This window comes from Panonychus citri, unplaced genomic scaffold (assembly GCF_014898815.1).
Source record: "Panonychus citri isolate SS breed McGregor unplaced genomic scaffold, ASM1489881v1 Contig00001, whole genome shotgun sequence".
NCBI lineage: Eukaryota > Metazoa > Arthropoda > Arachnida > Trombidiformes > Tetranychidae > Panonychus > Panonychus citri.
Window position 1 is genome coordinate 681,036 of NW_026515406.1, and position 278,045 is coordinate 959,080.

A 278,045-nucleotide genomic window follows, 5' to 3' on the forward strand; every position below is an offset into this window, starting at 1 on the left:
TTCTATGATTATCTCCTCTTTTTCTTTGGTTGATAAATTCAAATAATAATCAGGTAATTCGTTGCCTATTTCTCTAGGAGTTCATTCAACCAGCTAGAGATTTCGAGGTCAATCATCATTGTAATAATACTAATCATCTTCTCTTCCTCGTCTTCTCATCTTACCTCTCTCTCTCTCATCATCATCATTTCTTTTCCTGTTTACCTTAAAAAAGAAAATTAACCAAAAAAAGGTAATATCAAAGGAAAGAAACAATTTACATTGTAGTTACTTTGAGAGAAAAAAAATCTTCAGAGACAAAGGAATATCAACTCAGGGTCAATCAAAGATGTTTACAAAGATACGAGAAGAGTGGGAGAGGAAGATGAAGATGAAGATAAGGATGATGAAAACAAAATCTTGAAACTTATCCTCCATTCAACTCGCGCCTTCCTCTGTCTCTATGGTGTAAAAAAGCCTCATGTTTATGTTCAAAGTACTTTGACCTTTGGAAGATGAAGACAGAGAAAAAAACATAAACAAGAATAAGAGAGAGAGAGAGAGAGAGAGAGAGAGAGAGAGAGAGAGAGAGATAAGGATGATAGGGGTGGAGGAAGAGAGAGAGAGAGAGATGAAGAGGGAGGAAGATGTTAACTGAAGGTCTTTAAGAAAGTAACAAAGGCGACCGATCCTATTCCCATGAAGATGTAGCTTTGTCTAGAATTTATATTTCTCCTTCACCTCCATCTTCATCTTCATCTTCATCATCCTCATCCTCATCATCTCTTTGTCTGTCTCTTTCTCTTCCTGGTTATGTCAAACCCTTTACCTGATCTTATTGTTCAATATTTTCAAGGGTCTCTTACCTTTTGATTACCTTTCTATTCAATACGAAAAACGTTAATATGATTTAATATTTTTCGATAAAATCATTTAACATGATTAAAGTTAATTTCTTTTAATCATAATTATCACATTAACCTGTATTAGTGTCAAGCAGATTACAATTAACCCATAGAGTCTTAAAGATAATGATGACCTAGTTAACTCTCAATATAAACATTAGACTTAATCACAATCTAGATTTTTACTCAATTTCTTCATTAATTAATATCTGAATCTTTCATTACCCTTTGTTTTGTAATCTTCAATTTTAACATTATATTGGTTATCAATTTAATCATCTATTAATTAACCAAATCAACTTTTATCCTTATTAATTAGCAATTGATTACTTTGGCTTTGATAAGATAAAAGCTATTAATATAATTCAATTGATAGATTGACATTTCTAGTGAGAGATGACCTGAATTTTTATTCAACGATCAAGCCAATTAATGGATTAATTTTAGGTCCATAATTGTACGGGTTAAATTGTCTCTTGAAAATTAACTAATCATCATCATCCATCATCTTAATAGTTGATATAAAAATTTTCTATTCTCTTTTTGAACTTTATCCTTGATCTTTAGTTGTAAACCGGGAGGGATGAGGATGAGAAGCAATTGCAAAGAGAAAACAAAAAACATAATTACATAGAGATGATGATGATGATGATGGAAAAGAGAAGATAAGAAAATATTTTCTTTTCTAGGAAAATGAAAATAAAAAAGGTCGTCGGCCTCGGTGGTTACCTTGCAATGGATCATGAGAATGTTTAACCTGAGGGAGTTTTGGGTTAACTTGGCCTTTGGAAAATTTTCACCTTGAAGAGATGCGAGTGAGAGAGAGAGAGAGGAGAGGGAGAAGATGGAGAAGTTTAAAGAGGAATAACAATAAATGGTTGCATTGGAATCTTCATCTTCATCATCATTATCATCCTCTGGTTTTTACTCTATGGTTCAATCTCTTCCTTATCCTTGCCGTGAGTCCTTGGTTATAAACCAAAGCCTGTAATTGGCCTTGTGACCTTGACTTGCAAATGTCTATGACCTCAAAGCTCGTTTGCTGACCTATCGATCGTTCAAGGAGAAAGAGAGAGAGAGAGAAGGAGGATAAGTCGATGAATGGATCATGCGTCTTTGGAACAAGATTATTCGTAGCTACGAAATGATAGAGAGATGATTATCATAAGAGATAAGAATATATTGGAAAATTAGAAAGAAAAAAAGAAAGAGAAATTTATCAAGAATCAAGTTCGAAATTTTTATCTTTCTTGTTCTATGAGTCTGTCAGTTTCATGTCTCTCTCTCTCTCTCTCTCTCTCTCTCTCTCTCTCTCTCTCTCTCTCTCTCTCTCTCTCTCTCTCTCTCTCTCTCTCTCTCTCTCTCTCTCTCTCTCTCTCTCTTCTTCCTTGTTCACCAATCGATTTATTCCAGTGAAATCATTGACCTTTGGAATTGATTCTTTATCATCTTCAGCCACAACCTAGAGTTTCCTCTCTTCATCCTTGATCATCATTATCATCTATCCTCTTTCTCCATCATCTGTGTAAATTTTTAAAGTGAAATCTATTGAGAAAAAGAAAAGAAAATGAAAGAAGAAAAGACAAATATGAATGAGAAGATGAAAGATTGTGAAGATGAGGGAGAGAAATGAAAGGATAAAAAGGCGCGGAAAACACAGATAGAAAAAGTTCGAAAAGAAAAGAATGAAAAGAAAGAAGAAAATAAAAAGGGAGAAGCCTAATATTGGGTGATATTGGGCGTAAAAAAGGCCTAAGAATATGAGAGAGAGAGAAAGAAACGTAGGAAGGGTAAGGTTTTCTGGGTTGGGAGTAGGATAAAAGGAGTTAGAGGGATGATGATAAGGATGACGAGAGTGATGATAATAAACATATTGGGTTAAGAGCCGATAAATAAACGGCAAAGAATAAAAAATAAGGTAAAATTTTCGAGGGAGAGACAAACATTGGCTCCTATCTGTGTACAACTATTGTCACTAAATAGCGTCCAAAACGATATGATGAGAGGAGGATGATAACAAAGAGAGAGAAATAGAAAGAGTCAACGAGGGACATATTAACATAGAGAAAAGTGACCTGGGCAAAAGGGTACGGAAAGGAAGGAAGAAAGAAGGTCAAAAAATATCGACCTGTTCATTGGCGAATCAACAAAAAAATGAAATCTTTTCTATTCTATGTGAATATTTGCTCTCGGGGTTACGATCTTTAGACTTAAATGTTAGATTTTTTACAGGAAATGTGAGTCTCTCTCTCTCTCTCTCTCTCTCTCTCTCTCTCTCTCTCTCTCTCTCTCTCTCTCTCTCTCTCTAACATAAGAAGAAAGTAAGTGAGAGAGAAAGAAAAAGAAAGAAAAGGATGAAAAGAAAGAGAAGAAAAAAACATTGAATAATCACGCGTAACAGAAAAAAGATATCACAGTCAATTAGATATTCCTTTGAATGACCTTTCGACCCAAGGTTATGTATTCAAGATGAGAGGGAAGAAGGATAAAGGAAACCTGGTCCACCCTCACCCAAGAAGTGAGTGGGAGAAAGAGAGAGAGAGGCAGATGAAAATATGGAAGAGAGTGGAAAAAGAAAACAATCCTGAAGTATATTTATTTCACTGGGAATTTTTTCCTCTTCGTTGTTGTTGTTTGTGGATGAGAGAGAAAGAGAGGTCAAAGATTTCGTGATCTTAAGATGATAGATTTCGTCTCCTTTACCACCCTCACCTCACCCTCTTGTCTCTTGCTTGTCTCTTTCTCCCTCTGTATGTGCTCATGTCGCGTGATTCCCTATGGTGAACGGTATCGAGCGGAAGTAAACAAAGTCCTTGTTTTTGTCCTCTTGAAACGGAAACTGGACTTGGAAAGGAAAATGACCGCCAATATATTACTCATGTTGACATCTAATGTACATAAGAACAGGAACTAGATTGTGAAAAAGAAAATGAACAAAAAAATTAATTCCATTTAAATTCAGTTACATGATTAACTTTTTTTCTATTAACTGTGTTGGCGTTTCATTCATAATACATTCAGATGAATTTTTCATGATAATCATCATCATGTTTCTCTTTCTCGCTGACTAATTGCAGTTCGAGGAAAAGACATTGAACTTTAGCCTATTTTCTGTTCTGATTAGAGTTTCATTCAAATCGATTTCCGTAATTTCCCAATTTCCATGATTATCTTACAAATAATCAACATAATCATCTAAATAAAAGATGATTAATGTTCAATGTTACAATTAGTCAGATTATCGTTATTACCTTTTAAATTGATTCGTTTAAATCACTTTGTTTCTACTAATTAAATTATTTACAGTTAATCCAATCTAATTGCGGAAATGATTAAATCAATTATCAGTATTGATTGTTGTCATTATTTGTTCATCACTTTCACTTGATCATCATAAGGTTATTAACCTTTTTCAAGGTTTTTTTTTGTGTTCAAAAATAATCTAACAAACAAAAACCACCAAACAATTGATAAATTAACAAGGTTAATTTTAACTTAGTTAATCTGATCAACAATTAACAGAGGGAAGAGGAAAAATCAACAGAAAAACAATCTTGTTAAAATTAATCTCAAGTCAAACTTTACAATAAAGAGTCAATGATAACAAGTAAATTGTAATTGTCTCCAATTGAACAACCGGATAATCATTAAGCTAATTTGAAGATAAATTTAAATATAACTTTAAAAGTTGATTGACTCGAGATAATATTGAATCAGAAAATTATATTTTCGCGGTCTCTTCAACAGCGTAATCATAATCTTCCCTGTAACGTTAAAATTAAACGGGAGAGAAAGTGTTTACCAAATTGACCTGACTTCCAACCGAATATAATAAATGATTGTTGTTGTTGTTGTTTTCGAGTTGAAAGTAAACAACTTCCGAATTGGTTTCACGGTTTCATGATGCATCTCGTCGAGTGAGTATCTAAATATAATCAGAAAGAGAGTAAAAAAAAAGAGACAAGAAATTAAAGAGAAAAGTAAATGTTAACAATATTTTTAAACAGACGGGGGGATAATGATGATGATGATGATGATGGAGGACGAAAAGATAATGTTGAAGGAGGTTTGTTGTTGGATTAAAAAGAAACCAAAAGGATGGATGACCTGGTTCAAGAACAGAAAAGACTTTTAGAAAATGAAAACTACCGTTGAAATCATGATGAGAGTCAATGAGAAAGAGGGGGAGGAACATGAAGAGAGAGAGAGAGAGAGAGAGAGAATGAAGAATAGTGAGAGGGTAGAGATATGAACACGGAAGAGAAACCTGAGAGCTCCTGAGGCTCCCGAAAAGAAAATAGAAATTCATCGCAACGAGAACATGAAATCCGACTACGAATGAGAAAGTCAATATATTTAACTTGAAAATGGGGAATGAAAATGAATGGAAATTCAGAGTAAAAGAAGTGAGTGTGTGTGTGAGAGAGAGAGAGAGGGAGGAAGAGAGATGATCAGGCAAGTTCATTTTTAGAGACGAATGATGATTTTTGGGCTTTTGCAATTTTAATCCAGGGATTAGACTCGTAATCATCCATCATAATACATCGCAAATCATCACGTAGACATTGGTGATGATCATAAAAGTTGAGAAATTTGAATTATGTATGAACCAGGAACTGTAGTCTTTATGTACAAGAGAATTGTTTCCAAAGGTCACAGGTAGAGAATGAGTAATAACCAAAGAGTAAAAAGAGAGAGAAGATGAGGATGATTGAGCCAATGAACTTCACTATAAAGGAAACAGAGAAAGTATAGAAAAAAAGAAAGAAGATGAACTTGGCCTTACATGGGAATGTTTCTCTCTTTCTTTCTTTCTAATGTGTAATAGCTTTTTTCCAAAGGAAAATGACGACTTTTGCTAGAGAAGAGAAAAAGTGAGCAAAGGGTGAGAATGAGAAACATATAAAGTAAAGAGAGAGAAAAGAGGTTGAAGACAAAGGATAAAGTAGAAGGTCAGGTCATTGGGAAGAGAAATAGTCTCTTCTCTAACGTTATCAAACCTCTCAAAGTATTTACGCCATCTTTGGTTCATCGAACTGAATTTAGGTAACAATAAACTGAGAAAATGGTGAGAAAGGTTAAACTTGCTTATGGCTGTGAAGAATACGCAGATTCGTTGGAAAATTGTGTTAATTCATCTAAAAAATTTTCTTCTCCTTTGGCAGTAAGTTTAAGTTATCACCGATTCTCAATGTTGCTCTGGAAAAAAAAACCAAAGGGAACAACATACTGTTAAATTGCAAAAAGATTTACAGTGTAACAAATCACCAGAATCATCAGCATTTTCCAACCATCATCACTTCATGTAATCAAATTACCCAATCACCTTTTGTTGCCAACTGATTTATCAACCAAAATTCCAATGTCCAGAGAGAGGGTAAGACCAATGCAATCAAAAAGAAGAGGGAAAAGTCGTAAGATTAATCAAAATGGAAGAGCAATAGTTATCATCGTCTTCTAAGTTCACCATATTCCTCGAACAAAAAGTGATCTCCAAGTCATCTTATCTTCGGTCATGTAGGAAGAGCTTAGACAGATTATTGATCGTCAAATATTGTTTATCCTGGTAAAGGATCTACATATCGAGATAAACTCTAGTATATATTATAAAAAAACAAAAGAAAAAGATAAAAATAATATGGAGATATTGTCATAAATTGCAAGTGTAATATTGATTTTTCCATATACCGGTTGCAAGGTTAAAGACCTCTAATAAACTCTCATGGTTGCTCTCTCTCTCTCTCTCTCTTTTTCTCTGAGTTAAGAATACACTCACATAGAGAATGGAATAATCTGTAAAATTAGAAAAAAAAGAAACCAGAAATTACCAGAAAATAACCAGAAAAAAAGAATATGTAAACAAAAGGAAAAGCCAACAAACCTTAGGGTCAGAGAAAATGATAAATACCAAAGGTTTTCACAGCTTATTGACTTTTGTGATGGTTGAAAGTGATAATTGTTGTGACGATGATTAGAGAGAGAGACATTGATTGTAATCCAAAATTAACTTGAGACCAATAGGAGACCAATTAACTACTCAATGTAATTAGAAAGGTAAAAACTCTTGCAATTGATTAGCTAAAAAGTAAAGGGAAAAGTAATCAAAGGATTAATTGTTTTGTCTCATTGAAAAAGTAACAAAGAAACGGTTAAGATAATTTGAAAGCGCCAAAGACAAAAATGATGATTAAGTTAATTGTTTTAGAAATGGAAAATGATTTAAGATTATTTATCTTCTTTTTCTATAATAATTAAGTGTTTTAATTAAAAGGTTAGTAAGGGAAGGTAATTTTTCTTCTTCTTTTTTTTTCTATCTTGTTAACAATTATCTAATTAGAAAAAGTGGAAATTGATTATTTATCCTTTTGTGTATTTACATTTGTAATGTTAATTGTTGTTATGTAATTGAATTCTAATCAATTTAATTGGTTATTGGAGGAAGATGATTGTGTAAATTGTTTCGTATGATGGTTAGTAAGGGTAAATGAGAGTGTTAGTTGTAATTGTTATTAGATAAACAATCTTAAATCATCAGGAAATCATCAAAGTGTATCATAGCAATAGATATTATCTAATAAACTTTATGTATTGTTGTTTGTTCATTAAATTATATACCTGATGATTGTTTGTTTATTTGCTTATGATACAAATTGTTTTGCAATAAACACATACTCTTGAGCTTGTATTTATTTTCCTATTTCTCTCACTCTCTCATATGATTTAGAGTTACAACTCTAATTCAGCGAGTGGGTTTTGTCAGTTGGAACAGAGAGAGAGAGAGAGAAAAAAATGAAGTTGACAAGGTTGATTCCATTGATAATAATTGATTCCTTTGACTTCCTTAGTGTTTCGTTGTTGATAATGATCATGAGAGAGAAAGAGGGAATAAGTGTATCCAATTGAATTCTCTTCCTATGGAGATAGAAAAATATATTTAATAGAAAATCATGATAACGTGAATATTAAACGAAAAAAAAAGAAAGGAAAGGAAAGGAAAAGAAGATGAGTCAAGAATAGAAAGTTGGAATAAAGCACATGAATGTTGACCTCATTTTCTCTTACATTTTCTTTCCAAAGTGAGCCTCATCATAGACTCAATAGATGATGAAAAAAAAGAGGAAGAAGAGGGAGAAGATGATAATAAACACTGAAATGATTATGATGATGATAGAAAAGGGAGAAAGGGAAGATATGAAGAGGTCATTTAACTCAAGGTTAAAAGACACCCAACGGGTGAGGTAATTTTTTTAGTAACCTACATTTTCACCAGCAACATTTAGTATATTTGTCTATGTTTACAAGTCACTCTTACCATCTATGTATCCAAATAACTTTGTAATCATCATGATCATCACCCAAAATTCAGGAATTAACTCACAACCTATGGATTAACAAAGAGGAGGGAAAAAAACATTAGGCTTAGCAAAAGTAAAAGAAAACAAAAATGTTAAAAGTGAAAAATTGAAATTAGAAAATTGGAAAGAAAGAAACAAATTAATTCGGGTAAACAACCTTTTCAATTTCTTTCCTTCTTCACAATTAACTCACCAACTAAATTACCTTTCGATAATTGACAAAAAAAAAGAGATGAAAGACAATTAATTAATTAATAATCACAATTAGAAAGTAAAAATTATTCTGTCCTTGAATTGGAAAAGGTTAGAAAATATTTGGCAAGATGGCGACATAATAGTTAACATATTTTTCAATTAGAAAAAAAAATTTTCTCTTTTATTTTGATTTGATTTCTCTTTGTGATTTGTTAATTGTTTTCTTTTGCTAATTGACATTCATCTAATCAAAGGTAATTTTATTTATTCTATCATTTTAACCATCAATTGGTGAGTTAATTGTTTCTCTTTTTTTCCTCTGATTTTAGTGATTAGTTGGTGATATGAAACACGGAAGCGTTTATGTTATTAATATGTGTGTGTATTTAATTTTGGTTCATCATCCATGTTAGTTGTTAAATTGTTGTTAATTTAGCTCATATTATTTTTCTAGAGGTTAACTAAGTTTAATTTACAGAGTCTGCTCGTAAATGATCAAGGATAATCAAGAAAATGATAGAGAGAAAGGAACGTCAATACAATAATCTCTCTTGCATAGAGACGTGATATGACTCCATTGGATAACAATGTCAACAACCTTGGATTGACCTGATTTTTTCTCTTTTTATAGAGAAATGACTTGGCTTTCATTAGAAGATTTTTTTTCTTCTTCCTTCATCATAATCATCATCGTCATCATCTTCACATCTTTTTCTTGTTGTTGTTCACTTTCGTCATCATTCTCGATATCATAATCATCATCATCATCATCTCCTTTTTTGTTCTCTCCCCTCTGTAAGTTTTAATGAAATATTTTCTTCCACGTTACTAATTGAAAGGTAACCTTGTTGTTGTCGGTTGTTGTTCATCTGATTGTTTATCTCATTCATTCCATTAGCAGGGAAAATACAATCACCCTGATGTTTGCTCGCAAAATTCTATTATGTTTGAGCATGAAGAACAAAAGAAGGTCACTAATCCATTTTTCTTCTCCAATTCTTCTTCCTTTGGGAAACAATTTAGTCTCAATTAATTTCTCATCTCAAGCATATGTACTTTTCATGGTTGATGATCTTAAATCTAACGAATGGACTCATTTCTGGACTAATTTACAAAGGTAGTTGACGTTTAATCTGTTGATCAGTAATGAGAAAACTAAACTTCCCGAAGGCACATTTCAATTTGACTCTAATTGTCAACAATCAAAACAAGAATCACACCAACAAGAGACGATTAATTTTTCCTCTGATTACTGTAACCTTTGAATCTTACATCACAATAGAATCAAATTAATATTTTATCATTTGATAGATTTTTATATGAAAACCTTGAGGTAATTATCAATGTAACTGTTTAATAATTAGATCATTTGGATCTTTGATTGTTGATTAACTAATTATTTACGAGTTAATCAATTCTATTAACATTTGAATCCATATTTTAACAATTTTAATTTAATATAGTAATTTAATTTAGATTTGATTATGATTCGTTTTCTTTTTATTCCAGTAATCATCACCTTTTGGTTTCTCATTGGATTTCCATCTAATCAACGTAATGATCAATCATTTGATTCACCAACATTTCGTGCTGCTGTTTATGAATATCAACGATTCAGTCAAAAATCATCAATCAATCAATTTAATGTCAAAAGGGTTAACTTGAAATCTTATGCAAAAGCGATTCAAGTAGCTTCTTATCATGGTGCCGATTTAATCGTTTTCCCTGAATCTGGTCTATTCGGTGCCATTAATCGTACCGTGGCTTCACTTAATTATGAATACATTCCGAACGCTAATGAATCAATCACTCCTTGTATTGATTGGAATGGCCAATCATCAATTGATTCCCTGTGTGTCCATTCATTAAGTTGTCTTGCCAGAGGTTTCAAGATTTACGTTGCCGCCATTTTGGGTGAAAAGGTTAATTGTTCACTTTCAAATGATCCAAATTGTCCAGATCATGGTCATTATTTATTTAACACTCAAATACTTATTGATTCAACGGGAAAATTGATTGCTAAGTATCATAAGTATCATCTATTTTTTGAGCCAATTCATAACATTCCCGTTGAACCTGAAGTGGTCACCGTTTCAACCCCTTTTGGTAAATTAGGATTTCTTATTTGTTTTGATATTAATTACTTACAGCCTGCTTTCAATTTGATTAATAATCAATCGGTTGATACCATTTTATTTGGTGCTCATTGGACTGATGAGCTTCCCTTTCTTAATGCACATCGAGTTCAATCAGGCTTTTCAATTGAACAAAATGTCAACCTTTTGGCCTCTGGAATCAATGATTTACCTTTAGGTGCCGTAGGTTCAGGCATCTATCAGGCTGGGAAAGGTCCAATTGTTTACACTGCTGATATAATGAAAGGAGGATCTAAATTGTTAATTGCTGATTTACCCAAATCAAGACATGAAAATAGATCAATAGATTCAAGAACTGGATTGGTTAAAATAATTGAACACAATAAGATTGATGAATCAGATCATTTACCTTACAAACCATGGACATTGGAACTTGATTTATTTAATTATACCAAATTAACCCAACAATCAGACAATATTGTCTCCTGCAGTGAAAAAATTTGCTGTCAAGTTAATTACTCAATGACAAAATCAAGCTTTCCAATGACTTACTATCTATTAGTTAAGAGATGGATTCGACCAACAACCAAAATTTGTGAACAATTTTGTGGATTAGTAGCTTACAATTTAACCGATTATGCTTATATTACAACTCAATTGTTTAATCACTTACAATTAACTGGTAACTTTACAAGCAATCAAATTATCCCAAGTGTAGTGACCAATAATTTTCAATTAATCTCAAAATCAACTTGGACTTACATTCACAAAGACAATGTTGCAACAATTAATCTAGATAATAACGATCAACCCTTACTTGGAGTAACATTGTACAGTCGCTGTGAAAAAGATGATCAACCGATCAACAATTAGTAATCAAAATTTAAACCTTTGATTTACTAAAAAAATTTCCCATTAAATGGTTTTAAATTGTTACATTTGTAATTTAACATTCTAATAATACATTTATATCAACCATGTAAGCTAATTAATTGCAAACAGACTTAATCATGATCAAAGGTAATTCAATAGATAAATTAAATCTATTGAATTGTTTTGATTGCTCGTTGATGATAATTCTTATTGTAAAATCTTTTGAAGAGAAAAGACTTTACAAAAAGTATGAATTTTTAATTCATCAATTTGTATTTCCAATATTGAGAAGAAGAAAAAACATTTGATTGATTTTCTTTTTCTCTCTCTGTCATTTTGATCGATAAAAGTAATTGTAGGAAGAGAGATTTTCAATTCATCTTGGAGTTCAACTCCCTCTTCATCATTAAACGTGTGGGAAGGTGAAGATTGACCTAGAAGCGACTCTTATATTAACATTGGTGATGATCAATCGAAATCTCCATGGATATATTTTTTTTTCCTCTTCCAAGTTCCATGAACTCTTTACTTCCCTTTCATTGGATCCCCTTTTCTCTTCCTTGTAGGTTATCATTGATGATGAATTTACCTCAACACAGGTAAATGTTAATAATAGATGGAGAGGGAGAATTAATTTCTTTCCATTTGTGTACATTTTGAAAAGGGAACATTGAAATTACGATAAGTTTGGGATTATTGATGATGGAAATGGTTAATTTAATGAGATGGGAAAACAAAATGAAAAGGAGGAAAGATGATTATGTGATAAGACCACAAATTATATTAATAAATTATCATGTTAATTGCTATCAAGTGGAAGTTTGTGTTAGTTGATTATTTAAGAAACGATGAGATTCATGCAAAAAATTCTTTCAAAATATTGCTGCTTTTATGAGAATCGGTACAATTATGATTGTCACAATTAAGTTTGATCGCAGTTTTGTTGATCCACTGGTTCTGGCATCCAAAATGATGGCACTGTCTTTGTCAGTTGAATATGGATTTGAACCATCATCGAAATACATTGGACATTCATCGTCTTTATAAGAAATCAAAATTTGAGAGAAACAAAAGTTTAATTAGTTTGAAATGATAGTTAATTTTGCTAATAATAATAATAATAATACTTACGTTCTCGTTCATATTCAACCATATCAAGAGCAACTTGAGCTCCTTCTGATGAATTCCAAGAGGAAACTCTCTGTTTACTATGGCAAAAGGCTCCGACGGACATTGACATTAGTACTCGATTAAGGTCACTTCTTTGGTAGACCCAACAACGGTATCTACTATATGCATCCATCTCATCGTAAGTAATTAGATAGGATTTGAGATCTTCCTTCCAAAAGCCGATACATTTCATCCGATGATCAGGATCACTTTGATAATCAATTGAAGTTCCCCGATGATCAACTGAAATACAATATTCAGCATCGATTTCCATTATTTTCTGATCAGGATCGCAAATAGAAAGATCAGAAATGATCTGTTTACATTTAACATTATTCCGAGGTGATTGAGTTACTCCACCACGGATTCGAGTGGCAAAAGGTATCTCTCCCTTTTGGTTGAATTTAAATTTACCAGCGACTGGACATTTAATAGCCACTGGTTTAGCTGCCAATAGAATCTCATATTTCCATTCTTCATTGGCATCGAAATTTGTCCAGGCACAAATAGTACCAAATTGATCTGAGCTCATTGCTTGACCCTTACGATAACGAATAATATTATGATGAGGAGCGACAAAATCGAAGCAAACAAAATCCTTCTGACAGCCATTGATTCCCAGTCGAGCCATAACGTACCGAGAACCTTTTCGTTGTTGACAAACATAAATCTCTTCCTTTTCGGTTCCTGTATCGGGTCTCCAACGTTCCTCCATATGAGTTGAGTTAATCTTGACAAGAGCGTCAAGATTAGCGGTGTTAATCCATTCACCTCTCATTGCGTCTGGAAGTTGACAAGCGGGAACAACAGTTTCAGCCTTGGATGGATGAAGAGTTAACCTTTCAGGTCCTTGTTGGGGTGAGGTCAAAGTGTTACACTCGGCAGTAGTTGAAACGGCGATGTGAGTTGGATCGTCTCGATTGGTCAAGAAACAACGATAAGACTCAGATCTACGAGAATCCCTTGAATTGACCACAGCAAAGTAATGGTTTTTACCAACATACCAATCGCCAAGACATTTATATTGAATCTCTTTATTTTCACCATTGGAGCCGCATGATTTGTAAATCATTGTAAATTGTTGATTTACAATTGAAAATTGATTACCGGGTTTTTGACAAGCTTTGATTTGAGATTCGCTATCGTAACATTCACTAGCGGAAACGTGGGACAAACGATAACCAAATGACCAAACTCCTTCGAGACTTGATTTACAATTTCTTCCCTGTGGATTTGTGGCTAATTAACAAAAGAAATTTGATAAAGTTAATTAGATAAACGAGACTCTCATGCCTAATAAATGAATCAACTTACAAAACATCGTAATTAATTCAGCGTTTAAATCAGCACTTCTACAAACTTCACCAAGTGATGCTCTTACTCCTTGACTTAAACTGACACAGCCACCTAATTAATAGGAAATAAAATATCAACAATTAGAAGGAAAATTACATAATTAACTATTCAATTAATAGTATTCGAATTAGGAAAAAGCCACAAGTTCGTATGCCAAGAAAATTTACCATCAATTTTTTCCAAAACATTTAGTGTTCGAATGAGAATCCTGACACAATAATGACAGTTACTGTTTGGGAGAAAAGAGACAATTAATTTGAGCAATTAAGAGAATATATTTATATACAATTTGGTTGTAATTTTGATGAGAAAAGCTAAAAATTAATTGATCATAAATCAAGATCATTTGCCAAATGATAACCACTGAGGTTTGTGGATCTGCCAAACTACACAAACATCAGAATTTAGTTAAATTGTATCTTTTTCATGCTACCTTTTTGTTTGTTGAAAATTAACTACTAATTACAACAAAATTAAACAATCAACATTGTTAATCAGCCTTTGATTAGAACTGAAATTAAAAGCTTACGTTTTAGTGGAGCGCAAATGAAAAGTATAATTATCATTTCCATGTTGAACCATATTGACACAAGAACCATAATCGGAACTGGAACCCTGTTTATAAGAAACAATTAACATTACAACAGTTGATTTAGCTTCTAATCAGTAATAAACAATAGTAATCAATCAACTAATAACATTGATTGATTGTTAATATTTAACACTCAAGTTGAAAAGAGAAACAAAAACATCAAGAAGAGGACAAAATTTCGGATTAAAATAAACTGAAACACTCAACGGAACAGAAGATTATTAACAATTGATTGTCAACAATGTAAATTCATTCGACAATTGAATCAATTAACTGATAATTCACCAATTTACTAACCTTAATTATCTCAGTTTCTGATACAGTAGTTGTGATGTCCAATCCTTTTTCCCGTGAATACCATTCACCTTGTAATTGTGACGGTATATTACAAGTGGGCCTACCGTTTGAACCATAGTAATCATATTGTCCGAAGGTAAATTGAAAGGAAACTAAATTGAATAGAGAAAAAATCAATTAGTAAATCAATCAACTAATCATTTAGAATAAAGAAGAAAACAAAGGAAAACATTTTAAAAAAAGCTCCAGGTGAACATAAAGGTAACCAAGTTGGTGGAAGGAATAAAAAAGAAACAATTTGAAAATAGAAAAGAAAACAAATTGACTTACCTAATAAATTAACGAAAACTAATATTAACCAATTCGACATAATTATCTAGACAATTGTTTCTTCTCCAATTAACAATCAAGTAGAAAAATGGACAATTAATTAGGTAAAAATTAAGAGAAACAATCAGGTAAATAAAATTGTTTTTCTTTTCCAAATAAATGGTCAGGTAACTTGTTACTTGGACCCACCCATAGGATAGCAACAAACAGGTAACTTGATGGTTTACAAAGTAACCAACAACAAAACGAGATTAAATTTAACTAATTTAATACACAATTAAAGAAAACAATCAACTCTTGCTAACGAATTGAAATGTTTTCCATTGGTTGTGAGAACTGTAATGAGTGGAGATTATTGATTGTGATGGAGGATTAATTTTCTTTTGATTGGTGAATTACTAAATAAGATTTGCGTTAATTTCGTCCTAATTGTGGAAATTTACAGAGAAAAAGAAGATTAAATTCAAAATTGAAATTTGATTGTTGATAGAAAGAGGGAAATATACAATAAAAATGTAGTTAATCAGTAAATTCTAATGAATGTGAAATTGAATCTTCTCACTTAATTGTTGGTTAAAGTAAGAGAATAGTTTGTATCCATCAAAGGGGGCGGTTTATTTTTTACTATTTCTTTGATTAGGATTAAATTTAATTCAGTTAATTTAATAGCTTTTGTTTAGTTATTTGGTGTAAATGGATTTGTAGTGTTTCGCTAACTCGGAAGCGTTGAAAACACCATTTTCTGTTATATATCCGGTTATAAATTCACTTGGTGTTATATCAAATGACGGATTCCAACAGGAGACTTCAGGTGGAGCGATAAATTGACCGTTAATCATTTTGACCTCATCTTGGGATCTTTCCTCGACTGGTATTTCTTTGCCATTTATCGTGATAGGGTCAAAGGTTGACAGAGGAAGAGCAATAAAAAAAGGGACCTTATGATGTTTGGAGATTACAGAGATTTGATAAGTTCCAATTTTATTTGCAGTGTCGCCATTTTGAACCACTCGATCAGCACCAACAACAACAGCGTCAATTTTACGGGTTGACATTAGAGCGGCAACCATATTGTCACAAATCAGTTTACATGGAATTTTCTCTTTAACCAATTCAAATGCAGTTAATCGAGCTCCTTGATTGTAGGGCCGAGTCTCGGTGAAATAAACCATTTCCAATTTATCGGCCTCATGAAGAGCTCTAATTACTCCGAGAGCAGTTCCATAACCAGCAGTTGCTAAACTGCCAGTGTTACAATGGGTTAGGACCTTTAGTTTATAATCATCAGTCATCAAATTAGCGATGAAATGATCAGCACCAAATTTACCAATAGATCGATTAACTCTAATATCCTCGTTCAAAAGGTCTGCACTGTAATCGCCAATTTTACCAATCAAATTTTCAATAGTAACATTAGGATTTTTGGACATGTCGCTAACAAATTGTCGCAATTTTTCACATTCATTTCGAAGGTTAATTGCTGTTGGTCGAGCTTCACACAGTAATTGGCATGTTTTATTCAAATATCTTTGTAAACCATCAACAGTTAATCCAGACAATTTACCCTGGTTGATCAATTTCTCTGGATCAGTTAATTCAACAGCTATAGACAAAATCCCAACCATAGCAATACAAGGAGCACCTCGAACCAGCATGTCTTTAATTGCATTGAAACCATCTTCAACACAATTAATATCAACATATATCTCGATTAAGGGTAATTTCCTTTGGTCAAGAATCTTTAATTTATCACGAGTATAAATGATACTGTTCATATTGGTCATCAAATAACAAGTACAATTGTTTGGATGGTGAAGAAAATGTTTGACAATCCAAAAAATGGTTCAATTTCACTAACCAATCGATTAAACTGAAACAAAGAATCTCAATCAAGTACTAATTAGTGATCTATTTGTTTTAGATTAAGTGAATATCTTGATATAATCACAAGAACAGAAAAAACTAATTAATCAACAAGATGAGAAAATGTTATCACAAAAAGTAAATAAGAACAGCAACTGAATATGGAAGAGAAAATATTTAACTTTGATTAGAATAGAAGAAAATTTAAAGTGTCAATTCATCAAATTCTTCCGAACTTATTAAAAATTGATCACATTAATTGAATTAAATGTAAGAAATTAGAAAAAGATTTTAAATCAACTTCATGTTAATTGTTTTCCATTTTGTTTATGTTACACATTAGAAAAGAAAATTTTTTATTCTTCTCTCATTCATAGTTGGCGGGTTTACTTTTTTTCTCTTTGATGAGCCAATCAGAAGGACTCTCGATGGAGACAGATGATTGTGAGAAATTGAATTGTAAACGTTTGTTGATTGTTTTCAATGTTTTATTGTTAATTGTTGACTGATTTTAATTATTATTTTCTTTTTTGTTAATTGATCAATGGGCACCTAAAGAATATGGGTTAATGTTGGCTGCTGCTTCTTCAGATGGAGCTGTTAGTTTAATCTTTAATTCAGGTATGGATTGAGTCAAAAATATCCCTTCCAGAGTCAATGTCTCTAAAATGTTGGGATTTGTTGTTGATTAATCATTTTAATTGTTAATTGTCTCTGTAGCTGTTGGTTAAGATAATTAAAGATAATCGATAGAATCTGAATCAGAAATGTAAATAATTGATATAATTTAAAATGATTTTATTAAAACAAAAAATGAGTTAACGTTTTTTTAATATATCACAGACTTGTATAAATTTCTACTATTTATTGTAATAATTAGCTAATTATTATGATAATTATCATCATAATATCTTAACCTTGTTTTCCATTGACGATGATTTAGTTTTCCATCATTTGTGCCAGACAACAATTGATTGTGGATTTGTGATCAATTATTTTAATTTAAGTGATAAAACAGCAAAATCCATTTGTTCCAATTGTATTGGATAACTGGAAATGTTTAAATTTGATTGTAATACTTGATTTAATGAGAGACTCATTGTGGACATTGTTGGTTGAATTGAATTAAAAATATTCCTTGAAAGATGAGGGAGCAAAGTAAATGGATGAGATGATGGACAGGTAGATTCACAGGTAGAACCAAAACGATGGAGAAAAAGATAAAAGTCATTTTGAGTGTTTAAATCACTTCGGAAATTGAGAAGATGAACATCACAGGGTAAAGGTGATGACATAAATTGTAACGATCCTTGATTACTGGAAGATCCACTTTGCATAAGAAAAGGTTCATTGAGTAATTTGGTCAACTCTTGATGGACATGAGACGTTGGCTTAAGGGGATTGAGACCACGATTTTCAATTGAAACTCTAAAACGTTCACGAGTCCGTCGATGGTCAGTTATACCTTGACCAACACCTCGATTATCATCTTGAACCAACCGACGATCCAGAAAGACATCAATTAAACCTGCATGTTGACTGGTCACCCTAAGGGTTGAGCAGAAAGGACATTCAATCGAGTCCAAGAATCTTCTATGTACATTAGACTAGCCATTGGATAAACATTTCCTTGAACGGGAAGTTTTTCAAACCATTTACGTTTAACCATCTAAATGAACAAGTTAATAAAAGATTAATTAGAATAGTAAAACAATAGTTTTTCGTCAAGTAATTTACCTGGAAACCATTTAAATCAGTGTAAAATGTATTATCACTTTGAATGTCAGAAAAAAATCTTAATAAAAGCTCCTTATTGTCAAAAGAACCTCCTGCCTTGACCATATGAAATTCATTTTCAATCTCAAAATAAGGTTTTCCTCTGGTTAAGGTGATTGTATGTTGTAATTTTAATGAATTGTCAATTATAATCTCCATCCGACTGACCAAAGGACCATCAGTTATACGTATGGAAGGTTTTGAATAAGCCATGTCTTGAGCTTCAGCTGAGTCAGGTAGGAAAAGGTAAGCACCACTTTTTTCAACCTTTTTCCCACCAGGTCGAGTACCGTAGGTCATAAATTTTAATCTAAGGTCAATCGTTTTAAAAAAGTCACCTTGATGTAAGATCACTTTACGTAGCATACCATCAGCTCCGTTAAAGATCAATTTGATCCCTTCCATTTCTAATTCCATGGCGGCTGGAGGTGATTTAGATGTCGATTCACCAGGAAAATTGAATAAATAAGATGAACTCATTTGATAACTAGAGTTGGTGTCTAATGGATTAATTTCAACAGTATATTGGTTCAGAGAAACTGGACCTAATTCGGCAATGAAACAAGCTTCAACTACATCATCTCGAATAGTTTTATAGTCCCAGGCTAAATTGACTTGAACCTCTTCGACCATTTTACCATTGTGATCACGAATTATCCAATTAGTCACATTTTTAGGTACAAAGAGACAAATTAACTCTTGTCTTTCCATACCAAGGGAATTGTAAACAACAACATGTCTATGAGATACGAGAAAAAAAAAATTAGATGAAAACAAAAAGTTAGAGCAAATCAATTGGGAAACGAATTAAAAAAAGTCTTTTGTTTACCTTCGAGTTGATTGTTTGGTTAATTGTATCACATCTTTTATGGGTAATAATAAATTATGATTTGGAAAGAGATCAATCATTGTTAATGGCACAGAATTTTGATCATTTGAAGAAAGATGTAAAAGATAAAAGCTCATGGTGCTAATTATGTCTTGGCAATTTTGAAGAGAGGTTATCATCCTATTTGAAGAAGAAAAATAATTTTGATTAGTTTAAATCCAATTGATGAGAGCTTTCAATTTAAAAGTAAAGTTAATCACCTAAAACCATAATCATTGACAACAGGATCTTTTGCTGTACCTGTTATACCATCATGATGTTGGAAAATAGCTAAATTGGTTCGTGCAACATTTAAGGCATTTGATAATCTTAACTTAACAGTCGAATCAATTTCCGATATAATTGAACCAATTGAAAATATTATCTCAGCTGCTCGAACGTAACTTTCTAGGATACGATCTAAACGTTTAAAATAGGGTCGAGTTGTATAATAACCACTCCAATAGTTGTCATCACGATCAGCGTAGGTAAAAAAGTCACCACTCAAAGCGGGCATATCATTGAGGTCGAAAGATTCAAAATAATCAGAAAGAGTTCCCCACTTAATCTGTTATTAAATTCAAGGAAAAATTGGAACATAATTAGAAATGGAAATTTGATTCGATTGTTTCTATCCATCTTTCTCTCTCTCTATTATTTACTTCAATATTCCAATCCTTTCGTGAGTTCATGTAATCGAATAACTTTTGATAATTGTTCATTTGATTGTCCCATTCAATTAATTTGTCAAAACGAAAATCATCCCCTAAATTAAATAGATATAGAATAGAAAATAATTAGTCGATTGAATTTATGTAAATTTACGAAATCTTACCCAGTGGAACTAGTAAAGAATTTTTTCTGTACAAAGTTGCCTTTTTTCGATATTGTTCAGCTAAAAGTGTCGCTCGAGTGGCAACATTTTGATCGGTTATTCGTTGAGGAGGAACCTTCCATGGACAATTTAATCGACTTGGTGGTAACCTTTTGAAGTCGAATTGACAGCAAACCTTAGGATCAGGTCCACAAGTATGAGGAACATCGTAAGAATAGAAAGGTTCAATATGGCAAAAGATATCATCTTTAGGAGGTTTATTCGCTTCCCAGAATTGTCTCCATTTAAATTCGAGTAAATTTTGCTGAGCAAGATATTTTTTCACCGAATAGTGGACTCGTTGAATGACCATTCCCTTAAGACCCATTTTCTTTAATAAAAAAGCCATAGTAGGAGAAAGTCCAAAAGGATCAATAGCCCAACCATATCGAGGTTTATAATTTAAAACGTTTCTCAACCATTCATGACCATCAACCATTTGCGATATCATTGCAAAATAATGTGTATTGGCTTCATCATTCATAACCCAACCACCGGTGACGATTTCCAATTGACCATTGTCCAGGAGAGTTTTAATTGCTTCCTTACTATCTTCACTTTTAAGGGTGTCCCACCAAGCGGCAAAGAAACTTGTCTCAGCCCAGATGAAGGAAAGATTTGGATTGTCAACCAATTTACGTAATATATTGTTCAATATATGGCGGGTATGATCTCGAAGGTATTGATCAAAGGTTTTTAACCAACCAGGATCACAGTGTGAATGTGGCACCACGAAAATTTTCAATTTATTTTCATCACTCCAACGAGATGAATTTATCTTAATATCCCAACCCTGTTTCCAAACACCACCATTAGTATTTTCAAAGTCATTTGATTGATACAATTTTTCCATGGTTAAATTTAAATTGCTCTTGTAATTACTTTCCTCTTCTGTATAAAAAAATAACAAACAGAGATAATCATTTAGTATGAAAACAATCAGTATAATGAACAACTATTAATATAAATCGTGCTCAAGAAGAAATGATTTATTGATTGTTGAGAGAAAAAATTACCTGATTCTTTTTCACAATATTTAAATGGTAGAAGCATTTTTTGATCTGGATTTCGATAAAATTTCATATGAAGCGATTTGGAAACTTGTTCAATATTAGAACGAATATCGTCCAAAAGAATACGATTCTCTTTGAGGCCACCTTCCAATTCATGTAGTCGAACTTGTATCTCATTGGTAAGGCGATAATTAGATTGTAATCGATCCTTTTCTTGGACATCATGGAATAAAAATAAATAATAAAATGATCCACTTAGAAAAATCAATCCCATTAACCAAGATACATAGAGAAATTTAGATCTCTTCCTGAAAATCCTTAACATCATTGTCGATGATTGGTAAATCCAGTTGGATAATTGCTTGTGATTATTATTGATTAAGAGGCTAGAAGATTGAAATGAGAAAAGAAAAGAAAATCATAAGTTAATACAGAATAGGAACTGAGATTTCAATGAATATTGATCGATACTCATTAGAGGAAAAGGAAATTGAATTGTGTTAATAAACTAGAGGAAACAATAGGAAATGATTGACACAAGAATGAATGTTAATCAATCTTGTTAGAGTTCATCTAATGAAGCTTAATTATGGTTAAGAATGTCACAATTGAGGTGCAACAAAAACGATAATGCAAAATAAAAGGTAAGATTATCTGTTTGATTGTTGATAATAGTAACAGTTAATTGTTAACATTAATGAATAGTGAAGTGTAATATTAATAGTAAAAGTTAAAAATAATTTGATTGAGTTAAATGGAAAAAAACATTAAGCTTAATCGTACAATTAATCCTTAATATGGAAACAATCACCACAATTTTGTAAACACTTTCAATCATTAAGTTATTCCAATGTTGATAAAATACGAAAAAATAGATTGTACAAGAAAATTGATGATGATGGTTTTTGATTTAAACACTAAGGTTATCATTAAATTAACATGTTATTTTGTAAGCTGGTAATTAGTTAACTGATATTCAACATTATGTTGATGATGATCAAAGGTGACCTGATGTTCACATAAATTGTTGCCTGTGAATGTTTTTGGTAAATGAATAGTATTTGTAACAGTAATGATAAGTATAACAGTATCCAAAGGAGGAGTGGATGATGAGGAGATCAAAATTAATCCAATTGATTGAGAACTAAATCTTGATGAGAGAGAGAGAGAGAGAGAGAGAGAGTCAGTGAAAAAAGAGACAAGCTAAGACACGACGAAGATGTTAAAGATAAAATGTCTATGGAAACTGATTGTTGGTTATTAACAGATTAGAATACAATTGTCATCAACCACAAATTATCAGAATAGAATAGAACAAATTAGTAATGAAAAAGAATAGAAAAAAAAACAAGAGAACAGATTGACTATTCTCTCTTACTGTCTATCTTTCTGTCTCATTCCCATTCTCTGTCTATATATTTATCAATATAGATTATTAATCACCATGTTGATCAGAATATTTGTCGATCCATAGATATTCAATTTAAATTCAATTCATTACCTAAGAATAGAGACAACAATAGTTAATAGGGACACAATGAAATCATCAAAGAGTATAAATGATTGAAAGAAAATAGAAAAAAAAACCAACCTTTTGTCTCCTTCTCTTTTTAATCAACTAAAATTGTCGTTGAGTTGATTAACTTAATTGTCCTTTTTCTTACTTTCTTTTTATTCTGTTCTAGTCCCATAGTTACATTAACACCACACAAATAGAAGAGTAAACACAAATGTCCAATTAGTTAATTTAAATGGTAACAATTAGAAAAGATTGAAACAAAAATAAAAGACAAGAAAAAAATACAAAACAAATCACAATTTTGCCGAAAGGGAAAAAAACATATGATCATTTTTGCTTCTTTTTCGTCGACACAGAAAAAAGAAAGAGAACAAAATGTAGACACAGAAAAAGAAAGTGAATTAACTTTTTTTTGGTTACCTGATTTTGGAGCGTAATTGGTAAATTGGTTTGTTAATTTCTTTTGTTAATTGTGATTGTTTTTTATTCTAATTAAGATTTTCTCTATTTTTAAATAGTGAACCTCCGATGGATTGGACTCCAATCAGTTGACACGAAATTAATTAACTGTGATTAGTTAATTGGTTTTTTCATTTTCTCAAATGTTGTTGGTTAATAGGTTCACCTTTTTTTTGTTTACCTTTTTTTCATTAACCTTAAAGGTTTGATTTAATTAATCAACTGGTGTTAATTGTCTGGCGACTTGTATATCATCTTGTTGATTGTGATTAACTCAGCAAATTAGTTGATACTAATTAACCAACGGATTGTTTAGTATCCATGGAAGATATTTCTGGAAAGTGAATATACATTTCAAAAGATTCTCAATTTCATCTTGAATGTCGAAAATTTTGATTACTTGGACTTGATTAATCGACAATTAACAGAATTTGTATATAAATTGTTGCAGATTTTTTCTTCTATTCGAGTTAAAAATTTAATTGGAAATCACAATTGATTTATTGGAGTTTTTTACACCAAAGGAAATAGATTTGGAAAAGTTTAACATCAATAACAATTCAAGAAAATACATCAACTAAATTGTGATTAAATTGGTCAATGAAAGCGGTGGTATAACTATAATTAAGATTGAATAACGGATACAATTAAGATGATCAACTTCCTATTCTAATTGAAATGATTTTCTCTCACTGGAAAATTAAGGATTTCCAATAATAATTTAGAACCCAATTGTTCAATCTAGTGATTAAGTTGATTTTTCCCTTTTCCTTGATTTTAATTGTTGTGCTCCAAAGTGATTTATTCCAGTGATTAACTAACAATTAATCAGATGTTTACACTGGATGGTTTAATTTTTCATCATTACAATAACAAGATCATAATGTTTAATCATTATCATTAATTCAAGGTAAATTGTGACTTTGTAAACAAAAGTATAAAAAATCAAACAATCAGGAGATAAAGTAAATTACATTCTAATTAGATTAATAATTATAATTTATATCAATCAATAGGTTGATTAACTTGGCTTTACCTAGAAGTGACTTTCTTATTGACAATTAACATGAAACAATTAGTTTCAATTAAAAGGTTAATCAAATCAAAAAGTCTGAATTCTAAGTGATTAACCTTAATTTGTGTTCTGATTGTAACGATTGTAGATGTTAATTGTTAGATAGAAAAAGTTAATTAATGAAGATAAATTAGATCAATTACCGATTCAGTCAAAAATCATCAATCAATCAATTTAATGTCAAAAGGGTTAACTTGAAATCTTATGCAAAAGCGATTCAAGTAGCTTCTTATCATGGTGCCGATTTAATCGTTTTCCCTGAATCTGGTCTATTCGGTGCCATTAATCGTACCGTGGCTTCACTTAATTATGAATACATTCCGAACGCTAATGAATCAATCACTCCTTGTATTGATTGGAATGGCCAATCATCAATTGATTCCCTGTGTGTCCATTCATTAAGTTGTCTTGCCAGAGGTTTCAAGATTTACGTTGCCGCCATTTTGGGTGAAAAGGTTAATTGTTCACTTTCAAATGATCCAAATTGTCCAGATCATGGTCACTATTTATTTAACACTCAAATACTTATTGATTCAACGGGAAAATTGATTGCTAAGTATCATAAGTATCATCTATTTTTTGAGCCAATTCATAACATTCCCGTTGAACCTGAAGTGGTCACCGTTTCAACCACTTTTGGTAAATTGGGATTTCTTATTTGTTTTGATATTAATTACTTACAGCCTGCTTTCAATTTGATTAATAATCAATCGGTTGATACCATTTTATTTGGTGCTCATTGGACTGATGAGCTTCCCTTTCTTAATGCACATCGAGTTCAATCAGGCTTTTCAATTGAACAAAATGTCAACCTTTTGGCCTCTGGAATCAATGATTTACCTTTAGGTGCCGTAGGTTCAGGCATCTATCAAGCTGGAAAAGGTCCAATTGTTTACACTGCTGATATAATGAAAGGAGGATCTAAATTGTTAATTGCTGATTTACCCAAATCAAGACATGAAAATAGATCAATAGATTCAAGAACTGGATTGGTTAAAATAATTGAACACAATAAGATTGATGAATCAGATCATTTACCTTACAAACCATGGACATTGGAACTTGATTTATTTAATTATACCAAATTAACCCAACAATCAGACAATATTGTCTCCTGCAGTGAAAAAATTTGCTGTCAAGTTAATTACTCAATGACAAAATCAAGCTTTCCAACGACTTACTATCTATTAGTTAAGAGATGGATTCGACCAACAACCAAAATTTGTGAACAATTTTGTGGATTAGTAGCTTACAATTTAACCGATTATGCTTATATTACAACCCAATTATATATCCGGTTATAAATTCACTTGGTGTTATATCAAATTGACCGTTAATAATTTTGACCTCATCTTGGGATCTTTCCTCGACTGGTATTTCTTTGCCATTTATCGTGATAGGGTCAAAGGTTGACAGAGGAAGAGCAATAAAAAAAGGGACCTTATGATGTTTGGAGATTACAGAGATTTGATAAGTTCCAATTTTATTTGCAGTGTCGCCATTTTGAACCACTCGATCAGCACCAACAACAACAGCGTCAATTTTACGGGTTGACATTAGAGCGGCAACCATATTGTCACAAATCAGTTTACATGGAATTTTCTCTTTAACCAATTCAAATGCAGTTAATCGAGCTCCTTGATTGTAGGGCCGAGTCTCGGTGAAATAAACCATTTCCAATTTATCGGCCTCATGAAGAGCTCTAATTACTCCGAGAGCGGTTCCATAACCAGCAGTTGCTAAACTGCCAGTGTTATTGTTACAATTGTTTGGATGGTGAATCAAATGTTTGACAATTAAGAGTTATTAAGAATTGATCACATTAATTGAATTAAATGTAATTGTTTTCCATTTTGTTTATGTTACACATTAGAAAAGAAAATTTTTTATTCTTCTCTCATTCATAGTTGGCGGGTTTACTTTTTTTCTCTTTGATGAGCCAATCAGAAGGACTCTCGATGGAGACAGATGATTGTGAGAAATTGAATTGTAAACGTTTGTTGATTGTTTTCAATGTTTTATTGTTAATTGTTGACTGATTTTAATTATTATTTTCTTTTTTGTTAATTGATTGTGATCTCTATTTTCGATCTATCACCAGTTGCAGTTGAATATGGTTTCCATTGGGGAAGAAATTGCCACCGGTCATGAGGATATGATCCATGATGCGGTTGTTGACTTTTATGGAACCAAATTGGCCACTTGTTCATCTGACCGAACAATTAAGCTTTTTTCGATTGAGGCCAACAATCAGAATTTAATTGCTGTTCTTCGAGGGCATGAGGGTCCTGTTTGGCAATTGGCATGGGCTCATCCTGCTTATGGTTCTATTCTTGCTTCCTGTTCATATGATAGGAAAGTTTTAATTTGGAAGGAAACTGCTACTAATAAGTATGAAAAAGTTTACGAGTATAGTGGACACGAATCATCGGTTAATTCAGTTCAATGGGCACCTAAAGAATATGGGTTAATGTTGGCTGCTGCTTCTTCAGATGGAGCTGTTAGTTTAATCTTTAATTCAGGTATGGATTGAGTTAACATTTTTTTTCAGATTCTCTTTGGTACATTTTATTTTCTATCGAAATTGCAAATCTATCTGCTCTTTTACCTTTCTAATTGGCATTTTTTTCTGTTAAATTTCATAGGTGGTGGAGGTGATAATTCTTGGTCAACTAGAAAAATTCCAAATGCTCATGGTATGGGAGTAAATGCTGTCAGTTGGTGTCCCTCTCTTATTCCGGGAATGTCTCTCTTTCAAAATGATCCAAGTTCTGGTAAAACTCAGATGATTAAACGCTTTGTAACTGGAAGCTGTGATGGTTTAATTAAAATTTGGAAATACATTGATGACGAGGATAAATGGGAAGAAGAATCTAAATTGGAAGGACACATGGATTGGGTTCGAGATGTTGCTTGGGCTCCATCGATTGGTAAAAGTTACATTGCAAGTTGTGGTCAAGATCGTAGAGTCCTAATCTGGAAAAATGATGGACAATCAAATGAATGGAAATGTGTCCAAGTTATGGATAAATTTGAAGATGTTGTCTGGCATGTTTCCTGGTCAATCGCTGGTAATATATTAGCAGTTTCCGGTGGAGATAATAAAGTAACTCTATGGAAAGAAACCTTTACCGGTGATTGGATTTGTATCAATGAAATAGTAAACAAAGGAGCTCCCATTTAAAACCATAAATCACATACACATACACACACACAACAATCTAACCTTTATCACAAACATAAAAAAAGGTTAAATGTAAAATAATTATAGTATTTTTTTCCAACTCTTTCAAAACGAAATCTTTTTTTTTCTCACCCAAAAATCCAAAATCAGAGAACAAGAAACACATTTACCAAATTCGAAAATCTTTTTCTCTTTACTCTTATTTCGTCCCGGAAACAAAATAAAAATCCAATCGAACCAAAATGTTTACCATCTTTCGAATTTGCAATCAGGTCGAATTCGATAAAAAAAATGTGGAACGCTTCACGATTTTGCGTGTCATCCTTGCGCAGGGGCCATGCTAATCTTCTCTGTATCGTTCCAATTTTAGTATATGTCCCGCCGACACGGGACAACCAAATTCTCTCGTTGTTTTCTTTATATACTTCGAATGATTTTGTTCATTCACTTTTACGGTTTGTTTTTCTTTACGTGAGTTTTTCGATCAATTCAATTTTTTTCTTTTCGAATTTTGTCTCAATTGGTTGGATTGAGTTTTCCACAAGTTAATTTGTGTTTAATTTTAATTTTCTCACTCGATTTTTGGGTCAAATTGTTAAGTCAAGTGGTTCATTTGGTGATTAGATTTGCCGGTTAACTAACTACATCTGTTGGTTTTTTTAGGAACTTCAAGAGGAGGGAAAATTTTGGTTTTTGAATTTGACGCAATTTGTTTATTGTGATTAGTCAATTTTGTTTGTTTGATATTTAAATTTGATGAGGTTTTTGTTTAAAGTGATTGGCGGATTTATTTTGGTAATGATTAGTGGTGTTTGTGTTTTCATGGATTAATTATTTTCTTTTTTGCTCTTTTCTTTAAAAGTGGGTTTAAATTTGTGAGTTGATTAAAGTTGCTGGTGTTGTGGAGGATGATTATGATTGGGAGTTTTGACTGATTTTTTTTGCAATTTGTTAGTAGAATTGGTTGTTTCTTTTGTTTGTTTAAACTATATTTCACCAATAACTTCTGCAGAAGAGAAATCAATCATCTTTGGGAATTTATGTTTCTTTCTCTCTAATTCATTTTGGGTCCAATGGAGTAGTTTAAGAAGTGTAATTATCTTGGGTTGTTGGACATCAGCGGATCCTGATTGTTCTTGAAGAATTATACTATTTACTTCTAGAGCTAATTGTTGTCGATGTTCTATGTGAAGTAGATCAGCGTATGGTGAGCTCAATGGTTTATCGAAAGCAAGCAAAGCTAAGGTTCGCTCTAGTTCATGAAGTTCCAGATATTCAGAGTCAACGTTCAACTGTTCCTGGGCAAAGGTTAAGGCTTCCTCAGTTTTCTGTTCTCTAATCAGTTCGATCAATTGTTGTTGCTAAAAAGAATAATAAAAAACCACAATTAAAAGAAATACAAGTTAGAAGTAAGAAAAAAAGCTACAACAGAACAAGTGACAAATGAAGTTGATGATAAATTTAAAAGGAAAAAGAAAGCAACGTTAATGAATGAGAGAGAACTATGTACCTGTAGTTTGAAATAGAGGCTCCTATTTTGATCAATTAACTCAGGGTAATATTGATTAATTAGACACAGAGCATATTTAATTTTACCATCTTCAATTGCTTCTCTAATTTGAATCCTTTGTTCCAAGAGAATATTGAAATCAGCCAAATCAGCATCGTTTTCTGATCCTTTAGGTCTTTGCATGTTCAGACCTGCTTCTTGTTTAAATTTTTCTGCAGCTTCTTTAAATCCTTGAGCAACTAGATAATCCATAATTAACTGATTGATTTGATATCTTTTCACAGGTAAATTGTCCATGATGAAGAATTAGAAAAGAAAACAAAAAAAAAGAAAGAAAAAGGAAAAACAAATGAAAATGAATAAACAGATAAAATGATAAAGAGAAATAGAAATAGAAAATAATTTCTATCAACAATTAACTTGCAATAAATGTTACAAGCGAGAAGTTAATCAGTTGAAGAATATGATTTAAATATACTATGGGTTCTTTTAAATAAGAATCAGTAACAATTAAAAAGTAACAATTGGTGAGATTAAATAACAGAAACAAAAGAAAACAAAAGAAAAGAAAGACAAATAGAAAGAGAGCAAGTCGGAATTGGAGAAAAGAAAACATTTGGATCTGATCCAAGATCGAAAAAAGAATCGATATGGATCCGGGATCTTCTTCTTTTTCCGCTTAAATTATGAAGATTATTTTAATTGTTCAATTGATTTGTAACAAAATTAGATGAGATTTTCACTATTAAGGATCACCGTTGATTAGAAAAGAACCGGCGCTTATGAGTTTATAGATTAATCTGAAGCCTTGGCTTTTTTTATTCTATTCAAGTGTCTAAATTATTATTCTTGTCAAACAATCAAATCTAATCAAGTTTTATAATGATTGAAATTCGGGTCTGATTGTTTGGAAAGAAGAAATGATCTGATGATGCCAATCGATATACAAACTGTGTAAGTTTTGTTTGGCGATATTAAGAATATGACCACAAGACCTGCGTATGCCCGGAATCATGGACTATTTGTTACTTTCATGGAAGAAGTTGCCGCTTTGCTGAGCGCGTTTAACAACTTTAGATCTGATTTTTGGTCTGACTATCATTTTCAGCGCCGGGAGTTTACTAGGGCAAGATTTCATGACGATCGAAAAAGTCAAAATTTTTTCAATGGCCAATGGATCAAGTTCTCATCTTTGAATGACAATTACTCCGATCAGTCCTACGTCAGATCAAAAAACGAATTAGCTCAATCTACGCAATAAAATATGGACTTTTGAATGGCCGAAAAAAACTTACCAAGAAATCCTTTGCATCCAAATTTACCATTTTCCGACTTTGAAAGGTCATCGTAGAAATTTAAGTTTTGTGGTCATATTCTTGATAACGCCAAACAAAATTTACACATTTCGTCTATCGATTGGAGTCATTAGATCGAAAATTGAACGAATAGTTTTCGCGAAATCTGCTCTCAAAAGTGGAAATGGTTGGTTATTCCTGTATGGAGCGGAAGTAAACTTAATATTTTGCTTTCCAATTTAAACGGCTACCGATTGGGATTATTTCATTTGTACCGAGAATCACATTTTGATAAACTTATTTGGGGTCAATTATTTATTCCGAGTTAGACCTCCTCACTCATAGTGGGAAAGATTTAAAATCTTCTTTTTCTTTTTTCTTAAAGTTTTCTTTTCATTTTCAAAACTACTAACCTGTGAGGATAAATTATGAAACTTTTGGTCAAACCTTCATAAAACCGTACTGAATTTTCCTGTGAAATTTCATTTTCTGATATTTAACACGTGGGAGACCATTGCATACAAATTTCACATCATTAAGGTCAAAAGTGGCGTTAATATATTAGATCAAATTGACCTGAAATTAAAATTTTTCAAAATATTTTTTTTTCGATACTTTTAATATCTTGTCAGTGGATTCTCAGATTTTTATAAAAATAAATTTTTCAGAATTCGCTTAAAAAACTGATCTTAATTCAGTGTTTCAATTGGGAACCAGATTGTATTCAACCAATATCGTCTTGAGAATTCGTTCCCACTTGTCCAATCTCGATTTTTTTCCAGAGTCGGATGAAACATTTCTAATATTAAAATCACCAGCACACACTAACCCATCCACTGGTGCGTATTGGTTTCCATCGGCGTCTTCCTTCCCTTCCACTAGCGACGCAATGACGGACAAAAACTCTTTCAAATTCGAATCATCATTAACGGGTCTTCTATGAAGATTGATGATGGCCATTGAAAAAATTCCATTTCGTGAATTTTCCGAACGCAACCGCACTAAGTTACACTGGATGTCCAATCGGGTACATTGATAAGTTCTTATGCGGGTGACTTTAGCTTGAGCGACAAGTGTGACTAGCTCGGTGCCATGGAGTCTATACATGAATGAGCCCCGAGGATCGTTTGCAGCCCAAGTTCTGGTCAAATCACTTCCAAGGGCTAACATGACGCTAGTTTTGACTTCCTGAAACGACGCGATCACAATTAAATTTCGATCGCGTGACAATAAATGGTCAATTGAATTCCAAAATACATCTTTTTGGTGATAACAGTGAGGAAAAGAAATTTCATTTTAACTAAAAAACAAAGATAAATGATCAACTGTATTTATCAAAATTAAAATTAAAATGAAAATTAAATATTCGAAAGAGAATATCAAAGCGGGAAATTCTATGAACGCGATATTCAAATTACTTACTACTTAGATGACAATCCCAACGTATCTCACCATTTTTCACCATTTAATCGACTTGTTTTATTTAACAAGAGGTGGTGAAAAAATGGTGAGATACGAAATTATATTGGGATTGTCAGGCAAATAATAAGAAGAAAGAAAAAGGATAAAAGTAAAAAAAGAACAAGAACTTTAATTGTAATTTCGTATCTCACCATTTTTTCACCAACTATTGTTAAATAAAACAAGTCGATTGAATGGTGAAAAAGTGTTGAGATGCGAAATTACATTGGGATTGTCAATAAATGAATTTAACTAAATATAAAAGCGCACGAAAGTAACCTGAGACAATCCTTAGCTATTTTCTTCATACATTTTTTTTAATTTGTATACATTCAGTTTTAGTTTCATCTGTGTTTTTATACATTCAGTTTTAATTTTAATTAGTGGTTTACAAAATGTCCTTTACAAGGTGAATGTTTTATTGAAGGCAATGGGCCTATTGCCAAGTGTCACTTTTGAGAATACAATAAGGCATTGAAAAAGCTTCTTTAGGCCATGCACCCCGATAAAGCGAACTCTAGTTTACAGAGAGTTCACAAGATCGGACCATTCGATGTTAAGCAATTCATTGAGCTTAACTCAAAAATAAAAAAAAATTTCAAGGTGAATGGGACTGCGTTTGCTAGAAACAAAGAACGACGCCGATACTACCAACAACAGAAACATCAATATCAACAACAACAACAACAAGAACCTGAACACCCGGAACCACAATATCATCTACCTCCTTCTCCCCGTGAACAAAGAGTCCGAGATTTTCGACAATCCAATTGTTATATGTCAGATCTGAGTTCATGGTATGCGGACATGATGGCTCATTTCAAGAAGAAAGAAGATGAGTGGAAAAGAAAGAGACGAGAGAAGGAAGAGAAAAAAAGAAAAGAGAAGCAAGAGAGGAAAAGACAAGAGACACCAGAAAGTTCCACCGGTGAAAGTTACAAAGATGTGGAGCCCGAAAGTGTCACCGATGAACCAGAATTTATGATCAATTCTGATCATGCTGTTCTGTTCAGTGATACTAAATATTATATTTTTGACCAGCAAAATAGATCAATCTCACTGGAGCAAGCGAAAGGTTTTTTAGCAAAATACATGAGCCCGTCTGTTTCAGAACCATTAGCAAAAAAGCAATACACCTGTATCTTGCATAAAAATAAGATATTCTTTTTGGTTGATTGGGGAGAAACTAAATAAACAAAACAATGGGTCATGTTGGAGAAACAAATCAAAATGACTTGAAAGAGGAAAGAAGAAATACCAAGTTTATATACTGTATGATAAAGATGATGGGGATTTTGACATCAGATATTATTGTACATGTAAGAATGGTGCCCGCACTGTTGGATGTTGCTGTCATATCGCCACAATAATGTGTTATTTGGGATACGCTCGTCATATTCCATCTGAAGAAATAGAGATACACTGTATCGGCTCCTATGAAAATTAAACACTATTGAAGACTGGATCGATGATGATGAATAAGCTATGCAATGTGACCTCATAACATTTCACTTATATTAAAACACGAAAACATTTCTAACAATTACATAATACAGTTCAAGAATTAAAATTTTTCAATGACCTTGAATGAACTCGAACTTTGATATTTATGCGACTAGATTACAGGCATAACACACTAACTTTGATATATCTGTGACATTTGGTTCAGAAGTTACGAGCTCCCGAAGTTATAAGTCCTAAATATGATCACCCGCTGTAGCAGATCAATCAAAGTAGTTATCGAAAAAAGCTCGAGTCCAGCTATGGACCTTTATCTCGTGATCATTTTGAGCTACTTAAGGTGGGTCCTGACGACGAAATGTTCAAATGCGAACCGTTTTAAGAAAAGTGACCTTAAGTCCCTATCTTGTGACCTAATAATGTTTAACCTAAAAACTAGCGTCAGTCAACGGATCATAGTAAACACTAATCTGAGACAAAAAATCACGATGAAATTCTGTTTAGTTTACGCGTTATGGCCAAAAAACTAAAAAACTTCGAACGCCGATTGTGGCCTAACCAGAACTTTTTTAGAACTTTTAAAAAGGGTTAAAGAGTTTATTGAATGGTCTATGCAAAACAATTATTAATTTTGTGTTTGACGGAGGTCGATTTTAGGGTTGACATACCCCTTTAATCAAGTGATTGTTGAGAGAGAAAAGAAAAAAATAAACAAGGATTATTGAAAAAGTTGATTGTTGTCTTTAAACTTTTGACGCGGACTGTATTTACAATTTAGAGTTTGTATCACGAGCTGCTAGTACCCGAGGGAATTTTATTATTTTTCACTGAAACTGTGGATTTAATTAGACTTGATTAACGTTCGCACTTGATAAATAACAATACCATATTATTCCTTCATCATTTATCAGAGTTATTGATTAGTCGAAAAAAAATGTGGATTAATTAAACCAGTTTCGTTTCGTTTTATTTAATGTTTAACAATTCGGTTAATTTCTAATAATCAATGAATTAAACTTACAAATAAAAATGAACTTTTTTTACTCAAAGAAAAACAAAAATCTAATCATTGAGAAAAGACTGATTGTTTTTTCAAATGATAACAATTATAACTAGTTAGTTGATTATAATTAAAATAAAAGGTAAGAAAACAGAGGAAGAAGAAGAAGAAGATTTAACAATTATGATGATGATAGTTAATTAATTGTGAGGAAGATTTTGAACAATGATCAGGCTTTGATTCTTTGAATTCTCAATCCGTTTTCATGGCAAAAATCAGGTTAATTATTCAATTATAATCAGTAACAATTAATAACATTATAATTTGGCAGTAATTTAGTTTGTTTGGTTTTTCCTAGTAAACTTGTTGATCAATATAATCAACTTTAAATTAGCTTAATTTGTTGATAACTTTGCAGTTTAAATTGTAACTTTTTTTCCTTGTTGTAATTTGTTTCATCACAAAATTATTTCATTCATTTGGAATAACAATCATATTAATTAAATAAGAATCCATTTCAAATTGTCGATAATCATTCTGGTCAACAATTTATAATCTTGATTCGTGTATACGAAATTCAAATTTCATTTAACTAATTCGATTTGGAGTTAAATTGTTATTGTTCGGTTTGTTTTCTCACTAAAAATAGCCAGGATGCTCCATGATTCCATAGTAGTGACCATTGTAAATCACTCCAATTTCCCGAAGAACTTCACCTCTAATTGTTGCCTTAATTATCCAATTGTAACAATCAGCTCCTTCTTTTTCTCTCTCCAATTTATCCACATCAATTATTCTAGAGCTAAGGCGTTCCAAGATGATTCCAATATCTTTCAGATTAAGGTGACGATCTTGTTTAACTGTTAATTGATCAACTAGTAGTAAATAACGTTCACTTAATTGTTCATCATCTCTTTCCGTTGTTTCCGTTTCCGAGTCTGAACCATTTCCATTTGTTGTCGGTGTTGATACTTGTGAATTTGTTGATTTTTTCACTGATTGATAAGCGTTTTTATTATTATTTGAGCTCAATGTTGATGAGTTTAAATTATTGGCAGTGTTAGGCTGTGATTTGTTTGATTCTTTGCTTGATTGATTAATTAATCCTCCATTATGGGTATAATCAGTGTCCATGAAACGTACATGACCTTTAATTGTTTGCCGAGGTTTTCCCGAAGTAATCAAATGAGGACCAGTAATTATTGGAACATTAATTGAGACCGGTGATGATGATAACAGGCCATTCGGAATAGGAGATTCTGTTATCGGTGATGTTGCCACCGAACGACTAACCTAATAATGTTAATAGAAAACGGAGAAATTAAATTTAGAATGATTTACAAAATGTTTCCAATCCAAACAATTGAATTAAACTTACTCTTATTTCACCTCCGTCTCGATGTAAAGCGGCACAATGAAAATCACACTGAGAATGATCGTGATTCGGACTAATTTCACCTTGGATAATTGTCACATCACCTTGACCACTTTCCTCGGACATATCTTCCTCATTTTCTTTACCCAAAACCTCACCGACCATGAGATCATCTTCATCTTCATCATCATCATCATCGTCATTTCCCTGATCACCAACATCTTCAACATCATCTTCCAAACCAGGAATCAATTTTTTACTACATTTTTTACTTCGAACTGTAGTAGTAATTGTTTTACTTGTCGATTTTATCTGACCAGTTGACTGACCCCTATCAGTACTCTCGGTAGATAGTGATCGTAGTTTAAGGCCGTCAAGTGTCAAATTGGCACGATGATGAGATGATGATGATAATAATAAAGGTGATGATGAGTTTAAACCATTTGGCTGAATCGATTGAACCATTAGGGTTGAGCGAGGTAAAATTGAGATTCCAGTTCCAGAAATTCCTGATGATAATAAAACATGTGATGATAATGGTCCAGAATTAATTGAATTAGATGTTAATGAAGTTGTAGCCTTTGATTGTTGAGTTTGAGCTTGATTATCAACATTTCCTTTAGAATCAGTGACGGAAACAACTTCCAATTTCCAGGGAGGTTCACCTCTTTTTAGTAATATTCCCGGATCACGATTATCCAATTGTAGAACCACAGTGACATTCCCTGGAAAATCAGAGATTGCTAAGGAATAAGAATGAGGGAAAATAAAAGAAAAGATCAAGTTAGTAAATTAAATAATCTTTAGAATAAAAAATCAGTTCATTTTCGGTTATTGGTGAAAATTTTACCTGATTTAAGAGCTTCAACTCCCGCTGGAATCCATTTCTCATCATTTTGAAGAAGAAGAAAAATCGTCTCATCATCAGCTAATTGAAAATATTGATCATCTTCTACTTCAGTTCCATCAGATTCAAGAACAATTTTCAATTGATTGGGATTATCAGTTGAATAACCTAATTTAGAAGCTCCAATGGATTTTAATTCCTCCAAGGAACTTGCGATCACAGCTTTTCGCAATTCACGATCACAACTCCATATTTTGTATGGCTTTTCTTTTGCATGCTAATTGGAAAAGATAATTAAAAGAAAAGAAAACAATTAAATTAAAAGAAGCGCAAAAAAAATTCATTAAATTGTACCAATAACTTACCATTGTGCGAATTAACAAATTTAATTACTGATATCAACTATTCGTAGAGTTAAAGATAAACAATTTAACAATTGTAACGGTAACTATTAACAATTAATATCAAAATCTTGTGATATATATATATGTATGTGCGTATGTATAATTTGATTAACGGGTTGATGATAACAATTAAATTCACATTAGATGATAAAAAAGTGCATTTTCCTTACGATCAGCAAAATCTATGAGTAAAAAAAAGGTAGAAAACATGATTAAGCAATTGCATTGACCCGAAAAATTATATTCTTACAGTGTTGAAACAATTGGAAAAGTTTCTTAGACTAATTAAATTGTGCAAAGTAATTAATTTATATGTATTTTTCCAGTAAATTCAACATTTAGATTAACATTCAATGTTCATTGGAGATTTGATTAGACAAGATTATTGGATATGATTGTTATTACGATATAGTATTTGTAACGAAATTATTTGGAAAGAGAGAGGAAAGAAAAAAACAAAATTCGTAATCGATTAGGATGAAATGTAAACAGAGGAAAGATATTTGATGAAAGAGAGAGATGGAGGTTGAACTGGGAGTAAGTGAAACGATAGAAAAGAGAGAGAGAGAGAGAGAGAGGAAAAAAACTAGGACAAGACCGGAATAAGGCGAGAATAAGAAAGAGAGAGGAAAATGGAATAGAAAGAGTAACCCTTCGCGGCGACCTAGTTTCATGAAGTTCCATGGATTTTGTGATTCTGGGAGGGAGAATAGAATAATAACTGGGAGTGATGGGGAGCAAAGATGGAGTAGGAAGAGAACGACAGACAAGTAGAGAGAGAGAGAAAGGGAGAATGGGGAGAGGGGATGATATAAACTTACCATGAAAATTATGCTTGTTGATTGATGAATGGAGACAGGATTTGGCCTTATTCTTATATCAATTTGCTTTTCTTTGTACAATCTTTGCAATGTATCAACAGAAGGCTCATGATTAACATGTTAATCATGGTTTTCATTTGAATTCGTTTTTTTCTCCTCTTTTAACTAATACAAATTGAGTTGCATCATAATTAACAACATCAATAACATTATGTAGATTTGGACTTTTGTTTCGTTCAATATGCTATTTCTGGATAATATTTATAACCAATCAGAGGAAGATCTTGATGATTGTAAGAAAAATGTTCTCCATGCATATGAGAGAAATTAATCCAATCAAAAAGAGAACTTAAGAAAAAGCTAATTGATATTAACGAATTAAAGTATAGTCCATGTTGAGAATGAGTTGAATGAGTAAGGAAATAAAAAGAATATAAGAGAAGAGAGAGAGAGAATAGAAATATAAAATATTAGAATTATATGTATCGATGTTAATAGGAAAATCTAATTGATACTTTACCTTTAATTGAGAAAAATGTCTCACCGGTTTGGTCAATTTCTACTCCACTTGATTAACGGAGAATTACTTGTAGCACCAAATAGCAAAAAGATTGGAGAACACTTAGAATAAGATCATTTTCTGTTCGATTATCCACAGAGGAAATAAAAGAATAAAAGAAAAAAGAAGAAAAGAAAACGATAAACAAGAATTGAAAGAATAGAAAACAATATATTAGGTCAAGGGTTTAAAATCAACTTAAGGTCTCAAGTAGAGAGAGAGAGAGAGAGAGAGAGAGAGTTGAGATTCGTTAGGGTGGAGATTGAAATGGAATCACATTTGTGGGTTAAGTGGGTTGAGTGAATATGAATCAGGTGAATAAATGGAATCACAATAATAAGAAATTATAATAACATGGAATTGGAACCAAAAAACAAAACGAATAACAAAAAAGAGAATGAAATTGTTTCTACTCTGAGCTGAGAATGAAAAAAGAGTAAACAAAAACAGGGAGACTCATGAAAAGAAGCAGATAAAACATATGAGCAGAAAGGGAATAACTTTTTCCTCTTCTCGCTTATAAGAAATGATAATATTTTCTATTCGTTTTCTAATCTAATTGAATTTTCTTCTAATAATCTAATTATTGGATCAGAACTTTTTTCACTTTTAATTTTGACGAAAATAATTTTTCTATTAGGTTGATCCAAACACTTTTCTCGGATCAACATTAATAATTAGTTAATTGTTGATATTGAGACTTTTTCATTCTCTACTCTTTAATAAATTTAACGACAAAGGGAATAATCAATTTATGATTTTTTTTTCTGTGGAAGTTTTCTATCATCATAATTAATAATAATCGAAATCAACATCCGAAGAAACAATTAACTGTGATTAAAGTGAATTCTGTACTTGTTAGTTAGAGTTTTGTTTGAGATTGATACTTACATTTGAATAGAAATGGTTAATTGTTGTGTAAATTATTATCAATCAGGACGATGTTTTGATAAGTGTAATTGGACAATTTAATAATCAATTGGAATCAGTTGATTTGGTTGATCGGGAAAAAGACTGATAGAAATTAAGAGATATGTAACAATTAGATGAAAAGCTAGTTTATCTTATATTAATTGTGAGAAGATGGTAAAAGACAATTAAACTTACAACAATTAATGGTTTTCCTTCAATTAAATAACCATTTGTCTCGTTCAGGGCTAAAGATGCTGATTCTTGATTAGGTAAACTAATGAAGGCTTGATTCCTGAATCGACCAGTTTTGAATAATTGAACATGAAACCTGATTAAATGAGAAGAAATTAATAATTAATCTTACCATTCATCACTTTAACTCTTAATTGTTTCAATTAATTACATGTTACATTCACTTTCATTGTCCAGATTAACATAACGTCCATAGATACATTTAAGTTGATAATCTGTCACTTTTTTGGATAAATTTTTCAAATACAATCTACAACTTGGTAATCCAGGTGAGTAATTTGTATAAGCAGGTACAGTATTGATCATCTCATTGGTGGATAAACGATTAGCTCTGATTGTTTCATCAGTAATTAGACAATTAATCCAAGTATTATTATCAACAACAGGCTCATATTCAACTTTTGATGAACCTTTGGAAACTTTTGGTGTCATTAAACCGAAACCTTGACATGGTTGATTAATTGTTTCTCCATCATTTATATTAATCACATGAGAAGATGAAGATGTTATCAATTTCTCTGAGTGAATATTAATTTTAATTGGTACAGGTTTCAGTGGAATTGTTGAGTTGATTAAACTTGATTCAAGTTGTTTACCACCATCAATACACATTGAACTTGATATTCCTTGATAATTATCAGGCTTTTTGGGCTTCTTTTTAATTTCTCCTAAAATTCCGACCTTTAATTTTCTCCTTTGACGTTTGAAGCTTCTTCCATTAACAGCAGACCAACAATTATCTTCATCATTGACAATATAATTACCATCATATTCAATTTCACTTTCCTCATCTTCATCTTCACCATCAAGCTCTTTACAAGTATCACTAATTTTAGTCTCTCTTTGGGTTAAACTTTCAGCTGGTTGACTAATCATCTCATCCGATGGTAAATTAGTAAATTGAGGATAATCAACAATCGGTAAAAATGGTGGCATCATATTCATTTTGTTCATCAAATGACAAACTTGATAATAAAACTTTGGATATTCAAGACAAGCTTTTGCTATATTAGAGACGATATTCTTATCCGCTGGTGGATATTTATACTTTACCTTGACCTTCACCTTTTCCATAACCATAATCTCAAGGGTTAAAGAGAAAAAACAATTCTTTAAATGACACAGCAATTAATCAAATCACTCTTAGAAATAAACAATCACTAATTCCAAGTGGGAATTTATATTTGTTTTTTTCTAAAGTAAACTAATTATTCGCTAGATGGCAGACTAGTCGATTTCGAAATGGGCCAATCACAATTGAGAGAAAAAAAATGTTTCCAATTTGAAAAAATGTTCTGTCAAAATCTCAAATGTTTATTTCTAATTAATTGGATTGATTATAATCTAATTAATCTCAAGAATAATTTAATTTAATTTTTTTATTCTTCTTTTTCCTTATTCTAATTCTATAGTTATGATGGATTCTTGTCAATTATGGTTCTGCTGATCTCTTTGGTTGGAATGAGAAAATTAGTCTTTAATCTTTGGTGATCTTTTTGTTTACTAATTCAACGGATACAATGTTGATCGAATTAAATTATCATATAATCAAAAATGATAATTTTCTACAAGATTTTTATTCTTTTCTTCATATGGTAAGTTATTAGCTATTCCTCTTATTATACTTTCTTTTATTCTCGTTCTCTCTTTCTCTTTGAGAGAATAGGAAATGGGAAAATGGATCGATGAAGATTTTTCTCCTTTTGGTTCATGCGTTCATCAGGCTTACTTTTCCTTTAAATCTCTGATTATGATCATCTTTTTATCTTATTTTTTATCCCTTATTTTGATCAGTGAGGTAATTTGAAGGAACAGTTAAATTCTAAATTAATTGCGGTTAAACGATAATGAACAATTCTGGTGGACGGAAAAGAAAATCCCAAAAAAACATCTAAACAGTTTCGAAAGCCAAATCATCCCAATCACCATCAGTGTTTTTCCCTATCTTTCTGTAGTTTTTATCTGGAATCTTTTCCTTTATCAATTTTCTTCAATCATCAAATGGACAAACAATCTAATTGTTTTCTCGGGCAAAAGGAATGATTAACTGTTTAATTGCAATCCTCATGTATTTATCATTCATCAATGGTAAATAATTTCTATTCGCTTATAAACTGATTGTATAATATTTCAATTGTTATTCGATTAATTTTACAGGAGCCTGGTGCCTTGAGAGCTCTATGGTAATTGCCACAAATCGTCCAACCATGGTTAATCTTTCATGTTATTCATGTTCATCACTGGAAGATCCCTATTGTCTGAATGTTAGCAATACAACACAAGAATATCTTTCTCGAGAATGTCAATCAAAGGAGAAATCGTGCTCAGTGACACGAATTGAATACGAAAAATCTGATCATACTGGTACAATTTTCTGGGCATTGGAACGTAAATGCTCCTCATCGTGTATTCAAGGGTGCATAATATTAGGTAAAACCTGAAATAATCTCTTAATCAGTTGAAATCGTTCTTCAATTTGTTTCCTTAATCTCTTTTTTTTTATATTTTCTTTCTCCCTCTTGATTCTTGTTTTGTCTACCAGGTGAACGAACTAGACTTCATTATTGTAGTTCATGTTGTTCAGATGATCTTTGTAATACAAACTCGTTGAGCATCAAATTGATGGAAACGTTTTCATTGATTGTTACTTTAATCTTGGTTAATACAATGATCACATTGTCTCCCAGTTTACCTTCACTTATATCATCTAGTCACTAAGCATTCAAACAATCAATCATCATCATTACCAAAGAAGACGAAAACATCAAACAACGACTTATACGAATCAAAAATATTGTCAATTATTATTATTACCAATCGACGCAATTAAAATAACACTAAAACAACACATCATTTAAATGATTAATGGTGTTTATTAATAAGGTGAATTAAATTGAAACACATTGTAAATTAAAGATGGGATGTGATTGAAAAAGGAAAACAAGGTTAAAAATCAACAAGTTGAATGATTAAACAACAATTAGCTGATTTCTTGTTCGGTTTATGGTCTAATCAACCAATCAAACATTCAGATTATATATGAAGAAAGAAAAATCAATAAGCAAATAGAAAGTGAAAGAGAGATAAAGAAAGACAAAGACAATTAAACATCTTCGCAATTAAATATTAACCCAATTAATTAATATAGGGGGTTTCCTTTTGTTTCGATAACAACTGAATCAGTGGAAGGCTTAATTAGCCCGATCATTACAATCTCTGCATTGATTGTTTACATTATCGGCTATTTATCAGCAAATTAACACGTTTAAGATTTTGTTTTGATAATTGATTTGATCGCTGATTGTTGTTTCCATAATTTAGATTTGTCACCATTAATTCAAATTGTTACTTTACAACTCTAAGTTCATTCATCTTTTTCCTAGGATTGGTCAATCTTTGCTGAGTCTTTTTTTGGTTAAAGTTGATTTGATTTTGTAGTTTAAATTTTCATCCAATTTGTAGTCCCCAATAATTAAATTGAAAAACCATTTAATGATCAACGATAACTCGTAAACAAATAAACACGCACACGCTGAGGGAGTAACGTTTTCAATTGATTTTCTGTGTTGATTGTTGATTTAATGGTTTGATTTGATTTGGTTAATGAGGTGAATGGATGATAATTCCTCTAAAATTAAAGACATTATATCAGTCAAATTAATCGAGATCCCAAGAACCTACGGAAGAAGTTATTGTTTTTTTTGTTTGTTTCGATTTTTTTACTTTGTTGTATTTGTGGTTGTAATTGTTGCTGTAGTTGTTGTTGTTGTTGTTGTTTTTTAGGTCTTGTTTGACCAAATGAATGGATCACAGCCAATCAGATGGGTCAAGTTATTCAGTTCATAACTGGAACCCGGAATTCAGTCATTCCTTCATGGGTTGGCAGAGTTAATCCCTTTTGTTTCTGGACCTAATCAGTTTTTTTAGTCTTGCAATTTTGGTTTATATTGAATCAGTGTCCATGGTCCAAATTTCAAGTACGAGTTTTTCGTGAGTTTCGCCATTTAGAGTTAAACACGTCAATTTTTTCCATCGTAATACCAGTGCTACGAGCCAGAACATCGGCATTTGCTGGTAGCTTGGCATTGTTACCGTAAAGAGCGATTACCATGGGTACAGAGGTTCGATTCTCATTGGCGAGGGTTGTTGTCGTTGTTGTGGTTGTGGTTGTTGTTGTTGTGGTTGTCGATGAATTAGAATTGCTTTTCTGTTTATGAAGGAAGTTACAATACTCCAAGAAGATGAAGAAATCAAATGCTTCACGATCTCGTCGTCGTGGATATTTAAGTGGAGCTAAAGAACTGCGATCACGATCATTTAGAAATTTTATAAAACGACCTTTTTGAGCCTCATTTTCAATCAATCGAATAGCTTCACGTGCGGCTGGACATATTTTCTTGTGATGGTCAAGATCTTGCAAAACTATTTTGAGGAAAAAATAATAAAAGTAAATTACAATCAGCTGATCAATTTGGACACTAAACAATTTTGATACTACTCACCGATCTTAGGAACCACAACAAAGAATCGTTTAGAGAAGATCAAATCACGGACAGCGGTCAGTTGATAGAGATAAGCACTAACATGGATGATAACATAAGGAGGCAAAGTTGAATCTTTCCCTTTGACCGCTTTTTCCAAGAAACTCACTTCAGACTAGAAAAGAAACAAAATTAGAATTGAATTAGATACAAAATGTAAATAGAATTGAAATATTAAACTTGGAAGATTTTCCATAGAACTTAAAAATCTTTATAAAAACATAAATTCATCTCTTACTTTCAACCAAAGATGAGCCATGTTTCTCATAACTTGTTTCTGTTTAATTAAATCATTTCCTTGTGACGAATTCATATCATTTCCTTCAAAATTATTCCACTTTGATTTACTGTTATTTGTTAATAGAAAATCATCTTCCTGAGAGATAGAATCCATTTTTCGGGAATAACTTTTAACACCATTGGTACCATTTGCGGTTGATGATAAATTTCGAGGTAATTTAATATTTTTCACCTCGTTGAATGTTAATTCATCATATTTGAAGCTTCTAGTGGCAACGTCATAAGATAATTGACTTTTGTTCATATTATTGGTTAGAAAATGACCAAAACTAATGATACATTCAAGTGTTAGGAAACCCATTTCCTCGGCATTTAAAGTGTCACAATATTTGTCAACAAAAATTGATGAAGAATGAAATTTATCCAATAATTTGAACTTTAAAAGATTCATATCTGATGAGAGTGGATATTTTTGAACCCAATTGTGATCAGTATATTTAAGACGCTCCAATTTGGTATTAAAGGCAAGAGCTTTGATTTCAACGTCTTTCAAAATGTTCAACATCTCAGCAAATTGGGAGAAAAGTCCATTTATTGATTCGGCACTGAAAGCTACCAGTTTTTGATCAACTCGAAGCCAATCACAAAGTGTTTTAATTGTTGGTAAACTGGTTTCGCAGAAAAGATAACGAAGAATCTCTTCAACATTGGCATTTGTATTTAAATTTGATTGTTCATTAAGGTTAGAACGAGCTGTTTGACTATCTTCGTCATCACTGCTCTTCAATGTGTACTCTTCTTCATCACAAACACTCCCAGATTCACTTATATCTGAGCTAATTTCAAGGGCATCGATAGTACTTAAAGCGGTTTCTTCCAGTTCACTTAATTCTGAATCATCTTCATCGAAATCTAATAAATAAGAATCAATGTTTTCGTATGTTATGGCTGCTTTACGCCTACGAAGTCGGGATAAGGTTCGACGAGGTGAAAACTCGGGAGAATTTTCTTTCGATGATGATGGAGCTCCTAATCCAGAGCCATTAGTGGTATTATTTAGGGTTGAATTGGTTTTCTGGGGCATATTGAGCTTGTCAATTTTATCCTTGAATCGAAGTAGAAACGCGTTAACATTTAACAGAAGGAAATTCAAAGCTAAGGCGACACTAGCTGAATAGTAAATTCCACTTCCTATTCCATTGGCTCGTAGATAAGTGATAAACATTAATGACATGGTTCCCATTTCAAAGATGAGAGTTGGATCAAGATAAGTTGGTCTGTGAGGAGTTCGGGTTTTTGGTGACAAGTTAAGAGCAATGGTCAGGGTTGTAAGAAACTCTTGGATAGAATTGGCAACATCCATATCTGATTTACTATTTCCATGGTTGAAAATTTCATTTGCCACCACAAGAAGTTGAATGATACATTTTTTAACAATATGAGCTCCATTTTCATCCAATGAATCGATTGTTAGATTTTTATTCATCTCATCGGCGAGAAATCTAGGAGATGACATCAAGATTCTTCTAAGATTACCTTCAGCTCCATCAAAAGGTTTTTCACTCATGAGACTGTGAGAGAGAAAAAGACAAAGAAAGAGACAAAAGAAAGAGGGATTAGAAAGGAAAGAAACAGGAAAATACACAGAAAGACAAAGTAAGAGTCATTTAAACGCTGATTAAAATCTGTGACATCTATGACAACAAACGATAAATTATATAGAAGAAATTGAAAGAGAGAGAGAATATTATCTTTGAAGTTTCTTCTTTGGGTAAAAAGCAAGAGAGAGAGAGAGAGAGAGAGAGAGAGAGAGAGAGAGAGAGAGAGAGAGAGAGAGAAAGGAAAGGTAAAAAAGCAGATGAGATTTAGAAAGACATACCATCGCATGTAGTAATAAGCTGAGTCGAAACCATAATTATAACTCGATGACAATGTGCCCAACTGATTATATGGCATCCCAATGGTTGGTTCAAAGAGAATGGCAAAGTTGTACCATTTAATGGCCATTGATTTACTTTCAGGGTAACCAAGATTATCGAGGTAACGGAAAATATCACCAAGATGGATAAAAATTCCATGGGTAACTGAACGAATGGCTTCTTTTTCTTGTGAGGTTATATTGCGTTTTCTTTCATTTTTGATTGATTCACTGTATTTAAGATTTTGATTTAATTCTCCTAAAACCGAACCAAAGTTAATTGAATACTCGGCGGATATTTTACGCAATAAACCATAATAGAAGCCCACACCAGAGACAAAGTGAACTTGAAGAGATATTATATCTGAACTTGATGCTGATCCTTTTAGACGCTTGTAAACTTGCATGGGTTCATGAAAAACTCGAGTCCATAGGATCTCCTCGGCTTTTTTACCATGACCGACAACATCATTGAATAGACAATTTTCACACTGCTCTTTAAGCTTGGTGGGGAGTCTATTGAATGTGGCTTGCATCAGGTTCCTTGTTTCCATTTAGAGAAAGATAAATCAATGTGAGAACCTAAAAGTAGGAGAGAGAGAGAGAGAGAGAAACAAAACAAAACAAAATTAGAATAAGACAATGAGATGGATGAGAGGATAAGGTCAAGATTTTCATAGACAGAAGGCAGATATTAAAATGGAATTCGAATGAGAGATTAGTGAGAAAGTGAGAGAAAAAAAGCTTTTGATTGTTAAAGGTTAAATCAATCAGCAAGGCAAAAGCTTAAAGCCAACTTGATATGGCAAAAAAAAGAAAGAGGAAAAGAGAGATGAAAGAAAATGAAAACAACAACACAATTCTCTTTCTTTTTTGTCTCGCTTTTTCTCTCTCTCTCTTTCTAGTGATCAATTAAACTGTTGAATTATGTTGATGTGTGATTATTGCTATGAGGCAGGTAACATTACTATTGTTATTACAACAGAATTAGAATAGAAAAGAAAATGTTTCACCATAAATATAGAATATGATGTAAATCAATTGGAGAAGAGGATGAAATTCACTTACCTAAAGGAAGGTGAGACACAACAGAAATTAACGAACGAAATTTTTGTTTAAAGGAAACACAAGATTTGGTTTGTAAAAAGTAAGAGGAAAAGATGATAAAATGTAAGAAAAGATAATTGAAAAAAAGAGAGAGAAAAAAAAGAAAGTAAATAATAGTAAGAGAAAGAGAGAGAGAGAGAAAAAAAATACACCAAAGATAAGGAAGAAAAAAATATAATGATGATAATACAGAAAATTTGGTTTAGATTTTCAATTCAATTTGAGGTCACATTTAATTCGTAATTGTTTTGTTTAAAATTCCAAAGTTAATGTCAAATGAATGAATAAACTGTCTCCATATTTAGTAAATTGTAATCAACAGTTAAGGAGGAGAATCGGAAACAATTAAATTAATCATTTTTAATATCAACATTGAAGGAAAATAAATAAACATCAACAGAAAAACAAATCGATTCTCAAACTGATTGTTAGGCTCAAGTAGAAAAGAACAAAACGAAGCGTAATTACCATACGATCCCCGATTTTTTTTTTCTCTTTTTTTATTTGTTTTTCAAATTCTAATTCGTTTTAATTAACTGGGTTCGGATTTTGATTAATGAGAAATTAATTTATTTCTAATTAGTTGAATTGTTTGATTGTTCTTTTAATTGGCTAAAATTGGTTAATTGTTCCTTTGAATTTTGTGTGATTGTGTTTGAAGAGCCGATGGTTAGTGATTTGTTTTTATTTTAATTTCTTTTCTTTTTGTTAATTTGAACGTTCATCGTTTTGTTAACACAATTTGATTTAAATTAATTTAACTACTTTTGGTTTAATTTTATATTCTAATTGTTTTTGATTTAACAACGCGGTGAAATGTCTTTGCTTTCATTTTTACTTTCATTTAATTGTTTATAATTTGTATCTTTTTTCTTTCAGATTCTTGTGTTCATTTTGAAAGGATTGTTGTTGTTAAATTTTAATTACTATTTATAATTAGTTTCAATCATTCACTGTTAACCTTGTGATGTTTTTGTTGTTTTTTTTATGTCAACATTAATTGATTGATTGATTGACAAGACAAATGAGAACCTCTGGATTTTCAATTAACCAACTATATTTTATTTTCATCTAACGTTTCCTGGTCATTGTTTCAATCTTCATTTCAGAGTTTGTGTCTTCTTATTGTTATCATCAAATTATTAATTTAATTACGTTCCCTATTGATTTAGCTTAAATTTGATGAAAATTTAGTAATCAAAATGCCAATAGTATCTCATATACCTGATCATGTTTTGGTCATAATATTTTCATATCTTAAAACTTTAAGAGAGACCAACAATGTACGTTTAGGTAAGTTTATTTGTAACAAAATCTTTAACTGAATCAAATTAATTAATTTTTATTTCTTATTATTCTTCTAGTTTGTCGTCACTGGAATGAACTAATTCTCAACTTTTGGTCTAAAAGGAGAAATTAACTCTCGATAAGTACATTGAATCTCGTAAGTCTTTAACTATTCAATTTCGTTCTTCCTTGCAACGATTTTCCATCTAAGTGATTATAATTTGGTATTTTTCTTTTACAGCTCAATCATTTTCAGAATATGTCACTGCCTTATCGAAAAGACATCCAAAAGTCAAGGAAATTACAATTGAACCGGTCGATACATCAACCACTCCAAATATAGTCGAGAACGTACCTTGTCATTACTCTTCCATAGGAAAAATGTTCCCTCGGCTTGAAAAGTTAATCTTTTACGACACCATAATGGAAGATGCTGCTCTCATGGCGATCGTTAAAGCTTGTACCAACTTACGGGTACGATTGAATTTCAATCATAATCACAATCATCGTTATCATTTTCATCTCTTTTTCTCTTGCATTCCAATTCCATTCAGCACATGTGCTTATACTCTTGTTACGAGATTCAGGATACCGGGATAATCAAAGCTCTTCGAAGTGCTCCTCAAATCAAGGAATTAGAAATAATTGGTTGTCCTGAAGTTGGTTCGAGCATCGCTGTTCATTGTAGAAATTTATCTCATCTCTGTTTTGAAGAGTCTCCGGTAAAAATATCTATACCATAGAATTAATTTAAAGGAAAAAATTAATTTCAATTATATTATTTTCCTCTCCTAGTTTGATAATACTACTTGGATTCAATTGTCGGACGCTGGTGGTAAAAATAATTTGGAAAAACTCGCCTGCACTCCGATGAAATATGATAGACTTTGTTTACTCAGTCAAAAGTTTCCCCAATTGAAACAATTATACATCTCTGAATTTGACGATGAAGGTAAATTGATTTCTTTTAAACTTCTCATAAACTTGCTAATTTATCTCCTTTCTTGATTTACACTATAGATCATTTTAATCAATCAGATTACATTGGTTTTCCATTATTAGAAAAATTATGTATAACTTATGGTAGTGTCTCAACTAGTGAAAATCTTTACCACATCATTTCAAAGTGTCCATCATTGAAAATCCTTTGGATTTGGAACTGTGTCAACAAATCAATCGGAGTTTTCATCGATGAATTAATGGGCCGAATAGAAGATAACATAATCCATCTCATCATGGACGATTTAAAGGTAAAACTCAATATTGTTTAATTGAACTAAAGAATTAACAAAAAAACTTTTTCTTTTAAACAGGCCAGTCAACTTGAGGCAATAAACTTGCGACACTTCACAAAACTGAGAAAATTAACAATAATCGGAACAACTCTTACAAACTCGATAATTCAACGGATAATCGATTCCTGTCCATGTTTAACACAACTTGACATCATTGACGCTGTTCCACCTTCTACTTTGGATATAAAAGCGACTCATGAGGACTTTTGGCTAAGCACTCAGCCCATAACGATGAGAGCGTCTTGTATCAACATAGAGCCACCTTTTCGAGTTAATTACAAAACTGCCGGAGACTTTTACGAAGGTCCAATACTCGAGTTAAATTTCGACCCACAAAGACCTAAGTATTATTACCGAAGACAAAATTAATCGAATGCAATTTAAAAAAGACGAAAAATTTATTTCTTTCATATTCAATACAACCATGATTTCATGAGTTTAACCACAATTGTGATTTCCAAGAGTCTTATATTTTAAATCCAAGAAAATAACAAAACAAATCAACTTTTTAAAGATGATGATTTAAATTGATTGTTCAACCTTGAGGAATTTTATTCAAGTGATTAATCGTTTAAGGTACCAACTTAATCATCAATGGCCTTCAATTGTTTATTGTATTTCTCAGTGAAAATCCTCTTCCTTTCATGGTACCTTGCCAATTCTTGGTGACTGAAATTCTGTGACAATCAAATTAAATTGTTAAACAAAATGAATCGCAATTCATGTTAACTTACCAAAGCTTCTTGAAAGTTTTCACCAGTTTTCTTGTAGATGACACAAAGCCGAAGCAAAAGAACCAATAACAAAAAGAAATCAACTTCCATGCAAAGATGATCCAGTGAATCGATAATTGGATCAACCGAAGATAAATTTTTAATATGTTCTTCTCGATAAATGGAAACCAAATGCCGGACAATATCATCGTTGGGCCAGAAAACATTTTTCCAAAATTCGGGAACAAAATAATCAACCGATTTGGCGTAAATGAAAAAAGCAATATCATAACCACGGAATCCATAGGAACAATTTTCATAATCATAAAGGAAAATTTTCTCATCCATAGTTGAACCATTTTTACGTAAAAATATATTCGCAAACTGAACATCATTATGATTAAACACCGGACGAGAATTGACCACTTTAAGTGTTTTCTCAAACCAGGTCACCTCACTAGACCAATCGAATGCAGCTAATTCAACTCGAAACTCATCAAATTCTGGTTTAACAATACCAGGATTGAATAGAGCTTTATTATCAAGTCCATCTTTATACCATTGTTTGACCATCTCAAGGACGGAAGTTGACCTTTTCGATATGGCAACATCAAGGTTATGAACTTTGGCTATTTTTCTCATGACTGGTTCTAAAAATTTCATTTCGTGACGGTCACTTGGGTCAACATCTTCATGTTCAATATACTCCTCGATTCGTCCTTCATCAAAGACACCAAATATTTTGGGTCCTAAGTCATTGTGAAACAATTGCTGTTGGATTAACGGTAAAGCGGCATTGGAAACTCTAATCATGTCTCCTCGTTTACCAACAAAGGCACTTCCGTAGGTGCGAACCAACACTTTTTCTGGCATTTTTATCGTCCCTTTACCAGAAAGTTTCTTGTTGGTACATACAAATACCCGATTACATAAACCGCCACTGGAAAGAAGTGAAAAATAGTCAACAATTAGCTGATGAGAAACAATAATTACAATACTTACGGAATTATTTTACAATCAAAATCATCTTCAGCTAAATCAATCCATGGACCACCAATATATTCACTGCACAATTTTTGACAATTACCAGAATCTTCATCTTTCTGTTTAAAAATTTCATCAAATGAGGACATCTTTGTTAATTGTTACCACTGGAATTGAAAAGTAAATCAATAGACAATTGAACAAAACTAATTAACAAGAGGTACTGAGGGATAATTTTCCCCAACAAAGATCCAAATTAAACTGTTGGAAAACAATAGACTTTGATTAAACTTGAGAAGATAGTGAAACAATCAAGAAACGATAATCAAAAGATAATAAGAGTTAATCAATTGTTTACAAAAATCAACAGACAAATGAGTTGTATTAATAATTTGATTTCTATCAACTTGTTGAGACAAATCAATTCTACCTTAGAAAACGAGTCTCAAATTGTTGAAATGATTTAGAAACAACTTTTTCTCGATAATCTCATTTAGCTTCAGGGTTACAATTAGTTTTTTTTAATGATTACGCTAATCAAGAGCAGTTGACCTTAACAGAGAGAGTACATTTGTCCTTCTGGATTAATAATCAGAGAGAAAGAGATTATCTCTTTAAATAATCAATTTATTGTTTAAAGAATTGATTAGAAAGTATTTAATCATAACATGAAGATCAAGAAAACATAACAATTAATCAATATTACAATAGATTGGAAATATTTTTCAATTGTAATTACACTTTGAATGTTATCATTATGTAAATTGGTTTTGTTAATTTATGTACAACAAAAATTACATAAAATAAGCTGATTGATTAGTTATTGTTAATTAAATTGATTGTTCATTTAAAATAACACAAAAAGAAGGTATTTTAGGAAAAAGATTAAGATTTCAACACGTAAATTGATTGTGTTGATTAAATTGTCTTGATGAAGTTGTAAGTTAATTGTTGTTAATGTAAAATGATGTCGGTGGTTTTGGTGATGATGGTTAATACTTTTTTGGAGATTGTGTATTTGTATAAATTAGTTGATTAACTGATTGTTGATTCTCTTAGAATGGAAGAAGTCGAATGTCACAATTTAAATGAATTTCTTTCATTTTATGATGATTAAAGTCGTAAATTGGCCCAAGTGAATGAAGGAAAACTGGAAAAGAAAAATAGAAAAAATAATTAAAGTCTAATTGTTAACAATTAGCAGAGAAATTGATTGTTATTTTCCGGATTAATAATCGAAAATTAGATTTCGATTAATATAATTATCGATCAAAAAATAAATGATCAGATCAATAAGTGAATATTATGAATTATCTTATTGGTATTGAGAAAATAAAGACAAAATCTTTGCAATTAATTAATTATCCAACTTAATTATAAGATATGTTACTATTAATAAGATTGTTAACATTAATTGATCACTCCAAAGGAAACAATAGATTAATTATGTAAACGTACAATTTAACTATTTTCGAAGATCGTTTCCAAGGGAACAGTTTCTCTTCGGGTTCTTTATTGATCGGACCTTGGACTGGAGCGTCGTCCGAAACTGTGGGCATCCGACGAGGTGAATTAACTACTGAACGGACTTTAAGTGGACTTCGACATCGACAATTTGCTAAACTTTCTTCTAATTTGGCAACTCGACTTCGAAGTCTATTTTTCTCCATTATAATTTCTCGAAGCTCAGCAAATGAGAAACGAGACTTGATCATCTCTCGTCTTTGTTTGTCCGATAATCGTTGGGGAGATTCTTGATTAATTACTAAATCAGGTTGATTAGTTGATTGTACTTTGTCTGTGGTTCTTGTCGGTGATACATTTAGCGTGGTACTTGTGGGTAAGCTTTTCGAGGAGGCTTCGTCTTTATCGCCTTCGAGGTTCGCCTTAGCTTCAGGAGTTAAATTTTCTTCCAAAATTTCAACAAAACTGTTCTCTAAATTTTTAAGCTTCTTTTTAACTTCGCGTGTCCTTTGTTGACAATCTTCAATTTGTTCATGTAACTGTAACAATTAAAAAAAAAGAAAATTAATCATTAATTAGTTTACAAAATAATCAGTTATTAATATTTAATGTCATCATGATTAAGGTTACTAGCTAATAGAATTGAGATTCAAGTAAATGAATAAACTGTCACACCTGAAAACTGAATTTAAATTATTCAATAGAAATAAAATACTGAATGATTAAGGGAAAATTAATTAATTTCAATAATGTCACTCAATTTGTTCATCATTTAACCGGAAAAGGGTGAAAACAATTATGTTTTATACTGTAAATTGTTGTTCATTTTTGCTTAATCATCAACGTAATCAAACTGGTAAATGACAAAACATAATAACAATGGCGAAACTGTCAAATCAAATTAATATTTTCTAGACAAATTAAGTTAATTAAAGAAACAACAGTTAACCTTGAAAAACTAAAACCATTAACCTTGTCAAAGTGAATAATTCAAATGATACCAACCAAATAGTAATTACAATTAACATCATTTTCGGATTATTGGAAAAGATTAAGATTAATGAAAAAATGGGATAAAGGATTAAAATATAAGATGTAAATATTTACATTACTTTGATAACTACGGTGATATTTATGATTAATAACAATCAGCGAAATCAATTTCAGTTACTAAGGCAAGAAAAAAGTTTTCTAATAAATAAATTATCTAAATCAACATAATGTAATATAAGAAATGTTTTTTTTCGAGTTGATTGTAATATCATATATTGTATCTTAAATTGATGTTGTTGATTGAAAGTCACGTTTCTAAATATCTTGTAATAATTTAGTGTACAATCAACAATTTAAGTAGTAAATCAAGTAATCAATTTAGGTAGAAAAACAATAACAACAACAACAATCAACCTTAAGTGCATTGTATTGTAATTAACGATGAAAACTATTGAAGAAATCAATAAATGACTATGAATTTAACTAGAAAATCAGTCACAATCAACTAATTGCATATGAAAATATAGTTTTAAACTCAATCCAATAACAAGATTGATAATCTATGGGTGATGCTGGTTCGTGAAGAGAATTAATTTTAGTTTGATTATGAGATTAAATTGTAATTACTTCATCAATCTGTTCGTCTTTGGAAGCCAATTCTTTCTGTTGATTCTCACATTGGATTCGTAGTTGATTAAGTTCAGATTCGTTAATCCGATTCTCTTCAGCATTATTTGATTCACTAATTGAGACGAAACCTAAATTGTTGATAGAAAAGGTTAAAAGGAAGTAGAAGAAATTTAATTAAATTAAATTATCAATTGTTTCTAGAAGACAAAGAGATTGAAACAAAAAATCTAATTGTTATTAGTGAAATCTATTGTTAACCAAATTATAATAATTTGTACAATCATTTCAAAAAACAATTAACTTTAAATTGGTTATTTCAATTTTTAAAACAATTCAAGGTTGGCAAATTGTTAATCACAATTAAAATATTACAATGGTGTTAAATATCATCTGAAAAATATCAAAATATCAATATGGTTTTTTTCTGGTTAAATTGTAAAAACACCGATGATCATCAAGGTAACAATTAGTTAATTTGAATAATAATAAAATGAAGCAATCATCTGATCAAAATCCGGAAGTAAAATCAAATTGAGTTAATTGTTTGACTTGTTAAAAACAACCAACGACAATGTGATTAACCTTAAACATAAACTACGACAATTAAGTGAAGGACGAAAAAAAAATCAATAAATAACGTGGACAGTTAATCCAATGATTAACTTTGATTGTTGAGAATAGAAAAAAAAAATTAACAAGTTAACATTAAGGTTAGAGGTCTTGTAATTTAAATAATAGTTAATTCATTGAACTTTCAGTTAAAAAGTGTAACTGACCTTTCATTTCAACTCTCTACCTGGTCAATGGATGATTAAACTATTAACTAAAAATCGTTGATTCTTTAAATGTTAATCGTTAAGTAATTAAATGATTTGACAATTAACTATACTGATCATTGATAATTTCATAGGGATAGAGAAAAGGGAAATGAAAGAAATTGAATTGATTGATTTGAGGATTAAACTGTCAAGGTGAAAGGTTATTGTTAGGCGGGAATAGAATTCAATTGGTTTAAATATTTTTCTAATTGTATTGATATTGATTAAGAGCAAATGAGGAAATTAATCACTAGAAAATATCAATTATTAAAGAGGATCTTGAAACAATTAACTAATTAGGGTAGAAGAGGAGAAAAAGATAATAGATTTTTCAATGAGAGGGAATAATATTTGTTGTTATTGTTTGATCAACATAATACATTTAATGTATTTAATTTTCACTTTCACTAATCAAACTCTTATGATTAGTAATTAACTCGTGATGGTTAAATTATTAATAGATTACTCACCCTGAAGAGATGTGTACATGGAAAGGGAGGCTTGTAACCTTTGATTTTCTAATTGTAATTTTCGTACTTTGTTGATTAGCTCGTTGTTTTCTTTTCTCCAATTATCTTCAATTTGTTCCAATTCTTTATCCAATTTCATTCGATTCTCAGCTCGTTCGTTTCTCTCCTTTTCCAGGTGATAAATTCTATTAAGAAATGTCTTCAATTCAACGGTAATTTCATCTCTTTTAAGACAACAGGCCTCCAAATGTTGTAGAATATAGATAACTTTGGACATTAAATTCTCCACATTACCACTCCCTTGAATATCGATAATTTTCTCGAATTCTTTACCAATTTCTGAGGCCAATTCATAGACATCTTCAACTGACATTTCTTCTTTATATTTAGAATCCATGGTGTCACAATGAGCATTAAACATGAAGAAATAAATAGAAAACAATGAGGGTCAAAAAGGAACAATCAACCTTTCCACCAATAAGAAATTGAGAGAAATCCTTTCAAGTAGAAAATCTCAGTTACACTTGTTCCTTAGAGATTTTTGTTGTTGTTGATGAAGAAAAAGAAATTAAAACAATGGAACAAATTTATCACCACATATTCAGCAACAATAGAAATAAGATGAAAGACACAATTGATTCAATTAATTAAGAGAATTGACTAAATAAGAAAAAAAAAGAAATTTAAACACACAAATAATCAAGAGAAGAGAAAAAATTTCTAAGGCGAAAGAAGAAAAAATAATCTCCAAGCCAAAGAGTAAAAACCACAAAGAGAAAAAAAGATTAACACAGTTGTAGATCTTTTAATGGAGAGTATCACAATTAACCTCGAGGTTAGATTAATGGTTAATTAAGGAGAAACAATCAAGAAATTAAAAGAAATAATTTAAAAAATGTCAACATTCACCAAAAGTGTTTCCTTCCCAATCCGAATGACGAAAGAAATGAAATTGATTTTCTTTTCTTTCGTTGCCTGGCAACGGTAAACAATTTTCTTCCTTTTCAACTCTGCCATCTGTTTGGAAAATGTGATTCTCTTTAAAAGTGAAGGTGATTATCTAATTGTTGCTTTTAAATTAGTTAATTGTGATTATTTTTCTAATTTAATTGTTGCAAATTGTCCACAATTTGATGGACTTTTGCTTGGAATATGATTTGTACCAAAATTCCAGCTAAAATATTGACTTTATGTCGTTCTTTTTGTCTTACCTCTAAGTCTCCTGTTGGTTGTGGTCATTTAGATGTTAATACAATTAGATTTAATTGTCCTGAGGTTCAAAAGATAATTGGTGATTCTTTCACAATTAAGGAGGATTTTATTTCGCCTCTAGAAGAAGATAATCTGGTTAAAGAGGTTGAACCAGTGTTGAAGCGATATAAATATGATGATACTCATATCGACAATGTCAGTTTGTTACATTTTATTTTATTCTATTTTCTTATTGTGATTTTTTTTTCTCATTTTCTTTTGCAGGCCATTAAACAGTATCGTGAAATTGAAAAGTCTAAATGGTCAGTAGAGAATCAATTGGTTATTGATAGGATAAGAGCAATTGTTTTCCGTCCCGATGAGAAAATATTACAACCTGTACATATTTTAGATCTTTCTGTTAATGGTTTTATTAAGCCTCACCTTGATTCGGTTAAATTTTGTGGACCATCAATCGGTGGTGTTTCCTTGTTATCTGATTGTATCATGAGATTTACTCATGATCAAAATCCGTCACTTTCCATGGATGTTTGGCTTAAACGTCGTTCTCTTTACATAATGAGAGATGAATCCCGATATTTATTTAAACATGAAATTCTCAGTGCCGGTGACTCTAAATTTGGTGAAATAACAATTCCAAGATCGAGAAGAATATCAATTATCTGTAGATGTTTTCCAAAATCAACAGACTAACGTTTAGAAAATAATTTCTTTCATAGAAGACGGAAAAGTAGCCTGAATTTGTAAATTGTTGACCAATTAGATTTCTATCAATACGATTTAGATCAATTCAATTCAACAAATCCTGTAATTCAAAATGTAACCAAGGAAAAAGCTACACTCAAATTGTGAGACTCTTTTCAACGACAACAAAAAACCTGATGACAATTCTTAAAGTTGAAAAAGCTCAATTCACTCAGATTAATCATCGTAATTAAGACAACACAAAGAAAAGCAATTTCGGAGGTAAATTAAAAGCTTCCAAGTAGCTTGTGAGAGAGAGAAAGATATTATCAAGCCAATTGATTATTCCAACCAAAGGAGGAAGTAATTGAATCTGTTTATGTTACTACAATTTATCATTAGTGTTTAATTGTGATAATCATCGATAAATTGTCCAAATTAACGAAAGATAAACACCTTACTATTTTCTGAAGTACTTGAAGAAGATAAATCAGCTGTTCTCTCTCTCTCTCTCTCTTTTAGTGTTCCTCTTCCTGACATGTCAACAAAAACAAAGAAAAAAGTTCTATTTGCTCTTGAGAAAAAGCTATTCAATTGTTTTTATTTTCTTGAAGAAAATTTAATTTCTTTACTAACCGGTGACAGTGAATATTGTTCATTAGTTAATTGTTCCTAAAATGACTCCAAGATCAACTTGTTAATTGAAATTTAATTGTGTTTTTTGTGCCTTCAAGAGGATAAGTTGATAACCCAGAAAACAACAACAACAACAACAGTGAATTTGGGTTTGGTTTTTTATCTTCATTTCTTTGTTTCTTGTTGGGATTAACTAGATTTTCCTTGTGATCATCCCAGATTAATTGTTCTAATATTTAAGTGAAACAATGACAACCTTACAAGACAATGAAGATATTATTGTGGAGATAATTAAATATCTTAATATCCAAGAGAAATTGCGACTCCGAGCAGTTTGTCGTAAATGGTATCATTTGATTGAACTTAATCTTTCACGGACTCGAGTTTTGGCCAATATTGACACTAAATCATTGGGATATCGTAATACCTGTTGTGATGATGATAGTCATTCAATCACTCGCCTGAACACCATTGAATACTCATGGAAACATGATTCAGAAAAATTTACTCTTCTATTAACCAAAGTGTTGAATCATTTTTTTCAACTGTCCGCTCTTTATTTACATAATTTAAAAATCTCCACCAATCAAATATCGGCTTTAGCTGATTTTACCTTTGTTGGTAAAACGCTTTCTCACCTTAGTTTAACCGCTTGTGAACTTGATGCCGTTTCCCGTCGAGAATGGTCTTACCTTTGCTCCAAAATGTCACCTAAATTATCCCATCTTACACTTTACCAAAACAAAGAGATGAGTCGTGATAAATTGTTGATTGTTAAGCGACACTGTACCAATCTAACGGAAATTAATTATGATCTTTTTAAGGCCGATTCTTGTTTGGATACAATGATTCCCGATGATTTGAGAAAACTTCATGTTCACATTTCCGATGTACCGATTACCCGTTTAAAGCATATGTTTGTTGATGCACTTAAACATCAACCCAATTTAACACATTTAAAGTTACCCTGTATCTCAATGTACTACAGTCACTTGGAAACAATTTGTTTAACTTGCCGTAAATTGGTTTGTCTTGAAATTCCTCTGGTCAAAGATTATCTTGACCATGAGTACGATTGTGGTGTGGTGATCGGTAATCTACAAAATCTTAAAAGTTTTACCTTATTAAGTTTTCACTTCGATGTGACCGATCAAGATCCTCCTAATATTGATAAAATGATCACTCGAATTGTTCAAAGTCGTGGAAAACATTTACAATCCCTTAAAATTGGACAATACTCAATAACCCTAAACACTTTTGCCGAGATTGCCGCTAATTGTAATGATTTAATTGAATTTCACTATTTTCATGATGATCGATGTGGCTATTGGGGCCATCGGAATCTATTCCTAATCAATGGTTTCCTTGATGACGATGCTGCTAAACTATTGGCCAACATGGAATCACTTCGAGTGCTTAATATCAGTTATTCTGTTATTTCCGACAATTATATTGCCACTATAATTGAATCTTGTCCCAAATTACGTCGATTGCATCTTAATCATTGTAAATTTGCTGGACTTCGTTGTTTAGAGGCTTTTATTGATTCTGCCCGCCGGGTACCCGATCAAGTTTTCCACCTCATCTTAGGTCATCTCAATGAAATAATGTCTTGTTTCAATATCAGTAGTCATAAATTGCAATTTCCTGTTAATTTGAATTGTGATTGTTTCCACAAGGAGTGTGACATTGATGTTGTTTACGATTAATCATCAATTAACATGATACAACCAAATCAACAACACGATCAATTTGATAAAACCACCAGCCTTGTAAATCAAAACAATACTTAACAAGATAATTAATCAAATCAAAACTGAGGTTTAATTTTAAAAATTACTAAAATTTGTCCTCTTCCAAGTTGTAATTAGTTCAATCCATTTTCAACCCAAGTAACAATCAACTTGATTCAGTTTAAATAAATACAAATAAGTTCACTAATTGTCTATATGAAACGTGTTGTTTAATTATATTATTAATATGATGAAACAATCAACTGTAATTGATATTTAACTGTAAATCTTCAAGATGACTTTCTCATGAGTGTTTATGTAATTGTGGTGAATTAATTGTCGCCATTTTGAACAATTTAACATTTTGACTCTTTTCAGCTGATTTTTTCTCAAGCCAAACAACAGTTGATTTAATTAGATCAGCAAATGAGAATCCAAGCCAAGTACCAAAACAAGAAGCGATGTAACAAATAAACTCAATCCTTTCCATTCTCGAGGTGTAAAAATAAATGACCTCAGCACCGAACGGACGTCTCACAAAGAATCGAGTTAATTGAGTTAAATTAGTTTTCTCTTGGCGATTAATTAAAGCGGTCGAATACCATTTGTTGAGACAAGCGTTTTTACAAGTACCCCGAAGAGAGCAAAGGTAACGACCTGGAGTTTGACATGAGCGACCGGCGATGTAAAAAGGTAATCCCTCATTGAGAGCGGCTGGAACATCAAAAGGCCAAGTGGGACACAAAGATCTGACCATTGAACATCGGCAATTGTAAACACAAGACATTCGTCCATAGACCTGATTTTGGTAATTGATACAATCGGTTTGGTAAGGATAAGCCAAAAGATGAGTGGTCATCTTACTGGTCACTAAGGTTATCGTTTCGGTGTTTTCTGTTGAGAAACGAAAGGTATCCGCTTCGTTTAGGTGTAGCACTTCAACCGGATTGTGGACATAAACGGCGATCCAAAAGTTACCTTTGGCCTTGAGGTAAACTCGATAAAAGTGCTCAGAGTTTTTGGTTATAACAGTTATCTCACTTTGATTTGGTGCTTGGTGGAAAAAAGTTTTACACCGATAAACTTGATCCTCTTCGTAATCATATTGAATTGATTCAATTGGAGTGACAAAATTTTCACAATTATCTCCAGCGGATCGGTTAATCTTCACTAATTCAGGCCAAGGTGATAAACAGATAATCTCAACATCTTCAACGGGAAAATTGGCCAGTAAATTAATTGGTAAAAATCGTTGGAAACTACTTTGATTTGATAGATCACCTGAGAGCGGGATTATCGGTGTTTCTTTTGGTAAGACAATTTTAAGACAAATTGTCAATCCTGGCATATTTAAATTGCGTGGGGAATCAATTTTAATATCGGTACGAGTTGGAAATGCAAAGTAAATCATTGAGACCGATGAGATTTGCCAAATTAAACCAATACTCGCCACTGTCCAAGCGATTAATTTGGCCCAGAAAAACAATCGCCATTCAACTGGATTGACCAATGGATCAGATGAAGAAAGTGGAAACTTTGATGATATAAAAGGTGAATTAACCTTTGATCTTAATTGTTGACCTGATTTATTTCGTTTAGACGAACAACCATTAACCAAATTACCAGGAACCACTAGAAAGGAAAAGTCTGTCGACTCAAAACGAGAGCTTTTAATTACATTATTAATCGTATTATCTTTCAAATTGACCATAATTAACAACAATTTAATGTTAACCAATTAACCCAAAAACTTAAATCAACGTCAAAATTTTAATCAACAAGTTACATTGAAAGATTAACACAAAATATTTAGTTCTCATTGGATATAATGTCAATCAACTCATTAATTAAATTTCCAGCAACAATTAAGCCATAAGATTGTTAAAGAAAATTAAAAGAAATCATCAAATCAATAAATCGATGATAAATTACATAATAAAACACCATTAATGATGATGGATTACTTTTAATTAGTCTACTTAATATTGATTACAATTAGCTAAAAATATTATCATTGTTAATAATTCAATTAAAATTGAATCGATTTACAACAAAATGATTAACTGAATTATCAAAGAAAACGATTAATCCGTCAAACTAAATGATAATTTTTTTTATCAATGAAATTATGCTAATCAATAAATGTAAACAATTAAACTAACTCATTTACTGTTTGCTAATTGTGATACAATTACTTTGATCAATCAATGATTTAATCGTTGATTTATTGAAACAATGTTTTCGACTCTGATGAAAGGTGAATAGGAAAATATCGGTAACTGAGATTCCGAACCAAATGCCGAAACAAGAGGCCACATAACAGATGAACTCGATTCGGGTCAACCGAGGGCCATATTTGTAGACCAATTCAGCGCCAAAAGGCCGACGCACGAAAAGATTGGTCACATTTGAATGAGATCGTTTCTCTTTCGATGAGATCAAAGTCGTTGTGTACCAACGATGAGTACATTGAGCCTTACAGATACTTTTCTGGCGACAAAAGTACCTCTCAGGGTGTCGACATGATTTACCAAGAATCGAGAAAGATTCATTTCTGATTGTGGTCATGGGAACGTCGCCAGGCCAAATGGGACAATCTGATTGAACTTTGCGAACTTGACATGAATTAATACAAGATGTCCGACCGAATTCAAGATGATCATAATCAACACAATCGGTTCGATAAGGTGACCTTAAAAGGTGAGTTGTCACCTTGGTTGTGACCAGAATCATTTGGTCGGTTTGTTGAGTCCAAAAGTGAAATGTATCCGCTTCGATAAAGTGTAAAATCTCAAACGGATTGTGGACAATTATACCGATGGAATAATTTCCCGTCGTCAAGAAAGACAATTGAAAGAAATCTTTAGCATCGGCAGTTATCACTTCGATTGGTTTACTTTGGTATCGACGATAATAGTAAGTTGTACATCGATGGACTCGATTAGTCTCCCAATTATAGTGGAGACTTTTTCTAATCGGTGAATAGTTTTCACAATTAGTCGAACCAATTGGATTGATTTTAATTAACTCTGGAAATGGTGTTTGGCAAATTACCTTAACCTGAACAACATGAATCCCGTCAAGAATAAAACCAGGAAGGTAACGGTAAAAATCACGAATGTCCCATGAACCATTCGAAGATTTTGATTCCATTGAAAGATATTCACTTTTCCAAAGGTTAGACTGAGATTCCAGTTCGAGGCAAACAGTTAACGCCGGCATTGTGATGTTACGGGGAAGGTCAATGTCGATGTCCACTCGTGTCGGGTATTCAAAGTAGATCACTGAGACTTGATAGATCTGCAAGATCAACCCAAGGGTCGCAATTAACCAGGTCAATATTTTGGCACGATAATGATAACCCAATCGAAATGATGATCGAAACAATTTCCAAGTTAATCGATCTTGTTTCTCATTAATTGTTGGCCTACGATTGAAATTAACTGAATGTTGATATATTGAATAAGGTGAAATTCTGGTTAATCGTTTAGGTGATTTTTTAATTTCCTTAATTGTTGACCAATCGGTTGATCGAATCAACTTGACATTAGAATATTTTTCTTCATTCAGATGATAATAATTACGATTATTTAATGTCTCGGTTATCCAAGACATTTTTTTTTCTTTCGCTTCGAAATAGTTAATCAACTTGATCTTAATTGTCTCACTTAATTGTTGTTCTCATCTAATTGTTATCGCTAAATTATTCCAATGGTTATCTGGTTCATGGAGCTGATCAATTGTTGAATTAGTAATTACATGTGACAAGAATTTAGATTGATGAGTAAACTTATTTTTCATCTTAATCAATTAGTTAATTGTGTGAATTATTTTTCTCCATTATAAATGATTGTATTGATCAGTTGATTGTAATAATTAACTGTTGGGAAATCGTTTTTTTTTGTTACAATAAATTAGCTTTTTAATTGAATTTAGTTATTGATTATTTACAATTTAGTTTCTGTTTTTTTTGTGTCTTCTACAACAATTAACATCTTAATAGATAAATTTAGTTTTAATTGTTGTAAATTATTAATAATAAAGATATTTAGATGGGAAAACTTTTCTTTGATAAATTTGACCGGATGTTGGTAATTTGGAGTTGAAACAATCAAGAAGTAAATGGTTATTAGTAATCTTTTTCTTGGCATCATAGGAATTGTGGTTAATTATTTTTCGATGGTAATTAACTTTTATCTTAGATAGAGTTGGATAAGATTTAATTTGATGGAGATTTGATTTTCCGAACAATTTTAACATAATATCTGAGAAACTGATTCCAAACCAAATACCAAGACAACTGGCAACGTAACATGAATATTCAACGAGCGCCAATGAAGGTGTAACATTGTACACGAATTCGAGTCCATAGGGTCGGCGAACAATAAATCGGGTCAAATTCGAGGGTTTATCTTTGATGTGATTCCAAACAAGAGTACTTGTGTACCAAACGCTCTTACATTGAACGGGACAAATTTCGAAACTGGTACAATTATAGTCCCTTGGTCGGGGACAATCATGCAAACGTGAACGGAACGGTAATTTAACGTCCAACGGAGCGGGAACTTCTGATGACCACGAACTACACGTTGTTTGAGAAACTCTGAGTCTACAGAGAAAAATGCAACTCATCCGACCGAAATCTAATTCATTATAATCTGAACATTCAGAGAAAAAAGTATCTTTCGGTAAATTGATCGTTATCCATGAAGAAACAACGACAATGTCACTTGATTGATTAGTATAGATGACGAAAAAATCTGCCTCAGGTAGATTAATTATCTCCAATGGATTGTGAACATAAACACGAACAATATTAGATTCCAGTGAATAAACATCAAGTGCGAAAAAATCTTTCGCTTCATTGGCGATAACGGTTAACGGTTCTTCGTGAATTTGAATTAGATAAGTTGTACACCGATGAATAATTTTAGTCTCATGATTGTATTGAATTCGATGAACAGTTTTACCAAAAAGATCACAAGGTTGACCATCCGGATAATCGGTAATTACTCTTGGATATTTAGTTCGGCAGAAAACTTTAACATCAATTGTTTCCAGGGTGGAAAGTAAGTTAATCGGTAAATAAGTGACCTCTTCTTTTATCTGGTCATCGGATAAATTGTTCACATCGATTAGAGTCTTCAATGTGATTATATTGGGTTTTAAGGGAAGGCAAATTGTGATCGCTGGAATTGTTAAATTAAGTGGAGCGTCCATGTCAATGTCCACTCGTGTTGATAAGTTGAAAAATATTTCCGACACTTGATAAACTTGCCAAATTAATCCAGTTGATGCAAAAATCCAGCAAATACAAACGGGAAGATATTTAATCAACTTGTCTCTCATTATCAATCCAAAATAATGATGATTAACTTTGATGGTAAAACAATTATCACCTGTTGATTTTGCGCTAGTTTATAATTTCCTAATTGTTTGATTGTCGTTGTGATTGTTGATCCATAAAGTTTTATAGTTTCTATTGATTTTCCTTTGATTGTTTCTCCTCTCTAATTGTATATTCAACGGATAACTGGAAAGTGGAGAGATTTATCCAAGAGATGATTAAGAAATTTTTTGGTCACATCTTATTATAAACTTTAGTAGTTATAACTGATTTAGAGGTAATTTTTTTCATTTAAACATTGGTAATAATTAACGTTAATAGTAATAAGAAAAGGTAACAATCAGTAGATACGCTTTCAATTAAACTTTTGTATTGGAAGATGAGGTTAATTTGATTGAAATTTTCACTAATATGGTTTTAAAATCATTAACTAATTGTCTATTTGTTTTTTAATTTAACTGTAACGAAAAGCGTATCTACCTTTTGTTGATCTCTTATATTATATTTAAAAATTAATTAACATTTTCTAAAGTCTCTGTTAAGTTGACAAAATTAACATGAACGGTGATTTAAAGGTAAACCTTTTCACAACAATATAACAATTTATAGATAATTTTTTAACCTTCTTTTATATCAAATGATAGGTAATAAGAAGGGGAAGATTGATTTAAGATTTTGAGTGTTAGAGGATAAAAACGAGTGAGTGGATCAGGAAGAGAGAAAGAGATAAATAATAGAAGAGAGAAGAAAATAAAAGATCAATAGGTAAAAGAAAAGAGATTATAACAAGAGATGACAATTTGATAAACTGTTAAAATGAATAATAATAATGATAAAGATGAGAAAAGAAAGTGGGAGGGAAAAGTTGACATAGAAGAGAGAGAGAGAGAGAGATAATGTGTTATGATGAGAATAAATTTAAATTTGAATAGGAGAAGGTCCAACTTGTCGAGGTTGAACTCTTGAAGATGATGAGGAAGCCTTAACATTGTGTGTTGATGATGATGAGATATTGGCTTGATTTGGCATCACTGTACCAGCAACTTCAATTGATGAACGTACACTATTGAGTGTATTGGTACCAGTGTTTGATTTAATACTTGGCTTTTGAACAAGTTTACCGGATGTTATTAAACGTCCGAAACCTTCTTGATGTGCAAATGCATAACCCGATCGAACTGATCGTCGACTACGACGAACTGAGCTTCGACGTCGTGTAATTGGCTCAATGGGTTTTATCTTTAATCGGGTTAAACGTTGTTTCAATCGACAACGATCACTTAGAGTTGGATGTACGTTAACTTGATAGAAACGAGTTGCAATAACGGGTACAAGTAAAATGACCAATGTTAAAAACAGGGTAAACCAAAACTGTCCCGTACTTAGGGTGGTTCGTAAGCAACCCAAATACTGATTACGGATAAAATTACTATTAATAAAAAGGGTCATAGCAAAATAAAAAGCTACACTTCCCCAGATAACAACATGATTAAATACAGTCCAATAAGCGGTATCCAAGGCGATCTGATAATGAAAGAGAAAAAAAATGAACAAAAATAAATAATAATCCAAAGTTGTTAAGGAAATTGACTAGAACAATAAATCACAATTGCTCTATTATTTTTACAGGTAAACCAATTAATATTTGCCATAAAAATATTATTCAGGTAAAAGTAAAAAGTTCAACCAACAAAATTGAAACGTTAATGTAACTTGTTGTAATTGAAATTTTTCTTAAACTTGATTAATTTGTTGATAGAAAAAAATTCACAGTAGGTTTAATCGTTGTTACCTGTGCTGTTACTACTAAAACAAGAATTGTTGAGACAACGGTACCAAAGATTTGATGACCGTCGAAATTAATTCCTTCTGGTCCAATAGCTTCTCTAAAAGCACCATATGAGATGAAAAATAAAACAAACGAAGTGATAATACCATGGGCGACACTTTTTAAAAATTCAATCTTGTTAAATAAGAGATCACTGTGACCCGGAGTATATAATAGAGGATATCGAACGGACATTCGATCATCTACATCTTGGTCGAATATACCAAGAGCCAGGACAGGAAGAGAGGTGTAGAAAACATTGTAGAATGATATGAAAACAGGATCATAGAGAGTCTGAGAAAAGCAAAAGAAAAAAAAATACCATTGATGAGAATTTTATTTTCTCTCCGACAAATAGGATTTAAATATGAAAAAGTTTACCTGAGCCGAGAAGCCACAGAAAAATGCGTACCAGAAATGGCAAAGTGTGAAGGCAAAGTTTTTATAGAAAAAGTATCTCAAAAATTTGCTCATACGATAGTATGACCAGCGACCATGGACAAGTAATAATCGCTCAAGGAAACGAAACTGTGCCAAGGCAAAGTCTGATGATAAAACTGCTTGCATTCCCTCTTGACCACTAATACCAACACCAATATGTGCCACTATATAAATAAAATAATAGCAAAATATGATTAGTTAAATTTTGAGTACAATTTTTGTTTTCTGTAGAAAGAATTGAAATTTTCCCCTCAAATCGTAACTTATTTTCAATACTTACTTTTAATCATACTCACATCATTGGCACCATCACCTATAGCTAAGGTAACGGCTTTTTTGTGCCTTTTAACGAGATCAACTACAAGAGCTTTTTGTAATGGAGTAACCCGACAGCAGATAACAGCTTTACAACAAGAAGCAACTTCGAGGAAGAGCAACTCAATCTGAGGTTGAAGAGCATGAACTAAACTATGACCATTAACAACTAACGCAAATCCGCCGAAAGCCCTCCATCTTTACCAAGAAGCTCTTCTAAACCGGCACCAAGAGTTTGATGATTGGTGTAGGGCTGTTGTTGTTGAGTATGATTGTGATTGTGATTATCAGCTTTTGAATCATTACCATGATGATTATGATCGCCTTTCTGATTGTTACATTGTTTACCTGAGGAAACGTTGTTACCTGTCGCTGAAATGTGGGTCACATCACTGGCATCACTAAAGGTAACTACTGAACAAGCTCCTCCAACTTTTCCCTGAGCTGAGATGTTACGAATACTTTCCCGACATCGAAGTAGCTCTTGTTCAACTTCATCATATTCCCAGCCTTCAATGATGAAAATGTCAACCATTTCATCAGTTAGTAATTGACATGAGTAACCAATATTAATGGCGGTTTCTTGTTTATCACCCGTTAGAACCCAAATTTTTATATTGGCAGCGGCAAGATTGGCAATACACTGAGGAACACCGTCTTGAAGTTTATCTTCAATTGCAGTGGCTCCCAGTAAGATTAAATCTTTTTCAATTAACTCGTAAACAGCTGATACTTTATCCTCTCGGTCAACCATACTGGTTGCAGCTTCGTGTAACTGAGCTTTCCATTTTTCAACAGTCTCAGTGTCCAAATCTTTCTTGGCTAAACAAAGGGTTCGAAGCCCTTCACTTGCAAAACGATTAAGATTTTCAAGTGTCTCCTGTTTAACCTCCTCACAATTTGGATGTAATCTCTCAAATATCACAGAATCAGCTCCCTTACAAAGTAACGTAATCTTGTCATCCTTTTTAATTATCACCTTTCCATTTGATTTGCAGTTTCAAACATTGAAAGAAAAATAAAAGTATAATGTTAATAATAGGAAAACAATATTTATGTCTTTTCAAACAATTTTTTGCTAATATAATTGATAAATTATTCTATTGGTAGAATAATTGATTGACGACAATTAAGAAACTTACAGACATCCTTTTACGAACATTGTTAAAATCCAGGATTGCAATCAATTCATATTCTTCAGTTTTTCCAAGAATCTCAATTGTCACCGAATTGGGAGTTCTACTCTGTAATAAATAAAGATGAAAGATGATATTAGAGAATTTAATTAAAGTTAAATTTAACCAATTTCATTGATATGAAAGATATGAATCATTTAACTTAATGAAAAGGAAAACAATCAAAATATGTTTGCAATAGAAAGCTTTCCAATCATGATTTTCTTGACGTTAATTAAGAAGTAATCAAGTGGTAAATTGTAATGAAATTATCGTTACATAAACTGGTTGCGAGATAAATGAGCTGATTCATTGTTTGAGTAGAAAAGAAAAAATTGATTAACTTATTCAGGTTCATTGTTTTTACCTTGTAAGTGAAACCAAAGTTTCGAGCGGCCGATGTAAGTGCTGCTTCGTCAGGGGATTGAGCCTGATACTCTAATTTACCATCTTTCTCTTCACACATGACAGTATGACACAAGGCAAGAAGACGGAAAAACTCGTAAACATCTTGTCTACCTGCGTGGACATCATCGAGTAACGATTGATCGTAGAAACGAAAACTTTCCTCGTAGTAAGGATTGAAAGAGAAATCAACTGGTGTCATGTCTTCGGTAATTTCAAGGGTTTCTCCTGATTCAGGGTCAATTATTTCACCATATAATCTACCAGCAATTGAACATTTATTAAAGGTCATTATATTTTGTGTCAGGGTTCCCGTTTTATCGGAAAAAATATACTCTATTTGACCCAATTCTTCATTAAGAGTTGTTGTCCGAGCTTTGGCTGGTGTATCGGTTACAGGGTAATACATTTTCTGATCCCAATTGATCCAAAGAGAATGACAAAAACGAATCACTTCAACAGAAACATATAACGAGATAGGAACCACCGTATTTAAGACAATGGCATATGAAAAAAAGACTAGAATTGCAATTATTGTGGCACCACTGGTGGGATCCTCTTGGGGAACTGCTTTCTTATCCCAAGGTAAAAAACCACGAAAATATTGACCAGTAACAGTTTCCCAGAAACCGCATGCAATGGTACAGAATAGGCACATACTAATCAGCACAAAAACTATCTATCAACAATAGAGAGGGAGAGAAAGAGACGACAAATTATTTAATTGCAATAATAAAAAAAGTTAGAAACAATAATATTGACAATAAATCATTTCGAGGTGAGTTAAATTTAAAATTACGATTATTGAGTAATTAATTTAGCTACAAAATCCTCAGTCTAATTTTTAACATATTATTAGGATCATAAACATTTGAATCTGTAACTTTTAGATGAAATCAAATGATTTAATAGATTAGTTTGCCAAAACTATTCACACAAAAGTGGTTCACCAAGCGTATTCATGATTTATATCAATAGATATTTTCTTAACTCAATAACGCAACAGTTAAAAATACTGCTAATCACTAGAAATCATATTAGTTTAATTATAATATGAAGAAGAAAAAAAAACTCGCCAAAGTTATTAGAATGGATTATGATTGATGAATCTTTTTCATCTTATTGTATTTTATACAACAATGGAAACAAAAATCATCAACAATCAAAAGTGATTAGTATTTTTTTCAACACTCATGTTGATGGTGTTGTTATTGATTGACAACTTGAATCTAGATAATCTTACCCCTAAAATCAACAAATTTAACAATCTATCAAGACTCGTTCTTTTAAAAATGGTTACACCAGAGTTTTGCATCAATTTAGTATCTCGACCCGCAAATATGACAACTCCAAAGCACCATTTAGTATTACGAAGGACGCAACCTCTTAATAACATCTTATCATTATCCAATGGATATGTTTGCTTTTTCCAAATCATTGTTCCCTCAAACTTGGTTAAATTGTTATTGGGTGGTTCACATCGTATCTCTCCTGGAAAAAAAAGGTAAAAAAGATTAATAAATGATTGAGATTATAAAGAATTGGAACATTCAGATTAATGAATGTGTGTGTTTATTCACAGGTAATGGTCATTGTTATTTAAAAAGAGGGATTTGTTTTCTCATTCACTCTTTTCTCTCTCTCTCCCTCTAATCACTAACAATTTACTATACAATCGGTGAAAAAAAAGACAGAGAGAAAGGGAAAAAGAAAATAGTAAATGTATATTAATAATGTGAAGAAACTAATGAGAAAAAAATCTAAAGGAAAATCAATAAGGTAGAAAAGGTCGAACCAGAACTTTCAATCATCAAGATTATAAAGAAAAAAAAATTGTGAGTATCATACATGTGGACACAATTTGTTATGTTTACTGATTGAAGGTAAAGTTATTCAATTCAATTGTCCTTCAATTTATTTTCTATTTACTGTATAACACTAAACATGGTTGACAAAAATGACAAACCATGAGAAGAGTAAATTGGTTTTGTTTTCATTTCTCTTATATTGATTATTCAGTTTAAATTTGCTTATTCATTGGTCGAGGATAATAAAGTGTGAATGATTTTGGTGATGTAGTTAGTGATGATCATCAAAATGATAATGAAATTAATTATTAATAATAAGATATCACTCGATCATCACAATTGATACTTTCTCTCTACAGAATTGATAGTTACTCTTGTGGTGAAAGTGAATCAAATCAATTGTTACAAAACGAGAAACAAAATTAGATGTCATTTTATCAAGATAACTAGAATCAATGTCAATCTAATAATATTTAAAATACATGAAATACCCTGGATATAATATCATTGACAAATAATAGTAATTTATATTTATGGCAACAAAGATGATAATAAAGATGTGCATGCATTTATATATGTACTAAGTACGAGAGAGAGAGAGAAACACAAATAATAAATAAACATTGAATAAAAAAGGATGAGATTGAATTAGTATGACGATGGTCAAAGATAATCAATCAAAGGACATGAAAAGTTTTCATTTCGCAATGAAATTAAAGCAGAATGGAAACTCTATTAGACAATATCATGATCATATATCAGAAGAGAGAGAGAGAGAGAGAGAGAGAGAGAGAGAGAGAGAGAGAGAGAGAGAGAGAGAGATGCTGATGATGAAAAGGGAGAATTGGAACTTGCAAATCTAACATTTCGTAAGATCATCAATACCTGACAATCATATTAGAAAGGAGAGACAATAAATGGTTGAAGAGTATAAGATGTAATACTAGATAATCAAAACATGATTCTTAGAGATCATATGAACATAACTACGAGAAAATTATATTGATCTAATTCCACCAATTGACAATGCTAATTAGACTAATGCAAACAGGTTGTTGTGATTGTACAGTTATATATATGAAGAAATGATATAATTATTATTATTGCTATCATATATTAAAATCAAAACAACACAAGTTAGCATGAAACATTTCCATTTCCTTTTTTTTACCTTCGTTTTCATCTAACCTTACAAACACACACCGAGAAAAAAAAGTGAGTTGATGTGAAAATCATTTAAAACACATCCAAATATCATCCATATAAAAAGTAACCTAGATTTTCAATGAGAAAAACGATGTAAAGAAAGAGAGAAAGAAAAATTTTCCATTGTAACGGATAATGAAGAGGACTCGCAATTGATAATATGATCATCAACATGCTGTTAATCAATTAAAACACCATGAACCATTTAAACCAGCAATTGTAAATCTGGCTTAAAGAATTAATAATAAACACATACCGTCAAATTTGGATAATAAATTGGTATCATCCAATAGATCAGCTGTTTCAGGTAGGGCTTGGCGACATTTTAAATTGGTTTCTCTAAACAAAAGGATGAGAAGAAAACAGAGACAAGACAGATGAAGATAAATTAGTTCTAATGAATCAAAGCAAAAAAGAGGTGTATATAGTTGCTGTGACAGTTAATAGTTATAACGGTATCATTATGAGATTATAATTTTACAATTATTATAATTATGATATAGATAATTAGGAAACAATGAAAACAATAATTTAGTGAATTTATGTGATCCATTAATGAAGGGATGGAGGAGAGAGAGAGAGAGAGTGAGAAAACTACATACCCATCTAGTTCGGCTGTTTCAACATAGCATAACCCATTGGGTTCGCTAGTTGATAAGAGGAGCAAATCTGCCTATGGAATCATGGTTAGATTAAAAGAGAAGGAGAGAAAAAAATATTGAAAATGGAAAAGTGTTAATTGATTAATCGTTTTGGTAATGAGTGCAGTTGCTTATTCCACATGAGATTGATGAGTATGTGTAATTGGTTAGCAAGGGCAGTTGTTGAAATCAAATTGGTTAGTTAATTACCGCAACGAAATTGTCATTGTCGATACGAATTATATCACCCACTTGAACTTTATGCCATCTCTCATCAACAAGTTTTCCATTTCGTAAAACTTTTGAATTCCTATTGTTTACTTGATTATCACTTCTATGTCTTTGCTGTAATTGAGAGAGAAATGGAAAAATTAATTTTAAAATTGAGACAAACATTTAAATTCTCAAGTTAAATAAACATCATTAAAAGGAGAGCAAAAAAAATCGTACAATGTCATCAATAGCATCTTTGATTGCAGTAACCGCAAGGACCACAACTAAAGGCACCGCAGTGGTCAACCATGTGAGCGAAGATATCAATGGGATGAGCTGAATGAAAAAGAAAAATGGTCAATATGTACATGTAATTAGTGTTAATTGTTGTGACATAGTAAAAAAATGATGGACAGTTTTTGAATGAAAACTAATAATCAATTGATGTAAACTTTGCATTTGATGTAACAAGAAGAAGACCAAAAGTAGAACAAAAAATAATTGCAACAACAATATTTATCAATCAATATCAAAATCAAAATAACAATAACATGTAGATGTCATTATTTGTCATTATCTTAAAAAATTACATACACATAAAATACCCTGAAAGTACAAAATCTCATCTTGATAGTATTGTTGAATATTAATGTTAGTAAATCAATAATTCGCAATCTAATAAATTGTTGAGGAAATTTTGAAGGACATTGTTGATTTTTCTTCGCTGCCTCTTTCAATCTGGTTGTTATCATTTTGAATGAACATAATTAGAACATTAGTCTCTAATTACGTTAGATTTACGAGAGAGAGAGAAATAAAAAAAGTGATCATAAACATAAGAGTAAAATTAGTGGTGGGTGTTGACTATTTGTTGTATTGTTATAAAAAGACAATGTTAATGATGTTCAATTATATAATCATAAAACTTGATTGTTTAAAAATTAACTAATTTACTTTGAATTTATGTTAAATTCTATGATGTAATTTTTATCTCAAAGGTAACAGTTTAGAAACTATTTTATTATCGTCCGGTTGACAAGTATTGAGAAAATGAGGAGATGGATTCAATGATTGCTGAACAGGATGTTGATTGAAGGTTTGATTATCTAATCGATTGATTATAATCATCATTCATATTCATATGAGGAAATAAAAATGACAGAACGAAAAATTTAGTTAATTAAAATCAACTTGTGAAATTGGAAAAGGTTATAAGAAAAAAAAACAGTTAGTTGAAGGGAAAAATGATCAACAGAAAGAGATATTAATTGAATTACAATATCTGTGTGTATACCTAAAGCTTTGGTGATTATCAATTAATCCAGATATGTGATTTTATTAGAGAGATGATATTGTAAACGTTATTATCTACAAACTGAAAAAACTATTAGTTAAAAGGAAGATCAACATTAAAAGTGAAGTGGTTTGGGTAGAAAATTAGTGAGAAATATGATGATAGAAGGATGATAAATACAGATGATTGAGATGAAGTTACTACTAAAAAAAAGTTCTTAAAAATAGTGAATTAATTTGGCAAAGATTCACATTAACACAGATAATTTACTCTTTCTATCAGTTGTTATGAATGTGATTTTTGAGAGGAGAGAATGAAAATATTGGTTTGGAAATGGTAACATTAGTGTGATGATGATTATCTGATAATAACATGAGATGAAAATAGAAATAAAGAAAATAATAGAGATTAAATAATCAAAAGTTCTTACCTGGAGAATTAGAAGACAAAGGAAATAAAAATTGGCGAGACGACGAAATTGCTCAAATAGATTGACAGGAATGAAAGTGAAGATGTTGTACTTTGATGTTTTTATGTAATTATTCTGGTTGATGTAAGAGAAACAAAAAGAAAACAAAACAAAGGATTAGATTGAAATGAAGAAGAAACAAAAATGGAGGGAAAAAGAATAAGGTTAAGTACAAAGGTACCAGAGAGAACTTTGAGAGAGAGAGAGAGAGAGAAAAGCAATCAAGAGAAATGATTTTCTCTCATGCTTTTAATCAAACAATGAAAAAGAGCTTAACTAAATCAGACAATTTTGATCGAAATCAGTTATCCCTCAGAGGTGAGGGTGATTATGGTTGATGATCTTTTCGCAGAAATGCAAAAGGAGGGTGATGCAAATAGATGGGAAATAGAATAGAAGAAATTTTTAAAAGAGAAAATAACTTACAGCATAATTAAATCTGGAATTAAAATATGAGTCATTGGCGCGAATCCGTCGCTCATTTTCTGCAATTGGAGAGTAACCATTAAGAACCATGAAAAAAGAACAAGTCAAAATACAATTTGTTGCAAAAGATGGATGGTGACAGAAAGAAGGAGATAGAGAGAAAAAGAGATAAGATGATGATAAGAAAACAGATGATCAAGATGATCAAGTTAATGGTAAAGGTGAGAGATAGATTGAAACAAAAGAGGATAAAATTAGCTTATTGGTAAGAAAAATATGTTAGTAATGGCAGAGAGATAAAGAGAATCAACAAATGAAAAAAAACAAGATGGCCAACTAAGAAATAGAATAGAAGAAGAATAAAAAACTGTGTAAATAATTGGTGATGATAGAAACAGTTTGATAATCAGAAGATATTGTTGCTGTTGGTTGTTTTTCAATCGGTTTAGTGATGTTAATAATAGTTGATTTTGTTGATAAAAATAGTAGGAACAATAAAATGAGTAACAATTGTTGTTGTTGAACTGGTGAAGATAATTGTTGGGTGAAAGGGGAACAAACTTCTTGGACAACAGGCAATTGGTATAATACATTAATTCTTGACCAATTGTCGATGATGAAAAGAGGGTGAAGACAAATCAACATAATATATGAAGAAAAACCATAAATATATCAATTAAAATGAGAATATGATGTGACCACTTTAGGTTTTTTTTTTCTTCTCTTCTTCTTTTTTACTTAATTATCACCAAGACCAACATTTCAAGCATAAAATGATTAAAAATCAGGTAGAAAATCACAGGGAAAAAAAAGAACAAATGAAGAAACAAACAACGGGAGAGAAGAAAAAGAGAAAAGAATATGACAGAAAAAAAGAACAAAATGAAAAAGAGAAAACACAATTTAGAGAAGAAGAGAAAATAAAATGATTACATGTGTAAGAGAGAAACAATTAACTAAATTGGAAATGAATGAGAGTTAATTGTAACGATTAAGGAGATGGAGATGATTAACTGAGAGAGAAAATAAATCACAACAATTAAAAGAAAAGAAAGAGAAAATTAGAAAGAGATTAATAAGTTTCACCTTCTCTCTTCATCTATCAAAAAGAAAGTAAAAAGTAATTGAAACAATCAAAAAGAAAGAGAATAAAAAAAAAGGAAAAGGGGAAAAAAGAATATGAGTGAATTTTCCCTTTTCGAAAATGCGTAGAAAACCAAATCGAATATAAGCTCCATGTTATCAGTTGTTCTTTCTGCGCATTTTTGGGTCAACCCTTTTTTTTTCGTTTCTTCATTTGTTTATTATTAATGACGAAAAAGTTTTACTTTCGTTGTGATAATTAATTAATTGGTGAGAAAAATGAAAGTCAAATTATTCACAATTAAGGAAAATTATGATGAGAAAAAGAGAAATTAACAATTAATTGGAAATCAATTGATTTGGTTAATGGAAAAACAAAATCAAAATTGAATAATAAATGGAAAAGGTAAACAATTTAATCGCAATCGTTTAAACGATTAACAAGATGATTAAATGTTGTACGAAGTTAATTGTTAATCAAACAGATTATGATAAAGAAAAATGAATCAATCAATTGGAAGGGGGGAAAATTGTTCCAACTGTTTAATTGTAATTGAATTAATTTTCCGTTCACATCCAATCATTTGTTTTGTTTTACTTTTCAATTGACATTTTATTAATTGTAAACTTAATTACTTACGATTTAAATTGTTAATCTCTTTGATTGATTGTGATAATTTCTTGTTAACCATATTAGATGAACACTATGATGATGAATGTTAACAATTTAACCTTAATTGTGATGGGAGAGGTAAAAATTTCCTCTGGTAACTTTGTTTTGTTTATTTGTAACAATTAACAAACCAAAGGAAACAAATCACAACAATTAACTGTTATAATTACATGATGATGATGATGATGTTGTTGTTAATGGTGAATATTAATTGTTTGATAATAAATATAAACTGTTAACTACATTTAACTGAATTAGAAGTGGAAATAATTTAGTTGATAGAAAATTTTTTTTTCTTTTCGTTTTTTTTTTTGATTATCTCCTGAATTCTGATTCTGATTCTGATTCTGATTGTGGTGGTGGGAGAGTGGGAAAGGGTGAGACTCTTGTTTGGTCATAGAGGGAAGATAATAGATGGAAAATATGAAAGATGATGATGAGGAAGACAAAGAAAGAGAAAAGAGAGAGAAAATTATAAGAACTTTTTTTCTTCGCATTTTTTGTCTTTCTTTCTGAGATGATGATGATGATGATAATCAAGAGATGATAATAATTCGATATATTAGGTGACCCACCCTTTAATTTCTTCACCTTCATTGGAATCATCTTCTCATCAACTCCACCCAAAAACGATGATGGATCTAAATCATAACAGTTAACAATATAATTCCTCCTATGGTTAACATTTGTCTCTCGTTAATGGTAATCACTTTTTAAGATTAAATTTATCAAGTACAAACACATTACGAAGACACATTTAAAATCGATCTCATATTGACCTAATTTCTTTCTTCTTTAGGTCAATTTATTAATCGAAAAAAAACTTTTCTTCAATTTCAACTGTTCATTTTTCTCTCTTTTCATTTCTCTTAACCTTTTACCTTATTCTCTTTTTTTCTTTTAATAAATTACAAAGGAATAAAGTGAAAAATTAACCTTCTAATTAATTGAAAATATTCTTTCTCTCGTTGTTAATTAACTTTCAATCGCAAAGTTTTCTTTCAAGTTGAATGAATCAAATTATTTCTCTTTTTAGTTGTTAATTGTTCGGAAAGATGGCGACACTTTTTCTTTTTCTACGCGCGAACAGAGAGCCACCTGGTGGATAGAAAATTAACTTGGCGCTTCTCTTTTTTTCTCTTTTCAGTTTTGTTTTCTCTTCTCTTTTCATCTTCATCTTCATCTTTCTCTCTCTCTCTCTCTTTTCTTTCCTTTTTTCATCCTCATCTTTTTATCTTCATCTTTTTGTTGTTCAATAAACGATCATCAGCTTCCCTCCAGCTTTTGATTTCTTTCTCTCTGTGAGTCTCTTTTGCTTCTTCTTTTCCATCTTCTTCTGCTCATCTTTGTTGTATCTCCATCTTGATTCATATACTTTTGTTTGTTTATTACGTTTAATTATATTTGGATAAAAATATTTTCCATTTGGAATAACAATTGACAATCAGTGTAAATCAATTCAACCAAAGTAATTGAACATTTAAACATCTTACAATTATGCTCATCTCAGGAATTGTTGAAAATGTCAACTATTGGTGGTGGTGGAAATCACTAGAAATCACATTCATCGGATATTCATTAACCTAATCAACTAAATTATCTCCATGTGATTATTATTAATATACATTATCATCACCATAATCATCTTCTCTCCTTCATTGTCATCATGTTTATATTTTGACAAATTTTATTAATGTGACAATAATTTTCTTCTGCTTTCCAACAATTTGTCAATTTCTATTCTCAATTGTCTATACATTGAATAAGGAAAACCAAACAAAGAGTAATCAAAATCTTGACCGTTTCTATTTGTTTATCAAGATCATTTCTACAAATTCTCTGCTTTTCCAAATCTATATGTGACTTTTGATTACATTTATTATGTGGACTCATATTGTTCATTTTCTATTAATTTTTTACTATGTGATTCTCTTTGTGACAATTTGTCAATCGGTTTCGGTTGACAAATCATCTCGTAGAAGTGCAAGATCACCTTCTAGTCCATTAATACCTTCATCTTCATTATCTTCTATACAATTATCATCGTCTTCTTATGATGCTTCTTCTTTCCCTTTACCATCTTCTTCTTCTTCTTCACCAACATCTTCCTCTTCCTCTTCATCCATTGTTAATGAAATGCAAGCAAGCAAACCTCTTGAACCTCCTCGAATAATTGAACATCCATCGGATATTGTGGTTAAGAATAATGAACCCGCTATGTTATATTGTAAAGCAGATGGACAACCCAAACCAACAATCGAATGGTACAAAGATGGAGAGAAAGTTCGACCCGGGCGACCTCGAATATTTATCAGTGGAGATGGACTTTTCTTTTATAAAGTTGTCTCAGGAGAGGGTAAAGACTCTGACACTGGAATCTATTATTGTATTGCTCGTAATCAAATTGGTAAAGTTTACAGTCGAAATGCAACTGTAAATGTTGGTTATTTACGAGATGATTTTCGCCTAATACCCAAAAGTGATACCGTGATTGCGGGTGATTCAGTTACCCTTGACTGTAGTCCACCCAGAGGTTCACCCGAACCCAGTGTTACCTGGAAAAAAGATGGAGAACCAATGATGACCCTAATGGCCTCACCTCGATTCCAATTGACCACCTCAGGTAGCCTTAAAATAAATGATATCCATCCAACAGATAGAGGAATCTATGTTTGTGAAGCAACAAACTCAGTTGGAAGCCGAGAATCAGCTCCTGCCTCCCTTGTTGTCCTAGTTAAACCATATTTCATCAAAATACCCAACAACATAACCACCCCTGAACTGAGCACCATTGAATTTGAATGCAAGGTCGATGGTGACCCTGTCCCCCAAATAACATGGACCAAAAAAGATGGCAAACTGTCCAGTACAAGGTATTACTAATTATTATCATTATTACAACCAAAATTTTCTCATCTTCTCCTCCTCCTCTCAATTGAACCTTTTTTTTTACCTTAACTTTTCATTCATTTTTCATCTTCGTGTGTTGCTCATCATGAATTCCGTTTAAAACTGAAATAATTTTCCGGTACATAAACAACCATTTACCTCTTCTAATCCCTCCGCTGTCTAATCCAACGACAGCAGCAACATCAACCATCAGTTATCATCATCATATTAACAAGGATGATGATGATTAGCATATAGCTTATTTCAGCCATCAAGATGTGATACTAATTACTAATCACTCTCTTACTTTTCCTTTATCATTTTTTATATTATTGTTGTTGTTGTTGTTACCTCTTTCACTGAGAATTGAAAGTATAATTAGTTGATTAATTAATATGAAAATTTGATAGTTTGCTGATGTTTGTAAATTGTTCAAAGTATTACATTGATTGTTACATTAATGCTTCTCGTTTTTCAATGTTAGTCTTTTTTTTTACCCTGTCAAATTGTTCATTATTTATTTTCTCCAAGCAAATGATGATGATCATCATTAAGTTAAATCGATATGTTCAAAGTAAAAGGGAGAGAGAATGAGAATATTATCCAATAGTAGGAATAACAAAGTCATTTTCCTACTAGAAGATGAGGATGATGATAAGGAAGATAAAGAAGAGTGTGCGTGAGCCAGACTCGTGGATAGACCTAATATATTTACAGAATATAATACAACATAATAGAAACAATGATAAAAGAAGAAAAAGAAGAAGAAAAAAAAAGTTCTTCTTATACTCCTACGTAATAGAATGTAAAAATTTCATTACGAATTGAATCTTGTTCTGATAAATCAATCATTTCACCAACCAGAATACACCTTGTTGATGACAATCCTTGTTTACCACTCACTCTATCCCCATCATGCCTGCAGGGTGTATATATAATGATATTAACCATTGTCAAAGGGACCATTTTTAAATTTTCATGCTCAATTAAGCATCACAGTGACACAACAATTGAGAGATACAACTAACTCCCAAACCTGAGCTTCCTCACCTTTTCACTAATATATATTAATTTGATAATCATTATGAGCACAACATTGATTCACAACAATAATAACATGAAGATAAACAACAGAAAACAAGAGCAACAATGATGAATCCACTAAATTTGACAGATATCATTGTTATCCATCCCTTTCCAATTGAAAGGTCTTCAATCAAATTAGATGATCAATTTTTCCTCTTCTTATCAATTAAATTAATTGCCTTACCCATTGCAATTAAAAGCAACTCTTTCTCGTTTTCTTTACCAAATCAGTTTCTCATTAAAATCACCTTTCTAATCATTAAGAAATTGTTGTTGTTCAATGATGATGATGAATTTCATCCTTTTACCTTTTCCTCTTGATATTCATTCAATTGTTGCTGATTTTGTTGTTGTTGAAATGAAAAATGTTCACAATTAGCAGTCAACCTTTTCAAATTACTTTGGTTACACAAAGTTAACTATGAAAATTAATGAATTAACTCTCGAAAGGATTAACCACCAGATCTAAAACATATACTCACAATTAACCAGTTTTTCATTGAAACCAAATGGTTAAAATTTAACACAATCAAGATTCATAGGAAAAGTTAGATGATAATGAACAATAATGAGGATGATAAAGTGTATTGGGTTGTAAATGTATCTCCCTTTGTTGATGTATAATAATTGCATGACTTTAACAAATTAATAGTGAATGAATGAATAAATTGTGTTGTTAGTTAGTTAATTTCTGGATGGTTAATTTACTAGCCTTCGGTCAAAAATGATTACATTAATATAAAATATGACAACGAAAGTAAAAAAAAACTTCATCTTCATGGTACAATAATCACAGATTACATAGACCTGATTGTGAATATCTCATTGTAATAATTATGGGTTGATATCTTTTTATTTATCTTCCTCTCTCTCTCTCTCTCATCATCCTCATCCTCATCTTATCATCATCTTTCAATAGGTTAATCTTAATGATATACCCATTTGATTCAAAACAATTAACAATCATTATTTGCCTCCTCGATTTCCTCTCTTCCCAAATTATGTTATGTCCTCTCTTTAATCCGATTGTAACAATATAATTTTTACCTTGATTATTATGTTAATTGTTGATGATTCTGTGTCGTTTCCGGTACTTGTAGTATTGATGTTTAATTTTAACTGTTGCTGTTGATCATCTCAACCATTAAATGTAATTAATCAATGTTACATTTTTTGTTAACTACTCTTATAATATACCAATCAACTAACTAATCAACTAATAATACAATTTTCAAAATTCATCCTACCATCAAATTAAGTGTATCCTAACAGATATAATGTTAATATAATTATTAATTATGATTTGGTTACAATTAATGATGATGTTTAATTTTTTGTCTGTTTATGTTTTAATTGACAATTTAAAAAGTTTATAATCAATTTGAAATGTAATAGATAAATTTTATATAATCAACTACTCTGATAATGATGAAGATGATATCAATTGAATCGGTTGAATCAATTGGTTTGAATCATCATGATTGTGTGGGAAAACATGATGTTGTTGTTGTTGTTTGTTGATTATTATGATGATAATCAACATTGAGTAATATTTAGTAGCATGAAAACAAAGCTTGTCTTAGACACTTTAAATTGTATTATCGAGTTTGTAAAAGTTAAAATTAGTTTTTATCTTATAATTTCAATCAGTTTGAAATGAATGAGTTTAAGTTAAGCTTGAAATTAAGATGATGATTAAGTTAAATCTTTTAATTGCTTCTCTCTTCTTTTTCACCATAAACAGAATTAGTTGATGAATAAGATTGTTTGTCTTTTCTGTTAAGATATCAATGTTATCCATCTTCTCATCCTCCATAATCTTCCTATTTCATCCTCATCTTTTCCTTATTCATATTGAGAAAAGTGTTGTATTTATACACATATATATTCATTTGGTATCATTTTGAACATTCAAGTTAATTAGCATCACCAGTGATTGATTAAAATGATGATGATGATCAAATGGTATTTAATCAAACGATTAAATCAAATTATAACGGACACAAATTTCACTCAATTTATTATATGAGAAAACGAGAAAAACTTTTATCTAATCAAAATCATCACCATCATCAGAATCACAATCTCTCTCTCTCTCTCTCTCTCTCTCTCTGCTTAATGATTACCTGTCTTGTTCAATTTAGTTCTGCTTCTGGTTGGTGTAAATCATGATCATCATCTGGATCATCATGATAATGAAAATAAGATGATGATGATCATCTTTAATTTCCTCTTGATGACTGTCCATTACCAATTACATGAAATATATATTCATTTCCTAGGGCTATGCTTTAAGGTGATTAAATCTCAAGTTACCCAACGAAAATTGTGAGATAACTTATCAACGTTTAAATCGTAAAACAATATAACCATGAAATTGAACAGTGAACAAATTAAAACACCTTGAAATTACAAAATCATATGAACAATTTAAAAAAGTTTCAATCACTTAATCAAATCTAATACTAATCTTAATCTCTCTTCCTCTCCCTCTCTCTCTCTCTTTCCTCTCTTATCAATTAAGATCTTAATCACCACCATCATTAGTATCATACAAATGATATAATACTAATAATGTACATGATCAATTAAACAAATAGCAGTTCCTAATCATTATCCCTATGAGATTAACATGTAATAATATCAATCAAAATAATAACCGAAAAACTTAAATAATCAAAAAAGTAAAAAAAAAATCTCTTCATCATCAACAGAAATCACTTGTTTCTCCCTCTTTGAGACTTATCCTTGAATATCAGTTGAAGAAAAACAAAATTAACTAAATTTAATCACTTAACTAACACTAATCATACACCAGAAATCAATAATTGTGATGCTTATACACTTAATCATTTACTACATCCTTTTACTGATCCTCATTTCCTGTGTTAGTCACCCAAACTTTCAGGGTATTAAAAAAAATACACAAAATTACAACTACAATCATAATGATGATGAATTTTAATCAAACAACAAAATGATAATTAAAGTATAATAATAATAACAATCTTAATGATAGACAAATATTTTTCCAACAATTAGATTCATACAAATGATTAGCATCATTTAGCTTTCGCTTTGTTGTTGATTTTAATGTTGAAATTAATTGTCGCTAGTGATTGTAAATTTGATGGTTAATTAGCACCGAGCTGTTTATCTTTCACATTATCAACATCATCTTCAATTCTGTTTGTCTTTTAAACGCTGAAATATTTGAATTTACATTTTAAGTGTAAAAAAAGTTGCCTATTAATTAACCATATCAACAGCATTTTTTTTTTACACCAACACATTAAACTGTCTTGAAATTGTTGATATAAACAGAGAGGTCACATTGTAAACGAATAGGAAAAAAATCGAAGCCTGTTTCTTGTAAGAAAAAGTCATATCTTTGTGGTCAACATGATTACCTTGACCATTTAAGATTCTCTGGTTTCTGTCGATCTGTTTTGCTAAATACTCACTCTCCTCCCCTTCCCTTTATACTTGGTCATTTTCCATTGACCTCTCCTTAGATTGCTTCACTTAACTTCATCTTCCACCTCCTTTTATGTTTACCTTTTCATCTTCATCTCTTTCTCTCTGTATACTTAATGTATCTTTGCTTCTGTATCTTTCATCTTCATCTCCTTCGTTTCTCTCCCTATTCTCTCTCTCTCTCTCTTTCCTCTCTTATCAATTAAGATCTTAATCACCACCATCATTAGTATCATACAAATGATATAATACTAATAATGTACATGATCAATTAAACAAATAGCAGTTCCTAATCATTATCCCTATGAGATTAACATGTAATAATATCAATCAAAATAATAACCGAAAAACTTAAATAATCAAAAAAGTAAAAAAAAAATCTCTTCATCATCAACAGAAATCACTTGTTTCTCCCTCTTTGAGACTTATCCTTGAATATCAGTTGAAGAAAAACAAAATTAACTAAATTTAATCACTTAACTAACACTAATCATACACAGAAATCAATAATTGTGATGCTTATACACTTAATCATTTACTACATCCTTTTACTGATCCTCATTTCCTGTGTTAGTCACCCAAACTTTCAGGGTATTAAAAAAAATACACAAAATTACAACTACAATCATAATGATGATGAATTTTAATCAAACAACAAAATGATAATTAAAGTATAATAATAATAACAATCTTAATGATAGACAAATATTTTTCCAACAATTAGATTCATACAAATGATTAGCATCATTTAGCTTTCGCTTTGTTGTTGATTTTAATGTTGAAATTAATTGTCGCTAGTGATTGTAAATTTGATGGTTAATTAGCACCGAGCTGTTTATCTTTCACATTATCAACATCATCTTCAATTCTGTTTGTCTTTTAAACGCTGAAATATTTGAATTTACATTTTAAGTGTAAAAAAAGTTGCCTATTAATTAACCATATCAACAGCATTTTTTTTTTACACCAACACATTAAACTGTCTTGAAATTGTTGATATAAACAGAGAGGTCACATTGTAAACGAATAGGAAAAAAATCGAAGCCTGTTTCTTGTAAGAAAAAGTCATATCTTTGTGGTCAACATGATTACCTTGACCATTTAAGATTCTCTGGTTTCTGTCGATCTGTTTTGCTAAATACTCACTCTCCTCCCCTTCCCTTTATACTTGGTCATTTTCCATTGACCTCTCCTTAGATTGCTTCACTTAACTTCATCTTCCACTCCTCCTTTTATGTTTACCTTTTCATCTTCATCTCTTTCTCTCTGTATACTTAATGTATCTTTGCTTCTGTATCTTTTCATCTTCATCTCCTTCGTTTCTCTCCCTATTCTTTCTCTCTCTCTCTCTCTCTCTCTCTCTCTCTCTTCTCCTTTTCTTCTTCTCCATCTTTCATGTACATCCTCCCTCCCTCCTCCCTGTTTCCTCCTCTCATTTTGTGTACTAATTGTTGCCTTTATTCACGCTTTTTCCGCTCTCTAACTAAGGTTTACCACTTTGTTGTATTAATTTAACAACTAGACTCACTAACTCTCTCTCTCTCTCTCTCTCTCTCTGTCTCTCTCTCACTCACACATTATGCCACTAAATGTGTGTGTATACATGATTGTTGTCAATCATAATCACAACAATCAAGTCAACAACACACAACAGTTTTTACGTGATTTCGTTAACCCAGAAAAACTTTTCATTATCTAACAAAACATTAACATTGTTTGATATTTTTAATCTACTTTATTATCATTATTAGCCATTGTTATTTATCAATTTTTTTTATTAATATAATATCATTTTTATTGCTTACTGTTATTATGATTAATTTGATTACTATGGTTGAGAAAAGAGAAAGATAGAGAGTGATCACTAAAGTGAAAGATTTAGTCTATTCAGTCAGAATTGCAATTGAATTTCCGGACTAATGTCTTCATGTGATTGATAAAAAAAGAGAGAATGAGAGAGGAAAAGAGAGTTACTTTCTTCATCATCATCATCTTGTTTCTTGTTTCTCCCTTAATCTCATCTCCATGTAATATTATGTAGCTTTGACGTTGGCTTTTAGCTTTATGATAAATTAGCTTCTTATGTTCATCTTTTGCTTCAATTTACAAGGCAAAGTGAAGGAGGATGTTGTTGGTTAGCCATTTAAATTAATTGGTTTGCCTGTCAGCTACTCTTAGAGACCATGAGCGTTTCCTTATTTCACGCTTAGAAAAAGAGAGAGAGAGATAGAGATGATGAAGAAGATTGAAAAGGCGAAAAAGAGAAAAAGACAGAGAACGATAGAGAGAGAAATGGAGATGAAGATGATAAAAAGATGAAGCAAAGAAAAAGATAAAATGATGAGACCTTTTAATTCAGTGTAAACCACAACATTTAAGCTGACAAACAACAACAAACACCAAATATCAGTTTGTTGCGAGACAAACTGTGAACTTGCAATTGGGTTGGTGTTTTTTGTATCGCCTTAATTGAGATGAAGATGAGTAGCCTTGAATTTATGTATTCCTTTTCTGCTTACTATCAGTTCAAAGGTGGTTTTCTTTTTTTTTCTTGCTCATCATCATCAGAATTTGCACTTGAAGTTATATATTCAATTTCTACTTGCGTGTGTCTCCACCCAAACCTAGTATCGTGTTTCCTTTATTCTCTCTCTATCTCATCTTCCCTCAGGTTATCATCATCTATTATATACTCATGTTTGCTCTCCATCTCTCTATTATTTCATTACTTTATAATAAATGTTGATCATCTTACTACTTCTGATAATGATGATGATCATCATTTACAAGATGCGGCAAAAAAAAGTTTGCACCTTAAAGATCATAAAACTGTCACATATTATGTTGAATGTATTTTGTATAATATAAAGTTTCAAACTGGTGCAACATCAGTAGTTAGTTGTAGTGATAAATTTTTCTTCTTAGCATCCTCATCACCATCAAAATGTAGTTTATGTGAAGATGATGATAATACTGATGATCAAGAAAGAGAAAAGATTAAGATGAGAAGATGATGTTCCTTCAATGTCTTTGAATTCTTTCAACACACTTCTTTATTACTTATCTTCTATGAAGAAAAATATTTTCATGTCATTTCCTTGTCTCTTCATCTTCTTATCTTTCTCTCCCCTTTTTCATCTTCTTCTTTCTTATCGCCATCTCCTCTCTCTCTCCCTCTCTATATATACACTCATTCACTGGGTGACAAAATCAATCATGGTCACTTTCTGAGTGTGGTAATATTAACTCACTATTTTTATGTTCATCATCTTAATCTTTATCATCTTCCTGAAACACACATAGACACTGATGAGAGTGATAACTAATCCTCCCTGATTATCCTCACCAACTTTTCCTATTCATCTTAATTACTCATTTAATATAAACTCTGAAATAGTGTCAAAAGGATTTCATGTGTTAATATCATCATTAGTTGTTCTTATTATCGTCAATTTAATGATTATGGTTTACGATTAAAATTAACACATTTTTATGTTATCTTTACATTAACAGTAGCACAATAATCAAGAAGATGATTTAACTTCATCAATTTGAAAATGGATCGAAAATGAATTCAGAGTAATGATAAGTTTTCTTTTTTTTCTCTATCATCTTATTTCTAAGGTGAGGTGGATAAAAAGATGATTCTATTTCCTTTCTCTCTCTCTCTCTCTCTCTCATCATTCTTTTTGCTTCCTCTCCCTTTGCAATCATTGATTCCTGTTGATAATGATAGAGATGATGATGATGATCAACAACAACTTTCTGTCAGCAGATTTTGAAGGTTACCAAGTTTTTTTTTCTCTGTTCAATGTTCAATCAATTCAATTGATAGAAACTGTTTTTTTTACTATGTGTTTACCTCTGTAATTGTTGTAGTAGCAAATATTACATCTAATACCTTAGATATTTTTACAGGTATAGTTGGAATGAGAGGAGAGAAAAAAAAATCGGTCAAAAAATACATGATCAACTTTTTTTTCTTACCTGTGTTCATGTAGTCTGACCGGTTGAATTGATTGGTGGTGGTAACCTGCAATCATCATCATTATTACAAGAAAAAAATACCAGGGCGTTGCAAATCTCATGTAACACCCAAAAATTAATCAGAACAGGTAGATGAGAGAGAGAAATAATTTTTCAGATAGACAACAGGTAAACATGATCATCAGATGGAGCATTGAATGTGTAGGCTTTTTGATAGACACTTTTTTCTCATCATCAGTTTTTTGTTGTTGTTGATTTTCACTTGATTTCGATCAGCTGATTTGATTAATAAATGTTGCTCCTCATTAGCATATTATCATTATAAACTATCTGATTATCAATGAGATACCTACTAAATGATTAAATCGTATGAATGAGATTAGTTAAAATGGATGCGTGACAATTTGAAGACAAACAAGTTGACAGTTAAAGATGAGGAGGATGAGAAAGATGATCATCTCTACGGATTATTGAATATATATTCACTTTCCAATCATTACCATGATGATTACGAGACTGAATATTAATATATATATTAGGTAACCACTAAAGTTTTTTCCCTTTTTTGATTGTTAATGTTTGCAGATTGATAATTAGAAAATTAGACTTTTGTTGATTATGAAATTAAGTCTATTTTAAAGCTTAAGTTCTAAGCTTTCGAATGATACTAATTTTATCAATTTGAAAAAAATAAAAAAATTATCATTGAAAATTTAAGAATAGGCCATTTCTCTGGTTTTGGCTTCACTAGTCACTTTTAGGCTTCGGAATGACCTGAAAATTTTTTTGATAAAATAAAATTATTATTTAATTATTGAACTTATTTGATTCGAAATTTGGTGAATTTTGATAATCAAATAGAGGAGAAATTATTACCTGAACAAAAAATGATTTAACATTAAATCCCCATAGAGAACTATTTTCTACCTTTTATCATAAAAACAGGTAAATTTTACCATTGCGTAGCATTGGCGAAAATTGGTGTTAATTTGATTTTAAATGGCGATTTCTCCTCTATTTGATTATCAAAATTCACCAAATTTCGAATCAAATAAGTTCAATAATTAAATAATAATTTTATTTTATCAAAAAAATTTTCAGGTCATTCCGAAGCCTAAAAAAGTGACCTGGCGAGTGAAGCGCCAAAAACCAGAGAAATGGCCTATTCTTAAATTTTCAATGATAATTTTTTTATTTTTTTCAAATTGATAAAATTAGTATCATTCGAAAGCTTAGAACTTAAGCTTTAAAATAGACTTAATTTCATAATCAACAAAAGTCTAATTTTCTAATTATCAATCTGCAAACATTAACAATCAAAAAAGGGAAAAAACTTTAGTGGTTACCTAATATATTCATTTTTAATGATATACATTTGTTTTGTTTACTGGTAACTTGATTACTAATTAAGATAGAAATTTAAATTTACAACTAAGCTCCGGTTCTGTTAAAAAAATCGCTTCACAATCATTTCAATTGAAGCTTGAACATTTTGAGAGTTATTGATGATGATGATGATGAAGATTATCATTGATGTTGATGATAAAATCTCATTGGAATAAGTTTGAAATGAGATTATCATCATCTATTTGAGTGATTCTTGAAGATAATTAGTATATTTATTTATCGATAGTAATGATTATTGTTTTATAATTAACGGTAGATAAGAAAAGAAAGTTGAAAATTGTCATTTCTCATCATCATCATCTCTCAAATTATTATTATCATCATTATCTATACTTTTGCTTGCAATCCAAATTGTTGATACTTTTTAACCAGTTCTCGAGTCTGTAATCATATCTAACCGGAAGTATTATTTCAAATTGTCACATATGCGTATCACCATCATCTTCCTGGTCTATATTTAGATTCATCTTCATCTTCATCATCTTGTAAGAGTGAAAATATATATTGTATATATACCTTTTAACCCATGAAAAGTTAAAATCACCTAAAAGTATCATTCTTATTCCTCTTCCTGTCATCTTTAGACTCATTCGTCTTGAAGGAAGATAATTTCAACTATTATTTGATTATAGTTATGATGATATTTAAGATTGAATATAATTTTCAAAACAAAGAACTCATAACAAGATTAACAATTTAAGTATCTAACTCATCAGTTAACTCCCAATATCCTAAGCATTTTCCTCTTGATGAGAATTATTTTGTCATCATCATCATCATCATCTCTCTCTCTCTCTCTCTCTGATTCTTTTCATCATCTTATTGTTTACAGAAAATATATTAATCTCCTGCTTCATAATCCCTTTTGATAATCTCTCATCATCTTCATACATCCTTGAACTTGAAATGTTAAATATAAGTAACAATTTTGCTAATTAATTCATCATTATCACTTATGATAAATTTTTACTCCCTCATCGTTATAATGATGATGAAGATGATTTTTTTTATTCATGTTAAAATATCAAATTTCATGATACATTTTCAACATGATAATTATTATTATTATCTGAATATATTTAGGCAAAGCTCAGTTTCAGATGATATTTTGACCTCAATATATTGTTATTATTATCATGAACTTTTTAAAACATTATCTTTCCCAGCAAACTAATTGATGAGTGATTAAATTACTAATTTAAATTAACGATGATCAACTTATTTTTACTGTTAATTAACAATTTATATTGCGGTTTTTAATTGAAATTATTATTGAAGCGTAAACTAAACTAACTCAACAAAAAAAAACTTTGCCAATCATAATCATCTTGATTGCAATTGGAAACTAATTGCAATCCAAATCAATCAATAATAATTTAATTCTCATATGGTTTTAAATAATTGTTTGTATTATTATTAGTTAGCAAAGTAAATTAATTATAATCATGATTGAAAATAATTTACTAATTCTCGTAAATCTTGATGATTTACAATAACCAATTGAAACGAAAGTGATTTAATATTTATAACTAATCACTCTGATTGTTAGTTAATTGTTTCAAGTGGATCAATAAGGTTTCACCTTCTTAATTTGTTAATTGTGCAAATCGAGCAATTATCTTGATTGTAAATTGGCAAACAATTTTGACAATCAATACATTTTGTAAATTCTGTGTATAACTTTTAACTCGTGAATTATTATCATGATTAAGTTAATTTTAGTTTCCATTTTAAATCACAAGTCATGATGATGATTCAATCCTGATAACATTAATCGTCTTACACATTCATTGATGATTAAAGCAATCGCTTAATATCAATACTTGACAAGGAGATTATCCTTTGAAACGTATAATCTTCTAGTCAATTACAAAAAGATACCTACTAGTTAATAGAAATGATTTAAGATAAAGACACATGATGAAGATAAATGATGATGATGATCAGATGAGGAAGATGATAATATTAGGTTGTATTATTAAAGCATTTGCTTCATTGACAATTGTAATGATATACAATTACCTTTGCAACTTTTTACAAAACTATTTTCAAAATATGAACATGATGATGATGATAAAGTTAATGATGATAATTTTCATCACCATTGACAATCAGCTGTTTGAAAATTCAATCTAGTTTTCATTGATTAATATCCTGTTTGTATATCAATTTATCATGTTTATCGATAGAAGATATTGATTTTGATTTATTGGTCTGTAATTATCAATTTATTGGTTAATTGGTTTGATTAGTTGAAATTGTTTACTTTGTTATTTGATTGTTTTTGATTATCAGCAAATGATAATTTGTTTATAAGTAAAAGTGATAAAGTTACCTTAAGAAACTGATTGTTATCATTAACAAATCAATGACCTTTATTGTTTGTCCTTGTGTATGTGTTTGTAACAATGACCGTTAGTATAAACTGACCAAAGGTCACTAATGTGACAATATTATAAGACAATATATCATATCATAATAAGCATGGTAATGATGATAATATTGATTATGATGATAATAATACTTGATGAATACTAAGCGTTGCAATTTAATGTTAAGAAGTTAATTTGAACGCACATAGAGGATCATATGAGTGTCTTGTTTCATACTTATATCTAAAGCTAATAACTCACCTCCCATCTGCTCAAATCTCCATCATCTTCATCCTCTCTCTCTCTCTCTCCATCATCATCTTCATAATCATCTATCCAACAGCAAAATCTGTCGCCATTTTTTACGTTGACTGTTGATTGTCGTGTGTCTATCATTTTGTGTTTGTCTACTTTACATACACCGTTTACATTGTGACTGATTGTGACTCTCTCTCTCTCTCTCTCTCTCTCTCTCTCTCTCTCTCTCTCTCTCTCTCTCTCTCTCTCTTCGATGATGAAGATGTATTAACTCTGGTATGCAAAGTAAAATCCAAGGGCCAACAATTTTTTTTGTGCATCATTTGTATGCATCATTTGCACCAGAAATTAATTACAGCGTCAAAATATTACTTGCAAAATAACACGTAGATACAGAAAAGGAGAGCATAATGTGAGAGGGGTTCGGGCAAAGAAACAAATTCTAAAAAGAAAGAAAGAGAAGAAAAAAAGTAAAAGTTCTAAAAAAGAGAAAGAAAAAGATTAAAGTCTCGTCTGTTTGGTGATTATGTTTATTTTATATTTACTTTTAGAGAGAAAAAAACACGCAAAAATGGCCTTTAACGGAGCGTTGAATATTTAAGCTAAATGGGATTCTCTTGTTGCCTCAATATTAATGATTAAGGTTGAGTTTTTTTCCTCCTCTCTTATGGGTCTGTGTTTAAGCCTCACAAAATCTAAAGGCAAAAGTTGTTAATATAACAAACTACATGCACACACAATAATCATAAGAATAATAAAAATACAATGGTTGTATTGATTATGATGATTATTACAATTCGTTACCAAAGAAAAGGGAGAGGGAGTGAAAGCAGATCATCATATTGCCAATGTATGTGTTGGGTTAGTGGAAGTGGTGAATGGGCTTAGGTTTTTAGGCCGTTAAAGTCATAAAAACGACACGTTAAGTTTATTTGAACAAACAATCAAATGATAAAATATATACAGAGAGAAATATAAATGGAAATACAATTGATAGACTTTATCAAAGAAGCTTAAGTTGAAAGCTGTTTGCGATTTTCAGTTGAAGATGTGGAGGGAAGATGAGGAGGAGAAGAAGGCGGAAAGATGAGGATGGAGAGAAAAAGGTTTAAAGAGAAGAGAAAAGTTTTTGTATTAGAAAGGAAAGTAAGACAATAGAATCATTTTTCATTAGGGATTTTAATTATTGTATCATTTTGATGATGATGACTTTCCAACAATTTGAATTGTGTATTGTAGTTGATAGGATCTATTGTAATTTGGAACGCCGATAGTATTTGATCAACTATTACATCGTCTAGTTTACTTTATGTATCGAAATATATTTAAATTGTTTCAATATGATTAAGATTTAGTTGCAGATATCTTTGTGTTATCCTTAATTATTTGGGTAATTTAAGGTTAATCAAGTTGATTATCAACCAAGTGAGACAATTTATTTCAAATGTATATGATTAGCTAAGGTTACAAAGAAACAAATATTATTAAATTAATTTAAATCACTAAAAGTAACCACAATTTATGTAATAGAAGGTGATTTTGTAAAATTGATTTGTATCTCTTATCAAATTTAATTCAACATCAATCAAAAGTAATCGTATTGATTATTTGACTTTTCTGGTTTAACCAAAGTTTAAGCTCAAAGCAGAAAATTATTGTCACATTAATAAAATTTGTCAAAATATAAACATGATGACAATGAAGGAGAGAAGATGATTATGATGATGATAATGTATTAATAATAATCACATGGAGATAATTTAGTTGATTAGGTTAATGAATATCCGATGAATGTGATTTCTAGTGATTTCCACCACCACCAATAGTTGACATTTTCAACAATTCCTGAGATGAGCATAATTGTAAGATGTTTAAATGTTCAATTACTTTGGTTGAATTGATTTACACTGATTGTCAATTGTTATTCCAAATGGAAAATATTTTTATCCAAATATAATTAAACGTAATAAACAAACAAAAGCATATGAATCAAGATGGAGATACAATAAAGATGAGGAGGAAAAGATGAGGATGGAGAGAAAAAGGTTAAAGGTAGAAGAGAGTGAGAGAAATTTTTATAGAAAGGAAAGTAAGACAAAAGAAGCATGAAAGATGATGATGTTTGGAAGAGAAGAAAAGAAAAGTATCATTATTATGTATTAGGAAAGAACAAAGAAAGTTCCTTGTGATTTATGCTGAATTGAATTTCTCTCTATCATTTTCTGTTCTTTTCTTTCTTCCTCTCCCTCATCTCTAACTAATCATTAAATCTAATCATTGTTTTTGGGAATTTCTCTCTCTCTCTCTCTCATTACAGATCAACAATTAAACCTGATAAAACTTTACGTTTAGTTAATGTTACTCTTGAAGATGAAGGTGTTTACCTGTGTGAGGCTGGAAATCATGTTGCCTCAGCCGTTGCCGCTGCGACTTTAACTATTGCTAATGGTTTTTCTGCTACTGGTGGTGGTGGTGGTGGAGGAGTTGAACCCGCTCTTTATCATTCCATTGCTAAAGAACCTTATTTTATTGTGGGAGCGATTCTGTTAATGTTCATCCTTTGTTCAATTATAATGATTGTCTTTGCCCGTCAACATTTGGGCTGGAAAAAAGCGGTTGGTGCTTATATTACGGTTCAATTGTCAAAAGCTGATGAACTTGAAAAGGCTCGACATTTAAATAATACTTGTTCAAGTAAAAATTCATGGCTTTTGGAGACAACAACATCAGCGGCCATAAACTCACCCGGAACTACAACGGGACTTTTAATGGGTGGAAATGCAAGTGGCGGAGGAAATGGTAGTGCATCTAAATCATTCATCTCATCAGAATTGAGGAAAGGATCATCTTACCTTCATCATTCATCACCAACACCTCCACCATCTAATTCATCATCAGTTCGTATTGCAGGTTCATTATTTAGAGATTGTGATAATACTAAAGGAGGTTATCGTAAGGGTGGTTTCGGTGGTGGTGAGATTAAACCATTTAATCCTTCCCTTCATCATTATCATGACCATTTAACCACCAACACTTCAACTAATCTTGAAAGTTATCCTTCAATTGAGGAAGGTTATTATGCTGAAGTAGAAGGCTACTCTTCCCTTGTTACCTTTGGGAAAAAAGATTCATTAACAACAACAGCAACATCTACATCTACATCATCATCATCAACTACTGTACCAGGTAATATTGTGAACCAGAATAATTTAATCAACAATACAAAATCAATATCATCTCCTGCAACCACATCAAAAGCAACAATAATTGAGCCAATGGCTCCATCTATTGAACCCTATGCAACAACCAATTTAATCAATACTTATCATCATCCTAATTATCATCATCAACAACAACAACAACCTCAACAGTATCTTGAGCATAGAGCCTGTGATCAAAATAATTATCATCATCTTAATCAACAACAACAATCGAGCAACTATTATGGACTTCCCTTAACGGTAACAATTAATGGTTCCTCTGGAAATATTGTCAATTCGCCTTCACTTTCTCAACGTTACCCAATTTATCACCAATTACACAATAGTAACACTGAACATATCAACAATTATCATAATCATTCACCTTTGTCAACATCAAATCGATCAACAATTACCAATAATTCAAATAATTCAACAGCATCAACACCAACTCCAGGATCTGGTTATCGGAAAGTGATACTAAAAGATTCAAGATCAAAAGATCATCAATTACTTAAAAATAATCGAAAGGTTTTAATTACTGATGATCTTTATGCAATCCCTAATTGTGGACCTGATGATTTAGATGATAATTATGACGACAATGATGATGATCTTGACCATCAACATATTCGTCCACCTTCAGCAAACTTTTTCTTACCCAATACATGATAACGAAAGGAAAACATTTCTAATCATAATTTGTATAAAAAATGCGAATCACAATTAATCTGATTAATCTGATATATTGAATTAATTTATTTTCTCCTTGTTTATCAATATTTGTTCAATTACAATTTGATAAATTGTATTGTATGGATGCGTGATTGACCAGTTGACCACACGATCTAACCGATAATGCAACCAACTAATTTAGGACATTTTCATGTTGCATTGACTCCCAAAGTAAACTGGATTACTTAATCATCTTAATTATCATCATCATCATCTTTGATTATCATCTTTCTTATATTCCTACTTGGTGGCCTTTTCTTTAATACGTCAATAAACCAATACGATTTCAATGGATTTTCATTATATACAAATAATCAATGACAACGATTTAACCACATCATGAACACAATTAGAATTGACAACAACAATTAAAAATTTAGTAGCCAAGAAGTGATACAATTAATGATTATTTCTGATTAATAATCAAATCATCACATATCAATAGTCAGATAAATACTTATTCAAACTAAAGTTGATCCGAATCTCTTGTCACTGAAAATTAAATTGATAATCAAACTACTCAGGATAATCTAAATTTGCAACCATCATAATCATCATCAACTTAATCAATTCATAATCATCAATTAATTATTTGCTCATTACTCGGTATCCGAGTGGCAATGTTTTCCTGGTGTGTTTCCAGTTAATCATCATCATCATCATCACACATCAAAAATGACCCTAGTCCGGTTTTCCGGTTGATTGTTTTTCTACAAGATAAAAATGATACACATAATGATGATAATCATCACCACCAATGATTTAATTAATTTAACAAAACTGATTCCAACAGTAATAATTACTAATTGTAACAACAATTGAACCATTTTTATCAATCTCTAGGTAACTAAACGGATCCTAGTTTTTAAATGCAAACTTTTTGCTCTATGTAAGTAATAGTGATATAAATATAACGATATTATTTGACCTTATTGATTGACAATTAACTAATTGCAATGATGCAACCATTTTTTTTTGTACAAAAAAAAGCAAAATAAACAAATTGAAATTAATCAACAACAATCATCATAATCCATAAACATTAACCTTCATCTCGTTTACTGTTTACAGAGGATAAGTTTCTGAAACCCACCGGTGGAGGTTCAACCAGTGGTATCCTATTCCTATGTGAACCTTAAGGGAAATCATCCCTTATCTTCATCTTCCTCCTTATCATCATCATCATCATCACCCATTTTGAAGATGATAGAGAAAAGTTAATATTCTTTGCTCTTTATACATTTTCATCCTCTGCCTTTATCTTCATTTTCCCTTCTCATCATCTCTATAATTATAAAAAGGCAGTAACTCTCTCAAGTGGTTACTTTAATTTTCATCATCCCTGGGAAGATAACGGGATGATAATAATTTATTATCATCCTCAATTGATGATGTTAACTTTTCTGTCTAGATGATAACAAGATTAACACGCGTTCACTTCACATCCCTTGACAATTTATCCCTTGTCCTAATAATCTCTCTCATCTCCTCATCTCCTTCATCTTCCTCATCCTCTAAATATCCTTTGTTATTTCAGAGATTATGATAACTATGATTTGCAATTGGATTAGAAAAGTAAACAACCTTTAATATCTTAGCAATTGGCGATCGGATTAATTGTTCATCTTGATTGAATTCAAAGGCAAGAAAAGTTGATAAAATTTTCAATTTCATTTGTAACTCGGGATAAATTTTACAACGTAAATGTCCAAGTGCTGATTCTGTTGTGATTCAGTTTCAATTATTCATCATTTTCTATGGCGAGATAATTAAAAACCAAACTCGAAATAATTTTCTTAACAATTTAGATTTCATAAAAACTCGAATGGGCTTTTTATTATCGTGAATATCGTTGTATCAGAATCGACAGAATAATCTATTGAAACAATTTAGTTTTATATCGAACTTTATTTCACTAATTCGATAATAGATGTCACCACATTTACTGGCGGAAAGCAAATTGTTTGATTGAATTGAGCTTGGAAATGATTTTCTGCTAATGATTAAGTTAATTATATTTCCTTGACATGATTGTTATTAATCATTGTGAGGATGAAAAATTTATTAACAAGAGGGAGAGATGATTATAACTATCAGGTTCAAACAAAATTCATCTACAAAGAAGATGTAATGAAATATTTGATTATCTTTTTCAGTCTTATATTATTTTCATTGAGATTATTTCATCTTCATCATGATCATCATCATGTCTTTTACACAGACTCAATATTCAGTCTCAGTTTGTCTCTATTATCATGTTTCAACCTCCGCCCACAATTAACCCACAATAAGGTATATCAAAGTATCAAATACAAGAATCAATGAGAAAAACAAAACAACAACATCAAAAGAAACAAAAAGACAAAATCCCCAAATTAGATCAACAATTAGCTCTAATCAACTCTAATTGAATTATAATTATTCCTATGAAATGCTAATAAAGATAATTGGAAAGTTAAATTTGTGAAAATGTGATTGGAAGACAATTAATTAATCGGATTAAATTGTGATTCCCTGTTCGTAAAGATTAATAATCTTTCACTCCCAAGCCTTTGATATTTTTAATGATAATTTATTTATTTGTTTCTGCGTATCAATCAGAAATGATTTAATTGTGATCTCTTTTTGCAAATTAATTGTGATGAAAATTAAATCAATTGATTATTAATCAATGAATCTTTCTAATTAATGTGATATCTTTTATTTTACATAAGATTCAAAAGATTAATATTAGTAATCTTAATCTCTTTCTTGTTTGTTTTTGTTTTTACTAATCCTTGTAATTGAAATCAGTTTGTTTTTATAATCAAAATGATTTCTAATTAAATCCCTTTAATTGTTGTCATTTAATCAACATGGGAACTTGTTTTGGTAGATATTCATGTTCCTGTTGTAATTGCCTTTACCTTAAACAGCCTTGGTCATCATCAACAATCAGGTCAAGTGTCATGACCAGACAAAGTTCAACCCTTGAGTTTGAAAATTTCATGTACGAGTGTGACCTTCAGGTAAGTTTAATTACCTGAAATTTTGTTCAATCAAATGAATAAAAAATTCAATCTAATTGATTCATTTTTCCAATCAAATTTTCATCAAGGAACCAACAACATTGAAACTTCAACCTCGACTTAATCAACAACAGCAACCGCCAAGGTAAATATAAAGTTAATTGTTAATTTACGTCAATCAATGTGATCAATTAAATAACTAATTGACAACAATTAACCTTACAGATTGTATTTCTCTCACTCTCTCTCTCTCTCTCTTAATTTATTGATTGATAATAAGGTGTATTAATAATAACAATTGATTTTCACCTTTTCTTTTGTTTAATCAACTGATTCAATTTGATGATTAACTTTAATTACTGTTTTGTTTTTCTCGTTTTATTGTTACAGTATATCAACCGTTGTAAGATTTGATTCTCATAATGTTAAATTGGATGATTTCAAGGTAATTAAGATAATCCAACAATCAATTTAGTTGACAACTCGAAATATATTCACTTTCCAGGTAGAATGCTAAAGGTTACCTTGGTAACCAGAATTCTGTCTCAACTCTATGAGATTTTTGGCGAAAAAATCAAACATTTTATCCAACAAATGATTAACTAATTGTTGAAATTATTTTTTCTTCTTACAGTTACCAGTCTATTCTGATAAATTTGATGGTAAATTGATGGTTAATTGTAACAATTATGATGGACGACGAGGGGAATCACCTCTTCTTGATCCAATACTATTAAATATCAATGAAAGGATAACCTCAAGTTCATCATCGTCATCAACATTAGGTGGAAGTGATTTAATTAAATCAGTTAATTCTAAAAGTGTTATGATGATGATGATGATGGGAATTAGAAGACAGAGAAGAAAAGAAGATGATAAAGTTAATTGTCGTTCTAATTACGATGGAAAATATAATTCTGATAATAATAATGTGACAATTGTTTCATCCGGATCAACAATTAATCCAGAACATAAAAAAGTTATCAACAATGTTGGTGTTGTTGTTGGTCAAGATGAACAACAATCAAGTGACCATTTAGTTAATTGCTGGGACCATGAAGTTAATAGTGATGGTTTAATCAATGGTAATGATTTAGAGTGGGATGATTATCAAGATAATTTAATTTTCACCGATGAAACTGATTCACTAATTCAAGATATTGAAGATTTAACTGCAAAAGCATTAAAAGAAACTGGATTAAATTAAATCATACTTGCCAATTGTATGAGAAACTAAATCAATTTAATCAAATCAACAATCAGCAAATTAGATCTCAATTTTTGGGAAACAATTTAATCAACACAATTAAAGCAAGAAACTGTTAATATTATCACAATTATTTAAACTTCCTTACAATTAATTTGTATTGCCTGTAATTATCATTGCTGCCTCATCAAAATTAATCAAAATTAATCAAATTTAATTGTAATTCTTTTAATTATATTAATATATATATAAGAAAAACAATTAAAGTGAAAATATAAACAAAAAATCATTTTATACAAATAAACAATTTAAATTAAAATGTGAAGGGGAAAATAAATTTCATTAAATTGTGATTGAAAAATTTACATAATTGTTGATTTGCAAACAATTAAATCAACCTAGATAAATTTATTAGGTTTAATTTATTGGGTTAGGGTTACATGATTAAGTTTAATCAAATTGTTTCACCGTTAGTTAATTGTTATGTTAGGTTAATGATAATATTTTTCTAATCATAATAAACCACATCATCTTCAATCTCATTTAATTGGTTGATTATTTACCAAATTTAATCTGATAATAGTTATAACAATCAACCGATAAATTTGACCCAAAAAAATTAACTCAATTTAGGAAACAACATTCAAATTGATTGACTTTTACACTGAAAAATCAATGGGGCAAAAATTGGGTAATTCTTGACCCACTGGTGTGACTATTTCCTGTTTATCATCATTATCATCATCATAATCATTTTCTAGATCATCACATTCATTGGATCTAATTAGATTATTGGGTGTTTAATTTAGATTGGAAATTTTAATTTCTCCTCATTTTGATTGTTTCATCATTCGGATTAACATATTTACTTTAATCTCTCAATTATCATCATCATCGACTATCTCATGGTGATAATGATGATTTCTCGAATAGAACCTGAGAGAATCCTTAAAGAATATAAAAGAAAACCAATATCAAACCAAATCTTCATCTGATTGTTATATTAATTAATCAACGATAATTAACTTTTCCATTTGAAAGAATTAGAAAACTTTCTCTCCAAGAGATGGCGCTTCCATCGACAGAATTACGATTTTAATGAAAAAAGATTTTTTAATTTTCTTCTTAATTTCTAATCATTTAGAAGTTTTTTTCTTCGCAATTTAAACTGTTCAATGAACTTATTAACTAATAATCGTGAGTTTTTTCAATATTTATATTATCAACTAGAGTTAGTTGATCATTTGACTGAAAGAAAGTGTTGAATCAATGAACCCGATCAATTTAATCATGAATATGAAAAAAAACTACCAGACAATTTAAACTAATCCTAACCAATGAATATAATCAACAATCAAATGGTTTGGGAAAAAAAGTCTTAGTTGACAATTTAAATTGAAGTTAAATCATTCAGATGAGTGGTTATAATCAACCTGATCATATTAATTGAATACAATTAAGAGTCAAGTTAAATGTAAATGATTTACCAATCATAATTATTATTACCATCTAAAGTGATTAACTTTTTTTTTTAATTTAACTTTAAGGCAATTGGACAGTAAAAGGATTGAAGCAATTAAACTAATCATCATCATCGTTAACATCAATTAAAAAAAAGGTGATGATAATAATAGGGTTTCCTTTAGTAAATTGTCAGTAATTAACTTTGCTAATGATTAGTTGATAATCTTTAACAATCAAGAAAATAACTCATCAATCAATCATTGGATTTAATCATCATCAATGTTAATCACAGAAAACTAAATCAAATCTAACGATTAACCTGATTGTTGATCTATCAATTTAACCTTCTAATTAACTTATACATCACAAATTACAAATTTTAATCGTAACAATTTAATAATAACAGTTAAATTAATTAAAGAAACAGGGTAACAACAGTTTCTAATTCAATGTTAATGTTGAAAACTTTTTTTTTTTAATTTAGTGATTTGAATTGTTCAAAGTGATTATTTAAATTTTGACATAAATCAAACTTTCAATTCCCAGAGTTGATTAATTGTCTGTTTAACTTGTTAAATAGCCTAAGGGTAAATAGGATGGAAAAAAAGAAAGAGTTAATTGTGAATTAGAATGAAACAATTTAAAACTGTTCATTCTGAGATAAATTGTAATTCAATTTGTCAGAGATTCATGAGAATCCATGAAAATTTAGTTCTGATTCAGTTTACACAACCCAAACTTGTACCTTGGTACCTAAATTGTAATTAAAAAATAGTCACAATTAAAGTAACACACATACAAACAATTGACTTTTGTAGACTGAATTTATAATTAAACTCACACGCTAATTTACCTGAACAATGTTGATATGATTAATTGCGATGATTAATTAACCATTTTCATGGAGAAACTCAAAATCATCACATGAGAGACATTCGTTACTTAAATCAAAATCAAAGACTACTAATAGTAATTAATTAACTGATTGTTGGATAATGATAACGATCAATTTTCACCTCAACAGTTAATGAACACTTGATTACACATTTCAACGTAAATTTTAAATTGTAATCAATGAGATTCATTGTAATATCGGTTATTGATTAAAATATTTTTTCCCTCAACAATGATAAGTGTTGATTCAAATTGAACTTTTTTTTGCTCATCTCAACTGATAATTTATTTTTCTCACATCACATAGATTCGTATTCAAACATATACAAACACTGATTATATGTATCATCATCTTCATCTTCATCTTCATCTTCATTTCTACAATTATCATCATCATCATCATCATCGCCTTCCTGATTACACTTACATACTAAATCTTTATCTTCATCTCGTCATCCTTATTGATTCAATCACTGTCTCTGTTCAACCTTAACCATGATAGTTAAACACACTTTACATGATGATAATCATCTTCATCACCATGATAATCATCCTGATAATTTAAGCCAATGAACTATCAATGTAATATATCAAAGGGAAGGTTAAAAATCTGATTTCCATTTGAACAAAAGTGAAAAGTTCATTGGTAAAAGTTTCATGTTGAATTCATTTTTCTTCAACAAAATTGATCAACAATAATTTCCCATTGATTAAATTCACACAGAATCAGTAAATTGTTTCCAAGATATTTAGGTATATAAATAAACTATCAACAGGTAACAATTTAGTTATTAATTTCAATTGATACCATTGATTGAATTTGTCTCTCTCTCTCTCTCTCTCTCTCTCTCTCTCTCTCTCTCATTTCAATATTGAATAACATTTTCCAGGTTTCATTGAATTGCCCTCAGGGTAAAATTAAAGTAAATCAATAATAATAATAATAATGTTAACAATTGATTATTGATACAATACTTTCCCTGTAAATTGTTGACAACAATTAAAACTAATCATTATGAAACATCATTTGTTGTTGTTGTTTGATTTCAATTGTTGGGTTAACAATGTTACTGATCATATTTAAATTGATTTCTCTTCATCTTTGTAGTTGATTAACTATCATCATCACCATGATTATTTTTGATTATCGTGTGATAATATTAATGTAAATTCAATTGTCATTGATTAGGTTGATGATCAGTGAAAATTGTTTGTCATTAATTACAATTATACAACAACAATTTTACAATATTATATGTGATCAGAATTTTAGAATCACTGATTTGATTGTTAGTGAAACCTGAATGATTAACTAATCATCATTCATTATCATCATTAGTATCACCATCATCATCATCATCATCATCGTCTCCTTCCTGTCTCTTTCTTATTGTTAATCAATTTCTTGTGTAACAATCAGTAACTACAATCAAGCTGATTGTTGTTGATTGAACTTGAACCTAAACTTTGGTTGAACCAGAAAAGTCAAACAATTAAGTTACGATTACTTTTGATTGTTGTTGTTGATTTACATTTGATAAGAGATACAAATCAATTTTACAAAATCAACTTCCGTTGATCATCAACATGAATATTGATTTCTGACAATCAACTAATCAGTTACAATCAATACTGTTTCAATAAGCAAAGGAAAAAAAGTTTTTCTTTCATTTTGAAAACTTTTTTTTTCCTTTAAATGTTGTGATCTGAATAGTTAATCAACTAATTGTAATTTATCATTAATTTTCAATCATAGTGAAAACAATTAACTAATGACGATGATGATATTAAACACTATTAAGGTAAAGTAAATTAATTAGTTTTGGTTTGTCCAATTGTTATAATTAAAATTGACGAGAAAAAAAAACGATAGGAGGAAACAAATGGAATCACAATTAACAATCAAATTAAAACTGTTGACCATCAAGTTAATTGTTACCTTTCACACTCTGATTAACTGATTGTTAGGATTAACTTTTTCAGTGTATTAGTTGTGGTTATTTTTAGTAATTTAAATTAATTAAATAAATTTCTTTCTATTCCTAGTTAATTATCTTATATATACATTTCTAAATTGTTTCACTTGGTTGATAATCAACATGATTAACCTTTAAATTACCCAAATGATTAAGGATTACAATCAATGATTTAAGTGGGAAAATAAAGTTTAATTAACTAAAATACAAAGTACAGTTAATTAATTTACTAATACTAACTACAGATTAACTTAAATTACAACAATCAACTTGAGGAAAACTAGATTAACACTGATAATACAATAATAATATGATATCAAGTGAATTAAATTAAATTAAATCTTATGTAATCAAATTAGAAACAAATCAAATCTTAATCATATTGAAACAATTTAAATATATTTCAATACAAATCTAAAGTAAACTAGATGATGTAGTTAATTAAATAATATTATTGACGTTACAATTTAATCACGCAAACGGATGTTATATGTATATAAAGTACAATAAACAATTTAAATTGTTGGAAAACATGATTAGTTGATTATCATCATCAACATGATACAATAATTAAACTCCAGGTAAAAAAAAACTAAACAAACAATCAAGGAAAATGATATTAACCGTTAGCCGGAAATGTTTAATGTTTGGTCAAAATTTTGTTCTGATTAAAAGTTAGATGACAATTAACTCGCAGCAACCAAATTAACCCTTAATTCAAGCGTAGTTAATTAAATTGTTGTTAATTTAACAGAGAAGTGGTTTCCATGATTAAAAGGATTGAAGATTGTGAAGATGAAGATGATAACATTACTTATAATCATCTCTCTTCCTCCTTCATCATCACCATGAAAGATGATGATGGTTGATATTAAATAGTGAAAATATTATCAACAAATCATTTGTAATATAAACAATTGTCTTCCATTCATCATCATCATCATCATCATCTCTCTCTCTCTCTCTCTCTCTCTTCATTTGTCATCATCTTATCTTCATCTTTATCTTTTATTTTCATCTCTTTGATGTTTATTGGGAAAGAGAAAGTTTTTTTCTCAATTCATTTAGCATATTGAAGATATTGAACTTTTTGTTTGACCAATGGACTCTCTTGATGATGATGAGGATGATGATAGGTTTTTCATCATCATGATTACAGATGATGAATTGAGAATGAGTTACTTTGAAACATTTAGAACTTTTTTTTTCTCTCTAACCTTTCATAATCTTAAAGATCGTTTAGTTTCTTGGTAGATGATAAAATATATCAAGGTGAGAATCTTTTTTTTTAGTCTTAGATGATGAAAGGATGATGGTCATCAGGCAGTGGTCAGTCTTTCTTTCAGTCTCATCCTAGCGTTTCTTTTTTTTTATCATCATCATTTTCATCATATTTGCTTCCTGGTAACGGATTAGAAAATTTTTTGTCTCTTCTTTTTCATGTCCATCATTGTTTTCATTCATTGTCCAGTACAATTATCATCTTCATCTTTTTATAATCACCAATTATCATTCATCATTTTGTAAATCTTTCCAGCACCTTTTTAATTATACAATTAAGATGAATGTTTAATTGTCTTTCAATTTGAAAAACTGGCGCACAAATTATATTAATCATGTTGATTTGAAATTAGGTTTCCAATCCGATTCCCGTTACTCTTGATTGTTGTTTCCAAGTTAAATTGTTGGTAAATTGTGTTAAATTGTTTAAACAGTTCAATTGGTTAGTTTAACATGTATTAATATATGATAACCACACCTAGAAAATTTTCCTCTTCAGATTCTTACTGTTTTCAAACAGGTAAAACTTTTGTTTCTAACAAAAAAAAAGTTCTGACCTACTCAGGGGAGAATCATGAAAATTTCTGGTTCACTTTGACTAGACATTCACCAAGAAAAGTTTCAAGTTTATCATCATCATCATCGTCATGCTTATCAGGAGTACATTTGGATATCATCATGGTGCTCATCATTATTGCGAAATAGAAACAAAATGAACTGATAGAGAGATTCAACTTCGTTCTTGATCTCATATTGAGCTGAGTCTGGGAAGTGTATTAACATGATGTTGATTATGAAGACAGGAAGTGATCAAGATCAATCTAGATCTGTCAATGTTTTTTTTTTCTCTCTCCTCATCATCTCATGAAAGTATATTGATATTAAACTTGATCATTTTTCTTTCCCAATGTCATCATATTGATCATCATCATCATCATAGACTCCAATCAATGATTTAAACCTACTAATGAATCGTATTGATACCGTTAAATACAAGTGTCAATCAAATGATGATTATATTGACTGACATGAAGATATTATACAGAATAGAGATCAGAATTATCTCTCTCTCTCTCATCTCTCTCATCTTTATCATCAATAACATATTAATATCATGATATACTACCGTTTAAAACTGTTACACTTGTTGAATTACCTGGTTACTTTGATGGCGATGAAAAAAACACAAATCTCATTGAACCAAAGTAGCAAAAATAATACAGATATTTCATCATCATCATAATTTTTACAGGAAATGATGATGATGATGCCGATGATGATGATGATCAGCTAATAACAACAATGTTTTAAAAGATGAAAAAAGTGACCTGTAAAACGATCGCGTGTCAATGTTGATCTTAAATAAGATGAATCGTAACAGTGAGCGGCAACTGATCATCCAGGAAATATGATGATTAAGAAAAATTGATGAGAGAGAGAGAGAGAGAGGGTTAAGATGATAAGATGAAGATCATGTGGTCTACATATTCATAGACATTGGTCATTTTATTTGCGGTCAAGAAAAGTTAATTGTAGTAAATGGTCATTGTTTTCTTGTATTATACAAATTTTCTCTAAATTTCGATTAAGTTTCATTTGAATTGTCATCAAAATCTAAATAATTAACATGATGATCTTTACATTGTGACAGTCAACAACTTGACCATTGGTCAATCATTGTTATAATATTGCAATTAGATTGTTATGGTTAAAAAAGAAAGGGGGAGAAATGTCATTAGATTGTAATTAACTTTGTTACTTTGTTTGAGACAAAAACTGTTTCAAGATAATCAACTTAATCACCAACACTACCATCATCATTATCATCATCATCATCATGATCAACTAATCATCTTGATGTAATTTCAAATCTCAGTTATTAAAGTTGAGAAAAAAAAAGTTTTTATAATTGAAGTGTTTGAAAACAGTTATCATTATATTTACCAGATCACCTAATACCCTGTAACTAGTTAATACAGGTAATCATGATGATGATGATAAGTTATCGGCACCAAGGTATCGTCAATCAGATGATTAGATATTATCAGAACTGAATTAAGACCCAGATACAGGTAAGAAAATTAAAATTGTTAAACTAACCTGAAAATTTCTAGCCCAATGATACTGACCACATAAAGACAATCATCATAAACCACAACATGAACTCCTGAAATCAAGGTAAGTGGTGATGGGGAGAGGGAAATGATTCATTAAATGTAATCCTCCCCCACATCATCCTGATCATCATCATCAGCATCATCATATACCAGGTTATCATTATGATTAAACCTAATGGTTTGGCAACAGGTAAGTTGATTACATGATAACCTAGTGATGATGATGAAGAGGAAGATGATGAAAAAAAAAGAAAAATTTTTTCTTTCATCTTTTCAATCAGGTTAACATCATCATCTTCATCATCATTACCATGCAATTAATATATTACATCATGTTCAATCCTCCACCACCACCACCTTGATTTACTCAACTATCCCTTTGGTTGAACACTATGATGATAAGATTTATGTGTAATTGGTACGAAAAAGGTGATGAGATGATGATGATGATGATGATGAATAAGATGATAAACTAACCTTTTCCATCAACAAGATCATCTTCTAGGCCATGATATTGATACAATATCTCAGACCACTGATTAACTTGGAAACATAATTAAGTTACATCAACTTAAGGTTAACCTGAATACTAAATCTTTCATCATCTTCATCTTCATCCTCATCCTCATCTTCATTATCAACCCAACGACCACCATAGTAATATCATCATCATCATAATCATAATCATAATCCAAAAGGTTAACGATAAATTTGTCAACTTGGTCAAGTTTTTTTTTCACAAAACTTTTTTTTTTTACTTTGTAAATACTTACCTGTACCTAGAGTATCAAGATACAATAATAAACAGCAATTTAAATTGTTGTTGTTGTTGTTTTTGATTATGTTGATTGTTGATATACTTTTAACTCACCTTGATATGTGTTAATGGATCTTGATATTTGTTTATTGTTGTTTTAACTTTTCAAATGTTGATTTTATTGCATTTAAATTTTAATCACATGTTATTGTGTTTTTTATATATACTAATTACCTGTCCAGGTAAATATATTTGTGTATGTTTATTTATATATTGATTTAGTTAACGGGAAAAAAATATAGATCAACAACTGATTAACTTTTTTAATTGTGACATTGACATGATATAAGATGTTGTGTTTAAATAATGTTACCTCCCTGTTCAATGTCATGTTTAATTTTTCAAGGTCATCAAGTTGATTATCATCACCATCATCATCATCTTCCCTAGGTGATCATCATCATGATGGTTTTATCATTTTCTGATGATTGTTACATGAAGATTATATTGTGTTCAAATATATATTACTATTAAAATAGCAGTGAATGTAATCATTTATTCATTAAAGTTTCTAATGATGAGACTAATTAGTTAATCATGGAAACTAATGATAAGGATTCATTGGGTTGAGAGAGTAAGAGATTAATTTTCATCACCATCATCATCGTTATCATCATTTACTGTCTTCATAACTTTTATCTGGGTCAATAGTAAATTGTCAAAGGTATAATATGTCATCTTAATCATCCTCTGTCATCACTTGTTGTCACCAGGATTTTTTTTTAGTAAACAAACAATCAAACAACAACAACAACAACAACTACTTGCAATGATGAAGGTTGTTCAGATAAGAGAGAGAGAGAGAGAGAGAGAGAGAGAGAGAGAGAGGATGATGATGATGATGATGATTAGAGGTGAGAAAAGGAAATTAGGTCTTGAGAAATTGTCATCTTCATCTTCATCCCCCTCTCACTCTCGAAGGGTCAATGAAGAGTCCAAGGTAATGGTCAAGAGTAAAAATTTCCTGTAGCATAACCTTACAAACTTTTTTTTTAATCTTCCAAGTTTAATAATCATCCACTCTGTCATATTTATTATCATCATCATCATTATCTTGATAATAATCGTCACCATCATCATCAACAGTAATCATAATCATTTAGTGTCCAACGATGAGATTTAGATTAAGATATTGAGGGCAACATCTATTAGACTATATTAAACAATTAGACTGTTAATTGTGCCTTCAATTTACATCACAATCAACAATCATAATCATCTTATTGTCACAATATAGTAGCAGTATTATTATGATGCTTTTTAATAATTTATATCAACTGAAGGCTGGAATCTTGACCATCGACAATTAATTAGATTGGTCATCATCATCATCTTTCTCATATATTATTGATTAGTTTTATTGTTATTAGTATGCATCGGAAGTATATTAATAGTAACACAATCAATAAATTGTTGACCTTTATATAAGTGATTATATTTACTAATTGCTAACAGAAATTAAATTGTTGAAAAAAATTCTCTCTCTTTCTAAATGTTTACAATGTAAATTGAGTATTTGCAAGGTCACGGACATTGTGTTTAAATTGTTAATTGTTGACTGTTTCAGTTAATTGTATTTGTGTATATGCATTAATACAATAATATAATTACGTTAATTAAACAATTTCTTGTTAATCAATCATAATATTATAAGTTGACATTTAACAAGAGCAACAATTGATTAGTTTAATCTTGATTCTTTGAGACAGAAAAAACAATCAACTTTCTTGTATTAATTTGGTGAATACAATTAGTTTAAATTGTTGTTATAAAATGAGTTGATTAATGTCGATGACAATTTAATGAACATAAATGATCAAGTTATTAAATGAGTGTGATTAGTTAAATTGTTACAATCAAGGTGAGTTATTAAAAAGAGTTGATGATTTAAAAAAAAAAATTCATATTCGAAATCAAATGAAATGAGAGAGAAAATTTTTCTTCATGATAATATCTTGTTCGTATCATGGATCAAGATGAAGATGAAGATGATGAGAGTTTTTCTGTCTTCTCTTAACTACTTCTCTCTCTCTCTCCTACCCTGTAAGAAGGTGGGTTCATCTGCCCCTCTTATCTTCATCTTCATCATCATCTCTCTTTCTCTCTTCTCTTTCTCATCTTCTTGTAACCCGCTTCCGAAGCCCCCTTACCTGAGCTACTCATCATCTTCCAGCCCCTGTCTCCCTCTTCCTCTCTCTCTCATCATCATCTTATGTTTTAGTGATTAGATGAATGAACGAAGTAACTTTAGTTTAAGTTTTACCGAAGTGAGAATCAGTTGATTGTTGTTCTGTGATCAAATTTGATTGTTATTAATTTACAGGATCATCACAATCATAATCACAACTTGTGAATATGTTAAAGTTTATCATCTAACAGTTTGGTGTGTATTCAGTTTTTCATTAAAGTAAATCAATGTTTTAAAAAGACAACAACAATTAACAGTTTCCATTTCAACATTTAATCATAATCAAAATTCAATGATATTATTTATCAGGAATCACAATTGACCACCACCACCACCACCATCATCATCAGTGAAGTGATAAGTTATTGATTAATAAATTGCTATCAAGAAACAGTTAGAAATCAACAAGAAAACAAAAGACAAGAGCTAAAAAATCAAAATTAAAACGCAATTGAGATTTAAATTGTTACTATCAAATTATCAACAATGATTATCAAGTGTTATTTCAATGTGATTTTAATCAATCTATTGTGGTCATTGACATTAACTACTGGACAAACCAATAACGTAACTAAAGGTAATTATTGATTTATCAATTGAAATAAACAACAACTTAATCCCAGTGGTCAAGTATTAGTACAAAAATCCCGTTAATCCTTAGGCTAATAATGAATTCAAACTGACCCCAACTGACCTTGATAAACATAAAATAATAATACAAACAAGTGAATGATAGGTAAAGTTAATAGGAAGAAGATGAAAATTTTTAATCCAAGGGCAAAGGTGACAGGTCAATGATGATGATGATCAGTTATTTATCTTGTTTACTGGACATTCAATTGGTCAGTTTAATGTTAATGTTGTAAGAATGTTAAAATTGTTTGGAAAGCAAAAAAAAGTAAAGAGAAAAACTTTCTTCCGCTTTCTCAGTATATTTTTACTTTAGCTACTTTCTTATTGGCCCTAAGGCGATTTGTTAACTTGATCCAAGCTCATATAACTTTTTACCACCACCATCATCTTCATCTTCATCATCAGCTTGTCTTTTTGGCACTCACCTGATACAATTTGATGCGTGCTAACTTGGTTTCTTGTATCTGGTTGAGTTAATATCTCTCAGAGCTTCAAGAAATTAAGGGAAAAAAAACCTTAGGAACCCTAAATGTTTCTTCATGTAGATAATCATGATTATCACCCTGTGAGTCTTATCCTTTTCCACTCCACCCCTTCCCTTCACCATCACAATCAATAAGGTCAACTTGTGTCAAGAAAGTGAAACAAACATGAAAGTGTTTCATTGAAGCGCAAGTTTTCACCACCTCCAATCTCACCTCATCTCTTATTGTTTCACCCATTCAAGTTTTCCAATTCTCTCCTTAATTATACCCCCGGTGGGTTAAGAAAACGTTAACAAGTTGGGTCAGTGTTTTCCCCTTGAAACGACTGAAAAAAACTAACAAGACAATATAAATGTTATTCAGAATTAATTGTTCAACGAAATTTCCGTGTAAATAATAATAGTAACTGATCTCTCTCTCTCTCTCTCTCTCTCTCTCTCTCTCTCTCTCTCTTCTACTCTTGAATAGATTGTGCTGATGGTCAATGGCGATTTGAATTGATTACTGGACATGTATTCACTTCACCTTCCGAAACAATGACCATGGTCCCTGGAACCTTACAATTAAATGATTGTATTGCTTATTGTAATCGTAGTGAAACTTGTAAAGCAATTAACTTTGAAACTGGACTTTGTATTATATTAACTTCATCGGCTCAGACTCACCCATCGGCACTGACCACTTCGCAATTCCCAGTGTTCACAATTTATGCACAAAAAGTTTGCATCCCAGGTAAATGATTAACTAATTACAACTACTAATTATCGATATTCAAGAAAAAAATCTATTGATATATCAACATATTGATTAGAAAATGTCAAATAATGAAAAAACAACAACAACCTGATGATTTAATTGGATAATCAAAAGTGTTTGATTCTCATTGACAATTAAATTAAATCCTAATCACATTAACACTATCAATTCAATTGCTATCACGATAAAGATACATCTTGTAACTTTGAGCTTATCCAACCAGTTTCAATATCATTATCATCCTTGTATCTTCATGATGATGATGATGATGATGATGATGATGATGATGATGATGATATTAACACTGAACCGTTTCAAATTGAAAAGGATAATTTAAATTGTTGGTTAATTTCAATGTATTTTTTTTTGTTAAATTTGAAATTCATGTTACCATATGAATGAATCTCAATCCATTAGTTGGTGAAACTTTTTTTCCCTAAACTAATGATTAAGTTAATTTATTTAACCGCAAAGTGTTTAAATTCAATGATATAACAATCAGTAAATTGTGTTATTTAGCTTGAATGGTTAAATAAATTACATTGAAACAATTTAATCGCAATAATTAAAAGAAGTTACAAAAAAAAAGTTAACGATTGATTTAACAGATTTTCGTATCTATTAAATGAGCAACTAGACTAAATTGAAAGTAATTAACACCTAATTAACTGATGAAATCAATGATTTATACACATAGACCAAATAAATAATCAGTTGAGAAAGTTAATTGAATCAATTTCAATGAATTTAATTAGCTAACAATTTAAATGTTTGCACTTTTCAACTTGTAAGAAAATAAAAATAATAATAATAATCTTAATCTTGAGTGTAAAGTTAATTGCAACAATTTAAAATGATTTGGTTGGTGTTATTGTTGATCGTAAACAAGTAATTTCAACTGATTAAGTGATTATAATGATTATCACATGTTAATTGTTCATGTTAACATGTAATATATAATAACCATGATGATAATAATTGAGATGAGGAAGATAATATTTACCTGGGAAATTAACATAAACATGTTTGTATATTTTCATTATTATGAAACTTTGTTTATTCAGGTAAATATGAAATGAATTCAGGGTGAGGTCTTCAGATGAAGATGAAGATGAAGATGATGATGAGGATGATGAATTTCAACTTCCCTTTATTACAAAAATTATTGAAATTTGGTGGGTCTTTTCACAGATAAAGTAACCCAAAAGTTTGCTGGTTGTTTATGATTGTTGTTAATCTGTGACAGTAAATCATCACAACCATCATTGTGTGTGTGTGTTTTTGTTGATTGTTTGTGATTTATTGGTTGCTGACCACATGATGATAATGATGATGTAGTTCCCATGATGGTTTTTCTGTTGGTCAACGGGAAAAAAACCGCAAACCGTTTGGTTATCATTGAAATAACATTAGATGAAAAGTGATAGAAAACTTCATTTCTATTCAGTTTATTCCCATCAACACAGTTTCTTGCTTCATGAATTTCACCATCATCATCATGAAAATAATGTAATTTGCAAAGGTAATCATATATTGTAACAGTTTATCTTTGTTTAAATTCATCATGAAAACAAATTTACGATCAAAGTTTAATGATTTACTTCACTAACCAAGTTAATCATGATTATTATTATTAAATCATCATGAAAATGCTTCCTAGTTTATACAAATATAACTCATTTTTCACTTTAAATTCAATTTTATCATCAACAAATTCACTCAATCATATGTATAAATAAATTCATGATAATTATCATCATCATCATCATCATTGGAAAAGTAAACTTAATACCAAATATTGGAGACTTTCAATTTTATCAGAAAGTTCAGAGTTTCAATTCAGACTAATGGACTCAGATTTTCATGGTTATATTTCAAGAGAAGTTAAAACAATAGTAATTCATTGATTTCTAACTGTAAATGAAAGTTTTCCTTAGAAAAGAAAATGAGTAAAGAATAAAAAATTTTCCTCCAATCCAGAACTTTAGATAAGGTTCAGAGGTCTGAGTTTCTCTTATTTTTTTTGCAACTTTTTTTCTTCACCACAAATTCAGTTCCAAGGATATATAATTTATAATCATCATGATAATATAATAATTTATCTTGTTATTAGTGTTAAGAAAAAAGTTCCAATCAGAATCAAGGTGAAAAAAAACCGGAACCAATTTTTTTCTACTCTTTTTTTTTGGTTACATGTTACCTTTTTTTTCATTTCTAATGCTTCTGGATAATAAGAATGAAGAAGCTCATGATGATGATGATGATGATGATGATCTTAAAGACAAGATGATAATCTTGTATCTTCTCTCTCTCTCAATTTCTACTCTTTCTTTAATTTCAGTTCATTGACTTTCTCCCACAATTAGAGACTCTCGAGAGACTCAAAGACGATAACAAATTCAGTTACTTGATTATTTCATGATGATGATCAAAGTTGTTCACTCAATTTAGTAAATTGTCTTAATCACTTGAGGTATTTTAATTTACCATGGTAATTGTATTTTAATCACATTGTAAAGGTGTGAACCTGTGAAACAGGTAACAGGGGATTAGAGATTAGGAACCAGAATATTAACCAGAATTTGGCAAAAATTCATTTTTTATTTCGTCTTCACTCAAATCGAATTGTTTTTTTTTTCTAAATCAATTGTTTGACAATTTAGTTAATCATTTCTATCGAAAGGTTAATATTAAAATGATATTAATCAGTTGAGTTAATTGTATGTTGCTCGTTTTCATTGATCCATAAATGTTATATGTAAATAAAGTGTAATGATAACATGAAAAGATGATGATGATGATTAACTATCTTCATCACGTTGTCTTAACTTTAATTAGCTTAATCATCATCTTCCTCTTACCGGAAAGATGATAAAAAATGGTGATGATGATGAAAACAAAAGGTAAATGTTAAGTTTTCATGAAATTATTATTCTTGTAATGATAAATCAACAATTAAAGGCCTGAGGGTAAATTAGCTTGGGGGTGGAAAGGTAGGAGTAGGAGGAGGAGGAAGATGAAAAGGTGAGATGAAGATAAAGGAAAGTTAATCAAGATAATTATAATTGTATTTATAAAATAATCAACTACCTTGACCTTTACCTTAACGATTATAATCATTTCCTTGTTGTTTTTTTCATTTCTTGATTCTTGTAATAATAATATACAATTTAAGTAAAGAATTGTGATTAATTCAATTATTAATACAAGTGAAAATTATTGAGTTTCTTAATCTCTAATGGTCAAGCTTTTTACTCTTTCATCAATCGATTTAGATACTCGGTCATCTCTCTGTGATCGCCCTTGGCTATTTGAACGTGTTATTGGCTATGAATTACGTAAATTTGAACGTAAACGATTGACCATTGATTCAAGGGAAAAGTGTATGTCCACTTGTCTAAATGAGGTCAGTTTTACCTGTCGATCAGTTAATTATGATAACAACACAGGTGAATGTATAATGTCCGATATGGATCGACATACGATATCGTCTACTTCCGGTTCGTCACCAGCATCATCAACACAATCAGCTAATCGTTACTTTGTACCAGCATCAACACCAGGAATTGATTACCTGGAAAATAATTGTGTTCAAGGTAAGAGAATAATTAACTTGATTAGATGAGTCGCAATTGTGATTAACTTACTTGTCTCTCTCTCTCTCTTTCGATGGTCATTTTTAGATCCAAAAAAAATGTGTGACTTCCGGGAGATTAAAGGGAAAATCTTGAAAACCGTTGACCATGTTCACCTTGACGTTAAAACGGTCGACGATTGTAAGGCCAAATGTCTCGATTCACCTTATAGATGTTTCTCCTTTGACCTTGGTGACCCTTCAAACTCTGTCTGCCGGACATCACATCTTGACCGATCCTCTCTTACCCATATTGAGGATCCATACTTGACCATTCCCGGATCAATGACTTATGAATTATCAGCTTGTTACAACAGTAAGTTAATCAATAATTAATTCATTTTCCTTTAACTAATTAACTCAGACCAACAATTAACTTCCCTCATTGGATAATTCAATCAATCAAGATTTTATCAACATTGATTGTTAATTGATAATTGATTTAATTGTCTTTGATTGCAAGAGATTAGATTTTCGGATTAATTTAGTTTCTTTCAAAAACAATCAAATCAAATACATGGAAACTGTAGTTAACAATTAATATCATTGCTTGTGTTATTTAGTTAATTGTAAAAATCTAATTGTTTGAAAGGCTGTAGTTGCAATTACTTTTAATAGTTAATTAGATTGGATGAAATCTAATTAATAATTTAATCAACTAGGATTTATGAACTAATAGTATTAATTATTATGTTAATCATTTGATAATATTTATGATTGTTAATCATATCAACGTAAAAATAATAACAACAATTAGTGATTAATAGTAAATACTGTTAATCATTTCAAGTATTCACTATGAATTCTAACAATTTATTGATTACAATGGAAACTTTTAAATCCAATTTAAAATGAGACAACAATCAATTAAAGGTAAACAATTAACAGAAACCAGAAAGTTAATCAAACTTGAATCAGAATCTAATTTGATTAATTGTTCCCATTGTTATCCAAAGTAAATCAGTTAATTAATTAGATTGATGATAAAAACAAAACAAAATAAAAAGAGTAACAATTAACTAAACTAATCAATGTATAAGATCAAGGTTACAATTAGTTTTAATTGTAAACAATTAACTAAACAACAACAACAACAATTGAAATAAAAAGGTACAATTTAAATTCCTTAACCATGATTATAATTATAGTTACAATCAAAATTAAATATTAGAAACAATTAAAACATAAAGTTTAAATTCGTGATTAAACCAAATGATTAATGGCGAGGAAAATAAATTGTTAATGATTAACTAACAAAAATCACATAGATAAATATTATTAATCATGATTAAAGGACAGATTAAATTGTCAAATTAATCCAAGACAATTAAGAAAATCAAATCAATTGATAAAACTTAATCATTTCACTTGTTGAGCCTTTGGGTTAGATTATAAGTTGCAATACAATTATATCATAATCTAAATCATAATCTTAATCATGTTACCAAAAATTCAGGAAGTTAATTTACCTGTGAAAGTAAAGTCCCCCAGAAATACAGGTAACACATGATGATGATAATTTTTACCTAATAAATGAATGAAAAAAGTTCAGGGAAAGTTATGAGAATCTGAATGAAGAGTAATAAGTTTTCTTGTTCACAATCAATTCCGGTTCAGATGAAGATGATGATCAAAGTCATAGTAACAATTTGTCAATTATTATATTAATGTTCATCATCATCATCATGCCCACCTCACCCCCCTCTCTCTCTCTCTCTCTCTCTCTCTCCTCTGTCTCTTCTCAAAATTATCCCACCGTGACTTTAATGGACTCCATGAACCGTATACATTAGTTAATATTATCCTCATCATAATCACCATGATAATGATAATAATAATCAAGAATCAAAAGTTACTTCAATTGGAAATAAACAAATTTTCAAACCATTGGACAGATAGACAAAAGTTGATTAATAATTAAAAGCTTTTAATCCATATAACCAGTATAATCACCTTGATTAACTATTGATTGTAAAATCCAATTAATAATTAACAGTTAAATCGTGAAAAAAAACTGAAACCAAAATAAAATGAGAAAATCAGTTAATCAGATTAACTGATTCATTTTGGTTTCAACTTTAAAACTTGTTAATAATAATAATAATAATAGTTAATGTTTACCTTTCGTTGACAACAATCAATTAATCGTAGTGTCGTTGTTGTTTTAATGACAGAGGACGAAGATGATGATGATGAAGATAATTATGATTATGATTAACTCTTGATCAGGAAAATAAAGTTATTACTTATTATTAGTTGGTATTATTGTTATCATGTTACCTGTGAATATTGAGTTGGTGTGAAACTGAATTATTTTTGATTATTTATGATTAAAGTGAGAAAGGGTAACCAGGCCGACTACCTTCCGGGGTGGGTGATGATATTAATATAAAGACAACACCAGCACCAGGTAACCTAAATTCATTGATTGATTCAGTTTGGGTACGAAAATAATAACAATAATCATAATCATTAATGGTTGAGAATTTCAAGAAACCAGAAACTGGTAACTTGCAGAGAGATAATAAAAAAAAAGTTAATCATTTACAGTTAATTGTGAAACAATATTTTCCATTCCTAAATCACTATTAAAATGCCCAAGATAATTTAACGTTTAATCAGATTAACTTGATAATCTTCATCATTTGCTAATCTATCATAATCTTCAGTTGATTTGGTTCAGTTTTTCCAGTTAATCATTTAAGTTTAATTGTATTATTGTTAATATTTTAATAACTTATTATATTTTGTTGATTATGATATTGAGATAAAGTTGATTTTGATTGATTAAAATTGATTGTTTATATATAACAATTGATTGGTTGTATTAGTTAAACATCAAATCAATTAGTTAGCACACTTTCAAATAATCAATATACTTGAGAGAGGGAAAAAAATCAATTGATTGATGATAATTGTGATTAGGGATGAAAATGAAAAGTATTGATTATCATCATCATCACTGCTCACTAATCAAGCAGAAAACTTGATTTACTTTGATTCTTAATTGTTGTGGACTTACAAATTGATTGTTAAGGATAATGAAAATGAGAAGAAAAAAAAAACTTTGATTATCAATGAATTTGATATTCAAAGTCTTGATTGTTAAAAGGTTATCATTATCATCAATTACACAATTTACTGATCATCAGGTTATCAGGTTAATAGTGTTTTCAGTTTGGTGAAGAAAAAAATTAAATTAACAAAATATATTTAATAGCTGTCAGTTAATTGTCTGATCGTCATCGATAATTGTTAGCTTTTTACTAGGGATATATGATTATCACTGATCAACATTAATTTTTTAGGTCAACAATTAACTGGAAGCTATTGCCATTCAAGTACAATAACAGTAATACAACAATCAAGTTAATCACAATTGAAATTTAATTTTTTTTTTCTTCATCGTCGTTGATTGATGTAATTAAGTAAATTAGGAAAGCAAATATCTAGTAATTGTTAGTTTTGTGAGTGAGTGTGTGTGTGGGTTGGTGTTAATTAGCTTTTAATTTTTTTCTCTCTCTCTCTCTTATTCTCAATGATTGATTTGATTGTTACCACAACAATCAATGAAGTGAATCAATGATCAACAACAATCAATTCATTGAGAGGTTGAATAAATTATTATATTGATATATAAATACATTTGCAGTTGATAGAAAATGAGATTCAATAACAATTAACGAGATAAATCAATGTTACCTGTGAATAATTAATCAAATTGAATCAAATTAAAAGGGATTAATATGATTATCATGATTTTTGTCATGGTTTTGTCTCATTTTTGGGAAAGTAAAACTTTTTGCTACAATATTAGTATAAATCAAAGTAATTAATGGTAATTGGTTAGGCAATTAGTCTCTCAGGTGATAATAACAATTAACTGAGGTCAGAGAGAGAGAGAGAGAGAGAGAGAGAGAGAGAGAGAGAGAGAGAGAGATTCTAATAAACGATTATTAGTATTAGGGTGATGATCAAATTGGATCAGAATTTGAATTATCAGCATGAATTGTGTTCAAGTGTGAAGATATTGATCAATTGATGAGCCAAGAATGTTCAATGTAATGAACTTTATATTAGCATCATCTTGTTTATGAGCTTTTTAGTTAATCATTAATATAATCACAAGTACATAGATGAGAAATGAAGATGATGAAGATAAGCTCAGACAATTCTTCCTGATTCCCATAAATTTAGAGGCCACTATCGCCGATCCGTTGCAAAGCTTATCATGTTAAGAGAAAACTTTTATTGAGAGAATAGAGAAGAAGAAGAAAAAAGAGATTCAATCTTTTTCTATCATCTCTTAATCTTCTGTCATCTCTTCATTTTCTTTACACTGACCACTGAACAAACTTCACATTATCATCATTCTGATATTTAATTCTTTCCGGTTTACTTTCTCATCATCAATTCTCATTCAATAAATTTTCTTTTCTTCTTTTTCATCTCACCAATTTCCATGAGTTTCTTTATATATTTTCCTTCTCCTATTGGGCATATATGAGGAAACAATTTTATTTGCTTTCCATTGTTAGTGTTGTTTATTATTCCAAATGATTTTAAATGAGATAAAAAATCACGTTAATACACATAATTTGAATTCATTCTGATATCAGGAAATCAGGGCTCTTGTGTCATCGTAATTTTTGTCGCTTCTGAGAGAGAGAGAGAGAGAAAAAAAATCAAATCAATCAATCAATCAATTGTAATATTGTTATTATATTTTGGTTACATGGTTAAGGTTATGGTGTGACCGATCCAGACAAATTGGGCAAACAATTTAATCAACAATTTATCAAACCCTAATCAACATTAACATAAAAGGGCAAATCGATGATCGATTGTTGATAAATTGGTTACTTTTACTGATCAAAAACAGAAAATTAATTGCATTACTTTCATTAACTTGGATAATAGTTAATCAGTGATGAAAATTTTAAACACCAATTAATCATTACCCTCTCACCTTAACCTTAATTTTTTTATATACCTTAATCATTAATTAATCGTAAAAATAATCATCAGATTATGTCTTTGCAATTATGTCCACTATTGTTATTATTATTGTTGTTAATCATTATGATAGTAAATATCCTTCATCATCATTGCCAATTTTGATTACTTATAGGAAAGGACATTAAATAGCAAAAAAAAAGTTTGAATTAGATTAATGGTGATCGAGAAATTAAGGTTTAATATGGATTAGTTTCATCTCTGAAAATTGTAAAAACTGAAAATGATTTGGGTTAACCCAAGGAATCAAGGAAGTGGAACAATTTACTAACTTGTAAGATGAAACTGTCAAGTTACATGTATAAAGTTATCTACTGTGATGTCAATGAATATTAATAAATTGTTGCATGTACAATTTAACATTCAATTTAGATGAATAAAATCCTAAGCCATTGATAGCAGATCAATATTTACCTAAGGAATCCATTCAATTGTAATTTATGCTTTTCCAATGGTAAAAATTTATGCCAATGAGAAAAGATGAGAGATTCAAGACTTTCTTTCTGTTTTTTTTGTTTCTTCCATGTAAACATTGAATTGAATTGATTGAATTGTTAAGTCTGAGGAGGAAAAGAACAAAAATTTTATGGAAAATTTAGTTTTATAGTACAATCAAATTGGAAATCTTTAAATAGAAGATGAATCCTTAGGATTATACATTAAGAATATATTTCTTACCTTGTTAGTTGAACAAGAGTCTGAACTTTGATCGTTACTGCAAAGAGAATCAACAGAATTTCTGCTAAAACTAAACCAGGACTACACGTCATTTATTAAGAATCCTAAATGAAAAGAAAGTATTAATAAAATCAGAGAAAAAGCAAAAAAAAATGGAGAATAGAAATTATACAAAAAAAGAATTTTAAAAATGTAAAAAAGATGCAGAGAAAATTCTAGAAAATTAAAAAAGAAAATCTAATCTTACCTTTTTTTGAAAGAGAACAAATTGTAACAAAGGCTACATGATGGTAGAATTGTAAATAACTTAATTATTTACACAGCCATCAATGTTCACAGAAAAATACAGTTAATCAATTTAGTTAACTGAACATGAAAATCAATCGTTTAAAATAATAAAGGTAATCCAAAAGATTGAGAATAAAAAAAAATGGCTACTTATCATTTTCTAATCCAAAAGTTAACCAGGAGGTTAAATGTAACATGTTATTTACTTGATCAGTGTACCAATTGACAACCAGTGAAACCATTGAATTGTGCGAAATTGAGAAGAAAAAATTAACTAAATCAATTGAATAAACGATGAAACAACAAACAATTAAAAACGTAATTAAAGTAAACAATTAAACCGAAAATGGAACCAGAAAATTAACCCGCTCAATCGGTCACATGATCAGTCGCCGGTTATTATTTTCCGTTGGTTGTTAATCATTTGTGACTAATTGTTACACTTGCGAGTTTATTAATTGTCTTGGTTTCCGGTTTTCTTTTAATTTAAATTTTAACCTTTTTAATTGTTTTCTTGTGTTTGCATGATAATCTATGATTAACATGATCCATCATCATGGAACACGAAGATTACAACTTGAGAATTATTTTAATCTCTTGTTGGTTTGTGTTTTCTATTCTTTTTTCTTAAATGACTAATTTGTTCTCTTTTGTTTAATTTGTTCTTTTTTTTTTTTTTTGTCTCTTTCTTTCTCTCTACAGTTACAATTATATGTAAAGCCAAGGAAATGGTCGCTTCTGTTCAAACAAGTAAACTGTTCAATGGTAAAATTTATGCTAAATCAAAGCCTAATTCCTGTGTATCGGATGTTAAAAATTCACTTGATTTTGAGATTTCAATGCCCTATCATGATCTTATGTGTGATGTTAAACAAGAAAATTCTGGTACCTTTAAAAACGATATAATTATTCAACATCATGATATGATTGTTACTACCCTGGATAAAGGATTATCGGTCCACTGTAATTATGATCTATCCAATCGATCAATTTCCAATGCACCTTTGGATATTGCTGATGATGTTGGTACAAGGGAAGATTGGATGAATAATGTTCACTCAGCAACAGTTGCCGCTCCCAATGTTACCATGAAAATCACCAATCAACAAGGTTACGAGATTGAATCAGCTAATGTTGGTGATTCATTATCATTACGATTTGAGGTTTTAGAGAAATCAAGTAAGTTAATCAACATCATCACCGCCAACAACAACAGAGACCCTCTAATGAATATAACTCTCACTAGATCATTTAATTATTTTCATCCTTAAATTTTTCACCGTAATTAAGTACATATAAACCTTCTCGTGGTTATATATTCATTTAATTGTGGAAACAATCAAAATCTAACAAGTTAGGGTTGACCTTTAATTCTGAAGCTTACTTTTCCTGACATAGTTAAATCAATTTCATGGTTCTACAGTTAAACAAATCTTGTGTCTCTATCATCATCATCATCACCATGTTCATAATAATTATCATCTTTATCTCTCTCTTCCTAAAAAAAACAAAAACAAAAAGCTCTTCCTTCCTCCTCACATAAAACAAGGTAAATAACATCATCTTAAATTGTTAGCTACGGTGATTAACTAACTACAACTGTAAATAGCAACGATAATCAGAGTGATCATCAGAAAAAGAAGTGAAAAATGAAAATTCCAGACTCCCTGTTGATTATTAGTTAGTTGAATGATTTTTTTTTGTTTTACTGTTCTGATAATCAAAACAAAAAGAGAAAAGGTAATAATTAATCAAATGGTGTAAATGATTTAACTAATTGTCTAATAATAATCAAGACAAAGGTTAAATACATATAAATATATAAATGAATGAATTAGGAGATGATACAAAGCGTATAAACTGTTAACCGGAACAGAGAGACAACAATCAACTTAATCCATATTCAGTGAACGTAATAATCACAGTTAAATGTTAATTACATTGATTATAATTACAGTCTCACTTAATTCTTGTCATCATTTAACTGTCGTTGTTTTGTTTTCCTCGCTTTTCTGACCCTTTACAATTGTTATAACTACTCAATGTCAACTGACCATTTAGTATAATAATTTAAACGGTTGACCATTATAAAGATGACCCTTTTTCCTCTCTCTCTCTCTCTCTCTCTCTCTCTGTCTCTCTCTCTCTCATCCCATTTCTCAGACTGAACAAAAAACAACAACAACAAACACATGACTTGATTTACAGTTAATTCTGTTGGGTAACAATTAACTTTTTGTTTTCTTTCGTCAGGTTAACAACTTATCTAACTATTAGTGTGTTTTGTTGATGATAATTGGTCAGTTTTTCTGTTAATGGTAATGGTCAAGGAGATGAAGATGAAGATGATTGTAGTTAATCATTTTCTTCATCGGTAAAGATTCACTTTGATCTAAATTGTGATCACAATTAGTGTTACATTAATTGTGAAGAAAATGAAATTATTCCCATTCATCACCAATTAGTTTTTTAAATGAATCTTCATTCTTTTCTCAACTATTACAATTAACTAATTTTCTAATTCCTAATTAACTAAATCACTTTACTCATTATCGTTTTCCGATTAGTGATTTAGGTTTTTAATTTTATTTTCTAATTCTAATTGAAAAATATTCTAACCCGTTTTTTTACAATACTAATTAAATGTTAACTAATTTAGTTTGATGACTTTTGTTTTATGTTGACAATTAAATCCACCCAGTTGATTATGTAAACATCATTTAACAATTACAATTGTAACAATAGATGATGATGATGGTGATAAATCAAGATTAATTACCTTAGGTCATTTTAATTAATCTCTTAATCTTTAATTTTCACTTCCGAGGTTTTTGTTTAGCAATTTATCAATCTTGATCTTGTGTGAGGTTAAATTGTTAACCTTGACCGTAGATAAACAATCGGATTAACGGATAATTAATTGTTTAATTTGATTCAATTATTTTACAGTAAATTCATCATATTAACAAATCATTTTGTTTCCAGAGTAAATTTTACATTTTTGTTTTTGATTTTCCTTTGATTTAACATAATTTTTGGATGAAAAAATATTAATTGTTGAAATTAATTTTCGTTTTAATTAATCTCTTAAATGTGATCATTATTTGTTCCGTTTTTCTTTTAGGTCCATACGAGATATTTGTTCGTGAACTTGTTGCCGTCGATGGTGTTGATACCTCAGAGATTTTGTTGATCGATTCATCCGGTTGTCCAACCGATGCCAGTATCATGGGACCAATGGGACGAGTTGAGGGTTCAGGTCAAATTTTGTCGGCAATTTTTGACGCATTTAAATTTCCAACAAGTGATGTTGTCCAATTTAGAGCATTGGTAACCCCATGTTTACCTAATTGTGAACCAGTTCAATGTGAAACAAATGGTCAAGTTGAAGGTCGATCAGCTGATTACCTTTCATATGGTAAAAGACGTCGTCGAGCTTTATCATCACCATCAGTATCTTCATCATCATCTGAAGTAAAATTAGCCGATGAAGAGGAAATGGTTGTTGTCCAAACAATTAAGATCGTCGATACTTTCAACAATAATAAAGATTCAAAGAAATCAAATAACAAGAAGACCGGAGGAGTTAAAGGTTCAGCATCATCTGAGAATAAGAAATTATCATCTTCGGATGATATTAATGGTGATCTATTAGATTTATCCAATGATGATAATGATATAATGGAAAGTGTCACCTTTGATTCTGAAAGGCGGGTTAACCGGCGGAACCTTGATTCCTCTGGATGTGCCTCTTTTCTTGGTCTAATTTTGGCCTGTTCGCTGTTTCTAATTGTCCAATTGTTCCTGATTCTGGCTTGGTGTCTTCTTTGGTACAAGAAACAGAAGAAAAGTTTCTCATCATCAACATTAACATCTTCACCATATTATCATCAGCAAAGTTTTCACCATGGTGGTAAATCATCATCTTCTTCTACATCATCTTCATCAACTTTATCATCACCAACAAATAAATTATTAGCCACTCGAAGTGGTAGCATTGGTGGTCACTCTATTTTATCTAATTTATCTTCATCATCTTCTGTTGCCAATCATAAACAATCACATAATCAACACAAATCACCATCACCCTCACCAATAACCAAAACAGTTATAAGATCATCATCTCCCCCCTCATCCTATGGACCAACATCAATCTCCTATTTAACTCCATTTAGTTCATATCATAGGAAATTTGCTGAACCAAGAAAAACTTCAATCGATATGTACTCATCAATGTCACAACTCTATCAGTGAATTATTAATAGTTAATCAATTTAGTTAACAATATTTCTTTAGGTATCAAAATAAATTAAATCATCTCCCTCCTCCTCTCTCTCTTTCTCTCTCACCCTCGCACTTTAACATCTTCATCAAAGAACAGCAAAAAAACAGGAAGAAAAAAAGACGATATAAACAATAATATTATCTCATCTTAATATTTAAACCAACATTTCCTGTAATTAATTAATCATCCATTAACTGTCTCTTGATCACCCTCATCCATTTCATCATCATCATCATCATCATCACCAATGAACAGCTCACCGATTTACCTGCAAATGAAAAGATAATTTTTGTTTTTACTTATCATCACTCAAATTTTGCAAGAAAAAACTTGATCATTGTCAACAATCAACTTATTATTTACTACGAATTTTAATTTCTCATCTGATATTAGTGATTAATACACATAATCATCATCATTATGTGTATCCAATGATCACTTGAATGTAAGCAAAAAATTTTGCATCAAAATTGATGATAAAAAAAGGTTTTCTTATTGATTGTGATGACAATTGTGATTACGATGATGATGATTATCAATATGTTGATGACAACAATATATTTTAATGATATTATTACAAGAGATGACCTAGTCAAGGAGATCCCTTTGATTACGATGAACCCACCAAAGTTAAAGAAAACTATTATTTACAAATTAACTTATTATTATCAATAAGTTTTGTGAAGATGATGATGAAAAAAAAAACTCTGACAATGAAATATCAACACAATCAATTGATTGTGGTAACGTTTGGGATGATTAACAATTGAATTAACTGTTAACTTCCGTTTGTTGATCAACAACAACAAAATTAACCTCTTGTTATTTTCTTGTTGATGTTTGTTGACCATCATCATGATGACAATATTTTCATCATCATCTTCCTACTTTTCAATATGATGAAGGTCTAATCTTGTTAATTTTATCATCATTTGTTGTTGTTTTTTAATACTTATCACTCAGTCACGATAATCAATTCCCACAATCATCAGAAAATCAACTACATGACAATCAACAGAAAGTAATCATTGATAATCATCATCACAATTCACTGTCATCATAATCAAAGATAATCGTTGATTGTTACCCAAACTTTTTTGTTTGATTGTTAAAATTGATTGAAAAAATTAGAGAAATAGATTTAGATTTAGTGAAGGAAATCAATTTTTCTCACTTAATTTCTTCAATATTTGCTTAATTACTTTACTACTTGAATTAATTGTTAATCTAAATCCATAATTAATTAACTCTATTCTTGTATAATTATGACTTTTATCAATTTTGGGTTTTGATTTTGTCATTTTGTTTTTCTTTGCTAAAAAAATATATCAACTTAATTGTCCTTGTTAATTGTTGAGATAAATGTTTACATTTCTCTAATTGTTAACATTCAATCAACAATTTGATTCACTTTAGTTAATCAGAAAGTTTTCATATTGAAAAAGTTTCTAATGATTAACAACAATCAACTGAAATTAATTTCATCAAAATTTCACTTATAACAATTTAAATCGTTTACTAATTGTTTTAAGGATTCAACTAATCAACAGACCAAAAGATTTGAATGAGGAAAAAAACCAAGCAATTAATATATTGATCATTTTTGTCAACAATTTAATCCCACCAATTTTGGACAATTAACTTCATCTTCTATTTGATTACCAACGAAATCATCACCATCATCATTCAATTAACAAAAAACAATCAAAATTTAACTGATTTCTAACAATCAGATGAAACCGTTTTTTTCAAAATCCTGTGTTTCCCTCGCTAAATTATAATTTAATTATTTAATAATTTATTTTTTAAATTATCTTTTCCCAATCTCTTGATTAAATTAAAATATAATATTAAATGTATTTTTACACCTTCACTTTACATACAAAATGCCAATAATGATGATTAAAATTAAATTATTGATAAATTTCAAGAAGAATTTAAAATAGAATGAAAAAAATTATAATAACCGATACAATTAATTGTAAATTATCAAAGGGATTTTGAAACTTTTGCCATCTAAACTGCTAAATTTAAAATAAATATTGATAAATATTGAAAATCTATTTTTTTCTTAATTATTTGCAATCAATTAAAGACTAAGTTTATCATAACTTACCTTGATTTAATTAGTGTCACAACCTGAAAGTTTTTTGTTGAACAAAAAAAACAATTGAGTTAATTGTTGTTGTTTTTTAAAAACAATTTCACAAAATTATTCGGATGCTGATGATGATTAAGAATAAATAATAATCCAATTGATATGAACCATGATGAGTAGATTAAGTGATGAGATGATTTAACTCTTTGAGAGTAATTATTACGACTACCGGCTCGACCCGCCTGTCTACCAGCTAATCCTCGAGCAGCGCCCACTCCCGCTCGGCCTCCACCCGCTCTACCACCGCCAGCACGTCCCCCGGTACCTTTACGTTTGACACGAACGATTGGAATTGAAGTTTCGTTCCTATCATCAGAACTACTTGTAGAGTTACCTAAAAGTAAGTCATTGGTTGTTATTGTTATTGTTGATACAGAAAATGATGAGGATGATGTTGACTTTGATGCTAAAAGATCACACTGATTGATGATGAATATTATTGAGAGTAGAGTGAAATATTTCATGACTAGGGAATGACCACCAAAGGGATTTACTTATGATTGCTTAGGGAACTGTTAATTGGTAAAGGTGATAAAGTGATAACCTCAAGTTATCAATATTTTCCGTGATTCTCATCTGATCGTAGTTTATCAACAGGGAGAAATTGAGTGACTAAAATGATTCTGTGCAACTTGGACGCTTATTTTATGGCTCTCTCCAGTTCTGGTAACCATAGTAGCATTCTAGAAGGTTAAATGTGAATAGTAAGAGAGAGAGGGAGAGAGAGAAATGGTTGTGGGTGGGAAGAGAAATGTGAATGGATGATGATCAACTTTGAGAAAATAATCTAGAGAGAAAAAGTAAAAAGAAGAAAAAAAGTTCCATTAGCATTCGAATTAGTTAAATGTGAAAAAGAGAAACTTTAAATTCAAAAGTTATATCATTAGTCTAAATGAGAACTTGAAATGACTTTTTAGTGGACAAAGTTGACATTTCATTTTTATAACAATCACTTAGCCTCCAATTTGTTGGTTAATTGAGTTGATAATAGTTTACCAATATCATTCATCCGAAAGATTAAATCTTCTAATGTTGTAATCAGTAAGTTCAATGGTTGATTATGTACATGAAAATGTTACTTTCACTGGGTATCATTAGTGTCTAATTCATCATTTAATTTTGAAAACTGATTATCAAAACAATTAACACACAGGGAGAGGCCATGATGATGATTTTTATAGAAACAAAGTCACAAAGTATAAATGAGAAAGAAACGTGAAAATATCAAATGATTGATCTGATTAACTGACCATTTTAGGTTCACATGTTGAATACAAATTACTCACTAATACATAAGCTAAATACTATATAAATATAGATGATTATCATTCTGGTATTTTGAGTAAATTAATTTCCTTTCCATCAATTGATTACACTTTTTTACTCTAACCCATAGATAGACACAAACACATACAAAATGTACAGAGTATTGGACAAGGTGAATGGATGATTGGTATTCAATTAAAACGATAATACAAGTAAAAGAAACAGTTAATTTATGTAGATTAATTTTAACCACTTACCCTAAATAGAATTGTTAACACTTTTCGCTTGGTTAGATATGTCGCCATGTCAAAAGTAAATGTTAACAAATGATAATATAAAAATATAATCCAAGGGAAGAGAAAAGAAACAAAAAACTGAAGAATTTAATTAAAACAATTAAGTGAAACCTTGGAATCTCCAAACCAATTTACCAAAATACTCTTCCAACTTAAGAGAGGTAGAGAGAGAGAGAGATGATCAACACGAAAAAGTAAAAATTTCAATCACAAAGAAATTACTAAATTAAATAGAGAAACAATTAACGATCAACTATTAGGTATCCTCAAAAGTTTCTGCACTCTTTTCATTGATGATTTTTTTAGTCTTAGATATTAGAAGATAATCATTTTCCTATTATTAAATTGATACCATTTAAAGCTTAGAACTTGCTCTTCGATGATACTAATTTATTAATTTCGACAATTCAATTAATTACAATTAAATTTATAGTAATGGTGTTACCAGTTTTGATGACTCATCATTGAGGTCCTTTTCCGTCAGAGTGACCTGAAATTTTGATATGATTAACATGTGGTCCTAATATTGAAATTATTTAGGAAAAAATTTGATCTATTTTGCTTATTTGATTATAAAGAAACTAAAACTTAATTAACTAATCATTTAACACTAAATCCCCATAGAGAACCAATTTTCACCTTTTATGAAAAAAAAGGTAAAATTTTCAATGGTGAGGTATTGATAGAAATCGGGTCTAATCCATCAGAATAGGTAACTAATCTATTCAATTTAATAAGCAAAATAGATCAAATTTTTTCCTAAATAATTTCAATATTAGGACCACATGTTAATCATATCAAAAAAAATTTCAGGTCACTTTACCGACGGAAAAAGTGACCTCAATGATGAGTCATCAAAACTCGGTAAAAAACACCATTACTATAAATTTAATTGTAATTAATTGAATTGTCCGAAATTAATAAAATTAGTATCATTCGAAAGAGAAAATTCTAAGCTTTAAAATAGTATCAATTTAATAATAAGAAATTCTTTATCTTCTAATATCTAGTACTAAAAAAATCATCAATGAAAAAAGTGCAAAAACTTTTGAGGATACCTAATAATTAGTAGATTAATTTGTTAAAATGAGAAAATAATTTAAAAATGGAAGCTTTTTTTTCCTCAAGTGGCTCCATCTTTTTGTAGAATAAAAAATTCTATTCTTTTCCCGCTTTTCTTTTCTTTCTTTATTCTTGGTTCTTTCTTTGCCTCCATTAGTTTGTTTGCCTTTTAAAGTTTAAAGTGTTTCATTGATCTCGTTAATTTTTTAATCTTTAATTTGATTTGCTTTTTTAATTGTTCATCTTTTAGACCTTCTTTTAGTTAATCCATTATTCCTTCATCATGACCACTGATCCTTATGCGGCTTATCTTGATTTTCTTGATGATGAGGTGAGTTTATTTTTTCCTTCTCCTGTTGGAGCAAAAAGTAGCTGCTTTTGTTAAGGCCTGTGTTATTTTCCCGGTTAATTTGTGTTTTATATTCTTAATTGTTAATCTTTTGGTTTCTTTTATGTTATTTTTATCTTCTTCTTCTTCGTTTTCTTCTGATTGGTTGGATGTTCGAATTGGGTAGAGTGACCATGGAATTTATTGTCGCCTTGTTAAGGAGATGATTGCTCACAATGAGATGAGACTGGTTGTTAATATTAATGATTTGAGGAAGAAATCACCTGAAAGAGCAAAATCATTATTGATCAATGCTTTTGAAGAGCTGGTTGCTTTTGAAAGGGCTCTACGTGATTATACCCTCTCTCTAGATCCTGATTATTTCAAAAAGGTTCCAGATCTTTTCATTGGGTTAGAAGGATCTTTTGGTGCTAAACATGTTACGCCTCGAACATTAACCAGTACTTATCTTGGGCAAATCGTTTGTGTTGAGGGTATTGTTACCAAATGTTCTCTTGTTAGGCCCAAAGTAATCAAATCGGTTCATTATTGTCCTACAACAAAGAAAGTTATGGAAAGAAAATATACCGATCTTACATCTTATGATGCTTTCCCCTCATCAACCGTTTATCCAACTAAAGATGAAGATGGTAATTTACTAGAGACTGAGTTTGGTCTTTCAACTTACAAAGATCATCAAACCTTTACCATTCAAGAAATGCCTGAAAAAGCACCAGCCGGTCAGCTTCCTCGTTCCGTTGATATCATTGCAGATAATGATTTGGTTGATGCCTGTAAACCTGGTGATCGAGTACAAGTTGTTGGTGTTTTCCGTTGTTTACCCTCTAAACAGGGAAACTATTCCAGTGGTACTTTTCGAACCATCATGTTGGCCAATAATATCCAACTAATGTCAAAAGAAGTAGCACCATCCATTTCAGCTGAAGATGTACAAAAATGTCGTACCTTTAGCCGACAAAGAAATAAGAATGTTTTTGAAGAACTGTCTCGATCTCTTGCACCATCCATTCACGGTCATGAGTATATTAAGAAAGCTCTTCTCTGTATGTTACTCGGCGGGGTTGAGAAAAATCTTCCCAATGGTACCCGACTTAGAGGTGATATTAACGTTCTTCTGGTTGGTGATCCTTCCGTTGCCAAGTCTCAAATGTTACGATACGTTTTACACACAGCACCTCGAGCCATTGCAACCACAGGTAGAGGATCTTCTGGTGTTGGTCTAACGGCTGCAGTTACTTCAGATTTCGAGACTGGTGAAAGACGTTTAGAAGCTGGTGCCATGGTTCTCGCGGATCGAGGTGTTGTTTGTATCGATGAGTTTGACAAAATGTCGGATATTGATCGAACCGCTATTCATGAAGTCATGGAACAAGGTCGAGTTACTATCTGTAAAGCTGGAATTCATGCTACCCTTAATGCCCGATGCTCCGTTCTCGCTGCAGCCAACCCTGTTTATGGAAGATACGATGAGTACAAAAATCCCATGGACAATATTGGTCTTCAAGATTCACTTTTATCTCGTTTTGATTTACTTTTCATTTTACTTGATAAACACGATCGAGATCTTGACACTCAAATTGCTGATCATGTTGTTAGAATGCACCGATATCGAGCTGCCAATGAAGAAGATGGTGAACGTAAGTGATTAATTATTCTTGCAAAATTATATTTTTCTAAACTATTTCTTTTCGTTCAATTTAGCTTTGCCAATTATATCAACTGCTGATTTCCTATCAACCAAAAATCTCGAGACAATCGATGAAGAGGAAGGAGATACTCCTATTTATGAAAAATATGACAACTTATTGCATGCCAATAGATCAAGATCGTAAGTATCATATTACAATTATTCCGAAACTGTTGCTAACTTTTTACATCTTTTTTTCATGATAGTGAAAAAATTGTCAGCGTTCAGTTCATGAAGAAATACATTCACATTGCGAAGTCAATGAAACCCATTTTGACGCAAGATGCATGTGAGAAAATTTCGGAAGCCTACACTACTCTTCGAAGTTACGATCAAGAGCATACTGACCTTGCCAAAGTACGTAAATTATTAAGAAATTTGTCTATTTTCCATAATTTTCAAATCAATAACTATTTGTTTCTAATTCAACCAACAGACTCAACCAGTTACAGCTCGTTCATTGGAAACTTTGATCCGTCTTGCTACAGCTCACGCCAAAGCCAGATTGAGTCGTATCGTTGAAGCTCGTGACGCTGATGCTGCCATTGAATTAATCCAGTTTGCCATTTTCAAGAAAGTTTATGATAAACCTAAGAAACGACGAGGTGGTGATGATGATGGAGGCGATGGATCAGGCTCAGATAGTGATCAGGATGAAGTGCTTCCAGTTTCGGAAAGACAGAAAGCGGCCAAACGAAAGAGTAGACAAGATAGCGAAGAGAAAGACGAAGAAGATGAAGCTGTCGAAGAAGAAGCAGAAGCAGAAGAACCCAAATCGAAAGGAAGAAGACCAAGATCTAAAGTTGCAAAACGTGATACATCAGAATCTATGGAAACTGAAGAATCAGTCGCCGGTCCATCTGGTGAAACCTCGTCCAGTCGGATGACAACATTGATTGAAGTTGAAGTAAGTGACGAACGGCTGAAAAAATTCAAGAAAATTCTGATGAATGAATTCCGTAAGAGTCACGCTCAATCTTTACCAATGACGGCAATTAAGCAAGTATTTTGTAAAGATGGACCTGATAGCTGGTCTGATGCCGAAGTTGATGCTTGTCTCAATAGAATGCAAGATGATAATAATATCATGATTACCGAAAATGTTGTTTTTATCATTTAATTAACAACAACAACAACACTCAACTTTCATCAATACATCATTTTAAATAACAACAAACTTAACCAAAAACAAAAAAGTAACTACAGTTAACATTGATAAAGTGTGAAAAAAAATTGATAAACATAATTTTTTGTTTATAATTCCAATCAAATGAATTTTATTTAAACCGCTGGGGTGAGGGGAAAATAAGAACACAAAAAAAAACGTTGAAACAACTACTACAAGGTAATTAAATGTGATTAATTATCGGGTGTGGATGAATTAATCCTTGAAATGGATTCCTTGATAAATGCATCAACATGTCTAGCGGTTCCAATGGGCGCTGATAAGTGAAGATAATGATCACCGGAGACTTTAATCAATTTAAAGTATTTGGATGATTCTTTGTGAGTATCGATAATGGCCTGGGCTTCAGGTGAATCTAATTTGGTGGTACCTCGATTACCAACGATGACAAACTTTTCACATTTAGAGGAAGAGTAAAGTTTAATTAGTGAGTTGAGGTCATACTTTTGGTGGACAATCGCAGTTAACCGAGGATCCCGGGTGAACACATAACCGTCCGATGTTTCTCGAGCCGCTCGACGTAACAGATAATCGGCCATTGTTTTGGTCAGAGCTCCGTTGTAATGGGTCGAGATGAGAATGTCAATACAATCATCGTACGAATAAGGTTTGACGATCTTAGGCCGTTGTTCGGATTCGAGGAAAACTTGAATCGAAGCGGCCATTTCACTGGGCAGCGAATCGGTTGGGAAAGTTGCCTCTTTAAAAATATCACAAGCAATCAATCGGTCAACCTTTTCTGGGTAAACACAGGAATACATCAAGGCCACATTACCGCCCATTGAATGTCCAAGAAAAGTGATTCGATCCAAATTAAAATAATTAACAATCCGACGTAAATCAATTAGCCAGGAAATGTTTCTGTAAGGTACACCCGCTGGGTAATGTGAGGATAACCCGTGGCCCGGCAGGTCAACAGCGATTATGTAATAATTTCCTTCTAAACTTTCAATCAAAGGGTCAAAGGTCGACGCATTGTCCATCCATCCATGTAAGGCCACTATGGTAACATCGGCGCTCTCCCGTTCACCCCACACTTTGGTAGCAATATAACCATATGGGACTGGAACACGAATCTCCTTTGCTTTCCAAACCATTTTAATTGTTGACAAATTAATCAATTTCTAATGATCTTAATCACTTTGAAAATCAAGACAGTTGTTGATAATTTTGTTTCAATGGCAAATATCAATTCACAATTACGATGGTGATGTAATCAATTGTATTGGGGTAAAAATTGAATGAAAAAAAAAGATGATGATGAGGAAAAAGAGACAAATTAATTTGTCTTTTTTTCTGATGAATGTTGAACTGGATAAACAACTTTTCTTTTCCGGTTAATTAATTCTAACTAATTAACGATAACCGCCAACTTTAACAATCCTCTTTTGTTAATAGTAGGTTAATTTTTGCTTCACCAAATTAAACAATTTAAAGTGTTCAATTTGTTAAACATCAACATCACCAAGATGATTATCATCAACAACCGCCAGCATTGAAATTTATCAGTATTTTCATTTTCATTTAGAAGATTATTTGATTAATTAACGATGATTCCAATTACTTGATACATTTTTTGATGGATTTAGGTCACAATTTAGTTAATTGTACAGGTAATTAGTTTTCCTTTCTCATCGTTTCTTTGTTATAACAAATAATATCAATCAATTGTTAATTGTGGACATTTGTTGTTTTTATACAATGATTAAAAAAAAGTGTTTCAATCCATTTATCCTGGTTAAAGAATCATTTGTGCATCCAGAGTTGTTTCAATCCATTGAGGTGATGATTGGCTAATTTTCTTGATTAAATTGTTGATCTGGAAACAAATGTCCTGAATTCGCTCATCGAAAGTTGGTAAAACTTCACGAGTCTCAAAGTGAACAATGGACGCAATTTGATCAATCGAACCGGACATTCGACCTTCGGTAATCATTTGAGAAGCAATTCTTTCAGCCTTACGAGGATCAATTTCTAGAATGGCTCCTAACTCAACGAATTTAATATTATTGTAAAGTTTGGAAGCGGAAAGTAAATTATGTTCAACGATTGCTCGATCCATGATTGATGAACCATCGGCAGTTTTGGCTCTTTGATGAGCGGCGAGTAATTCAGAAATTCGAACTTATTGTAATTTCCCTTCCTGTAACTCTTAGTTAAAAGATGGTCTGATCATAAGCATGTATAGAATTTCTTAGTTGTGATTTAATTTTATCATGAAAATTTCGCTCATCACTTGGATAGAATTACGAGATTACAACCAATATAAAAGTAAAACAACAAATGGAAATCAATTGCTCTTCTTTCTTCTCGACCAATTTTTCATATTGAGCTGTGGGAGTAACAATTTAGAATTAGGAAAGAGATAAACAATTACCTAACTTTTATTCATTTTATTTTGTATATGAAAGTTTCAGAGCGCGAAGATTGGACATTACAACAGGCCTCCAAAGAGACTCGTCAACTTAGAAATTGACGCCATGAGTTAGTACTACTCATTTACAGGGTAATTGGGTTGGGGATTTAGAATTTTGATTTAACAGTTGGTTTAATTAATATAAATATTTTTAAGCGTTTATGAGTAATTTGCAAATTCTTTGGAGGCCTGTGTAATATTGTTAGATTTTTATAATTATTACATTAAAATAGCCATAGATAATAGAAGTTAGATGTAAGAGAATAAAATGTAATTAATCAACTGATTTATGGATAATCTAGAAAAATCGAAAAACTTAATTTTTTAAATTTTGCAAAATTTGGGAAAAAGTATTAATAATACCCCCCTTTGATATGCTCGCAAATCTTCGTCGCAAATAATCACTTGATTTTTTCAATTTTTCAATTTCCAATTAATTAAAAATGAGTGAAAATTAGTTTAAATTTAAACTAAAATATAATTAAGCTGACATTTGTTATTAAATATTACAAAATTGTCTAAGTTCGATAATTAGCTTGATATTTATTTGATCATAAAGTCAGTGCACTTTGCTCGGATCAATCTGATAGCTAACGACCATAACTTTCAACATAATTCCCCACCAAGACCAGCACCAGCACCACCAACAATACCACCAACATTACCACCAAGACCACCACCAAAACTGACACCAGCATTAGCACCAGCACCAGCACCAGCACCAGCACCACCAACAATACCACCAACATTACCACCAAGACCACCACCAAAACTGACACCAGCATTAGCACCAACATTACCACCAAGACCAGCACTAGCACTAGCACCAGCACCAGCACCAGCACCACCATAACCTCCACCAAAACCACCACCATAACCTCCACCATAATTTCCACCATATTGTCCTTGCTGACCACCAAACTGGCAGGATATAGATGACAAAAGCCCCATGAAAATGATGATGAAGAACAAGAAATAAATAAAATTCATACGAAGATTGAAATCCATGGTTTTTTTTGTATCAAGCGATATAAATTTTAACTGTTGGAAGTTACTTGTCACTAATTCAGTTGGAAATTTTATTATCTAATATTAATCTTCATATCGAAAGGTTTTTCCTTTTATACAACTTTCTCCCAATTTCAATTTGTTTGTCTCAATAAAGTTCTCTGAATAAACTCAACTGAAATTGTAATACGTAAATGTAAATTGTTAAGTGAATAGAAACTAAACTCTCAAAAAGTATACAAGGTGTACTCTCGACGCATAAAATGCCAAAGCTTTCAATGAATGACTGATTTAAGAGACTTTACTTCAATAGCAAGCTGATCGTGAGTTTAAATCGAAAAGTCTAAAAGCAAAATTTTCTTTCTTTTTCTAGAGTTAGATTAAACTCAAAAACATTTTCATACTCGAAAAATGAATTTTAGAAATGATTTTTTAGCTTTTCTCCAGCGCCACAGCTTCTTGACCTCTGAACTTTCTATGTGATTACTTCACAAAGATCCATCTTTTCATATTTATACTATGCTTAGGCCATCCGAGAGAGTGTGGCTTTTATTATGAGACAACGAAATTTGTTAGTTCAAATCTAAACACCCTGTACTTTATCCATTCGTATTTAAACGTTTGAGTAACAATTCCAGAGTAGATTGATCTAATTTAATTCCCCAAGTTTAATCATCTGCATTTGCGTAGGGGTCTGATATCAGGTAATTAGACTTTAGCTTTCAAGTGCTTTTAATCAATAATACAGCAATTCTAAGTGACTTTCACTGAATTCTCATACAAATATCTGAGTTCTTATTTTGTTGAGTCAATCTGATAGATATATAATGATAGTAATCTGATGAATCTTATCATATAACAACTTACACCACCAACAACATTCTTATTATTGAGATGAATATTAGTGAGATCATTTATTTTATTATGTATTAAAATGAATCTCTTGATATGGTATGATCTTGAACGAAATTGGGGTAAGACGATACGAGTGTTTGTCAGCTCGATATTTTCAATTTTCAGCTGAATTTTTTATCGGCTTAAGGTTCGGTTTGATTGTCTCAGGCCCTCCGGGCCTTTCTTTGGTCATGGTGACCCTTATTAGCAAAGACCTAACCTAACCTAATTTAAACAAACACAATTAACTGAACAATTAAGTCCATTTTAATATGTAGCTTGAATCTTAAGCCGAAAAAATTCAGCTGAAAATTGAAAATATCGAGCTGACAAACACTCGTATCGTCTTACTGAAATTGGTAATTGGACTTTTGTGAATTAAAATTTCGATTATTTGTCCAATTCATGCGATAGAGATCATTATTCAAAGATTGTTTCTCTTTTTAGAACGACTTATCAGCCAAGGAAATAATTACCATTATCCTCTCGTTCAATACCTCAAATGTTGATTTGTAAATACAGTACTCGTCAAAAGTTTACTGAACAGCAACAATTTTAAACAATCAATTGATTATAACCCGAGTTCGAGTTAAGATAATATCAGAAATATCAGATTTTTAGATTATTGTTTCAACAGAAAAGAGCAGCAATTAACTCTTATTTTTTGTTCTCAATTTTGATTGATAAACATTCAATAGGTGGGGAAACGTTTGTGTAAAATCGGGTAAAAGAAACATTGATAATGAAACTATTAGTTGAACATAATTCGTTTCTCAATTTTTCAAAGTCGTTTATGAAACTGTCCAAAGAGATGAACGAACCAGCGTTTACTGTCCATCTCCTTATGCAACAACTCGAGTCTCACTTTATTTTCAAGATAATCCAATGAAACTACAAACAAATGAAAACTCAAGTGATTTGCGTTACCCGGTCTAGAAAAAGAGAAAGTTACCCGTGAATTATTATCCAAACAAAGACTAACATCGGTAAGCTAATTGTAACAATTAAAACTGTTCAATTTTTTATAAATTATTTAATTTTCATTTCCAATTAGATTTCAAGTGCCTCAAGGATACCAGGAGTAAGGTTTTCAACAATTAAAGCCTTAATTTATGTGATTAAGAGATTAGAATTGGAAAATTTGACTCTTAGTTGTTTGTACAGGTAATTAGTTTTCCTTTCTCATCGTTTCTTTGTTATAACAAATAATATCTTTTTTCCCCTCAACTCGACTCAATATTTTGCTTTTGTTTTGTTTGATTTCGGGATAGATGATCGGGTTGATTAAATTGTTTCTTTTTCAATTGTTAATTGTGGACATTTGTTGTTTTTATACAATGATTAAAAAAAAGTGTTTCAATCCATTTATCCTGGTTAAAGAATCATTTGTGCATCCAGAGTTGTTTCAATCCATTGAGGTGATGATTGGCTAATTTTCTCGATTAAATTGTTGACCTGGAAACAAATGTCCTGAATTCGCTCATCGAAAGTTGGTAAAACTTCACGAGTCTCAAAGTGAACAATGGACGCAATTTGATCAATCGAACCGGACATTCGACCTTCGGTAATCATTTGAGAAGCAATTCTTTCAGCCTTACGAGGATCAATTTCTAGAATGGCTCCTAACTCAACGAATTTAATATTATTGTAAAGTTTGGAAGCGGAAAGTAAATTATGTTCAACGATTGCTCGATCCATGATTGATGAACCATCGGCAGTTTTGGCTCTTTGATGAGCGGCGAGTAATTCAGAAATTTGATCCATCTCTGATCTTTTGATTATCCTATCGAGATACATTTTCTCAAGTATATTAAAACATGGAAGTTGTTGACATCTTTCATCCTTGAAAAGATTAGCTAACATTCGAGATCTTTGTTGACCTAAAGGAAAGTGAAATTTAGAGAAGATCAACAAATTCTATTAATGATATTGATGATGATAAATACAATCGTCGAAAAGAAAAAAGAAAATCTTACCAGCCGAAGCTAAAATGGAACAAATCATGGCTTTCTTTAAACATTCGATTCTTTCGACCTCATCGACGATCGTTTTATAACTGAGTTCGTTATATCTTTGAGCAGCTTCGATAAATTTTCGCCGATAATCAAGAACTCGAGCATAACAGACTTTATAATGAATTTGTAACTGTTCATTTTGTGTTGAGGTTTGTAACATTGAAGCTCGATTGATAAACGCTTCAGCTTGAACAGGATCTTCATCTTCCAGGTAAAGTCGAGCAATTTTTAGATAAGTTTCCAATTTATAATCAGCAGTGTAGTGTTTCTGACCAGTTTCCAAAGGTATTCCAACCTGAGAGGAGAGCGAAAAACAAAACATGAGTAACAATAACCATTAGAAAATCTCAAAGACAAAGGAGGAAGGATACAATTTAGAAAACAATCAGTCAACTTACCAATACATTAGCTGCTTCTTTCCATTGTTCTTCTTTCTCATAAATACTTGCTAAATGTTGCCTAATAGCAGCAACTTGCTCTTCAAATGAGATAACCCTTGGTTGAACTTTATCCAAAATAAAATGAGCGATATTTTTAGTAACATCATTTTCAAATTTGGTTAACAAAACAGCGATGTCAATCAACAATTGTCTTGATATGACCAAGCTAACAGATTCATTGATTATAGTTTTAACGAACAACTTGAGACCCTCTATTTTCTCGTTAGTATCCTGATTGTTAATAATTTCATCCAAAATAATCCGATATTTATCAGTTTGATCCTTTGGAGCTCCACCAACAACACCAACTTGAATAAGAGTATTGGTCAATCCTTCCTAAAGAAAGAAACAAACAAAAAACAATCAAACAATTGACAGAAAAATGATCCATACAATCAATTAACAAGCTCTCAATAAATCGAACAATTAACTTACCATAATTAAGCTTGAAAAAGAAAATTAAATCAGTTAATAACAATAAGAGAAAATCTTTTCAATCACAATTAAAAAATGGAAACAGAAAAATCAAAAATCATGTAAACAAAAAAAGCGAAAAAGAAGACAAGTTACTCCATCTGGTGTTCGAAGAAGGAAAAATGTTAAGGTGATGTAGTTTTGTTTTGGTTTCTCTTTGATTGGAAAATTTTTCTACTTCTTTTTGTTTGATTAATTAATTGTTATTCTTTATTATTTTTTTTCTTTTGGACTATCAATTAATCATAATCAATGTTTATTAACGTAATTGTTGATTTATTTTTTACTCTTCTATATAAGTTAGTTCACATTACCTATGCTATAATTGTTTTCCTTAAACGATGGTTACTCTCTTGGCAACGTAAAGTTAACCTTACCGGTGATTTAGATTCACTTAAATTTAATTTAATTAAATTACCTCATCACATTGTTTTTGTGGTCAATTTTAATGATAATTTGTTAACCATTAATGATGTAGCATCACTTGTTACCTGGTCTATAAAATTAGGGATAAATAATATAAGTTTATATGATAGTGAAGGTAAGTGATTTTGTTTCCATTCTTCTTTTTCTTTTCTTTTCTTTTTTTTTCTATTCTATTCTATTTTGTATTTTATTCTTTCAGATTTATTTATATCTTTATTCTCTTTCTTTTCTCTTTTTCTTAGGTTTTCTAATTTCATATTTATCAGATCTTGAGAATCATATTAGTCAACAGTTAAATTCAAATTATCCATTGAAATTCCGAGGTGATCAACAGAATGGTAAGAATACAGCTGATGATTGGAAAGAAAATCATTTTTTTTGTCAATTCTCATCTCAATTTTTTGGTTCAAACTTTTTCGATGTTTTATATTAATCCTTTTTTTTTCTTCTTTCTTTTGATTTTCTAAATAGGCTCAACTCGGCACAATATCATCTTCCACTGTGATTATAGCTCTTCCAAAGTGAGAGTATTATCACTTCTTGATTCAAAAGCGATAATGGCAATGGTTCTTAAAGAAATGATCAAACACGATTCGGATAGAAGAAAATTAGAAGATACAAATGGTGATGATAATTGTGACACTCAAATTAGTCCAGAAAAAGTGGATCAACTTTTATTCTCAAAATTACATTTACCTGATCCCGATTTAGCGATTCTCTGTGGGCCAACTCCTTGTCTCTTTGGTCTTTTACCTTGGCACATTAGGCTGACAGAGTTTATTCATTTACCTATTTTTGGAAAACTAATCCAACAAGATTTTATCAGTGTCATCAGCCGATATACTAAATGTGAACAAAGATTTGGAAAATAAATCAACACAGCAACTCAACCAAACAATTTAATTCGTTCAAAGAAAAGCTCAGAATATTTTCCAAGTTGTCGATCTCTTATTTTGATCATTTTTTTTTCTGGATTTTCCTTCCTCTCATTTCGTGTTTAATGAGCTCAACAGCATCAATTCAACTTAATAATAATCATGATGGTGATTAAGGATCGTTCAACTCTTCCTTTCTACTACTAAACATACATATAAATTTATTTAAATTTAAACTACTCGGACCAAGTTACAGTTCGGAGAAAATGTTTCATCAACTTCACCAGTTTTAGTTACATTTTCAATTGGTTTTTCTTTTTGCAAAAAGAGTGTGCAATTTTCTCATCTCAAAGAATTACAGTGCTAAACCAGTGACAGTTATATTGTTAAACAATTTAAAAAAAAGGAGATGAAAAAAAAAATAATATGATTATTGATAAAAATATTATCCAATTCAATCAATCAAAAATAAATTGACAAAATCTGATTTTTAAGATACACAAGAAAATAACAACTTGGCAAATATCTTGGTGCCTCTTCAAATTTCGTGATTCCAACCATAACAGGATTACTTTTCCATGAATACAAGTAACTTAAAAGTTGTCGAAATTGATGAAAATTATTTTAATCCATTTAATTAATCCAATGGAAAATTGGAACAATTAAAAAAACCAAATTTCCAAAGAACTAACAGTAACTCCATCTAACGGTAGAAAAAGAAACGAATTAATGTAATTGGAATTAATTTTTACCGCTTAGAATTAATTTCCAATCTTATTGTTTGTAATTGTTTTGTTCTTCTTGATTTCTGTTAATTTGGTTCGAAATTAAGTTAATTAAGTGTTTACTCTTGTTAGAAAATTTAGTTCGCGAATGAATTTATCAATACAAGTTGGTGTTTGGTTAAATTCTTGAAATTTATCATCGTTCTTGGTCAAGCTCTTCATAGAGAGAGAGAGAGAGAGAAATGATTTAAAGTGAAGTCATTTTGAAATATTGGTAACGTATTACAAATAGATGATTTCTATCTAAATTTACCTGGTGAATAATTAAAGGCTTGCTTTAAGAAGATGTAAGTAATAAAAGAAAGAAAAAAATGAGTAATGGTTAATCTGTTAATGTGTAAATCAACATGAGAATAAGAGTAAGCTGATAATTGCTGTCAGCTCATCTATTATGAAAGAGTAACTTATCATGATAATATGGACCATATATAAGGAGATTTCTTCTGGAATTGTCTCAGTGATGTGTCAAAGGAGCAGTTCTTCACCGAATAGTGTTAATCTATTGTGAATATACCATATGAAATATATGTGAAAACAGGAGAGGAAAAAAAAATAATTCCAGACGATGGTAACTCATTTTTTCTCACCTTACCAATGATTTTCTTATAGTGCTGAATAATGTATATCAACTTTTATTGTCTTTGTTACCTTTCTTCAACCTCTTAATTCACCTTCCATCTTATTCACTGTAGGTATTCAATGATATCATCTCCCACCCAAAGTATTATGGAGAGAGGAAAAAAGAACAGCCAAAAAATACCTCACCAAGCAAAGGAATAAGATAAAAGAAGATCATCTCAAACTACTAAAGGAGATACAGTGAACATCATCATCACCCAAGAGCCGAGAATATGTAATGCAATGGAAACTTTTCTCATTCTCTACCACTACCATATATTCACATTTGACTTTCAAATTATTCGAAAAGAAGGAGAAACAAGATATCCTCGATACTTAAGAAGAAAAAAGGTCGATTCATTGGAAGAGATGAACGAGTTAAACATCAAGAAAAAAGGGAGACAAGGAGATAGAGAGCAAAGAGGCTGAAACAGGAAGAACTGGATGAATATTGTTAAAAAAATTTGAATAAAGAAAGTTAAGTGGCAAAAGAAAGAAGGAAAAGAAAGAGCCGATAAAAAGATCAAGCATTATGATGAAAAGAGAGAGAGAGAGAGATTCATTGTTACTCTCATGTATTATGATCCAGCAGCAAAGAGGCAGCAGAAAAGAGTCAAAGATCAGTCATGAGTATCAGAATTTTCATCATGATCATCACATCTTCAGGAGAGAGAGAGAGAGAGAGAAAAAAAAGTGATTTCAAAGTTATAATATTCAGTGTTTTTATCAATAAACTGTTGAGAAAAAAAGAGCAACAACACCAAGGAGAATGGAGGCAAATTCCCACCCACAAAAGTGCAATATTCCAATGGAAGTGATGAAAAGGAAGACAAGGAAGATAAATCCAGTGAGAAAAGAAAAAGAAGACGAACAAAAAATGATCTCTCACATGCAAAGCGATCGAATGTGATATTAACTGTTGGTGTTGAGAAATCAGCATAATAAACTTTTCTCATGTAGAAAGAGGGTGATGATGAAGAAGAAGATGATAACCCAAGAATCATCTTTAATCTCATCTTAAAGCATTTCAATGAAATTCTGATAAATGATCTCCATCATTATTATCTTCATCTCCATAATCATGATAATCTAAACTGTTAACCCTTTTATTTAAACATTTTTCATTCCTTCCAGTGTGAATTTAAATTCATTTTTCACCATGATGATGATAATCTGATTTACTTACAAAATCATCTACCCAAACATGATAACAATCAAAATGTTTATCATCATCACTATGACCTTATCATATCTTACAGGTCAATGATCACAATGTAAATCAAATTTCATCATTAACTAATCAACATCCTTAATAGATTAACAAATGTTACTCTCTCCTCTCAATCAATCAACAACATCAACACTCTTGAATCCTTTTACCCCATCAACAATTAACTGAATTACAATTCACTCACCAAACCATTATAATAATAACTAATAATCAATAATCAGATTGATTAATTTAGTTGAAAGTCTTTGTAATAGATACAAAAAAAAAACGCTTAACTAAATTAACTAAATGTTAACTATCAAAAGGGAATCGTCAAAAAAACTATTCACTTTTGTATATTGTAATCATTATTAATATTTCAATCTCCGGTTCTCAGTCTGCTTTTTTTCATATCATGTAGTTATATTGTTATATTCATCATGAAGCTTATTAATTCAGTTTCAGTTCTGACAGGGAAATGAGTATTATCTTCATCAGAAAATGAAAATATCATCATGAAGACAAAAAGGCAAAGTAATTATAATAATAAACTATTGATGTTAAAAAAAAGTTCTGAGGCTGAACAACATGATGGTGGAGATGATGATAAAGATGAGAAATTAAATAAAATGATGATATCATGTCATTGATGATGATAAGAGAGAGAGAGAGAGAGAGAGAGAGAGAGAGATGATGATGATGATGATGATGATGATGATGATATTTGAAAAAAGTTCGTAACAAAAGAAATAGTTAAAAAGGAGCAAAAAAGTTCTAATCATATTTTTCGTTCTCAAATGAATTTCAATTGTTATATTGTTTTCTTAACATCATGAGTATTTCCCCTGTTATCAGTTGAACTGTTTTCATGGTTCTGAATGAATGAGTATCATTGAAAAAAAAGTTCCCCTGAAAACTAAAATGAACTTCATGAGTATTCATGGAATCAATTCTGATTTTTTTTCTTCGCCTCTTTTCATGGTCAAAGTTTCTTATTCCTTTGTTGATTTCCAATGAACAATTAAACCATAATCGTCACTAATTAAGATGATTCAATGAAATACAACAACAAGAAACCCTGATAAGTTCTGAATGAACTTCTCATGAACGAGGATTACATTTTCGAAATCTTCATCTATTCACATTTTCCTTGAAGTTAATTAACTTTTTTTGGTTAATTATTAAAAGATTATCAAAATCAATTAAGTTTTTCAATTAGTCTCTAGATGATAATAATTAAAAATATTAATACTTTGATATTATTTGATCAGTAAGTTGATTAACTTTCAATTACACGATGTGAATGATAAATATTATCTCATTGATTTTTCTCATTTATCGATCATTGACAATTTAAATTGATTATTATGATAATATGATCGCGAAAATATAATATTTGAATTGTTGATTGTTGATTGGAATTTAATTCAATGTTGATTTTTTTATTCTCTCGTCGATTTTTTTTTCTCCACTGAACTTTTTGTTATATTCATTTTCCATGGGATCTTCCTCATCATCAATTCTGATTGTATCCGATCTGAATGATTATAATCATAATCAGAATTTAGACAAAGAGGATAAAGATGGTGAAAAAAAATTCTAAATATAAAAACTAAATTAAACCGGAACTGAACTCATGTAAATTAGGGAAGCGGAAATGTTACCCATGTCACCATGGAAACTGAAGAAATATTTTTTTTTGAAAGAGAATCAAAAAAGTCTGATAATATTGTTGCTGATGAAGATGAAGAAGACAAAAAAAAAGATAAAGTTCCATGGAAGCGAAAATAGTGGAAAAGAAAAAGTTCTGACTCGAATTGTGAATTCGTTGTGAATAATATTCTGTGTCCCCTTTTGGCTACATTTCCATGGGAAGTTGTTAACAGGAAGCCGGAAATGTTTGTCAGCCTATCGACATGATGATGATGATGATGAAGACCTCAGGACCATGGTGATAACTTGAATTATTGTCAATTCATTGAGGATCATCATCAATTATTATCATTCATTGTCCATGTTATTAATAACCTTTAACGATTCTGGTCTAAATCATTGAGATGATAATTTTGTTGCATTGGTTATAACGATAAAACTGTTTACCATGATGATGATGATTTACCATCACAATGAATCATCAATTCCGTTGAAACAATTCAAATTAACGTTCCGATAATTATATCAGATGATAATGATAACTGACAATCAGTTTATCACATGAAAAATATGACGGTCGTGATTATCATTGATAGTTCAACGATTAACTTTGAAGAAAAAAAAATTGTTACAACAGATTCAGATTCATATGATAACCATGATGATGATCATGAAATGTTTTTGATTGATAACGTGATGATGTAACTGTCATTATTGAATATACATTATTGATTCATCCCTTGGTGATTTTTATCACATGTTTGTTTCTGTCATCATGTTGATCAACAAAACCATTCAAATGTTGCTCAATAGTTTTGATATATTATCATGATGAGTTTCAAGAATCATCATCCAATATCATTAAATGATAAAATCAATCCCCATGAATAAATTAACGATGAAAATATTTAATTAACTCATCTCATTAACAATTAATGACAGTTAATCAAAAGAGTTGCAACTAACTTACAAATCAAATGGTAATGGCAAATAATAGTTTTAATCAATTGGAATGAATTTTTTTTCAGTTTAGTCTATTGTTGATTAATGATTAACTTATTACAATCATCATCAATTCAATTCTGATATTTAATGATTCTCATTTTTTTTTGATTAAGTTGCAGTTTTTGTCATCAACCTTTTCCGTATCCTCATCTCTCATATGAACGTTGAAATGGTCAGTATGTACTGGACAATGTCCACCCATGGGAAGGCAAAAAAAGTAAATAGAAATTTTCTTCCGAAAATTCAAGAGCAAGATGAAGATAAGGATGATAAGGGTTAATCGTTGTTGAGGCCGAGTGGGTGGTTGTGAGGGTGGTAATGATGGTGGAAGAGGTGGAAAGTTAATTTCAAAGAGAAGCAAAATCTTGACATTGATTTATAATAAAGATTTGGATGGAAGGTGAAAAAATATCAACATGAAATAAAATGAGAAAAAAAAATCAACCCAATAAGCATTTTAATAGAAGCTAATAATTCATATTATTTACCGTTATTGCTAATATAATGGTGGGTGATGAGGGTGGGAGGTTGAAGATGGTGGTGGTGGTGTTGTTGTTATTGTTGGGTGAAAAGTAATTTGAAAGTGGGAGTTGAAAATGATTACTCCGAGTGGGCTAATACATTAATCATGAAATCGGTTGAAAGTGTTGACTGGAAAAACTTTTCCCTGTTTTCTTGATTGTTGGTTGATTGTTTTCTGTGTCTATGTGATTAGGTTTTAAGTTGATAAACGATTAAAATTAAATTTGATTATTATCACTGGTGTTTATCATGGTAAACACGTTCAATTGTTTTCAATTGAATTTAAATTGCTCATAATAAACTTTGCTTGAAAACAAGATAACTTTAAATTGCGATTAATTTGTTTATCATGTTGGTGTTTTTTTTAATTACTTTACGTAAACTTTGAGCAATCTTTTGATTTGATTACTGGTTAGTGGTAATAATCTTGATTATAATCAATTCTAATCATGAACTGAACAGAATCAGTGAGAGAAAAAAAGTCTTGATCGAATTTTTTTCTTCTTCTTCTCCTTTTTTTCAAATGAACTTTTGCTTACATGGAATCAGTAATAGAATCCGAATATATTTATATGCACCATGAAGATTATCATGGAAATGATAGAGAAAAGGGAAGAAAAAAATTCTTTTCTCGGAAAATTTTTGCTCTTCTTATGTTTCAATTTTTTCTTCAGATAAACTTACAATTCTCTCTCGTGTTACAATAAGATGACATTGATTCCAAATCATGGTTAACATGAGATTCCAGCATCAGAATCAGATTCATGATAATCAACAACAACAACTTGAAAGCTTCTCAATTAAACTGATTACCCTTTTTTTCCCAAATCAATGGTTCACTAATTCAGTTGATTGTTCAACATTCAGATGAGATTTTTTTTCTTCCTCCTCTGTTCAAGTTCCCACTCCCATCATGAAATTCATGATAACTTCCCTTACGAAGCAGAATCTGTTGTTGATGGATAATAAGTTTACATTACAATTAATTTTCCTCCATCTTCAGGGTAACCATGAAATTTTTACCAAGGGAGTGAAGATTCAAAGATAATCATGATAAAAGTAACAGTTAATTCAATTCTGATTACAATGAACAATCAAAAGGAAAGAGAAAAAAGTTCATCAAAATGGAGAAAAAAAGAAAAAAAACTTTTTTTTTGTTCTTTTTCTGATAAATCAACAATTCTGACATTTTCACTCTAAAAACAATCTATCTGTATTAACATCGTGATTAATGATTAGTTGATCATCACCCACAACAACACTAACAACAACATCAACAACCAGTGGTCACAATTAATGATTCCTAATCTATAGCCAATGGTAATCAACAATCAACAATCATCATCATCTTATAAGATGATGATTATAATCATCATTCAGCTAATCCTTTTCACCTGAACTTTCAGTTTCCATGAAATTAATTAAAACCAAATCAGTTTCCAATGTAAACAAGATTATCTGTCTAACCCATTCAATTGTGTTACATGTTCATGTTTTCAGAATTGAGATAATTAGTTTTAATCACTTTAATAAACAAACTTATGATATTCTGATTACTATCATGTATCAAACCCTTTGAAATTAAATTCATCAGAATATGTAAATCATTTCCTCCTCTTCACCCAATTTTCCTGTGTTCTTTACTTGTATATTGATTAATTAATCATTTCATGGTGATCATGAAAGTGTGAGTAAGTTTCATGATTGATTACACGTTGTTTGTGTGTATGATTATTAGTACAATGAGGGGGAGAAAAGGTAATTGTTGTTAATGATTAGGATGAGGATGAAATATTCTGGTTCAAATAAGCAGAAATAAATTGCTCCAATTTTTAACTAATTATTATCCACGATTAAGAGGATTGTCATCAGCAATTAACTAATTGAAATAACAAGAAAAACGATAAAAAAAAACAATACAATCTCAATAAACTGTAAGTGTCTTGATCAATCATCATTATAATGATGATATATGAATATTAAGATGATAAATCAAAGGAAATGATGATAAACTTAAGTTCAGTCTTGAAGGTTAATCTAATTTTTTTTTCTTCCTCAAATCATCATGATCATCATGATAATCTGAATTCCGAATATTAGTTTATTTGGTTCAATTAATTCCTATTCGATACTTTTATCTGCTTCACCTTTTGGTTGAATGTTTTGATGAGGATAAAGATGAAAATATCATGAAGATAATCTGATGAGATTAGATGATCATCATGATGATCATGAGAAAATCAGGAGTTGGAGCAAATAGTAAGAAAAGATATTTTCTTTTCTCAAATCAGTTCGAGATTCAACGAAACTTCTAATAGAACTTTTTTTTCTTCTTCTTTTCTATCTGATCTTGAGATAAAATTTCATCTTCTATTCAACCGTAAGTTCATTTATTTCATTCCAATGTAAATGTTACCCTGTTCATGGTAATAATCTGATAATAACTTTGTTTCAAATTCTTATTTGGAAGTTTTTTTTTGTTGTTCCAAAAAAACTTCGAGATCACTTATCACTCCTTTCCCACCGACATCACCTTTCCACCTCTGTTGTCAAGTTTAATTTTTAAGACTGAATATCTTGGTGATATCATTTGAATCACAATCCAATTGATTTAGACCATTAGCTGAGTATCTGAATCAATGATAAAGCTCATGCAGTGATCAGAATATAAAGTTGAAATCAAGAGTTTTCCAAAAAAAACTTGAACCATCATGAACTTGATGGTGATGAACACAAAGTATCATTTACCATCATGAACGATTGATGATTTTACTGTTACACTTTATACATATAGATATGTGTCTCATCATCTTTATCATCATTATCATCATCATGATGACTACTCATGTATTTTATTCAAAAGCTACACCAGTGTGTCCACTATTACCTTCAGTACCTTTGGTCAAGAAGAAGATGAAAGTTACAAGAAAATAATGTAAAAAAAGAAACACAAGAGAAAGAGATAAGATGATAAAGAAGATGAGGATGATAAGGATGATGAGGATGATGAGTAAGAATGTTTTTGTTGATACCTTGAATTGACTTTCCAAGTATCTTGAAATTAATGGACTGTCAAGTTGTTTGTGGATAGGATGATGAAGAATGAAGTGAGTGAGAGAGAGAGAGAGAAAGGAAGATAAGACATGATGATGATGATGATTTTGAAACCAAGAAGATGACACAGAGAGAGTGTATCTCACTCATCAACCTTATCTACCCACTCCCACTCACTACCCTCCGAATTGACCGCTTTGATTGACCTTATCGGTATCATCTTTTGACCTGAATTGGTTGAAACCACAAGATGATGATGATAAATCTGATCATCTCATCGAGTCTCCAGTTACATTTAGCAACCATTAACTATCAAAATGTCAATTTTATGTATTTCAAACTCTGAACATGAGGTTTTTTTCATGGAAAGTTCAGTTGAACAAGTTGAAATAAAAAAAACGAAAATAAAACTTTTTGATCACAACTTTTTTCTCTTATTTTCTCCTCTGAAATTATTATCTTCTTATTATCTTTTATTCAGGTAGTGATGTGGATTCTGATGATGATCAGTATTAAATATCATCAATTTTCAACAGTTACTCCAATTCTGATAATATTTTATATCCAATTCAAGATTATGATTGAAAAATCAACAGATTTAACATCCAAAATTTAATGTCTCAATATTTTTTTTTTACTTAAATTATCATGAAATATGAAATAAAATATATCATGAAAATATTAAATCTAGGAAATAGTTGATAGATATCTTGAAATCCACTTCCTTATGAACTTTTATAAAAGAAACATCAATAATATAATAATAATGCAATAAAACTGTTGAATTTTTTTTTGGCTATTACTGTACATTCATGATGGTTATTCATGTCCATACAATTCTGAGTTCATGATAACATGATAACCTGCTTAAGGAACAAACCTTTTACCAGCCCTCTCATCACCATGTCTATTTGTGACTACATATCATGAAATTTTCATTCTTTGTCCAATGTTCAAGATATAAAATCTACTGACCATGTAACCAGACAGGGGAAGTTAAAAGCAAACTGAAAATTATCATGAAATCAACTGAATATCAACTATTCCTATGTTTTCAATCCCTATTTTCATTTTGATAACAAGATTTCATTTCTTAGCAATGATATCATCATGAAATTGTAATAGCAACCATGATAATCTGGTTGATAAAATTCATAATATTATAAGAAATTTGATATTTAAGTTACCATCAATACAAGAGCTGAAAAAGTTCATGAAAAAATTCAGAGTCTATTACGACTTATATTTTATGTATAAATTTAATTGTTGAACAGAAAACAGAAACAATTTGATTGTAACAATTGATTATCTATGAAGAATCGTTGTCATGATACCATGATGATGAAGAGATAAAATTAGGAACAGAAATCTGATCAATCCAAGCGATGGTAATTAATTCATTGTTGGAATTTTTTCACTTCTCTGAAAATCAATTTGAACCTGAACTTTTGTTCATCTACATCAGATAATCTAATCATTATCACCATGATGAATACTATCATGAAGGTAACATTATATTCAACATTAATCCAACTAGAAAATTGTTTAACCCAAGAAAATGTCCATTGTAAAAATTGAAGAGGAAAAAAATGTTTCGAAAGTTTAGAACTTGCAAAAAAAAGTTCTAAACTGAAGTTATCATGGAAATTTTCATTCAATTATCATGATGAAGGTTGATAATAGACTAGAAAATAATGATGAAAGTAATAGTTTTTAAATGCTATTCATACATGAGTATGAAAACCAACAACTTAGAATATGAATTCAGGATAATAGTTCATCCAATGTAAATGTTATTATTCAAAGGTATTCATGTATTCAGAATGGATGATGAAAGAGACAGATAGATATGGAAGATTTCAAAATTTTTCTCTCTCTTTTTCATCATCACCATGAAAATATTTTTCTATCGAAATGAAAGTTAGAACTTTCTTTCCTTATCGAAAAAACTTCTAATCGAAACTCATCAAAGTTCAAAATTTCTTTAAATACTCTCATCATTTACGGATTAACATGGTGATCGCGATGCTGATGACGACGAAGATGCTGGTTGGTTGATTCATAATAATCACCCTGAAAGATGAATCTTAAGTGATGATGAATAAGGAGGAAAAAAATTGTTCTCAGAAAAAAGTTGACGAGCCAAAAAAAAGAGATCACTGGTCCATTGATTATCTCATTTCCGTTTCCATTTTCTTAATATTATTCATAATCATGGGAATAAAACACAAGAAAGTGAAAGAGCCAGAGAAAGATAAACCATTGAAACGTAAATTGTTACAATCAATTTAATTGTTATAAAAATTTATTCCAAAAAAAAGTTGATAATAAACTAAGTGAATACTTTTAAAGATACATAATCATCTTGATCATCAAAATTTTCATTTACATGATTACTTTCATATTGAGAGGATGAAGATGATAAAATATCATGTCAATCCTTTGAATCTTTATCAATATATTAAAATGAATAAAAGTTTTTTCCCTTCATAATCTTATTCAATTGTTAATAACAGTTTTCCGAGTAACATTTATCATCAGCAAGATGATTATCATGGTGATGATGATGATTTGGATGATTAAGAATCACAATCAGTAGAAATTTAAAATTTCTCTTTTTTACTTTCACCATCTTCCCCAGCATTTAATTCAGTTGAGTTAATAATTTATACACATAATAGACGATACAATGAACAGAGAGAAAGAGAGAGAGAGAGAGAGAGAGAGAAAAAAAGTTCCGAGAATTCTGAGTCAATTCTGGGTTATTATTATTTCTTATTATTTTCATGGGCTTACATTGAATATCAAGAGGATGATTTTTCATATTTTCTTATCGTTCATCTCGATTCAATCTGTTATCTCAATGAACTTTTTTTATATACACATTTAACTGATTATCATGGTGAGGAATAAAAAAACTCGATAACTTTTAACTTCGTTCATGAATTTCTGATGATCGAGATGAAAATTATTAAGATTTTAATTGCATCGTAATTATGTACTTGTAATTAGATGATGCGATTGATTGATTGTTACTCTCTCTCTCTCTCTCTCGTTTTACTATTAATGATGATGATGATTAACAGGGTGATGGTTAATTCCTTGAGTATTAATTGTTTCAAATGTAATTGTATCTCTTGTATCATGGTGTAAATGGAGAAAAAAATCAATGTTGAATGAAGAAAGAAAAAGTTCTAAGGTGGCGCGCAAGTTCAGAACTTTTTCTCTGTTCTGTTCGTAGAAAAGTTCGATGGCCACGCCTTTTCCATGCTAAAGTTCTGTGACTATCTATTGCTACTGCTGTTTCAGATTATTTCATGATAATGAGAATAAGAGAGAGTGGGAGAGAGAGAGAGACGGTGGGAGTGGGAAATGATTCACGAGTGAAAACAATTTTCATTCAGTTCTAGTTTGTTCAAAGTCGTGATTCACTTCATGATTCAATTGTTAATCATCATGAGATATAACTCATCATCATGTGTATTCAATTGTTGTTATTATTATAATCTCATGAATTGGAAAGTTCAAAGTAAATAGAATAACTTTTTTTTTTCAATTCGTCAAAATTTTCTCATCCCTTCGCCTCCTTACACTTACCATGGACTTTGAAACAGTTAATCAAACTTTTCGCTTCTCATTAAGTTACAATCAGGAATTTAAATTTAATTGTGATACTCATCAATTAGTTAATTAAACGTATATGAAGTGCCAACGTAGGACAATTTGTAATGGCGTTAACTCATTCATTTACCTGGATCATTCATACAATTATTTTCATCCCATTCAGTTTAGGTGAGTTTCAAATTCATGAATTTAACTGAAGTTAAATTGTAACAATTGCGATTCTCAATCATGTCTCTTAACTAATTGTTACATTAATTTGATACAAAATAGTTACAGTTATATAAAGTTGAGGAGATATTGATCACTCCATGAAGATGAAAATAATGATCAGATTTTTCAACTAACCATTGAGATCATAAAACGATAACTTATCCATGATGATGACGATAACAAAGATTATTGTTCAATGAAGCAAATACTTGACCATTCATTGGTATTCCCTATTCACCCCCCACCGAATGCTAAATGCTTGACCAATTTAATAAATTCCCTTTGATTAGTAAATTAAAATCAACAACAATCAAGACAATTACCATCATCATGATGATAAATCACTTTATCGTCAATTGTTATCACCAGAATTTATGTTTTCCTTTTTTTCCTCTCACTTTTATCCAGAACTTTTTTCCCCCTATCAACTGAATAGTTCAGTCCCATTATCATGATGATGATATCTTTTAAAATACAAACAGCAACAATGAATGTTTTCATCTCATCTGTTCATGATGATGATGATGATGATATAATATAACCATGAATCAGAAGCTTTCATCGAAATCAGAGTTTTGATCATGAGAAGTATAAAAAAAAGTTCTGACTGAAAATTAAATTCCATGATATTAACATTAACCAACAGAATTTTTTGTTAATAACAATTAACTCATTACAATATTGGTGATTTTGTAAATCATGTTAATTATGATTAACTGAAAGCAATTGAATTCCTGTTAACTCAATTACATGATAATAATTGAATGAAGTTATTATTACAACATATTTCATGATATTTACTTTTTGATTACAATGAATTTAGTTTCATGAGGCTAATTTACTGGAAAAGCAAATTTAATGATCCTAATGATTAGCAATTAAACTGATCAGTTCTTATACTTGTGTCTATCATCATGATGAATATATCAAAATACATGATGATGATAATAAAAGGATAAAAAAGTTCCTAATCCTTGAAACATTAAATGTAATATAAGAGGAAAATAATTCTAACCTGAAATGATTTTATTTTCATCTTCATGATGATTATGATATTTCATAGTTATTTCCCTGATCCTTTACCCTGAAATTGACACAATGATTATGATGAAACAATTGAGATAATTCAGTTTCCATGATATTTGTTTCACTTTCAGGATCATGAATTAAGTTCATCATTTAGGATTGAAAGTTAATCTGACGATAATAATGATAATATATTATTACCTTTCCAATGATAATGATGGCGATTTATGTTCAAATGATTAATCAATTAATCCCTGAACATGATAATAATAATCATGATGAGAGGAAATTTCAATTATTTCAGAATTTTGAACATTTCAATTGGAGTTGAAAGGAAAAAATCTCTTTGAGAATTTAAATTCTCTTTCTAATAATCTATCGTTTCCTTTTCCGGTTCTCATGATTATCATGATGATACCAATTGACCTCATCTTTTTGTTAACTTCATTTGAATTCATTTCCTGATCCATTTTTAACTTTCATGATAACTAACAACAAATTGAACTTTTTAATTATTTCTCTGATTATAATGACTAATAACTTTGTCTTAATCTTAATTGTTACTCTGTGAATAACGGTTAATCATTAGAGTTTCAGTTTCGTGTCTTAATCATATTAAAACTTTAGTTGGAACTTTTTTTTCACAACTAAACTTAATCACGATCCTGATTAAGTCTTTATAACAACTTTTGGGTATTGTTTCAATGTCTTAATTGTTACTTTGATTATTGTTGATTAACCAATTTGAATTTTTCATCTTTCTCTTTGTCTTAATATGATGAAGAAAAAAAAACTTTTTCATTATTCTGGTTAAGGTGATAATTAATGACTAACCTTGTGAATACCATGTAAACCCAATCAGATAAATGAACTTTTCTCTCTCACTCCTTGATTATTTGTCTCTTAATTGCTCATCATAATCAAGAAGAAAGAAATATATTCATAGAGAGAGAGAGAGAGAGAGAGAGAGAGAGAGAGAAAAATCTATATCGAAACAAAAACATTTCGAAAACTTTTATTCTTCTCAGAACTTTTTTTCCTCTTGATCATCATTGTTACTGAACATCTTAAATTGTGTCAAATTATGTTAACATGATGATAATCAGCAAATTATCATTAACTCAATCACTTGAAATGGTTTATAATGATTCCTTTTGATTTTCCTCTTTTTAAACACTTTGATAATGATCATGATGATTCCTGATTCTATTTGAACCACTAATTTGATTATTATAACCATTATCATCTACTGACCACTGACCATTGGTTGATGGTCAAGTTTTCAGGTTGTTAAAACACAAAGAATCACTTGAAACTGACCATTACATGATGGAAACTTTGAAAACTCAGTAATCAGAATGTAAAACAATCAATAAACAAGGGAAATGATCAACCCAGAAAACTGTAACTCAATATTTACTTACTCAAGCTGAACAATTTAATTGATTAACATTAATTAGTTGGATATAAATTTCAAGCTTTTATTTACTTTTCTGTTTCATGATAAGTTGAGTTTCAGAATATTTTTATAAATATAAAAGTAATTCATGTAAATATACAAATTAACATGATAAACAATTTCAATCCTGAATTAATAATGAAATAAAAAATTTCAAAGATTAACAGATGAACAATTTGTTAATCATGAATAATTAGGAAAACATGTTGATTGAATTGTTTGATTTAAAATGAACCGAATCAACAATCAAGTTAATTGTTGATTGATCACACAAAAAGTTGAGAGAAAATTTTTTCCGATCAATATAAAATTCATCATATGTAATCATTGAGCTACTGTTGGTTACGATTATCAGAACTTTTCTCAGATTATATAATTAGAACAATTTTATTTGGAATTTAGAAAATTTTAACAACCCAAATAAGAACAGAAAATTTGTCAACAAACACAGAGAATTTGCTTCTATTTTATCATGGAAACCATGATAACAGGGAATGATTCATGATGATAATATGAGAAGAGAGAGAAATTCCAACTAATAAGTTATTCTCATGAAATGAACTTACATGATATTGTTGATCATCATGAGAATAAAAATATTTTCCATTTATTAGTAGATTATCGCCCTGATCATAATCTAATGATAATCAATGGAGTTGAAGAATTCCCTGAATTCATGAGATAATAAACTGATAAAGTTCCGATGCTGGAACATGATAAATATTGAATTGAAATCTCAGGTTGAGAAAGTTCAATATAATAAAATATTTTAGGAAAAAACTTTGTTTCCAATTTGTAAAGTTGATTAGATTACATGATTATTAGCATTGTTATTATTATTCAATTGAGATTAATTCTGAAACTTTAATCATGATATAGTTGATAATCAGAATTGTAATTAATTGCTTGTTAAAACTTGTGAACCGGTTAATTTAATTTACTTTTTTTTCTTGATAATGTTCATGAAATGATTACATGAAATCATTGACTTTCAATTGTTGTTTCAACTTCCGTTATTTTTTCATCCTCTATTCATAATCACTTCCCTTTTATCATCTTTCCCTCTCCCTGATGAAGATAAGGATGATCATTATCATCAAAGTAATTGGCTCAATATAAATTAAAGTAAATTTTTTTCAACAATTTTCGGTTTGATTAACAAACAAATTGATTTGATTATTTTGTTGTAATCATGAAAAAAGTAAATCTTATCAATATATTATTATCATTATATTTTATCATCAGGGAAACATTATCAATCTGTGGTCATGATGATGATGATTGTTTTTCATGATGATGATGATGATGAGGTGGATAAGTGGCACTGAGAGTTGGAATCACATAGAAACAAATACAAGATTCTGGTAAAACGATATTATTATTATTTGTTACGATGGTCATTTCTCTCACTGAATTATAATCACCATGATGGTTATCAGATTGATTAAGATGATATTGAATGTGACTCACTCTCATCATCCGTTTTTTTTATTATTGTTTTCATCTTGAGCATAAAATCATGAGTATCTTTCAAAGTTCTGATTATTCTGAATCTCTCTTTTTTCTGCTTCTATTCCTAGACAAGAAAGTGAGAAGAGGGTAACAAAAGATGAGGTGGTGATGATGATGACGATGATGATGATAAGAAAGAGTAGCTATGATAACAGATTAAGGGAAGATCAATATTGATCTTTTCTCTTTCTTTTTTTCCTTTTCCCTAAATACCAAGATAAAAGTATCAGAATAAAAGGGAAAATACAAAAAAGAAAGAGAGAGAGATGAGAATGAGACGATTCCCCCCTCTTCTCATCATCATCATTATCTACCATCAACCTCCCATTCATACAATTTGTCAGGACGATTAGTTTTCCTCTCCCTCCACCCACTTGCCAGCATCATCTTTATTTTAATTCCTTATCCAAATACAGAACTGAAAGAAAACATTATAATGATTCTGAAAAAAAAACTTCACCATGAACAGTTATCATGAGGAAACAACTGATCAATCAGTTAATTGAACCCTAAGTTAATCAATTGAAACATGAAATTAGATTCAAAATTATTCAAAAGTGTTTGAAACTCAACGAAAAAAAAAGAAATTGATAAGAATGGGAATGCAAAGGGAGCCAAGAGGAAAAAAATTCCCACTCTGATAAAAATTTCAAATCAACTGTAAACTGAATTGAGTTTGAAACCTTATCAAAAACAGTTATTTCCATGAAGGTATCATGAATCCTTTTTTACTCACCAAACCTGCTCAGCCCCCTGAACCATTGTAATTGTAGCCTTTGGGTATGTTAACAAGTCACTGGTTTCAAATTATTTTATCAGATGCTGAATTTATCATCTAGCATTTTCCTCATCTTCCCATGTTGTATATATAATATCTTTCCATAGATACATGAAGTGGAAGGTGGGAATTATGCCAATGAAAGGTAAATAATACCAAACGGTAAATGATGATGATAATAATATCACCACGTTTAGTTAACCGGTTAACCCATCAACCTTTAGGGCATGAATTGAACATTGAATTCAATTTACATGGGAATCTAAAAATGATAATAATACTCACATAGAACTGAACTTAGCATGAGCTTCATAATACTTAATGATAACATAGAGATATTTAAATGAGAAACTTGATGTAATCACCTTAAATGAAAAAAAACCCTCCCTGATTGAACTAATAACATTTACACTATCATATATAATATGATTCTTACAATTTGAAATTGAACATTTTCATAATTTCACCAAGAAAATTCAAGAGGATAAAATGGTGAAAGTTTCCTCTGAACAAAAGAAAAACAATTTACATTGGAATCACTGTAATCCCCTGTATATTTACATTGTTACCTGTATGATAATCACTTCATCCTGATGGCCATCAAAAAGTAAGAGGTGGGAAAAATCCTCATGAAATATTCTGGCGAGAGAAGATGAAATTTCATATTCATGTAAAGGGTGGTGATGGTTGGGCGATAATAACAATATATTCTGGTTATAGTCATCATCATCATCAGTGTTTATCACCTTGAATTGGATTTACAGTTATAATAGTTGATAGACTTTAAGGTGTCGGAAGAAAAATAGAGAAGAAAAAAGTTCTGACAGAATTTTCTCAAAATTCTGGTAAGAATATTTTTTTTTTCTCTTTTTTCTTTTCTCTCAATCATTATCATGGAAAACTAAAGAAGAAAAAGAAGAGAGATGATGATGATGATGATGATGATCTTCTTCATCACTATGATGATAAAGGAAAAATATTAGAGAAAGTCAAGAATAACATTTTGGCAGAATTTTTTTCCCTCCATGATCATGATCATGGTTTTTGATCACCATAATCATCATTATCCAATGAACAGAATACATTTATAATATTATATCAAGGTATTCATCCTTATAATACAGTTTAACCATCATCATGATGATCATCATCATCATTTGAACCTTTAAAGGATAAGCTTGTGAAATGATTACCATGATGATCATTATTAATATTTCTGAATTTGAGTGTGAGAAAAAAAGTTCATATTATTATCATTGGAATTGGTTGTTCAGTAGCATGAGGGTTTTATCATCATCATTGGATTTTGAATCATCTTCCATGATGATACTTTAAATACATAAGGAAACAGAGCTGAGTTGAAATTGGAAACATTGGAAATGTAAAGTTGTCATTTCCGGTTTTCTTTTGAAAAAAAAGTAGTTCCTGTTTCATGATGATGATGTCCTGAAACATTCAGGGTGAAACTGAATAATCACCAATCCATATATATAAATATATAGATACATGATTATCTTGAGCTCAATTTCATGATATTATTTTTGAATATGAATCTATCTCATTTTTGTTCACCTTGTTTCTCATCTTCATGTTGAGATATTATTTTATCATGAAATTCATCATATTCATGGGAAGATTGATGAATTGATTCTAATCAGTTCAGAGGTTTTAATTGGTTTTTTGTTCTTGGAACATAAAATGTAACAATTAATTAACTAACTTTAGTTGGTAATCTGAAAGGTTTTCGGAAACAAAGTTTTTCTCAGATTCCAATTCAGTTCAAGTTTCACTCTCAGTTTCATGTTTCAAGTTATATCATTATTATCATCATCATGAGATAAATGATGATATCTATTTTATCCTCTTCTTTTTCTCCTCCTTCTCATCCTCTCTCTCTCTCTCTCTCTCTCTCTCTCTCTCTCTCTCTCTCTCTTTGACCAATTCTCAGTAGACTTAACGAGGTAATATTATTGTTCATTATCATGATTATCCTCATGAAACTATCTCTCACTCTGAACTCAGTTCAAGTTCCGAGTAACTCAGATATAAACAAAATCATTTTCATGATATCGATAAGGGATAAAATCCAATTTAAATTCTGTCAAAAGATTGTTATATTAATTAACCTGTGGGTCAATTATTTTTCAACACAATCAGATTCATTTTCCCATGAAAAACTGAAATGCATCCAGAAAATTGATTCAGATTCACGAGATTGAAAAAGTTTCCTCTCAATCAAATCCAATATATTAATTCACTTGTAACAATTCATGCTGATAATTCATATTTTGATGAAAAAATATCTATTTTCATATATTAAATGGCGATGATAAAGTTCATTGATTAGGTGAAAAATTCATGAGGTTAATTGGATTTCCTAGTTGATACATAATCTTGATTCCTAATAATTGAATGTATGATTAACTTTAAGATTAAATAATCAATGGTTCCAACTGATTGGGTTCATGATACTCTCGAAATATTGGAAACATTTTTCGAGTTGAGAACTTTTCTCAAGAACTTTTCGAACTCATTTTCTTTTCTCTTTTTTTTTCTTTCTCAGGTTCCATGACATTCCAGGCCAATGTTTACGATGAATACGTTATCCTTGGTAACATTGGAGTCTTCAAATGTTACTTTCCAAACTTCCTTCGAGATCATGTCAAAGTTTCATCATGGGTTCAGGATGATGGTCGAATCTATGAAGAATCTAAATCTTCACCCAAATCAGGTTAGCATCATGATGATGAATGATTATGAACATGATAATAAAAGTTAGTTAACATTATCCATTCATTAGAAGAAATTTTTTTTTTCTTTACCAATGAATCTTAATTTTCACCATGAATGATGATCATTATCATCATGAATCTCAATTGAATCAGATAATATTTTTCATTAACATCATTAACATCAAGTTAATTAAGCTTCTCATAAGCACTTGGAACATGATGAATACATGGGTGAAAGTGTTGCCTCAATGATTGTATAATAATCTTTCTGAATATCATGAATATGAATTTTCCGTATCAAAGTTTATCACAAGGAAGAGATGAGGATCAAATTTTTCGAATAACTTTCGATTTTAGTTTTGTCGAACTCAGAACTTTTTTTCTATCCTCTCATAGTCTCGAGGAGAAAAGTTCTGAGGAAGAAAAATTTGCTTTTCACTCTTCTCATCATTATTTGATTGAGTTTCCATCATCTTCATGAACTTTATCTTACCAACTCGTTCAGAATTATCTTTATCATTTTCGGTCAATTTTCGAGTGAAACTATTTTCTTTTTCCTCGATTCATGGTATCATATCTGATTCAATCTTATCTTCATGTTGTTCATCATCATCATCTTAAGTGTCTTGTATAAGAGGATGATGATGATGATGATAAAGAAACTGAGACATTCCAATGTTAGTTGACAACCCAGGAAGACAAAGTGAACAATTTAATGGTTGGATGATTTGGAATCATGGAGAAAGACAGGATTTTTCAGAATTCTATCTGTGACTAAGTGTGATGGAAAAAGACAGGAGAAGATGATGAAGATGAAGAAGAAAGGGAAAAGATATGATGATGGAGATAAGAATGACAGAAGAGAAAAACGTAAAAGTGAATGAAAATATAACCATGATGAGAGTAAAGAAACTTTTCCAATCTCATGAAAAGAACAGAACTTTTTTCCTTTCTTTCCAATCCATGATTCCATCACTTAGTTTCACCTTTAGACCGTTTTAAAATCTGAGCCTCATGATTCAATGCTTCCTTAATTTCATCCAGAACTCTGATTTCCAATCTCTCTCTCTCCCTAGTCCACAAATCCCTCAAATCTTCATGATAGAAACACCTTAAGACAATGAACCATTTCATGTATCTGATATTATCAGATAAAAGTTTACATTCAACAAGAAATTCATTCAACTATATGAAAAAACTTACTCTCTCTCTCTCTCTCTCATCCAATCTCTTGGTGAAACCAAACAAAAAAATTCAAGGTAAAAAGTTCATAATAAAATAAATATAACAACACTCAACGAGTTCCCCGAGTATTTCCTCATGAAATATCATCATGAATAATTTCAAGTATCACTTAAAGTGTTGAATTGACTTAACCATCAATGAATGAATCCAAAAAAAACAAACATAACCACTTAACATGATATATTTCATGAAGAAAAGATAAATAAAACAATATTTTGATCGTGGAAAAAAATTTTTAGATTATGATAACATGTTACATGACAATCTTATCTCAACCTGTCAGCTCTGATATCATGATGATAATTATTCATCAAATTTTTCAACAATCAATTGAAATATAATCTAATCCGATTGTAAGTAAATCGCAGTCTCCCAATGGTGTTAACATTGAATCACTTGTTTGTTATACATATGAACTTTAGGAATTGATTCAGAATGAGAAAGATAAACTTGTTTATCGAATTGGAATATCTCTCTCTCTCTCTCTCTCTCTCTTCTCAATTCGAAAGAAAAAGTTTACAAATAGTTCCAGGGAACATGATATCATGAAGGTGTATCTTTTAAGGTATGGAAATAAATGAACCATGAAACATGATGAAGATAAAAAAATATCAGAACTATCGTTTCACTCGAATAGATATATTAACATTTCGAACTATTTAGAACATTTATTTTTTTTCATCGAATTTTTTTTTCATTCCAATGATATGAAAGTGTTCAATTGAATCTGAATAATAATATAAATGAACATAAAAATATAAGAATCTCATGTAAACACCTAAAACCTCAGACGATTCAATTTTTCTCCCTTGCCTGATCAGAATTAATCTGAACTTGACTATTAACTAATCTGAGATCATGAGTTAACCATGTGATTCATGTAAATTGTTTGAAATTAATTGATCAGATAATATGATTAACTGTTTGTTAACTACTCATTATGAATTGATTAACGAGGTGTGAGTGTTTATATATTTTTTTCACCATCATGAAACTCATGATAATGAAACAATAACAATTACATGATGAAATAACAACAGAATTTATAACAATAATCAGAGCTAAATGTTGATGATAAACAAAAGGTTTTATTACCTATTGTATTTCATCATAATTATCATCATCTTCATGATAATAAATTCTGTGTGTGAGTATAAAAATTAATCGGAATGAAAGTTCATGTTGAACACACCAAAGAGCTTTAAGATTACTCTGGAAATGAATTTGTGTTGGTAAAGAAACAAAAAGTGTTAAAGGTATAAATGGATGCTGATGATGATGATCAAGATGAAGATGAAGATAATGATGAGGATGATTCATGGTGATGAGAAAACAGTGATTGTTAGTAATTAATTCAGTTTATCATCTTTGCTTATTATTATTTTCTTTTGTTTCATTTTTTTATCTTCTTTCTCCTTGAATATACAATAGATTTTTATTCATTTGATTATCTTTTCTTCAGACTAATATTATTTTGTTTCTATTCATCATTCATCCTTCTCATCATCATCATTTCTCACCCTGAAAGTATCATGATAATACCTTTTGGAACCACAGAAGTGTAAACAGAATAAGAATCAGAATCAGAATAAGAATTAAGAAAATTTCTCTCTCTTATCTTATCTTTTCCTCTTTTGTAAGGTAACCAGGCAATAGGGATGAAGATGATAAAGGTAAAGATGAGGATGGAGATGAGGATGAGGATGAAAAAGAAAGTGTTAAGTTGATTCACTTTCTTTTTTTCCTTTATGGGTAAACACTGTTAACCTTTTCCTCCTTCTTGGATTTAGAGTCTTCCTTTTTAAGCTTTTTATCAGACAAAACCATTTTCTCACCCAAATCTTTATATATATTCAGCAACAATTCAGATTCATGAGATAATGATAATTCCTCATGATGATGAGATTCATTTTCACCTACTTACACCCTTTGGTACAGTTACTTGAACACCTTTTAACTGAGATTATGAGTCCCTTGGTATATTATAATATTCACTGTTTTTAATAGATTCTTTTACCTTTTATCATAATGTTATAACATCTTTGAAATGTTCATTTTCCATGGTGATGAGAATGTGAGAACTTTTTTTTGTTTGAAACTTTCTTCCGGTTCCTTCATATGAGATAATAAAACGATAACCAATTTATTGAAAGAAGATGCAACAGTTACAGAGTTTAACTATTATCTAGTAACAATCATGATCTTTTCACCATGAGGTTAACCTTAATCTCTCCTTTAAGATTTTTCAGAGAATCAGAACTTTTTTTTTATTCCATCACGTGACTAGATTATTTCACCAAAAATACTCAGAATGATGATCATGTAAGAATGAAAGAGATATCAGGATTGAGATAAGAATATGAATCAACTTGAGCAATAGAATTGAAAGAAAAAAAAATCTCGAAAACAATTTGATAACCAATATTTCTTACTATCAATGAATTACTGAATTTTGATATCTCATCATCATGAAACCATGAACCAAACATCAATCCCAGAATATGTTGATCAATATGATGAATGAAAAGATATTATATAAAAGAGAAAGAAACAAATTTTATCCCATGAATGAGTAAAAGAGATAAAAAGTTCTGACAAGTTGAGAATCGCTGAAAGGTAAACAGGTAACAAGAAAGATTCTCATGAAATGTTAAGATTTCAATCTGATTCATGGTGATACTCAGCAGAAATTCAGTATAATAATAATAATAATAGCAGATTAAGGTAATATTTATGAAAATGGAGTAAATGAAAAATTGTGATTTACTCAGTAATCCAGAAATTATCTGATTCTCTGAACCATGTAACATGGTGAGTAACATTATCGTTATTTACTATGCAATTATTACAACAATTCAGTTTTTCCAAAACAAAAACCTCATGTTTATAAATCCTCATGTTTCCTGATTATTATCATGACTTTTATTAGCATCTCTTTTCACTGGTTATGATCAACTTGAGGATTTATCATCATCATCATCATCATAATCATTGATTATCACAATGCTAACAGAATGATAATTAACTGTAATCATAATAATAACATGTTGACTTGTTTATGATCATCATCATCATGATGGTGATGTTTTTTTCACCCACTTCCCACCTTGAATGAAACCAATTCCCTGAGTTTCAATATCTCCTGAATTATATATACAATATAACTTTTAATCATCATCATCATCAAAGTTAATGATGTTTGTCAACAATCAACAAATTGTCCCAACAAAAACAAAATCAGTAAATTGTTTTGTTTTGTATTCAATAAGCAATTAAACCTTGAGGTTGAAACATCTAATTAATATTTTATCGTTTAATTGTTATCATACTCAACTGAGAGATAATTAAATTAAAATCTAATATTTAATTCAAAAGGTAACGAGAAAAAAAAACTTATTATTATTATCATTGTGTTGATTAAATTGTTGTAATAATTTAATGATACAACAACAATGATTAATAATATTATCAATATCAGTTAAATCATTTGGGATTAATTAACAAGTTAGTAAACAAATTAACTGAAAGTTTATTAAACTTTTCTTGATTGATGATAATTAAAAAATTATCATTTTCTTTCATCGTTGTTGATCTTTAATTGTTTCCTTTTAATTGTTAATTGTTGTTCCAGGTTCCAGGATATTCAATCTTAATGGTAACCTTTATATTGTTGGTGTAACTCGAGCGGACACTTATCATTCATTCAAATGCCAGGTCACTAATTCAATTACAAACGAGGTTATAATTAGCAGTTCAAATGGTAAATTAATTGTTACCGGTAAGTCAATTAGTTAATCTAATCAATGGGAGATATTAATAAAAAGGGGAAAATGTTTAATGTTAATAACCAGAAATTAGGGAAATCAATTGATAGGTTTCAACATTTAATTGGTAACAATTAGGATGAACAGTTTACTCTGATTAAGTTGATTATGTTGATTGTATTTCTGGTTAAATTGTTTCCAAATCATTTAACTGATTATACGATATGATAATCAAATGGTCAGTAGTTAACAATAAAGTGATAAGGTCAATATAAAGTAAATGTAATAATAGGAAATATAATAAAAGTAAACACCAAATGATCAACAATCAACCTTAATGATTATGTTAATTTCAATTGATTGTTTTTTTTGTTTCTTTCCATTTTCATGATGATGATAATGTTTTCAGATCCAAATGGTTCAGTTCAACCGAGCATAAGTAACACCCAACGAAGCGTTAAAAGTATCGTTGGAAGTTCAGTTGAATTACCATGTGTAGCTCATGGTTTTCCGATTCCAAGTTATCGTTGGTTTAAAAGGTCACAATTAACGGAGGAAAATGGTTCAACTATAAGTTCCGACATCGGTTCGGATAGTTCATTGGTTATTTCACCTTCATCGCGATTCCAACTAATCTCTGGAACTGGAATATTGATCATCAACAATGTGACCTCAAGTGATTCGGGTCGCTACGTTTGTGTGGCCAATAATAGCGCTGGTGAAGATAGGATTGTATTTGACCTTTCGGTTAAACAACCGTTAACAGTTACCCTTGACCTTATAAGTAATTCAAATGTTGATCATAATCTAAGTGAAGGTAACAACAATTTATCTGGATCATCATCATCAAGGATAACCTTGGGTTCACAGGTTAGATTACATTGTAAGATTACTGGATACCCGGTACATTCAATTGGTTGGTTTCGTGATGGTAAACCTTTAAATCAGGTTAATCAAATGACCACAACTGACCAGCATGGTAATAATAATGGAACCTTATTATCATCATCTTTGATATCATCTTCTGGAAGGATAAAGTTAAATAGTTCATTGAAAATGTTAACCTTGTTTAAAATTGACCGTTCGGACATTGGATGTTACTCATGTTCAGTTACAGGGGATTCTGTTGAATCACCTGTAGGTTCAACTCGGTGTTTAACTTTATCAGAAGATGCACCCCAATTGAAAGAGGTGTTTCCGGAAATGTTTACATCCCCTGGAGATAGAATGTCACTTAAATGTGTTGCCTCAGGCAATCCACTGCCAACAGTTACCTGGACATTAGATGATCAGCCAATACCGGAGACTCATAGGATTCAATATGGCGACTATGTTAGGTAAATAAATTATTTTCTCTCTCTCTCTCTCTCTCTCTCTCTCTCTGAAAATATAATCCATGGCAATTATTTTCTCACCTCTTTTTTTGACCATTTGGGTCAATTTTCAGTATGAATGGAGATGTGGTCAGTTATGTTAACGTGACCAGTTTACGAGGTGAAGATGGTGGATTATACCAATGTGATGCTCATAATGATGCCGGAAGTGTCCATCATTCCCAAATGATTTACCTTAGAGGTAAACCTTACATCCGTCCAATGGTCAATAAGACAGTATTAGCTGGTCAACAGGTTAGGATAAGATGTCCAGTTTCAGGTTATCCGATAACATTAGTGAAATGGTTTAAAGGTAAGAAGAAGCAAATTTAAAAAACATCAATATTGATAAACTTTTAACCGATTCTCCGTCAAGATGACCACGAACTGCCCTTGAATGACCGTCAACGGGTCCATAAAAATGGAACCTTACTAATCAAAGATGCCCGTCGAGATTTAGACGAAGGTTATTATCGGTGTAGAGCGAACAACGATCAAGGGGAATCCGATGAGAAGCGATTCTTTGTTCAAGTACTTCGTAAGTGATTAGAACTTTTTCTCCTCCCTTCTTCCTAGAACTCGAGAAAAAAATCGATTCGAAATTATTTTCATTTCGATTTCATTTTTATCATAATTATATACTCGATCTAATACCGGACTACCAATCATAAACTAATCAAATTATCAAATTGATATGAAGAAATAAAAAACGGAAATTGATGTTTTCATCATCATGATGGATATTATTTCATCAGCAATTATATCAAAATAAACAACATGATGATGATGTTTGAAGAAACTTTTTTTTTCATATTCTCTTTCAATTCTGATTGTCTGATATTGAACTTTCTGACTTTCGTTCACAGGTAAACCGAGTATAAGTTCATTCAGTTTCCCAATTCATTTAACTGAAAACATGAGAGTCATCATAACATGTAATGTATTAACCGGAGATCCACCGATCACAGTTAATTGGTTAAAAGATAATCAAACAATTAACACTTCGACTCTTGATGATGTTCAAGTGACTGAATTAACTGACCTTGGGTCATCCCTTGTTTTCCGTGATGTTAAATCAAAACACGCTGGTTCTTATACTTGTCTGGCTACTAATCAAGTCGGTCAAGATTCACACTCAGCGGAAATGATTGTCAAAGGTAAATATTAACAATTAACAGTTAACAACAACAATTAGATAAATTATTTCACCATTAAAGTTGATCATAATTGTTTTTAATGATAAATCAACTTGTATCATCATTATTTTTATATTAAGTCGATAACAACTTGTTATGATTAATATCATTAGGAACTTTAATTTGATTATAATAAAAACTGTTCCATAGCAATTTAATGAACCATAATAATAAAAAGACAAGATAATTAGATTTAATTCAATTGTTAACTATTACAATTTAATGTGAATCGAGAAGAGTACAAATAGTTTAAAGTGTAATTGCAATAACAATCAGATCTAAATGGTTGTAATGGTTTTCCAGCAAATCGATGAAAATTTTTCTCGAAAACTTTTTTTTCATGTTAACTGATAATGTTCATGAGTATGATGATGATGATTATGATGATGGAAGATAAAGTCTTTCATTTTCTCTTACTTTCTCAGTAAATTGTAGGTTATTTTGAAACAATAATTTAGACATAAGATGATAATGGTTATTGTAACTTGACCCGAACGTAATAATAGTTACATGAAATCGAATAGAAAAAAAGTTCTAATAAAAAAATGAGAAGAGTTCGAACTTTTTGTCCAAATTATTGGTTCATTTTTGACAGTCAATCAAATGATTAGTTAATTTTACATCTTTTCTAATTCAATTATTGTTATGATGATTAAATGGTTACTTTATATCAACAGGAGATTAGATGAGATTTGAAGATTAATTTTAGGAATCAGAATCAATCTCTTATTGGATAATAACATGATAACAATTGCTGGTTATCGTGATGATGATGATAATGATTAGTGATTAGTTGATTCTCAAGTAATCTGTTGGGACAATAAAAACTACTACAACAATCAGAAGCTTAACCCAAACAATCAATTACAATAAATTCAATCAGATGGATAGATTAGTTTGCTATTGTTATTGTAGTTTATTTCAGGTTCAAATGATCATATCATGGTGATTATCATCATGAAACAGACAAAAGAAAAAGTTATGAATGGTCAAGCGACGAAAGTGTCCAGGGTATATGATTTTCATGCTAGGTGGAAATGAATAGAATCAAAATTTTCTTGTTAAGACAATTTTCTCTCTCTCTCTCTCGATTTGTATTATCATCATGAAACAGGGAGAATCTGTGTCATTATCATTATCATCATGATACCTCTTGAAAATGATAAAATAGATTCTGAAACATTGCTCCAAGTTACAACTGTCTTTTGATGATAAAAAATCGTTACTTTTGCAATTCTGGTTAGTTCAAGATGATGAAGATAATGATGATAATGATGAAGATGATGAGGAAGAGCAACTCTCACTCTCGGCATGAGATTCATCAAGGGATTGATATTATTTTTTGATGGAAATATTTTCGCCCCTCTTACTCCAAACAAGAAAAATAGAAAAGTATATTGAGAATATGCTTTTATCTTCATCTTTTATCATCATTGTATCAATGGCTTTTATTATAGTTAAAGTGAGAAGAAGAAAAATCGTAAAAAAAAGTTCTAATCAAAGTTGAAAAAAGTTCTAAAGGATATAATAGAGTTCGAGGACACAAGGTTAAAACTTCCTTGAATTTATCATCAATTTATGATCTTTCAAAGAATTAAGAAATAGAGTGACAGGCTCAATGATCAATAATTAATCTATAAATTGTTACAATTAACCGTTGATTTGATTGGAATTTTTTTCTCTTAATTAAGTGCCACCGAAATGGATTATTGAACCAACGGATAAATCAACAATTGTTGGTGAACGAGTGACATTTAATTGTCAAGCTGATGGTTTCCCGATGCCAATAATTAGGTGGAAAGTATCAACAGGTAACTACAATTAACTTGATTATCGAAAAATGAAATTAAATGAAAAGTGAAAAACAAGCAAAATTAATGTAATTTCAATATTCGAGTGGAAAAAAAGTCATCATTAGTAGTAATCATCTCTATTGGAGTGTAAATACTCAGGGTGAATATTATTTGGGTCATGAGAGGAAAAGGAAACAATTGAAAGACTTATAAGTCTAATGGATTGAGTCTTAATTATTTAAAGAACTTTTCTCTTTCTTTCTTATCATTATCATCTTCCGGAATCCTTTGAAACTTTGCTCCAGTTTCACCCAGAACATGACAACCTGCAACTCGACTGATTCAGTGATCACAATTTAACTCATTGTATTCACTAATTTAGTGTTTACTCAATATCAACAAAAAAATATGAATGAAAAAAAATTTCTCACATCCAAATGATTCATATTGTGAATATGAATCACAATTTGGACTTGACTTCATCATTTTCATCACCATGATGACGATAAGTTTCAGGGATTGTTTTGAAAGTTTATCATGATAATAGTAAAACAATAATAATGATGATGATAATAATAAACAATGAATCAGTTGAGTCTCTCAATTTATCATGAAAAAAATAACAACTAAGATGAAATGGTAACTATGAGAAAGAAAAAGTTCTGAGCAATTCTGAGAGTAAAAGCAAATGAAAAATGAACTTTTTGTTTCGGTTTTTTTATCTTCCTTTTTTCTTACTCCATGTTTATATATATACCCTTGTCTTGATGATGATAATAATGATGAGGATGACAAAAGTCACCCAGTCTTCATGGTATATTTCAGGGGAAATGGGAGTGATCCTTGGGAGTAACTCAGGAAATTGAATTATTATTATTTATGTTTGATAATAAACAGTAAGAGTTAAAAAAGATGACAAACTTTCAGATGATTTCATCCTTATCCTCATCATCATCGCCATGAAATCAATATCACGATATCAACATGAAGATTACAATCAATTTGATGATAAACAATTATCACTTTAGAATAGAAAAATTTATAACAATAAACTTGAATTGGAATATTTTTTTTTTCTTTTCATTTCACCAAATGACATGGTTATCATTTCTTGTGAGAATTAGTTCAATTTGAATATTATCATGAACTCAACTGAATCAATTTTAGCTCAACATAAGTTGAAGATAATGATTAAGTTTCACCAAGATCATGATGAAAATTCAGAGAAATGATTGATTGAATTATCAACTTCAATCAGAATCTCATTCATCGCCAATTTCTATCCTGAGAGTATCATGAAAACTTCCTTTTAATTATTCATAGTCTCGAATAAAAATTCTGAACTTAAAGAAAAAAAGAAAAGTTCTAACCCATTTTAAAACCGATCAAATCGTTTTTTTTTCTTGAACTAATATCATGATAAATGTTTCATATAATAATCATCATGAAGTTTACTATCAAGTGGTTATCATGAACTCAACTGAATCTGATAACAATAATTTCAATCGGAACATAAAAAAATGTACTAACCTATTATTTGGAATCAAAAAGTTACCTTATTATTATCAATGGTCAATAAAGTTCATTGATAATGTTTATCGTTTGAAACAGTTCTAATGGTAATAATAATAACTATACAACTCGAAATCGTTTCGAGTTCAGAACTTTATGATTATCGAGATGAGTGAAAAAGAAAAGTACTCAAATCATTTGGCGAAAAAATTGTTCCACTTCGAAAGAGAAAGAAAAAGTTTCGAGGAAAAATTTTCTGACCAAGAAAATCAAGTGATCATTTCCATTGATTGAGAATATTTTGATTGTTTCAAATTGTGTTGACTGATTCTAATTGTAATTGATTAACTTGATCACACACACACACAGAGTGAAAAACAATCAATCGATATACTTATTATTATGATTGAATGTTATTACTCACGGTGATGATATGATAGTAAATTAAGACAAATTGTTGTTAAATTGTTACCAATGTTTAAGGTTAATCAAGGGTAACACTTTCAGAATGATTAACTTGATTGTTCATCATTAATAATCATATCAAAACGTTAATAATAATATATAATGGGAGGAGTGATTATGGTTATCATTACAATCAAGGTATGGAAAGTAAAAGCAATTTAACTTGTCAGTTGATTATTATGATTGATATAACCAAGAGAATTAGAATTGTAAAACAAAAATAAATTGTTTCAATTAAAAATTAAGATGATAGGCAAGTTAATCATTGCCAGATTGTGGTTAATTGGATTGATTAACAATTAAATAGATGGAATAAAGTTTTGTTGGTAATTAAAAACAAAGTTAATTACTTTGAGAAAAAGTTTTAAAACAAGCAAAACATTTTCTCCCATTAAAAGTAATAACATATTGATTTAGTTAATTGCTAAATTGATGTTGTTATTATTACCATGATGATGATTATTATGATTTAGTTAATGAGAATTGTCAATGAAAGTTAACAGTAATTATATTTGAATATAATGTTCATTGAATCAGAAAACTTTTTCTGTTTATTTGTTGTTACTTTTTGACGTAAACATCACGAATTGATATTACCCTTATTATTATCCAAGGATAAAGGTTCTTAGTCCAATTATTATCATCATCATCATCTCCAATCATGTTGTTGATGAGGATGATTGAGAGAAGACAAATAAGGGATGATGATGAGAGAAAAGTGAATCTGAAGAGAAAAAAAAATCATCTTCAAAAGATCTGAACACTTCTTATACTCCATGAATACATGATGATGATAACACAAGAAGAAGCCTCACCAACCAGGGTAATCTTTGCATGATTATCATCATCATCATGATATTTAGTGAGATGATGAAGGAGAGAAAGTATTATTTAATATAAGGAACAAAAAGGAAGATAGATGAAAATAAGGGAAGATGAGAAATGATGAAGAGCTGGTTCCCTGTTGTTAGCATATTCATGATATAACAAATTGCTTCACTAACATCAACCTTTTTCAACCCTTATCCTCATCATCATCATCATCATCCAGTTTCCATCATCGTCATTTAAAGTCAACCATATTATAATAATATATAACAATTTGTATCAAAGTTTCATGTAACAGGAAGAGAGAATAGGAAAAAAAATTCTGTTAATATTATTCAGAAAAATTCTGGTTCCATGTAACTATTATAGCTTTAAATTGCATATGATTTGTAATAATAAGGATAATGGTGATTATGATGATCAAGATGATAATCTCATGTAGATAAAGGTTATCAACAGGAATCTAATTTAACTTAAATGCTAATAGTATTATTGTTAATAATACTACGAGAGAGAGAAAGAAAGAGATGAGAGATATTATCATCATGGTTATCAACCTGAACTTTTTTTCTCTCTTCATATTCACCTTTACACTGTTGGAGTTTTCAAATTAATGACTCAATGTTATTTACCTTGTTCGATGTTAGTGTTAACTATCATGATAATGATCTTCATCACCATTGTTGAGCATCATAATGAATTGAATTCATCATTAAATTGGTGATTATGATGAAAAGAAACATCTTCAATGTTATTATATTGTATTTCTTTACGGATAAAGATGAGAAGGAGAAAAAAAATTGACCGATTGACCTGAACAGTTTATCGGTAAATATATTTTATAGTACAGGAATTGCAGTTTGTTGTTGATTCTATTTGTGACAATCAATCCAATTGTTGATTAAACATTATTGTAATGGTGTTGATAACGATGACCATGATAATGATGATCCCATTCAAGTGATGATAAGATTTGTCTTCATCTTCCGGGCCAAGAAAAAGATGTTTGATTTTCACTTTGATTCATTTCATCAACGATAATAATAATATTGATCATGAATAACTTTCAGTTATAACAACTATCTTTTTTTACTTCCGTTTCCTTTCTGGATGATGACGATAATGATAATTGTAGAGGGTAAAAGTGACTTTAAATCAGTTTCCAGTAATTATCATATTCAAACTCTAGAAAATGGCTCATTAACCATAAAGGAAGCCGATGTTGCCGATTCAGCTTATTATCTTTGTGAAGCTGAGAACGGGGTTGGGTCAGTATTGTCCAAAGTGGTCTTGTTAACTGTCCATATTCAAGCTCATTTTAAATCAACCTTTCAAGTGATAAGGGTGAAACTTGGTGATCCAGTTAATGTAAGTTGTGAGGCGATTGGTGAGAAACCAATTAACATCAAATGGCTCAAAGAACGGACTGAAATTGATTTCCTAAGTGATAGAAGGTAATATGAGAGACCAATTAACAATCTAAAGAGAGAGAAAAGTAATCTGATTATAATTATAATCTTGTAATTAAATACTTAATACTACAGATATACTGTTAATGAAAAAGAAACACCAACCGGCCTTATATCAAATTTAATTACTCCAATATCCACTCGCTCTGATTCTGGGAGTTTCCTGTGTATCACTTGGAATCCATTTGGTCAAAGTGAGATGACCAGTCGAGTTCTAGTTGAGGAAGCGCCTGACCCACCGTCTGACCTTATTGCCCACGAATTTGGTAGTAAGAGTATTTCTTTACGTTATTCACTTCCTTATTCGGGCAATAGTCCAGTAACCAAATACATCATCCAGTGGAAAAAAGATGGAGGTAAAGTATCACATGAAATATTAACAGAAACATCATGATGATGATAGAAAGGAGAGAATAAAGAAAGAAAAAAAGAAAGAGTGAGTGAGTGAGAGAAGATGAAATATTCTTTTGTAACCCAATCCATCTTCTTCTTCATCATTCCCTTTATCAACGATATTTATATCGTGATATACGAAACTTTTTTCTTCAATTCTCTCTCTCTCTCTCTCACCAATCATCTTGTCTTCCTCTTTTTCATCATCATCTTCAGATTCCATCAGATTTCATTTCTTTATTTTCCATCTTCGCTTTTTTTGCCTAAGTTTCCTTCGCCATGTAGGGTTCCTCTTTTACCGCATCAAGTTTATCTCAGGTTCCAACACGATAACATATACATGATGATGAAGATGAAGATGAAGATGATTACAATAGTAGTTTTTAAGATTTGTGTTCATCTTTTATTATCCGTTAGCCATCCCCTTATCTTCATCATCTTCCAAAGATGATGAACCAACCTTGCTGAACCGAAACTTTTCTTGACTGTATCTTAATCTTCCTCTTTCATCTTCGTCTTTTTTTCTTCATCTCCTTCTGTCCAACAATCTGTCTTCTCCATCTTTCATCATTGCCATCTTCTTCCTGTTTCTTTTTCTCTTTCTTCTTTTTTCATCTTCTCTTCATCAGAGTTATATATATATCTCTCCCTCCGCCTCCTCGTCATTATGATTATCATCCTTGTCTTCCTTGTCACGGCCTTTGTGTGACCCTTTAACATGCCAATGTCAAGTTATCTATGTGACAAGAAAAAAAAACGATACAACATCAATAATATTAATAAACATTATGAAACCATTATCATCACATTGATGGAAATGATAAGTTACCAATTTAAGAAGTGAATTCCCAATTTTCCAACTATCAATATCATCTTTTCTTGAGCTATTATTACATTTGAAATTAAATGATAAGTTTACAATCAAAAAGTAGAACAATTAATTGCTCTCGAGAAAGGAAGGACATTTAATAATCTCAAGGAATTAGTTTCCGTTGAAATTTTCTCATTCTCCTCAATTTCCTATTGGAAAGATATTAGTTTTCACTCCATTTGATGAAACTTTTCTTCCTTGGCCCTTTTCATGAAATCCCCATGATAAGAAATGACTTTTTTCACATCAGAACTTTTCCTTTCCGTAGTATCACCATCATCAGTAGAGTGAGAATCTGAAAAAACAACAAAAAAGAAGGACAGAAAAAAACATATGAGAAAAGAGGGAATTAAAATTATCAGAATTAAGCTTGAATCAAGTAAAATTGGTTGAATTATATCATGAAATCATGATGAATCAGCAGAACTCTGAAAATATAACCACACAAACAAAAAAGGAACCACATAATTTCAAGAGTAACAAGTAAAAAGGTAAATACATTTTGTATCAAAATGTTATTAATCTTTGGGAGTGAATGTGGGAGGAGGAAAAAAACTCCCACTCTTTAAAAATTATTGTAACATTGATTGTTGATCTAATATTGAACAATCAATTTGACAACAATCAACGATAACATGAATCAAATACATAAAACTAACATTGATTGTTGTCACATGTTAATTGTTATTCTTAAATCCATTGAATTGTTTTCATTTTCCATTTCAAGGCATTTCCTCTTTTTTTCCAATTCCAAATCATCATAATTCTGAGTGTTGCATCAACCTTGATTGTCGCCATTTAACCTGAGAAAAGGTGATTTCCTGAAGATAGAAAAAGAAACAAAATTGAGAGAGAGAGAGAGAGAAAGTTACATGGGTATTCAATATACAGAGAAATAGATGAGAAAAAAATCTCTATAATATTTTGGATAATATTTCATACGCATCAATCATCGCATTTTGTTTGCCCTATCAACTTATATATTTTTCCTTTTTGATCCTCAATAAGAATCATCATCATCTTTCTCTCTTTCATCTAATCATTATCATCATCATCATTGAAGGTATCACCCTTGAAGTTTTATCTTTATCTTCATCATCTCTTGACTTTCCCTTTCTGTATGAATTAAGGCAATTTCTGGATCAATGAGTAAATCTGAAGCTCACAAGTTTCATCTTTTCATCATCATCATCATCGTCATCTTCCTCTCTCTCTCTCTCTCTCGTTCACGGCTGTGAAATGGGCCACAAGTGAAACTATTTCAGTAGAATGTGTATTATATGCACAATTTTTCATCTTCTCATCTCGTCTTCCTTGTCATCTTCAATTCTCGCTACAATTCACCAAGACGTTTTTTTTCAAAATTATCTTCCAAAATTTCTCTCTCTCTCTCTCTCTTCCATCCATTACAAAACTTCAGAATCTCATGCTCGTTTTAAACAGTATCCATACAATACATTAATACGTTGTTACATATTATGTATATTCTTGTAGATATTTGATATTACATTTTTCCCTCTTTCATCTTCTACTATCTTCACTTATTCACTATTCTTTTCCCTCTCTTTTTTCTCATCATCTTCGTCTTGATTGTTCCCCCTTTCATTTTCTTACATTATAAGTCTCTTCAATACTCTACACAATCTTTGCCATGTATTTAAACGTTAATTGAAAGCTAATCAATCACTCAACCTGATTTTTTTTTCTCCTCATTCTTTTTCATCTTTCTACGTTAACTTGTCTATTCACTTTGTAGTAAAATGACTTAATTATTTACAGAAAGAGAAAGAGAGAGAGAGAGAGAGAGAGAGAGAGAGAGAGAGAGAGAGAGAGAAGAGAATGAGAATGAGGTATAGCTATTATGTGACTACATGATATGAAATTAGAAAAATTTGACTTACATAATAGATTGTCGTTAGATGATGAGGATGATGAGAAAAAGAAAGAGAATCTTTTCCAGATAATGAAGATGAAATTTACGAATTAAAATGTCTCATCCTAATTAACATAGAAATTCATTTTCGTTTGATTTTTATGTATGGTTTTTGTATATTCTTCCTTTGGTTTAATGTCCTTTCGACTTTTCCTCCTTTTCTTTATCTTTTCCTCTGGATATGAGATGGAATTGATATTAATCAGAGTAACATCCATCATCTTAAGCTTCCGTTCAAGTGGTCAGATTGAAAGTGAAAGAAAGAGAAAGATGATAAGAAGGATGATGAAAATTCAGATTATTATTGAACAGGATAAACAGGGAATGTTATCTTTTTCATCGTTCTTTCCCTGAAATAGGATTTACTGTGTATGTGTCCATTTGAAATATATCATAACTTGATTGGCGATAAATTGTCAGAATTTTCTGCTGTATCAATTGATTCCTTTCTTTCCTGTCAAACTTTATACCTTCTTCTTAATGAATCAGCAATTTAATATTGACTAATGATGAAAGTAATGATGGTGATTATTATTATTATTATAATTCTAATGATGGATTTTACTTTTTTCCTCTCCCTGTAACTCCAACAGGTACTTGGTCAACAGCAGCATCAACAACTGAAATTGATGGAACCGCGTCTCAGGTTTTAATTAATGACCTTAAACCATTAACTAATTATGACATTAGGATGTTTGCCGTTAATATGATTGGTAAAAGTGAACCAAGTAAAATAATAACGATAACAACAGATGAAGAAGGTAATCCAAAATATTTCGTAACAATGTAGACAATCAGTTGATCATTGGTGGTTAATTAATATCTAATTGTTCAATTTTCTCATTTAATCAGCACCATCAACCAGTCCAGGATCTGTAAGAGCAGAAGCAATTAGTTCAACGTCTATTTTGATTAAATGGAAGGTGATTATTGTTACCATACCTTAGATTATGTTGTTAACTTGATTGGTATTAACTCAATTTGCAATCAAATTATTGTTTTCTTGTCCATTTTAAATTAGCCACCGAAACACATTGAATCATTTGGCTCAATCACTGGTTATTATATTGGCTACAAAGAGTTGAACTCGGAAAAAGCGTTAATTTTCAAAACGGTTGATAATAAATCCAATTCAAAGCTTCAAATGGCGATTAACAATTTACGTAAATCAACCTCCTATATTTTCACCGTTCAAGCTTTCAATTCCAAAGGTGCTGGACCACAATCACCCGAAATTGTGGCGAAGACACTGGAAAAGGATCCACCCTTGTCACCTAAATTGTGGATCGCAAGTGTAACTGCATCAACGGTATCGATTAGCTGGTCACTTCCAATGGAATCAGAAACATCAATAGGTAGGAAAATTTTTTAATTCTCCTTCGGTAGTAAATGTTAATCTGTGTAATTCAATTAAGAGTAAATGGAAGATGAGAGAGAGAGAGAAAACCAATTAAATATATAGACTTTTATATCTAAGAAAATAAAACATAAAATAATTAGATTAAGGATTAAGAATGAAACTGAAACTCACCCAAATTAAATAAATAGATTAAGTAAATGACCAGTCAATTAACACCATGTGAACAAGTAGATAATTTACCTTGATTAATTTTTAAATTGATGAGCAAAATTTATTCACTCAATTAACAGTAAATTAATCAACCAACAAAAGAAAAACAATAAACGGTTAAGAGATAGAGAGAAAAAGATTAACAATAACAAAATGGAATTGGAAAACAAACACTAATCCCATTTAAGATTTTAAAAAGAAAACACTTAACCAGTGGGGAGAACGAAGAGATAATCCAATTTCCAAATCTGATTAATTAAATAGATAAAATTAGTTGATTAAGAGAAAAAACAATAACAGTATTAATTATCTGTTTTCAAATTTCAAATACATTTACATGTATCAATTTAGGTTTGGTCACATTGAGCAAAAAGTAACGTTGCCAATGCTTTTCAATGGTTTTGTAGTCAATTTAAATTTTATTCAATTTCACTTTTCTCTTACCTTTTAGATGATTTTCTATTATTTTTGTGGTCCTGAGAACCTCAATAATAATAATATTAACGAATTAATTTGTTTTCACATTCAAAATATTCAAAAACTGAGAACTCAAAGTGAATAAAACCAAAAAAACGATTTTTTCTCATTAGGGGTTGGGTATTAATTATGGATCGAAAATTGAAAATGAAGAAAAAGATTAGTTGACTTTAATTTGTTGGATTAGTGAGTAGACACAATTAAAATGGATTAGTGAACACAGTTAGTTGTTAATCGTTTTTTTTCTCTTCGTTAATTGTTGACGAATCAAAAAAATAGCGATTATGAGGATTGGTCATTAAGTGACGTTCACTGAACATGTTAACCCTTTTGATTGTAAAATCGTCCACAAATTTTGGATCAATAAACTTTTGGATCAAAACAAATTAATGAGTTGACACTTTGTTGTTGTTTCTGTTTAATTGATTCTTAATTAGTGTTAATTATCTTGTAATTTTTTGTCTTCTTCTCTTTAAATAGTTTCAACTGGTCAATTCTATTTATAAATTGTGAGAAAATTGTAATTAGTCTTGTTCTTCTACTTGATGATTAAAAACAAAATGGTCATTCTATTTGAATGGATAAGAAAAATATTCTTTTGCTATATTTTAAAGAGAAGAGAATTTAATTTTTTTTCTTTTCTTTTTTCAAGGATAATGTATTTATTTTATTCTTTTACTAAGAATAGAATTTGATCTTCTTCCCTTTTGGTTTACATGTGAAATTGAATAGAAGTTAATATGTTGAAAGTTTAAAGAAGATCAATGAAATTGAAATGGAACAACATTGAATAAAAATCAAGTCAAGTGAATATTATATTACATTCAATGGTTCCAATGGTAATAATGTTTACCAGAATATCTTGTTGGGCCTTAGAATTGTGATAATACATGTGATAAAAAGTGTTTATTTCTCATCCATTTTCTTATTCTTTTTTTTTATTCTTCTCCATTCAGGATTCAAAGTGTTCCTACGACAAAGTTCTAGCGATTTTAAAACTCACGAGACTCTGGAGGACGGAAAATTGACCTCACACATTATAAGGTCACTTCATTGTGGAACCAAATATACAATTTATATGATCTCATTCAATGAAATTGGTGAAAGTGAACCAAGTGAAGCTTTATCATTCCAAACTGAAGGAGGAGGTAAGAATATCTCTCATCTCTCCCATTTCCATGTTACCAAATTGCCAACCGAAAATTTCAATTCAATTCAATGTGAATAACTTTGAGAAAATTCAACAGAATTAAATTGAAACAATCAAATTGAAATATATTACATGGACCATATCCAGAGAGAGTCTTAACATTATCAACTTGTTAATGATAATATATTTCATTTGTCTGTTTATACATGAGAATCTGATGATAATAATGATGATGTGAATGATAATCATCATCATCATCATTACCAAGATATATTAATACATATACAAACCATTAAAAACATTGGTTAAGATGAAAAATTCATCTCTCAATGAATTTTTTTTCTCTCACCATAAATTCAATCTACAACTTTACACCCCAACAAATCAACTAATATTTAATAATTTGTTTCCATTCAATTTAAGTTGATTAATAGTTGTATGTGTAACCATTTAACATGAAAATTTACAGGTTTATCATCAGTGATGATGATAATATTTTAAGATTGTTCTTGGATACATACAGATGATAAATAGATATATATTTTTTTCACTCCCTCAATGAAAAAAGGAGTAAGTTACCAAGGGATGAAAACTTTGATCGTTGTTGTTGTTGACATTTGAAACGATTCCAAGGCAAATTATTAATAATATTTTTCTCCATCAATGGTTATTAATCAAACTGTGATTCAACATAACACAAGAGATTCAAAGAAAAACAAAATGATTCTGACTATTTGTAATCATTTACAATGAGAGAGAAATGTAGATATTCAATACTTATCATTATTGAATCAAAATTCTGGGTAAAGTTGTTTAGCTTAATCATATTGATGAAGATAATGATGATGTTACATGATGATGAATATTATTGGGAAGAGAGAGAGAGAGAGAAAAATTGGCAAAAGTATCAAGTAACATTGTGATTGAATTAATTGCTAGTTTATAAGTTGATTCCCTGTTTATCCTCATCCTTTATTTTTCATCTTCTCAATCTGATATATTTAATGATATGATTAAAACAGTAATTGTATCTTATTTCATTGACAGAAAACTTTCATTTGATTGTGTTATTAAAGGTTTTCTCATCAAATTAACACATAATCTTAATTGTGATGGTGATTAAATTGCATATTACAATCTAATGTTGCACATGATCAAATATCAAATCAACTACTATTTGATTACAATCAAATACATTGATTACTATTAAATAGTTGATTGTAATGGGTTGATTAATGGTAACACTAATTCATTTTGATAATATTAATAATAATCATAAATGTTGTAAATTAGAATCATAATTCAATTGAATTGATTTACTTTTTGTCTTCCTTTAAATTGCCCCAATCATATTGAATTAACTAAACTATTATTTCAACATTGTTGTCATTAGTTAATCAATCAGAATCCTTGATAATATAACAATCTGATTGAATGAAACTTACCCTCAGGCTATGCTATTATTATCTTATGATGAAATGCTGATAAATTTTGATATTATCATCATGTTATTATCATGATTATTATTTACTAACTTGTATTAGTTAATTTTATCTAATCAAAGATTACATTGATATCGTTAATTATCATGGGAACATGATAATAATTTTCTTAGTTAATAAGCTTAATTTCAAATGTATTTAATAGTAAATAGTTACGATGTTGGAATAAGTAAAAAAAAAATATATCGAAATGATTAATTCTGATTAAATCGTAATCTTCATTGAACATTTAATCTTCTAGCCAGTTCTGTATCATTAGCAGAATCAAAGATTAAACTAATCATATTGATAAAAAATCATTTATATTAATTATTTAATCATTAAGAAAACAACAAATTAACAAATACGGTTATTGATCTGATTATAACCATTGGATGATTAGTTTTATATTTAATCAGATGATTAAGATAATTATTTAAAAGATAATATTATTTTCTTATTTGAAAACTCAATTTACTCCCTGATTCAATTCTGTTTGTTAATCAACAATCAAAACTTTGCCTCCAGTTAATCAAGAAAAATAAAATCTTCAAGAGTTTCAATGATAATCTTTGATAATTAGCCAATCTTATTATCTTAATTAACTAAAAACTAAATATATATTTTCATCATTAACGAGAAGATTAATTGTTTACAATTGCAATTGTATCAAAATAAATGTAATGATAATTTTTAAGGACAATTGATTAAGCCAATTGTAGCTTAATTTTGTTTTGTTTTTTTTTGTTTCGTTTATTTGGTTGATTATTGTGATGGGTTGACCAACAAGCTTGACCATTAATTATTGTCTATTATATTATAGATTGATATATAAGCTTTTCCATCCTCATCCTTATTTATTGGTCACTCTTGTTTATTATCATGATCTTCTTGATTTCTCCTCTAGGATCAATTAGGTTTAAAGCTTTTTCCTTACCCCCATTAATGGTGATTGGTTACAATTAAAATTAATATTAGATTAACTCTGATTTTTTCTCATCATCTTTTGTTTTATCTTTTTCTACTCTCTCTCTCTCTCTCTCTCTCTCTCTCTCTCTCTATTTTAGCTCCCATTGCTCCAGATAAAAGTTCATTGCTCCACATCAATTCAACATTCATCTTACTTCAATTGTCTTCATGGCGAACCACTTCCTGTCCTATCAACAATTTCATCGTCCAATACAAAGAGCAGGGTAACGTTGAATGGATCCTTGTCTCGAATACAATTTCATCAGTTTCAGATCAGTTCCTCGTTTCCGGTTTACATGCAGCCACTTGGTATAATTTACTTATTGCTGCTCAAAGTGATGCAGGATCAACGGAAGCAGAATATTTTTTTGCCACTCTAACGGAACAAGGAGGTAATCATTATTATCTAATCATCATGATGATAATTATATCACCCTAATAATCAACAATTCTCAACATTGTCACACAATTATCTTTATCCATCATCAGTTGGATTATTATGATTATCCAAGGTTAAAGATTCATAATCGATATCATCTTAGTCTATTGATGTTTTTTAATTGAGTTTGTAGTAATAGTTTTCATTTGATTTTCCCTCTTCTCTCTATGCACCTTAATCATCACGATGATGATCAAATCTAATTCAGATTCTAATTTGAGTAATCGTAATAATCTTTCAATCAAGTTATCTATTCAATCTAATCTTTATATCTCTCTATTATATTATATTCGGTCAGAATTTTATCTCTTCTTCTCGAAAATCTAATAGGTCATTAGTTGACATTATTTTCTCTCCCTATCAACTAAATAACACTCGACATTTCATTCAATATATTCATTCATTCAATTCTATTCTTTCATGTTATTCTATCTCTTTTTTCTTTATCATCATCATCATCATTTTCATTCCTTATAATCAATTGATCGTTGTGAATGTTATGAATGCAGAATCTTGAACGTTAGACTTTTTTTTCTGCTGCTTCCATTGGTTTCCTTTTCTTGGACCCAATTGATTGATTAAATTGTCTTTATCTTCATCTTTGTCTCATTCTTATATTTGTTTTCTTCATCCCTTTTCATCATCTTCTCCCTTTTTTCTTCTTTAACTTTATCATCTTTATACTCTCTCTCTTTCTCGTCCTTTTAAATTATCTGTGAATAACCATAGGAAATGTTCATAGGCACTTAATCAAATGATCTTTTTGGATCGATTCTATTCATAATTAAGAGTGACACATATACACTGTTTGTTTATATTCACAAGATAAACTTTCACCCATTTAAACTAATTCATGTGATTGTATCTCTTTGACATAACATAGGAACCATTTCACCAATGTCCGTATCCTCGAACCCTGATGAACATCGTTTACGACGTTATGTCCAAATGGTCTTACCAGTGACCACCGTTTTTATATCGTTACTTGTTGTCGTTATATTTATACTTTTCTTTGGATTTAGAAAAAATCGTAACATGTCAACGGTAAATAATTTAAGTGAGTAATTCTAAACATTAATAGTACTTTTATTAGTCTAAGCAACAATTTAGCCTTAAGGCTTTGATTGTGAAATTTGTTTTTCTACTTTTGTATTTTAATTCTGAATTTCATATTTCTCTTTCTCTCATCTTAATCAATTTTAGATGATCAAGTGTCACCAAAGGCTGCAGATAATATTTCAATGTCTTCCACCAAAGTCGTTTATGAAACTGTCCAAAGAGATGAACGAACCAGCGTTTACTGTCCATCTCCTTATGCAACAACTCGAGTCTCACTTTATTTTCAAGATAATCCAATGAAACTACAAACAAATGAAAACTCATATGATATGCCTTTACTCAAGGTATTCTGTTTATCCGATCATCCTTTTCATCATCCTCATCCTTTTCCACCCACATAAAACCTTTCAACTCGAGACTAAAAGTTCATTTTTTTTTACTTGCTAAAATCAAGATATCATCTTGTTATCTTCCGATCTCTCTCATGGATAACACAATCCCAGTGACTTTTGATACACAATTACATTACTTTCTCAGTATATCAACTTAATCTATACTCGATTCTGTCATTTCAGTTCAGCTCAGTTCTGTTTTATCTGCTTCTATTTTCATCTCTCATTTTTTTATTCCAATCTTTGTCTCCATCCTTTTTTCATATCCAACTCAATTAGGCTTGTTAATTGTTTGACATGATTAATCAAAGGAGGATAGCCAAAATGTGGGATTTTTTGCTGAACTTTTCCGAATTTTTCGAAATAGGTATCAATCGAAAGCTCTCGGTGAGCTGAGTTGAACGGTCTGATCAGAATAAAAAAATTATTTTTCCCTTGGGAATTAAATGTAACTTTTTTGGGACACCATGATGCACCGATCGGACCCAATTTTTTAGATGTAACTTTTTATGACGAGTTCAACGATGTACTCAGTTTAGTTATAGACCCCCGCGTTTTTGAATTATAACCGTTTTTTTGATATTTTTCATGGAAACAAACTAAACTTAGCGGTGGCATTCCTTTGGGACCATATGATGCACCGATCAGACCTTATTTTTCTAGACCTACTTTTTATGGCCAACTCAAATATACCAATAACTTTTCTCTCGACCCCCGCGTTTTTGAGAAATTCTGGTTTTTCAGTATTTTCCACGGAAACAAACTAAACTTAGCGGTGGCATTCCTTTGGGACCATATGATGCACCGATCAGACCTTATTTTTCTAGACCTACTTTTTACAAGCTATCTGATAACGTGAAAAGATACGCCATAACCTCGCGCGTTTTCATGTTATTGTTATCATTATCTTATTATATGATATTATGTATATAAATAGCGAAAACCCAGAATTACTCAAAAACGCGGGGGTCGAGAGAAAAGTTATTGGTATATTTGAGTTGGCCATAAAAAGTAGGTCTAGAAAAATAAGGTCTGATCGGTGCATCATATGGTCCCAAAGGAATGCCACCGCTAAGTTTAGTTTGTTTCCATGAAAAATATCAAAAAAACGGTTATAATTCAAAAACGCGGGGGTCTATAACTAAACTGAGTACATCGTTGAACTCGTCATAAAAAGTTACATCTAAAAAATTGGGTCCGATCGGTGCATCATGGTGTCCCAAAAAAGTTACATTTAATTCCCAAGGGAAAAATAATTTTTTTATTCTGATCAGACCGTTCAACTCAGCTCACCGAGAGCTTTCGATTGATACCTATTTTAAAAAATTCGGATTAATAGGCAATTTTGGCTATCATCCTTTGTCTTTTCTTTTCTTTTCTTTCACAGAATCATCCAAATAACCGATCTCTCTATGAATATCAAGGTACAACTAGTGGATCTTGTGAGAATAGTAATTTACTTGATATTAATCATGAGCCGATATTTTCAAGATGACACTAACATGATAATCATCATCATTATCCGGATTAACATTTAATTATCTAATGATAATAATACTGAAAAGTTTGGTAACAGTAAACATGGATTAATTGTTTGGAAAGGATTGGACAAAAAATCAACTTTTAAAGGTTTAATTTAACGTGGAACCAAAACTTGACGATTAAACCATGGAAAGAGCTTAAATCAACATTTGATTGGTTTGACAATTAAAATCGCTTTGATTTAAATGGTTCATGATTTCTTTGATTTAAGCGACAATTTTTGTCGAAATAATCTTTCCCAAAGAAAAAATTGATGACCATTTAATTCACAAATTGATTGTTTGATAATTTAATTTCGATATCAAAGGAGCAAGAAACTAACTCGGTTCATCTTAAAGCAATAGCAATGAGCGAATCAATTTAATTGGAAATTGTTTATCAATCGATTGTATTGATAATTTTAATTACGATACATTTATGTGCCTTTTAATTTGAATCCATTTATTTTCATTTCCAATTGAATTGTTTTTTTTTTCTTGTTTTCGCAATAAAATGTAAATAAATTGTTCACTCGCAATTATAATTGTAAAGAAAATCATTTCTATTGTAAATAAACATCGAAATCGTAACCATTTCATCTGATCGATCATTTGGTCAATCAATTAATTTATTTCGTGGAATTAATTTCACTTTTATTTTCTCTTTATTAACAAGAGAAATTACTGATTTTCGATCATTAACTTGGACAATTTGTTGTGAAGATTTTTTTAAAGAAATTTATTATTTTCTTGGATAATTAAACAAGAGAAAGTAACAATTTAGCTCTTTTAACTTGTTCTTCCTACCTTTAACCACTGAACTTGAATTCAACATGGTTAAATTGGAAAAGTTTCATTGATTTAACAATTGCTGGAAATTCAAATAATACTTGACTAGTGAAGGATTTCTGATTAGTTTAATCTTCACTTTTTGTTGTTTCTTTGTGTGAGTTGATGTCCCTTTGTTTTTCTCAATCATTTGTGTAGAACTGGTTTCCTTTTTTAACGTTCCGATTAATAATGATGAGAAAAGGTTAATAATATAATAATTGGCGAAAATATAATATAATAAAGAAGAAATAAAAAGATGATGGAATGTGAGACCAACACTAAGACCAATTTTTGGATATGATTGTTTGAGTTAAACTGTTCACTTGTGGTCCAATCAATGGATTCATTTGAGCCATGTAAGTGAACAGCCAAGTTGAATAACAAGCGACCGCAGTGATTATCAACATGGTCTGAATTACTCCTCTGTCTGATGATCGAGGGACAAACATCGGCAAAACACCTCCAACTGCTCCCCAGAAAGCAGTGAAAATGATGATAACAGGAATGGAAGCAGGCATAACTATAATAACGAAAATAGTAATAATATATCCAATAAACACCACAGAACCACTTTGTCAACAATCAGAAAAAGGGACAAATCTAAACAAAATTCACAAAACATAAGGAAAGAGAAAAATTTTAAACACAATTAGTTTAAAGATTCAAGCAAATAGATAATCAGATTTAACAATAGATGGACATCTAATTAACATGTAATGATAAGACTCACCTTAGAAAAATAGACAACAATTAAAACTTAACAATTTAATTGTGACAATAACCTTGTCAATGGAAAACAATCAAAGCCTTTGATTCAAAGGCCTAATGATTATCAAAGAAAGAGATTCCGTTTCCATGGTTACGTGTTGACCGCGATTTTTGAGTGAATTAAATTAACAATTTTTTCGTTGGTTATAATTTAACCAACTTTAATTTTAATTAATATTCATCATCACAAACTAATTTAATTTCTTGATATAATTGTAATTAGTTATTCAATTCAGGAGTAAATTTTATTAACAAATTTTGTTTTCTAAATTCCTCTCCTGTGCCGTCATCTGTTGGAATAGAAAGTTAATGGTAAACAAATTTTCTCTATTTCATTTAACTCTCATCTTTGCTTTTGATTCTAATTGTTGCAAGTTTATTTTCTTCTGGAGATGACGATCCCCGAATCCATTTTCTTTCCTCAACAAGAGCGTTTGGAATCGGATTGTTAATTGTTGTGATTATCTTTTTTCGTAATTTTCAGTGCTTCTAATTTAATGAGAATCACGGGAATTCAAGATAATCTTATTGCTTTATTTGAATGAATGAAAAGAACAATTTGATCTACCCGATGCTAGAATGTTATTGGAAGAAATTAGAATCTAAGGTAAATTAGATCAAAAAGTTGATTTTTCATTTTCATCATTTTTTTCTAATTCTAAATTGTTGCTCCCACAGTTTATTATGAGAAATTGATTTAGAGGGAGAAAATACAACTAAAAAAGAAAAGCAATTGATGATCCCAGAAGATTTTAATTACTTTGACAATCCACTTCGATTACCTAATGAGTCGCGTGAATTATTATCTAAACAAATACCAACATCGGTAAGCTAATTGTAACAATTGTAGCAAAATCATTGGATTGTCGATAGAATAAAAAAGTTTCTTCAGATTGAATTTAACATGGGAGTCTATGGACAATGACGGGTTTTGGCCTGGTACCCACCCAAAAACTATTCAGGACAATGTCATGGAAACTCAGTTACATGTTTTCCTTTTAGTTATAAACAATATAAAATAATGATTTTTTTAAATTTTTCTATAGTCTCTGAGTACCAGGCTAAAACCCGTCATTGTCCATAGACTCCCATGTTAAATTCAATCTGAAGAAACTTTTTTATTTCTTGTCCGATTTTGATCAAAAGGGTCTTAAATTGATTGTAATAGCATAATTAATCAATTTGTTTAACAATCAAATCAAAAGAAAACCTCTATTAATTATGGTCGAGGTGTACAAAAAATTTTATCCAATTCTTTTTTCTCGATTTTCAGAAAATCCTATTACTTAATTCCTGGCCGAATTTTTATTAATTAAACTTTTTCATTCTTATCTAAATGACTATTTAAAACAAAAAAGTAAAATCAAAAAGGTCTTTCTTTTCATTTATAATCAAAAAACTAGTGTACGAAAAATTTTGTCACCCACTATATTTCATCATGAAATTTTCATGATATTGGAATCAGTTCAGTAGAAAACTCACATTTTTGGTTACCCTCCTTTATTGTTTATTTTACGAGCGATTTGAGAGACTTTTGATTGAAATCAGATGAAAAGAAATTATTTACAGTGTTTTCCATTTGAATTCACCTTCTTTTGCTTATGAAAAAATATGATTTGCAAAAGAATTGACATCCCTTGGGAGATTAAGAGATTAGCCTTTCAACTTTCGCATTCGAGTTAACATGTTTCTCATTTCGGAAAACGAGATTTGCAGTCGAAATGACCTTTCCTCGTTTTGTCTTTGTAGAGCTCAAGTTAAAATTAATTTTTTTACAGTAAATTTCAGTTTTTCTAATAAATCTAAATTAATTAAATCATAGAAACTGAATTCCAATAATTATTTCAAATTTTTTCATAAAAACTGAAATTTACTGTAAAAAAATTAATTTTAACTTGAGCTCTACAAAGACAAAACGAGGAAAGGTCATTTCGACTGCAAACCTCGTTTTCCGAAATGAGAAACATGTTAACTCGAATGCGAAAGTTGAAAGGCTAATCTCTTAATCTCCCAAGGGATGTCAATTCTTTTGCAAATCATATTTTTTCAATAGCAAAAGAAGGTGAATTCAAATGGAAAACACTGTAATAAAGAAAGAGATTGAGCCATACATATATTTTATAGAATCTTCTTAGTTGCGACTTAATTTTGTCTTGAAAATTTCGCTCATCACTTGGATAAAATTGCCAGATTAATACAACGAATATGAATGTAAACCAAGAAAAGAAAATCAATTGATTGACCAAATAAACGATCAGATGAAATGGTTACGATTTTGATGTTTATTCGCAATAGAAATACTTTTCTTTATTGATATTTATACAATTATAATTGTGAGTGAACAATTTATTCATATTGTAGTAAGAAAAAAAGGAAAAAAAATGTAGATAAATTTCCCTTTGAGAATTGTTTTCACGAAAATTGTTTTTTAAATAAAAGAAAATCATGAACCATTTACTGCGTGACCAATAATAACTTATTTTTTTAAATACCCTGTAACTTCTTTAACTCTGATTCAAACTTAACAATTCAGTAAAGAATCAAACACTAGACTTGCAAGTTAAATATCCATTCTTACAAAATGATTTTCAATCTACAGGGTGAGTGCCTCAAGGCTACAAACGCGGCCAGCGAATAATATTTGATAGTTAAAATCCTACAAAAAAAAACCTGAAATTTACGAAAATTAAGCATTTAATTAGTTGATAGCTAATTTTCTTGGGAAGTTATGCAAAAAATTGAGATCAATAACGAAAGGTATTTCTATTTAGCATACGAAAAATTTTGTCATCCACCATAGGTACCGATCAAAAGCTATTGGTAAGTTGAGGCGAACAGTCGGATCAGAATAAAAAAGTTCTTTTTCTCTTGGAAATTGAAAACAACCTCTACAGGACACCATGATGCTCATGATCAGAACAGCTTTAATAACGAGTTCAGGGAAGGGAAATTACAATAAGTTCAAATTACAAATAATTAGGTGTGGACGATTGTTGCACTTGTAAATTAGATCAACTTAACAATAGTTCGCTAAGACCCTCAGAATTGCAGGGTGTTAAATATCAATAGGTTGAGAGGGAAATGGAGATAACATCCAAAAATGGTTTAATCGATAGGAATGAGATGTAAGAACCATAAAATTAGAATTTCTATTTAAACTAACTCGCATTAAGCGGTCCACCACCAGCACTACCACCGGTCAATCCACCAAGACCACGATCACCAAGATCACCATTACCACCATCACCACCGGTCAATCCACCAGGACCATCGGTGAATCCACCAGGACCACCACCACCAAGACCATCGGTCAATCCACCAGGACCACCACCACCAAGACCATCGGTCAATCCACCAGGACCACCACCACCAGGACCACCGGTCAATCCACCAGGACCACCACCACCAAGACCATCGGTCAATCCACCAGGACCACCACCACCAGGACCACCGGTCAATCCACCAGGACCACCACCACCAAGACCACCGATCAATCCACCAGGACCACCACCACCAAGACCACCGATCAATCCACCAAGACCACCACCAACACCGGCCAATGCACCAAGATCACCATTATCACCACCACCACCGGTCAATCCACCAGGACCACCACCACCAAGACCATCGGTCAATCCACCAGGACCACCACCACCAGGACCACCGGTCAATCCACCAGGACCACCACCACCAAGACCACCGATCAATCCACCAAGACCACCACCAACACCAGCCAATGCACCAAGATCACCATTATCACCACCACCACCGGTCAATCCACCAGGACCACCACCACCAAGACCATCGGTCAATCCACCAGGACCACCACCACCAGGACCACCGGTCAATCCACCAGGACCACCACCACCAAGACCACCGATCAATCCACCAGGACCACCACCACCAAGACCACCGATCAATCCACCAAGACCACCACCAACACCGATCAATCCACCAAGACCACCAACACCAGGACCATCGGTCAATCTACGAGGACCACCACCACCAAGACCACCGATCAATCCACCAAGACCACCATCAACACCACCACCGGTCAATCCACCATGAGAATTCTGGCAGGATATAGATGACAAAAGCCCCATAAAAATGATGATTAACAAGAAAGAAATAAAATTCATACGAAGATTGCTATCCATGATTTTTTTATTGAACAATTTAAATTTTGACTATTGGAAGTTACTTGTCACTAATTCAGTTGGAAATTATATTATTATCTTCACATCGAAAGGTTTTCCTTTTATACAACTTTCTCCCAATTTAAATTTTTTGTTTTCGTCTCGATAAAGTCTCCTGAATAAACTCAACCCAAAATTCATCTACGTAGATGTAAATTGATAAGTCAATAGCAAACTAAACCCTCAAAAGTATACAGGGTGTTTTTATTTGTACTCCCGACGTTTGAATTGCCATAGTTTTCAACGAATGATTTCAGAGACTCGACTTCAATAGCGAGCTAATCGTGAGTTTAAATCGCAAAATCTAAAAGCAATTTTTACATTGTTTTCTATAGTCAGATTAAACTCGATAACGTTTTTTATCCTCGCAAAATGAAGGGCAAGTTTTAAAATGACTTTTACCTTTCCTCTAAAGCCACAGCTTCATAACCTCTTAACTTTCCTTTGAGATTACTTCACAAATATCCACCTTTCTATGTTCATACTATGCTTAAGTCATTCGAGAGTGTTTGGCTTTTATTGTAAGACAAAAATCGTGAGTTCAAATACAAACACCCTGTACTCTGTGAATGCATTTAGTTGTTTGAGTGAAAACTCCAGAGTAAACTGATCCCATTAGAATCTAATGATTAGATTCTCCAAGTTTAATCATCTGCATGTGCGTAACGATCTCATATCTGGTAGTTAGACTTTAGCTTTCAAGTGCTTCTAATTACATTCTGTAATAATAGAATTAGTCTCTTGATGTCTTGAACGATATTGGAAATCGGACTTTTGAGAATGAAAATTTCGAGTATTTTTCCAACTCATATGAGAGATAATTACTCAAAGATTGTTTCTCTTTTTAGAACGACTGATCATCCAAGGAAATAATTATATATTCGCGTCCAATACCGCAAAAGTTGATTTGAAAAGACCAGCAATTATCTCTTATTTTTTTGTTCTCAATTGTAATTGATAAACATTCAATAGGTGGGGAGACGTTTGTGTATACAACTTTCTCCCAATTTAAACTTTTTGTTTGCGTCTCCATTAAGGTCCCTGAATAAACTCAATCCTAAATGACTAAATGTTTATGTATAATATTTCGAATCAATAGAAATTAAACTCTCAAAAAGTATACAGGGTGATTTATTTTGTGCTTTTGACATTTGAAATGCCTTAGCTTTGCAACAAATGATTTTAAAGACTTGACTTTTACCCCAGTAAAAAGCTGATCGTTAGTTTAAATCGAAAAGTCGTACTAGCCCATATAGAGTGCGATTGAACTCGAGAACACTTCTTATTCTTGTGGAAATTAAGCCCGAATTTTCTAATGATAAAAGATTGTTTTTTGAACTTTTCTCTTAATCAACAGCTTCCAAACCTCTGAAGACTCTCATTCGATTACTTAACAACGAGATCTATCTTAATATTACCATTCTTAGGCCAGTCGAAAGTATCAGGAATCCATTTTACGTTAATTAATCTAATATCATTTGAAAGCTAAGCTATTGAGCTTTAATTTCAGATATTATTGACCGCTGTTCGATGATAATAATATAAAATTTGCTAATCGAAAGTTCAAAGTTCTTCAACAATCAAGTTTAACGCAAGCTCGAAAAATTTTGTCATTACTTAGTTGGATACCTAATACGTGGCTTTATACGTAATTCATGATGAGACAAAAGTCGGGAGTTCAATTAAAAATACCCTGTACTCTATACACTCATTGACTTGTTTGAGTTGTTCTCCAAGTTTAATCATCTGCATAGTGATCATGTTATCAAATTTACGTTCAATTGATGCGTTGTTCATTATACAGAAAATAATCAGGTAATGAGATTATTGCTTTGAGCAAAAGTATTGGGAAAATTACAAATAACATAAATTATACTAAATTGACAAATTCTTTTTAAGAATTGGATTAATTATAAATCGGTAGAACACGATTTTTGTATTTTGCAAATTGAACTTAGTGCTTTCGGTATATGTCGAGTCTAAAACTATTGCCCGAAAAGTTATGAAAGTTGAGAAATTTTCGTCTATCCAAATGGCCTGGCCTATAGATTACCTTTCGAGATTCAAGTTAAAGTGATCAACTCAATTCCGCGTCAAGAAAAAGCTAAAGTTACCCAACTTAGTTATTCAATACAATACGATCACATTGATCCACGACAATTAAAACCTAATTCTAAATTGTTGCTTGCACAGCTCAATATGAGAAATTGGTTGAGAGGAAGAAAATACAAATCTATGATTTACAAAAAGAAGAGCAATTAATTATCCCAGAAGACATTAATTACTTTGACAATAGACTTCCATTACCTAATGAGTCGCGTAAACTATTATCTAAACAAAGACCAACATCGGTAAGCTAATTGTAACAATGGTAACAAAATCATTAGATTGTCAATAGAATTTAATTTAGAGATATTTAAGAATCGAAAATGATTCACCTCATTGCAAGATGTACGTCCCATGTTTCGATAAACTTTAAACTTGGTTAAAATTTCCAAGATCATATAAACCACCACCATGAATTACTCTTGCCAATTTTTGGATATTATTGTTTCGTTCGGTAACGACCAAGGTAAACAAACTAATGAATAACTCAATTCACCCGAAAAGATGATAGAGATGAAGGTGATGATAGGGAAAGGTCAATTCTTTGCCTGTGCTCTCTGTTGTTTTCACCTTCATTTTTATCTTATCTTTTCTTAATTAGATTAATTAGACAATTAGATTAATTGTCTAAACAATTGGAAAGGACTAGACAAAAAATCAACTTTTAAAGGTTTTAATTGAACGTGGAAGTAAAACTTGACGATTAAACCACAGAAAGAGCTTAAATCAACATTTTATTGGTTTGACAATCAAAATCGACTTGACTGAATTGTTCACTCAGAATTATAATTGTAGAAAAGCATTTCTATTGTAAATAAACAGCGAAATCGTATCGATTTCATCTGATCAATTGGTTGTTGAACTAATTTTCTTTTGTTGGTTTACTTGCATATTCGTTGTAATCTGCTTATTCTATCAAAGTGATGAGCGAAATTTTCAAAACAAGAATAAGTCCAATCACCGAAATTAATTAAATTTAAGTATTCACGTAATGAGACATTATTATTGAAAAATAAAATGACTTTTCAAATATCAATCTTTGGATCTTGAATTTTAAAATTTATTGATCTACATAAGTTCTTCTTATTGATACATTAATTGTGTTTAGAAGTTCAATGATTTCATAGTTAGATTATCTAAAGGTCTAATTGAAGGGCGATAAATAGGTACCAATAGGTTGAGAGGAAAGTGGAGATAACGTCCAAAAACAGTTATTTCGATAGGAATGACATGAAATGTGAATAAAATTAGTATTTTTATTTATGACCATTAGCAGGACCAAGCAGAAACGGCGTTAACAGCAGTACAAGCCCCAGAATCCTGAACGAATAGAGACAAAATCCCCACAGAAATGATGATAAACAAGAAAGCAATGTAATTCATACTAAGATTGAAACCCATGATTTTTTTGTATTAAACAAGCTAAATTTAAACTGTTGAAACGGCTTTACACTAATTCAGTTGTAATAAATTTTATTTAATTATAATCTTCACATCAAAAGGTTTTACCTTTTATACAACTTTCTCCCAATTTAAATTTTTGTTTTCATCTCAATAAAGTTCCCTGAATAAACTCAACCAAAAATTTATCTACGTAGATGTAAATTGATAAGTCAATAGAAACTAAACCCTCAAAAGTATACAGGGTGTTTTAGTTTGTTTAAAATGCCCTAGCTTTCAACGAATGATTTCAGAGACTCGACTTCAATAGCAAACTAATCGTGAGTTTAAATCGCAAAATCTAAAAGCAATTTTTAAATTGTTTTCTAGAGTCAGATTAAACTCGGTAACGTTTTGTATACTCGAAAAATGAAGAGCAAATTTTAAAATGACTTTTAGCTTTTCTCTTAAGCCACAGCTTCTTGACCTCTAAATGCTCACATGTGAATACTTCACAATGAGATCTATCTTTCTGTGTTTATATTACTATGCTTAGGTTATTCGAGAGTGTGTGGCTTTTATTGTAAAGGGTTTTCACTTAATTTCAGACAAAAAGGGAAGATACAAATAAGAGTTCTATACCTGAGATTAAATGTAAATCAAGATAAAAATTGAATTGTAGTTGATAAAATGGTCAATTGACCATTAATCTCTGGTGAGATACTCTAATTGTAATTTTCCTTTTTGTCAGAAATTAAGTGAAACATCCTTTATGAAAGCAGAATCGTGAGTTCAAATACAAACACCCTGTACTCTATGAATCCATTTAATTGTTTGAGTAAAAACTCCAGAGTAAACTGATCCAATACAATTCTCCAAGTTTAATCATCTGCATGTGCGTAACGATCTCATATCAGGTAATTAGACTTAAGCTTTCAAGTGCTTCTAATTAATAATAGAATTAGTCTCTTGATGGTATGATGTTGATGATAATTACTCAAAGATTGTTTCTCTTTTTAGAACGACTGATCATCCAAGGAAATAATTATATATTCGCGTCCAATACCGCAAAAGTTGATTTGAAAAGACCAGCAATTATCTCTTATTTTTTTGTTCTCAATTGTAATTGATAAAAATTCAATAGGTAGGGAAACTTTTGTGTAGAATCAGGTAAAAGAAATGTTGATAATGGAGAAGTTGATTGAATACTGAAAATTGCTGATGGAGTAATTAGTTGAACATAATTCGAGTCTCAATTTTTCAAAGTCGTTTATGAAACTGTCCAAAGAGATGAACGAACCAGCGTTTACTGTTCATCTTCTTATGCAACAACTCGAGTCTCACTTTACTTTCAAGATAATCCAATGAAACTACAAGCAAATGAAAACTCATATGATTTGCCTTCACTAAAGATACTCAACTTTATCAACTTTAAACTCTGTTGTTTTAAGCATTTCTTTCAATATATAATTATAATAATTTATTTATCCAACTTCTAATTTTAATTAATATTCATCATCATAAACTAATTTAATTTCTTGATATAATTGTAATTAGTTATTCAATTTAGGAGTAAAACATAGTGAAATTTAAGAGTAACGTTTTTAGAAGCGCATTCATAAACAATTGATTTGATTACTGAATTGTTAATCTTCTAGATTAATCAATTGATTTGATTGTTTGAACTTCGTTCAACTGATGGTAGATTAACTCTTTGATTGTGGACCAACTTTATAAACATATTCTAAAGCAGATGATACAAGACGAAGATCATTTTCTATACTTTTTGACCAATTTTCGACATCACCAAGTTCCTGAAGTAGAAAATGGAAGAAAATCATTTTTAATAACAGATTAGAATTTGATGTTTGGCAATTTACGATTACCTTGACTGATTTGTTTAGGCTTTGCATTACTGTTAACCATTGATTAGCCTGTTTTGAGAATTGAGTAACATTAGCGTGTAATTGTTTAGTCTCAGCATCTAATTTACGTTGATTAAGATAAGCTTGAGCCACTCTGGAAATAATAATAAGAGAAATCAAACAATTAGATGATTAATATTCATAGAAATTAGAAAATTACTTACCCATCATTAAGATGATCAACCATATGATGAGTTAATTCAACTACAGAATCAGAAGCTTCAGTTTTTTGCTTCTCAATCTCTTCTTTCCTCTCTTGTTGTTTACATTGATGTTCTTTTAACATGGAGGATAACATGATTTACTAATTTGATTTAACTTCTTTAGGACCGGTAACAGGAGCAGATGATTTATCAGTTGAATCGTTTTTCTTGATCTGATCAACTAGGGCTGACTTGTTGACACCAGGAGTATATGAATCGGTTATATCGAAATCAGAGACGAGATAATAAATTGAATCTACAAAAGCTTCATAAAGGTCGGGAATGAATCTTAGAAAAAAATTGGGAATATTGAGCACAGAAATGGTAACTGCAATGATCAGGATTGCACCATAAGTCCGATCTGGATTAAAGTGTGAATGAGAATTGGGAGCTATACTCTTGAGATGGCTGAATTGAAATGGTCTCCAGAAACAATTGACTCGACTGGTGTTGATTGAACGCTGTTGAACCAAAGATAATTGATTGGAACCCAATCGAAGCTGATTAACCTTCAAAGATGAAAATATTAATCTGCCAATACGATTACTATGTAAACAAATCATTCCATTTACACAAAAGGTAAGATTATCTCAAACCCAGAATTAGATGATCACTTCTTTGACAGGAAGTTAACTAATTTTATAACAAATTAGAATTAAATTATCACAACAATCAAGTTAATTTACTTTTGATTCAATTGAAAATTTTTTTTTCTAAATTGTTGCTCTTAAGATCAGCTGAGAAAAATTCCTCCCATGTTTCGCCATCTGACGGATTAGAAAAGAACATCAAGGTAAACACATTTTTCTCAAATAATCAAGTTAATCATCTTTGATTTAGTTTATCTTAAATTCTGATTTTTGTGTATTTATTTGAATGATATTAAATTTTATGGTTAATTGATGGAATCGGCTCTCGACGATGAGAATCATGATGATTTTGGATAATGATTTTTGGTGTTGAAGAAGATTGAATTTTCTTGTTTTGAACTTGAATTGATTGTTTTTATTTGATTGTGGAATTGGATGTATTTTAATTAACTGTTTGTTACAGATAAATTAGTTCGTGTTTATTTGTTTTCTTTGTGAATTCCCATTGGTTTTAGATTTAGTACAATTGTTGTTTTCATCTAATCAATTGAGAAATCGTTGTTGTGTTTCTTGTTGCTCTTTTATTTCAATGGTGTTACAGGTTTACCATCGGCTTTTTGGACTACATTCGAGAGCTTTTTATTCATCTCGACCTTTTTATGATGTTATCGTGGTGGACATGCAGGAGCAGAAGCAGCTTGGGCTGCTTCAAATATGTCCGCTAACACGTTACTTTTGACGCAAAAACTGTCCACCATTGGAGAGATGTCCTGTAACCCCGCGTTCGGTGGGATAGGTAAAGGTCATCTTCTTCGTGAGATTGACGCTCTTGACGGTATCTGTCCAAGAATCTGTGACATCTCTGGGATGCATTATAAGTTACTCAATCGACGTAAAGGTCCAGCAGTTTGGGGTCCAAGAGCTCAAATAGATAGAGAGCTTTACAAGAAGAATCTTCAACGTGCCATTTTTAATAAACCTCATCTATCGGTGAAAGCGGCTTCAATTGAAGATTTAATTGTTGAACCTCAAGGCGATGGTTACACTTGCAAAGGAGTTATAACATCTACTGGAGAGCGAATTGAAAGCTCATCGGTTATCATTACAACGGGTACTTTTCTTCGAGGAATGATCTTGTTGGGCTTGGAACGATTTCCTGCTGACGAATGGGCGACAAGCCATCAATTGGTTTATCTAAAACATTAGAACGAATGAATATCAAATTGGGTCGATTGAAAACTGGAACTCCACCAAGAATAGATGGTCGAACAATCGATTATTCTTCTTTAGAATGTTCTAAAGGTGACGATCCTCCGAATCCATTTTCTTTCCTCAACAAGAGCGTTTGGTTATCAGCCGCTGATCAGAAACCGACCTTTTTAACTTATACCAGTCCGGAAACAGCGAAAATAGTTCAAGACAATATTCACCTTTCAAGGCATATCCATGAAGAGATTGTCGGTGTCCGTTATTGTGCATCGATCGAGGCCAAAGTTATAAAATATCCGCAAAATAATCATCAAGTTTGGTTGGAACCAGAAGGTTTTAACTGTGATACCGTCTATCCAAATGGCCTGGCCAATGGATTACCATTCGAAGTTCAAGTTAAAGTGATCAACTCAATTCCCGGTCTAGAAAAAGCTAAAGTTACCCGACCTGGTTATTCAATACAATACGATCACATTGATCCACGACAATTAAAACCTTCCCTTGAATTGAGAAAAGTCTCTGGTCTTTTCCTTGCTGGACAAATTAACGGTACAACAGGCTACGAAGAAGCGGCCTCACAAGGAATCATCGCCGGTATCAATGCAGCTTCAAAATCTCAATCAAAAGAGGCATTAATTGTTCCCCGTTCAATTAGTTATATCGGCGTTTTGATCGATGACCTGACAACCGTCGGAGTAATTGAACCTTACCGTATGTTCACAGCTCGAGCACAATTTAGACTCTACATGAGACCAGATAATGCTGATTCACGTTTAACTCAATTAGGTAATTGTTACAACCAAATTAACCATTGAATCTTCATGAATCACATAATCACATTTATCTTCATCGTCATTCTTCATCTTTGTTTTTCTTTCTCCTGTTTTTCCAGGTTATCAACAAGGTTGTGTTTCCCAAAAACGCTACGATGTTTATTGTCAAACTAATTCAGATCTCGATTATTATAAAAGACTATTAGCTAATTATAAAAAAGATACAAGTGAATGGACTGAATTGTTGAAAGACAATTTAACTACAGCAATACGAGGGAACAAGAGAAGGTGCTTACCCTTAATTATGTTACCCAATTAATCAAAATTTAATTACATTTTCTTTTCGTATTTTTCAGTGCTCGTGATTTAATGAGAGTCGCTGGAATTCAAGATAATCTTATTGATCTATTGAGAAAAGAACAAGTTAATCTACCAGATGATAGAATATTATTGGAACGAATTAGAATCGAAGGTAAATTAGATCGGAAAAGTTAATTTTCTAAAAAGTGTAACGGTTAACTTTACATAAGCAATTGATCTTCATGACCATATTGTCTTAATTTCATCAAAATCAATTTTTTTTCTTAATTTTAATCTAATCTTCAGATGAGATAATCTTTCTGAAACCTAAACTTTTGTCGCAACTTCATATATTCAAATCCTTTTATTTGGACTTATCTTGGGTTCAACATGACCTAACGTAGAAACTAATTAATTTTCATTTTATTAATTATATTATCTTCATATTTGAAAAGTTTGAAACTAAAACTTGGACTCATCCGAAAGTTAGACCAGATTTTACTCAATTCCTAAACTTTTGTCGTGCACTGTATTTTGTTTAGAGTTCACCGTTACTCTCTTATTATCTTTTTCTAATCGTTTATCCATTTGCTAAATTAATTCTAAATTGTTGTTCCCACAGCTCAATATGAGAAATTGGTTGAGAGGGAGAAAATACAAATCTATGATTTACAAAAAGAAGAGCAATTAATTATCCCAGAAGATTTTAATTACTTTGACAATCGACTTCCATTACCTAATGAGTCTCGTGAATTATTATCTAAACAAAGACCAACATCGGTAAGCTAATTGTAACAATTTTAACAATAAAAACAGTTCAATGTTTTATAAATTATTTTCTTCTCATTCCCAATTAGATTTCAAGTGCCTCAAGGATACCAGGAGTAAGATTTTCAGCAATTACAGCTTTAATTTATATGATTAAGAGACAAGAATTGGAAAATTTGACTCAATCTCGTTAAGTGTCAATGTTATCAACTTGAATTGATAAATAGATTGTGATATTTTGTTATGTTTAATAAGAACAAAAATTAAATGAAAGAAAACGATTCATTTTTCAAGTAAAAACTTCTGAAACCCAGTTTTTCAGTTCCATCATGAATTTTAATCCAAAAAGGGTTAGAGTTTCATGGAAATAATAATTGATATTTTCTCTTCTTCTAAACTAGTGGTAAACACTTTTTGATGAATTCAGCAGCATCTCTCATTTCCTAAGAGGGAAAAAGAAGATAATTAGATTGTGGATAGAATTTAATTTAGAGATAATTAGGGAGAGAAAATGATTTACCTCATTACAAGATGTATGTCCCATGTTTCGATAGACTTTAAACTCTTCAATTTTAGAACAAGAAAATTCAGAATCAATTTTTATTTTGATTTTGTATTACTAAATTGTTAGTCTTCTAGAATAATCAATTGGTTGGATTGTTGAAGTCCCTTGAATCATTAACTTAACGACCATCATCGATAAGCTATTATAATAATTGTAATGATTGTTACAATTAAAACTGTTCAATGTTTTATAAATTATTTTCTTCTCATTTCCAATTTGATTTCAAGTGCGTTAATAATACCAGGAGTGAGATTCTCAGCAATTACAACATTAATCTATATGATTAAGAGAAAAGAATTGAAAATTTTGACTCAACCTCATTATGTTAACATTGTAATTCCTATGGTTATCATTTTGATTTGAATGCTTAAAAAAGTTGACTTTGTCTTGAAAATTATATTACTCTTTTCAAGAAAACATGATGGTTCACGAATTTTTTTGGTATTAGTTTCTATTCAATCTGTATGAAAAAAATCAGATCAAGGTACCGATTCATTTTCAAATTAGGCCGATAAACGCTACTATCAGCGTTTATTCACATGAAAATTTGTACATTAGGTTTTACCGAAACATGCTCATTACGCTAAGCTGACAAACGCTTCATAATTTTGGTTTGCTGGGACTTTAGGTTCATAAAGGTTTTCAATAAGGTTTTCAGCAATTACAGCGTTAATTTATATGATTAAGAGACAAGAATTGGAAAATTTGACTCAATCCCGTTAAGTGACAAAGTTATCAACTTGAATTGATAAATAAATTGTGATGTTTTGTTATGTTTAATAAGAACAAAAATAAAGGAAAGAAAATGATTCATTTTTTAAGTGAAAACTTGATTAAAAATCAGGAAAAATGGTTAGATTTTCATGGAAATATTAATTGATTTTTTCTCTTCTTCTAAACTAGTGGTAAACACTTTTTGATGAATTCAGCAGCATCTCTCATTTCCTAAGAGGGAAAAAGAAGATAATTAGATTGTGGATAGAATTTAATTTAGAGATAATTAGGGAGAGAAAATGATTTACCTCATTACAAGATGTATGTTAGGTTTTTCTTCGTAAAATAGAATATTCAGATTAATTATTATTTCAGTCAAAAAATTAAGAAACTTCGTCCGAAAACTAGACCGGATTTTACTCTATTTCTAAACTCGTGTAGATTGACAATAATAGACAACAATTAAAACGAAATCAATACATTGATGAATAATGCAAATGCTCTCTGATTATTTAGGCTCAGTTACAATTTGACCATTAATTTAATGGTCGGTTAACGCGATATATATCGCGGGAAAATCAATTAATAAATTCAAATTTTTGAATGAATTAAATCAAAAAATTTTTCGTTGATTATAATTTATTTATCCAACTTCAAATTTTTTATTTAAAATTCACAAATAAAATGAGAAGCTTGAGCCACTCGAGAAATAATAAGAGAAATGAAACAATTTAAATTCTAATTCAAATTGAAGGTAATCATTACCACCACGACCATGTTTTGCAAATTATTTTCTTCTCAGTTTGAATTAGTCTTCATTATTATCATCAGACAAACTAGTAGACATATTAGGCGAATCAATAACCACACCACTACCAATACCAGTCACATTGGTAGTTGTAAGCAAACCAAGCAATTCAAGCACCTTATCAACAATACTATTACCACCGAGCGCACCAAGTTTAACACCGAGCGTACCACCACCATCACCGAGCGCACCAAGTTTAACACCGAGCGTACCACCACCATCACCGAGCGCACCACCATCACCACCATTACTACTGAGCACACTGCCTAAAAACTTCAAACGGTCACCAGGTTTACCACCAAGCGCGCCACCAACAACCACATCACTATCATTATCAGCAGGAACAGGTATTGATCCTGACCCTTTTATATCACCATCATAACCCCCATTACCCACATTACCGACATTACCACCGAGCGCACCACCATTAGCACCGAGCAAATCAACTAAAACTTCATTGAAACGGTCACTAGGTTCACCACCTTTACCTCCTTTACCACCAAGCACACCATCAACAACCACATCACTATCATTATCAGCAGGAACAAGTATTGGTTCTGGCTCTCCTATATCACTTTCACCCTCAAGTTTCAGAGAGTGATCATGTTCTGCATCAGTAGCATTAGAATTCTGGCAGGATAAAGAGGACAAAAGCCCCATGAAAATGACGATGAACAAGAAAAAAATAAAATTCATACTAAGATTGAAATCCATGTTTTTTTGTATTGAACAATTTAAATTTTAACTGTTGAAACAACTAATCACTAATTCAGTTGGAAATTTAATTTAACTATAATCTTCACTTGGAATGGTTTTATTTTATATTCAACTTTCTGACAATATCAATTAGGTTTTTTCTATGTCAATCAAGTTTCCTGAATAAACTTAGTCACAAATTCATCTACGTAGACATAAATTGTTAATAGAAATTGAATTCTACGAATGTATCATTTCCATATCCGTTTAATTGTTTGAGTAACAATTCAACCTTTTCCACGTTTAATCAACTACATTTTCATGATGATCTCATGTAATCAAACTTTAGTGCAAGTGGATTTAAGACTAATGTTAAATATACAGAAAACAATCAGATAATTAGACTATTGCTTTCAACTACCTCTAATTAATGGTAAAACCTCTGAAGGTTTTTTGAAATCATTTTGGAAGATATTGGAACCAACCTTTTTAACTTATACCAGTCCGGAAACAGCGAAAATAGTTCAAGATAATATTCACCTTTCAAGGCATATCCATGAAGAAATTGTATAAAATAATAATGTAATAAAATATTCAAAAAATAATCATCAATTTTGGTGGGAACCAGAAGGTTTCAACTGTGATATCGTCTATCCAAATGGCCTGGCCAATGGATTGCCTTTCGAAGTTCAAGTTAAAGTGATCAACTCAATTATCGGTCTAGAAAAAGTGCAAAAATGCAATAAGAAGGGACAAGATAAGGTGATTACCATTGATTATGCTGATCAATTATTAATGTGTTAATTATTATGATATTTTATATTTTGTATTTTTCAGTGCTCGTGAATAATTAATGCGAATCACTGGAATTCAAGATAATCTTGTTGATCTATTGAGAGAAGAACAAGTTAATCTGCCAGATGATAGAATATTATTGGAACGAATTAACGAATTAACGAATTATTCTAATTGTTTATCTCTTTCCTGACTCTAAATTGTTGCTACCACAGCTCAATATGAGAAATTGGTTGAGAGGAAGAAAATACAAATCTATGATTTACAAAAAGAAGAGCAATTGATTATCCCAGAAGATTTTAATTACTTTGACAATATTGGTTCTAACCTAGTATTGAGCGACATTTTCGAGACAACTAAGAAAATTCTATAAAAATACAGTCGACGCAAAAAGTTGAAAATTTCAACTTGGAATTGTGATTCTGTAAGAAAAATGATTTTAGCTTTTTAATTAAACTTCACTTACATTGTTAGTACAATTTGAATAAATTTTTCACTCACAATTATAATTGTATTAATAAAGAGAAGTATTTCTATTGTTTGCATCCAGTAGATAAATTAACCTTAGGATAAACTTATATAACGACTAATGAGAGAGCTTCTTTTGATTTCATTACCATTTTCGGCATCGGCTATTTAGTAGGAATTAATATCAAGACAATCAAAAAAGTCCAAATATTTCCTATGAAAGACATCGGGATTATTCCCTACCTTTGAATATCGATTATTTCTGAACGGAAAGTCAGATCAAAAAGCGGATTAGTTCAGTTTGTTAACAAAATTTTGCACTTTTAAATGGCTTAGAAAAATTTCGCAGCAAAATGTAAACTTTTCCGACTTTATGAGGCCACTGCTCATTCACAGCTCCACATATGATTTGATTACATGTGCTTAATTACTGTTGACCGGAATTTTTGAGTGAGCTATTAATAAATTAACAATTTTTTTTTTAATTATAATTTATCCAGCTTCTAACGGTTTGATTGTTTTAATTTCTTTAAAGTGATTGTAGATCAGCTCTTTGATTGTGGATCAACTTTATAAACATATTCTAAAGCAGATGATACAAGACGAAGATCATTTTCGATACTTTTCGACCAATTTTCGACATCACCAAGTTCCTGAAATAGAAAATGGAAGAAAATCATAAATCAAATTAAACAATTAGATTATTAATATTCATTGTAATTAGAAAATTACTTACCCATCATTAAGATGATCAACCATATGATGAGTTAATTCAACTACAGAATCAGAAGCTTCAGTTTTTTGCTTCTCAATCTCTTCTTTCCTCTCTTGTTGTTTACATTGATGTTCTTTTAACATGGAGGATAACATGATTTACTAATTTGATTTAACTTCTTTAGGACCGGTAACAGTAGCAGATGATTTATCAGTTGAATCAATTTTCTTGACCTGATCAACTAGGGCTGACTTGTTGACACCAGGAGTATATGAATCGGTTATATCGAAATCAGAGACGAGATAATAAATTGAATCTACAAAAGCTTCATAAAGGTCGGGAATGAATCTTAGAAAAAAATTGGGAATATTGAGCACAGAAATGGTAACTGCAATGATCAGGATTGCACCATAAGTCCGATCTGGATTAAAGTGTGAATGAGAATTGGGAGCTATACTCTTGAGATGGCTGAATTGAAATGGTCTCCAGAAACAATTAACTCGACTGGTGCTGATTGAACGCTGTTGAACCAAAGATAATTGATTGGAACCCAATCGAAGCTGATTAACCTTTAAAGATGAAAATATTAATCTGCCAATACGATTACTATGTAAGCAAATCATTCCATTCACACAAAAGGTAAAATTATCTCAAACCTAGAATTAGATGATCACTTCTTTGACAGGAAGTTAACTAATTTTATAACAAATTAGAATTAAATTATCACAACAATCAAGTTAATTTACTTTTAATTCAATTGAAATTTTTTTTTCTAAATTTTTAGATTATTGTTCCAACGCAAAAGACCAGCAATTAACTCTTATTTTTTGTTCTCAATTTTGATTGATAAACATTCAATAGGTGGGGAAACGTTTGTGTAGAATCGGGTAAAAGAAACATTGGTAATGGAGAAGTTGATGATTGAATACTGAAAATTGATGATGGAACAATTAGTTGAACATTATTCGAGTCTCAATTTTTCAGAGTCGTTTATGAAACTGTCCAAAGAGATGAACGAACCAGCGTTTACTGTCCATCTCCTTATGGTGATCCATCCCCTCCAACTCGAGTCTTACTTATTTTCAAGATAATCCAATGAAACTGCAAACAAATGAAAACTCATATGATATGCCTTTACTCAAGGTATTCGGTTCTTTCACAGAATCATCCAAATAACCGATCTCTCTATGAATATCAAGGTACAACTAGTGGATCGTGTGAGAATAGTAATTTACTTGATATTAATCATGAAAGTTTTTTTCGTTAGTTTTTGTTTGTCAGGTAACTTTGCGAATAGTGTTAAGACAACAAACAACTAAATTGAACATCGTACTTTCGATTTAAGTCAAGTTCAAAACTAATGGATTACCATTCGAAGTTCAAGTTAAAGTGATCAACTCAATTCCCGGTCTAGAAAAAGCTAAAGTTATCCGACTTGGTTATTCAATACAATACGATCACATTGATCCACGACATTTAGAACCTTCCCTTGAATTGAAAAAAGTCTCTGGTCTTTTCCTTGCTGGACAAATTAACGGTACAACGGGCTACGAAGAAGCGGCCTCACAAGGAACCATCGCCGGTATCAATGCAGCTTCAAAATCTCAATCAAAAGAGGCATTAATTGTTCCCCGTTCAATTAGGTATATCGGCGTTTTAATCGATGACCTGACAACCGTCGGAGTAATTGAACCTTACCGTATGTTCACAGCTCGAGCACAAATTAAGACTCTACATGAGACCAGATACTGCTGATTTACCTTTAACTCACATTGTCAGTTAGGTAATTGTTACAACCAAAACCAACCATTGAATCTTATCATAATTTGCTGTAAATTCAATGTCACATAATCACATTTATTATACATGTATATTTAATATTTATAATAGTGGATTAAGCCCTCGATTACCACCTGGATTACCACCAAGCAAACCACCAAACAAATCACTAAGCAAACTACTAAGCAAATCAACAAGCAAATTAACAAGATCACCTTTATCAGCAATCTAACAGGATATAGATGACAAAAGCCCCATGAAAATAACGATGAACAAGAAAGAAATAAAATTCATACGAAGATTGCTATCCATGATTTTTTTATTAAACAATTTAAATTTTGACTGTTGGAAGTTACTTGTCGCTAATTCAGTTGTAAATTTAATTATAATCTTCATATCGAATGTTTTCACCTTCTAACTGTTATACAACTTTCTATTACTTTCAATTTGTTTTTTGGTTTCAATAAAACTTCCTGAATAAACTCAACCCAAAATTCATCTACGTAAATGTAAATTGATAAGTCAATAGAAACTAAACTCTCAAACAGTATACAGGGTGCTTTCATTTGTATTCACGACATTTGGAATTCCAGTTCAAAAATTAAGAGACTTCGAACTAGACTGCGAATTATTATTTAAACAAAGACCAACATCGGTAAGCTAATTGTAACAATCAAAACAGTTCAATGTTTTATAAATTATTTTATTTTCATTTCCAATTAGATTTCAAGTGCCTCAAGCATACCAGGAGTAAGATTTAATAGTGATGGGCGATATTATCGGTATCGATAAATGTCTACCAATCTACATGCGAATCATCAGTGGCACCAGAACAATGGTATGATAATGATGACAAAAGGCTCATGAAAATGATGAAGGACAAGAAAGAATTGATATCCATGCGGAAATTGAAATCCACGGTTTTTTTGTATTAAACAATTTAAATTTATACTGTTGGAAGTTACTTGTCACCAATTCAGTTGGAAATTTAATTGTAATCTTGTCGCCGAATGGTTTTACCTTTTATACAACTTTCTTCCAATTTAAATTTTTTGTTTTCTTCTCAATCAAGTTCCCTGAATAAACTAAACCCAAAATTTATCTACGTAGATATACTGGAAATTGTTGGGCTAATAGAAATTAAACCCTCAAAAATTATACAGGGTGTTTTTATTTGTACTAATGACGTTAGAAATGCCATAACTTATAATGAATCACTGATTTTAGAGAATAGCAAGTTAATCGTGAGTTTAAATCGAAGTTAAGATGTGTTCACTAGAATTTGACAAAAAGTTTGCGTTAGTTTTGTCGTTCTTTCTGATTGTTTATAATAAATTAAATTATACCAAATGATAGTTTAGCTTTTCATCTAAATACATGAAAAATTTCAAAAAATTTTGATGAAAGGTTTTCGAACAATTAAATTTTTAAAAAAAATCGAAAAATAGGATTTTTCACCATTTTTTTCGAATTAATGGCCTTTTAAAGCGAACCAAAGGTCATATCGAATTTTTAAAAGTACCAAAAGATGCTCTGTGGTCATGATCAAAAACGGTAAAGGTAAAAGGTTATCATGAAATCGCGTTTTAAAAATATGCTGAATTGAAAATTCTGACAAAACGCACTTGGTACCTACTTCTTACTCACCATGTTAATTTCTCGTAGAGATTTACATAGAGAACATACAAAAATTTTAATTTTTTAAAATAATTTAATTGTTCGAAAACCTTTTATCAAAATTTTTTGAAATTTTTCATGTATTTAGATGAAAAGCTAAACTATCATTTGGTATAATTTAATTAATTGTAAACAATCAGAAAGAACGACAAAAATAACGCAAACTTTTTGTCAAATTCTAGTGAACACATCTTAGTTTATAATGGGTGACAAAATTTTTCGTACACTAGTTTTTCGATTATGAATGAAAAGATAGATCATTTTGACTTTACTTTTCTGTTTTAAATAGTCATTTAGATAAGAATGAAGAAGTTTAATTAATAAAAATTCGGTCAGGAATTCAGTATATGCAGTCAGATTTTTTGAATATTGTAGTGTTCCTCGGGAAGAAATTTAATTCAAATATAAAAGTGAACACACAAATGAATTTTATTTATTAAAACAAAGAAAATGAAAAATGATGAAAAATGTGTGGAATATATGTGGTTATTTTAGGGATGAAACTGTCAATTTGACTTCAATCGATACAAAAGATTAAGTGATTTTCAAGAGAAACTGAAGAGGGTTTATATAGTCGAAAGAATGACCATTAGTGACCTTAAGGTCAAAGAGCTTAAACATCTGGAAAAGATTGTTGAAAAAGTCGAGAGGATAAAGAAAAGAGGATTAAGAGGATGAAATTAATTAACTCGTTAAGATCGCTTACGCATCACGTAGGCGATATTTTGTGTCAACCATTCACGGTGTTTTCACGGTGTTTTCACGGTGTTAATCTTAAGAAAAGAAAAAGGTCTAAGAAGATTGGATATGTTTAAGAAAGGAGAAAGCAATATAAAAGAAAGTGTTTTTGACACTTAAGGGCTAATTAGAGAGTAAATAAGGAGATAAACAATATGCGATATTTTGTGTCAACCATTCACGGTGTTATTCACGGTGTTTTCAAAATGTAAAAATTAAAAGGAAAATTTTTTTAAAAGAGCAGAAATCAGACTGCAACAAATATTGAGAAAAAAAATGGGACAAAATTTTTTGTACACCTCGACCATAATTAATAGAGGTTTTCTTTTGATTTGATTGTTAATTAAATTGATTAATTATGTTATTACAATAAATTTAAGACCCTTTTGATCAAAATCGGAAAAGAAATAAAAAAGTTTCACCAGATTGAATTTAACATGGGAGTCTATGGACAATGACGGGTTTTGGCCTGGTACTCAGAGACTATTCAGGCCAATGTCATGAAAATTCAATTACTTATTATCCTTTTAGTTATTAACAATAATTTAAAATTAAAATCATAATATTAGCGCTATTTTTTACATAATAAGGCCAAAAACCAAAAAATTTGAAAAAATCTTAAAAAATTATTAATATTATTTTCAATGTAAAATTACAGTCTAAATTGAATTCTCGTAATTCTCTTCAAGGTAAACATTTTAATACTTACTAAAATGATCTCCCAAATCTTATCTACAATCCAATATTTTAGATAATTTATAATAATCTAAGTTCAAAAGTTAACAACAAATTAAAGTGTCTAAAAATAAACAGCCAATTCTGTACCTTCTCCATACTCAGTCCATATTTCCAATTGACTTCTCAATTTCTTTAAGACAGAAAATCGGTGAAAGGCTTCAATTGAAGATTTAATTGTTGAACCTCAAGGCGATGGTTACACTTGTAAAGGAGTTATAACATCTACTGGAGAGCGAATCGAAAGCTCATCGGTTATCATTACAACGGGTACTTTTCTTCGAGGAATGATCTTGTTGGACTGAATATTATTGAAACGAATTAGAATCGAAAGTAAATTAGATCGGAAAAGTTAATTTTCTATTATTTTTTTCTAATTGTTCATCTTTTTCCTAATTCTAAATTGTTACTCCCACAGCTCAATATGAAAAATTGGTTGGGAGTGAAAAAATGTCAATCTAATATGATTTACAGAAAGAAATTTATTTATCTAACTTCAAATTTTATTTAATATCATCACAAGTAGTAATGAAACCTCCGCTTCTGGCTCAGCCAGAAGCGGAAGTGGGGGAAAAAATTTTGATGAAAATTTTTAATTAAAAAATCGATTTTTTTGTGTAAAAATCAAAAAACCCGCTGTATTATGCTGTTGCTGAGCAACGTTATTTAACTTTTTTCTTACCAAATAACATTTGTTTACGTTTTCATCTCATTCCAATTTGTTTAAATTTATGATAAAGGTCTAAATTAAGTGAATCAATTATTATTATTAATTATAATTTGTTATTTTTCAATTTAATCAATTTAATTGAATTTATTAATATAATTGTAAAATGTTTATTGTCAAATTACCATTTGTTTTTTTATTTTCAATCGGTAAGTCTCTTTATTTCTCTCTCTCTCTCTCTCTCTCTCTCTCGGTTTTGTTTATTCCTCTCTCTCTCTTTCTTTTTTCTCTCTCGGTTTGTTTCTCTCTCTCTCTCTCTCTCTCTCTCGGTTTCTCTCTCTCTCTCTCTCTCTCTCTCTCTCTCGGTTTTGTTTATTCCTCTCTCTCTCTGTGTGTGTGTGTGTGTTTTCTTATGTAGATACTAGATACTAGTACATACTACATAAGAAAACTGATACTGAGTAGTACAGTAGTATGTACTAGTATAGCTTTCTCTCTCTCTCTCTCGGTTTTGTTTATTCCTCTCTCTCTCTCTCTCTTTCTTTTTTCTCTCTCGGTTTGTTTCTCTCTCTCTCTCTCTCTCTCTCTCTATGAGTGTATATATATATATATTACATAATCATTATTATATTATTCTCCCTCTCTCTTTCTCTATATATTTCTCTTAGGGATGGTTTTCGGGACTCCTCAACGTCCCTCATCTCAACAAAGAATGAGAAATATACAAAAAAATAAGAAGAGAACGAATACATCACCTCGTCAGTCTCAACAACCACAACAGTCTCAACAACCACAACAGTCTCAACAACCGCAACAGTCTCAACAACCGCAACAGTCTCAACAACCACAACAGTCTCAACAACCACAACAGCCTCAACAACCGCAACAGCCTCAACAACCACAACAACCTCAACAACCACAACAACCTCAACAACCACAACAGCCTCAACAACCACAACAGTCTCAACAACCACAACAGCCTCAACAACCACAACAGCCTCAACAACCACAACAGTCTCAACAACCACAACAGCCTCAACAACCGCAACAGCCTCAACAACCACAACAGTCTCAACAACCGCAACAGCCTCAACAACCACAACAGTCTCAACAACCACAACAGTCTCAGCAACTGCAACAGTCTCAACAACCTCAACAAGTTAATCAACAAATAATACCCCAACAGCAACAGGCTACTGATATTTGTTCATCTTATCCACAAAGGACGATTATGGATGTAACAATGGAAGACTCTGAAGGTATGAATAGATCTACTTCTGATGGTGCGAGTGAAGAGATTCAACAAAGTGAGAGGTTACAAACAGCCAACGCAGTATATGGAATCCAGACCAGGACGAGAAGCTCTGCGCAGCAAGGTGAATAGTTATCTTTTAAAAATATATTGAATGATAGAATTTAAAAATGAGCGAAAGATGATTATGATGATGAATGATAGTTAATATCAGTACTAACTCTGAGTGTGAGTTTCAATCAATTTCAACCTGGGCCTGTGACTTGAGGTCAATTTATACTTTACCATTGATTTTCATGTATAAAACAATAGGATTATACAAATTTCATGAGCGAAAGATGCTTATGATGATGAATGATAGTTTATATTAGTACTAACTCTGAGTGTGAGTTTCAATCAATTTCAACCTGGGCCTCGGACTTGAGGTCAATTTATACTTTACCATTGATTTTCATATATGTAACAATAGGATTATGCAAATTTCATGAGCGAAAGATGATTATGATGATGAATGATAGTTTATATTAGTACTAACTCTGAGTATGAGTTTCAATCAATTTCAACCTGGGCCTCGGACTTGAGGTCAATTTATACTTTACCATTGATTTTCATGTATAAAACAATAGGATTATGCAAATTTCATGAGCGAAAGATGATTATGATGATGAATGATAGTTTATATTAGTACTAACTCTGAGTATGAGTTTCAATCAATTTCAACCTGGGCCTGTGACTTGAGGTCAATTTATACTTTACCATTGATTTTCATGTATAAAACAATAGGATTATGAAAATTTCATGAGCGAAAGATGATTATGATGATGAATGATAGTAAATATCAGTACTAACTCTGAGTGTGAGTTTCAATCAATTTCAACCTGGGCCTGTGACTTGAAGTCAATTTAAACTTTACTATTGATTTTCATGTATGAAACAATAGGATTATGCAAATTTCATGAGCGAAAGATGATTATGATGATGAATAATAGTTTATGTTAGTACTAACTCTGAGTATGAGTTTCAATCAATTTCAACCTGGGCCTGTGACTTGAAGTCAATTTAAACTTTACTATTGATTTTCATGTATGAAACAATAGGATTATGCAAATTTCATGAGCGAAAGATGCTTATGATGATGAATGATAGTTTATATTAGTACTAACTCTGAGTATGAGTTTCAATCAATTTCAACCTGGGCCTGTGACTTGAGGTCAATTTATACTTTACCATTGGTTTTCATGTATGAAACAATAGGATTATGCAAATTTCATGAGCGAAAGATGATTATGATGATGAATGATAGTTTATATTAGTACTAACTCTGAGTATGAGTTTCAATCAATTTCAACCTGGGCCTGTGACTTGAGGTCAATTTATACTTTACCATTGGTTTTCATGTATGAAACAATAGGATTATGCAAATTTCATGAGCGAAAGATGCTTATGATGATGAATGATAGTTTATATTAGTACTAACTCTGAGTATGAGTTTCAATCAATTTCAACCTGGGCCTGTGACTTGAGGTCAATTTATCTATACAAGTACTTAATCAACTCTTCTATTCTCGTACGATTTTTAGGCTCTAACACACAAAATCAACATACCGTTAATCAAGAAAGTGGAACATCAACATCGCAAAATTCACTAAGTGAAGATGAAGACGAGGACGAATACCATGGAGGTTATGCTGAATTGGTTTGTCGACAATCATCTGGGACAAGCGTAAGTCTATATTTCTCATAGCAAACTGAATTCTCTAACCATTTCTCTTTGATATTTAATTAGACAAGAAAAGGATGTATTGTTAAATATCGGAATCTGTCTTTTGCTCAAACATACGTGACTGAAATCATTGAATATGAAGGTGAAGATTACTATAGAAATGAGTATAAGGATGAACTTCTAACAAAAAAAGACATGATTGATTATGACGATACCAATGATGCGCAGTTAAAACGTCGTAAATATGAGGATTTGAGTGCAGAAGAGAGAGAAAAAGTCATATTCCGCAAGGACGCAGAAAAATTCCACAAAAGTTTTGTAGAAAAAAACCCTTATTTATATGAATGTGGCTACTGCAAAACAACCGAAACCAGAGCAGATCACCTTCGTCGTCATATTTTTGGTCGCAGTGACTCAGCTAATAGATTTGCTACCGTGTGTAAGGATAGGATAAGATATGATAAAATTAACTCTCGAGATATTAACAATATTCCACGCAAGGACCCATGGGCAAGACTAGTAGTCAACGATCCATGCAGAGGACTCGATGATCGAATACCAAGAAGAATTGTTGATGGGTTCAATAATCATTGTACTTCTAAACATAAAATTACGAACGAAAGAATCATCGAACGTTAAGCCTTTTTATTTTTGAGCACAATAAACATTAAATTTGAATTAAACATTGGAATTTCTTAGATACTTAATTAAAAAATTAACTAATAAAACAACTTCTTAAACGCTCCTCAAAGATTAACCAAAAGTCGGGTCTTTGACTAGGGGCTTTTAGGGAGGATTGATTGCACCTGGTACCTGATATTGTATGTGAGAATGATAGTTTGATGCAAGTGTTGGAGTGAAAGGGTATGATAGTGTTGGTGAGAAAGGGGTGCATTTGATCCTCTCTACCCTTAGTCAGAGAATTTCTTATACAAATTAGACAAGAATCCCATAGCTGTCCGGCCATCCATCTCGATGATCTTTGTCTTCTTTTCTTGGTGAACAATCTTTCTTTTTAAAGTCAATTAGATCAGGTTTATTTCCACCCTTTTCGACCCACTTGCTCATTCCCATTACGGCATTTAAACTACACTTACCTGGACCATTATGGAAAGAACAAGGGGTAGAACTGGTTTCCAATGAATTCCAATTACCACCTCGTCGTTCAAGATTGATTCTTGGAATACCAAAGGCTCTTAGAATTGACTCTGATTCTTTTGATTTACATGCCACTAGATATTGATCAGGATTAACATTAGCCTCATAAAACGTAATCAGAAGAGTCTTCATAGCGGTGAGACTAATTCCTCGCTTGGCATCGAACGGCAAACCGTGAAGGTTTCGCATGCAGTGGGAGGCTGATCGTTTTTCATACCAAGATAGGTCTTGGTACTTGATACCATGATCAACACTGAATACACTAGTACCCGTCTTGTTATGGATAGCAAACTCACGAGGATAGAACTTGTCATTATAATAAAAACCTTGAGCATCAAAGTAACAACAAATATACTCCATGATGATTAAATGATGTCTATTAACATTGACTTTCTTTATTTATACTAAACATTTGATTCATGTACAGTAAAGACCGCAAGAGGGCGGGATTCTCAGTGTGAGCATCAACCAAACCTTTCAAAAAATCACCGTTGAGTTTTTTCATAAAGATAACCTTGGGAATATGTTCACGTGGCCACATTGTGTTGATGTAATTACTTGCATAGTCTCGCCATATTTGATCAGAATTGGTTATGAGTTGATTAGAGCTTTCCTTCGTTAGTTTACCTTCGGTGATCATCTCCTCTTCTTTCCAAGGTTGATCAATACGACCAGTTTCCTTTATCAGTGTTGCTAGGATAAACACATCTGCAAGAAACAATGAGCCTTTGAGGGTCCTTGATGAATAGATGACAGGTGATAGCATTTCCATCAAATAAACAACACCGGGAATTAGAGCAATTACTGTTGGAACAATATTTTTATCGATACAGAGTCTCCGATTCCTTTTAGATAAAGTAATTCCATTGTCATTGTTTTCGATTGTTAGTTCTTCTATTGTTTCTGTGGCACCAATGTCGTCTATCTTCGAATTACAGAAATCACCGATTCCACTGAGCTCACGTCGGGTTAGATTAACACCAGCCAATGTAGGTTTGTCTTCGATGAATTCACGTAGATCTACTCTTGCACATCTAATCTCACCATTTCTGAGTTCACCCCAAGAAATAGTTAAATTGTACTTGTTGATTTTAATTGGATTTAACGATAACCAGTTTAATGTTGACATGTTGAACGATTGATTTATAATGAGTTGTCGGATCGTTTGACTTCCCTTTTTATACCTACCAAGGCTTTGAATTCATTGAACATATCTTGCAACCCTTTGTATGATTTAGCCCCGGTAACAATTAACTTTCCTGTTGAATAATAAACAACGCATAATTTATCTTTTCTCCAAATATATGCTGGGAAAATTTCCGGCTCATAACTCACTCCAGGTAGATTTTCAATATTAGGTTTACTTTTTAAAAAAGCCGACGCTGTAATATTAACAATGCGAATAAATTTAGATCCTGGATAAGCAGATTGAACATGAACACGAGCTTGTTTTATTGTTTTACATCCTGTGGCGATTATTTTCCCTGATTCAAATGCGAGTAGAGTTTGTAGACCATTTTTTATTACATCTGCATTGAATTTTTTCATTCGATTGTTGAGAGGAATTTTTTGACCATAGTCCCATAATGACACGAGATTAGCTATTTTCATTTTGAACAAAGGAGATGATGAAATAATACCTAAAGATTATGAGAATGGTTAGAGCGAGGAAAAGCAGTAACGCGTAAACTAGATCACTCATGATTTATAATTGACCGATTAAATAATTTGTGACAAGTATTTATAGTTTTTAATCATTTTTATTCTTATATTAGATCATATGCGATCAAGAAAGATTCATATTTATCTGAAAACTCTTTGCTTTTCAATAGTTTCATCAGTTCCATATTTGCTTTAACATGACCAAATACCAATTTATTAGGGAGATTGTCATAATCAATTTGGTCAACCAGAGCTTTGAAACGTTTAAATGTATCAAAAGAGATTTCAATAGTCCAATTTGGTCCATCAATTTCATCATATCCATCTGGCTGGCTATGCGCCCATTCACTTATCTCCACTGTGAAATTTGAAAATTTTTCATTTTTCACAATATTAATTATTAGATTGGCTTTTAGACCACTCGCACCGTAATTAAATACAACTTGATCTGTCCACATTTTGATACTAATGATCAACTAACAAAGACCTTTGCTTTTTATATCTATTATTATTGCATCATTTTTGCATTGCATCATTTCGCATTGCATCATTTCGCATTGCATCATTTCGCATTGCATCATTTCGACATTGCATCATTTCGCATTGCATCATTTTGCATTGCGTCATTTTTTCAAGGTTATTGCTTACGTCATCCTAGACAGTGACATCGAATGATGGTTTCAAGGTCACTATTGACGTCATCCCAGACAGTTCATTGAACTGTCTGGAACGTTCTAGAACATTCTTTGAACCCCACCCCCATTTCCGTTTCCGCTTCTGAGCCAGAAGCGGAGGTTTTCATACTACTATCACAAACTAATTTCCTACGAAAATTTAATTAGTTATGAAGCATTTAATCTTAAAATGAAATAAGTTGTAATTTTTGCCTATTAATGAAGTTTAATTAATTGATATGAGGTTGATATCTTACACAAAAATAAATTCTAATTCACTTCTAGATTGATTGTCAGCCCAAAGACCAGTTATCTAGTAAGAATTCCAAGGCCACCACTATTACCACCAGCAGCAAGAAAAGTACCACCATCGGTACCATGACCATCAGAATTCTGACAGGATAAAGATGACAAAAGACCAATGAAAATGATGATGAACAAGACAGAATTGAAATTGATACGGAGATTGAGATCCATGATTTTTTTATGTTAAACAATTTAAATTTTAACTGTTGAAACGACTTATCACTAACTCAGTTGGAAATTTAATTCAATCATAATCTTCACATTGAAAGGTTTTACCTTTTATACAACTTTCTTCCAATTTAAATTTTTTGTTTTCATCTCAATTAAGTTTCCTGAATAAACTCAACCAAAAATCCATTTACGTAAATGTAAATTGTTAAGTCAATAGAAATTAAACTCTCAAAAAGTATACAGGGTGTTTTTATTTGTACTCACGACATTTAAAATGTCATAACTTTCAACGAATGACTTATTTTAGAGACTTGGCACTGACTTAGAGGAAGTCTGAATACTAATCAGTGTTTCCAGGAATCGATGAATTTGGGTTACATGTGATATTAAACATTCAGATCGAGAAGATTGATTGTGATGATTAACGTGAACATTTAGTGAGCAGTTAAGATTTTTAGATTTTTGTTTCAACAGAAAAGACCAGCAATTAACTCTTATTTTTTGTTCTCAACTTCGATTGATAAACATTCAATAGGGGAGAACTTTTGTGTAGAATCGAGTAAAAGAAACATTGATAATATTCATAATGGAGAAGTTGATGATTGAATACTGAAAATTGATGATGGAGAAATTATTTGAAAGGTTGAGAATAACGAAGTTCAGTGTGAAGGGAAAGTGCACCACCTTGAGAAAATCCACCAAGAAGAATGAGGTCGTTGAGAGAGTTAACTCTCAATCAGAGTTAACTTTTATCGTATTTCCCTGCATTAATCGCCAATGCTAAAAAGCGAAGAATTCACTGATAAGCCATTTTTTGCCTTTTGACCATCGACCATGGCGCTTATACATTACTGAGGTAACCAGTTTCGAGATTGACTTTTACTCGAGAAAAGACCCAATCGGTTAGATAACAATTTAAATTGATAATTGTTACCTCAAACTGTATAGTTTTAAATTCAGTTCCAAATGTAAAAAAGAGCTTCTTTGTAAATCTCAAACGTTTAGCTTGGAAATTCATTTCTAATCCGTGCGCATTTTTAACAGTGTCAACAGGGACTTAAAACCGATAAAATCGCATGGATTCAAATGGTTCATAATGAATGAATCGATTCAACGGACAATTTTTGTCGAAATAATATTTCTCGAAGTAAAGATTTATTTTCATATCCAATTGAACTGTATAATCTTGATACCGAATAATTTTACCTTATATACAATATACAACTTTCTCCCAATTTAAATTTTCTCTTTTCGTCTCAATAAAGTTTCCTGAATAAACTCAACCAAAAATCCCTCCTTGTAAATGTAAATTGATAAGTCAATAAAAACTAAACCCTCAAAATGTATACAGGGTATTTTAGTTTGTACTCCCAACGTTTGAAATGCCATAGCTTTTAACGAATGATTTCAGATACTCGACTTCAATAGCTAATCGTGAGTTTAAATTGAAAAGCTTAAAACGATTTTTTGACTTGCATCTTATGCCACAGTTTCTGACCTCTAAATGCTCTCGTGTGATTACTTAACAATGAGATCGATCTTTCTGTGTTTATACTATGTTTATCATTCGAGAGTGTGTGGCTTTTATTGTAAGACAAAAATCGTCAGTTCAAATACAAACACCCTGTACTCTGTGAATGCATTTAGTTGTTTGAGTAAAAACTCCAGAGTAAACTGATCCCATTAGATTCTCCAAGTATAATCATCTTCTCCATCTTCAGGTCCATCATGGGTAAGGGCCATCAGGTCAAACCAAGAGGGCATAATCATACCAGCATTTAGAGTAACCGGTTGAACAGGACAATTTTCGTGGAAGTACCTTCTCAAGTAAAAATTTATTCACATTTCCTTTCCTTTTGATTCTAAATACAACGTAAATGTACAATGTAAATAAATTATTCACTAAGTTCGAATTACAAATAATTAGGTGTGAACATGGTTAAAATTTGAGACGAAAGTGGAGATAACGTCATGACATGACATGAGATGTGGGTGGAAATAAAATCAGAATTTCTAACCACCAGAACAACCTTCATCGGGAAGACCAAGTTGACCAGCTTTGTGGCAGGATATAGATGACAAAAGCCCCATGAAAATGATGATGAACAAGAAAGAAATAAAATTCGTACGAAGATTGAAATCCATGGTTTTTTTTTGTATTGAACAATTTAAATTTTAACTGTTGGAAGTAACTTGTCACTAATTCAGTTGTAAATTTAATTATAATCTTCACACCGAATGATTTCACCTTTTATACAACTTTCTCCCAATTTCAATTTGTTTTTTGGTCTCAATAAAGTTTCCTGAATAAACTCAACCCAAAATTCATCTACGTAGATGTAAATTGATAAGTCAATAGAAATTAAACTCTCAAAAAGTATACAGGGTGTTTTATTTGTATTTACGACATTTGAAATGCATTAGCTTTCAACGAATAACTAATTTTAGAGACTTGACTTTTACTTCAATAGCTAATTGAACTTTACATTCTTTTTCTAGAGTTAGATTAAATTCAAAAACATTTTTATGCTCGAAAAATGAAGCAAATTTTAGAATGATAAAAAATTGATTTTTTAGTTTTTCTCTAAAGCCACAGCTTCATGACCTCTGAACTTTTCTGTGTGATTACTCTACAGATCCATCTTACTAACTAGTTAGGTTTATTCTATGCTTAGGCCATTCGAGAGGTGTGGCTTTTTGTGAGACGACAAAAATTGTGAGTTCTAATTCAAACACCCTGTACTTTATTCAGCCATTTAACCGTTTGAGTACCAATTCCAGAGTAGATTGATCTAATTTAATTCTCCAAGTTTAATCATCTGCATTTCTTAGGTGCCTGATATCAGGTAATTAGACTTCAGCTTTCAAGTGCTTGTAATAAATAATCGTTTTGGTCTCAATAAAGTTTCCTGAATAAACTCAACCCAAATTTCATCTACGTAGATGTAAATTGTTAATAGTAAAAGCTAAAGTTACCCGACTTGGTTATTCAATACAATACGATCACATTGATCCACGACAATTAAAACCTTCCCTTAATTGAAAATGTCTCTGGTCTTTTCTTGCTGGACAAATTAACGGTACAACGGGCTACGAAGAAGCGGCCTCACAAGGAATCATCCTTGGTATCAATGCAGCTTCAAAATCTCAATCAAAAGAGGCATTAATTGTTCCCCGTTCAATTAGTTATATCGGCGTTTTAATCGACGACCTGACGACCGTCGGATAATTGGACCACCGTATGTTCACAGCTCGAGCACAATTTAGACTCTACATGAGACCAGATAATGCTGATTTACGTTTAACTCAATTAGGTAATTTTACAACCAAACCAACCATTGAATCTTATCATAATTTGCTGTAAATTCAATGTCACATAATCACATTTATCTTCATCATCATCCTTCATCTTTGTATTTCTTTCTCCTGTTTTTCCAGGTTATCAACAAGGTTGTGTTCCCCAAAAACGTCTCAGTCTATTGGTACCTATTTACAACCTTGAATTGGACCTTTTGATAATAGTAAACTTACAATTAGTCAGCTGATCTAATTTCAACCATTATCTTCAAAATTATTGTAATTTAGTAATTTTTCCCAAGACTTTTTATCAACCAATTTATTCAACCAGAAATTAGATTAGTTTGTGATGATGAATATTAAGTAACGTTATAAATTAAGTAAATAAATTTTAGTTAACAAAAAATTTCTAGTTGATTCAGTTTTAATTGTCTATTTTTCTAAGGTGAGTGCACTCCAATACACACTTAAGTTAACTCTGTTTTCACTATCACTATCTAATGGATACATACATGTAAATAGAAAAAGAGACAAAAGATTACCGCAAAATTAGTTAATTTCTCTTGTCCAATATGATTATTTTGTTAAAATGAGTAAATTAGTGATTTTTAACAAATTTAATATTCTAAATCAAATGGATTCTGGTGTTTCTCAGTTTGTATTAGATTTTTATGTCAGTCCAGCCGAGATTAATAAGAAACTCATGCTCTCAGTGAAAACTACCAACAAAAATGTCGACTACCAAATAAAAATACAACAATGAATAATGGAATTCATGAATTTGTTTTTCAAGCAATTATCAAAGGCTTTCCAATAAATCATCGAATCATAAAAGCAAAGGCAATTTCAATTGCAGATAAAGAAGGTATCAAATTCAAAGCAAGTAATAATTATTAATAGTTTTCTAAGGTGAAGAAAGGGGCTAATTTGCCTACAAAGCTAGAGGGGAAGCCAAATCAGCTGATTTGGATAAAGTTAATAATTGGTTCAAAAATGATTTACCAAAGATAATCAATGATCATCCAGGTTATGATATTTTAACGCTGATGAAACAGGTCGTCAATTCAAAGCGATTTACTAAAAAAGTTATTACAGCAAAACCTTTCTAAGGGAATATTTTTTTGATGCTACCTATTGATTTGACTTTTTTTCGTTGATTAATGTTGGTCAATTAAATTTGTATACACAAGGTTCAGATAAACATGGTGTCAAAGTTTCAAAGGAAAGGGTCAAATATTATTATGTGTTGGTAAAATGGTGAGAGGAAAGATCCACTTGTGATTGGTAAAAGTAAAAAACCTTCGAATCGAAGTTCCGTTGAAGATTAGATTAGACCTTAGATAAGTTCGACTGAAGACGTTTGTACGTAAACGCAAACGACAAAAGGTTTGGTTTTTCTTCGTAAAATAGAATATTCAGATTAATTATCATTTCAGTCCAAAAATTAAGAAACTTTAACTTTTAAAATTTTAATTAAAATTCACCATCACAAATATAATTAGAGAAGCTCAAGTCATTCAAAAAATAAGAAAACTGAGACTATTTAAATTCTAATTTAAATTTTAGGCGACCACCAAGACCATTACCATGTTTTGCAAATTACAGCCAAACGAAATGAGTTTGAGGGTAATTTTATATCATTCGCGCAGCAAAGATGATAACAACAGTTTATTTACCACCATTACCACCACCACTACCACCACCAACACTATCACCTACTGGATTAAGCCCTCGATTACCACCTGGATTACTATCAAGCATTTCACCTAGAAAACCACCAAACAAACCACTAAGCAAACTACTAAGCGAACTAAGCAAATCACTAAGCAAATTAACAAGATCACCTTCATCATTATCAGCAATCTGGCAGGATATAGATGACAAAAGCCCCATGATGATGAACAAGAAATAAATAAAATGCATACGTAGATTGAAACCCATGGTTTTTTTATTAAACAATTTAAATTTTAACTGTTGGAAGTTACTTGTCACTAATTCAGATGAAAATTTAATTATAATCTTCATATCGAATGTTTTCACCTTCTATACAACTTTCTATTACTTTCAATTTGTTTTTTGGTTTCAATAAAACTTCCTGAATAAACTCAACCCAAAATTCATCTACGTAAATGTAAATTGTTAAGTCGAGAGAAATTAAACTCTCAAACAGTATACAGGGTGCTTTCATTTGTATTCACGACATTTGAAATGCCTTAGTTTTCAACGAATAACTGATTTACAGTAAGAGACTTGACTTTTACTCCAATAGCAAGTTAATCGTGAGTTTAAAACGAAAAGTCGTAATAGCCGAACTTTACATTCTTTGACGAAGAGTTAGATTAAACTCAAAAATATTTTTATGCTCAAAAAATGAGGCAAATTTTAGATTGATTTTTTAGCTTTTGAGTCAATCCGATAGATGTAATGAAATGAGTCTCTTGATGGTATGATTTTGAACGATAGTGGAAATCGAACTTTGGGGATTAAAATTTCAGTGTTTTCCAACTCATGCGAGAGATAATTATTCAAAGATTAATACTCTTTTAGAACGACTGATTATCCAAGGAAATAATTACAACCGTCTTCTCGTTCAACACCTCGAATGATGATTTGTAAACATTTGCACGAAAAAGGTAAATCGTTTCAATGTTTTGATTATCCTCTTGTAACTATTGTCTTGAGTCTTGCTACTAATCAGTGTTTCAAGAAATTGGTGGATTCATCTGAGCCATGTATGTTAACAGCCAAGTGGCATAACAAGCGACCGAAGTTATGATCAACATTGTTTGAATGACCCCTCTTTCTGATGATCGAGGGACAAACATCGGTATCACACCTCCAACTGCTCCCCAAAAGGCAGTAAAAATTATGATGATTGGAATGGAAGCAGGCATCACGGAAAAATAATCAACAATTTTTTCCAAGAAAAGAAAAAGGAACAACCAAATCTAAGAGAAACACAAAAGGGAAGATTTTAAATACAATTAGTTTGTGATTCAAGGAGACGAGATTTACCTAGAGATGGAAAAATAATTCAAATAAAATGATAAAACTCACCTTAGGAAAATAGAAAATAATTGAAAGTAAATCAATACAATTGTCACATTAACCTTGTTGATTGAAAAACAATCAAGATTTTCTGTCAGTCAACTTTTACATTCAAGAGATTTCGTTTCCATGGTTACATGTTGACAGCGATTTTTGATTGAATCAAATTAACAATTTTTTGTTGATTATAAATTTTTATCTTCTAATTTTATATTAATATTCGTCATCACCAACTAATTTAATTTCTTGCTAAAATTGTTATTAGCTATTCAATCCAATGAAACATATTGGATCAATTATTAATCTTCTAGAACAATCAATTGGTCTGATTATTGATTGAATTTGCAGTTCGATAATTTTCCAGAGAATTGAGTATCGTCAGTATGTAAGATTTGTTGACCAGAATTGTCAACAAATCAATCAACTTGGATTAGTGAATAGATTGTGATATTTGTATTGTGTATAATATATTATATTATTTGATATGTTTAACAAGACCAAAAATATTTGATTATTTTCATTTTGTTTATCATAAGGAGGAAGAAGATAATATCTTTTAAGAGTGAAGACTTGGTTACAATTGGATTTTACAATTAATGGGATTTTTTTATCAACCTTTGATTATTGATTATAATCTGATTTGATTGTAGTGACAGTGGAAAATTATGTTTAGTAAGATTGGTTGGAACAAAAAGGAAAATTTGTTTCTATGATTTGATTATCCTCTTGTAATTATTTTCTCAAGTCTGAATACTAATCAGTGTTTCCAGGAATCGGTCAATTTGGGTTATATAAGATAAACATTTAGATCGTGATTGTGATGATTAACGTGAAGATTTAGTGAGCAGTTAAGATTTTTATATTATTGTTTCAACAGAAAAGACCAGCAATTAACTCTTATTTTTTGTTCTCAATTTTGATTGATAAACATTCAATAGGTGGGGAAACGTTTGTGTAGAATCGGGTAAAAGAAACATTGATTATGTTGATAATGGAGAAGTTGATGATAGAATACTGAAAACTGATGATGGAACAATTAGTTGAATATTATTCGTTTCTCAGTTTTTCAGTTCCATCATGAATTTTAATCCAAAAAGGGTTAGATTTTCATGGAAATAATAATTGATATCTTCTCTTCTTCTAAACTGGTGGTAAACACTTTTTGATGAATTCAGCAGCATCTCTCATTTCCTATGAGGGAAAAAGAAGATAATTAGATTGTGGATAGAATTTAATTTAGAGATAATTAGGGAGAGAAAATGATTTACCTCATTACAAGATGAAAAGCTCGTGTTTGGTAATTTAAGATTGAAATTACACTCAGAGCAAAATGATTATTGAAAATAATTTCTCAAATGACTTTAATAATTGCATAAAATTGTTACATAATATTTAATGTATGATAAGATTAATGTTCCAGCTAATGAAAAATTAGATTTCAGATTGATTGTGAGCCACGAGGTCACTAAGATTACCTCCGACTACCTAGATGATTTTTAATAAAATATTCTTATTACTTCTTGTCACCCTTATCCTCACACCCCCATTGACCACCCTTACCCTTATTCTTATCACCCCATTGACCACCCTTACCATTACCCTTATCCTCATCACCCCATCCATGATCCTTACCCACATTACCATTACCTGATCATCCGAGGATTACGCTTAAATAGAATACGGTCATTAGAATCTTTATTACCATTGCGATCACTCTTTTCAATACCAAGATCACCGTGGACCACCATTACCACCAAGACCACAATTACCTTCTGGAGTTTTAGGAAGAGAACATGCGAATCATCAGTGGCACCAGAACAATGGCATGATAATGATGACAAAAGCTCATGAAAATGATGAAGGACAAGAAAGAATTGATATCCATGCGAAATTGAAATCCATGGTTTTTTTTATTAAACAATTTAAATTTTAACTGTTGGAAGTTACTTGTCACTAATTCAGATGAAAATTTAATTATAATCTTCATATCGAATGTTTTCACCTTCTATACAACTTTCTATTACTTTCAATTTGTTTTTTGGTTTCAATAAAACTTCCTGAATAAACTCAACCCAAAATTCATCTACGTAAATGTAAATTGTTAAGTCGAGAGAAATTAAACTCTCAAACAGTATACAGGGTGCTTTCATTTGTATTCACGACATTTGAAATGCCTTAGTTTTCAACGAATAACTGATTTACAGTAAGAGACTTGACTTTTACTCCAATAGCAAGTTAATCGTGAGTTTAAAACGAAAAGTCGTAATAGCCGAACTTTACATTCTTTGACGAAGAGTTAGATTAAACTCAAAAATATTTTTATGCTCAAAAAATGAGGCAAATTTTAGATTGATTTTTTAGCTTTTGAGTCAATCCGATAGATGTAATGAAATGAGTCTCTTGATGGTATGATTTTGAACGATAGTGGAAATCGAACTTTTGGGGATTAAAATTTCGAGTGTTTTCCAACTCATGCGAGAGAGATAATTATTCAAAGATTAATACTCTTTTTAGAACGACTGATTATCCAAGGAAATAATTACAACCGTCTTCTCGTTCAACACCTCGAATGATGATTTGTAAACATTTGCACGAAAAAGGTAAATCGTTTCAATGTTTTGATTATCCTCTTGTAACTATTGTCTTGAGTCTTGCTACTAATCAGTGTTTCAAGAAATTGGTGGATTCATCTGAGCCATGTATGTTAACAGCCAAGTGGCATAACAAGCGACCGAAGTTATGATCAACATTGTTTGAATGACCCCTCTTTCTGATGATCGAGGGACAAACATCGGTATCACACCTCCAACTGCTCCCCAAAAGGCAGTAAAAATTATGATGATTGGAATGGAAGCAGGCATCACGGAAAAATAATCAACAATTTTTTCCAAGAAAGAAAAGGAACAACCAAATCTAAGAGAAACACAAAAGGGAAGATTTTAAATACAATTAGTTCGTGATTCAAGGAGACAGATTTAACAAGAGATGGAAAAATAATTCACATGAAATGATAAAACTCACCTTAGGAAAATAGAAAATAATTGAAAGTAAATCAATACAATTGTAACATTAACCTTGTTGATTGAAAAACAATCAAGATTTTCTGTCAGTTCAACTTTTACAATCAAGAGATTCCGTTTCCATGGTTACATGTTGACCGCGATTTTTGATTGAATCAAATAAACAATTCTTTGTTGATTACAATTTATTCAACTTCTAATTTTAATTAATATTTGTCATCACCAACTATTTTAATTTCTTGCTAAAATTGTTATTGACTATCCAATCCAGTAAAACGTATTGGATCAATTGTTAATCTTATAGAACAATCAATTGGTCTGATTGTTGATTGAACTTAAAGTTTGATAATTTACCAGAGAATTGAGTATCGTCAGTATGTAAGATTTGTTGACCAGAATTGTCAACAAATCAATCAACTGGATTAATGAATAGATTGTGATATTTGTATTGTGTATAATATATTATATTATTTGATATGTTTAACAAGACCAAAAATATTTGATTATTTTCATTTTGTTTATCATAAGGAGGAAGATAATATCTTTTAGAGTGAAGACTTGGTTACAATTGGATTTTACAATTAATGGGATTTTTTTTATCAACCTTTGATTATTGATTATAATCTGATTTGATTGTAGTGACAGTGGAAAATTATGTTTAGTAAGATTGATTGGAACAAAAAGGAAAATTTGTTTCTATGATTTGATTATCCTCTTGTAATTATTTTCTCAAGTCTGAATACTAATCAGTGTTTCCAGGAATCGGTGAATTTGGGTTATATAAGATAAACATTTAGATCGTGATTGTGATTATTAACGTGAAGATTTAGTGAGCAGTTAAGATTTTTAGATTATTGTTTCAACAGAAAAGACCAGCAATTAACTCTTATTTTTTGTTCTCAATTTTGATTGATTAACATTCATTAGGTGGGGAAACGTTTGTGTAGAATCGGGTAAAAGAAACATTGATAATGGAGAAGTTGATGATTGAATACTGAAAACTGATGATGGAACAATTAGTTGAACATTATTCGTTTCTCAGTTTTTCAGTTCCATCATGAATTTTAATCCAAAAAGGGTTAGAGTTTCATGGAAATATTAATTGATATTTTCTCTTCTTCTAAACTGGTGGTAAACACTTTTTGATGAATTCAGCAGCATCTCTCATTTCCTAAGAGGGAAAAAGAAGATAATTAGATTGTGGATAGAATTTAATTTAGAGATAATTAGGGAGAGAAAATGATTTACCTCATTACAAGATGAAAAGCTCGTGTTTGGTAATTTAAGATTGAAATTAAACTCAGAGCAAAATGATTATTGAAAATAATTTCTCAAATGACTTTAATAATTGCATAAAATTGTTACATAATATTTAATGTATGATAAGATTAATGTTCCAGCTAATGAAAAATTAGATTTCAGATTGATTGTGAGCCACGAGGTCACTAAGATTACCTCCGACTACCTAGATGATTTTTAATAAAATATTCTTATTACTTCTTGTCACCCTTATCCTCACACCCCCATTGACCACCCTTACCCTTATTCTTATCACCCCATTGACCACCCTTACCATTACCCTTATCCTCATCACCCCATCCATGATCCTTACCCACATTACCATTACCCTGATCATCCCGAGGATTACGCTTAAATAGAATACGGTCATTAGAATCTTTATTACCATTGCGATCACTCTTTTCAATACCAAGATCACCACGTGGACCACCATTACCACCAAGACCACAATTACCTTCTGGAGTTTTAGGAAAGAGAACATGCGAATCATCAGTGGCACCAGAACAATGGCATGATAATGATGACAAAAGGCTCATGAAAATGATGAAGGACAAGAAAGAATTGATATCCATGCGGAAATTGAAATCCATGGTTTTTTTTTGTATTAAACAATTTAAATTTTAACTGTTGGAAGTTACTTGTCCCCAATTCAGTTGGAAATTTAATTGTTATCTTGTCACCGAATGGTTTTACCTTTTATACAACTTTCTTCCAATTTAAATTTTTTGTTTTCTTCTCAATAAAGTTCCCTTAATAAACTCAACCCAACATTTATCTACGTAGATATACTGGAAATTGTTTGGCTAATAGAAATTAAACCCACAGAAAGTATACAGGGTGTTTTTATTTGTACTCATGACGTTAGAAATGCCATAACTTTCAATGAATCACTGATTTTAGAGAATAGCAAGTTAATCGTGAGTTTAAATCGAAGTTAGTTTAAAGTGGGTGACAAAATTTTTCGTACACTAGTTTTTCGATTATAAATGAAAAGATAGATCATTTTGACTTTACTTTTCTGTTTTAAATAGTCATTTAGATGAGAATGAAGAAGTTTAATTAATAAAAATTCGGTCAGGAATTCAGTATATCCAGTCAGATTTTTTTAATATTGAGAAAAAAATGAGACAAAATTTTTTGTACACCTCGACCATAATTAATAGAGGTTTTCTTTTGATTTGATTGTTAATTAAATTGATTAATTATGTTATTACAATCAATTTAAGACCCTTTTTGATCAAAATCGGACAAGAAATAAAAAAGTTTCACCAGATTGAATTTAACATGGGAGTCTATGGACAATGACGGGTTTTGGCCTGGTACTCAGAGAATATTCAGGCCAATGTCATGAAAATTCAATTACTTATTATCCTTTATGTTATTAACAATAATTTAAAATTAAAATCATAATATTAGCGCTATTTTTTACATAATAAGGCCAAAAACCAAAAAATTAGAAAAAATCTTAAAAAATTATCATATTACAGTCAAACCATTCAGGTTGAACCAAGTTTCTATTTAGCACAGAATAATTTCTATTTAGTTTGGACATGCCATCGGCTAATCCATCGGGTTAATCTCTTTTCTCTAAAAGGGTTGGAATTTTTTCTATTTCCACGGGAAGATTTTCTATTTAGTTTGAACATTTTCTTCTGGTTTCTTATTATTTCTCCTTCAAGACTTTTTCCAATGCAAATCATCACGTTCTCATAATATCATAACTCTCATAACCTCTAGTTCTCATAAAATTATAAAATCGAAAATTATAATCGATTCAACCCAAATACACCTGATGATGTTTTTCAATGAGTTGATCTTGCAAGTTAAATGGCCGCTGAAAACGATTGAATCAATTATTATGAGAACATTATGATTTGCATTGAAATCTTATCTACAATCCAATATTTCAGTTAATTTATAATAATCTAAGTTCAAAAGTTAACAACAAATTAAAGTGTCTAAAAATAAACAGCCAATTCTGTACCTTCTCCATACTCAGTCCATATTTCCAATTGACTTCTCAATTTCTTTAAGACATAAAATCGGTGAAAGGCTTCAATTGAAGATTTAATTGTTGAACCTCAAGGCGATGGTTACACTTGCAAAGGAGTTATAACATCTACTGGAGAGCGAATCGAAAGTTCATCGGTTATCATTACAACGGGTACTTTTCTTCGAGGAATGATCTTGTTGGGCTGAATATTATTGAAACGAATTAGAATCGAAAGTAAATTAGATCGGAAAAGTTAATTTTCTATTATTTTTTTCTAATTGTTCATCTTTTTCCTAATTCTAAATTGTTACTCCCACAGCTCAATATGAAAAATTGGTTAGGAGTGAAAAAAATGCAAATCTAATATGATTTACAGAAAGAAATTTATTTATCTAACTTCAAATTTTATTTATTAGGTTGTCCCATGCAAAATGGTGGAAGTTTATTTTCGATTTTTGCTTTGATTAGTGGTTCGATTAATATTTGTTTTTTGGTCTCAATAAAGTTTCCTGAATAAACTCAACCCAAAATTCATCTACGTAAATGTAAGTTGATAAGTCAATAGAAACTAAGCTCTCAAAAAATATACAGGGTGTTTTTATTTGGATTCACAACGTTTGAAATGCCAAAGCTTTCAACGAATAACTGATTTTTAAGACTTGACTTTTACTTCAATAGCAAGTTAATCGTGAGTTCAAATCGAAAAGTCGTAATAGCCGAATTTTACATTCTTTTTCTAGAGTTAGATTAAACTCAAAAACATTTTTATGCTCGAAAAATGAAGCAAATTTTAGAATGATAAAAAACTGATTTTTTAGCTTTTCTCTAAAGCCTCAGCTTCATGACCTCTCAACTTTCCTATGTGATTACTTCACAAAGATCCATCTTGTTGTGTTTATACTATGCTTAGGTCATTCGAGAGTGTGTTTGTTTTATTGTAAAATCGTTTATAAAAGCAAAAACCGTGAGTTCAAATATAAGGACCGGACAGTTATATCGGCGTTTTGGTCGATGACCTGACAACCGTCGGAGTAATTGAACCTTACCGTATGTTAGGTCAAAAATTGTCCTTTAAATCAAAGAAATAATGAACCATTTAAATCAATGCGACTTCAATTGTCAAACCAATCAAATGTTTATTTAAGCTCTTTCCATGGTTTAATCGTCAAGTTTTAGTTCCACGTAAATTAAACCTTTAGAAGTTGACTTTTTTGTCCAATCCTTTCCAAACAATTAATTCATGTTTAATGTTACCAAACTTTTCAGTATTATTATCATTAGATAATTAAATGTTAATCCGAATAATGATGATGATTATCATGTTAGTGTCATCTTGAAAATATCGGCTCATGATTAATATCAAGTAAATTACTATTCTCACAAGATCCACTAGTTGTAAAGTGTTGCTAATCCAAATGGCACAAAACTCAATCAATTATACCTATCCAACGATTATAGCTACAGACACAAAATTTGCTAGAGATATAGTCAGCATCATATTATTGAAGAAAATTATTAAAATTTTCGAAAAAATTTCTTATTTTCAGTGCTAGAGGTCTAATTGCGCAAGGTGATAATATCTGGTCTGGGAACGGTAGAATTTGAGTTTTTAATTTTTTTGCGTTTTTTTGATCAGTTTTTAATCCTGATTTTGATAAAATACCCTAGCTGACTATGCCACAACTGCATTACGATTTAAAGTATAAAAAAATATTGAATATAAGGATAGTTATGAGCATTTGAAGTTGAATAAAAAATTAAGTTTTCAACTTTTCTGACTTTTCGAAAAATCTTCTCTTTTTCAATGGGCTTTTAGCCTAAGGGATAAGCTTTCCCGAAGATTTTTCAGTGACCTTGCGAACTTAATGTCACTGTGTTGTAATTAAAATAGTTACAGATTTGAGTTTCAGCACAATTGTATTCCAATCCTTTGTCTATATTTTAGTGAAAAATTAATCTCTCTAACATAAATAGTTTACGAAATATATGTGTTTGAAATTTGTGCCATTTGGGTTAGCAACACTTTACCTTGATATTCATAGAGAGATCGGTTATTTGGATGATTCTGTGAAAGAAAAGAAAAGACAAATTTGATTAGTCATGTCAAACAATTAATAAAGAAAAGTATTTCTATTTTGAATAAACATCGAAATCGTAACCATTTCATCTGATCGTTTATGCAGTCGATCAATTGATTTGTTTTTTGTTGGTTTACTTTTATATTCGTTATAATCTGGCTATTCTATCAAAATGATGAGCGAAATTTTTAAGACGAAATTAAGTCACAACGAAGAAGATTCTATAAAATATATGTGTGGTTCAATCTCTTTCTGCCTTCTAAAAATTTCTTCTCATCTGATTATAACCAAAGTCTCTCAAATCGTTCGTAACATATACAGGGCGTAACAACCAAATATCCCTACTTTTGGCTCCTTATTGCTTGTAGGCCATTTTCTGGGTCCGATTTTTTTCTTTGCGATTCTACAGAGAAAATGTGAAAGTTTTGTTACGTTTTTATCTGAAACTTTTCCGTGGAGCCGTTGATGAGTTGTGGCCTCCCAAAGTCGGAAAAGTGGTACATTTCGGTGCGAGAATTTTTTCCAGAAACTTTTTCCAGCCATTTGAAAGTGCAAAATTTTGCAAACAAACTGAGCTAATCAGATTTTTGATCTGACTTTCCGTTCAGGAGTAATCGATATTCAAAGGTAGGGAATAATCCCGATGTCTTTCATAGGAAATTTTCGGACTTTTTTGATTGTCTTGAAATTAAGTCCTACTAAATAGCTAATACCGAAAATGGTATTGAAGTCAAAAAAATTCAATGAAATGCACTTATTGGTCTGAAATTAATGCTTATTGTTTGCATTCGGTAGATAAATTAACCACATGATAAACTTATTTAACGACTAATGAGAGAGGTTTTTTTGACTTCTAATGACTTGGGGCAAACAGTCGGATCGGAATAAAAAAGTTCATTAGGACACCATGATGTTCAAGATCAGACCAACTTTTAATAACGAGTTCAGGGAAGGGAAATTACATTACGTTCGAATTACAAATAATTAGATAGGGACAATGGTTAAAATTTGAGACGAAAGTGGAGATAACGTCATTGCATAACATGAGATGTGGGTGAAAATAAAATTAGAATTTCTAACCACGACCATCACCACTACAATTTTCATCGGGAAGACCAAAACGAGTTTTGTGGCAGGATATAGATGACAAAAGCCCCATGAAAATGATGATGAACAAAAAAGAAATAAAATTCGTACGAAGATTGAAATCCATAGTTTTGTTTGTATTGAACAATATAAATTTTAACTGTTGGAAGTTACTTGTCACTAATTCAGTTGAAAATTTAATTATAATCTTGTTACCGAATGGTTTCACCTTTTATACAACTTTCTCCCGTTTCAAAAGTTCTGTTTTCGTCTCAATAAAGTTTCCTGAATAAACTCAACCCAAAATTCATCTACGTAAATTTAAATTGATAAGTAAATAGAAACTAAACTCTCAAAAAGTATACAGGGTATTTTCATTTGTACTCCTGATGTCTGAAATGCTATAACTTTCAACGAATGACTGATTTTAGAGACATAAATTGTTAATAGAAATTGAATTCTCCGAATGTATAATTTCCGTATCCGTTTAATTGTTTGAGTAACAATTCAACCTTTTCCACGTTTAATCATCTGCATTTTCATGATGATCTCATGTACTCACATTTTAGTGATTTTATTCTAGTGCAAGTTGATTTAAGACTAGTGTTATTAATAAATACAGAAAACGATCAGGCAATTAGACTATTGCTTTCAACTACACACTGTACCTCTAATTAATGTTCAATCAATAATGTAAAATCTCTTGAAGGTTTTTTGAAATCATTTTGTAAGATATTGGAAGTTTAAGAATATTATCAATAGATCCACGATGATACTAGGATAGTCTCAAAAATAAGTTTCAGATCATTCTCGACACTTGGGACTAATCGCCGTCCATTTATTTAAATACAACGTCATCGTGGCCTGAGCACTTTGGATATTTTTTTACCAAAACAAATTTATTTTCTGTAAGGGCATGAAAAGTTGTCGATAAATTTCATGGTCTAAAAACTTTTCGTTGCTGAGAAAAAGCGACCTGAAGTTTTAACTTCGAACTCGATTTTCTCAAAAACTACTGATCAGATCAGAAAAAAATAAATAAGTACCAATGGATCAGAATCTCCATGACATTGAAGAATTGGAACTTTCTTGTTACCCTGAACAAATGCATTAGGATATTCTTTATGAAGAGGTAGCCAGCAACTCAAGGCCAGAATACCGGCCAAAGGTTGAGAATAACGAAGTCCAGTGTGAAGGGAAAGTGCACCACCTTGAGAAAATCCACCAAGAAGAATACGATTTGAGAATATATTGTGTTTACTTTGTTCCTCTTCAATAATTTTCATAATGGATGCTGAAGCCTTCAAAATACCATATTCATTTGTGCCTTATACAGCCGTGAAAATTGAGTTTGTGTTTTTTATTTTATTCATTTGAGCATCTTGATTGATAAAAGCACAAACTCAATTTTCACGGCTGTATGTAAATAGTCAAGTGGCATAACTAACGATTGTCGATAGAAAAACAATCGAGATTTTCTGTCAGTTCAACTTTTACAATCAACAGATTCCGTTTCCATGGTTACATGTTGATCGCGATTTTTGAATGAATTAAACTAACAATTTTTCTGTTGATTATAATTTTTTATCTTCTAATTTTAATTAATATTCGTCATCACCAACTAATTTAATTTCTGACTACAATTGTTATTCAATTTAGTAAAACATATTGGATCAATTGTTAATCTGCTAGAATAATCAATTGGTTTGATTGTTGATTGAATTTCCCTAAACTGATTACAGATTAACTCTTTGATTGTGGACCAACTTTATAAACATATTCTAAAGCAGATGATACAAGACGAAGATCATTTTCGATACTTTTTGACCAATTTTCGACATCACCAAGTTCCTGAAATAGAAAATGGAAGAAAATCATTTTTAATAACAGATTAGAATTTAATGGTTGGCAATTTACGATTTACCTTGACTGATTTATTTAGGCTTTGCATTAGGGTTAACCATTGATTTGCCTGTTTTGAAAATTGAGTAATATTAGCGTGTAATTGTTTAGTCTCAGCATCCAATTTACATTGATTAAGATAAGCTTGAGCCACTCTGGAAATAATAATAGAAATCGACGAAAAATGAAACAGTTAAACGATTGATTATTATTCAAATTAGAAAATTAATTACCCATCATTAAGATGATCAACCATATGATGAGTTAATTCAACTACAGAATCAGAAGCTTCAGTTTTTTGCTTCTCAATCTCTTCTTTCCTCTCTTGTTGTTTACATTGATGTTCTTTTAACATGGAGGATAACATGATTTACTAATTCGATTTAACTTCTTTAGGACCGGTAACAGGAGCAGATGATTTATCAGTTGAATCGTTTTTCTTGACCTGATCAACTAGGGCTGATTTGTTGACACCAGGAGTATATGAATCGGTTATATCGAAATCAGAGACGAGATAATAAATTGAATCTACAAAAGCTTCATAAATGTCGGGAATGAATCTTAGAAAAAAATTGGGAATATTGAGCACAGAAATGGTAACTGCAATGATCAGGATTGCACCATAAGTCCGATCTGGATTAAAGTGTGAATGAGAATTGGGAGCTATACTCTTGAGATGACTGAATTGAAATGGTCTCCAGAAACAATTAACTCGACTGGTGTTGATTGAACGCTGTTGAACCAAAGATAATTGATTGGAACCCAATCGAAGCTGATTAACCTTCAAAGATGAAAATATTAATCTGCCAATACGATTACTATGTAAACAAATCATTCCATTTACACAAAAGATAAGGTTATCTCAAACCTAGAATTAGATGATCACTTATTTGACAGGAAGTAAACTAATTTTATAGCAGATTATGACTAAAACATCACAACAATCAAGTTAATTTACTTTTAATTCAATTGAATTTTTTTTCTAAATTGTTGCTCTTAAAATGGTTGAGCTTATTCGTACAACTATGGATAGGCTCTTTCCTCTTAAGGTCAGCTGGTGATGAAATGAATGTGTCGCCATCCGACGAATTATGTGATTAAGAAACACGAATTGGAAAATTTGACTCAATCTCGTTAAGTGACAATGTTATCAACTTGGATTGATAAATAGATTGTGATATTTTGTTATTGTTTGTTAATAAGAACAAAAAATAAATGAAAGAAAATAATTTCTTTAGAAAGAGAAAACTTGATTAAAAAGTATTATGCTCTTGGTTAAACCATTTCAAGGGAAAGAAACAGCAGCAAACAAATTCTATGACCAATTTTTTGAGATAATTGTTTGGGTCAAACTGGTCACTTGTGGTCCAATCAACGGATTCATCTGAGCCATGTATGTAAACAGCCAAGTGGCATAACAAGCGACCGAAGTTATGATCAACATTGTTTGAATGACCCCTCTTTCTGATGATCGAGGGACAAACATCGGGACCACACCTCCAACTGCTCCCCAAAAGGCAGTGAAAATTATGATGATTGGAATGGAAGCAGGCATAACAAAAAAAGAATCAACAATTTTTTCCAAGAAAAGAAAAAGGAACAACCAAATCTAAGAGAAACACAAAAGGGAAGATTTTAAATACAATTAGTTTGTGATTCAAGGAGACAGATTTACCAAGAGATGGAAAAATAATTCACATAAAATGATAAAACTCACCTTAGGAAAATAGAAAATAATTGAAAGTAAACCAATACAATTGTGACATTAACCTTGTTGATTGAAAAACAATCAAGATTTTCTGTCAGTTCAACTTTTACATTCAAGAGATTTCGTTTCCATGGTTACATGTTGACCGCGATTTTTGATTGAATCAAATTAACAATTTTTTGTTGATTAAATTTTTATCTTCTAATTTTAATTCCCGGTCTAGAAAAAGCTAAAGTTACCCGACCTGGTTATTCAATACAATACGATCACATTGATCCACGACAATTAAAACCTTCCCTTGAATTGAAAAAAGTCTCTGGTCTTTTCCTTGCTGGACAAATTAACGGTACAACGGGCTACGAAGAAGCGGCCTCACAAGGAATCAACGCCGGTATCAATGCAACTTCAAAATCTCAATCAAAAGAGGCATTAATTGTTCCCCGTTCAATTAGTTATATCGGCGTTTTGATCGATGACCTGACAACCGTCGGAGTAATTGAACCTTACCGTATGTTCACAGCTCGAGCACAATTTAGACTCTACATGAGACCAGATAATGCTGATTTACGTTTAACTCATTTAGGTAATTGTTACAACCAAATTAACCATTGAATCTTATCATAATTTGCTGATAATTCAATGTAACATGATCACATTTATATTCTTCGTAATTTTTGTCTTTCTTCTCCCTCTTTCTCCATTTGAAATTCTGAATCAATCCTGTTGACCAGAATTGTCAACAAACCAATCAACTTGGATTAATGAATAGATTGTGATATTTGTATTGTGTATAATATATTATATTATTTGATATGTTTAACAAGACCAAAAATATTTGATTATTTTCATTTTGTTTATCATAAGGAGGAAGAAGATAATATCTTTTAAGAGTGAAGACTTGGTTACAATTGGATTTTACAATTAATGGGATTTTTTTTATCAACCTTTGATTATTGATTATAATCTGATTTGATTGTAGTGACAGTGGAAAATTATGTTTAGTAAGATTGATTGGAACAAAAAGGAAAATTTGTTTCTATGATTTGATTATCCTCTTGTAATTATTTTCTCAAGTCTGAATACTAATCAGTGTTTCCAGGAATCGGTGAATTTGGGTTATATAAGATAAACATTTAGATCGTGATTGTGATGATTAACGTGAAGATTTAGTGAGCAGTTAAGATTTTTAGATTATTGTTTCAACAGAAAAGACCAGCAATTAACTCTTATTTTTTGTTCTCAATTTTGATTGATAAACATTCATTAAGTTTGTGTAGAGTTAAACGTTTGTGTAGAATCGGGTAAAAGAAACATTGATAATGTTGATAATGGAGAAGTTGATGATTGAATACTGAAAACTGATGATGGAAAAATTAGTTGAACATTATTCGTTTCTCAGTTTTTCAGTTCCATCATGAATTTTAATCCAAAAAGGGTTAGAGTTTCATGGAAATAATAATTGATATTTTCTCTTCTTCTAAACTGGTGGTAAACACTTTTTGATGAATTCAGCAGCATCTCTCATTTCCTAAGAGGGAAAAAGAAGATAATTAGATTGTGGATAGAATTTAATTTAGAGATAATTAGGGAGAGAAAATGATTTACCTCATTACAAGATGTATGTCCCATGTTTCGATAGACTTTAAACTCTGTTGTTTTAAGCATTTCTTTCAATATGTCGGCAGTTATGTTGCCCCACATTTTGGGTACCAATGGATCAGAATCTCCATGACATTGAAGAATTGGAACTTCCTTGTTACCCTGAACAAATGCATTAGGATATTCTTTATGAAGAGGTAGCCAGCAACTCAAGGCCAGAATACCGGCCAAAGGTTGAGAATAACGAAGTCCAGTGTGAAGGGAAAGTGCACCGCCTTGAGAAAATCCACCAAGAAGAATACGATTTGAGGGTATATTGTGTTTACTTTGTTCCTCTTCAATAATTTTCATAATGGATGCGGAAGCCTTCAAAATACCTTCTCCATCTTCAGGTCCATCATGGGTAAGGGTCATCAGGTCAAACCAAGAGGGCATAATCATACCAGCATTTAGAGTAACCGGTTGAACAGGAGCAGTGGGACAGATTAATTTACAGTAAGAAGGTTGTATTGCTGAGAGAGAATCAGCCCAACCATGACCTGTATCACCAAGACCATGAAGAAATATAATCTAAATGAGAAGAAAAAACAAAACGAAAGCTTTAATACATAAGACAAGCAAGAGAATAGAAAACAAAATTTCAATGGTTAACCATTTGAACCTCGCATAGAAATTGAACTTACCGTTGCGGTGTGTTTACCATCTCTGGAATCAATTACAACCGGTTTAGAGCCTGAAGCCATTTCGAATAAGTGTAAAGATGCCCGATTAATTATCCTAGGAATGTGTTTAATTGCCCTTTTAGCAGAGGAAAGGGCAGTCCGAGTTGACTTGAAAATGGGAATAGTGAAAGAGGAAACGGTGACTGAGTCAATAGAGGAAAATGAATCTAATTAAAGCGATAAAGGGAGAAACAAACGTAGACAATGAAGGAGAGAGACAGAGAAAATAACAATCAACTGAATTAATTGTGAAATTAAAATAATAAACAATAGAAAGTCAATAAAAGAGGAAGAAACAAACAAACGAAAATTATATCAACAAGAAAATGCGACAAAATAGAAAGAAAAACAGACAGAGAAGAAAAGAAAGAGGAAAGAAAAAGAAAGAGAAAGGTAACAATTAACTGTGAGAGCGCGTTAATTATAATTAGATTAAATCATTTGGTTTCTCTTCTCGGGTGATTAACTTAATTTAGAAAAAATTTAATTATCTTATAATGTAAGGGATTATCTTGTTTGGTATTGAGAAAAAAAAGTTCTGAAAAAATTGAGAATTTATTTTGAGCGGTAATTAGTTTTAAATTTTTATTCTAAATAAATTAATGATAAACAAACTGATTAGTAATTAATGATTAAGTTAATGATAGAATTAAATACACACCAAGAAGAAGAGAACAATTTAGTTAATTGTTTGCAATTGAAAAGTAATCAAGATGAAATTTTGTGATTGAGAAAATGAGACTTTGTTGAAATTAGAAAATTTTCCAAAAAATTGATTATATTGATTTCGACTTAATTGTTGATTAGACGAGAGAAATTAATCATTTAGATTTAATCCACTTTCCAATTCATTTTGAACACTATTCACCATTTCTCTGACTTGTCCAAGTGAATCAAGGATTGAATCTTTTTGATCCTGATTAGATTTGATTGTTGATCTGATTCGTGAATCTGATTGTTTATCATTTTCACCAGCGATTAACTTATCGTAATCATGTTGATTGGTGAATGTAAATTTTGATTTACCAGCTAATTGTTTGGGTGATGAGATTGATGGGCTTGATTTATTGATTGGTGATCGACTCGAGGAGATGATTAAATCATAAGCATCTTTTAAATTGTTGTATTTAACTTGAAGTAAGTTAATTAGTTGATTCTTTTCCTCGATTGCTTGAACTTGTCTCACATTTTCGGCTGTTAGATGTTTAATTTTTTCTTGAAGAAATTTAATTCTCTTGGAATCAGTTTGACAATTAGCCGATTCACCGCCGGAGGAAATTCGCTCACCCAAAGTTCCGTCATCAGTTTCCTCTTTCTCCAAACCGGATATACAAGTGCCGATACAATTTTGTAACGATTTTTGTAAAATCTCATTTTCTTGAGTTAAATGATCCAATTTCTGGTTCATTTCGACAATTTTAGCTGCGGCGAAATTGTCTTTAATCAACTGCGAACGCAAAGATTTAATCACGTTCTGTGATTCAATTAATTCAGTTGACAATTTTTCCACATGACGGATAATCTCACTTGGAATCCCTTTGGTTGTAGCTGATGAAAATGAACCAAGATTAAATTTATCACCACAATCAGACAATTTAAATACTTGTAACATTTTCTGATAATCATCAGAAACAGAACCTGATGAAATCTCTTTATCATCAACAATCAAAGATTCATCATTAACTTCAGCTGATAATGATTTCTCCATGGTAATCTGAGTAGATTCAATTGCTGGACCATTTGAATGAGTTTCGCTGACCATTTGATTGGGAACTTTGATCAGGTCGCTCATGGTTGATTTACCGTTAGAATTTAAATCAACCTGTAAACTATCAATGTAATGTTGTTGTAAGATAATTATTTCCTGAAGTCGACCGATTTCATCCTGAGTTTCCTTCAACAATTGAAGGATAAAATCATGTTTACCACCAAGACCGTTACCTTTAAGATGATGATGATGATGATTGTGGTGATGATGATCTTCATCATTGTCAATTAAACTGTCCCGTAAATTGTGATGATCAGAATTGTTTCGTTTTCTATTAGCCGATTTACTACCAGAGGTTGTAAGTGATCTTGTCAGAGAATCACCATCAAGCGATTTAATTTGATTGCCTGAGGCGATACGTCCAATTGTTTGATCAGCTGAGTTACGATGTGAATTAAATGTAACCCGATTAAGTGATATTGTTGAAGATGACCGATGGTGGACAGTTAATCGAGCTGAAGATGGTTTTGGTGAAGAGATATACTGTTGATTTGAGTGAGTCGAGTTCGTATCGTTAATCCATTCAAGGCCAGAGTCCGTTCGAGAGGGTACACTTGAGTACATCGATCGATATTGTCGCCTTCGAGTTACATCAAGTTTCGTTTGTAAACTAAACTTCTTTGTCGTAATTTCCTATTCTCACTCTCTAATTGTCCGATTTTCAATTGAAGATTAAAAATCGACTCTTCCAAACTGACCACTTTCTTATTATTCTTTTCATTGACCATTGAACGTTTGGACATTTCGAGTAATCTATTCAATCGAGTGGTTAATAGTTTAATATTATTGTTCGACTCATTTACTTGTTTCTTTAGAGAAAAATTTTCCTCTTTCATTCGAAGAAATTTATCTTCAATGTCACTAATCATTTCGACCAATTTTGATCATCTAAACAACAACAATTAACACATAGTTACACAATCAAAGAGACACGACAATTAAGATAATGAGAAAACAATCAGATGATAATTTGGTCAAGAATCGAAAAAAAAATTCCCAATGTTTGGGTTAACCTTTTTTGTTAATTCAAAACATTGGTCGTCATAGTGATTAACCTTAACAATTAGTAATTCTGTTTACTGAATTTACTAAATTTTCAACAACAATTAAAACTAATTGTTCACAATTTCTCAAAACAATCAAGTCTCTGATTGATTTTCTTTTCAAATGAAAAGTTTCATTGATCAACTGAATACAATTAGGTGACTGTCAACATCTTAATTGTCAATTCTGTTTAAACTAATTGTTGATTATCTTTGGTTCAATTAGTTGAAGTTTCGAGTTGTAATAAAATTTGAATCTTCGAGTATTAATTACATTTGATATTCTTAATTGTTGTTGGAGTAATTGATTGATTTTCCCTTTTTTACGAAAAATCGATCATTAAATATTTAATTATCTGATTCCTCATTTTAATTAACCATTCAATCCAAATAATAATCTTCTCAAGGTTGCAATTCATTTCTTTCTCTTTCTTTTTCTCTTTCTATCTGTTAATCTCTCTTTCTATTTCTCTATCTTTCATTTCCATTTTTGCTCTCACTTTGAGTTTTATTTTCTTTCTTTTTCTCTGTCGCTTTTTCTTTCTACTTTCAGTTGAATTTTTTTTCCATCTCAACTTAAGTTGTTTTTTTAAATCCATGAATTCATCTGATTAATTGTTCTAATTAATTGAAAGGTAACACTTTTTTTCTGTTAAATTTTGTTTACTCCAACATCCAACTAACAATTAATTCATTTATTTTAGGCTTTTCATCGGACAAATCAACAATTAACTCAAGATGTGACACACATACACCTTAACCCACCAGGAAGACATTTCTCTTGTTCTTTCTGCTCTCTCTTTCGGTTTTTCTCTTTTCTTTTTTCGATTAGATTATTTCTAATCAAAAATTTTAATCCCAACAATAAGTTATCTCTTTAATCAATTACCATCCTGTGGACAATTCATCTTCAGGCCTTCGCATCGCCACCAGTGTAATAGCAACAATAACAAGACATCTACTACACACTAGTCTCAATCTCATTCTTCATCAAAAGTAAGTCACTTTTTTAGGTTTTCTTTTTGTTTTTCTCATTGTCAGTGTGTTTCTTTTGTTACCTTTGTCTATTTACCTTTATCGATGTACAGGTAATTCTATAACAATTCTCTAATTGTTGATTCTCCGAGAGAAACATCTACGTTTTTGAAATCCTCGTATTGTTTACTTTCATTATCTTTTTTTTCTCATTCTCTCTCATCTTTTGTCCCTTTCTTTTTTTTTCTTTCTTTCTCCTTCTTGTGTTCTCTTCCATTAATGACGATGGTCTAATTTTCTTCTCTCTTTCCCTGTCTCTCTGTTTACTTTAATTTCTTATTGATTAGGTTTCCAGACTTTTCCTGGTTTTCTGTTACAGATGAAGTGCAAAATAGTATCAACAACAGATCCACCAGCCAATAAGTCCAATAGGTTGACTCGGACATCATCTGCTAGTAGGACAGTTAAACCATCAACATCTTCCTCGCATGGAAACAATAATTTTAAGATCAAATTGAAACATGGCTATAGTCCAAATCGAAGCTCCAATTCTAATATGCATGGATGTAGAACCCAAACTAGATCATCAACATCATCAGCTACTTCAACTTCAAGAGGAAACAGTAGAAACCATGGGAATACCACCACCACCCCGACCACCGCCACCACCGCTGCTGCTGCTACTACAACCAGTAGTAAAGAAAGTGCCAAGGAAATGAAAAAATCAAAAGATTCTGGTGATCATAGATGTAACTGTATCTGTGCAAACTGTGGTCTTTTCATTGATGATTCAGGACCAATTGACAAGCATCGCCATGATGTTTCCCTTATCAGAGAACCTATTAATTTAGGTACCAAAAATGTTCGCCAAATTTTACAATGTGTTCACAATGGAACTCCCGAGATAAAAGATATTATTTTAAATGAATGTAACATAATCTATGAATGTCGAATATGTCGAAATCTATTCCGTAGTTTGGCTAACCTGTTATCTCACAAAAGATATTATTGTAAAGACCATAAATGTGAGAGTATGTTGCTTTTTGACGATAAACATTTAACACGTGGATTACCTGAAGAAGATGATGATTTTATCTTAGCCAATTTTCAATCAAATGTTCCAATTGAACCAGAAAATGTTACAAAAAGAGCTAATAACAAGACTAAAAGTGATCTACATACACCACCACCACCAACAACAACAACAACAAAGGCCAGAAACCGAAGGAAACAAGAAACTACCTTTGCTGGTCCAATTGATCATCGAGATGAACCATCACCATTATTAATCAATTCTGTTCAAGAAAGCAAACCATCAACAGCAGATGAAATTGATTGTTGTATTGTTACGAAAAAAGTTAAACCTGAAGTTGTTGCTTCTAAACGTAAACACTTGGAATCGTGTGTTAACAAGCTGTTACATGAGAAGTCATCACCAAAGGTGGATCAATTAACAATCCCTCAAGCTGATGATGAAATTGATGGAATAAAAGTTTTTAAAAACTCAGAAGAAAAAATGAATCAACCATCGTTAAAGAATCAATGAATATTGATGATGTTCCAAATAATAGTCAAAATGAACAAAGATCAACATTGTCGGTTATCAGTCCAAATGGTAAAATTGAAGATAATCCAGTTAAAGAAATTGTAAATTCTATTTCCACCTCATCGATAAATGCAACAACTACAACAACAACTCTTTGCAACACATCAACAATCAAAACCATAACAACGCCAATAGTAAAAACTTCAACAACTTGTGTTGTTTTTAATATTGATGAAAATGCTAATCATCCAGTTGCTGGTGAAGAAAGTGAATCAAATATACAAGAAATTGTTAGTTATCCTCAGTCAATATCCTCCTTGGTCTCAGATGATGGTGACTGTTCCCATATGAGTGAAACTTTCCCTTCTGAAGTTAACAGTGAAATGGATAATGAATCAATTGATGTTGATGAGGATATAATAACCATTAATAACAAAGAGGCAAGTCAACAATCACTAATTATATCAACATCTTCATCATCTTCTTCTCCATCTTCTTCTATTCGTGAACATCCATCTAATCGTAATAAACCAAAAACCTTTGACGATACATATGAAACAAAACCTTCACCCATTTCCACTGTTCCTTGTTCAATGTGTACCTCGAAATTTAGCTCGAAAAAGACGTTAAATGTTCACATTCAAACGATTCACAATGTTCAACGATTAATTTATCCCTGTCCTTTTTGTTGTTTAACATTTAAACAGCTATTCAATGCCACCCGTCACATGATCCAAGTCCATCGAAAGGGTAAAACTCAGGTCAAATTTTTAAGGGAAGCGGTTAAAAGGCGAGCCTATCCGGAAGTTAAATCTGATGAAAATGGAGAGGAAACGGTCAAAGATGAAGATGAATTGATTGATAACCCGATTGCTGAACAACCACCCATGGAAAATCTGGAAGAAGAAGACGAGGAAGAGGAAGGAGAAGGTGATGATGAGAATGATGAAGAAGATGATAGTGAAGATAAAGTTAATCCAGATAATCCATTTAATCTGAAAGCTGTGCCAGTGATTGTTAAGGTTGGTAAAAATTTGAAGAGAAAAAACTGTGATACATTGAAAGAAGAGTACAAATTATCTTCATCTTCATCATCTTCTTCTACATCATCTTCATCGGTAAAATGTTCATCAGCATCTTCAACGGAAGCAATTAAATTAACAATCAATCACAAGCAAAATAATGAAAGTGAGGTTAATCAATTAACAGATTTACGATCTAAATCTTCATTGGAAATTGATAATAAGAAAGAGACTGGAACCAATTCATCGAATCAGGAAAAAGTTCGACGAGTTAATCCGATCATTTTTTCCTGTATCAATAATTGTGGTGAATATTTCATCAAGGTTGATAGTAAAAATCAACATGAGAAAAAATGTTCCAAACCTGATGATGATAATGATGATGAACAAGACGATGATCAGGAAAAAAGTAATTACAATTTGACAACGGATTCAACTTCCCATAATCACCACCATCATCATCACCATCACCACCGGTCAAGAGATTCACTTGATTTAACAATTATAACCGAATCAATATACAAAGAGCTTGAAAAGGTTGGCAATCTAATTACACGTCGGTGTAATCATTGCCCTGATTTACAATTTAAAACAAAATCACTTCTCATTCAACATTTGATTGTTCATATTGGTTATGAAGTTTTGAAGTGTAAAAAATGTGCCTATCAAACGTTAAATCGGACCGAGATGGACAATCATCTGGGCAGTGCTCATGGTACACCGGAGATATTAAGAGGAAGGCAAATAGTAAATCTTTCAACATCACTTGCCAACGATACCAATGGTAACATCATTGAATAAATTTGATCAACAAAAAAATTAATAACTAATCAATATCATTTTCTCTCTCTTTTTTTTAATTCGTTTAGGGTCAATTGCTAAGAAAATCTCATCTCGAGTTGAATTAACGGAGGACAGTCAAGAATCAACTAGAGGAAATGTCGATGAAACTAAAGGTTCATCAGAGAAATCAAATTCGTCGAGTATTGTCCTACATTTAAGGCCGAAATTAAGTCGAAGTAGGAAGAAGAAAAAAATTTACGAAATTGTTGGAGATTGAGTTTATAGTTTGAATGAAGAAAATGAATTAAATAATTTGTGGTCGACACTCGCATGCAATCAAGCAAAAACATTCTGATGGTCTGGAAAACAATTAGCCAAAGTGATTAACTTTAATTGTTTTACAAATCATGTATTAGATGATTTAAATTAATTTTTCTACCTGTTATATCAACCCTTTAAGTATCCATACAAAAGTTAAAGTGCAACCAAAATCCACCAATAAGAAATCGGAGAAATCAACAAATCAACCAACCAATTAACCAAAATGGATACACAGTTATATTAAATATACAAATCATCAATCCTAATTATATTATAAAATCATTATCATTATTATTATATTTTAATTAACTCTTTCCAAACTCTCAGAAATGAAAGATAATATAATCAAATGTGATATATGAAAACAAAAGCAAATACCTAAATTCCCATATCCTCAATTTTTAATTGTAAAAAATTAATTAATCATAAACACAGGGTCATGTTCATATTGATACTATTGATTATTTGTAAATAATTCCTTCTGAGTTAATGATTAATATAATTAATGATAATGATGATATAAAACCAAAAAAAATAATGGTGTAATAATATAAGATGAAATTTAGTCATTAAAATATTTATTTAATGATAATCATTGGGAATTTTCAACAATCTGTCAATAATTATCACAATTCATTTGATAAGAATGAATAATTTATCCTTAATATCTGATAATTTTATTTTATGAGAAAAATGTTTCAATTAGTTAATCAAATCGCTGAGAAAAAGGTTATCTTTGTGATTAGCAAGTTCGATGAGATGATCGAGTCACATATTCGAGGATCTAGAACTTTTTAGAACTTGGAGTGTCTCGATAATTCCAATAGATGGAATTGCTTGATATTCACTCCCTGTATCAACTCAACTCCCACTTTCTCACCATCTTGCTGATCAATAATCATCCGCATCTTTTTTTCATCCTTTTCCTTTTTCTAATCTTCTATTTTCACTCCTTTATTTTCATTTTCCAATCGACTTTCAACCTTCAATTAGTTGAGAAATCGTATCATCTAATTGGAAATTAAAATTCACTAATCATTAATTGTCATGTCGATATGTTTCCTTGATAATCACCAATCTAAATTTTGGTCATTTAATTGAACCTTTAACTATGATTTTGTGAGAAGATTTTTTTATCTTATTCAATGTTTTTCATTTCTGTGATTGTGATTATTTTTATTTCCAGTAATTAGTATTTTATTTAATTGTTTTCTCATGATTAAAATGAATTCGAATCATCGATTTATTTAATTTAACTGTGATTTTTTTTAATTAAGTTCAATTTACAATTCATTTGCATTAGTTCAATGATTTGCTATCAAAATTTTCTCGTCCTCTTCTCATTCGGTCTTCTCTTGACCTTGGGTCATTTACCGATCTATTCATCGCAAGCTTGTTATAAATTTACGTCGATCAGCGGAGATCCTTGCAGGTCACTTGAATGCTCCTTCGGCGCTGAATGTATTCGTACCAAGGATGGTAAAAGAGCGGAATGTGTCTGCCCCGAAAAGTGTTACACTTATGGAGACTCCGTTGGTTCAAGGCCAGTTTGTGGTTCCGATGGTCGAGATTATCCAAATGAATGTGAACTACGACGGAAGGCTTGTAATTCCAGTAAAGAAATTACCGTTAAATTTCAAGGAAAATGCGGTAAGATAATCATCAGCGTTTTTTTTTATCGAATTCGAGACTTTCACATTCAATCATTTCTCATTTTAATCAACTCTTTCAGATCCTTGTGATGAAGTCCAGTGTCCAGCCTCTCAGATCTGTCAACTTGATGATAATCGAAATCCGATCTGTCGCTGTAATGCTATTTGTCCACAAGAATTCAAACCCATTTGTGGCTCCGATGGGAAAACTTATACCAATGAGTGTATTCTTAGAGTTGAGGCTTGTAAGGCTCGAAAAAGTCTTCGAATTTTGTACAATGGCGAATGTGGATCTGGGCGAGGTAAGAATTTGTGACTTTCGACTTGTTAGATTTCCATCTAATCCGATATTTTCTCTCTTCCTTTCTGTATCAGCGGTAAACCCATGCGAAAGTTTAAAGTGTAATGTTTACCAAGAGTGTGACATTGATCGCTATGGAATCGCCAGTTGTGTCTGCCCTCCATTATGCTCACAGATCATGAGTCCCGTTTGTGGTTCCGATGGTCATACATATGACTCAGACTGTGAGCTGCGTCGTGAAGCTTGTTTACTCCACAAAAATGTGACACTAATTTACAAAGGGCTTTGTGGTGAGTGTTTGACCTGCCGATCGATTGAAAATCTTATTTTTCGTATTGATGTTTTTCGAACCACTTTCTTACCTTTTCATTTCATCAGGTGAAGACGGAGCTTGTAATGGGTTTAAATGTGAATTCGGATCGATTTGTGTTGTCCAATCAACAAATTCCCAGCCAACCTGCGAGTGCCCTTCATGCACTGAAGAGTACAAACCAGTTTGTGGATCCGATGGGATATCGTATTCTAATGAGTGCAAATTGCGTCGGGAAAGTTGCGAACAACAAAAGTCATTAAAAGTCACTTCTCAAGGATATTGTAGTAAGTAGAGACTTAATTGGCTATCGATTTTTTTTTCTAAGGTCACTTTTATTTTGTCTTTTCTAATAGATGGTTGTGAAGGCATCAAATGTGATTATCATTCTGTTTGCCAAATCGATTCCAATGGCCATGGAAAATGTATCTGTCCAAACAACTGTCCACATGTAAGTGACCATTTAGAGAGTTTTGATTATTTCGATTTTCATTTTTCTTCGATTTTTGTTTTATTCTCTTCTTCAGATCAAATCTCCAATCTGTGGATCAGATGGTGTTTCTTATGCGAACGAGTGTGAACTTCGATTAGCCTCTTGCACCAAGAAGGAATTCTTGACCATCGCTTCTAAAGGTCCGTGTGACATTTGTTTCAATGTCCATTGCAAATATGGAGCTCGATGTGAGGCTGGTCTTTGTGTCTGTCCATCGGAATGTCCACAAACTTATGAGCCCGTTTGTTCAACCGATGGACTGACCTATGTGAACGAGTGTCAAATGAGGATCAACGCTTGTCAGAAAAACATTGAACTTGGCATCTCCTTTTACGGGGAATGTCAAGATAAGGGTGGACCCGAAAGTAGTAAGTAACACCAAAGAATGGCCTTTGATAAGTTATTAATATGATTACGATGAAATATTTTAGTTGGAACTGGAATTGGTTATATTAAAACCTGTGATCATAATACTTGCCGTTTCGGTGGAGTCTGTGATTACGATTCTGAGGGTGTCCCACACTGTATTTGTTCATACCAATGTCCGACACTTTCGACACCCGATGAGTCCGTTTGTGGGTCAGACGGTCGTCTCTATGAGAACGAGTGTAAACTCCAAGAAGAGGCATGTCGACGTCAACAGGAAATTCAACCAGCTCTTAATCGTCTCTGTGAGGATAGTAAACTTTTACCATGCGAGGGTGAGCCTCCCCTGATTAATCCGACCACAGGTCGAGAATATTATTGTGGCGATGGACCCGAATCGAGACAATGTCCACCCAACAGCTATTGTCACAAGAGCTCACGATTTGCTAAATGCTGCAGAGAGATTGCATTAGTAAGAAGTTGCACCGACTCGACTTATGGTTGTTGTTCGGACGGGGTCACTTCCGCTCAAGGTGCTGACCAAGCTGGATGTCCATCGGTCTGTAACTGTAACAAATTGGGATCGTACTCATCCTCTTGTGATCCAGTAACCAAACAATGTCACTGTAAAGTTGGAATTGGTAAGTTAATCGAACCGCCGATTTATGTTCAAAGTGAATTCTAATTCCAATCTCTCCTCGAATTTAGGTGGCCTTCAATGTGACCGATGCGAACCAGGTTATTGGGGACTTCATAAAATCTCAGAGGGAAACAGTGGTTGTATTCGTGAGTATTAATAATTTACTTGATTGCGAACAATTCAAAAGGTGATAATGTTTCAAATCTGTTTTTCTTTAGCGTGTTCATGTAATATGAATGGTTCAGTTCGAGATGATTGTGTAAGTATCGAAGGGAAAATTTTCGAAGAGTGCAAATTAACTGAGAGTAAATCTTTTTAATTAGGAGCAAATGACCGGTCGATGTGTCTGTAAACACGGACTACAGGGTATGAAGTGTAACGTTTGCCCTGAGGAAACGATTCTTGACCAACATGGGTGCATTCATGGTGAGAAATGGTCATTTCGAAAGAGAGAAAATAATTTTGAGAACTTTTTTCTTCATTAATATTTAATTTATCTTTTTCTTTTCGTAGTCTCATTGATCAAGTTCTACTCCGGTTCATGTGCTGATATGAAATGTCGCTTCGGTTCGACCTGTGTAGAGAATCCTGACAAAGGTATTCAGTGTATCTGTGCCATGAGATGTCCAGAGGTCACTTTGGGCCCTGGTCATTTGATTAGACGGACATCGCAGGTCATCTGTGCCTCCGATGGAAGTACCTACCTGTCCGAATGTCAGATGAAATTTTTCGCCTGTCGAATGCAGCGAAAAATTAACCTTGTCCATCATGGACAATGTCGCACTTCTCAAGGTCCACCTTCGTCTTCGTCTTCATCTTCTTTTACCTCTTTCACATCTCCTCCTTCATCATTGTCCACTGATGATGATTCAGTAACCCAAGGCCCCGCTCGCCGATCAACAATGTTCAAAACAACCTTACAAGATACCGATAAGCCAACTCGTGAATTGTCCTTGAGCTTTTCCGAGCAGGTCAGTCCACAAACAACCAGTGCAACACCGACCGTTTCAATGAAGCCCATAAAGTTACCAGCGTTTGTTGGCGATTCTCATATTGAGCTACCTCGACTTCAGGCCTACACCCGACTCTCAATCGAAATGGAATTCATTTCCTATTCAGAATCAGGAATTTTACTCTACAACGGACAAACAGGAACCGGCGACGGTGATTTTGTCTCACTCACAATAAGAAAAGGTAAATAAAAATGTCCATGAATTAACGTAATCTTGATCAATTGAATTGTGCTTCTTTTAGGTTTTGTTGAATTTCGGTATGACCTCGGATCGGGAAAGGTCATTCTTAATTCGAGTAAACCGATCAAATTGGGAGAATTGGTCAAACTGGTTGCAAAAAGATACCTTAAAGACGGTATTTTGACCGTCGAAGGGCAAGATGATGTGGCCGGGGCCAGTGAAGGTGATCTTAAAAGTCTCGATTTAGCGGAAAATTTGTACATCGGCCAAATTCCAGGTCTAAACAGTAAAATCTTGGAAAATATCGGAGTCAAAGAAGGATTCATTGGGTGCCTTCATAGTTTCCGAATTGGGCGGAAAGATGTTGACCTTTCTTACCCCGGATCTCGGGAACTTATCAAAGTGACCGATATTCACGATTGCAGTGAGATGCCCTGTTTGTCCAATACCTGTTCAAATGGTGGAACCTGTTTACCTGAGGCTGGATCGAGTTTCGGCTCCTATGAGTGTTTATGTCCACTTGGATTTACGGGTAAAAATTGTGAGGTCAAAATGGACGTTTGTCTGAATGAGAGCCCGTGTATCAAAGGGTCGACTTGTACTCTACTACCTCGCGGTGGTTTCTCGTGTCTTTGTCCTCAAGGTCAATCGGGTAAAATTTGCTCTCAAAGTAAGTCAATCGAATGTTAAACAATTCAGTAAATTTTGATACAGAATCGAGATAATCATTTATTATTCTGTTCTAATTTTAGTACCACGTGAACTTGAAAACGCTTTTGTACCCGATTTTTGGTCCACTTCTTATATGATATTACCTGCGCTCTCAAATGTAGCCCAATCCTTCGTGATCGAAGTTTGGTTTTTAACTCGAGACTCAAATGGCCTTTTACTGTACAATGGTCAGAATTCAATCCAATCGCGTGGAGATTTTGTCTCGTTGAACATTGTCGACTCTCGAATTCAATTCTCGTACAATTTAGGAAGCACAATACCGAACGTCAGGTAATCAACCCAAAATCTAATCAAATAGAATCACAATTAACTTTTTTCTCCTCTCCCAATCAACCCAACTACCGAATAAAAATCATTAGCGGAGTGATAACCTTAACGTAAGTACCAAAATCCAAGCTAATCAATTATAATCAACTAAATTAATCTAATTATAAAAACAATCGTCACCAGATCAAAGCGAAAAGTATCTTCGGGCGATTGGCATTCAGTTCGGATCACAAGAGATCGGACAAAAGGGACACTTCAACTCGACGATAGTTCAACAGAATATGGTCAAGCCAAGGTAAGAGAATTAGCAACAATTAATTAACTTGGAAAATTAATAATCGTAACAATCAATAGGGTGGACTAAGTGAACTAAATCTCGATCAACCCTTGTACATTGGTGGGATACCCGAAAGTGTTAATATCAATCGAGAAGTGATCGGAACGACAGTCGCAGGTCTCAATGGTGCGATCCAACGGATCGTCGTTAATGGTGAAATTTGGGACAATTTAATTGATCGATCAACAACCGTTAATAACATCGCTGATTACACGGGTCCACCTTGTGGTCAGTCGAATCCATGTCCGAATAATGCAATTTGCTTACCACAATTTAGTGATTATCTTTGTCGATGTGCATCAACCAATCGATCACAAACTTGTCTTAATTTAGTTGAGGCTCGAAAAGCGATCAGCCTAAGAAAAGGATTCGTAACTAGAGATGTGACAATTAGCTAAATTGTTACTTAAATTACAATCGATCAATCAATCATCATAATCGTTATCATTATAATTAGAATCATAATTTAATTCTAATTATTTTTGTTTTCCTCAAAATCGTTTAGTTCAATTTTATCATAACAATTTAGACAACCAGTCCAATTGATTAACTTTTTTGTTTGATAAATTGTCGATTGTCAATTTCAATTGATACAATTATTTATCTTCAGTTATTGTTAATAGTAATCAAAGTGCCTTAATATTTATCATGTTATCAACAATTTAACTGCCAATTTAATCAATTATTGTTGTTGATGTAATTTGCCATTTTTATTATTAAAATCAATTGATTAATTAATAACCAGAAAGGTTTTTGATTTTGTATGTGTGGAGTTAGTTAATTGTTGTTGTTGTTTTTTGGTATAATTTACAATTGGGATAAGTTTCTATGTACAATTTTCTAAATCAATTATAATTAATAGAAAAATTAATTGAAATGTCTAATTAGTGAATTGGTGATGTTGTTAGTGGGAGATAAAAATATAAAAAAAGGAGATACAATTAGTTTAATTGTGATTGTTTGTTTTTCCAAGCAAACAATTGTGCTAATTAAACTCGAAATTGTTTGTTTATGACCAGAGATCTCATCCATAACCAGCATTGCTTTAGTTTTCACGCAGAGTTTTCAAGAAGGGAGAGAGAGTGAGGAAGGTAACGTGGTGAAAATCATGGCGATTGCATGGTTACATCAATTATTTGAAGCTGAGCTAAAAAGATTAATCTCAATTTTTCTCATTAACAAGGTAACTAACGAGGTGGTTGAATAGGATTACAATGATTAACAAAAAGGGAGGATTAGGAGGTTGATTAAGGTGGGAGGATGTTGATTGTGTTTACGATGATAATGATTGAAAAACGATCCCATGAGTTTGTGTGTGGCTTCAGTTGATAACGTTATTAGGGTTCATCCTCATCTGTATATTAACAGGAATTAATTTTAGTGAAATTAATTGAACTGCAATTATATATATTATGAGATAACATAAAATTACAGTTAGGATGATAATTAACTTTTTCTTTCATCTTCTTGTTTCTTAATACACACAATAAACTTTATCACTGAGGTAAACACACTATCATATATCTATAAGATATCCTAATGATGGTTATCATAGAAGAGAAATTAATTCAATAAACAAAGTGATTAATTGCTGGAGGGAAAGAAATTAATTGATAGGAGGAAGAGAAGGGAAGATAAAGTTTTTGTTAAGAATCTGCCGAATTTCTTAAAGGTGGAATATAAACAAGAAGAATATATCAATGGTTAGATCTATCTTCCATCTCTTTTCTTTTTTTTCTTCTTCTTTTTCTTCGAAATCTCTGTCATCTAATATAAATAGAAGAAGTCAAGTTCAAAGGTCACTATGATATGCAAGAAAAATTATTTGAGCTTCATCATTGTCACTATTTACAATAACAATGAGACAAGAAGGAGATGAAGAGATGAGGAGAGAAAGAAGAAGAAACGAAAGTGAGAATAAAACAAGAATAATGTTGAATCATGATTAAATATGGCAGAAGAGAGAGAGAAGGTAGTACGAGGGAGAGGAAGAGAGAGAGAGAGAGAAAAAAAAGGATACAACAGAGGAGAAACAAGAGATAGAGGGGAGTTTTCGATAGATTGAGATGAGATGAGATATTAAGAGATGGATGAATGAATAAATGAATTAGATTACAGAAAATGGGAGAAAGAGAGAGAGAGAGAGATAGGGAAAGAGAAAGAGAAAGAGAAAGAGATGGACTTGAAGCTCCTGAATATTATGATGGTGGTGGGCATAATGACGAAACAAAAAAGCTGATGATACGTGACGATATTGCTAAAAAGGAAAGATGAAATATTACATTGGTGTTTAGGATAAAAGAGAAAAAGTGAAAATTATCAAGAGTGGAAAGACACACGGTTTATAATTATACTGATGGTGTAGACATATTACTTTCAACACTGAAAAAAGAAACTTTTGAAGAGTAATGAATAAAGGTGATGATAATATTGTAGAGATGGTGGAGGTGAAATGTACATAGAGTGCATAAGTGGGTGTCTTTTAAAAGCGATTATACTTTTTCTCCGGAATTCCGTATTTCCGTTTGATCTCATCCACTCGCCTTTGTCTTTCCTCTCGTTTGGCAAAAGCATTATCACGGATAACAGACCCTCGCATGGTTAGATTTTCTTTTTGATTATCTACTTCCCAGCCTGATCTTTTCCGTTGACAATTACAACAGCAACAGCAAGTGATCACAATTGTAAGAAGAATTACACCAGCCATGGAACCAAGAGAAATGGCAAGAACGTTAAATTTAACCAAACAAGTACCATAAGCAGTTTCTTTAACCGATGAACAACCAGACAATTTAAGGTTAAAGGGTAAACATGAACTGGTTGAGTAACAGTAGAAACATTTTTTAGATTTAACACAAGAAGAACAACTTGAATTTCTACTTTCACAAGAAACATTTTCAACGGTTTCATTGGAAATTGAATTAACTGATTGTGCAGAAAAAGATGGCGATAATAAAGTTACAGAACCATCGGTAGAATTTGACAAAGGTGAAGATGAAGGTAATCCATAGACAAAATGATTAACATTAACATTTAACAATATGATAAAAGTAACGAGTCCAACAAGATGATGAAGAAAATAAAAGTAACAGGATTTATTAGCTGGTAACATGTTTGCCTGTTTATACAAACGATGAAGGAAAAGAAAAAAAAAGCAGCAAATCAAATAAAACACCAAAGCAGAAATTTAAGTAAACAATTAACACAAATTAACAGTTAATTCTCCGGGTACAAAACTCTGTTTAATAATCTAATTAAAACACAATTAACTTCGTAACAACAATTAGGAAGATAGAGAGAGAGAGAGATGTTAACGTTACGGAAAGAGAATAGAAAATGAGATTAACTTTTTTCTTTCTTTTCTCTTTCTCTTTTTCCCCTTTTCCCCTTTTCTTTTTATTCTATTCTCTTTTCGGAAAGAAACGCCTTCCAATCCAATGGAAACATCGTTAATTTTGTTTACTTAATTTAATTTCTCTTCATCTTAAACTAATTGTTGACCGAAATTTTAGACAATTTAGTTAATTAAATTTACTTCAATCATCGAATGCCAGTTAATTGACCCAAAAGGAATAAGATTAATTTGATTTCGATCATCTAGTCAACTTGTTGCTCTTTTTGACATTTTTTTTTTCTCTCTTGAGATTAATTTATAATCAATTCTATTGTTTGATTGTTGTTAAAATTGATTATCTCTAGTGTGTATTATCATGTGTAAAAAATGTTATTTCTATCTCTCTGATTATTGAATTGATTCGATTGGAATTGTGTTGTTTAGTTTTACTTTGATTATCTGTTTCCCATAGAAAAACAATGTGATTCTCTTTACGATGAGATTAATTGTATATTCTTCATCCTTCTCAATACACAAATACCTACACAAGGGAGAATTTGTTATTGTAATTCTACACCGGATCTACCCAAAACCAACACCTCTTCTTCTCTCTTCTCATCATCACCATCCAAGAACGATAATGATTAACTGAGAAATGTGATAATTAACGTTTCCCTTTAAAAAAGGTCCACAGGAAAACAGTAGAGAAGGTCAAGTTTTTGGTCTCTTCTCTAACTCTGCCAATGTGAAATATGAAGACGGATTTCCAACAAGTCATGGTCAATTAACAATTGAATTAAATTGATATTGATTGAGATTCTCGGATTACATCCTCTTAAAAAAAAACTTTCTCTCAGTGAGTGAGTGATTAAAGTTACACCAAAGTGTCATATTATACATTCAGCTTTCCAATTGTATGTTAGTTCATCAACCAGTTCATTGGACTTTAAAGGAAACCAGGTTATAATCATTATATTATTATCATGAGATTCTAACACACTTTTAATAATAATAGAAATATGGATAATAAATCTTCTATTAAAGTGATTAAGGGTAAAAAAGAGTAATTCAACAAACAGTGATTGTAATAAATCAGTCTATCATCAACTAACCAAAGTTCTTATGACAATTTAATTGAAATATTTTCTTCTCTTTTTTTCCCTAATTTCAGATAATCAAAGGTCACACGAGGGTCATACAAATTTCCCACTTTTCTCTCTGTAAAGTCAATCATTTAATTACTCCTGGTAATTGTTTGATTTGATTATTATCAAATCATCATGATAATTTTATCCTTTTGACATAGTCATTAATGCAACACCACATATAAGTAAAATTAATTGTTGATTGATTATTGTCCTTGGTATGTTATGGTTTCAAGATTTATCTCATCTAATTGTTGTCTCATATAAGTTAATTGAACTCATTGATGAAAGGAAACAAAAACAATCATTGTAAAGAGTTTTTTTTCAACTCCATCTCATTGCATTCGTTAATTTGGATTTACACTTAAATTTTGACGACAATTAAAAACAATCAATAGTAGTAGTATCTATAGATGTTAGATAATTGAGAAAAAAATCAACTCCGATTGTAACGATTCCCCCAACCTCGTTTATTATCTAAAAATAATAATGAAAGAAAGTGAAACAAGAAGATATTAATTTACCAATCATTAATTAGACCAATAATTTGATCATGAATGAATTAATTAATAATCACTTACCATCCTTGAATTCATCCCACCCTCTTGCCTTAATTAAAGCTTCTTTATCCTCCTCATCTTCAGCTTTCTCCTTAATAGCAGCATCATCTTCATCTTGTTGCTTTTTGATATCAGGATTTTGAGCCCAATCCATTAGACTATTACTTTGTCTAAATTGTTGGAAGGAGAAAAAAAAAATCAGGTTAATTAGAATACAATTAACATTGATTACCAGAGATTGAGAGTAAATTGTTCTTACCCTGGTTTTTGCTCCGAGAGAGCCCCTTCTTTGATCTTAATATCAACAAACTGCTCTATGGACATTGTTGGAATCGCTGGATAACCAAGGCCGAAAACTTTTTTCTGTAATTCAGTTCGAGTTATGATAAAAGGTTTTATTGGTTCGGATTTTGGCTTCTCTTTGGGTTCGACTTTTTTTCCACCCATTTTTCTCATCAATGAGAGAACTTCTTTCTCCTTGGCGATACTGGACATTTCTTCGATACCAATTGATACCCACTTTTTAATCAATAAAATAAAATATTCTCTTCTCTGTTCATCACTTGCATCTTCACCATCATTACAATTGACAATCGGTTCAAGAGACTCCAATTTCTCATCGATTTCCTTTTGCCGTCGATAATTTTCAATTTTGGCCAATCGTTCGCGACCCATTGCTTGTAGTTCTGCAATCGAATTACTTGTAAACACTTTCTTTGGTTTTTCGATTTTAATTGTTTCTTTTGAATTGGAATTTCCTTCTTGTTGTTGATCCTCTTCTTCTTCCCCATCTTCAAGCTCATCCAAATCAATTCCAATCGGACAAACCTCATATGATACAATTCTTTTGAGATAATCTTTAAAATAGATATTGGCAATGATTAAAGATTCTAATCTATCCTTTGTCACTAATTTCATGTGAAGATAACCCAATAGCGCTGGAAGAAGTAGATATTTGATTGAAGAACTGGCGACATCAGAAATCGTTTCATTTTCACTGAATAGACTCAACTGATTAACCATCACTGTTGAACGTTCCAAAAGACTGATAGTCTGTTTAACTTTATTCTAAATAGAAAAAGAATCAATTTAATTGTAATGAAATTGTTGAGAATATAAATACAAACCTGATAGTTGATGTTGTTTGTTGGTAAATCGCTATTGTCCAATTCTTTGATTAATCTCAAACTTGTGTCGAAATCATTGGAAAGATTAACCGAATCAGGTGTAGATTCATTACCATCCATGATGAATCAACACTCGATAAAAACAATTGACAACAATTAAGTAGATATCAGATAAATGATGATAAGTAGAAAATCAAATGTAAAAAAAAATGAGAGAAATTATTTTTCATCAGCTGATTTAGTGATCCAACCAATAAGATTTTAACTACGAAAATCAAATTTACTTCAATTTAATAATTTTCTTTCATTTACCACATTCAATGTGAAGAGAGAGAAAGTAAATTTAATTTTTCTTTCACAACCAAATTAAATTTAATTTAATTTCCATTTGAAAACATCAAAAAAAAAATTGAAATGAGAAAAAAATTATCACAAAAATTAACAGAATCAAGACAGTTAACACTGAGACTCTTTGAGATGGAGATGAAGTTGAATTTACAATTTAAGATTCTAATTAAACTACACTGTATCCACTTTTCAATCACTAATCAATTGGAGGCACAATTTAAACAATCAACACAATTAGTTAAACATATGATTTCTTATAGGAAATGAATAGAATCTGATATCGAGTGAATAATCAGATAGAATCTGATATTCGATTTTCGAATCGAAAATTGTTTATTCGGTTCAATTGAATGTAAATTTCGGTTAATTAGAGAATTGAAAAAATTTTTAAGAATATTTCAATTATGGAAAATATTAATTTGAAAAGAGTAAGAAAATTTATCAATCAGTTATCGAAATATTTGATTCCCTAATTAACATTCACGTGTTTTTTTCGATAATCGATTCTATGAAAATCGATTATTAACTCGAATTCAAACATCAACTTGGAGAATTGAAAAAATTAAATTCAATTTTGTTTCTTTGATAATTAATTTATTTTTTCATTGGATTAAAAGTGATTATTAATAATCTTGCTGATTGTTTGATTGGGACCTTTTTCTACACTGAATCTGTTTTGTGCTCTTGCGAGATAATTGACCTGAAAAAAGAACAATAGATTAATCTGGTTACTGGTTAATTCCAATTGGAACAAGTTGTTTTCATTTTTTTGCTCTTTCTTTTTCTCTCTCTTTCCCTTTCTGCTATTTCACTTTCTCTATTTTCTAAATTTGCTTTTTTTTCTATTCTCTTTTCTTTTTTGCTTTACTTTATTCTCTGTTTTTCTTTTTATTCTGTTCTAAATTACCAATTAAACCCTCTAGATTAACTAATAACCTTTTGATGACTTGCACCATTGCTTAAGATGATTTTATCGGGTGTCTCCGATTCCTGCTTCATAAAATACTTACAACATGTCATATCAAAGGTAAGAGTCTTCATTTGGTGTAATTATATTCTTTTTCTTTCCTTTACATTAATTGTAATTTCTTTTCTTGGTTTATTATCTTTCTTTTCTTTTTTCTCTAGGGTTGTTCTACGTGGAATTCTTAGACAATTTGAATCAGGGGAGAAAAGGCAATGGCCTGTCTACCTGAGAGAATTAACTAAACTATTTGAGGGATCACAGTTTAATCGAGCAATTTATGAGAAACCTGGACGTATAATTGATGATGTAACCAGAGTTTTGGCTCGTGTTTTGACCACAAAACTTTTCCCTGATATAATTGAAGAGATAATTGTTTGCCTATCAACATTCGCTGTATCTCTAAATTACCATTGTAAAGATCTTTTCAATTGGATATTTGAATTGTACAATTCATCAGCAGTTCCAGATGAGACTAGATTGGTATTATTACGATCGTTGGTTAAAATCATCGAAACCAATTGCAATGCTTTACCTGAAAATATGCCCGGGCTGATGGTAAAGATTAAAAAAGCTCTTGAAGAAGCTCAAACCGCTGAAATTTTACTTGGAATTACTGATATTTTTCTGGCTACTGCCGATAATTTTTCCAATGTTTTACAAATTCATTTTCGTGATATTGTTGACATTTTAATCGGTTGGCATTTGGACTCTTCTCAGTCACCAGCGATTGCAGCTAATTTAGCTAAGGCTTTCATCTCATTCAATAGCTTTTGGATTAATGATTTTGACTTTTCTCTTGACCTGTTGGGACAATTTCTTGAAGACTTTGATGTTTTTTACAAAAGATTATTGGAAAATCATGCAAACATCGAAAATTTACCCGATATCAAACGTTCTTCCGATGAAAAAGAATCTTCACCTTCTTCTCCCATTGAAAGTCCATCAAAAGATTTATCCCAATCAAGTTTTACCCTAAACAAAATGGCCTCACTGGTTCGGGTCTACATTACGGTTCTCAAAAGTCTCGATGAATATGCATCACCATTACGCAATAATAGGATCACATGGGAGTTTATTGTGGACTCATTACAAACAATTCTTACTTCTGTCGAGCAAACCATGAAATTTACTATGTTTGAATCTTTAATTGTCTCCACCAATGAATGTGCCCTTTTCATCTTGGACATTATGGCCAACTCTAGAGTTGAACTGATCCAAGAATGTTCATCACAAATTATACCTTACATTTACTCCATCCACCAGAATATGATTGATGTAAACGATGCCTACATTTTGACCACACTTCAATTAATTACCAAGATTGTCCGAGCACTAAATGGAAACCTACCAATTGAATTTATTTCTAATCTTCTTAAACCACAATCTAATTGTCAAAGATTACGGTTTATGCCTTCACGTCCAATTCAAGTTGCACTTTTTGATCTTCACCATTCATTACTTGGCTTGAAAAATGTTCCTCTTCTTAAAGAAACTTATGGCTCATTCCTGTGTGACCTTTTCTCAGCTTATTCATGTTTAACTGGTCGAGAGATCACCTTACCCGACGACGATGATGATAGTAAAAACTGGAATGAATATAAAGTAACATATGATTTTGAGAAATCGGAAATTATCATTGAATCAATATTAATATCGTTAACTGAGATTGGTAATGCTAAAAATTCAATAATCGGAATGTGGGCTTTACGGCCAACCTTTTTTGACCTGTTAACGAGTTACATTGATCCTACCAATGAGACATTGATTGAGAAATCACCACGAGTACAACATAACATTTTGTATATTCTACATTCTCATTGTAGTTTACACAATCATTTCATCTCAAATAGTAATCTAATTACCGATACAAGTGGAATCTCAGTTCTCTTTGGTACTTCACCTTCGTCCGCTTTCACCACATCAATTACATCTCACACCACAAAACATTTTGCCAAGATTCAAAACATTCTAACCTCAATTCTTTCTAAACCCAAAATTCAACGAGAGACTAAAAAATTATGTTTAAATTGGTTCTACAAAATTTTAAAGAGTAGTACTTGTCACCTTTCCCGTTTAATTCAATCTCAAGAATTTACCAGCCTTATATCAGCCGTTTCTCTTTACCTGTTTGCCAAAGATTCCAGGTTATGTTTAATTGCATGTGATTCAATGAAACTACTACTCCGATCAAATGAACGACTACTTAGTGCCGATTTACTCAAAGTTGTCCGACAATCATGTCTCTTTAACATCGGTCGTATTGAGAGTAAAATTGTCTCAAGTTTTCTCGATCTTTATGCAGCCCTACCAGTTAACTGTTTCTCTTGTTATTCTGGTTCAATGAAAAGGATTCAACTAAATAGATACGATTATCTAATACCTGACGACCTGAGGATCGCTAAAATGGCCCTTATGAAAAGTGAACCTAATTCGGAATTTTCTTCAAATTGTTTTAGAACTGTTCTTACATTTCTCCTTGAAAATCCAACCCTCGAAGATGAAAGATGGCTTCAACGTTTATGTCAAACAAGTTCAACCAATGGTATACCCAAATTAACCGATGTTAAGGCCAATAATCACGATCAAAGTGGATTCGGTGCTAATTCACAATCTTTGGCAGATATTTTTGATAACAATCAATCAGCTCTCATCTTCTGGGCTTGTTGGCAAAGTATTCAATACTGTATTGTTAATAAATTACGAACACCATTAGGTAAAGCTCAAGACACATTTACTAAAATAGAAATGGCCGTTAAAACGAAAGCAATAGCCGTTCAAAATACTGTGGAAACAAAGAAATCACCTCATCGACATGAATATCTTCAAACACGAATGTTAATCCTTTTAATGGAAAATCTTGACAAATTAATGTACAACGCATACGAAGGTAATGCTAGTCGGCTTTATACTACACCCAAATTGGCCAAATCTTTTTTCCGTACCAACAAAGCGACTTGCGTTGAATGGATGAACCGTAATCGTAGGTCATTAATGATAATCTCCCTCAAATCGGGTGATCCTGCCTCCGTTTGGCGCCATGGTCAAGAATTGTTAAAAGAGATGGTCATTAAATCACAGAATCAAGAAGTTGAATTTATTTTAACGCTTATGGTTCAAGCTTTGATAGAGTTGAAAGCAAGCGATGCAATAGCGGGATTATATATTTGGGCCAAAGAAACGCTTGGTACACGATTTTCATGGATAAAGTGGGTTGTCGATGAGGCTCAAGGAAAGTACGAAAGTGCATTAATTGATTATGAGAATTACTTGACCAGCCTTGAGGGTAAAGAACTGGACTCGTCACAAAAATTGATCAAAGATTTTATTGAAAATCGTCTTCTAGAATGTCATCAAAGTCTTGGATCTTGGAGTGAAGCCCTTTCGTGTTTCAAAGTTTCCCGAACTAATGTTCTCGAACGTCGGAAAAATAGTTTCTTCTCAGGTGATCTTGACCTTTCCTACCTCTCAAGTTGGCAAACACTCGAAGATACATCTAAATGTGAATACAGTTTTCCACATATTCTTTCATGGGATATTCAATCAGTTTATCATCGAGCTCAATCTCAACTAACCAGTGTCATCAATCTGACGATAGCCAATGAAGAGAGTAACCGTGTAGCGAACCTTAAAACCTTAGATCAAATTTGCTCGGCTACATCATCAATCCTTACGACACCCATTCTGGTCAGTCCATCTTCAATTTGCCAAAAATCGATGACAGTTCACAAAGTTGCGTTCAATCTTCGTCATCGAGCAAAATCTCAAACCAATAATTGGAATCCGTGGACTCAATCAATATCAGATGATCTCCGTAAAATGGACTGTTCCGTTCTCGTCCATGCTATTGGCTGGTTAGAAAAGTGTAAAAATATTGACTCCCTAATGTCAGATTCTGGAGCGATAATTAATGGTCTAAATTTTACTGGAGCCAAAATCGCGCGAAAACAAAACAACCTCAAATTGGCGCAAAATTTATTGGTCAAATTTGCAAAATCAGCTAATATTATACAAAACACAAACAGTTCCAACCAACTGGTCAGCGATTTGATTGACACCTCATCTGCATCTCATTTACAAACTCATCTCAACTTAGCCCTTGACACTACTAATCTGTCTCCCGATTATCCGGCAATTGAGAAATTAAAGTTCCTGATTGAAGGATCAAAACTATTACATGCCCTTGGGCACACAAAGAAAGCGGGTAATACCTTATTATCCTGCATAGAGACAAACTTTGTTCTGGTCACTGATCCAGCATTAAGCTACTTTCAAGAATCTTTGTCCAAACTTTTGTTGACCCTTGTTAAATACTCGACCATTGATGGAACCCTTCTTGAACAAATTGACCCAACCAGTTATAGTAAACTTCACGAACTGGTTAACTCAATTAACCTTGGAGTTAATTGTAATAATCAAATTTTTGACATGAATGACCTAACCAGCGGGAAACTTTTACAATTAGGTGTTCAATACTGTCCACAAATGCCAAAATCATGGTTCAGTTTAGGTGCCTGGAGCTATCGTTGTGGTAAACGTTTAATTGACTCCGAAGATTCTGATAAACTTGATATAGATTCAGTTAAATCGTCAAATGAAGGTCCATTTGCTTTCTACAAACTTGCTGCCAATTCTTATTTCAAATTTCTTCATCTTTGTGGTGCTGGAACTGAGGATTCTTATGTTACTGCAACTTTACGTATTTTACGTTTAATTGTTAAACATGCATCCGAATTACGAGATATCCTGGAAACTGGACTTTCAACAACTCCCACTGGTCCATGGAAATCAATCATCTTACAATTGTTTGCTAGGCTTGGTCATCCTGAGCCTTATGTCCGTCAAAGTATCTCTGAACTACTTTGTCGCATTGGAAAAGATTCACCTCATCTAATTGTTTTCCCGGCGGTTGCAGGTTCTTTTACAAGCAACAGTGAAGATATATTTTTTGAAGGAAAAATAACTGAAAATCAGGGTAAAAACTTTGAAGAACAAGAAGATTGTAATGTTCTTTGTGATTTCGATGACGATGAAGGTGCCGAAGAAGACGAAAAGAAAGACACTTCAGTTATGCAAAACTGTTTCGCTGCATTGGTCGATGTTCTTGGCCAACAAAATCCTGAACTCATCTCACAAACGAAAACCTTTATCCATGAGCTTCGTCGGATTATCATCCTATGGGATGAACTTTGGATTGGTACACTAATGGGACACCTTGGGGTTATGAAGAAACAAGTTACAGTTCTGGAAGATGAAATATCGAGAGTGTACAAAAATCCTTCTCTCTCCAAAGAGGAAGAGGAAAAATTATCGTCGCTAAACATCGAGTCTTTTTACGTCGCGTTATTTATATTCTTGAACAAACTCAAATGATAACCAATGAAGCACCAGAAACACCCCATGAAAATTGGTTTCAGAAAAGTTTCAACAAATCAATTGTATCAACAATCAAATTACTGAAGACTCCACTCAATCCATCCAAACCTCAGCAAAGTTTACTCATCTATCAGCAGCTTCTTCAGTCACTCCAAAAGAAAGCATCAAACTGGAATTCAGCTCGATCTCAACACATCATGAGTTCAATCAGTCCCATTTTAGCCAATATGGAGAAAACTGTGATACCAATGCCTGGGGCAAATTTCAGTGCCGACGGAACCGTGATAACCATTGAAAAAGTTCATAAAACTGTTACTATCCTTCACACTAAAACAAAGCCTAAGAAAATTGGATTCTTTGGTTCCGATGGTAAAACACACACTTACCTGTTCAAAGGACATGAAGATTTACACCTCGATGAGCGAATCATGCATTTCTTAACAATTGTAAATAAAATGTTTGCCAAATACCCGAGCAATAAGAACGACAAATCGACCTCTTTCCGAGCTCGTCATTACTCAGTTACCCCGTTGGGAACCAAATCGGGTCTAATTCAATGGGTTGACGGAGGATCTGCCTTATATGGTTTCTATAAACGATGGATGCTCAATCGAACTGCCACCGCCGCCGCTGCAACAATTAATCCCAAAGACGATAACAGTAAGGTTGTCGTTCAACCTTTGAACGATAATGCATACAAACCATCGGAAATTTTCCAACGTAAATTGGTTGCCAAAGGAATTTCAAGTCTTAATCGATCAGAATGGTCGTTACCTGTTCTTGTTGAAATATTGAAAGAGCTAATGGTTGAGACACCAAGTAATTTAATTGCTCGTGAATTGTGGTGTGCATCAACTAACGCTTTTGAGTATTGGCATCTTGCTCAAACTTTTACTCAATCAAATGCCGTTATGTGTATGATTGGTTATATTATTGGTCTTGGTGATCGTCATCTTGATAATGTGTTGGTTGATTTATCTACCGGTGAAGTTTTTCATATTGATTTTAATATTTGTTTTGAAAAAGGGAAAACCCTTCGAGTACCTGAACGAGTCCCATGTAGATTAACCCAAAATATTGTCTCCGCTTTTGGTCTTACCGGGGTTGAAGGAACCTTTCGTATCTCATGTGAACATGTACTTAGAGTACTTCGTAAAGGCCGTGAGACTTTACTTACCCTATTGGAAGCTTTTCTTTACGATCCTCTAATTGATTGGACCCTGGGTCACGAGGAAGGTTATACTTGGTCCATTTACGGCGGTGGACGTATCAATATACTGAAAGAAATGTTTATTACAAAGTACCAAATGGAACGAGAAAATGCCGAAGCAATGTTGAAAATTCGTATTATCGAGACTCGATTTAACTGGACCAATGTAAAGGAAACTTTAACAAAAATTTTGATTACCATTTCAAATTGTCTTCAGGAGGCTGAATATTCAAAATTTCCACCACTTTCAGCATCATCTCAGAATGAAACTAATTGTCCATCTTTAATAACCAAATCTGATCAATCAGTGAAAGAATTAAATTCAGAAAAAGAATCAAATATAACACTAATTACCTCTCGTGATACAACCAAATCGTCATCATCATCGTCTCGAAGTCTTATAAATGATCACGCTTCTTGGTCCCAAATCAATGAAAAGGTAATTCTTAAAAACTCATTAGTAATTCATCAAATAATTGTAACAATTAGCTTAATCATTTTTTAAATTCTAATCAATTTCCTTTTCTAATGATCTTTCTTTTCCTTTTAAAATCAATTCTCTCCAATTTTCTTACCTCTTTCTCGTCATCAACATAATGATAATTAATAGCTGGTTCCATTGAAGAGCATCATAAATAACCATAACGCTCTTCTGGCTGAAATTAAACATATAATTAGAGCTTTATCTAAATTAGAAGAAAGAGAAATGGGACTTGAGAGTAAACATAATGGGCCCATTAATCAGTATTACCTGATTCACCGTAAATTCATCGAGAATATTTACAAACTGGTTAAGGAACTTGAACAACTTTCATCCGTCAACCTCCTCTCAGGCTCCAACAATATACTAAGTGCTAACAATCTGACTAATAATGTTTCACCGGACCCATTATCATTAACATCGTTACAACAGCATTATAATGATAATAGTACAGAATTGACGATTGACACTATTAGGGAGCGGTTGAATTTGGTAATTAAGTTAATTGATCCTGTTTATGATACACTACTTGATCTAGTTGGTAAAGATTTTGAATCGAAAGATTTTACATTGGCAGCATTTTCAGGGAAACAATTTTTAACTCAATCAAATTTAAACTCACCAATCAAACAAAACCAACAACAACTACAGTTAACTTATAACAACAACAATAATTTTAATAATAATAATAATAACAATCATCATAAAGATATTGTTAATGGTGATGATACAACTATTGCTGGACCATCAAGTGACCATAAACAACAACCTGTTAAGCAAATTATTGGCCTAGAAAGAAATACCTATGCTACTAATGTTTGGAAAAGAGTAAAAATGAAACTCGATGGACGTGATCCTAATCCGGTAAACCGAAGCTCAATCTCAGAGCAAGTTGATTATGTTATCAAAGAGTCAATGAAACTGGAAAATTTAGCTCTCATGTATGAAGGTTGGACTTCCTGGGTGTGATAATGTAAAGAATGAAAATAATATTATATATATAAATACCTTTTGAAAATATTCTTGCATCTTTATCATCATCTTGTTCATCTTGTTCATCTTCCCTGAAATTATCCTTCTATTTGTGTGTCTAAATTATAATCACATTGAAAATAATATTTTCGATGCTAAGAAAACTTTTTTTCTCATGAAAAATATCAACAATTCTGATATTTTCTTCCTGTTCCTACAAAGAACTGTGTGTCTATGTGTAGTCTTGAAATCTAATTTAATTTGATAATTAATTTAAATCAAATGAAATTAATTCTATTTTCTAATTGTTACCCTTTTTGCTACCTCACATTTAATTACATCTCCACAATTAAGCGGCAATTTTTTACCTACCAATTAACCTAATTAAACAAGAGGCCTGAACTTGTTTAATTTGATTAACTTTACACTGTTACTGTTGAAAAATTTAATTGATTATATGTAAATTTAGTTGATCAAATTATTGATTAAGTGCCTATGAAAATCAATCGTGAATCAAGTGCAAAACAAAAAGTTAATTGTTGGCAAACAAAAATCAGATTAAGTTGATCCTTGAGGTTTGATTGGGCCTCCAAATAATTATTAAATTGTTTAACCTGATCTATTGATTAACTGATTAGATTCATATTGATACCACCCAACATTTAAATTGAATTAACATTCAATAGTTTGATTATTAATTATCAACTCGTAATTGTAACTATCTAGATAATTAAGTTTGCAATTTAATTTTTCCTCCTCATTGATAATGATGTTATTATTACTAATGATGAATCAAATGATTACAATCAATTTTAATCATTTAATTTAGTTACTATTGGTTTAATGGATCATTTTTCTTGTTACTTTTATCACAAACAATTATTACGATTGACGATTTTTCGCATGAAGATTAAGGAAAAACTAGGCTACCTACAGACACAGCAAAAATATCAACTGAAAGAGCTAAAAAATCTTCACCCGCAAAAAATAGAACCAATGTCATAGGTTGTCAGGGTCAAAAGTTATTAATTAATGAAAAAAAAGGGGCGTTAAATTGACCAAATTAAAATGTTAATTAGATTAATAAGAGGATTAGATAGAAATGAAAGAGAAAAGGGGAAGAGAAAGAAGGGATGAACTATGACGTACGGGGCAATGAAGGGGAAAAGAAAATAAAGAGCATCAGATGAATGTAAGTTTTTAATTGTATCAATCCCATAATAGAATTCGTGTTTTCTGACCAATGTGACTACTAATTACTTTCTTTTTCTGACTGAACAAGTTCAGTATGATGCTCTTAACAATCTCTGAGCAAGAGAGAGGCAACTTTTTTCCTCGGTGGGAAATTTGGGTTTTCACCCAAAAAAATTTTTTCTTAATTTTCAGTATGTTAACCAAAATTGGTCGTGGGTAAGCCAAGGTTAGACTTCCTAACCTTATGCACATAACGGTTGTACCGTTTGACCAAAAAAGATTTCGAATACATTGGTCAGAAAACACGGAAACTTAAAATTTTCAATTAAACAATTAAGTGAATAGAGTTCGTGTTTTCTGACCAATGTGACTACTAATTACTTTCTTTTTCTGACTGAACAAGTTCAGTATGATGCTCTTAACAATCTCTGAGCAAGAGAGAGGCAACTTTTTTCCTCGGTGGGAAATTTGGGTTTTCACCCAAAAAAATTTTTTTCTTAATTTTCAGTATGTTAACCAAAATTGGTCGTGGGTGGAAAAGCCTAAGGGACTTCCTAACCTTATGCACATAACGGTTGTACCGTTTGACCAAAAAAGACTTCGAAAATAAACATTGGTCAGAAAACACGGAAACTTAAAAATTTCAATTAAACAATTAAGTGAATAGAGTTCGTGTTTTCTGACCAATGACTACTAATTACTTTCTTTTCTGACTGAACAAGTTCAGTATGATGCTCTTAACAATCTCTGAGCAAGAGAGAGGCAACTTTTTCCTCGTGGGAAATTTGGGTTTCACCCAAAAAATTTTTTCTTAATTTTCAGTATGTTAACCAAAATTGGTCGTGGGTGGAAAAGCTAAGGTTAGACTTCCTAACCTTATGCACATAACAGTTGTACCGTTTGACCAAAAAAGACTTCGAAAATACATTGGTCAGAAAACACGGAAACTTAAAAATTTTCAATTAAACAATTAAGTGAATAGAGTTCGTGTTTTCTGACCAATGTGACTACTAATTACTTTCTTTTTCTGACTGAACAAGTTCAGTATGATGCTCTTAACAATCTCTGAGCAAGAGAGAGGCAACTTTTTTCCTCGGTAGGAAATTTGGGTTTTCACCCAAAAAAATTTTTTTCTTAATTTTCAGTATGTTAACCAAAATTGGTCGTGGGTGGAAAAGCCTAAGGTTAGACTTCCTAACCTTAAGTGCACATAACGGTTGTACCGTTTGACCAAAAAAGATTCGAGAAAATACATTGGTCAGAAAACACGGAAACTTAAAAATTTTCAATTAAACAATTAAGTGAATAGAGTTCGTGTTTTCTGACCAATGTGACTACTAATTACTTTCTTTTTCTGACTGAACAAGTTCAGTATGATGCTCTTAACAATCTCTGAGCAAGAGAGAGGCAACTTTTTTCCTCGGTGGGAAATTTGGGTTTTCACCCAAAAAATTTTTTTCTTAATTTTCTGTAGGATAAAGTGAATAGAGTTCGTGTTTAAAATAATCCTTAATAATGAAACTGTTAGTATCTCTAACATAAGATTTTAAATTTGCACAGTCATATAAGATGCGAGAATCTTCATTAAGTGTTGAAAATATCCACAGATTAGATTGCTTTTCTTAAACACCCCTTTAAATAAAATCTCATTTTGTCTTATTTTCATATTGGATATTATTCGCAATTACTTCGGATGATTTTCGTTTAATAAAAAGAAATCATTGGTATCATTTTTATCTATTTACATTTCATTTTTCTTATTGTCAAGTTCAAATTGTTGTTATATCTTTGCTTTGGTTGTTAACTATTGATAACTTTTTTGAGTTTCGAACCTCGATTTCATCTTGATCAATGGAAAAGATTACAATGGTAAGATATATCATTGATATTGAACCAATTAATTACAATCATGTTTTTCATCTAGAAATGTGGATATTGTGAAAATAACTTCAACAGTGTTGAAGAACTATTTCTTCATGTCTGTGATGGCTACGACAATGAAGTACGACACTTTGAGGTAGACACCGAAGTTCCAATGAAAGTCGATGCGACTTTGAGAAAGAAAAGAGGAAGACCAAGAAAGATTCCAAGTGATGATGTTGTAGTCGAAAAGAAGAAAATTAAGAAAAACCCTTGAATAGAATTGTCAGTGAAAACGATGATTGTAATGAAATTTTTTCTCAAATGAAAAGAATAAAATTCGATAAGGCAATTTATATATCAATGCTCTCTTAATGTTTATTTTTCTTTCCATGATCAGAGTCTAGCTGAAGCTATTATAGTGGAGGATAAATTGGTAAGAAAATATCGAAAATTGGTCAATTTTCATAAGTATTTTTGGAATATTCGAAAAGTTCTTAGATACAACATTTTCTATATGAAGAAATTGATACGCAGAGCTTTCATTTATGGTCATAATCGCTTGACGATGAGTTTCAGAAGCTATTTATACATAATCTCAGATATAAAAGAAATCGAAAGATATTTGGAAAAGCAACAAATTTAGATTTTCGACTGGTATATTATTCTTGAGAGCTAATAAATGGATTAAATACCATTTCTCTTACACAAGATATGATAAAATATTTAACCGTATGAAAATTTGACTCGATTCACTATAACATCCGGACAATAAACATTAACATTCTCATTTAAATTTCATTTCAAACTGTTTACCTTTTAAAAAAGTGACTTTCCGTTGAAAATGGACTCAGTGTCTTCAATTCGACAGGTAACAATTATCACTAATTTGCTCGGATTATAACGCATGTTAATAAAAGTTACATATCCATGAACTTTTGAAGTCTTTTGCAGTTGAATAGAGTTCGTGTTTTCTGACCAATGTGACCACTTATTACTATCTTTTTCTGTCTTAATATAATCTAATTGATGCTCTTAACAATCTAAGAGCATCAAACAAACAAACTTTTCTCTCCTCTTGATTTTGAGTTTTCATCCCAAAAAACTTTGTCTTTTTTT

General features: G+C 31.2%; 36 protein-coding genes, 6 long non-coding RNA genes and 1 other non-coding gene across 91 annotated transcripts; 17 read left to right on the forward strand and 26 right to left on the reverse strand.

Annotated features, from left to right (window-relative positions):
• Window positions 1–595: 595 nt before the first annotated feature.
• On the reverse strand, window positions 596–8,577 carry LOC128394316 (uncharacterized). 28 transcript variants are annotated; one of them, XR_008326510.1, is made up of 9 exons: window positions 8,445–8,575; window positions 8,144–8,265; window positions 7,500–7,796; window positions 6,766–6,962; window positions 6,115–6,677; window positions 5,671–5,742; window positions 4,136–5,507; window positions 2,311–3,794; window positions 596–1,931 (listed from the first exon to the last, which is right to left on the reverse strand). It is a non-coding gene; the product is annotated as an uncharacterized LOC128394316 (long non-coding RNA). The 28 variants fall into 28 exon arrangements; XR_008326503.1 differs by having other exon boundaries at window positions 4,136–5,613; XR_008326442.1 differs by having other exon boundaries at window positions 4,136–5,613; window positions 5,885–6,677.
• LOC128393809 (pantetheine hydrolase VNN2-like) lies at window positions 8,558–11,475 on the forward strand. 4 transcript variants are annotated; one of them, XM_053354123.1, is made up of 5 exons: window positions 8,558–8,688; window positions 8,764–8,842; window positions 8,913–9,229; window positions 9,458–9,551; window positions 9,944–11,475. In XM_053354123.1, the coding sequence occupies exons 4-5, from the start codon at window positions 9,485–9,487 to the stop codon at window positions 11,401–11,403; spliced, it is 1,527 nt and encodes a 508-aa protein (XP_053210098.1). In that variant the 5' UTR covers window positions 8,558–8,688; window positions 8,764–8,842; window positions 8,913–9,229; window positions 9,458–9,484; the 3' UTR covers window positions 11,404–11,475. The 4 variants fall into 4 exon arrangements, 3 of the variants coding, with proteins under 3 accessions (XP_053210098.1, XP_053210170.1, XP_053210035.1); XM_053354195.1 differs by having other exon boundaries at window positions 8,764–8,812; XR_008326298.1 differs by having other exon boundaries at window positions 8,598–8,688; window positions 8,764–9,229; window positions 9,458–9,767; window positions 9,944–10,009.
• Window positions 11,476–12,270: 795 nt separating this feature from the next.
• On the reverse strand, window positions 12,271–15,358 carry LOC128393713 (uncharacterized). The gene is made up of 7 exons (XM_053353956.1): window positions 15,149–15,358; window positions 14,819–14,970; window positions 14,459–14,544; window positions 14,097–14,158; window positions 13,888–13,980; window positions 12,535–13,812; window positions 12,271–12,442 (listed from the first exon to the last, which is right to left on the reverse strand). The coding sequence occupies exons 1-7, from the start codon at window positions 15,186–15,188 to the stop codon at window positions 12,276–12,278; spliced, it is 1,878 nt and encodes a 625-aa protein (XP_053209931.1). The 5' UTR covers window positions 15,189–15,358; the 3' UTR covers window positions 12,271–12,275.
• A 380-nt stretch (window positions 15,359–15,738) lies between these two features.
• On the reverse strand, window positions 15,739–17,320 carry LOC128394057 (methylthioribose-1-phosphate isomerase-like). Its single transcript, XM_053354341.1, has one exon. The coding sequence runs from the start codon at window positions 16,930–16,932 to the stop codon at window positions 15,829–15,831; it is 1,104 nt and encodes a 367-aa protein (XP_053210316.1). The 5' UTR covers window positions 16,933–17,320; the 3' UTR covers window positions 15,739–15,828.
• Window positions 17,321–17,792: 472 nt separating this feature from the next.
• On the reverse strand, window positions 17,793–23,359 carry LOC128393539 (alpha-mannosidase 2-like). The gene is given in 11 exon segments (XM_053353743.1): window positions 17,793–18,557; window positions 18,560–18,680; window positions 18,749–19,526; window positions 19,617–19,796; window positions 19,877–20,223; window positions 20,318–20,421; window positions 20,491–21,420; window positions 21,546–21,928; window positions 22,326–22,692; window positions 22,986–23,043; window positions 23,134–23,359. Coding segments are annotated over 8 exon segments (3,339 nt in total). The 5' UTR covers window positions 21,871–21,928; window positions 22,326–22,692; window positions 22,986–23,043; window positions 23,134–23,359; the 3' UTR covers window positions 17,793–18,003.
• Window positions 22,482–26,044, forward strand: LOC128397174 (pantetheine hydrolase VNN2-like). The gene is made up of 2 exons (XM_053357862.1): window positions 22,482–22,499; window positions 24,730–26,044. The coding sequence occupies exons 1-2, from the start codon at window positions 22,482–22,484 to the stop codon at window positions 25,897–25,899; spliced, it is 1,188 nt and encodes a 395-aa protein (XP_053213837.1). The 3' UTR covers window positions 25,900–26,044.
• A 511-nt stretch (window positions 26,045–26,555) lies between these two features.
• Window positions 26,556–27,961, forward strand: LOC128394145 (protein SEC13 homolog). The gene is made up of 2 exons (XM_053354443.1): window positions 26,556–27,117; window positions 27,241–27,961. Exons 1-2 carry the CDS (start codon window positions 26,709–26,711, stop codon window positions 27,777–27,779), a joined length of 948 nt encoding a protein of 315 aa, XP_053210418.1. The 5' UTR covers window positions 26,556–26,708; the 3' UTR covers window positions 27,780–27,961.
• A 105-nt stretch (window positions 27,962–28,066) lies between these two features.
• LOC128386723 (U6 spliceosomal RNA) lies at window positions 28,067–28,172 on the reverse strand. Its single transcript, XR_008324914.1, has one exon. It is a non-coding gene; the product is annotated as a U6 spliceosomal RNA (small nuclear RNA).
• A 291-nt stretch (window positions 28,173–28,463) lies between these two features.
• LOC128394227 (glucose-induced degradation protein 8 homolog) lies at window positions 28,464–29,844 on the reverse strand. Its single transcript, XM_053354561.1, has 2 exons — window positions 29,290–29,844; window positions 28,464–29,140 (listed from the first exon to the last, which is right to left on the reverse strand). Exons 1-2 carry the CDS (start codon window positions 29,584–29,586, stop codon window positions 28,766–28,768), a joined length of 672 nt encoding a protein of 223 aa, XP_053210536.1. The 5' UTR covers window positions 29,587–29,844; the 3' UTR covers window positions 28,464–28,765.
• A 4,612-nt stretch (window positions 29,845–34,456) lies between these two features.
• Window positions 34,457–38,943, reverse strand: LOC128396775 (uncharacterized). 2 transcript variants are annotated; one of them, XM_053357401.1, is made up of 7 exons: window positions 38,474–38,943; window positions 37,954–38,313; window positions 37,383–37,413; window positions 37,094–37,314; window positions 36,732–37,005; window positions 35,885–36,624; window positions 34,457–35,799 (listed from the first exon to the last, which is right to left on the reverse strand). In XM_053357401.1, exons 4-7 carry the CDS (start codon window positions 37,094–37,096, stop codon window positions 35,146–35,148), a joined length of 1,671 nt encoding a protein of 556 aa, XP_053213376.1. In that variant the 5' UTR covers window positions 37,097–37,314; window positions 37,383–37,413; window positions 37,954–38,313; window positions 38,474–38,943; the 3' UTR covers window positions 34,457–35,145. The 2 variants fall into 2 exon arrangements, with proteins under 2 accessions (XP_053213376.1, XP_053213368.1); XM_053357393.1 differs by lacking the exon at window positions 37,383–37,413.
• A 544-nt stretch (window positions 38,944–39,487) lies between these two features.
• Window positions 39,488–40,621, reverse strand: LOC128397184 (RNA-binding region-containing protein 3-like). The gene is made up of 4 exons (XM_053357873.1): window positions 40,273–40,621; window positions 39,828–40,119; window positions 39,620–39,752; window positions 39,488–39,526 (listed from the first exon to the last, which is right to left on the reverse strand). The coding sequence occupies exons 1-4, from the start codon at window positions 40,619–40,621 to the stop codon at window positions 39,488–39,490; spliced, it is 813 nt and encodes a 270-aa protein (XP_053213848.1).
• A 381-nt stretch (window positions 40,622–41,002) lies between these two features.
• LOC128396837 (uncharacterized) lies at window positions 41,003–42,529 on the forward strand. Its single transcript, XM_053357466.1, has 5 exons — window positions 41,003–41,271; window positions 41,471–41,573; window positions 41,712–41,764; window positions 41,834–42,106; window positions 42,219–42,529. Exons 3-5 carry the CDS (start codon window positions 41,716–41,718, stop codon window positions 42,392–42,394), a joined length of 498 nt encoding a protein of 165 aa, XP_053213441.1. The 5' UTR covers window positions 41,003–41,271; window positions 41,471–41,573; window positions 41,712–41,715; the 3' UTR covers window positions 42,395–42,529.
• LOC128396768 (nonsense-mediated mRNA decay factor SMG5-like) lies at window positions 42,530–47,873 on the reverse strand. Its single transcript, XM_053357380.1, has 5 exons — window positions 47,444–47,873; window positions 46,337–46,957; window positions 44,456–46,028; window positions 44,179–44,332; window positions 42,530–44,098 (listed from the first exon to the last, which is right to left on the reverse strand). Exons 2-5 carry the CDS (start codon window positions 46,927–46,929, stop codon window positions 43,650–43,652), a joined length of 2,769 nt encoding a protein of 922 aa, XP_053213355.1. The 5' UTR covers window positions 46,930–46,957; window positions 47,444–47,873; the 3' UTR covers window positions 42,530–43,649.
• A 117-nt stretch (window positions 47,874–47,990) lies between these two features.
• Window positions 47,991–50,802, forward strand: LOC128396791 (uncharacterized). The gene is given in 10 exon segments (XM_053357414.1): window positions 47,991–48,151; window positions 48,362–48,592; window positions 48,655–48,775; window positions 48,847–48,885; window positions 48,888–48,926; window positions 49,011–49,243; window positions 49,324–49,491; window positions 49,565–49,721; window positions 49,790–50,019; window positions 50,083–50,802. Coding segments are annotated over 8 exon segments (1,308 nt in total). The 5' UTR covers window positions 47,991–48,151; window positions 48,362–48,592; window positions 48,655–48,684; the 3' UTR covers window positions 50,434–50,802.
• Window positions 50,444–52,185, reverse strand: LOC128396799 (choline kinase alpha-like). Its single transcript, XM_053357424.1, has 3 exons — window positions 51,780–52,185; window positions 50,799–51,717; window positions 50,444–50,741 (listed from the first exon to the last, which is right to left on the reverse strand). The coding sequence occupies exons 1-3, from the start codon at window positions 51,908–51,910 to the stop codon at window positions 50,649–50,651; spliced, it is 1,143 nt and encodes a 380-aa protein (XP_053213399.1). The 5' UTR covers window positions 51,911–52,185; the 3' UTR covers window positions 50,444–50,648.
• Window positions 52,186–52,433: 248 nt separating this feature from the next.
• On the reverse strand, window positions 52,434–57,044 carry LOC128396810 (RILP-like protein homolog). 2 transcript variants are annotated; one of them, XM_053357443.1, is made up of 4 exons: window positions 56,137–57,042; window positions 54,846–54,976; window positions 53,220–53,764; window positions 52,434–52,911 (listed from the first exon to the last, which is right to left on the reverse strand). In XM_053357443.1, the coding sequence occupies exons 1-4, from the start codon at window positions 56,555–56,557 to the stop codon at window positions 52,875–52,877; spliced, it is 1,134 nt and encodes a 377-aa protein (XP_053213418.1). In that variant the 5' UTR covers window positions 56,558–57,042; the 3' UTR covers window positions 52,434–52,874. The 2 variants fall into 2 exon arrangements, with proteins under 2 accessions (XP_053213418.1, XP_053213411.1); XM_053357436.1 differs by lacking the exon at window positions 52,434–52,911 and having other exon boundaries at window positions 53,059–53,764; window positions 56,137–57,044.
• A 108-nt stretch (window positions 57,045–57,152) lies between these two features.
• On the forward strand, window positions 57,153–58,048 carry LOC128396825 (alpha-ketoglutarate-dependent dioxygenase alkB homolog 7, mitochondrial-like). Its single transcript, XM_053357455.1, has 2 exons — window positions 57,153–57,543; window positions 57,613–58,048. Exons 1-2 carry the CDS (start codon window positions 57,289–57,291, stop codon window positions 58,039–58,041), a joined length of 684 nt encoding a protein of 227 aa, XP_053213430.1. The 5' UTR covers window positions 57,153–57,288; the 3' UTR covers window positions 58,042–58,048.
• A 7,970-nt stretch (window positions 58,049–66,018) lies between these two features.
• On the reverse strand, window positions 66,019–76,896 carry LOC128396757 (phospholipid-transporting ATPase ID-like). The gene is given in 14 exon segments (XM_053357368.1): window positions 66,019–67,272; window positions 67,541–67,870; window positions 67,958–68,181; window positions 68,298–68,522; window positions 68,525–69,311; window positions 69,475–69,576; window positions 69,875–70,591; window positions 71,156–71,403; window positions 73,183–73,265; window positions 73,529–73,599; window positions 73,778–73,912; window positions 74,018–74,116; window positions 75,505–75,618; window positions 75,970–76,896. Coding segments are annotated over 14 exon segments (3,831 nt in total). The 5' UTR covers window positions 76,060–76,896; the 3' UTR covers window positions 66,019–66,666.
• Window positions 76,897–78,900: 2,004 nt separating this feature from the next.
• Window positions 78,901–97,795, forward strand: LOC128396610 (uncharacterized). The gene is made up of 2 exons (XM_053357223.1): window positions 78,901–80,598; window positions 95,519–97,795. The coding sequence occupies exons 1-2, from the start codon at window positions 79,607–79,609 to the stop codon at window positions 97,071–97,073; spliced, it is 2,547 nt and encodes an 848-aa protein (XP_053213198.1). The 5' UTR covers window positions 78,901–79,606; the 3' UTR covers window positions 97,074–97,795.
• An 861-nt stretch (window positions 97,796–98,656) lies between these two features.
• On the forward strand, window positions 98,657–101,637 carry LOC128396643 (uncharacterized). Of its 2 annotated transcripts, XM_053357271.1 has the most exons (5): window positions 98,657–99,428; window positions 100,012–100,144; window positions 100,234–100,289; window positions 100,535–100,589; window positions 100,779–101,637. In XM_053357271.1, exons 2-5 carry the CDS (start codon window positions 100,085–100,087, stop codon window positions 101,349–101,351), a joined length of 744 nt encoding a protein of 247 aa, XP_053213246.1. In that variant the 5' UTR covers window positions 98,657–99,428; window positions 100,012–100,084; the 3' UTR covers window positions 101,352–101,637. The 2 variants fall into 2 exon arrangements, with proteins under 2 accessions (XP_053213246.1, XP_053213239.1); XM_053357264.1 differs by having other exon boundaries at window positions 98,657–100,144.
• A 10,520-nt stretch (window positions 101,638–112,157) lies between these two features.
• Window positions 112,158–128,232, forward strand: LOC128396600 (uncharacterized). The gene is made up of 6 exons (XM_053357211.1): window positions 112,158–112,665; window positions 113,675–113,938; window positions 117,238–117,558; window positions 117,646–117,912; window positions 124,281–124,757; window positions 126,703–128,232. The coding sequence occupies exons 1-6, from the start codon at window positions 112,575–112,577 to the stop codon at window positions 127,830–127,832; spliced, it is 2,550 nt and encodes an 849-aa protein (XP_053213186.1). The 5' UTR covers window positions 112,158–112,574; the 3' UTR covers window positions 127,833–128,232.
• On the reverse strand, window positions 117,399–124,113 carry LOC128396699 (uncharacterized). 7 transcript variants are annotated; one of them, XR_008326841.1, is made up of 9 exons: window positions 123,538–123,903; window positions 123,291–123,394; window positions 123,027–123,172; window positions 122,590–122,720; window positions 119,718–122,254; window positions 119,482–119,610; window positions 119,066–119,122; window positions 117,610–117,900; window positions 117,399–117,536 (listed from the first exon to the last, which is right to left on the reverse strand). It is a non-coding gene; the product is annotated as an uncharacterized LOC128396699 (long non-coding RNA). The 7 variants fall into 7 exon arrangements; XR_008326839.1 differs by having other exon boundaries at window positions 119,066–119,610; window positions 123,538–123,904; XR_008326845.1 differs by lacking the exons at window positions 119,066–119,122; window positions 119,482–119,610 and having other exon boundaries at window positions 119,718–119,816; window positions 119,877–122,254; window positions 123,538–123,902.
• Window positions 128,002–131,835, reverse strand: LOC128396725 (uncharacterized). 3 transcript variants are annotated; one of them, XR_008326847.1, is made up of 3 exons: window positions 131,545–131,835; window positions 129,980–130,808; window positions 128,002–128,131 (listed from the first exon to the last, which is right to left on the reverse strand). It is a non-coding gene; the product is annotated as an uncharacterized LOC128396725 (long non-coding RNA). The 3 variants fall into 3 exon arrangements; XR_008326849.1 differs by lacking the exon at window positions 128,002–128,131 and adding an exon at window positions 129,749–129,887; XR_008326850.1 differs by lacking the exon at window positions 128,002–128,131 and adding an exon at window positions 129,864–129,884.
• A 945-nt stretch (window positions 131,836–132,780) lies between these two features.
• On the forward strand, window positions 132,781–135,941 carry LOC128396615 (zygotic DNA replication licensing factor mcm3-like). The gene is made up of 5 exons (XM_053357233.1): window positions 132,781–132,976; window positions 133,161–134,631; window positions 134,696–134,822; window positions 134,888–135,038; window positions 135,118–135,941. Exons 1-5 carry the CDS (start codon window positions 132,929–132,931, stop codon window positions 135,799–135,801), a joined length of 2,481 nt encoding a protein of 826 aa, XP_053213208.1. The 5' UTR covers window positions 132,781–132,928; the 3' UTR covers window positions 135,802–135,941.
• LOC128396635 (probable serine hydrolase) lies at window positions 135,934–137,465 on the reverse strand. The gene has a single exon (XM_053357252.1). It carries the CDS (start codon window positions 136,962–136,964, stop codon window positions 136,041–136,043), a length of 924 nt encoding a protein of 307 aa, XP_053213227.1. The 5' UTR covers window positions 136,965–137,465; the 3' UTR covers window positions 135,934–136,040.
• A 1,424-nt stretch (window positions 137,466–138,889) lies between these two features.
• On the reverse strand, window positions 138,890–139,234 carry LOC128397195 (uncharacterized). The gene has a single exon (XM_053357884.1). The coding sequence runs from the start codon at window positions 139,232–139,234 to the stop codon at window positions 138,890–138,892; it is 345 nt and encodes a 114-aa protein (XP_053213859.1).
• Window positions 139,235–141,460: 2,226 nt separating this feature from the next.
• On the reverse strand, window positions 141,461–143,215 carry LOC128396625 (COP9 signalosome complex subunit 4-like). The gene is made up of 4 exons (XM_053357241.1): window positions 143,076–143,215; window positions 142,599–142,976; window positions 142,162–142,495; window positions 141,461–142,065 (listed from the first exon to the last, which is right to left on the reverse strand). The coding sequence occupies exons 1-4, from the start codon at window positions 143,076–143,078 to the stop codon at window positions 141,560–141,562; spliced, it is 1,221 nt and encodes a 406-aa protein (XP_053213216.1). The 5' UTR covers window positions 143,079–143,215; the 3' UTR covers window positions 141,461–141,559.
• Window positions 143,216–143,233: 18 nt separating this feature from the next.
• On the forward strand, window positions 143,234–146,498 carry LOC128396658 (dehydrodolichyl diphosphate synthase complex subunit NUS1-like). 2 transcript variants are annotated; one of them, XM_053357288.1, is made up of 4 exons: window positions 143,234–143,655; window positions 143,783–143,878; window positions 144,012–145,820; window positions 145,893–146,498. In XM_053357288.1, the coding sequence occupies exons 1-3, from the start codon at window positions 143,367–143,369 to the stop codon at window positions 144,410–144,412; spliced, it is 786 nt and encodes a 261-aa protein (XP_053213263.1). In that variant the 5' UTR covers window positions 143,234–143,366; the 3' UTR covers window positions 144,413–145,820; window positions 145,893–146,498. The 2 variants fall into 2 exon arrangements, with proteins under 2 accessions (XP_053213263.1, XP_053213257.1); XM_053357282.1 differs by having other exon boundaries at window positions 144,012–145,768.
• Window positions 146,499–156,625: 10,127 nt separating this feature from the next.
• Window positions 156,626–190,803, forward strand: LOC128396528 (cell adhesion molecule DSCAM-like). The gene is made up of 18 exons (XM_053357161.1): window positions 156,626–157,054; window positions 164,435–164,602; window positions 169,480–169,626; window positions 170,022–170,949; window positions 171,060–171,298; window positions 171,362–171,523; window positions 171,852–172,142; window positions 173,873–173,992; window positions 177,915–178,233; window positions 178,324–178,604; window positions 182,039–182,206; window positions 182,298–182,368; window positions 182,467–182,800; window positions 184,449–184,640; window positions 187,191–187,484; window positions 188,415–188,588; window positions 188,735–188,934; window positions 190,370–190,803. The coding sequence occupies exons 1-18, from the start codon at window positions 156,991–156,993 to the stop codon at window positions 190,475–190,477; spliced, it is 4,260 nt and encodes a 1,419-aa protein (XP_053213136.1). The 5' UTR covers window positions 156,626–156,990; the 3' UTR covers window positions 190,478–190,803.
• Window positions 178,118–182,529, reverse strand: LOC128396676 (uncharacterized). 6 transcript variants are annotated; one of them, XR_008326834.1, is made up of 7 exons: window positions 182,388–182,529; window positions 181,414–182,318; window positions 180,172–180,333; window positions 179,471–179,807; window positions 179,102–179,377; window positions 178,354–178,547; window positions 178,118–178,258 (listed from the first exon to the last, which is right to left on the reverse strand). It is a non-coding gene; the product is annotated as an uncharacterized LOC128396676 (long non-coding RNA). The 6 variants fall into 6 exon arrangements; XR_008326833.1 differs by having other exon boundaries at window positions 178,819–179,377; XR_008326836.1 differs by having other exon boundaries at window positions 178,354–179,377; window positions 180,172–180,315; window positions 181,493–182,318.
• LOC128396740 (uncharacterized) lies at window positions 182,704–183,597 on the reverse strand. Its single transcript, XR_008326852.1, has 3 exons — window positions 183,460–183,597; window positions 182,977–183,263; window positions 182,704–182,842 (listed from the first exon to the last, which is right to left on the reverse strand). It is a non-coding gene; the product is annotated as an uncharacterized LOC128396740 (long non-coding RNA).
• Window positions 190,804–191,611: 808 nt separating the features above from the next.
• LOC128397206 (uncharacterized) lies at window positions 191,612–196,204 on the reverse strand. The gene is made up of 2 exons (XM_053357896.1): window positions 195,265–196,204; window positions 191,612–191,853 (listed from the first exon to the last, which is right to left on the reverse strand). Exons 1-2 carry the CDS (start codon window positions 196,202–196,204, stop codon window positions 191,612–191,614), a joined length of 1,182 nt encoding a protein of 393 aa, XP_053213871.1.
• A 5,016-nt stretch (window positions 196,205–201,220) lies between these two features.
• On the reverse strand, window positions 201,221–202,008 carry LOC128397503 (biogenesis of lysosome-related organelles complex 1 subunit 1-like). The gene is made up of 3 exons (XM_053358273.1): window positions 201,873–202,008; window positions 201,670–201,802; window positions 201,221–201,597 (listed from the first exon to the last, which is right to left on the reverse strand). The coding sequence occupies exons 1-3, from the start codon at window positions 202,004–202,006 to the stop codon at window positions 201,490–201,492; spliced, it is 375 nt and encodes a 124-aa protein (XP_053214248.1). The 5' UTR covers window positions 202,007–202,008; the 3' UTR covers window positions 201,221–201,489.
• A 710-nt stretch (window positions 202,009–202,718) lies between these two features.
• On the forward strand, window positions 202,719–205,851 carry LOC128397322 (protein MTO1 homolog, mitochondrial-like). Its single transcript, XM_053358072.1, is given in 7 exon segments — window positions 202,719–203,169; window positions 203,172–203,660; window positions 203,663–204,496; window positions 204,603–204,771; window positions 204,840–204,955; window positions 205,406–205,563; window positions 205,641–205,851. Coding segments are annotated over 7 exon segments (1,950 nt in total). The 5' UTR covers window positions 202,719–203,090; the 3' UTR covers window positions 205,746–205,851.
• Window positions 205,852–216,553: 10,702 nt separating this feature from the next.
• On the forward strand, window positions 216,554–219,553 carry LOC128397409 (adenylate cyclase, terminal-differentiation specific-like). Its single transcript, XM_053358168.1, has 3 exons — window positions 216,554–217,284; window positions 218,741–218,883; window positions 218,947–219,553. Exons 1-3 carry the CDS (start codon window positions 216,579–216,581, stop codon window positions 219,520–219,522), a joined length of 1,425 nt encoding a protein of 474 aa, XP_053214143.1. The 5' UTR covers window positions 216,554–216,578; the 3' UTR covers window positions 219,523–219,553.
• A 10,096-nt stretch (window positions 219,554–229,649) lies between these two features.
• LOC128391474 (uncharacterized) lies at window positions 229,650–230,717 on the reverse strand. The gene is made up of 2 exons (XR_008326414.1): window positions 230,468–230,717; window positions 229,650–230,390 (listed from the first exon to the last, which is right to left on the reverse strand). It is a non-coding gene; the product is annotated as an uncharacterized LOC128391474 (long non-coding RNA).
• A 2,173-nt stretch (window positions 230,718–232,890) lies between these two features.
• Window positions 232,891–244,898, reverse strand: LOC128397951 (acyl-protein thioesterase 1-like). 2 transcript variants are annotated; one of them, XM_053358760.1, is made up of 3 exons: window positions 244,568–244,898; window positions 243,891–244,454; window positions 232,891–233,390 (listed from the first exon to the last, which is right to left on the reverse strand). In XM_053358760.1, the coding sequence occupies exons 1-3, from the start codon at window positions 244,625–244,627 to the stop codon at window positions 233,340–233,342; spliced, it is 675 nt and encodes a 224-aa protein (XP_053214735.1). In that variant the 5' UTR covers window positions 244,628–244,898; the 3' UTR covers window positions 232,891–233,339. The 2 variants fall into 2 exon arrangements, with proteins under 2 accessions (XP_053214735.1, XP_053214726.1); XM_053358751.1 differs by lacking the exon at window positions 232,891–233,390 and adding an exon at window positions 243,064–243,813 and having other exon boundaries at window positions 244,568–244,891.
• LOC128397978 (biogenesis of lysosome-related organelles complex 1 subunit 1-like) lies at window positions 240,238–241,886 on the reverse strand. The gene is made up of 3 exons (XM_053358782.1): window positions 240,811–241,886; window positions 240,600–240,732; window positions 240,238–240,526 (listed from the first exon to the last, which is right to left on the reverse strand). Exons 1-3 carry the CDS (start codon window positions 240,942–240,944, stop codon window positions 240,419–240,421), a joined length of 375 nt encoding a protein of 124 aa, XP_053214757.1. The 5' UTR covers window positions 240,945–241,886; the 3' UTR covers window positions 240,238–240,418.
• A 3,019-nt stretch (window positions 244,899–247,917) lies between the features above and the next one.
• LOC128397988 (zinc finger protein 800-like) lies at window positions 247,918–252,539 on the forward strand. Its single transcript, XM_053358793.1, is given in 5 exon segments — window positions 247,918–248,052; window positions 248,122–248,413; window positions 248,740–249,940; window positions 249,943–251,744; window positions 251,830–252,539. Coding segments are annotated over 3 exon segments (3,162 nt in total). The 5' UTR covers window positions 247,918–248,052; window positions 248,122–248,413; window positions 248,740–248,771; the 3' UTR covers window positions 252,021–252,539.
• A 213-nt stretch (window positions 252,540–252,752) lies between these two features.
• LOC128397934 (agrin-like) lies at window positions 252,753–259,050 on the forward strand. The gene is made up of 16 exons (XM_053358726.1): window positions 252,753–253,714; window positions 253,797–254,018; window positions 254,092–254,307; window positions 254,396–254,614; window positions 254,684–254,778; window positions 254,855–255,188; window positions 255,252–255,827; window positions 255,895–255,972; window positions 256,045–256,085; window positions 256,150–256,252; window positions 256,340–257,020; window positions 257,081–257,689; window positions 257,772–258,021; window positions 258,111–258,128; window positions 258,202–258,313; window positions 258,373–259,050. Exons 1-16 carry the CDS (start codon window positions 253,372–253,374, stop codon window positions 258,751–258,753), a joined length of 4,278 nt encoding a protein of 1,425 aa, XP_053214701.1. The 5' UTR covers window positions 252,753–253,371; the 3' UTR covers window positions 258,754–259,050.
• LOC128397967 (pituitary tumor-transforming gene 1 protein-interacting protein-like) lies at window positions 259,038–261,669 on the reverse strand. Its single transcript, XM_053358771.1, has 2 exons — window positions 260,854–261,669; window positions 259,038–259,709 (listed from the first exon to the last, which is right to left on the reverse strand). The coding sequence occupies exons 1-2, from the start codon at window positions 261,465–261,467 to the stop codon at window positions 259,706–259,708; spliced, it is 618 nt and encodes a 205-aa protein (XP_053214746.1). The 5' UTR covers window positions 261,468–261,669; the 3' UTR covers window positions 259,038–259,705.
• Window positions 261,670–263,049: 1,380 nt separating this feature from the next.
• Window positions 263,050–265,104, reverse strand: LOC128397942 (immunoglobulin-binding protein 1-like). The gene is made up of 4 exons (XM_053358740.1): window positions 264,522–265,104; window positions 263,654–264,462; window positions 263,416–263,564; window positions 263,050–263,311 (listed from the first exon to the last, which is right to left on the reverse strand). Exons 1-4 carry the CDS (start codon window positions 264,639–264,641, stop codon window positions 263,271–263,273), a joined length of 1,119 nt encoding a protein of 372 aa, XP_053214715.1. The 5' UTR covers window positions 264,642–265,104; the 3' UTR covers window positions 263,050–263,270.
• Window positions 265,105–265,410: 306 nt separating this feature from the next.
• On the forward strand, window positions 265,411–273,922 carry LOC128385678 (serine/threonine-protein kinase SMG1-like). The gene is given in 4 exon segments (XM_053344933.1): window positions 265,411–265,896; window positions 265,998–271,138; window positions 271,141–272,858; window positions 273,030–273,922. Coding segments are annotated over 4 exon segments (7,713 nt in total). The 5' UTR covers window positions 265,411–265,882; the 3' UTR covers window positions 273,870–273,922.
• The last annotated feature ends 4,123 nt before the right edge of the window (window positions 273,923–278,045 follow it).

Excerpts from the sequence above, each read along its gene's own strand:
- LOC128396768 (XM_053357380.1), bottom strand. The coding sequence starts at position 46,929 with ATGGAAACAAGGAACCTGATGCAAGCCACATTCAATAGACTCCCCACC. Across the intron at positions 46,029-46,336 it reads GCTTATTACTACATGCGATG|TCTCATGAGTGAAAAACCTT; the intron begins GTATGTCTTTCT and ends TCTCTCTCACAG. Across the intron at positions 44,099-44,178 it reads TGTTGTGGTTCCTAAGATCG|TTTTGCAAGATCTTGACCAT; the intron begins GTGAGTAGTATC and ends TCCTCAAAATAG.
- LOC128396837 (XM_053357466.1), top strand. The coding sequence starts at position 41,716 with ATGATTAACTGTTTAATTGCAATCCTCATGTATTTATCATTCATCAAT. Across the intron at positions 41,765-41,833 it reads GTATTTATCATTCATCAATG|GAGCCTGGTGCCTTGAGAGC; the intron begins GTAAATAATTTC and ends TTAATTTTACAG. Across the intron at positions 42,107-42,218 it reads TCAAGGGTGCATAATATTAG|GTGAACGAACTAGACTTCAT; the intron begins GTAAAACCTGAA and ends TTTGTCTACCAG.
- LOC128396775 (XM_053357393.1), bottom strand. Across the intron at positions 36,625-36,731 it reads AGTTGAAGCTCTTAAATCAG|CAATCTCTGATTTTCCAGGG; the intron begins GTAAAATTTTCA and ends CTTATTCCTTAG. Across the intron at positions 35,800-35,884 it reads GAGACGGAGGTGAAATAAGA|GTTAGTCGTTCGGTGGCAAC; the intron begins GTAAGTTTAATT and ends TAACATTATTAG.
- LOC128397967 (XM_053358771.1), bottom strand. The coding sequence starts at position 261,467 with ATGTTACCAGCTAATAAATCCTGTTACTTTTATTTTCTTCATCATCTT.
- LOC128396615 (XM_053357233.1), top strand. The coding sequence starts at position 132,929 with ATGACCACTGATCCTTATGCGGCTTATCTTGATTTTCTTGATGATGAG. Across the intron at positions 132,977-133,160 it reads TTGATTTTCTTGATGATGAG|AGTGACCATGGAATTTATTG; the intron begins GTGAGTTTATTT and ends CGAATTGGGTAG. Across the intron at positions 135,039-135,117 it reads AGCATACTGACCTTGCCAAA|ACTCAACCAGTTACAGCTCG; the intron begins GTACGTAAATTA and ends TTCAACCAACAG.
- LOC128394057 (XM_053354341.1), bottom strand. The coding sequence starts at position 16,932 with ATGACCAATATGAACAGTATCATTTATACTCGTGATAAATTAAAGATT.
- LOC128397195 (XM_053357884.1), bottom strand. The coding sequence starts at position 139,234 with ATGGGGCTTTTGTCATCTATATCCTGCCAGTTTGGTGGTCAGCAAGGA.
- LOC128396658 (XM_053357288.1), top strand. The coding sequence starts at position 143,367 with ATGTTTATTAACGTAATTGTTGATTTATTTTTTACTCTTCTATATAAG. Across the intron at positions 143,656-143,782 it reads AAGTTTATATGATAGTGAAG|GTTTTCTAATTTCATATTTA; the intron begins GTAAGTGATTTT and ends TCTTTTTCTTAG. Across the intron at positions 143,879-144,011 it reads CCGAGGTGATCAACAGAATG|GCTCAACTCGGCACAATATC; the intron begins GTAAGAATACAG and ends TTTTCTAAATAG.
- LOC128397184 (XM_053357873.1), bottom strand. The coding sequence starts at position 40,621 with ATGAATATGATGCCACCATTTTTACCGATTGTTGATTATCCTCAATTT. Across the intron at positions 40,120-40,272 it reads TTCAATGTGTATTGATGGTG|GTTTCGGTTTAATGACACCA; the intron begins GTAAACAACTTG and ends AACCATGTCAAG. Across the intron at positions 39,753-39,827 it reads AATGAAAGTGAATGTAACAT|GTTTCATGTTCAATTATTCA; the intron begins GTAATTAATTGA and ends TCATTTAATCAG.
- LOC128396600 (XM_053357211.1), top strand. The coding sequence starts at position 112,575 with ATGATTATCAAGTGTTATTTCAATGTGATTTTAATCAATCTATTGTGG. Across the intron at positions 113,939-117,237 it reads ACAAAAAGTTTGCATCCCAG|ATACTCGGTCATCTCTCTGT; the intron begins GTAAATGATTAA and ends CAATCGATTTAG. Across the intron at positions 117,913-124,280 it reads ATTATCAGCTTGTTACAACA|TTACAATTATATGTAAAGCC; the intron begins GTAAGTTAATCA and ends TTCTCTCTACAG.
- LOC128393713 (XM_053353956.1), bottom strand. The coding sequence starts at position 15,188 with ATGTCGAATTGGTTAATATTAGTTTTCGTTAATTTATTAG. Across the intron at positions 13,813-13,887 it reads TGAATTAATTACGATGTTTT|CCACAAATCCACAGGGAAGA; the intron begins GTAAGTTGATTC and ends TTTGTTAATTAG. Across the intron at positions 12,443-12,534 it reads GGTTGAATATGAACGAGAAC|ACGATGAATGTCCAATGTAT; the intron begins GTAAGTATTATT and ends TTTCTTATAAAG.
- LOC128397409 (XM_053358168.1), top strand. The coding sequence starts at position 216,579 with ATGGTTTTCGGGACTCCTCAACGTCCCTCATCTCAACAAAGAATGAGA. Across the intron at positions 217,285-218,740 it reads GAGAAGCTCTGCGCAGCAAG|GCTCTAACACACAAAATCAA; the intron begins GTGAATAGTTAT and ends TACGATTTTTAG. Across the intron at positions 218,884-218,946 it reads GACAATCATCTGGGACAAGC|ACAAGAAAAGGATGTATTGT; the intron begins GTAAGTCTATAT and ends ATATTTAATTAG.
- LOC128396528 (XM_053357161.1), top strand. The coding sequence starts at position 156,991 with ATGGCGTTAACTCATTCATTTACCTGGATCATTCATACAATTATTTTC. Across the intron at positions 157,055-164,434 it reads TTTCATCCCATTCAGTTTAG|GTTCCATGACATTCCAGGCC; the intron begins GTGAGTTTCAAA and ends TTTCTTTCTCAG. Across the intron at positions 188,935-190,369 it reads ATGATATGCCTTTACTCAAG|AATCATCCAAATAACCGATC; the intron begins GTATTCTGTTTA and ends TTTCTTTCACAG.
- LOC128396643 (XM_053357264.1), top strand. The coding sequence starts at position 99,992 with ATGGGAACTTGTTTTGGTAGATATTCATGTTCCTGTTGTAATTGCCTT. Across the intron at positions 100,145-100,233 it reads TGTACGAGTGTGACCTTCAG|GAACCAACAACATTGAAACT; the intron begins GTAAGTTTAATT and ends ATTTTCATCAAG. Across the intron at positions 100,590-100,778 it reads TTAAATTGGATGATTTCAAG|TTACCAGTCTATTCTGATAA; the intron begins GTAATTAAGATA and ends TTCTTCTTACAG.
- LOC128394145 (XM_053354443.1), top strand. The coding sequence starts at position 26,709 with ATGGTTTCCATTGGGGAAGAAATTGCCACCGGTCATGAGGATATGATC. Across the intron at positions 27,118-27,240 it reads TAGTTTAATCTTTAATTCAG|GTGGTGGAGGTGATAATTCT; the intron begins GTATGGATTGAG and ends TAAATTTCATAG.
- LOC128397503 (XM_053358273.1), bottom strand. The coding sequence starts at position 202,006 with ATGTTATCCTCCATGTTAAAAGAACATCAATGTAAACAACAAGAGAGG. Across the intron at positions 201,803-201,872 it reads GTTGATCATCTTAATGATGG|AGTGGCTCAAGCTTATCTTA; the intron begins GTAAGTAATTTT and ends TATTATTTCCAG. Across the intron at positions 201,598-201,669 it reads GCCTAAACAAATCAGTCAAG|GAACTTGGTGATGTCGAAAA; the intron begins GTAATCGTAAAT and ends TTTCTACTTCAG.
- LOC128396635 (XM_053357252.1), bottom strand. The coding sequence starts at position 136,964 with ATGGTTTGGAAAGCAAAGGAGATTCGTGTTCCAGTCCCATATGGTTAT.
- LOC128396799 (XM_053357424.1), bottom strand. The coding sequence starts at position 51,910 with ATGTCCTCATTTGATGAAATTTTTAAACAGAAAGATGAAGATTCTGGT. Across the intron at positions 51,718-51,779 it reads TTTGATTGTAAAATAATTCC|TGGCGGTTTATGTAATCGGG; the intron begins GTAAGTATTGTA and ends ACTTCTTTCCAG. Across the intron at positions 50,742-50,798 it reads AAAACTTTCAAGAAGCTTTG|AATTTCAGTCACCAAGAATT; the intron begins GTAAGTTAACAT and ends TGATTGTCACAG.
- LOC128397978 (XM_053358782.1), bottom strand. The coding sequence starts at position 240,944 with ATGTTATCCTCCATGTTAAAAGAACATCAATGTAAACAACAAGAGAGG. Across the intron at positions 240,733-240,810 it reads GTTGATCATCTTAATGATGG|AGTGGCTCAAGCTTATCTTA; the intron begins GTAATTAATTTT and ends TATTATTTCCAG. Across the intron at positions 240,527-240,599 it reads GCCTAAATAAATCAGTCAAG|GAACTTGGTGATGTCGAAAA; the intron begins GTAAATCGTAAA and ends TTTCTATTTCAG.
- LOC128397951 (XM_053358760.1), bottom strand. The coding sequence starts at position 244,627 with ATGGCTTCAGGCTCTAAACCGGTTGTAATTGATTCCAGAGATGGTAAA. Across the intron at positions 244,455-244,567 it reads ATGGTAAACACACCGCAACG|ATTATATTTCTTCATGGTCT; the intron begins GTAAGTTCAATT and ends CTTCTCATTTAG. Across the intron at positions 233,391-243,890 it reads GACATACATCTTGTAATGAG|GAAATGAGAGATGCTGCTGA; the intron begins GTAAATCATTTT and ends TTTCCCTCTTAG.
- LOC128396610 (XM_053357223.1), top strand. The coding sequence starts at position 79,607 with ATGTGGACTCATATTGTTCATTTTCTATTAATTTTTTACTATGTGATT. Across the intron at positions 80,599-95,518 it reads GGCAAACTGTCCAGTACAAG|ATCAACAATTAAACCTGATA; the intron begins GTATTACTAATT and ends CTCTCATTACAG.
- LOC128393809 (XM_053354123.1), top strand. The coding sequence starts at position 9,485 with ATGTACTTTTCATGGTTGATGATCTTAAATCTAACGAATGGACTCATT. Across the intron at positions 9,552-9,943 it reads TTCTGGACTAATTTACAAAG|TAATCATCACCTTTTGGTTT; the intron begins GTAGTTGACGTT and ends TTTTTATTCCAG.
- LOC128397934 (XM_053358726.1), top strand. The coding sequence starts at position 253,372 with ATGATTTGCTATCAAAATTTTCTCGTCCTCTTCTCATTCGGTCTTCTC. Across the intron at positions 256,253-256,339 it reads CCAACATGGGTGCATTCATG|TCTCATTGATCAAGTTCTAC; the intron begins GTGAGAAATGGT and ends TTCTTTTCGTAG. Across the intron at positions 258,314-258,372 it reads CAGAATATGGTCAAGCCAAG|GGTGGACTAAGTGAACTAAA; the intron begins GTAAGAGAATTA and ends AACAATCAATAG.
- LOC128394227 (XM_053354561.1), bottom strand. The coding sequence starts at position 29,586 with ATGGACAATTTACCTGTGAAAAGATATCAAATCAATCAGTTAATTATG. Across the intron at positions 29,141-29,289 it reads GCCTCTATTTCAAACTACAG|CAACAACAATTGATCGAACT; the intron begins GTACATAGTTCT and ends TATTCTTTTTAG.
- LOC128396810 (XM_053357436.1), bottom strand. The coding sequence starts at position 56,557 with ATGTTTAATGCTCATTGTGACACCATGGATTCTAAATATAAAGAAGAA. Across the intron at positions 54,977-56,136 it reads CATGTACACATCTCTTCAGG|GTTTCGTCTCAATTAGTGAA; the intron begins GTGAGTAATCTA and ends TCAACAATTTAG. Across the intron at positions 53,765-54,845 it reads AAGACGAACAGATTGATGAA|TTACATGAACAAATTGAAGA; the intron begins GTAATTACAATT and ends TAATTGTTACAG.
- LOC128397206 (XM_053357896.1), bottom strand. The coding sequence starts at position 196,204 with ATGGGGCTTTTGTCATCTATATCCTGCCAGAATTCTCATGGTGGATTG. Across the intron at positions 191,854-195,264 it reads TGGTGGACCGCTTAATGCGA|TTATGCCTGCTTCCATTCCT; the intron begins GTTAGTTTAAAT and ends TCGTTATTATAG.
- LOC128396625 (XM_053357241.1), bottom strand. Across the intron at positions 142,496-142,598 it reads AAGAAGCAGCTAATGTATTG|GTTGGAATACCTTTGGAAAC; the intron begins GTAAGTTGACTG and ends CTCTCCTCTCAG. Across the intron at positions 142,066-142,161 it reads TTCCATTTTAGCTTCGGCTG|GTCAACAAAGATCTCGAATG; the intron begins GTAAGATTTTCT and ends ACTTTCCTTTAG.
- LOC128397942 (XM_053358740.1), bottom strand. The coding sequence starts at position 264,641 with ATGGATGGTAATGAATCTACACCTGATTCGGTTAATCTTTCCAATGAT. Across the intron at positions 264,463-264,521 it reads CAAACAACATCAACTATCAG|AATAAAGTTAAACAGACTAT; the intron begins GTTTGTATTTAT and ends TTTTCTATTTAG. Across the intron at positions 263,312-263,415 it reads GTGGGATGAATTCAAGGATG|ATAATAAACGAGGTTGGGGG; the intron begins GTAAGTGATTAT and ends TATTATTTTTAG.
- LOC128396825 (XM_053357455.1), top strand. The coding sequence starts at position 57,289 with ATGATTTGTACCAAAATTCCAGCTAAAATATTGACTTTATGTCGTTCT. Across the intron at positions 57,544-57,612 it reads ATGATACTCATATCGACAAT|GCCATTAAACAGTATCGTGA; the intron begins GTCAGTTTGTTA and ends TTTCTTTTGCAG.